This window comes from Sturnira hondurensis, unplaced genomic scaffold (assembly GCF_014824575.4).
Source record: "Sturnira hondurensis isolate 20B ecotype Veracruz unplaced genomic scaffold, ASM1482457v3 Scaffold0005329, whole genome shotgun sequence".
In the NCBI taxonomy this organism is placed as follows: Eukaryota; Metazoa; Chordata; class Mammalia; order Chiroptera; family Phyllostomidae; genus Sturnira; species Sturnira hondurensis.
This window is the reverse complement of record NW_028077960.1, coordinates 4,478,039-4,766,396: the sequence shown is the minus strand read 5'-3', so window position 1 is coordinate 4,766,396 and position 288,358 is coordinate 4,478,039. Positions and strand designations below refer to the sequence as shown.

At 43.6% G+C, this 288,358-nt stretch overlaps 7 protein-coding genes, 1 long non-coding RNA gene, 1 other non-coding gene and 2 pseudogenes across 40 annotated transcripts in view; 2 read left to right on the top strand and 9 right to left on the bottom strand.

The window, feature by feature from the left end:
* Window positions 1–49,702, bottom strand: part of MYO9A (myosin IXA) — a 274,015-nt gene extending 224,313 nt beyond the window's left edge. For 6 of the 7 annotated variants that reach the window (XM_037047138.1, XM_037047140.1, XM_037047145.1 and 3 more), the window contains exons 1-2: window positions 8,328–8,365; window positions 152–1,062 (exon numbers count right to left, since the gene is read on the bottom strand). In XM_037047138.1, coding sequence (XP_036903033.1) covers window positions 152–991 — 840 coding nt within the window. In that variant the 5' untranslated portion in view covers window positions 992–1,062; window positions 8,328–8,365. Of the gene's footprint in view, window positions 1–151; window positions 1,063–8,327; window positions 8,366–49,434 lie in introns of those variants that run through there. The other variant, XM_037047139.1, reaches the window with a different exon arrangement.
* LOC118987792 (keratin, type I cytoskeletal 18-like) lies at window positions 14,224–15,529 on the bottom strand (annotated as a pseudogene).
* Window positions 49,703–49,805: 103 nt separating the features above from the next.
* Window positions 49,806–75,012, top strand: SENP8 (SUMO peptidase family member, NEDD8 specific). Of its 3 annotated transcripts, none has more exons than XM_037047147.1 (2): window positions 49,806–50,190; window positions 72,037–75,012. In XM_037047147.1, exons 1-2 carry the CDS (start codon window positions 50,083–50,085, stop codon window positions 72,709–72,711), a joined length of 783 nt encoding a protein of 260 aa, XP_036903042.1. In that variant the 5' UTR covers window positions 49,806–50,082; the 3' UTR covers window positions 72,712–75,012. The 3 variants fall into 3 exon arrangements, with proteins under 3 accessions (XP_036903042.1, XP_036903044.1, XP_036903043.1); XM_037047149.1 differs by lacking the exon at window positions 49,806–50,190 and adding an exon at window positions 55,598–55,764; XM_037047148.1 differs by lacking the exon at window positions 49,806–50,190 and adding an exon at window positions 55,860–55,930.
* A 25,980-nt stretch (window positions 75,013–100,992) lies between these two features.
* Window positions 100,993–136,791, bottom strand: GRAMD2A (GRAM domain containing 2A). Of its 10 annotated transcripts, none has more exons than XM_037047130.1 (14): window positions 136,696–136,791; window positions 134,371–134,505; window positions 108,941–109,174; window positions 107,705–107,797; window positions 106,777–106,834; window positions 106,357–106,432; window positions 105,655–105,758; window positions 104,971–105,069; window positions 104,797–104,868; window positions 104,192–104,254; window positions 103,054–103,198; window positions 102,711–102,810; window positions 101,824–101,928; window positions 100,993–101,560 (listed from the first exon to the last, which is right to left on the bottom strand). In XM_037047130.1, the coding sequence occupies exons 4-14, from the start codon at window positions 107,785–107,787 to the stop codon at window positions 101,557–101,559; spliced, it is 909 nt and encodes a 302-aa protein (XP_036903025.1). In that variant the 5' UTR covers window positions 107,788–107,797; window positions 108,941–109,174; window positions 134,371–134,505; window positions 136,696–136,791; the 3' UTR covers window positions 100,993–101,556. The 10 variants fall into 10 exon arrangements, with proteins under 10 accessions (XP_036903025.1, XP_036903022.1, XP_036903023.1 ...); XM_037047127.1 differs by having other exon boundaries at window positions 102,725–102,810; XM_037047128.1 differs by lacking the exon at window positions 108,941–109,174 and having other exon boundaries at window positions 102,725–102,810.
* Window positions 123,333–123,435, top strand: LOC118987861 (U6 spliceosomal RNA). Its single transcript, XR_005066662.1, has one exon. It is a non-coding gene; the product is annotated as a U6 spliceosomal RNA (small nuclear RNA).
* Window positions 136,792–138,093: 1,302 nt separating the features above from the next.
* On the bottom strand, window positions 138,094–163,106 carry PKM (pyruvate kinase M1/2). 4 transcript variants are annotated; one of them, XM_037047124.1, is made up of 11 exons: window positions 162,992–163,106; window positions 151,914–152,080; window positions 151,272–151,363; window positions 148,780–148,911; window positions 148,118–148,304; window positions 147,270–147,540; window positions 145,613–145,763; window positions 145,268–145,420; window positions 141,534–141,700; window positions 139,520–139,701; window positions 138,094–138,814 (listed from the first exon to the last, which is right to left on the bottom strand). In XM_037047124.1, exons 2-11 carry the CDS (start codon window positions 152,065–152,067, stop codon window positions 138,708–138,710), a joined length of 1,596 nt encoding a protein of 531 aa, XP_036903019.1. In that variant the 5' UTR covers window positions 152,068–152,080; window positions 162,992–163,106; the 3' UTR covers window positions 138,094–138,707. The 4 variants fall into 4 exon arrangements, with proteins under 4 accessions (XP_036903019.1, XP_036903021.1, XP_036903018.1 ...); XM_037047126.1 differs by lacking the exons at window positions 151,272–151,363; window positions 162,992–163,106 and adding an exon at window positions 154,525–154,573; XM_037047123.1 differs by lacking the exons at window positions 141,534–141,700; window positions 162,992–163,106 and adding an exon at window positions 142,090–142,256.
* A 6,410-nt stretch (window positions 163,107–169,516) lies between these two features.
* On the bottom strand, window positions 169,517–203,836 carry PARP6 (poly(ADP-ribose) polymerase family member 6). Of its 10 annotated transcripts, none has more exons than XM_037047111.1 (25): window positions 203,684–203,835; window positions 202,281–202,537; window positions 200,225–200,423; window positions 199,794–199,863; window positions 199,508–199,585; window positions 198,690–198,784; window positions 197,810–197,870; window positions 197,480–197,570; window positions 196,967–197,033; window positions 188,880–189,029; window positions 187,500–187,710; window positions 186,785–186,838; window positions 184,963–185,058; window positions 184,198–184,290; window positions 182,951–183,076; window positions 181,756–181,821; window positions 180,798–180,865; window positions 179,305–179,353; window positions 178,949–179,061; window positions 177,743–177,815; window positions 176,968–177,037; window positions 170,924–171,003; window positions 170,461–170,524; window positions 170,208–170,292; window positions 169,517–169,891 (listed from the first exon to the last, which is right to left on the bottom strand). In XM_037047111.1, the coding sequence occupies exons 4-25, from the start codon at window positions 199,839–199,841 to the stop codon at window positions 169,789–169,791; spliced, it is 1,941 nt and encodes a 646-aa protein (XP_036903006.1). In that variant the 5' UTR covers window positions 199,842–199,863; window positions 200,225–200,423; window positions 202,281–202,537; window positions 203,684–203,835; the 3' UTR covers window positions 169,517–169,788. The 10 variants fall into 10 exon arrangements, 9 of the variants coding, with proteins under 9 accessions (XP_036903006.1, XP_036903011.1, XP_036903013.1 ...); XM_037047116.1 differs by having other exon boundaries at window positions 178,949–179,058; XM_037047118.1 differs by having other exon boundaries at window positions 187,560–187,710.
* Window positions 193,503–194,129, bottom strand: LOC118987786 (40S ribosomal protein S3a-like). The gene has a single exon (XM_037047121.1). It carries the CDS (start codon window positions 193,925–193,927, stop codon window positions 193,724–193,726), a length of 204 nt encoding a protein of 67 aa, XP_036903016.1. The 5' UTR covers window positions 193,928–194,129; the 3' UTR covers window positions 193,503–193,723.
* A 7,252-nt stretch (window positions 203,837–211,088) lies between the features above and the next one.
* Window positions 211,089–227,226, bottom strand: LOC118987784 (uncharacterized). The gene is made up of 3 exons (XR_005066642.1): window positions 227,214–227,226; window positions 220,943–220,947; window positions 211,089–211,173 (listed from the first exon to the last, which is right to left on the bottom strand). It is a non-coding gene; the product is annotated as an uncharacterized LOC118987784 (long non-coding RNA).
* Window positions 227,227–228,415: 1,189 nt separating this feature from the next.
* Window positions 228,416–254,937, bottom strand: CELF6 (CUGBP Elav-like family member 6). Of its 3 annotated transcripts, XM_037047107.1 has the most exons (13): window positions 254,580–254,937; window positions 250,368–250,450; window positions 241,907–241,955; window positions 231,835–231,963; window positions 231,657–231,736; window positions 231,348–231,491; window positions 231,104–231,236; window positions 230,870–231,016; window positions 230,642–230,704; window positions 230,319–230,399; window positions 230,092–230,235; window positions 229,353–229,508; window positions 228,416–228,479 (listed from the first exon to the last, which is right to left on the bottom strand). In XM_037047107.1, exons 1-12 carry the CDS (start codon window positions 254,839–254,841, stop codon window positions 229,381–229,383), a joined length of 1,443 nt encoding a protein of 480 aa, XP_036903002.1. In that variant the 5' UTR covers window positions 254,842–254,937; the 3' UTR covers window positions 228,416–228,479; window positions 229,353–229,380. The 3 variants fall into 3 exon arrangements, with proteins under 3 accessions (XP_036903002.1, XP_036903004.1, XP_036903005.1); XM_037047109.1 differs by lacking the exon at window positions 230,319–230,399; XM_037047110.1 differs by lacking the exon at window positions 250,368–250,450 and having other exon boundaries at window positions 254,580–254,643.
* Window positions 254,938–273,423: 18,486 nt separating this feature from the next.
* Window positions 273,424–273,602, bottom strand: LOC118987832 (DNA-directed RNA polymerases I, II, and III subunit RPABC4-like; annotated as a pseudogene).
* Between the last annotated feature and the right edge of the window lie 14,756 nt (window positions 273,603–288,358).

Genomic DNA, 288,358 nt, shown 5'->3' with positions numbered 1-288,358 from the left:
CACACTCTTCAATCTTCCACACTGCCTTTCTCTGTTTCATCTTCCAGTTTTCCTTGGTTACTTCTATTAAGTTTCATTTCATTTTCTCACATTTACCACTGTTTAAAAAAATTTTTAAAGACATGTTTAGAAGAAAAGTATTTCTACATACCTCAAGTACTGGTCCAGCTCCAAGAATAATTTGTTCCACTCCGCTGGCAAATCCTTTCTGACTGAGAGCAGTAAGGTGGTGAATAAGAAAGTTTGTGCTTTGAGTCTTGCCGGAACCACTCTCTCCTGAAATCACAATGCACTGATTCTTTTTTCGCTGAAGCATAGTATGATAAGCTACATCAGCCACAGCATAAATGTGAGGCTCAAGTTTTCCCAACTGGTGGTTATCATACATTTTGACATATTTGGGGTTATAAATAGGAAGAAACTTGAATGGGTTAATCACTATTAGAATACTGCCAACATAGGTATAAATTTTTTCATGCTTAAAGCGATTTCGTAGGTTTTCTAAGAGAGTTTTCTCATTCAAATCAGGTAAGCTACATAAATCATCAAAGTCTTTCTGCTGAGGCTGTGGAAGAAAACCCCGTTCCATCATCCTGCGACGTTCTTCTGTTACCCGTAGCCATGACTGAAGACTACCATAATGGATTGATCCATCAAGGTTTTTTTCTCTCAGAAGAAAGCGGTAGTCCTCTCCACTTAGGCGATTCTCCAGAGCCAATCGGGGCCACAACATCATTCGCTGAACAGGACAGTCTGTTGGATTGAGTATCCATTCTTCTCCACCAAATTCCTTTACCTCTGCTAGAACATAACATTTTGTTTTGTCAAGATGAAGTCTGTTTATAAGAGAGTCAATCACCTCAGCAGCTGTGGAATTTTTTCTGGCAGGAATTGGACAGTAGATTGTCCCTTCTGAGATTGTGCCGGGATATATATGTAATGTATGTTCATTATCCTCAAAGCGTCGTCTTCCTCCATCATTTATATTCATATTGGATCTTGTCCCATCAGCATGAATAGTACATGTTCAAGACTGTCCACACCATTTTCATGGCAAAAGAACTGTAAGATAAAATATGTGAAACACTTAGAAGCCATATTACATAATCACTGCTTTCTGAGGCTCAAGAAAGTCTTAGTAATTGTGTTGATTACATCTTGCAGAACATAAAATCCTAAATCTCAGTATGGAAAATCTCAGTATTTTTTTTCTATTTGTTTATTCATCTTTAGAGGAGAAGGGAAGGAGAGAAGGAGAGAAATATCAATGTATGGTTGCCTCTCGTGAGTCCCCTGCCGAGAACTGGTCTGCAACCCAGGCATGTGCCCTGACTGGGAATCGAACCTCGATCATGTGGTTCGCAGGCCCGCACTCAATCCACTGAGCTACACCAGCCAGGGCTTCAGTATTTTTTTTTAAGATCTACTTGGCTTTATTAAGTCATTCATGACTTGGGCAGCATCCCATCTAGCAACTAGAAGGGTGCTCAGGAGGAAGAGTCTTGAAATGGTCTCATTGAGACCATGTTATTTTATTACCCAAAGGTAGGCACTTTCTAAAACAGTAACCTGTCAAAAATTGTTTCAGTGTTTTACTATATTAATAATTCCAAATCCAAGGACTACAAATAAAAATTATTTTATCTTCTACAATTGCAAATGTTTCTAAGATACCTGAGATTCAAATCAAGCTCTTTCTTTACATCTGAAGAGCCTCTCTGAATACTAAAATGGACAGAATAATCACACTAATCCCATCATCCTACACTGAAAAGCTCTTATGAATAATGCAGAAACCACAAAACTGCCACTGATGGAGCAAAACTTTACAGAAATTAAAACAGCAAGTTGACATCAGAGAGAAACTAAACTATTTTAATTAACCAAGAGATGACAAAAACCTGCTTGCTGTAGAAGAGATGTATTTTCAAGGACATCTACACTCTTGACTCTCCACCTTCCCAAAGGCAGAAAGGTGAAGGGGGCAACAAAATCCTCCTGCTCCTGGTTTGCCAAACAAAACTGACAAAAGTATACAATTAGATACCATTACAAATTTTATTCAATCTTCCCTTTTCCTTTAATACTACTTTTTTAAATCTAACCCTATTTCACTCCTTACAAGTATTCTGCATATCCTTCCAACCTCTAGAAAAATGAATTCAACTTTTACATCTAAGGAAATAGTGATTTCCTTTAAATGACTCTCCAACTCGAAATGCATTCCTCTTTTCATTTCATCTGTTATTCCATTTCTGTCTGCAGAGGGAATATGTGCCACATCCTTTCCAGAACTCATAAAATCCATTTCTTAATATCTCCATCAGTAACTAGTACCATCAAAAACCACTTTCATGTGTTACCAATCTCTCTTTTCACATATTTCATCTCTCAACATATAAAGATGCTATGTTATTTTTTAAAGTACCTTCAGTTACTTCTCTCATACTCTTACATACTTGTAAAAGTCCTCTAATTTAGAAATTCCTTTTTTATCTTAGATGATTTTTCAAATGTAGAGATTATAGAACATATTAAAAACAGCCACATATCTACCACTCAATTTCCACAAGTTTGAAAATTGCTGTAATTGATCCAGATCATTTATAAATACAGTATTAAAGATACAGTTACAGTTCCTTCCTTTGCTCTGCAGAAGCAACCACTATCCTGAGGTTGGTATTACTCACATACTTTTTTTTATATTTTGAAAACATATGTTAGTCTCAATAAATTATAGATAATACTGTTTCAGATTTAGAGGTTTAAAAATGATGTCATACCAAATAATCTGTATCTCACTTTAAATAATGCCTTTTCTATTTATAAATGCTGATACATGTAAAGTTCATTAACTATCAAATAATAAGCCATTGTATGTAGGTTCACTAACTGTAGCAAAGTTCTACTCTGCTGGGGGCTGTTGATAATGGAGGAGGCTATGCACGTGTACAGGCAGATAGGATATATGGGAAATCTCTGTGCCTTCTGTTCAATTACACTGTCAACCTAAAACTGCTCTAAAAATAAAGTTTTTTAAATCCCATTATATGATTATGCCACAATTTATCACTCTTTCTAGTGAACACTTAGGTTTCCAATATTACACTATTAAAGCTATGTTCCCATTCTCATACATGTCTCTTCATGTGCCTTTGACAGAATTTCTCTGGGCTTCATACCTAAAAGCAGAACTACTGGGTTTTAAGCATCTTCAACCTTACTAGCTATTAAAAAAAATTCTCCAAAATGTATCAACTATTTCACAGCCAGCATAGAAAGAACTCAGGATTCTCTGCCCCCTTACTAGTAAAAGTATCTTGAGTTTCAGCCAAGATAATAATTATTCCTATTATTATAGCCATACAGTAAGTTTTGAAATCTAGAGGGCAAGTTGCCTCTATTTGTTCTTCTTTAATGTTACTTTCACTATTTACTCTGCCATAACAATTTTAAAAGCAACATGTCAATTACCATGAAATAACCATTTGGCAGTTTGATACTGCACTGATTTTTTTAGATTAATATTGAAAAAAAAAACAGACATCCTACTGACTTCCCATGCATGAACAATGTTGTTTTTTTGAATTATACTATTTTTCACTTCTGAGGTTTCCTTCATTTTCATATCTACCTGATCTTTTTTCTCTCTAGTTAAATTCCATAATTGTTTTAATTTAAGAAATATTATTTATTCACTCATCTCCTTGAAAATCCTAACTATACAATTAGGTATTTTCCAAGCTAATATTCTAATGTCATCAAGAGTAAACTATTCTCTTGACTGTTGACTTTATTTTGTTATCTTTCTCAGCATCAGATGGTTTAATTTGTTTGAGAATTCAGCTTTACAGGAGCACTTTTTCATAGAAGAACTTTTGTCTTTCATACATTTACCAAGAACCCACTATTTACTACTTTTTAAAAACACAATTACAATATCATTAATTGCATCTTCAAAAATTAACAATTTTTAATATTCCTAGTCAGTGTTCGATTTCCCCAGTTATCTCGTAAGTATTTTTCTTACAGTTAGTCCATTCAAATCAGATCTGTCCTGAAGTAACAGTAAGGATATCCTCTCGGCACCTCAACCCCCAAAAGTTTTTCCAATGGGTGCTTTTAGGCTTTATTTCCCAACACTGGGGCCCTGGGTTGCACGGTCTGTCTCACTGCCCATTTCTTTTGCCTGGTTTATCTGCGCAGGAATGTGTGTCTGCGGTCAGCCAGCCTCCTTGCAAGCCTTACTAGGTTTGCTAGTTTCGTCCCCACGCCCAGATCCACTGGCCGCTGACTCCACCAGTCTGGAGGAATGCTTCATTGTTGTCAGACTTTGGTACAGTTCAATTTTCTGTCTGTTTTGGTTGTGTTTTTGTTTCTAAATCTTTGTTGTCCTTAAATTTGTTTGTGTGAGGAGGTACAATATTTCCACCTACGCCTCCATCTTGCCTGGAAGTTCAGTGCTCTTCTATCTCAATTATTTACTAATCCTTTATCTATAATTATAGTTACCTATTATCTATAGATATTCTGCATTACAATGGCAGAACTGAGTAGTTGTGACAGAGACCATATGGTTCACAGAGCCAAAAATATTTACCATGTAGCTTTAAAAATTTGCCAACCCCTATTCCAGGGTAACTACTAAAAATAGAAAAAAAAGTATAACTTCCCAATACAGAGAACAAGTGGAATGATAAATAATCAATTCAAAAAACAAAGCAAGAACAGGAAGGGTTAGAAAGACAGAACAAGTGGAAAGCAAACAAAATATTATGTTACTATATTAAGTGTAAATACTACCACTAAAAGACAAAGATTGTCAGACCACATTTTTAAAATTTATATGCTGTTTTCAACAGACACACATTTGTAATATGAAGAAAGAGAATCAAAAAGAAAAAAAGAGAATATGTACCATATAAATTCTAGCCAAAAGAAAAGTCAGTATAATCCATAATAACATCAAGCAAAATAGAAGAAGAAAATTGAGTAAATGTCTATCAGGTCCTTTTTAGCTCTTATGTACTGTAATTCTAGGTTTAGATGTGAGACAATGGTCTCTGGATATCACTGGTGACCCTGAAAAGTAGGAAACAGAAAAAGACTATAAATTAAAGAAAGTGATAGACTGGCAAGTAAGTTGACTAGCCGATATTGAGTAAATATTCTATAAATGAAAGAGACATATGAGTAAAATGTTAAGGGCTTGGGAACACATCTTTGGGGCTATAAACAGAATTAAGCTTAGAAGTAGATACTGAAAACTTAAGAAAGGAAAGGTCTAACTTATAATCCAAGGTTGTTTGGTAAGCAAGACTAAATGAGATTTAGGTCAAAAGTAGACAAGCCCTGGCCAGTATTGCTCAGTTGGTTGGAGTGTCATCCCATAGACCAGAGAGTCATAATTTCAATTCCCAGTCAAAGCACATACCCAGATTGCAGGTTCAATCCCCAGTCAGGGCAAATATGAGAAGGCTACCAATCGAGTTTCTCTCTCACACTGATGTTTCTTTCTCTCTTCCCCCCAACCCCTGCTTCCTCTCTCTCTAAAAAGTATGGAAAAATAAAAGTTCTCAAATAAAGATTTTTTTAAAACATAGACAGGTAGTACCTTTCACTATCTCTTCTTGGGGAAAAAATAATGGGTTGAAAAACAGTTTTTCAGATCAGATGTGACAAGAGTACACATCAGCTGATCATCACTAGATATGATATAAGAGCCCCCTTTTACATGTAGTATGTCAAAGCCAAAGGTGCACAAAGAAAAAACATTTTGTAGTATTTCAACTAAAGAAAAGGTGATGGAAGAAATAAGTTACCATATGACACACTGTAGTACATGTCCATGAACGACTATCAATTTAGTCTGCCCAGTAGGTAATCTATCCCTTCTGTGTTTTCCTTTGAAGAACTATTTCTCCTCCTTTGTTATTTGTATTAAACTTATGCCCCAGTTAAGGTAGAAGGGTCATATCAGTTGTGACCCAGGCCTAGTCAGTTTATTCCATTCCCCCTAGCAACAGTGGTGCTCACTATACTGGAACTTTGCTACAACTATTAGGAAAGGAATTTTTTTTCTAGGTGAGCTGCTAATCTAAAAACATGTACATTTGTCACCCCACTCCATACAGTTTCATTTTCTGAGGTTTTAGTTACCACAGTCAACCACTGTCCAAAACTGTTAAATGGAAAATTCAGAAGTAACTAATTCTTAAGTTTTAAATTGTGTGTCATTCTGAGTAGTGTGATAAAAGTTTATACCATCCCACTCTGTCTGGCCCAGGTCATGAATCATCCTTTTGTCCAGTGTATTCCCACTATATAAGCTACCCAACCATTAGTTACTTAATATCTCAGGACTCTATTACCCAGGATCACCCAAAGCAGATAATCCTTTTTCTGACATAAAGTCAAAAAAGCCTCACATTATGTCACAATGCCTACATCATTCATCTCATTTCATCTCATCATATAGGCAACATATTATTTTACATCATCATACAAAGGATGAGTAAAGTGGTTTAAGGCATCCACTGGGGGGTCTTGAAACATATGCCCCATAGATAAGGAGGAACTACTGTAAACTTAGGATTTGTTGGCAGCTATCTTCCCTGAATGCATTTAAAAAGCTTCTCTGTAGTAAAAGAGAATGAACACATGGCAAAACCTTATCAAAACTGTTTTGAGCCATTGAGAGCAGCTATGCCTCAAATACACTCAACCACTGAACTTCCTTGTTAAATGTACTAAACAATTCCCTTTTATGCTGTGAGTCACTGTGAGTTTGGTTTCTGTCCTCTATAATCAAAAAAAACCACTACAGCCCTGGCTGATGTGGCTCAGTAGACTGAGTGCTGCCTGCCTACAAACCAAAGGGCCTGCAGTTCAATTCCCAGTCAGGGCACGTGCCTGGGTTACGGGCCTGGTTCCCAGTGACGGCAAGCGAAAGACAACCACTCACTGATGTTTCTTTCCCTCTCTTTATCCCTCCCCTCCCCTCTGACTAAAAATAAATAAAGTCTTAAAAAAAAAAAAGAACCCACTACAATAGGTAGCATTTCAGAACTATACCCTTTGAGACTATAGGTATCCTTTGTTATCCAAATTCCTGATATCAAAAAATCTCACTCTAAACTCAGGAACCAAACATATTTGAATAAACTTGTACATACTCCCTTCATTATCATGCTATTTGCTATCCAAACATGAAAAATCAAACAGATTCAAATAAGGCAGTACCTCCATGATATCCAAATTCACTATTTAAACTAAAGAATTAAACAGAGTTGGATAACCAACTAGGAAGAAACGTGGCAAGGGATATGCAATATAATACCAAATGAAAAACCACAAAATACAAAATGGTATCCATATATATATATATATATATAGAGAGAGAGAGAGAGAGAGAGAGAGACTCACACACACACAAATATTAGGCTTTTGAGAAATCTTCAAAATTTCCTTTTATAGTTTTCACCAAAAATAAGTTTGAAGTGCAATACCTCATTTGAGTTGAACAGCAACTCTCTAAGAGAGGGAACATTACCTTTCCAGTCAGAATATTAAGGCTTAAAGAACAAAAAAAAAATCTATGAAATTTGTGATAAAAAGTGGCATTTCAAATCAACGGGGAGAAGGAGATTATTCGGTAATAATATGGCAATAAATGTGAAAACAAAACTATGCATACAAAGAATTAGCACATTACTGGCACTTACATAATAATCAGACATTCCTGAAGCTTTTATGAAGAAAATTATTCTTTTTATTCTCTATCCCAAAGTAGTTATTTCAAAAGTATATGTTAACAGAGGGAAACAATGTGGTGGACAGTTGCTGTGGTCGATAGGGTGTGGTTCAGAATAGGTCAGCTTATGATGTTATTCACTGGACTAAGTTAGAAGAGACTAATTATAGAGGAAAACTATGGTGAAGAAAGAAAACAAAGTTGGAAATTACAGTTTCCTTTAAATTAGAAATTCAGTTAAAAGGATGAAACAATGTCCACCTATGGAAGACAACAGTGATTTCATTATAGCTATAAATTTCATGGGGAGAAAGCTATTAAACATTTTGAACTTACTTTACAAAACAACTCTGGGAAAGTGGTGTTCAAGAGCTAATATTCACTTTTCTTCACTATTTTAATACTTACAATTTAAATGTTCTACAAATAAATATAGTTATTACCATAATGACATATAATCACATATACAAATATATATATGCAACTTATTGCCCTAGCCAGTGTGGCTCAGTTGGCTTGAGTGCCATCCCATAACCAAAAGGTTGTGGGTTCAATTCCCAGTCAGGGCACATACCTAGATTGCAGGTTCAGTCCCCAGTTCAGGCACGTATGGGAGGCAACCAATTAGTACTTCTCTCTCGAATCAACGTTTCTCTTTCTCCCTTCCTCTCTCTCTCTCTGAAAAGCAATGAAAATATTGTCCTCAGGTGAGGATTAAAAAAAACTTTTTTAAGTATGTGCAACTTACTTATGTAAATATTTATATTTTTAAACACTACAAACTGTGTGTTTTTGTAATGACTGTTTTTCAAAAGTCCCTAAATAGTCTTACAAAGCCATTTCCTCCTCTTCTAGGTATGTACCTAGACTTTATTTTCCAAGCTTCCTTGCACTTAAGTTACATGTGGTCATGTAACCAAGTCCAAAGCCAATAATATATGCACAAGGGTGAACAACCCTTTCAGGCTGAGCCAGTAAAAGCCCCTAAAAAGGGAACTGCTTTTCTTTCTCTGCTGAAACAATGGAGATGATCCAGGGGAAAGCTCTAAGGTCCTAAGGAATACAGAGCCACTAGATGGAAGGACCCTGGGCCCAAAATGACCACATGGAGAAGAACGCCTCCCCATTATCCACTTCCATTCACTTACTTTGGACTGTGATGTAAATAAAAAATAAAATTTTATTGTGTTGCACCAATGATATTTGGGAGTTGTTTAGTTACAGCAGTTAGTCTACCCTGACTAATGCTTTACTATAAAATTTTCCCATCCCCTACCCTGTAAGAAATTCTGTAAGGACATTCTCCTTATAGTCAATCCATCAGTAAATAATAATTGGTCTGCCCTTAAAATATATCCTGAATCTAACCCTTTTTTTAACCATTCCCATCTCTACCACTGCTCTCTCATCTGAATTAGTGAAAGAATGTGATATTCCCTGCTTCTATCATGGCTCCACTACAGACAGTGTCAGCCTTTTAACAGTAAGTCAAAACACATCACAACCTTCAGCTGCTCTCCATAACACAAATACCGTATTTTTCGGACCATAAGACACACCTAGATTTTAGAGAAGGAAAATAGGAAAAAAAATTTCAAGCACAAAATGTGGGAAAATATTTAATAACATAAATAACATAATATTCCACCAATGTAGATGCAAACAGAACTCAAGAGCAGCATTAACAACCATTATTACTGACTTTAAGCTTTAAGTACATAAACTTCTCTAATCATCAGGGAACCCCAAGCACTCCTCGTCACTGCTGTCCACATTTACGAAGCTCAGTTCCTCAGAATCACTAGTATCACTGTCTTCACTCTGTTCATAGAGGATGTCATCTTCAGAGCCATCTAAGGCATTGCTGATGCCACATTTTTTGAAGGACCTCACAACAGTTTCATCCTTAACTGACTGCCATGAGGTTTTCACCCACTCACAAACTGGGGTCATCGTGGGCCTCTTCGTTGGTCCAGTTGGTGTCAGATCATGGTTTCCAGCAGCCATCCATTTGTTCCACTCTTCTCTCATGAAAACTTTAAATGCCTTTTTGATGGAAACGCCCAAAGTTTGCAACTAGCAGGTAAGCCCCCCAGGAATTATGGCTAGATGGGTTTTCTCTTTTTTAAATCTTTTTTTGTGTGTGTGGCTTCATTGATATGTGACCTAAATTGGTCAAGCACTAATAGAACAGGTTTTTTCAGAAGCCCTCCAGGACGTTTGGACCACACTTTTTCTATCCATGTCTTCATGCCATTTTCGTCCATCCATCCTTTGTCATGAACATGAACAACAACTCCCCTTGGGAATGCCTCTTTCGGCATGTTTTTCTCTTGAAAATCAGCATTGGTGGCAGTTTGGTGCCATCTGAACAGCAAGACAATACAACCGTGTAATGGGTTTTATCATGCCCTGAGGTTTTCACGGTTAAGGTTTTGGCATCTTTCACATCAACAGTCTTGCTTGATGGAACATCAAAGATTAATGGGACTTCATCCATGTTCCCAATCTGGCTTATTTCAAATCCATTTTTCTTTTTTGCATCCAGTACAAATTTGTGAAAAGACACAATCTTGGATTCATATTCCATAGGCATTGTTTGTGCAACCCTAGTTTTGGTGCACACAGAGAGGCCACATCTCTTCATAAATCTGTGGCACCATGATGGCGACCCAGTGAAATCCTCAATGCCTTTCTCTGCAGCAGGACGTTTGGCTTCATATATGATCGTTTCTGTAGATACAGAAAAGCCATTGTTTCTGTGACGTGTGCCCCACTCTTTCATATCCACTTCTAACTGTGGCCATTTTGCAGCATGCCCACAAAAACATTGTTTTGTTTTGTCTGTTTTTTGCAGTTGATCCTCCTGTTTCCTCCATTCCGTATCATTGTTTCAGTTGGAGGTGGCCCAAAGTGTCTCTCTGCTGCTGTTCCCATGTTCTTTAGCATACTTTACTACCTCCAGTTTAAAAGCAATTTTATATGAAATCCTTTTCTGCTTTGACATCTTTCCACAATTTCGGTAGATTCAGCAGGAGACTACAATATGCTATCATATCTTTCTACAACAAAATACAGTAATGACAGAACTATTAGCACTGTGTCCTTCACAGTTATGGGGGCTCTGTAGCTGTGACCATCAGTGGATGATGCACTGTCATGGGGGGACCTGCTGCTGATACTATCATGGGGGAGATCTGCTGTTGCAGGGCCACAGTTGTGCAACATTCTTGCATGGGGACAGCACTTTTGCACAACCTCTGTGGCTCTGCAGCTGTTGCCAAATTACAGCTCCGATCATCCCAACCTGTCCAAGCATGATGGAAGCTGTAGTTTTGTAACAGCTGCAGGGCCTGACCCTGCAGTGGAATTTGCCTATGTTAATGTTAATGGGGGACACGCCAGTCACGTGATGGAGGCACACGCAGGTGCTGAAGGCTTTCTTCTCCTAACATGCCTGCACTATCTGTACTCTCCTCCCTAGCACTATAATATGCCACAGTGGGAACTCCACTCCTGCCTCCCTTGCTTCACACCACAGGGACACCCCTCCTCCCAGAACAGGGCCTGCAGCAACACCCCACTCCTGCTGCTGCTGGCTTCCTGCAGTGGTGACCCCACTCCACCATTGCCACCATGCCCCGCCACAGCAAGCCAGGTGAGCTACATTCAGACTATAAGACGCACCCCCTCCTCCTCCCAGATTTGGGGGGAAGTACGTCTTATAGTTCAAAAAATACAGTAAAAGTGAAACCTCTTACTGTGACTTAACTTCATCTTTCCCTCACAACACTCCAGCTTCATTGGTCTTTTGTATCTGTGTTTAAGCTTAGTCCTGCTTCAGGACCTTCACACTTCCTGCTCTCTCTGCCTGGACCTTTTATAACACTCAGGTCTCTGTTCAAATGCCAACTGTTTAGTGAGGCTTTTCTTTACTACCGTACCTGAAATAACCCTCTTTCGTGACTCTACCTTCCTAATCCTAATTTTTTTGCCATGCATTTTATTAATTTATTTTTATTTGATAATTCCTTACTGTATTTTTTATTAGTTTGGTCCTCTTACACCCTCCTGCTCCCCACAATCATCACACTGTTGTCCATGTCCATGAGTCCTTTTTCCTTTTTACTCAATTCCTCCACCCCTTAGCTGTCACCCTGCTATCTATGAGTCTTCTCAAGAGTTTGATGCACTACATAGATTTGTTTTTTGTTTATTGTCTGACTTCCCCACTAAAGAGTGGCAATCTTTTTCATCAGAGGTATCCACAGCTTTTTTCCTTTTCCTACTGACTTTCTCATCAATTTTCATTATCTGACTTCCTGTAAGAGCTATTTTCAACAATAATTTGAAATGAGCAAGTAATCAAAGTTCTTTCTATGGAAGTAATTAAGGTCACTGATATAGTAAGCATGCCAAGAAATATATATGGAAGAGTGGCTCTGAAGAAAAGAGGATGTCTAAATGACCAATAAGGATATGATGAAAAAGAACTCAACATCTGTTACAGATTAGATTATTCAAAAATATTCAGTACCTCCTAATGTCTGTTGGAGAAGTATACCACCAACTGCTTGAATTTGGGCTAAGCCACATGACTTAGTTTGAAGAGTGGGAGGCCAGCATACACGATGTAAACAAGGTCTTGAAATACACTTAGCCAGCTAGGTATGCCTCTTTGCATTGTGTTGCCACCATGAGAACATGCTTCAATCTAGTGTACTAGTCCTCAGTATATAAGCTATATAAAGCAGGGCTATCCCAGCTGACCCACAAGATCATGACCAACAAATAAATACTACTGTACAACACTGGCAATTTTCAAGTTGTTCACTAAGCAGTAAGAGTTGACTAATAATATCATTAGTCATCAACAAAATGCAAATCAAAATTACCATGAGCTACTACCAAACCTCCACGAAAATGGTTTATGTCCATTAAAATATATGTACAAAAATGTTCACTACCATGTCATTCAAAAAATAGCCCAAAGTGGAAAACAATCAAAATGTCCATCAATGATAAAAGTTAATAAATGGAATACATGCAGTAATAAGGCATTAAAAAATAACAAACTTCCCTGACTGGTGTGGTTCAGTGCATTGGGCACTGTCCACAAACCAACGGTTGCCAGTTTGATTCCCAATCAGAACACATGCCTGGGTTGTAGGCCAGGTCCCTGGTCAGGTGCATGTAAAAGGCAACCGGTCGATGTTTCTCTCTCTTTCTCTCTCCCTCCCCCTCTCTCTAAAATAGATAGATAGATAAAATCTTTTTTAAAACCTGATGATACAACAATGTAAATTTCACACACATAATGTTGAGTGATAAAAGCCAGATACAAAAAGATACATGTGGTATTATCCCATTTATATGAAACTCACAAACAACAAATAAATCTATGATTTATAAACTTCAGAAGCATGGTTCCCTCTGAGAAGGTGAGGCATGGAGGCAGAGCACAAAAGGAGTGGTATAGAGTTTCATAAACATTTTATATCTTGATCTGGAAGGTGGATAAGCTGATATATACACATAATTATGAATTAAATTATGAACACTGAAGACTTGCACACTTTACTGTGTATCTCAACACAAAAAAGAAAAACTTTGGCATAACTAATGAGATTTGTTATTTGATGTTAAAATGGTATTTATATAATAAATGTTGATTATCAATCTACATGTTGATTGCAATTATTCCTGTGTAAGTTAAACATGTATCAAAGGGGAGGTGGGTTAGGGGACTGAGTAGAGGGGTGAAAGGCTTGAAAGGTACAAATTGGTAGTTACAGAATACTCATGAAAATGTAGATTATAACACTGTAAACTTCACTTTACAGTCAATAATATCATAATAACTATGTACAGGGCCAGGTGGATGCTTGAAATATTGGGAGGACAACTCTATAAAGTGCATGATTTTCTAACTACTATACTGTACATCTGAAACTAATACAGAATAATATTCAATGTAAACTAACTGAAAATATTTTAATGTCTCAAAATTACACTTTAATCACTAAGTACAAAAATATCTAGTTTAAATATTATTCCAAAGATTTATGTTTAAAATATTACATTATTTTCATAATTTCCAAATAACCTGATCTTTTGCCATTCTACTAAGACGTAGTCCACCATATAGACTATAACCAGAACATGATGCTTAAAATAAGTTAAAAACTCCCCCTCTTCAAGCTATATTTCCATTGTTTTTTTAAGTGAGATTTTTTTCTTAATTTACCAATATAATATGGATGGAGTGCTTATGAAACTCCTGTGCTTATATCCATTTAATTAACAAAATTCCAGAAGCTTCAACATGTTTACTCATTCTAATAAACTATAAAAAATGTTTATATTGTTTTACTCAACAAAGGTTCTACTCTATAGTAACCCACTAACATTTATTCATAATTATTATTTTTTTATCTTTCAATGAACTTTTTATTGGCCTTCTGCTGCCTTTAATGCCTCAAAACTTTGGTGTGTTGACCTTAGACACCACTCTGCCATCCACAATCCTGCAAGTCATGGTCTTCTGGATGGTTTGTAAAGAGGGGCTCTTGTCCAGGGCATCGACAAGATTGAAGTCCTCCCCTTCTTCCAGTAGGCTGCGGTAGGTGCCAATCTCAGCCTCCAGCTTGACCTTGATGTTCAGCAGGGCCTCATACTCCTGGGCCTGGCGCTGCCCCTCTGCCTGGGTCTGAGCCAGCTCTGACTCCAGGTGCAGCAGGATCCCACTGAGCTGCTCCATCTGCATGGCATAGCATGTCTCCACCTCCCTCGGGCTCTTCTCCAAACTGGCCTTCAGATGCCTCAGTGAGTCCAGGTCAATTTCCAATGACTGGACCATACATCTCAGCTCCGTGAGTGTCATCTCAGCAGTGCCTATCTCAGCAGTCTGCGAGGTGACTACTGTGGTGCTCTCTTCAATCTGATGGAACCAGTACTTGTCCAGCTCCTCTCAGTTCTTCCAAGCCAGCTCGTCACACTGGGCCAAGATGTCTGCCATGATTTTGCCAAGGTCTTGAGATATGGGGGCATCCAACTGCATGGTCAACCCAGAATTGGCAATCTGGTTTTGTAGACCATTTACTTCCTCCTCATGGTTCTTCTTCATGAAAAGCAGCTCCTCCTTGACAGCCTCAATCTGTCTCCAGCTGCAGCTGAGTGATATTGGTGTCATCAATGACCTTTCAGAGCCCACTGATGTCATTCTCCACAGACTGGCACATGGCCAGCTCCATCTCATACTCAACTCTGAAGTCATCAGCAGCAAGACTAGGCACTGTCAATCTGCAGAACGGTGCGGGCACTGTCCACAGAATTTGTAAAGATCTGAGCCCTCAGGTCCTCAATGGTATTAAAATAATGCCCCCAGTCTCTGACCTGGGGTCCCTTCTTCTCTAAGTGTTCCCAGATTTTCCTCTCCAGTCTGCAATCATCAACCTCCAGGCTTCTCACCCTCTCCAGGTAGGAGGCCAGGCAGTCATTCAGGCTTTGCATAGTCTCCTTCTCACTCTGGGTGCCCCCTATGCCCACCAGACCCCCGGCCATCCCTGCAGCCAGGCCCCCGGATCCCCAGCTGCCCTGCGTGCTGGTGAAGCGGGACATGGAGATCTGGGATCCCAAGCTCCTGGCACCAGCGTAGACACTGGCCGTGTTGCTGGCCAGCCAGACCTAGTAGCTGGGCCATTACACAGAGCCCAGGGTCCAGTAGCTTGTGGAAAAGCTGAAGGGTATGCTGAAGCTCATGTTGTTCAGAGAGGAAGATGAGAAGCCAAGACCCAGGTTGAAGCTGCATTTACTTATAATTATAATACAACAGATTACTTGACAGAAAAGCTAACAATTCTATAATTCCTTACAATTCTTAACAAAAATACAAAAATTCTATTTTAATTCAAAATTATAAGTGATTTTTCCTAGGTCATTTAGTCTTAGGTTCCTTTTGCAATCTCAATGATACATGCCTACAACACTGTCAAACACCCTTCCACAGTACTCATGAAAAGAAAACTGTACTTCAAAGAACTCTCTCCCTCAGTTTCCATACTCTAAATACATGTACTAAGTAGTACTTCACTTTTCTGAAATTCTGTAACATTTTATTTCATTTATAGCATAAAGAAAAACATCGCATCTTTATTGAGCAGATAATTAGAACTGTGCTGTGTGCTTTATATTAATTCATTTAATAAGAAATGTGTACTATTATCCTCATTTACAGATGAAGAAACCAATTCTAGAGAGGTTATATGATATTCCCAAGATAATAATAACTAGTATGTGGATGATCTGGGATTAGGAACCATACCCCAAATTCTTAACCAATATACTACACCTATGACATAAATGAGAAACGTGACAGTAGTTAAGAAGAACAGCAACAAACACTCATATAGCATTTATTATGCACTTACATCATTTAATTCTCATAACAACCCTAATTAAATGTGTACTATTATCATCCCCATTTTACAAATCAAGAAATTGAAGAACATGGAGGTTGGCACATGTTTAAGATCACAGGCCAATAAATGTCACAGCTAGGACACTTCTAGGTCTAGTCCTATATTTGGGGTTCTTAACCACCATTTACCTTGCCTTTTATAAACTGCCTCATATTACATTTTATAAGGTAAATGTCATATTTACCTTATGAAATCAAAAGCTTTTAGAGAGTAAAGATCAAGTCTGACCCCACTATACCTCACATTAGGTTTTTCTCTAGCATAAAGACTAGTAAGTAATAAAGGAGACCAGGAAGTACACTGTGGCCCTAAGAAAGGCTTCTATGCAGCAGTAATGTTTCAGTTTTGCCTTGCCACTAAACTCCAAAACTGCATATCTAACTGCTTAGTGCATATTTGCTGCTCTCCCTTACTAGTCTACAGCTTTTTGAGGGCGATTTCTTTGTCTTCCTAACTGCTACGCAATATCTATACCCAGTAAAAACTCAAAAAGTATAAAAAGTATTTGCTGAACACTAGTGTGGGTCAGTTGGATGGAGTATCATCCTGTAGACCAAAATTTGGGGATTCAATTCCCGGTCAGGGCACATACCCAGGTTGTGAATTTGATCCCCAGACAGGGCACATATCAGAAGGCAACTAATCGATGTTTCTCATATCAATGTCTATCTGTCTCAACCCTCTCACCCACAAAGAAACATCCTCAGGTGAGGATAAAACAAAAAAAAATGTTTGCTGAATAAATATGTGAAACCCTTATTTCAAAGGGCTATACCTCACAATCCCTACTTTCAATAGAATCAATAATATAAAAGAGATTCATAAGCAATCATGTAAGTTATCGAGAACCACTTATCAGGCTGGTGAAGTAGACAGGAGAATATGAAAAATGACAAGATAGTAGAGTCATACATCAAACTCAGCAGTAAATATGGAAAAAGGCATCTTTTTCTTAATTTACATATTCATAAATTTTTACTCCTTTAGTTTTTTCGAGCTATCTTTCATGTGAGCATCTCTTGCTTTGATTCCAATAAGAATAAAAGATTAGGGAAGTTCATCTATGGGCTGATCTATTTATGAGCTCCATAAACGTATTTTGGAGATCTTGTTGACAAGATAGATATTCAATGACTGTAAAGTGCCCGTCAAAATGCTGTGAGATTTAACATCACTTTCCATATTCTTAAATCCTAGGAATATCTTTCACTCTACTACTTTACCTAGGGAACACATGCTTCCACAATGTTACACATTTCAGGTACTTAGTAGCTTTTCATATATGCACACTCTTTAATCACCTGAATAGTTTCATAAGCATACTTGAAACTCAGATTTGAAGCCTCCACATGAATGATTCTGAGGGGCTTTCAGAGTCATGAGAACAGTAGATCCTTTTAACAGACCATCTGTTCTTGTCTACTTTGGGAGAAGTCCCCACAGACTCTTTAGTCTTTGTCCCTAACTACATTTTTTTATTTGTGCTGCCTCTCTACCCTTTGAACAGTGATTCTAATGTTCATCTTATTAACTGCTGTTGCTCAGTTCCTTCAATAGAGAGATCTTAACCAACATTCCAAAACTTTTCAACAATTAAGCATTCTAACAACAAAAAAATACCAAGGAAACAAATGAACAAAGTAATTTTGGATATCTGTAAGTTCTCTTTCTGTAAAGAACCAGACAGTAAGTATTTTAGGCTTTGTGGGTTACATAAGGCCTCAGTCACATATTCAGAGTTTTTTGTGCATGTTTTCTTTTACTCTTTTAAATGTTTAAAAAATCTAAAAACCATTTTTAGCTCCCAGACAGTATAAAAACAGGCCACCTGCCAGAGTTGGCCTGTGGGAAGCAGCTCATCTATCATTATACTAGAGGGCTTAGGTATGCTTATTTTAGTTATCAGTAACACTCAAGGAAGCCTCTTCGAGGCAGCAAGAAGCCTATATAACATGAAGGAACAAACTGCTAACATATGGGTGAAATGCTTCAAGCTAAGAGGAGTAAGTAGTACAAAATGACAAAATAAGAAACAAAAAGGAGGTTAGTGTGTCTGAAGCAAAGTATTCAAAGAGAAATATGGTAAAATGAGGTCAGAGATAGGAAGGGTTTAGACTGTGTGCTACCTTGTAATCTGGGATTTTATTCTAAAAGTAACAGAAAGACTCTGGGTATTTTGTTTCACTTTGGGATACAAGGAGTAATATGACCTGATTTATATTTTTAAGATATTACTCCAATTGCTTGAAAGAGAATGGATTAGAGGGAGGGAGAAGTAGAAGCAGGAAGACCAATTAGGAGGTTGTTCTAGTCCAGGCAAAGACGAGAGTTGTTGGATAGAGCAGTAGCAATGGAGGCAGAAAGAAGTGGACAGATTGGGTGTGTATTCCGAACTCACTGAAATATTCCAGTAAATTTATTCCATATAGCCAATTTAGATTAGAGGACGAAACAAACACAAAACCTAGGTTTATTTCACTAAAAGCAACTGGGTAAATAGTGATTCTATTTACTAATACGTGGAAGAGGAAAAACTGGTTTGTTTACGTTAATTCGTAGGTGTTGTCTTTGCTATCGTTTGAGAGGAAGAAGGAAATGACTTAGTGTGGCTTTAATAATAGTAAGTCTAAAATTCCTACAGAATATGCAAATAGAAATATCATGTAAACAGTTGGATATAGTCTGAAAACCCAATGAGGAAAAGGCTAGAGACAATGCACATCTGGTAACCATCCACATGTGGTTGGCATTTTAAGCCATCAGACTAGATGAACTCATAGGGACTGTAGATAGAACTATGACCAAGCCCTGTTCATTGCCAATATAAAAGCAGTCCAGGAGAGAAAGAAAAGAGAGTCAAAAATAGAGCAGCTAATGACTTAAAAGCATATAGTAGTAAGACCGGTAGTAACAGTAATAATGGTTAACCCTCAGAATACTTATTAAATGCCAAAGTATTCATTTAAGTCATTAAATCTCAGAACAACTTTGGAAGGTAAGCACTCTTATCATCATTCTCAAATGAAACTGAAGAAGAGGATAAACAGCCTAAAGGTCATGAAAGAGAAGTATTTCAGGAAGTGGCAAATGCAGTCAGATAAGGATACAAAAATGACCTATAGATTTTTAACTATGGAAATCATATGTGACCATTCTGTGCTTGATTTATGATTGTAGCTGGCTGACTACAGGCATGTACCTCAATTTCCTCATGGGGTTAGTATGAGAGATAAATAAGTTAACCTATAGAAAGAATGTGAAACAGTATCTGGCCCATAGTAAGCAACCCACTACATATTGACAAGTTCTATTATTATAATAACAACACAATGGAATACTCAATAATAATAATAGAGTATTCCATTACCTACCCATACCAGATAGCTTACCTTTCCTATTATAGATCAGTCATGGTTAGTAATCTATTTTCATAGTATTATCCTCTAATAATATGAATATTTAGGACATTGTAGAAATATAGCAAACCATTTGTTCCCAGAAGTTAAAATTAAGACACTGCTAACTACTACCCATCACGTGTGACCTCACATTATTTATTGGATTTAAAACAATCCGCCCTGCTCTGGTGTGGCTCAGTGAATTGAGCACTGGCCTTCGAACCAAAAGGTCACTGGTTCAATGCCCTACCGGGGCACATGCCTGTGTTGCAGCCAGGTTCCCATTTTGGGATGTGCAAGAGGCAACAAATCAATGTATCTCTCACATCGATGTTTCTCTCCCTCTCCTTCTCCCTCCCTTCCCATTGCTCTAAAATAAATAAATAAATAATTTTTTTAAAAAAATCCAAGTACTTACCTCTCAATATCATAATACCTATACCAAAACCAACAACTTGCAACACTTGCTTCAATTACTTAAAGATCATTTAAGCAGCTCCTGTAACTAAGATGAATCAAAAGGTGAAACTATCTCAAGCAACTACTAATGCAATTATCAAGACCAATGAAACATCATAATACCATAGCCAAGGAATTCACTTGGCAACAGCCACTAGATCTAGGCATACCCCCTGTCCTAGTAAATAATTCATAGAGCCAACCTATCTCATTTGTTCACATCTCAAGGGAATCTAAATTAAAATATCAATAATAGTCTCATAAGAACTAACAGAAGAAATTTAGATTAGGAAGGCCACACTGTTATAACAAAAAACTACATAAACTACAGCTGGGATTAGCTGTTTAGCAATGGTTCACCCTGGCAATGATTTTATAGCAAAAGACCCCTTCAGTGTTAAAGGGAAAAAAAACCCAGAAACCAAGTATTTGGATAACTTTGACAGATGGGATTAAGGTGACTGCTAACAAAAAGCAACCAACAGGAAATGCCAACAATGACAATTAATATGTAAATTTTGTACCACAGTCTGCTAAAATTAAAAGACTATCCACAAAGTTATGAAAAAATATAGCTAAAATGGAAGTGGTTGTATGACCTAGAACAGGCTATTTAACTTTCAATACTGGCACTTAACCATGGTCTAGTGCAGAGGATAAGCCAACTTTTTCTGTAATGGGACAGACAGTAGATATGTTAGACTCCGCAGGCCACATGGACTCTTTTCCAACTGCTTGACTCAGCCCTTGTAATAGAAAAAGAGCAATTAACTAAAACCTATCCTCACAGTACCTGCCTTTTACTCATAAAAGCTAAAATGCAGGAAAAAAATAATTGATGGATAATTACATTTGACTAAGCATTCCTGTGCTATAATAATAAATAAGTAATCACACTATAATTTACAAGGAGTCCCAAAAAACAGAATTTATTCATTTAAAAAATGTATATTTATTTATTACATGTTTAAACTTTAGTCATGCTCAAAGTGCTCTCCATTTGATGCAATACACCTATGGAGATGTTTTTTCCACAGCTCAAAACAGTTTTGAACTTGTCAATTTTGATGCTTGTCAATTTTAGTGCTTCTGTTGGGGTTTGTTTTTTTTTCACCTCTTCCACAACAGCAAAATGCTTCCCTTTGAGGACTTTTTTCATCCAGGGGGAGCAAAAAAAATTGTTAAGGGTGAGACTGGGTGAATAAGGAGCCATGGAGCATAGGGTCCATGTCATTTTTGGTCAAAACTGCTGAACATTCAGCACAATGTGGGCAGGTGCGCTCATAAATCACCCAAAATGAAGTGAGAAAATGCACTGAAAGAGTATACTCATAGCTGGTTTGGCTCAGTGGACTGAGCACCGGCCTGTGAACCAAAGGGTTGCTGGTTTGACACTCACTCTAAGGCACATGCCTGGCTTGCTTGCCAGGTCCCCAGGAGGGGGCACATGAGAGGCCACCACACATTTGATGTTTCCCTCCCTCTCCTTCTCCCACCCTTCCCCTTTATTTGAAAATAATAAATGAAATCTTATTCTAAAAAGTCTTCAAAAAATTCGCTGAAGCCGAATGCAGCCTCTCACAACGACGACTGCTGGTACACAGCTACAGATGGGTTCCCAGTGGGGGAAGCCTATACTACAAGGAGCCCACCATCCAATGGAACATACTTCCATTGTTTCTTTTAGGAGGGGGACCCCCCTCAAATATCACCTTCACTGGAAATGGGAAGGAAAGCAAAGTTTAAATCACTTGAGCATGCCAGCAAATTTGTTAAGGCTATTAAAGAACTCAGAGAACACCACATTTACAATCTATACAAATAAAGAAACTAATACAATTTTTAAACTAATTTATACATATTTTATCTATTTATTTTTAGACAGAGGAAAAATGAGGGAGAAAGAGAGGGAAAGAAGCATCAAGCACGAAGCATTGCCTCTCCCGCGCCCCCCACTGTGGACCTTGCCCCAAACCTAGGCATGTGCCCTGATTGGGAATAGAAAGAGTGACCCTTTGGTTCATAGGCAGGCACTTAATCCAATGAGCCACACCAGCCAAGGCAACAATTTTTAACTAATTTTTAACTCAACTAATAAAATAATGTCATGTTGAAGATTTTCCTTCCAGTTAGAATATAGAAGGTCACAAAAGAGTCACTCCACTATAAAAACAAGAAAAACCTGGACAAACTACAAAATCAATTTTTAACCCATTAGACAGCTGAGAATACAAGTCTAAATAAACTCAAATACATACTCAAATAAACTCAAGGACATACTCTGTCTAGGTAGAGTGACCATTTCCAATTCTAAGGTCATTGTGAACAAAGGGTTAAAATGACTCTTTCAACCAATATGATGGACTAAAATCCAAAGGAGTCCCAGAAGTACAGCTAATCAATACAATCCAAAATTTCTTCCCTAATCAACAACTTTCATCAGGTTTGCATCAGTGTACATAAATATAGGGGCAGACTAGGGAGGCAAAGTGGGATCTTCTGGAGAGTGAGAAATGAAGAACTCTCTATGATCTAGCTGTACTTAAATCCCAAGCTCTATTGTAGGGTGGAGACTAAATCAATACTCAAAACACAGGAAACCAAAATTAACTATAGGTATAACCCAGCCCAGTCATGATTTAATTCTGTATCATAATGAAGACATTAGCCCCTAACCCTTTTGTCCAAGGAGTCAGTATGTCTTTTTACAGGAGGAAGCAGTAACTTCATTCACACTGTTATTTATATGGGCATATATAAAATAAAAATTTTAAGATATTCACAGAACCATAAAAATGTGACCAGCAGACAAGAGAAAAAAGTCAAAATAAAGCCAACACATGACCCAGATATGGGAATTAGTGAGAACTTTATGAAAAATCTTATAAAAAATTTCTGAGAAAAATATTGATTTAATACAGCGTTTAGTAGACATAACACCCGCTTGAGTATGGTTGGTAAGGTAATAATATGGGTGTAATAATTTATCCTTTTAACTTGAACATTTCACCTAAAATGTCATATGGTGTGCCTGAGTATGATATTGTTACGTTACAAATTACATGCTTATGATTATGTAATAAAAGATTTTGTAAAAAGACTGCTGGCCAAGATGGAGGCATAGGTAGACACACTGTGCCTCCTTGCACAACTAAAAGGAGGACAATAACAATTTAAAAACAAAAAAACTAGAACTGACAGAAAACCAAATTGTATGGAAATCTGACAACTAAGGAGGTTAAGAAGAAACATTTATCCAGACCAGTAGAAGGGATGGAGATGGGCAGCAGGGCTTCACAAGAAGGCAGCAGCTGGAGGATGGGGGCCAGCAAGATGGCAGCTGACAGACTGGGCAGTCCCACATTGAGGTGCAGATAAACCAGGAGGAAAAACTAAGGAGCAAGACAGACTGCACAACCCAGGGTTCCTCAAAAAGTACAGGGAAATAAAGCCTCAAAACACCAATTGAAAACACCTGTGGGGGTTGAGGTGCCAGCAGGAGAAACTCCTAGCCTCAAAGGGGAGTTCAATGGACAAACCTACAGGATCCTAGAACATACACAAACCCACCCACCCAGAAATCACCACAAAAAGGGCCCAATGTGATTGTGGGTTGTGGGGGAAGTGACTGAAAACAGGCAGAGAGCAGAGTAAGCAGCACTGTTCCCTCTCAGACCCCTCCCCCATATACAGCATCACAAAGCAGCAACATGGGTTACCCTGCCCAGGTGAACACCTCAGGCTCCACCCCTTAATATGTAACAGGCTAGACAAGTCAAAAGAAAAAATGGTCCAAATGAAAGAACAAAGCTCCAGAAAAAACACAACTAAGACACAAAGAGATAGTCAACCTATCAGATGCACCAGTTCAAAGTACTGGTGATCAGAATGCTCACAGAAATGGTTGAATATGGTCACAAATTAGAGGAAAAAATGCAGGGTATAAAAAGTAAAATGAAGGCTATAAAAAGTGAAATAAAGGAAAATGTACAGGGACCCAAGAGTGATGGGAAGGAAATCGGGACTCAAATCAACAATTTAGAGCACAAGGAAGAAACAAACAACCTAATTCAAATGGGCAAAATGAGAAAAAAAGTCTGGATGCCTCAACAAAGAAGATATACAGAGGCAAATAAGCATATGAAAAGATGCTCAATATTATGTCATTAGAGAGTTGAAAATTAAAAGTGAGATGTTACTACATAGCTATTAAAATGACAAAAATCCAAAACAATATCAACATCAAATGCTGGTGAGCATCTAAAGCAACAGGAATTCTCATTCACTGCTGGTGGAAATGCAAAATAAACCACTTTGGAAGACAATTTGGCAGGTTTTTTACAAAACTAAACACAATCCAGCAATATTACTCCTTGATATTCACCCAAATGAGTTGAAAACTTATAACCACACAAAAATCTGTACACCAACGTTCACAGCTTTATTCATAATTGCCAAAACTTAGAAGCAACCAAGGTGTTCTTCAAAGGGTGAATGGATAAACAAGCTACAGTATATTGTATTATATACTGTATGGATATTATATGTAATATGTATGTACAATGTATTATATACTGTGTGGATATAATCATTACATAACGATTATATACAGTATAATCGTTAGTCAGCAACAAAGAAAAATGAGCTATCAAGACATGAAAACACATGGAGAAATCTTAAATGTATAATTACTACATGAAAGAACCCAGAATCCAATCTGAAAAGCCTTCATACTGTTTTTCCCCCAATTATATGTTTTGGAAAGGCAAAAATATGAAGATAGTAAAAAGATCAGTTTGGCAGGGGTTCAGAGGAGGGATGGAAGGATGAATAGGTGAAGCACAGAGATTTTAAGAAAATGAAACTCATTAGTAGGACACCATAATGGTGGAGACATGTCTTTATACATTTGTCGAGTCCTACAAGATGTACAACACAAATAGTGAACCCTAATCAATAATGCATTAATATTGGCTCATCATTTATAACAAATAGACAACATGAATGCAAGATGTTAAACAGAGAAAACTGGAGGGGTAGGGTAAAAAAAGTATATCTCTCAGTACTTTCTGCTTAACTTTTCTGTAAACTTAAAATTGCTTTTTAAAAAATCCACTAATTAAAAATAATATTTTTACATTTTTATAAAGTTATCAACCTGTGCACTCGAAGATTTAGGCTAACAATATGTAAAAAATACCTTAACTTTCAAAAATAAAATATTAAATGGTTCTTTAAATCTTATATTTTAAAATGAATATATAAAAAAAGACAGAAGTTTGTTATTTTAAAAGAGGATGCCCTGGCTGGTGTGGCTCAGTGGACTGAGTGCTGACCTGCAAACCAAAGCATCATCAGTTCAATTCCCAGTCAGGGCACATGCCTGGGTTGCATGTCCCCAGTAGTGGGTATGCGAGAGGCAACCACACACTGATGTTTCTCTCCCTCTTTCTCCCTCCCTTCCCTGAAAAGGGCAGCACTAAGAAAGTAATAGTATAGGAAAACACCAGCACAGTGAAGGGAACAAGATGGGAGTGGGGAGTGGGGGGTGGGGGGCAGGGGGAATAAACCTAATCTGAGTGCCTTCATCTTTGCTAGGAGAATTTACATTGATTTTTTAAGTTGGGTATTTCTATGCAAGCTTCAGATTTTGAAAAATTTCACAAAACGTATTCTAGGCCTTTAAGAATAAACATCCTTGGGCCCTGGCTGGTGTAGCTCAGTGGACTGAGCACGGGGCTGCGAACCAGACAATCGCGGTTCAATTCCCAGTCAGGGCACACATGCCTGGGTTGCAGGCCAGTTCCCAGCAGGGGCCAGTTCCCAGCAGGGGATGCACGAGAAGCAACCATACACTGATGTTGCTCTTCCTCTCTCCTTCCCTTCCCCTCTAAAGATAAATAAATAAAGTATTTTTTAAAAAAGAATAAACATCCTCAGCATAAATTAACATTGGGCATAGATCTTTATCTGTAAGACAGATCTTTACCTATAAGAAATTTTACTTTTTAAATATATTTTATTGATTATGCCATTATAGTTGTCCCATTTCCCCCCTTCATTCCCCTCCACCTTGCACACCCCCTCCCCCACCATTCCCCCCTTTTTAGTTCATGTCCATGTGTCACAAGTTCCTTAGATTCTGTATTTCCCATACTATTCTTGCCCTCCCCCGTCTATTTTCTACCTACCATTTATGCTTTTTATTCTCTGTACCTTCTACCCCCTTCTCCTCCTCCCACTCCCCTTTTGCTAACCCTCCAAGTGATCTCCATTTCTATGGTTCTGCTCCTGATCTAGCTGTACTCTTAGATTGCTTTTGTTTTAGGTGTGGTTGTTAATAACTAAGTTTGCTGTCCTTTCACTGTTCCTATTTTTTATTTTCTTTTTCTTCGATAAGTCCCTTTAACATTTCACATAATAAGGGCTTGGTGATGATGAACTCCTTGAATTCGATCTTATCTCAGAAGCGCTTTATCTGCCCTTCCATTCTAAATGAAAGCTTTGCTGGATAGAGCAATCTTGGATGTAGGTCCTTGCATATTTAGGTCCTTTCACTTGGAATACTTCTTTCCAGCCCCTTCTTGCCTATAAGGTCTCTTTTGAGAAATCTGCTGACAGTTTGATGGGAACTCCTTTGTAGGTGACTGTCCCCTTATCCCTTCCTGCTTCTAGGATTCTCTCCTTCATTTTAATCTTGGCTAATGTAATTATGATGTGCCTTGGTGTGTTCCTCCTTTGGGTCCACCTTCTTCGGAACTCTCTGAGCTTCCTGGACTTCCTGGACTTCCTGGACTTCCTGGAAGTCTATTTCCTTTGCCAGATTGGGGAAGTTCTCCTTTATTATTTGTTCAAATAAGTTTTCAATTTCTTGCTCTTCCTCTTCCCCATCTGGTACCCCTATAATTCGGATATTGGAATGTTTAAAGATGCCCTGGAGGTTCCTAAGCCTCTCCTCATTTTTTTTGAATTCTTGCTTCTTCATTCTTTTCTCTTTGGTCATTTTTTTCTTCCTTCTGGTCCACTCCATTGATTTGAGTCCCAGTTTCCTTCCCATCACTATTGGTTCCCTGTGCATTTCCCTTCATTTCACTTAGTTTAGCCTTCATTTGTTCCTTAATTTGTGACTAAAATCAACCAGTTCTGTGAGCATCCTGATCACCAGTATTTTGCACTGTGCATCTGATAGGTTGGCTATCTCTTGGTTGCTTAGAAGTATTGACTCTGGGACTTTGAGCTGTTCTTCTTCTTGAGCCATAATGTTTTGGTTTGCTGGTGCCTGTTATGTATGAGGGGAGGAGCCTTAGGTGTTCACCAGGGCAGGGCAACCCAGGTGGCTGGGTTGTGACGCTGTATGTAGGGGTGGGGTCAGAGAGGGGCAATGGCGTTTTTTCTGCACTCTCTTGGATTTTGGTCCTCTCTGCTGCTTCTCGCAAGCAAGCAAATTGGGCCCTTCTGGTGGTGGTTCCTGGGTGAGTGGACCTGTGCACCCTCCAAGACCCTGTGGGTCTCTCCAACAAACTCTCTGCGAGCCTGAGAGTCTCTCCTGGCACCTCAACCCCAGAAAGTTTTTCCAACTGATGCTTTTAGGCTTTATTTCCCGGCACTGAGGCCCTGGGTTGCAAGGTCTGTCTCACTGTCCATTTTTCCCCTGGTTTATCTGCATGCAAATGTGTGACCGCAGTCAGCCAGCCACCGTGCGCCCTCACTGGGTCTGCCTGTTGCCACCCCACACCTGGGATCTGCCAACCACCACCTGCACACCTGGATCGGTCTGGCCACTTTTTCTTGCGCCCCTCTCTGCCAGCCGCTGACTCTGCCCCTCTTACTGGTCTGGATGAATGGTTCATTGTTGTCAGACTTCCGTACAGTTCAATTTTCTGTCTGTTTTGGTTGCGTTTTTGTTACTAAATCTTTGTTGTCTTTAAAGTTGGTTGTGTGAGAGGAGGCACAGTTGTTTCCACCTATGCCTCCATCTTGCATATTGCACACCTACAAGAAATTTTAAATCACTCAATTATGAATGACCAGGAAAGGAACAAGTACTATTTGCTGATTCCCACTCTATCAATAACTCCATCCTTACAACGATTATGGTATTTCTATCGCACCCTTTTCTTNCTGGTCTGGATGAATGGTTCATTGTTGTCGGACTTCCGTACAGTTCAATTTTCTGTCTGTTTTGGTTGCATTTTTGTTACTAAATCTTTGTTGTCTTTAAAGTTGGTTGTGTGAGAGGAGGCACAGTTGTTTCCACCCATGCCTCCATCTTGCATATTGCACACCTACAAGAAATTTTAAATCACTCAATTATGAATGACCAGGAAAGGAACAAGTACTATTTGCTGATTCCCACTCTATCAATAACTCCATCCTTACAACGATTATGGTATTTCTATTGCACCCTTTTCTTTCATTACATAGCTGACTCCTAGATTCCCTTCCTCCTCCAGAAAAAAAAAAAAGGACAAAAAAATCTAGTGTAGAGTCTGACACCCTGATGAACACAATATTCAACAGCATCCCTTATTTTAGAATATGCAAAGAATTGATCTGAGATTACTATATTGACAAATATAGTAGTTTGGTAGTTTGGAACAAACTACCAAAACGCCCTCATGCGTGCCTTTTCTTTCTTATATTCTTTTCCACTATGCCTTTCTCTAGACAAAATTTAGCTTCTATTATATCCAGTTGTTGGTATTTACACTACTGCTGTTATGGACCAAATTGTGTTTCCCCAAAATACACATGTTGAAGCTCTAGCCCTCAATGTATTTGGAGACAGAACCATTAAAAAGATAATTATGCTTAAACGAGGTCACAAAGGTAAAGATCCTAATTCAACAAGCTTAGTGTCCTTATAAAAAGAGGAAGAAATGCCAGGGATGCAAGCACACAGAGAAAAGGCCATGTGAGAACACAGCCAAGGAGAAGCCCCAGGAGAATCCAAACTGGCCATTACTTTGATCTTGAACTTTCAGCCTCCAGAACAGTGAAAAAGTAAATTTCTGTTATTTAAGCCACCCAGTCTTTTATTTTCATATGACAGCCCTAGCAAACTAATACAGCTATCTACCAGTCTTCAGTACACAATTCTTAGCACATCTTAATTGACACTGTATTATAATGGAGTCCACAGGATACAAACTCTAGTTTCCAGCCATTGTCTAAGAAATACAATATCCTCTGTGCCTAGTGTCATATATACATAGCTTTGTTTTGTTTTTCCNATGTGAGAACACAGCCAAGGAGAAGCCCCAGGAGAATCCAAACCAGCCATTACTTTGATCTTAAACTTTCAGCCTCCAGAACAGTGAAAAAGTAAATTTCTGTTGTTTAAGCCACCCAGTCTTTTATTTTCATATGACAGCCCTAGCAAACTAATACAGCTATCTACCAGTCTTCAGTACACAATTCTTAGCACATCTTAATTGACACTGTATTATAATGGAGTCCACAGGATACAAACTCTAGTTTCCAGCCATTGTCTAAGAAATACAATATCCTCTGTGCCTAGTGTCATATATACATAGCTTTGTTTTGTTTTTCCAACAGATTCAAATATACTCAAGTTCCTTCCTCTTCCATCCCCTCAACTGTAATCATCTCTGTTCGCTTAGTATTTACCACCATTGTCTGAGGTCTATTTTCCAACACACTATCCAATTTGTAATCTGACATATTTGTCAACTTGCCACTGACACCTGCCCCCCCACTCACTCCTTTATCAGCTGCCTCATGTATACTTCTCAGCCTCTGCAGTGTTGACAATCAGGCATTCAGAAACATTACCAACCAATGAAAACACTTCTGGTTAGTGAACAAACCATTAACATGCTGGTTTCTGTTGATTAGCTTATTACTCACACCAGAAGGCTGTTTTGTTTTGTTTTGTTTTTTATTACTGCAGCTGTCCTATGAGTTGGGAAAATTCAAACATTAACTCTACATAGATTATTAAAATGAAAAACGCTTCTCTTCAAATATATCAAGAGAGTACAGCTTCACTGACTACCATCAACAAAACATGAGCTAAGAGTTGACTTTTCTACTTACACTGATAAATCTGTGTTCATTTATCCAGTCACCCAGCCTCCTTTTTCTGACCAATAACATTTATTTTGCAAAGCAACAGCCTTCCAAAGAACAGAGTATTATCCCTTACCAATTTACTCAAGAATAAAGCCTAAAATTCTGTTCTCATTAGAATGGGAACAGTTAAGTTATGCTTCAAAATATTCATCAAATAACACCTTACTGCCTGAAGAGTCAAAATATGGCAAATGAATCATTTTTATTCCTTCGAGATCTCAATCTTATCAACAGAAATGTTGCCAGACCACGTTCAGAAAAATTCAATCCTGAAAGTTTTCTTGGGTTTTGGTCCTTCTACAAAGGTGTCATTATTCACTATATGTCTAAAACTAATTATGCCAATGGCTTCAAGTGGGAGTATAATCTTACCTCTGTTTTGTTAAATTGTGAGATAATGATGCCGAATAAATAACTAATAAAGACTGAGTATTCATGAAAAGAAGTTACTAGTTTTATGTAAAAGTACAAATTAATCATTATTTTGCAGCTTAGTAATCATTATTTTACAGCATAGAATCAGACAGCAAGTCACAAATTACTTACTAGCACACATTTACTTACTAGTAAAATTTCAGATATTCAAAACTTTTAGAAATCATTATAGAAATCTGTTTTCCAATGAACCAGAATTTCAGCTCTTAAGCATTAGAAGTCGTTTTCAAATACTCTGGATGAAATTATTTCTACAACATATTTCAAAGTTTGTATCTTTTTAAGCAGGGTATACTGAATATAATTTATGCTTTTCTTAAGAATTTGGAAAATTGCAACAAATGTCAATTTTTGTATGACAGTGACATCATATAAACTACTGATGTACATGAGCAAGGTGGTCTGCCTCTATCCTTAATATCACGAGATTGGTTTTCTTTTAGTTCACAGAAAAGCTTTTCCTGCTGCCAGTTAACAACCTACAAATGCTCCTCTGTTTCACTGCTGCCTCTATTCCATGTGATCTTAAAAACCAAATACTTATTTGAATTGTCTAAAATAAGACTAACCTCTAAATGAAAAGCCTGAGGGATTCTTATATGAGTACAGAAATGTTAACCATATATTTTCATAAAATCTCCATTAACCATTTAGAGACCTTTTTTTTTGCAACACAATCTTATGGGAAAAATATGGGCTTTATAGTCATAGAGGGGTTCAGATTCCCCCTTTTAACAATTAGCTGTGTAAGCCTGGACAAAAATAATCCATCTTCCCTAAATGCCTGCGTATTTACTGTAAGAAATTACCATCATTTCCTAACTCACAGTTGCTATGAAATTAAAAGTGATACTGTATATAAAAAACAATGATTGCTACCAAATAGGCCCACAATAAAGGTGTACTTTTATATTTGATTTACATAGTTAAAATGGCAAATTTACTGAATTTTACCATCTTTTAAACAGTCAACCTGATTTTCCATTGCTTTTTCAACATTTTTTACTTCTTAATATCTGTATGTTTTCCCTGCCAAATAGCTTGTGAGTATTTTATGCTTTTTTTGTCCTCTGTAACTGAGATACTTCTCCTGCATGACCCAAGCAGCAGAAATCCTTAAGACTATACCATGAAGATGGAAAAAAGTATGCAATACTAATTGCTCACATTCTTAGATTATAAATAAGCTCCCTAAAGTCAAAGTCTCTGTGTGCTACCTACCAATAACTTTGAAGCAAGCTACTCTGAGTCTTAATTTCCTCATATTCACAAAAGAATATCAATCTCCAATAATATGGCCAATTAACTAGAACAAAATACCCACTGAAATTTTTAAAACTAAATAAAATAGAAAAATACACATTCTTAAAAGTATCAAAGGGCTGAATTGACAGTAAGGAACTGTAAGACACAAGAGCAGGCAGGAATTCTAAGAGCTAAGCAGAGTGCTGATGCCTAGTTAGCCCCTGACCAAAGCCCAAATTGGGCTTTGATTTTCACAGTCTCATAAAGATAACAGCCAAGCCAAGGGCCCAATCTAGGTAGTAAGTCTCTTAGGAGACCCTATGCCATACAAGTGAAACCTACAAAATGAACCAAAGCAAATGTGATCCATTTTAACCTACCCCCTAAGAACTGCGAAGAAAGTTCTTTGGCACTGAGCTGTAAAGAAAATGGAGAGAAGAGTTTATGACAAGTTATTGCTTTTTCTGTAAAGGGCTAGGTATAAATGCCTTAGGGTTTGGAGGCCACATGATCTCTGTTGCAACCGCTCAACTCTGTCATTGCAGCATGAAAAGAGCCACAGACAACACAAAAGAAACAAGGGTTCCAATAAAACTAAAGCTACTAAAATTGGAGTTTCATGTTACAAAATATTATCCGTATTCTCCAATTATTTCAAAATGTAAAAGCCATGATTAACTTGTGACCTTACAAAAACAGGCAGTACAGGTCACATGACACATACCACCACCTTAGCTATCACTACTCTACACACACATACAAACCTGAGACCTTAATTCACATCGCCTGAGTAACACACAAAGCCCACGTTATAGCCCCATGGACTGAAGTGCTGCCACTTCAATCCCCCATATGAGGGCACACACCGAGGTTGCAGGTTGGGTCCACGGTCAGGGCACTTAAGGGAGGCAACTAATCAATGCTTCTCTGTCACATGGATGTTTCTTTCTCTCTCTCTCAAAGCACTGAAAAAGTGTCCTTGGTTGAGGATTTTAAAAAAAACAAAAAACAGATTATTACATCTAGAAGATATATGCACAAATGTCGCAAAAAAAAGTCTCAAGAAGGCCCTGGCTGGTGTAGCTCAGTGGATTGAGCACAGGCCTGCGAACCAGAGGATCGCGGTTCGATTCCCAGTCAGGGCACATACCTGGGTTGCAGGCCAGTTCCCTGCAGGCCAACTCCCAGCAGGGGAAGCACAAAAGGCAACCATACATTGATGTTTCTCTCCCTCTCCCTTTCCCCTCTAAAGGTAAATAAATAAATAAAATCTTTAAAAAAAAATGTCTCAAGAAAAGGCATTCTTTAGAAAAGGCATTCTTTAGAAGAAGGAAACAAAGCACAATGAAAAGACAGAAGTAAATACGCAAAAACCTCAGATAAAGGAAATGGTCATATATAAAATATCTGTTTATCAATATTAAAGAAATAAACAAGTCTTAAAATTTCTGAAAGTGACAAGAGCCACAAAAATTTACTTGGAAGACTTGAAAAAGAACTAGAAAGAATTTATAAAATTGTAAAACACAACAACTGAAATTCAAAACAAAGTAGAACAGCTGAGAAATTAGTGAATTAAGAAACATCTGAAACAAATACCCATTATAAACAAGAAAACAGAAAACAAGGGTAAGGAACATTGTATTACATGTAATATATATGTAAATCAGAAATCCAGAAAAAAAAACAGAGCACTGAAGTCATAATATCATTTTCTATGAAAACAAACAGAAACGAGTAACAAAAGGTAACTAAAAATAACAAATGGTATCTTTCACATCTATATATACCATCCCACATACCCTTCTATAATGTGACAATGACACTTTTCCCTAAGTTCTCTCCCCCTTGAACTTGGATGGACCTTTGTAACTATCTAGACCAGTGATTTCTTTTTTTTTTTTTTAAGATTTATTTTTAGAAGGGAATGGGGCAGAGGTGGGAGGGGGAAGGGAAAGAAACCTCAACGTGTGGTTGCCTCTCACATGCCCACTACTGGGGACCTGGCCCGCAACCCAGGCATGTGCCCTGACTGGGAATTGAACTGACAACCTTGTGGTTTGCAGGCTGGCACTCAATCCACTGAGCCACACCAGCCAGGGCTAGGCCAGTGATTTCTTTCAAACTTTTCCATCTCATGGTATACATAAACTAATTACTAAAATTCTGCGGCACACCAAAATATACATTTTGGCCAATCTGACAAAAAAAAAGGTATAATTTGGACTCATTCACACTAGACAGCTATTGCTGTATTGATCGTTGTCATTTTTTTGTTTGCCAATCTAGGGGAAAAGAGGTCAGTGCCCCTAACTAAACAATAAGGTATTGCATGCTTTAAAAATTCTTGTAGCATACCATTAAAAATTGCTGGTCTATACCAAGAGAATGCAGCAAAGTGAAGCTGACTGACTTCTGAGAGTAGGTCATACAGAGCAAACAGCAGCATGGCTTCTACTTGGCACTTCTTACCTCAGGCATTCTACTGGTCATCCCATAACAGCACTTAAAGAGCTCCATAGAAAAATCCACATGGAAAGGAACCGAAACAGAACTGCTGAGCTGAACAACTCCTGAACTCCAGACCCACAAAAAACTATAAACTAGCAAACCTCTGTCAAGATGATGAGGAGAAAAAGATATCAGAAATTAAAAAGAGGGTAAAAACTACCAATGATGAAAATATTACAATGATTAAGAGGACTGTTTAATTTAGATGAAGTTGAAAAGAATCCTAAAAATTACTATACAACTTAGCAAAACTTACTGAAGAACACAAAGAAAACCTGAATGGCCCTGTTTAAAAAACACTTAATGACTCTAGAAAAATACCTTCCCCACAAAGAAAACTACAGAGCCACACTGCTTTACCATCAGCAAGTTCTCCCAAACACTCAAGAAATAAATAAACCAATCTTAAGTAAATTTTTTCCAATTCTTTTTATGAGGCTGGCTATCTCTGAAAAGAAATAAATTGGGTAGGGACCATACAACAAAGACAAAAAGACCATACAACAAAGACAAAGTCATAAACTAATCTTATTCCTGAAATTGAATGCAAAAATTCCAAACCAGTATTAGCAAATAAAATCCAGCAATATAAGTATAATGTACTATAATCAAGTTAGGAATTGCTCAAGAAAGCAAAGATAAATCTGATAATAATCAAAAAGTCAATTAATATAATCAAACATATTTAAGAAAGCCATAAAATTCAATGTTTGTTAATGTATCTAAAGGAATCTTAGCAAACTAGGAGCAGAATGAAATTTCTTTCATCAATAAAAGGTATTTACAAAAGCCTAAAGATTGCTTAATGGAGAAGGGCTGAATATTTTCTCCTGAGATAAATAGCAAGACAAGCATAGCCCCCACCTACTTCTATCAACATTATACTGCAGATACCAGGCAGTATAGAAAAACAAGAAAAAACAAGAAAAAGTATAATAATTAGAAACAAGAAACAAGTGTTTTTTTGCATATGATATAATCATGAATACAGAAAAGGAAAAATATACAGATAATCTTTTAATAATTCTATAATTTAACAATATAAGTTGGTAAATTTTATACCTGTATGTATCAGCAACAATTAGAAAATAGGGAGTGATAGACAGAATACTGTACTTAAAAAATAATTAAATAAATTTCAAAAATAAATGAGTGAGACCATAAATAAATAAAAAGAAAAAGAAAATCTTTTAAAGATATCACTACTTTAAATCGTATCATAAAATACAAAGTGCTCAAGAATATATCTAACAAATAATGTACAAAACCTCTACTGAAAAAATAAGACATAATCAATCATTATAGAAATGGAAAGATACCCATGTTCACAGATGGAAAAGACTCAATGTTGGAAAAACGTCAGTTCTCCCCATATTAATCTAGAATCAATTCAATTCCTATAAAATCCCAAATATTGCTTTTTTTATGTTGGACTATTTGGGTTCTTTCTGTAGAATCTGATGCAGTAATTCCAAAACATATACATGCAAGTGCGATGGGGATAAAACAGCAGACTCTCTCGAAGAACAACACAAGGTGAAAAGACCTGCCTTATCAGATATCATAACTTATAAAACTTTAAGTAGATGGTGTCACTAGTACAGGAATAAACAAAAAGACCAATAGGACAGAGGAGCAAGTTCAGAAAAAGAATTACACAAATATGAATACTTAACATATGTGGCACTGCAGATCAGTAGACAAAAGATGAACTTTTCAAAATCGATGCTGAGACTCTCAGTTATCCATTTGAGGTGGGACAGAATGAAACTGGACCTCAAAGATCTATTTCAGGTAAAGACCAAATTTGTAAAAGATTAAAGCCTAAAAGCTCTTAGAAAATAATGTGGGAGAACATCTCTTTACTTCAGCCTAGGAAAGGCTTTCTTTAAAAAGATTCAGAAAACTACATTAAAAATAAGAAATTCTATTCGTCAACTGGCACAAAAGAAAGTGAAATAATTCTAAAACAAGATACTTGTAACAGATGTTAACTGAGAGACCAGTATCCAAAACACATACAGAATTTCTTAAAATCAGTAAAAAAGGACAGACCACCTCAAAGGAAAAAAAACTGGGCAACCAACTTAGAATATAAGAAAAAATTCAATGACTGTGAAAAGATGCTCAGCTCCACTAGCAATCATGGAAATGCAAGTTAAAATCATGAGATACATACCTTCAGATTGGCAATTACAGTCTGACAGTACCCAATATTGAGTAAGTTAAAGCAATAGGAACTGTAATACATTGTGTTGGTGGAAGTATAAATTGAAATGATTTTGAAGAACACTTTGCTACTATCAAATTTAATATATGCATACCTTGCAACCCAGCAATTCCATTCCTAGGAATCCTAGAGAAACATTTGCATACTTGCAAACATGAAACAGGTACAAGAGCACTCACCACCGAATTGTTTGCCTAACAGCAAGAAATTGAAATCAATTCAAATGCCCATCAAAACTAGAATGAGTAAACTGTAATATAATCACACAATGAAATACTTCACCAAAATGTAATCTAATGAACTATTAAGGCTAACTACAACAATCTGGAATTAATTTCACAAATGCTGAACTAAATTTTTTTAAAGGATTTTATTTATTTATTTTTAGAGGGGAAAGGAAGAAGAGAGAGAGAAACATCAATGTATGGTTGCCTCTGGTGCGTCCCCTACCAGGAACTGTCCTGCAACCCAGGCATGTGCCCTGACTGGGAATAGAACCACAATCGTGTGGTTCGCAGGCCCGCGCTCAATCCACTGAGGTACACCAGCCAGGGGTGAACTAAATTTTTGAAATCATATAAAATACTCATATGAAGTTTAAAAAACAAGGAAAAGTAAACTATGCTTTTAAAAATATATAACCTGGAATTTAAAATTATGAAGCAAAGAAAATGATAGTCACAAGGGTCAGGATAATAGCTACCTCCAGAGTGGAGGGTATGCTGACAAGGGCAAGGGGATAGTGAGGTAAGGGGGAGGCAATTCTGGTTTGTTGGCCTGGACAACACAAATAATCATAATTTTCTTTAAACTGCAGATTTTATCCACTATCCTGTATATATGAGTAAAAAAGAAAAGTAACAACTGCATGATTGCTATGATAATTTAATGCAATAAAGTAACCTATGTAGCCTGGTACATTTTTTTTAAAGAGCTACATTACATAAATGTTTTGCATTTTCCGAAGTGCCCACCACCACAAGTTACTCATGGTAAATGACCAAATATTTTGTTCAATAAATGAAACAAATTCCTTTCAATCACTGGAGTAAAAGACAATTCAGATCTGAATGGTTAGGTTCCCTAACCTCTAATTTCCATTTCCCAAGCCCGGAGCTTGAATTCCTTATATCCTAACAAGTACCCTTCCCTCTCTCATTAGTATTCCTGGTTTACTACTCCTAACACTCATATCTGCCTTACTAGATTGTAAATAGCTGTCCAATGAATGCTTGGAATCCTATATAATCTGAGACAGTTAAGGCAGTAAAGATGAAAAAGAAAAGCTACAGTTGAGAGGGGAAGTTGTGGGGGAGCGGTGGGGGGGAAAGTGAGAACAGAATTTGAGTTATCTTTGCATGAAAACACCCAAGTCATTAAGTTTTTATTTCCAATAATTCAAGGAGTCAGGAAGCACAGGGAGAGACTGCAGGCAAATCATGCGCTGACCCTCTGACACTGGTACATAAAATAATTAAAATAGATTAACATTCATTGATATCAATCACCTAATACTTGGGGGCAAAAAGGTGCGCCTATGTCCCAAAACACATCTACTTCTCCTGAGATTCTCTTACTAAAAATAACATCATCAAAAACACAACAACTAAGCTCCTTCAGACTATAGTATAAGTCTTTCTGGAACAAATCAACTCATTCTGAATTACTTGAAGAAGAAATTTTATTTTTTAATTAATTTATTCAACATGTATTACTTATTCATAGTTCAAAAGATTAAACACAAATATAGAGTAGATCCAGGCCATTAGTGAAATCATAGTGTATCAACACAACAGAATATCAGGCCTCCGTAAAAAAAGAATGAAAAACATCTGTATGTACCAAGATCTCTATGTATCAATATGGAGTACTACCCAGAATACACAGTTAAGAGAAAAAGAAGAAAGTGTGTGAGAGAGGAGGTACAGAAAAGCATATACAGTATGTTACCTTTAGTGAATGAAAGGAGTACACACATAAATATACATCTTATTTTTAAAAGAAAGAAAAATACTGTAATGACTGACCAGAAACTTGTAAAAATGCTTATATAGGGAAGTAAGGAGGAAACAGTAGAAGGGATGGGGATGAAAATGAGATTTTTACATATACCTTTCCATCTGGTTTGTCCTTTTGAAGATTGTGTTTTATATATTTAATGGGTACAATTAAATCAAAAAACAGGGAAAGCAAACCCTAAAATGAAAAATAAATGGACCTAGCTACACATCAAATTACTAACAATCACACTGAAAAAACGATTAACTTTTTAAAAAAGATTATGTTTATTTATGTTTAGAGAGAGGGAACAGGAGGGAGAAAGAGAGGGAGAGAAACATGGGTGTCTGAGAGAAACATCAACTAGTTACTTCTCACACATGCCCGAACCAGGGACCTACACACAAGTCCAGGCACATGCTCTGACCAGGAAGTGAACCAGCAACCTCCTTCTTTGTAGGAGGACACTCCACCAACTGAGCCATGCCGGTCAGGGTTATTAAATAACTTTTAAATACAGCAATAACAGTAAGTATATCTTTAGTGGCATACATTCCAAATATAAATGCAAAAAAATATATTAAACTTCACCGAGTAGTTTTATTTATTTTGAAACTACTTTAGGTAAACAAAAAATATATGTCAATTTTATATTTGATATAAATATATATCAATACCAAATAAATATACAAATATATATCAAACAAAAATTATATTTGATATATTTTATATATCAATGTTAAATTTGATTTAAAATTATCAGTAGGATCTCATGCTTTTTTTCCCCCTCCTAAAAGGGCATAAAAGCAATGACAGCCCCTTAACATGGAGCACACTTAGCATCCAAATATTGGTTTCTAAATATCATCTTCTACTATAAGGAGGCAGAACTCAGTGGTGAAATCGCTGATTCCTTTAAAGCTACAAATGTTATGGTAAGCCAAGATACTATGTATGCAAAGATAAGGAAATCACTTAAATACCCACTGATAATAGGTTTGTGCAGAAAGAACTCAGAAAACAGCTTGACAGGGCTCCCAATGTCCTTATTTGAGACAATTTAAGCATCAAAAACAGCAACGTCTATAACTACCTGTAATATTATACAACATAAAAATCTGAGACCATTAAAAACTCAATTGTCATCACTGTAGAAGACTATTAGACCAACTCCTCACTATGAAAATTAGATGGAAAAGAATTAAGTATTTACTATCTACCCTTTTCAGAGAAACTGCAAGTTTACTCTCAGCTGATGAAGGCTCTTATTAATTGTAAAGCTCTTATTAATTGAAAAATGATAGCTAATAAATGTAATGAATTACAGAGTTAGGAAAATCACCATTTTTCAACCTTCGGTTAAACAACTGATTTGCCTAAGGCTCAATGAAGGATAAAATTACTAGGTAAAAAATACTGAAGAATAGAATGGTACCAAAGTATGGTAACAAAATACCACCTCCACAGATTACTGTACAGGAAGGAAAAAAAGTATGCTTTTACAAAGTAAGATGCAACAAAAACCACCCTAAACCTCATAAAACTGAAATCACTAACAGTGACATTATATGTTTCCCATAGTATATAACACAAAATACAATGTCACCTATGAAGTATTCTTGCCAAAACTTTTTAACATGGATCTAATCAAGCCTTTAAAACAGAGATGTCAAACTCATTTTCAGTGGGGGCCACATCAGCCTTGAGATTGCCTTCAAAGGGTCGAAATAATTTTAGGGCTGTATAAATGTAACTACTCCTTAACTGTTAAGGACTTGAAATTACACTGGGCCCTTTGTAGACAACCACAAGGCTGATGTGGCCCCTGGTGAAAGGGAGTTTATCACCACTGCTTTAAAATATAACTTCCAGTTTACAGGATATACAGAGAACAGAGGAACAAGTTAAACAAAAGCACAAAGAAACAGTCAGATAACTCTTAGAAAACTCTTGTATCATACAAGATCTGGCCTTGCAAGGAAAATTTCAATAGCCTAAGAAAGGCGGGTAGAGAAAGAAACTTGTGTGTGATTAAAAGAAAGTAAAATCATAATCAAATGCCATGCCAAATCTTGATTGAATCCTGGTTTTAAAAAATCATTTTATGGTACAATTAGGAACATTTAAATGTACAGTATATATGAAATGTTATTAGGAAATTATTGTTACTTTTCTTAGGTATTAGTAATGGTAATGCAGTTCTATATAGAATATCTATTTTCTTAGGCATCATATGCTAAAGTATTTCGAGATAAATGTCAGAATATTTGAAACTTTCAAAAAAAAAGGCTCCTGGGAGGCTGGGTGAAAAAAGTGAAGGGATTTTTAAAAAGCTTCCTCCTGGCCAGTGTGGCTGAGTTGGTTGGGCATCACCCGCAAAGGAAAAGGTTGCTAGTTTGATTCCTAGCCAAGGCACATGCCTAGATTACAGGCCAGATCCCCAGTTGGGGACGTGCTAGAGGCAACCAATAGACGTTTCTCTCTCACATCAATGTTTCTCTCCCTTGCTTTCTTCCTCCTTTCCCCTCTCTCTAAAAATAAAGAAATATAATTTTTAAAATAATAAAATAAATAAAAATTTTAACGATTCAGTGAAAGCGTATCACACACACATACCTAGAGACCCATAAAGATACAGATGGCATACTGTTAATTTTTGAACCCAGGAAGCAAATATAGCAATATTCTTTGTTCTAGCCAATGAACCTTTTAACATTTTCTAATCTTTAATTATAAAACAGCAGGGGGGTGGTAGAAAGAGAATTAAAAGAAAGTAGATCTATAAAAGTTTGTAAGAAAAAAATATGGGCTAAAAATCATTTACAAACATATATCCACAAAGTCATCTGAAGACCTTTCAACCCCATATTAAAAAAGGGGAGGGTTACTCAGCCAACTATCACCTGATCAATATAAGTAAACAGATTTCAACAAATACTTACACACTACAAACAGCAATAGCACTACAATCTATCAATGATTTAAGGAATGTTTGTCACTGGCAAACAGAACATTTTGCTATGGTACTTCACACTGAATCAAAATACATTCTGACATCCATTCATATTATATACTAAGACATTAAAAAAAGTATTTCTTTGAAATGTTTTATACTGAAAAATATCTTTACACTTGAAAGAGAGCTACAGATGATCCATCTAAAATTTACTTGTTTGCAACAAACTTTGATTAGCCATCTATTCTAAACGTCATACAATGAAATTCTTTAAATTCTTTTAAGATTTTTATTTTTATTTATTTTTAGAGAGTGGGGAAGGGAGGGAGAAAGAAAGGGTGAGAAGCATCAATGTGTGGTTGCCTCTTGCATGCCCCCTACTGGGAACCTGGCCTGCAACCCAGGCACGTGCCCTGACTGGGAATGGAACCAGCGACCCTCTGGTTCACAGGCCAGCGCTCAATCCACTGAGCCACACCAGCCAGGGCAAATTCTTGAAATTCTTGATCTCATATTTAAACATAGCAAGAAACAGACATATTCAAGGAGGAAAAAGGCGACGTTGAATAATAACTATGTGTTTGGTGCTTTACATAAAAGTGCTTTAATATTATCTTATGAGGTAAATATTCTCATTTGAGAGATGAACATTCTTGACATCAGAAATGTTAAGTGACTTGTCCACAAATGACAACTCATAAATGAGGCTGGAAATTAAATCAAGGTCTATTGGAAATTCAGGTTTGAAAGTCTATATGCTTTCCAATTAATTGCCCTTAATAATTTCAATATTTACAGACAGAAAACCCTATCTAAGAAAAAAGTATATTTAAAAGAATATATTCACAGTCAAAAAGTTATATAATCTTAAAGTTTAAGAAAATCAGAACTATAAAGTACAGCATAGGGAAGAGAGTCAATAATATTGTCATAACAATGTAGGGTGCTAGGTGGGAACACTCTCTGAAGTATAAGACTATTTAACCAGCATGCTGTACATCTGATACTAATACAAAATAATATTGAAAGTAAACTATAACTGAAAATTTTAAATTTAAATTTAAAAAATTAAAACTGAGAAAAAGAAAAAGTATACGGTAAAATTGCTAGTTGCAAAAAGAACAATTCTTAGCAAGCCAGCTGTCTGTCTATGACATAGGATAGTTAGTCCTTTCCTCACCGTACATGTAAAATTACACTCCATTTGCCTGTTGGATGACCCCAATGCCAAAATATGCTAGCAATATAATTCATATTAAAACCCAGAAGCCAATCACCATTTGGAAAGTGCTTTACTTGTTTTCTATATTCATCTCAAGCATATTCTCCAGTCAAAATTAATAAGCTATTTTCAGCAAATATTCTTTGATCATATTCTTTTCTGACACACAATATTATACTAATAAGAAAATCTACTTAAATAACAGACATTTACTGAATATCAGAATGTCAGTATTACATAATTTTGTCTATTGCATAAAAATACACCAAAATTACATTTCTGTAACATAATATAAATTATGTAGGTTCTTTTTTCTCAGTATTTTATTTATTTATATTTAGAGAGACAAACATCAATGAGTGGTTGCCTCTCACGAATCCCCTACTGGGGACTTGGGCTGCAACCCAGGCATGTGCCCTGACTGGGAATCGAACTGGCAACCCTTTGGTTTGCAGGTTGGCACTCAATCCACTGAGCCACACCAGCCAGGGCATGTAGGTTCTTTCCATAGGATCAAAATTGCAATACCTATGTCTTTTGTACATCTAAAGATACATACAAAATATATAGAGAAATCTTCATGCCCTGGCTGGTATAGCTCAGTGGATTGAGCACGGGCCTGCGAACCAGAGGATCAAGGTTCGATTCCCAGTCAGGGCACATGCCTGGGTTGCAGGCCGATTCCCTGCAGGCCAATTCCCAGCAGGGGATGCATGAAAGGCAACCATACATTGATGTTTCTCTCCCTCTCTCCTTCCCCTCTAAAGATAAATAAATAAATAAAATATTTTTTTAAAAAAAGAAATCTTCATGTTAGAGTTTTCTCATTTAAAATTAAATCTTCTTTGAACTGGATTAATGACAAGAGGGCATGGGTGGTTTATAGAGTTGTAATATTCATCTTTTTCTAATTTTTAACACTTCATTTTAGAGAGCAGGAAAGGGTGGGAGAAAGAGAGGGAGAGAAACATTAATGTGAGAGACAAACATCAACTGGTTGCCCGCCATATGCACCCAGACAGGGGAATGACCTGCAACCCAGGCATGTGTCCCAACTGGGAATGGAATCAGCAGCACTGAACCTACAACCCAGGCATGTGCCCTGTCGGGGAATCAAACCAGGGACCTTTGGTTAGCAGGATGATGCCCAACCCAGTGAGCCATACTGATCAGGGCTATTCTGTATCTTTAGGTGACTGTTGGTTACATTGGTGTGTTCACTTGGTAAAAATTCACTGAGCTGTACATTTATGATGTGTGTACTTTTACGTGTAATTTATAAAAAGCTTATATATAAATCTTCAGTCTAAAAATCTGCTTAATTATATTGCACTGATACCAAAGAAGTTAAAGATGGTGAAGAAAATCAAGGAATTAGGAATTTTACTACAGAGCTATGACAGAAGTAAGCACTGTGGTACAGGAGCCCACAGGAATGGCAACTAACTTAATGTGGCAGCAGTAAAGGAAAAGCTTCCTAAAGAAACACTGAACTGAGGCCTTAAGTTCTGACAGGAGTTAAACAAGCAGAGAAAGAGGGAGGAGAAAAACAGGAAAGAGAACAGAGAATGAAAAGAAAGGAGAGAAGAAGCCTACATTCGTTAAGAGTGTTAAAGTACTTAAGGAAGACAGCCAAGGAAGGAAAGTCCAGGGAATTAAGAGTCGGATCATTAAGGTTGTTATACACTCGCCATGCTACAGTTTAAGCTTTATCCTAAAAGCAGTAAGAAAATATTGACAACCTTTCAACAGGGAAGGACATGATTAGATTTGTATTCCTATTATAAATTCAATCATGGTGCCTGCCATGCTTGGAAGCCCATTTTGTGAGAAATTAGCCTATACACTGTCCCATGCTTTTCACCATTATGATCCTGCTCTACTACCATATTTGCAAATAAACACACAGCCAACAATAAATGGCCAGGAGTAGTCACATGACAAAGTACACACGCTTGGTAGCAATCCATGAGAAAAGAAGCTAAGCCAGAGACTGTTTCTTGGGAATTCAGACCAAAAAATCCTAGGGAGAAGAAACAAGTTTACAACAGAAGCACAAGCTTAAAAAAAAAAAAATAGCAGCCAGGAGGCAAGATGCTAGCATGGAAGAGACACAGCAGTTATAATGAGGTAGAAATTAGGGAAAAATGGGAGCTATGGGATGGGGGGAGGGGGGCAGTACTGGAATAGAGAGAAAAATATAGTCCAAAAAGAAATAGAAAGGATAGCGAAGGCAAGTAAACAGTAAATACAGCAGAGTCAAATCTAGTTCTAGTTTTATTTATTAAGCTCCTGTTCTTCTTGAGACCAAGTTCTTTCATTTATCCTGGGTTCCCCTGTTCCCTGGGCTTCGTTTCAATACGGACTCCACTACTTAAGGTAACTTGAGTCTCTTCTTTGCAACTGAAAGAGCCTAACGAAAAAAGCATTTTAGAATACTTTAGTAGCAAAGCAGAGAATGAACTGCAGAAGAGAGACAGCAAGACAACCACCTAGAAAGCTTTACAGAAGTCCAACAGATATTTCGGGTTAAAATAAAGTAGAGACAACAAGTATAGCAATTAGGAATGATATGAAATATCACAAGGGAGAATGTGCAGGACTCAGTGACACTGGTAGTGAAAGACAATTCCCAGGTTCCTGAAGGCTTCATAAGGAAAGAGTGGTGCTGTTCATAAAGACAGGAAACCAAAAGAAAAAAATGTGTTGCACTTTGTCTCCCTCTTACCCACTTTTCTGGGGGAGAAAAGAGGCAGAGAACAGTTTTATACTGTACATGTGTGAAGTGCTGTGAACTGTGAATCCAAGTGGAGATGTCCATTAGCAGTGATTTACAGGGGTCTAGAGTAGAGGCAAGAGCTCTACACAACAGTTCTAGACTTAGGAACAATACATTAAGTTGGTGTTACAGTTTTGAAACATGACCGAAAACTCTTTGACTAATATTTATTTTAAATTAAATATACATAACTAAAAGTCATGCAAACTAAAAACTTAATCATCTTGGCAAATGACATTTCAAACCTCTTGCACTTCTCTGAAGGCCAAACAAACTTCTGTAACAGTATAATCCAAATGATCAGGAAAGATGGAGTTTGTATTACTAATTCCTAGTGAGGTTTTCTTTTACTAAAAAAATCTAGTTTCATGAAAAGATGTTCAATGTTACTAATCTTCAGAGAAATGCAAATTAAAACTACAATGAGATATAACCTCACACCTATCGGAATGGCAATGAGCAATAAATCAGCAAACAAGTGTTGGTGAGAAAGTGCATAAAAGGGAATCCTCCTGCACTGTTGGTACAAATGCAGACCGGCACAGCCACAGGGTAAAGCAATATGGAGGGTCCTCAAAAAATTTTAAAATCGAACTGCCTTATGACCCAGCAATTCCACTTCTGGGTACATATATCCGAAGAAACCCAAAACACTAGTTTGAAAAGCTCTATGCTCCCCTATATTCAATGCAGTGTTATTTGACATAGCCAAGATGTGGATAAATATGTGGCAGTACATATACACAATGGAATATTACTTCACCATGGTAAGTAATCTTCACCATGGTAAGAATGAAATCTTACCATTTGTCACAGCATGCACAGACCTAGTATTACACTAAGTGAAATAAGTCAGAGAAAGACAAGCACCATATGATGTCACTTACATGTGGAATCTAAATAGCAAAATAAAGAAACAAAACAAAAACAGACTCATAGATACAGAGAATAAACTGATGGTTGCCAGCGGGGAGAGTGGTTGGGAGGATGAGTGAAAAGGGTGAAGGGATTAAGAACTTCAAAAGGTAGTTACAAAATAGTCAAGGAGATGTGAAATACAGCATAGGGAATAAAGTCAATAATACTGTAATAACTATGTATGGTGCCAGGTGGGTACTATGCTTATGGGGGGGATCACTTTGTAAATGATATGATAGCCTGAATATCAACTGTAATTGAAAAATGAAAATTTAAAAATAAATTAAATATTAAAAATCTACTTAAAAAATAAATTTACAAATTAAGAGAAAGAAATCTAAGTTTACTCTATTTTCCTCATGAATTGTACACCACTAATGTTAACAAAGGGGGGGAAAAACATTAATAAATCACAGGCAGTGAACTTCACTACTGATACTTAAACTACAAAAAGTTTTATTTAAAACTTAATCACATAACTCACTACTCAGATATTCAACTTTACCTATACTGTAAATGTTGGGTTTCTATCCTACAATCTTTTCTCCTCTCATCTATACCCTTTGCCCCCAAAATCTATTACCATGCACTCAGAACTTGATAAAATGCTTAACCCACAAATCCAGCTGCCTACTGGCCACCTACATCTGACAAAAATATAATCACTCAAACTCAACATGACACAAATTGAACTCCTCTTTCCTGACAAAAATAAAAATTCTACTCCTTCTTCATATGGATCTCCTCCACCTCAGTGTAAGGCACAAGCCAGAACCTAGATTTTATCTCCAAGGAACCCTCTCCCTAATCCCAAATCCACTGAAATCATCTAGTCTCGCCGGCTCTTAATACCCAAATCCAGACCCACTATCTTCACTTGCCTGAACTGCCCTCCTGATATTCCTGACTTTAGCCTTAATCTACACTTCAGTACATCCTCTTCCCTGCAGCCAGTGACCTTTTAAAAATACAATTCTGATCATTTCAGTCCCCTACTTTAAATCCTTTAATAACTTATTTGATAAATATTATAATCACCATCAAAGCTAGTGGCTCCATGGAAGTTCAGCAGATCAATGACATTTACTTTAGTTACATTTTTTTGTAGGTTCAGCACAAAAGAAACATCAGAAAATGTTTTCAAATCCTGAAATAGACATAAAGCATACATATAACAGCTGATACATTTAAAAGCAAAGCATGCAGCACTGTTTGTAAAAGCAAAAGGTGAAACTACCTCAAGACCACCAAAATGGAACACTACCATCCAGCCAGTAAATAAGGCACTACCATATGTAATGTTGAATGACCTATAGGATCTATTGTTAACTAGGGATAAAAAGCTATAAACAGAGTTTTAGTGTGTTTTAAGAATAAAAATGTGTAGGCTTGTATATGCTAGAAATATCACAGGAAGGGCACACAGCAATATGGAAGGAGTGATTGTCTCTCTAAAGAGTGAAAGTGGGTGGCTGGAGGATAAAGAGAAACTTTTCACTGCATACTCTTTTGACCCCTTTGACATCTATATTATGTCTGGTTATTACCAATAGTTTTAAATATGATTTTCCTCTCTTCAGTTCCACACAAAATAAAAATTTTAAATGTACTGACTACTAAAACCTCTGTATACTTCATTCTTGTAGCAAAGTTAAAATTACGCTCTGATCATTTGGTGTATAACATTACCTTTCCTTACTGACAGCTCAGGAGTTCAACAACCATTTTACTCAATATTTTACTATTGCTGAGAGGGCTGTTGGTGAGCACCGGTGAACACTGCATGGTAATCGTACTTACTCCTTGGAAAAGCAAGACAGCGGCCCCAAGTAGCATAAATTTACTAAACCGACGTTAAATCTTTAGGTATTAAGGAAAGCTACAAATCTCATTTTTTCCAGCAAATTCAAAAACAGCGAATCAAAAAAACAGTCTCCGGTATCCTTCAAAAGCAGTGCGAAAGACCTGTAAAATCTACAAGAGGAAGCAAATGCTCGGTTACATGGAGACTCGGTTACATCCACTCTGTGGTATGTGATTTAATCCTTATAGAAGTCCCTAAAATATCAGACCTGGACAATCTCACACGTTCTACAGAAGACACAGGATGAGAAGCAGGCTGTGTGACCTTATAAAGTCCCTGCCCTGGACTTCCACACTCTTCCCTCCACCTGCCTTCCATAGCCACCAGACTAAACCCTTCAAACGTGGGTGTCAGCTGGTCCCCTTAAAGCCAACTGGGGAGAATACACCAGTAGGATAAGCAAACATCCCTTCACCATTTCATGGCAAAGTCCTTTCAACCGAAGAAAGAATCACGACCAAGAAAAAAGATTACAAGATCTGCCTAAGCAGAGGGCTGTGGGAGAGGAGTGGGGAAGGGGAGTGTCAAAAGCGGGGCTGACATCAGATCTGCTGGGCGGTAAGGGCATCACTAAAGAGACCATCTAAAAGCACAGGTGGCTAGGTAAAGAGCTAGCTGGCTTGGGGGTGAGTGACCTGGGAAGGGGAGGTCCTCTGCGAACCAGGGGGACAGCAACGGATCTGCCTTGGAGCTGGGGGGTCGCAATGGGTTAGGTGCAGCCCTTACTGGGTCTCAGGGGAACTGTGATCCAGGTAAGCTCACGGGAGAATGTAACGCAGTCTGGAGGCTCCATTACAGTCCTAAAAGTCCGCGGAAGCTTCTAAGGGGGTGTGCTGGGGTAGAGGGGCCCCATGACAACGGCCGGGGCGGCTGGAAGGCCGAAACGGTGTCTGGCCAATGGAGATACGATGGGTGGGGTCTACTGGGGACCCGGAGCAGTGATCCGGAGTCTGGGAAGCTCCAGGGCAGACCCGTTCGTGGGGCGTCTCCGCTGGGGCGGAGCCGGGTAGCCCCGCAAGAGCCCGAAAGCGAGACAGAGACGTGGGCCGGGCCGGACGGCGGGGCCGCTGGGCGGCTAGGGCCGGTCTTACCTCGGGCTTCGCCGCGGTGGCCACCACAGCCCCTACTCTCTGGCGGAAGACGCCTCCCACCGTCGGCCCCAGGGTGAGGCCGGAGGAGAGTAGAGGCCAAGGCCAGCAAGGGTCCGACGTTCCGCGAGGGTGGGCCCAGCTGCCTCAGGGTCCGAGAGAGCGGGCGCCGCGCATCCCCCGCCCTGTCAGAGAGACTCCGCCCGGCCTGAGTAGGCACATCCCCCGCCGCACCCCGCCCAGAGAGCACGCGTTGGACCTCTGCCTCCACCGGCTGTAGCCGCCTCTACCGGTGTCGCGGATGCCTGCGCCACCAACCCTCAAGGTCTCGGTTGGACTCTAAGCGGCTATCAACCACCGCCGCCGAGTCCTTAGTCGGCTCTCCGCCCGCGCGCCCCCGACCCCGCGCACGCGGCCCCGCCCCGTGCGACTCCAGCGGCAGAGGAGCAGGCGCGCGCGCACTTACCTCCCACGCCCCCTACCGCCTGCAGGAGTCCGCCCGCTTGCACGTGACGCTCCCAGAGAGTAGAGTATGCGCTTGCGCGAGCACACCCCATTCCGTCCGCCCCAGGCGGCCCCGCCCAAACTTTTTTCCTCACCTTACGGCAGAGCTGGGAGCTCTGCCTTAGATTCTCCCTCTAGTGGGGAGTAATGTCGCAAGGCTGGGGTAGAAAACTCAGGGTTTGCGACCATAGCTCTCGCTTTCCGGCTAATACAGAGGTTCCTGAAGGCTGGTGGAGGTGGTGGGGCACCAGGCAGGTAAGAAACCGCCGGCCTGCAGACTTCGATTTGTAGGTCAGTGTATCCCGGTAGGGAACCGGTTCCCTGCCCACTCAGAGCTAGGGTATCCATGCCCCCTTCCCAGTTCCGACGCACGGATCTCACCGTGGCCCTTAGTCCCCGCCCCTTTTCACACCACGCCCCTTCTCCCCTCCCCGCTCCCGATCTGCGTTTCCTAGTCCTTGTTTCCATTCATTCTTCCGACTTTTCACTCAGCTTCCTGAAGTGCTGTGTAATGGTGAAGACGATGAGAGACTCCGCAGTGGTAGTAAAGTAAAATTATAATAGAAAAAAATGACAGGATATTCATAGAAGGGAGGCCATCAATTGTGTAGAAGGACACGAGGAAACCCTTTCCAGGGCGACCTTTGAGCCACTCTTAACGTGTTAGAAGAATAGTGAGCAGTACATGGTCAAAGAAATAGGAGAGAAAAGGAGAAAAAGTGACAGGCACAAAAGCATATGATGGTACTGGTCCGGAACAGTAAAAAAAGAAATAGCTGATGGAAACTATACTGGTGCAGCCTACACTTTAAGGAAGCATCATTGTAAAGGGTGAAAAGGATGAGGACTGAGAATATGAGCTGCAAGTGTATTTTCTTTAAAGGTAGGAGACTTAGTGTACCATGAAACCAAGAAGTGGAGACTTCATGGGTTGATGATGTCTAATCTATTGGAACATACATACATCTGGGGTCCGTACACCAGTGTTCTCTACTGAGGTGACTATCTATACCGAGGGTTGAGAACCAGTAAGCTAGAGAGAAAAGGAAAGGTTGGGAAGTAGGGAAGGACAGGAAGGTATGGAATTGGCTCTGTGACGTTAGAATGGGTCTCTTTTGATGAGAGCGAGTTGAGGATGCAATGAGAAGCTTCAACAGTGATGAAAGTGTAGAATAACTGCTCTAGGAAATGGAAGAAGCAGCCCTTCCTGCCTTTCCCTTGAGCACAATTCCATCACTTAATTTTAATCAGGTCCCCTCGGTTACAGCCCTTCCTTNTATACCGAGGGTTGAGAACCAGTAAGCTAGAGAGAAAAGGAAAGGTTGGGAAGTAGGGAAGGACAGGAAGGTATGGAATTGGCTTTGTGACGTTAGAATGGGTCTCATTTGATGAGAGCGAGTTGAGGATGCAATGAGAAGCTTCAACAGTGATGAAAGTGTAGAATAACTGCTCTAGGAAATGGAAGAAGCAGCCCTTCCTGCCTTTCCCTTGAGCACAATTCCATCACTTAATTTTAATCAGGTCCCCTCGGTTACAGCCCTTCCTTTCCTCTCCCTTTCCCTTCCATTCAGGATTTATTAGCTGGGGATCCATCCTTAGAGCTCAGGAACATCCTCGTTTTTATCCCTAACAGAGTCAGAGCTGAGCCAGTTTATGAAATGCAAAGACTAACTTGGTTCCCCTGGAGACAGCTACACACAGTGCCTTGCCAATTATACATTTCACCAATCATTTTAGTTAGGAATGAGATATGAAGATAGTGAAGGCCCTGGGCAGTATGGTTCAGTTGGTTGGAGCATATTCCTGTAACCCAAAATGTTACAGGTTAGATCCCTGGTCAGGGCACATACCTAGGTTGCAAGTTCAGTTCCCCATCAGAGTGTATATGGGGGGGCAACCAACTGATGTTTCTCTCGCACATCAGTGTTTTTCTCCCTCTTTCCCTTCTACTAAAATCAGTAAACGTATTTTTTGCATTTTTTAAAGATATTTAAGATACAGCCCCACTAGGCTTTTATACTAATAGGGAAAACAAACCTTTAAAAGAAAGTTTGTTTTCTTCTTTAAAAGAAGAATTCACTGGACTGGCAGAGAGAGGATGTAAAAGCAAAGCCCAAGCTGGTGCAGGGCTACTCTCTACCAACTAGGGTTAATCCAAAAACCTGTCTTTCAGCCTCCAGATAAGAGAGTCCCTGTGGTATGGGTATGACTAGAGCATAGCTTGGAGAGAAGGGGTGGGGCAGAGATAAAGATGATAAAATGTAGCCTTGAATCCCATGCTAAAATAATTTACTTTATATGCTATAATCAATTAATAGGTATAAATAACAAAGATAAAAAGAAAATAACCTCTTTCGTGCCATGGACTCTTTAATAGCCTGGCCTGTGACCCCTATCGCTGAATGTTTTTAAGTGCATAAAATAAAATACATGGAAATGAGTGAAACCAATTTTTTCAAAGTTTTAAAAATATTAAAACAAGCATGTAATGTAGTTATACATGCTCCTTCTTTGTGCAATAAATACCATCTGGCAGCAGGTTTAATTGTGTAATTCCAAAATAATGATGAGTGTAAATTATATTTTGAGGTACCTGCAATAACTTTAATGTGATGTGAAAATATCTCATTTTTCTATTGGTGGCAGAAGACAAAAGGACTGCTGATACTATTCTGGATTATTGCCTATATTTATTGAAGAAAATGCCAAATTGCAGCTAGAGATTATTAGAAATAAAAATAAAATTTTATTTCCCAATCTAAGTCCATGGACCCCTTAAATTCTAGCCACGTCCTGGCCCATGGATGCTAGATGTAGAAAAAGCTCACTCTAATGATTTTAAACAAGAGCATAATAGATCAAATCAGTGTTTCAGAGAGGCACTAGAGCATTGTTCACTTCCCAATTTCTCCTGTTAGAGCTCAAGTTCGGAGCTGGCTGTTTCCTTCTCCTCCAGTACCTTAGGGGTCACATTTGCCTAATAAGTTAGGCGTGCTGGAAGACTGAGCTTTGAGCTTGTAGCTATCTCTGTATTGACAGGAGCACTGCTAGGAAGTAAATTGGGGAAAATATGTTGGGGCTATTTTTGTGGAAATCATTGAATGCCAAGCTATACTTTGGCAGATGATGGATAGGTGTGAAAATTTCTGGAGTAGAATAATGTAAATAGAGTTCGGTGTGAAAAGTTAATCTAGCAGTAATGTGTATACAGCTTAAATCATCAGAAGAGAAGATAGGAATAAAGAGACTATATCACTAAATAAATAATTAAGTGATTCTTTTGAGACTAAATTTTATTATAAAGTGATCTCAAAGAGTCTGCTAAATTACTTTTATTTCCTCTGTGTGACTGGCTAGTCTAAAGAAACATAGATTGAAATGAATAGCATACTGTTCAACAGGAACGTATATCAGTATGAAGGTCAGTTAACATTTTACATGATCAAGAAGCTGTTCTGTTCTTTTGTGTTATAAAATGATAATGTTGGCACTTCTGATAAGCAATGGCTTTCCTACATTTATCGGTTTCCAAATGTTGCTAAAGCTTCCTTGATTAAATTTAATCTACACCTGCAGATCCTACATGTCTAACTTGTTAAGGTCAAGACTTCTTTCCTTGGCAATCCCTTAAACCTCCTAGATGAATACAATGTGTTAGCAAACAAAAAGAAATTCTTCAAGGCCCAGATAACCTATCTCTTTGGAAACTCATGAATTTCAGACTATGTATATAAAACTTACTGCCCAAATCCAAGCTAGTCCCCAAATTGTGCACTTTTTAAAACATATTAATCAACAAATTAAATTTGGGGTCCAAGTATTACTAAACCATATGAGTAATGTAAAGTTACTTAACTTTCTGAACCAGATTCTCTACGAGAATACTTTCTTCGGTGTGACTGGCCTATATTAACTTCCTGTCCATCCAGCTACTAGAGATCATGTGAATAGTGTTATGGTTCAATGTAGATTAAAAATCAGGTTTATGCAGAGGGTGAAGTTCATCTATCTGACCCCTTTGGGGGGAGAGGAAGAATGGGTCTATCTTAAAACAGAGAGAATGCTTGAAATTTATGAGGGTTATAATTTTATTACAGGAAATCTCTAAAAGTTTCTTTTTCTTCCAGTTAAGTGGCTATCCCTTCACACATTCATCTGCTATGAAAGCACTAGAACACAGTCCGGATACTAAAAATTGTCCTGGTTATAGTTATTATCTTTGAACATCTATAAGTTGAAAAACCTTAGGCCTGCCTTCCCTAAGAGCCAACTATAAATACTCTCTCAGGGTAGTGTGTTAGGCTAAATTCCATCAAAACAATAGCTTGGGGATTTCTGACCTTATTTGGCTCTAATTTTCTCTCTACTGATTATTTCAGCAACTTGACACTTTAACAGCTAAAATAAGTAGTTGCTGGAAATGTTTAGCCTGACTTAATGTATAGTATAATTCAGACTTGATCAGATAACTCACAAGTATTCATGTTAATTAACATTTAAAGACAAACTGCAAGATAGAAAATTCTATATATCATAATTGGGTCCCTGTTTTCCTATCAGCACACTACAGTAAAACAAATGTATTATTTCTTTAATTCATTCATTAAATATTTCATTAAATATTAAATGAATTTAATTTCATTAAATATTCATTCATTTAATATTCATTAAATATTTATTGAGCCCCACTATGTTCTAAGTACATTTTTGAAATTCTTTTATTAGGACTTTGTAATAATTTACCTCTTAACTATCTGTGAAAAAGTAATTTGCCAGGCTTTGAAATCTACAAGACAAAAAAGATTAAAAGGTGATGGCTTTTTCATATTCTTTCAATCTGTGTTTGCCTGTAGCTAATATGTGCTGAATTCAGTGATCGTCTGTGAAATCTGGCACTTTATAACTTCAGCTCACCCACAGCTTATCAGCTTTTACTTGTTATTGTATATAATACAATTGTATAAAATACAATTCTGGTCACTTTATTAAATATTATCTTAGACCTGTCATTAAATTGAATGGCCTCCATACATACTGTCTTTACAACCCTGGTCTTTTCAATTTTGCAATTGTGTGAAATCATTTCTCAGAAAATTTTAAGCAAAACAAGTTCACTTTAAGAAAAGGCTGGTGTTAACACCAAGTTTCTAGTAAGCAAAAAGAGGAAATGTGACACAATTATAGATAGAACCCTTGAAATAGCATTGGTAGACTGAGAGAATAAAGTTGTCTTTATGGTCAGTGACACCTTAGCCATTCATAGCTATGCCTAGTAACAGAGCAATAAATGAAGTTTTGGGACTAGAAGAAATCGTAAAAGTTCACCCAGTCTGTCTCCGAGGCCCAGGCAGGACGAAATGAAATCTAGGGCGATAGAGTTATCAGGTGTCATCATACCAAGTGGTTTTTCTACTTTGAGAGCTGAATTCTTCTATTTTTAAAAGATTAATGATAAAGGAACACTGTTCAAATTTATAAATAGCTTACAAAATTTAAAAATGTATATAACAATTTCATGTTTTTAGTTTTTCAAAACGTATTTCAATTGTGTTTTTTTCCAGAAAAAAATTCATTTATTAAAACTTCTCCAGTTTGTCAAGCACTGAAGATAAGAGATGAGTAATATCTAATCTCTGCCTTCTCTTGCAGGATTTATAATATAAATCTTGGTAATTTTCACATGCCTCTTCATACAAATCACTGAATGACTTAGGCTACATTAAAAGGAAATTTTTAATTGGAGGAAATTGAAACAAACAAACAACAGTCTTGAACTTCCGGAAAATGTTTCTACTTTTGCTGCCATGAAAAGCACATGTGCTCTGCATTGTAAGTGATGCTTTTTGTGAAATTGCAGATACAATCATACTTAAAAGTAGGACATAATTTAATTCTAATAAATGTCAAATTATTTTTAAATCTTTGTGTTGAAGATTTATAGAAGAGAGATTAGAACAGAAATGAGACCAATGAACTGAAGAAACAGATATTTTAGGTCTGTGGAAGAGTGGAAGGCGACTTTCTGTCCAATTTTCCCAGCACTGTTTATCATATAGACTGTCTTTACCCCATTGTATACTCTTGCCTGCTTTGTCAAATATTAACTGATCGTGTAGAAATGAGTTTCTTTCTGGGCTCGCTGTTCTGTTCCATTGATCTATATGTTGGTGTTTATGCCAATACCACGCTGTTTTAATTACTATAGACTTGTAGTATAGTTTGATATCAGGTAGCATGATACCTCCAACTTTTTTTTCCTTTTTTCTTAAGATTTCTGGAGCTATTCAGGGTCTTTTGTGAGTCCATATAAATTTTTGGATTATTCTAGTTCTGTGAAATATGCCATTGGTGTTTTGACAGGAATTGCACTGAATCTGTAAATTGATTTGGGTAGTTTGGACATTCTGAGGATGTTCATTCTTTCTATCTATGGACGTGGTATATGCTTCCATTTATTTGTATCTTCTTCAATTTCATTCTTCAGCATTGTATAATTTTCCAGTACAAGAATAAAATCTTATCATTTGTCACAACATAAATAGACCTAGAAGGCATTATGCTAAATGAAATAAGTCAGTCAGAGAAAGGCAAATACTCTACGACTTTGCTTATGTGTAGAATCTGAAGAACAAAATAAATGAACAAACAAAATTTAAACAGACACACAGTGAACTGGTATTTGTCAGTGGGAAGAGGGGGTTGGGGGACTGAGTGAAAGAGGTAAAGGGATTAAGAAATACAAATTGATAGTTACAAAATAATCATAGGGATGCAAAGTACAGCATAGGAAATATAGTTAATAACATTGTAATAACTGTGTGTAGTACCAGGTGGATACTGGAAATACTGGGAGGAACGCTGTGTAAAGTATATGATTGTCTAATCATTATGCCATACGCCTGAAACTAATAAAAAAATATACTGAAGGTAAACTGTAAAAAAAAGAATGGGAGGTGGTATATCTTATTTTTTTCTAACGAGAAATAACTTTATTAGATATGTGCTCATTATTAAAAGAAAGGGGGGAAGCAAGCAGTATCAGAACAAAGAAGGAAAAAGTTAAGTTTAAATAATCCTTTTAAAGAAAACTCTCTAAACTTTTTATAGCTATCATTATTGATTATTTTTATGTATATTTTTCTTGTACAGATTTTTATATAACCTTTTTATAACATTATGAACATTTTCTATGTCAATAAAATTATATCTACAACATTATTTTTTTTAATCCTCACCCAAGGATATATTTATTGATTCCAAAGTGAGAGAGAGAAACATCAATGGGAAAGAAATATCAATCAGTTGCCTCCCAGTTTGTTGCCTCTCATAAGCACCCAACTGGGGACCAAACCCGAAGCCTGGGTATGTGCCCCTACTGGGAATGGAACAAACGTCCTTTCAGTTTGCAAGACAATGCTTCAACCAACTGAGCCACACTGGCCAGGGCTACAACATTATTTTTAATGGCTAAAAAATATACCATTGTATGGAGACCCTATTTTTCAAGTTTACTAGTCCTCTTATGAACTTCCAGATCATTTCCAGTTTTTCTATTATATTGTAGTGAACATTCTTGTTAAATTTTTGTGCACATCTTTAACATTTCTTTTAAGATAAATTTCTGAAAGTGTGATACCTACACATACATATTTCCTAAGAATAAAAATATAATGACAAATTACTCTTCCGACAGCTCCCATTTGTTTACACTCCTTTCAACAATGAGAATGCCTGTTTTCCCACGGTCTGTCAGTAATGCTGGTTATTATCAGTTTTCCTCATCTTTGTTAATTTGATAGGTGAAAAATGAAATCTTACTTTAACTTGTATTTCTTTGATTCCTGGTTACGTGTTTAGTGTCTTTCCATCTGTGTGTTGATCAGTTGTATAAGTGTATTAAGCTTCATTTTCTCTTAATAATACTGTTTCATTTTTTACATTTAAATTTTACCAAATGTAAAACATAGTAATTTGATAAAAAGTATGAGATAGAGACCTAAGTTCTTTTATTTTTAAATCAAATGAGTAACAAGTTATCCACTGCCATCAAATGATTCAGCAAGTGTGTCTCAAACTTTACCACACAGACAGTGAGGGGCTGATGGATACACTACAAAAAAACAAAAGCAAAAAGTGTTTCATGGTCAAATGAGTGTGGGGGAAAAAATTAGACCATAAAAAGTTAAATTTCTTTATTGCAGAACTTCTTCCAGCCTTTAATATGCTTGTATGCATTAAGAATCTCCAATAAGGAGTTTTAAGATACAGCATTTCCCTAACTTACTTGACCATGTAATCTTTTTTTGCTTTCAAGTCACACCTATGAAATCCTATGGAACTGTGCTGTTCAGAATAGTAGGCACTAGCCACATATGACTGTTTAAATTTAAATTTAAATTAATTCAAATTAAATTAAATATTCAGTTCCTCAGTCAAACTAGCCACATTCCGCATGCTCAGTAGTCTCATGTGGCTAGTGGCTACTATTTGGACATTGCAGTTGAAAACACATCCATCATTGCAGAAAGTCCTGTTGGACAGTGCTGCTACAGAACATAGTATTCATGGAAAACATGGAATCATCCATAATTTCTCCATTGATTTCTAATGACTCCATCATCGTATTTAAAATTCCTGATAATGCATGGGTTTTTCTGCTCCAATATCACATGGTTAGTTGTGAGTCAAGCTTTAGCATCTTTATTTGAGAGCAGAGATGAATTCTTGCATGAATGAGGAAGATAGACTAAAAGAGTTAGTAAAGGCCTTTACACTTTTGAGACTCTGTAAATACAAATATTTCCCTGCGGAATTTGATTCATATCACGTCGACATCCATACTCCATTATTCATTAATTTATTCTACAATTATTTATTGAGTGTCTGCCTGACCAGTTCTGTTTTAGATCCAGAGACTAGAATAGTAAGCGAGTGTAGGCAGACAAGATGCTTCGGCTCTCTCTCTCTCATGGAGTTTGCATTCTTTTTAGGGAGAGGGAGAAAGAGAAAGAAAATTAACTAAGAAACAATTTAATTTTGTAGGATTTTATTTATTTATTTTTAGAGAGAGGGGAAGGGAGGGAGAGAAACATCAGTGTGCGAGAGCTACATGGATCAATTGCCTCTCACACACCCACAACTGGGGACCTGCCCTATAACCCAGGCATGTGTCCTGACTGGGAATCAAACCATCAGCCTTTTGGTTCACAGGCTGGCACTCAGCCCACTGAGCCACACCAGCCAGGGCAAAAGAAGTAAGCTTTAAAAACTATCAGATAGACGTGAGTGCTATATAAGGAACTGAAATTAGAGTAATAAGAGAATGAGTGGTGGCATCTTATTTTGGCTGGTCACGAGATCTCTGAATAAGTAGCATTTAAACTAAAATCTACCCAACAGAAAGAGCCAACCACTCAAAGGTCACAGCTTAAGTAGTATACCAGCCCTCAGGAAGTGTTGCTAGTGGAAATAGGTAGGATTCTTCCACACCGTCACAAGAAAAGCATTTCAGGGTCCCACGTATAGCAGGATGAGGTAGTAGTAAGATTTACTGGAGCAAAAACGAAGGACTGCCCCCAGGTGCCCAGGATCTCACCACAACTAGGTGGCTTAGCTCTGTCTTCAGAAGAAGTCTTAGGCCTGGTGAGCGTAAGTGCCTATTAGCAAGGTCAGGATCCAGAACTGCGATGCCATCACCCTGGGCACCAGTAGTCCAGCATAGTCTCTGCTCCTGGCTGTGCTCTGGCCAGTTCTGCACTGCTGCAGCCAGGCCCGAGCTTGGACCCGCGCCGAGCTTGGACCCGCGCTGCTGCTGACCCACATGGCTGCCAGCCCACATGGCTGCTAGAGAGAGAGACTGCAGGAACAAATGAACCAATGCACAAACAAACCCGTGCTACCGAAATGGGCCTTTGTTAACTATATTTCCTTAGGTTTGGGGAAAGACAGGCTTTCTTTCAAACTAACCAGTCTCCCAGTCCTTTGCAGTGTTGTGCTGGGTCCTCCCACTATCAAATCCTGTCTTTTTTCAGGTTTTCCAGGCTAGACTCTGCCTCTTTATGTTGCCATTTTGGCTCCTATTGTGCACTCCTCAAAGTTTTGCCTCCATGGTCTTGGTTTCTAGTGCACATGTGCCCAGCAGAGGAAGTTCCCCTTTATTGTTTATTCCCGCCCCACCCCACCCCCAATAACCCTACTACTGGCCAGTTGCCCTCTGGGGAGACTAGAAGGCTGATTCTTTCTGTTCAGGCAGGGATTGCTCGGGGATTATGTCCCTTCGGCCAAGGATGCAGTAGTTCCTTGAGAAGTCTGTGAATGGTGCAACTTCTTAGTGAATTAGGCTTAATGTCCAATTCAGCTCTCTAGTTTATTAGGCTTAATGTTTAAATCCACTTGCTCTCTTCTCTGATGAATAACTAGCTGGCTACCTATGTTAACATTTTCCCTATCAAGAATCCTGGGCCCTTGTAATCTTACAAAGGTAAATGATGGGGTTCTCATTTTTTGTAGCTTTTTTCTCCTGTCAAAGGGCATACATCCAGGCCCCAAGATTATTGCTGTCTACCACAGGAAGAAAGGAGCAAAAGGGAAGGGGAGCCTACCCACAAGGGAGAGGGGTTTTGTAATGTCTGGGGCAGTCTGCTGTTGTCCTTGGAAGGCATCATGAGTGATGTCTAGAGAATAGCACTGTTGGACAAGCTGGCATCCTTATTGTATCCTAGAGGTGACAAATTTGACAAGAAGGTTAAAAGGGCATGGTCCAAAAATGGAGAAAAAGAATTATAGCAACTAAAGTTCTGATGAGAGGTAAGAACCAGGTAATAGAGGGAGACCAGCTTTATAGTATTCAAGATTAAGTGGGGGGGTGGGCATCCATGGACAAATGTGTATCACACCTGTAGAAAGCCCTTTTGTTTACCATACTTCATTCAAATTAAGCTAAGGGGAACATTTTGATATCTTTCTGAATGTTCTCCTTTCTGCCTGAATCTGTGGGTAAGGAAAGAGTCAAAGGTTCCTCTGAGTCATTTGTTTCCCAGAAGACAATTTATTTTTTTAATTAGTTTATTGATTATGCTATTAGAGTTTTCCCATTTTTTTCTCCCCTTTATTCCCTTCCATCAGCATTTCCCCTCTTGGTTCATGTCCATGGGTAATACATGTAAGTTCTTTGGCTTCTACATTTCCTATACTATTCTTAACCTCCCCTGTCTATTTTCTACCTACCATTTATGCTTTTTATTCTCTGTACCTTTTCTCCCATTCTCCCAGCTCCACCTCCCCACTGATAACCTTATATATGATCTCCATTTCTGTGATTCTATTCTTGTTCTAGTTGTTTGCTTAGTTTTTGTTTTTGTTTTTTTAGTTACAGTTGTTGATAGTCATGAGTTTGTTGTAATTTTATTGTTCATATTTTTGATCATCTTGTTTTTCTTAAATAAGTCCTTTAACATTTCATATAATATGGGCTTGGTGATGAGGAACTCCTTTAACTTGACCTTATCTGGGAAGCATTTTATCTGCCATTCCATTCTAAACAATAGCTTTGCTGGATAGAGCAATCTTGGATGTAAGTCCTTGCCTTTCATGACTTGGAATACTTCTTTCCAGCCCTTTCTTGCCTGCAAGGTTTCTTTTGAGAAATCAGCTGATAGTCTTATGGGCACTCCTTTGTAGGTAACTATCTCCTTTTCTCTTGGTGCTTTTAAGATCCTCTCCTTATCTTTAATCTTGGCTAATGTTATTAGCCTTGATGTGTACTTCCTTGGGTCCAATTTCTTTGGGACTCTTCTGAGCTTCCTGGACTTCCCAGAAGTCTATTTCCTTTGCCAGATTGGGGAAGTTCACCTTCATTATGTTTTTAAATAAGTTTCCCTTTTTTTTGCTCTTCCTCTTCTCCTTCTGGCTCCTCTGTGATTCAGATGTTGGAACGTTTAAAGTTGTCCTGGAAGTTCCTAACCCTCTCCTCATTTTTTTGAATTCTTGTTTCTTGATTCTATTCTGATTGAATGTTTATTTCTTCCTTCTGGTCCAAACCATTGATTTGAGTTCCTGTTTCCTTGTCATCAGTATTGGTTCCCTTTACACTTTCTTTTATTTCACTTTTCATAGCCTATACCTTTTCCTCTATTTTGCAACCATGCTTAAACATTTCTGTGAGCATCCTGATTACCAGTGTTTTGAACTCTATATCTGATTGGTTGGCTATCTCTTCATCACTTAGTTGTGTTTTTTCTGGAGCTTTATCTGTTTTTTCATTTGGGCTACTTTTTTTGTGTCAGCACACTGGTTACATTGTAAGGGACAGAGCCTTAGGTATTCCCCCCCAGGTGGGGCAACCCACTTGGCTGCATTGTGGCACTATATGTAGGGGAGAGGTCCAGGGAGAAACAGTGTTACTTGCTCAGCTCTCAGCCAGGTTTCAGTCACTTCCCCTGCTACCCACAAGCAAGTTGAGCCCTTCTAGCACTGATTCCTGGGTGGGTGGGTGGGTGGGTGAGTGTACCTTCCAGGACCCTGTGGGTCTCTTCAGGGAACTCTCCTTTGAGGCTGGGAGTTTCTCCCACTGCCTCAACCCCCATAGGTTTTTTCAGTCAGAGGTTTTGAGGCTTTCTTTCCCATGCTAGAACCCTGGGTTGTGTGGTCTGTCTCACTCCCGAGTTGTTCCTCCCAGTTTATTGGCACACAAATGTAGGACCACCCACTCCTCCAGCTGCCTCTTGCAACTCCTTGGTTGTTGGACTTCCATACAGTTCAGTTTTCTGGCAGTTTTCTGGTTGTTTTTTGTTCCTAAATTTGTTGTTGTCCTTCATTTGGTTGTGCAAGGAGTGTGTCTACATATGCCTTCATCTTGGCCAGAAGTACCCAATAGACAATTTAAAATCAGTGTCCCCAAAGCAGTTTCCAGGTAGCAGAACTTTGGTCCCTTCAATCCCGCCTTTTAAGTAATAATATTTTATATTCCAGGATTAAAGCCGATAGACCACTCCCTGCTTTACCGATTTATCAATCTAGTGCTGACAAAAAGTCAGTTTACCCAAAACACTGAGTCTCATTTCAGGAGGGAGCAGTGCAGATGGGCTTCCAGAGTGAGGCCTGTACTGTGTAAACAAGCAGTCAAGTATTTAATCGAGGGTATGCCTATGAAAACAGAAGAAACAAAAACGTAAAGGTTAGTGCACACAGCAAATCACAAACCAGTTTCTGAGTCTGTAAGACTATCAGTCAAGGAGACTTCCATATTAAGGCATTTACTGGGATGAAAGCAAGCAGTGACAGTCTGATCCTCCTTGTCTGCAGTTTGAACATCTCTGGTGATGACATCAGTTGCTCAAGTAAATTGTGTGTGGCATAAAACTTAGGGGAAAAAAGTTTTAATCTTTAATGATTCCAAGTCAAAGAATGGGAGAAAAATGAAACATTAGTTTGGAGGTTTGAAGAACACTAGGAGGATTCAGAATTCAGTTCAAGAAAACCACAACTTTGAAGACAATTAACCAGAGGCTAATATCCACAACTGTATTACAAATTCTAGGGAAACACAATTTCTCTCCCTCAGATCACCCTTACTTTTATTAAAGAGCCAAATTAAAACCAATTTATTTACTGCAATAAGTCCAGTTTTAATTTGACCTGATTATTTGCATAAACACAACAAGAATAGCAATCATATAGGTTCTTTTAAATCTGCTTTGCTGGTATCTCATAAGGATTCTTCAGATTGACCTTTAATTCACCCCTCAGGGCCAAGAAGCCAAGCCATGAAGTTGCCATCAGGTTTTGCCTACAAAGCCTACAGGTTTAGATAAATTCCTCAGGTGCTTGAGGTCCCCAAAAATGTCTTCAGGTTTCTTTCTTGCCATGTCTCAGGAAAGCAACTTTTGTTTCTTACCTGGAAAAAGTGCAGTGAATAGGCAAGGTACCAGGCTATTTCTCTAAAGGGCTTTTATCAGCTTTCAAAGTCATTCTTAATTCCTTAAAGCTTTATGGCGACATTCAGAGTCCAGGCATGTATCTCTCAGACATGACATTCCAGTCAAAGTCTTGGTTAATAAAACCACAATTGGAAGATGGGTTTATGTGTCCTATTATAAAAAGAACAAATTCTTACTGAATTCATGCAAACAAACATATTGCTGTGACTCACCCATTAAGAACTGCCAAATTCTGGAGGGATCAGATAAGGAGAAAAATATTAAGCAAAAGGAAAATCTGTGTTCTTTTTAACAAAGTGGAGAAGAATGGAACTCCAACTCTGTATTACTACAACCAAAAAGTAGGCAATTAGCATTCATTAGATTGGCAACCGTTTGATAACTACTGGCAAACATACCATACCATTTTTAAGTGACATACTTCTAACAAAGTATAAGACATTTATTAACAGCTTCAAATTTATTTTCTATTATGTTGGCCAAAAAGTCTAAGTTTTTTTTTCATAAAAAGACACATTTTTCATTTCACTGTTACTTTATATTTTTCTGCTTTAAAAAATTTTTATTTATTGAGCCCTGACTGCTGTGGTTCAGTGGACTGAGCGCACTGGCCTGCAAACCAAAGGGTCATGGTTCAGTTCCCAGTTGGGGCACATACCTGGGTTCTGGGCCAGGTCCCCAGGAGGGGGCACACAAGAGGCAACCACACATTATTTCTCTCCCTCTCTTTCTCCATCCCTTCCCCTCTGTCTAAAAATAAAATGAATAAAATCTTTTTTAAAAAATTTTTGATTGGTTTGGTGGTGGCAGGGAAGAGAGAAAGAAAGAAACATGATTAGTTGTTCCACTTACTTATGCATTCATTGCCTGATGCTTTTCAATTGTGCTGTAAGGTCAAACAAACAAACTTACTTCTGGATCACTACTTCATTTAACAGACATCTTTTCCCAGAAGCTGTGAGACTTGCTTCATACCTTGTGGACAAAAGAGGAGCCACTTACTGAACCTGACAAGCTCGGAGGAGGCCCGCAGAGTGGGCCTTACAAAGTAATAGACTGAAAGTAACCACGTAGGATGGTCTGAAATTAAAACTAGGTATCTTCCCTGACAAAGGTCCATCTTTAGCTTATCTAAGCCTATTGTCTTTTTGCATCTGCAACGACACGCCTTTGGAAAGTCAGGGTAATTTACTTTTTCCAGACCCCTTGGCTCACAATCACTGCACTAGAGCACAGACCACAAAATCCCTCGTTATTGTTATACTGTTACTGTTAACTGTTCCATTCGCACCAATATAAAAGAAGTATCTGTCTATCATTTACTTTTTATCCAATCCTAGAGGTCCCCCACACTCTGCTTTGCTTTCTCTGACCTCCCTAATCACCAGTGGATTTCTCGTAACCCTCTAAAGTCTTCTCCTTTGATTTTAATGTATAAAATAAGATGCAAAATTGCCCTTCTCCAGAGCATTTTCTCAATCCCTTGAGATTTTGGTTCCTGGCAGTTGTCGTCATTTTGGGTCAGATAAACTCATAAAAATTATCTACAGGTTTGGACATTTCTTACCTTGACACCTTATGAAATGCTTGTTAATTACTATCCTTGTGTATTTTTAATATTTATTTTAGAGAGATGGAAAGGGAAGGAGAAAGAGAGGGAGAGAAACTGCAATGTGTGGTTGCCTCTTGAGCACCCCCTGCTGGGGACCTGGCCCGAAACCCAGGCATGCGCCCTGACTGGGAATTGAACCAGCGACCCTTTGGTTTGTAGGCCCACACTCAATCCACTGCACTACACCAGCCAGGGCCTCATGTCTATTTTTGATCTTATAAATAATTTAGTTATACATCTATAAACTAGACAATTATTATTTATACCCTCTATAATTAGTATTTTTAAACATTTTCTCATCAAAAATTCAGATAGAAAGAGCCAACAGTAACACCTCTAGTTAAAGGTTAGTTATTCTACCTGGAAAATGTCTTTAAGATATTTTGATAAATAGCCCCAATGCTTTATTAGACCTTTAAAAATCTTTAAGTTGATTCAACCTAGAAGTTTACAATAGATTACATGTGAGTGATCTATAGTAGGGATTGGCACAGTTTTTCTTTAAGAGGCCAAACAGTAAATATTTTACATTTTGCAGATTAAACAGTTCTTGTAGATCAAAAGCAGCCGTGGCCACTGTGTGAAAGAATGAACATGACTTTGTTCCAGTCAAGGTTCATTTACAAAACGGACAGTGGGCTGGACTTAGTCTTGTGGGCTGTAGTTTATTGACCCTCGGACAAGAAAACTAGGATTTTTTAAAAGATTTTTAAAGAGGATAACAAACTTTGAAAATGGCAAATCACTTGGAAATAGGTTAAAAATATAGGTACCCAGACCCTGCCCCAGAAATAGATCACATGTGCCCTCTAAAATTCCCATGCATGGTGTGATGTGTACCCCCAGCTGGGATCACTATTTATCTGCTCCAAACCCCAGGTGACGAGCCAGAAACCCAGAAATTTAATGACTTCTCCAGAGTCAAGCAGCAGGTGAATTGAAGGTCTGAGCCAATATCAAGTTTTCCAACTCCCAACCTAGTTTTTTTCCTGCTGAACCAACAGCTTCTTCCCTTACATCAGCAGGAAATCACAGCGGCTCCTATGGAGTTACAAATTTTCCCTTTAAGTTAGTTTTCACTATTTTTTACTTCTGTTTTTATAACAAATATTCAAGTGGTATGCATTTTAAGGATTAAGATTAATATGAAAAAATAGTCTCTTTTGTTAAACTTTTGTTTAGGAAGTGTTCTACACTGTGGATTTAATATTAGTTTCATTGCACGACAGAAGTGGGAAGGTATAAACTAAACCCAGGAATTACAGGGCTGTGCACACTGACAACACATTAACATCACTGCTTAACTCTGAGGTGGAGAGAACCATTCTCTCTGCAGTTTAGCATTCCCTCTTTTTATGCTAGATGTAAAACACGAGAACATGGAGTTGTGCCCTGGCCAGATCTACCCTTGATATGACTTTGTGGCTTTATGGAAACCAAAAAGTGCTTTATTTTCAAGACGTTTATAAGATCTACTATTATTACCCCAAATATAGGGAACAAGGAAGGAAAATGACTTTTGGAGAGCCTGCTACATACTAGACATTGTGCAGACTGTTTTCCCTCATTTTTAATTCATTTAACCCTGTGAGGCAGGTTTTATTATTACCTCATTTTACAGATGAGGAGAACAAGGCCCAGAAAGAGGATGAATAACTTGCCCAAGGTCATATAGACAGCAAGTGGCAAAGTTAGAGCCTGGATTCAAAGCCTCCCTGCCGCAGAACACAGAACTATAATGTATTTTGTAGGATTTTACAAATGGAACTCTGAGGAGGTCATTGTCTCCCCAGTTCACTCTCCCAATATCCCTTACCATTCACCAAAACCAAATGCATGGGTCTTTTAATTCTGAAGGAGTTTGCTATTAATCAACAGAAGGAAACAGACAAAAACAGAACAAAAATGGGTTGTTACAGACAATACAAAAATCTTAAGTAGGCTTATTTCTCTTTTTTACTCTGTATTTTCTGATTCCCCTTTGAAAATGTTTCACTCCTCTGGCAGACACTTATTCTACCTCAGATATTCCAAACACAGTGCTCACTTTATGGAAAGGAAGTATCCCTGGGATGGCTTTAGGTGGTCGGTTCTCGGTTCTTTTGCTAGATCCCCTTCCATCTCTTTTTCCCTCCCTCATTAACAAAGAGATCCTTCCCCTGGTCGAGTGGCTCAGTTGTGAGGAGCGTTGTCCTGTGCACCAGAAGGTGGCAGGTGAGATCCCTAGTTGGGGAGCCTCTGGGAGGCAACCAGTGGACGTTTTTCACAGCAGTGTTTCTATTCCTCTCTCCCCCTCTCTCTGCTCCCTTACCCTCTCCCTCTAAAAATCAATTTTTTTAAAAAAGGTCTGGTGTGTTTACCTTCTTCAGAGAAAGGGGGGGGCGGGGGGTGAGATCATCGCCCTCCCAGTCAGTCACCACAAGTAGAACCCTTAGAATGATCATTTCTTAATTTTTTTCTCCTATCCAGTCTGCCCTTCAATGACTTATTGATTCTCTGTCTACAATACCTTTTCTTCCTTTTTTTCTGCATTCCTACTACCATTTTCCCTGCCTGAGGTCATGTCTTCCTGTTTTTACTTTTAATAAAAATCTAATTGATCTCCAGTTTCTCCCCCAAACCATCCTATGTGCCATAGCTGAATCGTTAGTCTTCTAAAGCACTGGCCTAGTCATTCATGGCTCACCTTTTCCTCCAGTATAAATTCCAGACCCACCTGGAATTCGGTCTATCACTGCTTAGCTTCTAGTAATCCTCCTTTAACCCTCGCCTTCACTTGCACTCATACTTTATTCCAGACTGACTGTACTGCACAGTTAGAGGCACTTTCCATGCTTCTCTGCCTTCTTTTTTTTATTAATATACTATCTATTTATTTATTTATTTATTTTTGCAAGAGGGGAAGGGAAGGAGAGAGGGAGAGAAACAGCAATGTGTGGTTGCCTCTTGAGCACCCCCTGCTGGGAACCTGGCCCGCAACCCAGGCATGTGCCCTGACTGGAAATCGAACCAGCGACCCCTTGCTTCACAGGCCCATGCTAAATCCACTGAGCGACACCAGCCAGGACAGCTCTCTGCCTTCTTAATGCCAATCTTCATGCATCTAACTCTGCCCACCTTTCAAGAGCCCGCTTTTATGCCACTTTCTCCTTGGAGTCTTTCCTGATCAGAGCTCTCCTTCCCTTTCACCCTCTTTGCCAGGAATGATTGCTCCTTATGAATTCCCATATGTTTTATTTGTGGCTTCGGGGTTTCTTCTCTCCTTGTGTGTCAGCCACCTTATACATCTTTGTATCTCCCACAATACCTAATGTTAGGTATACAGGAGGTGTTTATAGACTAAAAGAGGTATGTATATATCAATTATGTATTCATAATAAGCTTAAACTCATAGAGGTAGGACCTATGACTATTTTATTCTCATTCTGATTTTCCAGTCCCTAGGCACAAAGGAAACATTTGATAACCATGTATTAAATTGAATTTATTACATTTATCAGTTACTGTTATATCAATTTCCTGATGGCACAATAGGTATCTGGAAATGATACATTTTTTTAATTTTACTTACCTGTGTTTCTTCATTTTAGGTCAACAACCTATGTATTTGTAATTCATAGTCTCACTTTTCAGAAGAGGAAACTGAGGTTTAAACAAGTTAAATAGTTTGTAATCACACAGAACTGTATGAGTACCAGAACTGAGTCTAAAATTCGAGTCTTCACATGTGAAGCTCAGAGTTCTTTTACTTGGCCAATGGTGGTTTTCCAAAGGTTAGTTTAGTTCTGTTTGCTTTAGAATTGTTGGGGTTAAACTATTGCAGCCTTACAGTGTGGAACACAATTAGGTCCTGGATTGAACCATTATCTGTGTGTTGGATGTTTTCAAAATTGAACTGGTACAACACAACAATTTCTTGAAGAAAATCATGACTCTGACTCTGGGTACTCCCTCCAAAGTAAGGTGCCTATCTATTCAGGCATTCTTCTCCTTGTAGGCTCCTATCCCTGGTTGGGTCGGCTGTTAAGATGTGGATCTGATTTCAGCTGGCAGCCTTAGAGAGCCGGTCTAGGTATCCGCTGGGCAGTACAACCTGGCACTGCCACTACACAGTGTCCATTAATGGCATAGGAGAGTGATTGGGGGAGCCTTGCTTGGTACCCATGCAGTCACTCCTTTTTCATGTTCATGTGCTCTTAAGTCAGATCAGCAGCGAGCTGAGCACCTACTGTCCATATAGATTGCTCTTTGCTCATTTGCCATCAGGCTAGTATTACGGATCATTAGAAAAAACAATCCTCTGAAATAATTTTATCTATTATAAGGGTATTGGAGAACATTATTCATTATAATACACCATGTCTTCGATGAAAATTTCTTGAGAGAAAACTGACCTAAAGCTTTTAACTCTCCCGAGTCATTGCTTTGTTTTTACCTTACGGTCATTGTGAATATTTAACTTAATGCTCTCTGGTTCACTGCCAGACACCTTAGAGCCAAATTCGTGACCCACCCATTACAAATGGGCTCCGTGCCTCATTAACTCCGCTCCTGGCTCCAGGTTACGTCTCTGTTGAAGTTATTCTTTCTTCCTGAGAAAATTGTGGTTCATGCCATCTCAGTTTATAGACAGGTAGATACCCACTCATAAGTAACCTTGTAATGTTTCTGAAGTATTTCACATTATGACATACTGTATGCGCATAAAACCCTCTTTGGTCCTTCTTAGTTCATTTACTTTATTCACTGTATGTTTATTTTTATATAGGTTTTTGCAGGGTTTTGATCACATGAAATGGTTGTGCCACAGAATTTTATCTTTTTAATAATGTAAGCAAGTGGTAAAATAACTGACCTAATAGCCAGAATTGATTAAGTTGATGTCATAATTTTAACTCAGTCTTTCTCAGCAGTATTATTTTCTAACCATATGTATTGTTAGGAAAATGTACTCTCTTTTTTTTGTAGTCTTTTTTTTTTTGTCTTTTTTTTGTAGTCTTTTTTTTCTAGTCTTTTTTTGCTGTGTGGTCTCAATCTGCATTTGACAATTTATTGCTTCATGATTTTGATGTGCTGCCAAGTCAGGGCACAGAAGTGTTATTCTCTGTTAGGCTCAAATATTGTTACCTTATCACCTACCAGACTTACTGTCTTTATTAGCACCTTACCTCAAGTGATCATGAGCATATTAATCTTTTTTTAAAATATTTTATCTATTTAGTTTTAGAGAGAGGGGAAGGGAAGGAGAAAGAGTGGGAGAGAAACATCAGTGTATAGTTGCCTCTCATGTGTCCCCCACTAGGGAACTGGCCTGCAACCCAGGCACGTGCCCCGACTGGGAATCGAATCAACAACCCTGTGCTTCTTATCATACAACTTGTCTTGCACTTACTCGAAGTCATGCTTTTGTTTGGACAAGATAACACAGGGTGGGCAAAAGTAGGTTTACAGTTTTTCATGTGGAAATAATATAATACAATAATTAACAAACCTACTGTCAACAACTATAAATCTACTTTTGCCCACCCTTGTATGAATGCATATTTGTTTCTAAACTTCATTTGCTTTCATTGGTTTGGAGTGCTATTCAAATTGTCTGATCATCTTACTAATAAAAATAATTAATGACATAAATATTATTTGTACAACATTTTGTGCTCTTTTAATATCTTCAAACAAAATTATTTGGCCTTTTCTATGAACACTCTGAAACATGCAAAGCAGATATACGCCCTCTTTACCAATAACAAAAACAAAGACAAATCACTTAAAAGACTTGCTTAAATGATACCAGCAAATCAGTGGTAGAAACCGGGCTATACCCTGGTCTCTGATTCCTGTGCCACAGTGCCTCTCAACAACAAAAGAATCTGTAACTTACATTATAAGCATTACATAGTCATTATCTTACCCCTTGAGGTTAAAGATGGGAAATGGGCAAAGATATATCACTCATGCACTTGGCTGGGCAAAATCAGGAATTAATTGCATATCTGTTACTCTCATGATTTTCTCTTCTTGAAATCACAGTTCCTGTTAACTACAACTCTAATCACTGTCACTTTACATTATGGAATGAGGAGGCAATATTGTATCTTATCTCTTGAAAATTAATGTTAAAATGGAAACTATTTCCCTTGGTAATTAGTAACATTTTTTAGACTCTGAAAATTCACCATTAATATAAAAGTAATTTGCCATTGTTACCATGCATATTCATTAAAGGGTCAAATATATGGTTAATGCCACAGAGTTTGGTGAAACACTAGTTGTAATTTTAACCAATCTCTATACTAAAAAGGAAATTAAAAATCCATGCTTACTGTTTCAGCATGGAAAATTTCCAAAGTTTTTATTCTACCCAATTGTTAACATAAAGCACTTATCCTAGTTTCCTGAAAGTTTACTCTTAGCAAGGCATTGTTGTCGAACAGTTTACAACTGTATTTAATCTTTACCAAAACCCTGTGAGGGTAGGTATTACATATTATCCCCATTTGATAGCCAGGTATCATATTCAACAGTAAATGTTGTCTTCTGCCTCTCTTTCAGCTTCTGGAATTTCTGAGCAGCCCTGGTCAATACAAGATGGACCCTGTAGTCTTGAGTTACATGGACAGTCTGCTGCGGCAATCGGACGTCTCACTGTTAGACCCTCCGAGCTGGCTCAACGACCACATCATTGGGTTTGCCTTCGAGTACTTTGCCAACAGTCAGTTTCACGACTGCTCTGACAGAGTCTGCTTCATCAGTCCTGAAGTCGCTCAATTCATCAAGTGCGCTAGCAACCCAGCAGAGATCGCCATGTTCCTTGAACCCCTGGGCCTCCCGCACAAGCAAGTTGTATTTTTAGCTATCAATGATAATTCCAACCAGGCTGCTGGGGGAACCCACTGGAGTTTGCTGGTTTATCTCCAAGATAAAAATAGCTTTTTTCATTATGATTCCCATAGCAGGAGCAACTCAGTCCATGCAAAGCAGGTAGCTGAGAAGTTGGAGGCTTTCTTAGGCAGAAAAGGGGACAAACTGGCCTTTGTGGAAGAGAAAGCCCCTGCTCAACAAAACAGCTATGACTGTGGGATGTACGTGATATGTAACACTGAGGCCTTGTGTCAGAACTTTTTTAGACAACAGCCAGAATCACTATTGCAACTACTCACTCCTACATACATCACAAAGAAGAGGGGAGAATGGAAAGATCTCATTGCCAGACTTGCTAGAAATTAGCTATCATATATTTGTGATTTTTGAAGTCTCTTTCTGCCTGTCCCCATTTGTTGGATGGTCGACATCTCAGTGCCTGAGAGAACATGCCTGGTAGAGGCAAGCTTAGGGTTCTTTCTTTTTCCTGAAAGAATGTCTGTCCTTCTCTGCATTATCCTAATGGAAAGTTTCACTTTAACCCTAATTTAAGAACACCATGTTCTATGAAAATGTCTTGAAGGTAGACACCGAAACCTTAAAGCCAAGCTATTTTAACATTTATTAATTCCTTTTTCGTCTCCCTTTGCTTATTCCATTGCTTCTTCCACAGGAAAAACAGTAACCTATAAAACAAATTAAGAATATGTGAAATCTAGAGGAATGCAAGAAAAAATAATAGCAGAACCAAAAAATTATTGCATAGTCCACTGGCTGGAAGCGGATCAAGACCTAACTTAATTCAAGTTCTAAATATTGTAAGAATCAGTTACTCACTTCTGTGGTACCTCTTCCATTCACCATGCAGAACTTTCCTATCCGCATACCCTTTGCAAAGAGCTGATAAAGATGATGTCACCCATCTTCCTCCATCTGATTCCTAGATGCTTTAAGAAAGGGGGTGTCTTGAGTAACTTCATTAAATTAAATGGCTCTGGTAGACCTCTTAATCTGTGCTCTGTGAGCGGTCAACTTGCTACTCTGAATTGATAAATGCTTTCCTTAACCTTGTGTATTAGCCATGCACACTCTCCTCCCTTATATCCAAAGCTCTGTGGTGTTAAAACTCATAGCTAATAACTTCCCAAAGTTATCTGTTGTTTTAGATAAGTATTTCTGCTTTCTGATAGTCATAGTTGTTTTTTTCCCTCTCTCCTCTCTACCATTAATCTGTCAGAATAGATATATTTTCAGTTATATCATGATGATTTCAGGACTACAATATCTGAAATTTACAGACTGAAAAATTGGTTTGTTTTCAAGATACAAAGGAGAAGAAGTGACCTTTCTCAACCTTTTTGCTGAATTCAAAATGCAGGCAATTAATTTTTAAAATGTGGAACCAAGGGTGAAAAAGAAATCCTGTCCCTTCTAAATCACTGATTTTTTCTTATGATTAACAACTAGATAGGTGATACGTTGGGTATACATATTAATTCTATTCCTAATGAGAATTAGATTTCAATGATTATGACACTTGAAAACCAAAGATTAGCTTCAGACATGAAACTGATTTCAGCTACCTCCCCAGCCTAACCCTGCCCCCAGCCCTCATGGCCCCAAATAACCTCACTGCCCAGTGACCACAGAGGCAGTAACTCAGTTCCTTTTAATCAGGGAGGGAAAACACAGTGTAAGTAAGTACTGGTTACATAGCAGGCCTGAGTGAACACAAGCTGAAACTAAAAGTTGAAGAGAAAGCTATAAAGTTTCCATTTCAAATCGATATGTTTTGGATAAAAAGGACAATGGAAGACAGGGCAGCAGAAAAAAAGATTAGCAACTGGCCGTCAGCCATAGAGGTGAAGTAGAGAGGAAAGGACAGCAAGAAAAGTGATATAAATTGTTGAGGCCGTGAGTATAGTTAATGATAATAGGAGCAGTATTTCAATAACCGTTTAGTAAAATCCTCTCTGGGAAAGACTGTCATCTTTCTGATAATGCAAAGTGTTTGTAAACCCTGAAGAAGCAGGTACCTACTGAGAAGGACTCCTGTTGGCTTAACTGTGCTCAAAATAAACTAAAACAAAAACAGAGCCTGGCAGCCTTTTCTACCCAGGGGCCTCTCACACAAACTTCACCACGGGGAGAATCCTGTACTGAATCGCCTGTCTGCCTGTAGTGTTTCTGCCACCTGAGCCGCCCTTACGGAGGAGTTCCTGGAGTCCTATTTCAACCAACAGGACTGACACTTTCACCATCTAATCACGGCTGTGCAGCTATATCCCCCTATCAGCTTCTTCCCAGGCCAATCAAAGTGGGACCATTCTGATCAGTTAGGACAGTGCCTTTTAGACGAATCAAGTTGAGGATTTGGAGTCCTCATTTGCATGAGAACGGGGCACTTAGGAACCAGGGATGGGAATTTACGTCTGCAGAAATCAGCTTCCCTCTGACTGAGCTCCCTTTCCAGCCAAGAATGTGTTTTCCTGGTTGGACCTAAAATGTGAAGATGTCTCGCTGGCACAGAGCAGACGAGCGAGCAGCAGAGCAGAATTGTCTAGCCAGAGGGGCCTCGCCCCAGTGTCCCCCTCAAGCTGTGGTTTTTGTCACAGCCATGCTGTATCACAATTGAATTATTTTGCACTGAATAAAGTTTTATTCTTTAAAAAAAAGACTTTATTTATTCTTAGAGAAAGGGGAAGGGAGGAGAGAGGGAGAGAAACATCCATTGGTTGTCTCACACTCCCCCGCCGCCCGCCCCCGCTAACTGGAGACTTGCCCCTCAACCCAGGCATGTACCCTGACCAGGAATCATGGTAACCTTTCAGTTCTCAGGCCAGCACTCAATAAAACTGAATCATACAACCAGGGCTCTTTTTTCTTTTTCTTCTTTTTAATTATATTTTATTGTTTATGCTCTTACAGTTGTCCCCAATTTTCTCTTGTCCCCCACCAACCAGCCTTCCTGCCCTATCCCTCAGGCCATCCCCACACCATTGTATATGTCCATGGGTCATGTCCATTTGTTCTTTGGCTACTCTATTCCCTATGCTGTTCTTTGTGTTCCATGGCTATTCTATAACAACCAATTTGTACTTCTTAAACCCTTCACCTCTCTTCACCCATGTTCCCAACCTCCCCTTGCATCTGGCACTATCAGAATGTTCTCTGTATCTATGATTCTGTTTTGGTTCAGCTTGTTTGTTATTTTGTTTTTTAGATTCAGTTGTTGGTTGATATGTATATTTGAGTATTGCCATCTATATTTTGATCTTAATGAAGGCCTTTTGACTTACCATATAATAGTCGTTTGGTGATAATGAACTACTTTAGATTTTTCTTGTCTGGAAAGCTCTTTAAATGTCCTTCCATTCTAAATGATAGATTTTCCTGGTAGAGCAATCTTAGTTGTAGGTCCTTGCGACTTTGTGTCACTTCGAATATTTCTTGTCAATCCCTCCTAGCCTGCAAAGTTTCTTTTGAGAAATCAGGTCATAGTTTTTTGGGGGCACCCTTGTAGTTAACTAACAGCTTTTCTCTTGCGCTTTCAACATTCTTTATCTTTAACCTTTGGCATTTTAATTTTTTTAAGTTTATTTATTTATTTTTAGAGAGAGGGGAAGGGAAGGAGAAAGAATGGGAGAGAAACATCAATGTATGGTCGCCTCTCATGTTTCCCCTACTGGGGACCTGGCCTGCAACCCAGGCATGTGCACTGACTGGGAATTGAACCAGCAGCCCTTTGCTTCACAGGCCCATGCTCAATCCACTGAGCTACAGCAGCCAGTGCTAATTTTGATGTGGCTCAGAGTGGGCTTTTTCGCATCTACCTTGTTTGAGACTCTGCTTCCTGGACTTGCATGACTATTTCCTTCAGTAAAATAGGTAAGTTTTCTTTCATTATTTTTCTTTTTTTTATGTATTCTAAATATATTATTTATTTATTTTAATTATTTTATTGTTGTTCAATTACAGTTGTCTGCATTTACCCACCACCACTGCCCCCCACCCCAACCAAACCCACCTTCCCCCCTTGCTTCCACCAACCCCCACCTTGGTTTTATCCATGTGTCCTTTATAGTTGTTCCTGAAAACCCTTCCCTCCTTCCCCCCATTATCCCCTCCCAATTCCCCTCTGGTTATTATCAGTTTGTTCTTAATTTCAATGTCTCTGGTTATATTTAGCTTGCTTTTTTCTTTTTGATTAGGTTCTAGTTAAAGGTGAGATCATATGGTATTTGTCCCTTACCACCTGGCTTGTTTCACTTAGCATAATGCTCTCCAGTTCCATCCATGCTGTCAAAAAGGGTAGGAGCTCCTTCTTTCTGCTGTGTAGAATTCTACTGTGTAAATGTACCATAGTTTTTTTATCCACTCATTTACTGATGGGCACTTAGGTTGATTCCAGCACTTGGCTACTGTAAATTGTGTGCTATGAACATTGCGGTGCATAGGTTCTTTTGAATTGGTGTTTCAGGATTCTTAGGATATAATCCAAGCAGTGGAATTGCCAGGTCAAAAGACAGTTCCATTTTTAGTTTCCTGAGGAAATTCCATACTGTTTTCCACGGTAGCTGTACCAATCTGCATTCCTACCAACAGTGCACTAGAGTTCCGTCTTCTCCACATCCTCACCAGCACTTGTTTGTTGATTTATGATGGCCATTCTGACCAGTGTAAAGTGGTATTTTACTGTGGTTTTAATTTGCATCTCTCTGATGGCTAGTGGTGCTGAGCATCTTTTCATATGTCTCTGGGTCCTCTGTATGTCCTCCTTGAAGAAGTGTCTCTGTTCAAGTCTTTTTCCCATTTTTTAATTTTTTTTTTTTGTCTTCCTGGAGTGGAGTTGTGTGAGTTCTTTATATATTTTGGAGATCAAACCCTTGTCCAAGGTATCATTGACAAATATGTTTTCCCATATAGTTGGTTCTCTTTTCATTTTAATGCTGTTTTCCTTATCCATGCAGAAGCTTTTTAACTTGATGAGGTCCCATTTGTTTATTCTTTCCTTTGTGTCCCTTGCTTTAGGGGACATACCGGTGAAGATATTGCTGAGTGAAATATCTGAGGTTTTCCTGCCAATGTTTTCCTCTAGGACTTTTGCGGTGTCATGACTTATATTTAAGTCTTTTACCCACCTTGAATTTATTTTTTTGTATGGTGTAAGCTGGTAATCAAGTTTCATTTTTTGCATGTAGCTTTCCAGATCTCCCAATACCACTTGTTGAAGAGGCTATTTTTACTCTATTTTATGCTGCTGCCCCCTTTGTGTAATATCAATTGACCATAGAGAGTTGGGTTTATTTCTGGGCTCTCTGTTATGTTCCATTGGTCTATGTGTCTGTTTGTATGCCAGTACCAGGCTGTTTTGATCACAGTGGCCTTGTAATATAGTTTCATATCAGGTATTGTGATCCCTCCTACCTTGTTCTTCTTTCTTAGAATTGCTGCAGCTATTCAGGGTCATTTATTTCTTTCATTATTTTTCAAAGTTCCAATTTCTTGCTCTTCTCCTTTTGGCATCCCTATGATGCGAATGTTGGTATACTTGAAGTTGTCCCAAAGGCAGCTTATACTATCCTCATTTTTTTCTTCTTCTTGTTCTTATTGGTTGATTTTTGATTCCCTATGTTCTGTATCATTAATTTGATTCCCAGCTTCATCCACTCTAGCATTCCTTCCCTGTAAATTGTTCTTTATTTAAGTTAGTGTATCCTTCATTTCTGACTAGATCTTTTTATGCTGTTGTCCTCACTAAATTCCTTGAGCATAATTATAACCAGTGTTTTGGACTCTGCGACCAACAGATTGCGTATCTCCATGTTGTTTTGCTCTTTTTCTGGAGTGTTGATGAATTCTTTCATTGGGGCCATGCTTTTTTATCTCCACCTTTTGGCAGTCTCTCTGTGATTGTTTCTACGTGTGAGGTAAAGCTTGCTTTGACTCTGTTTTGGTAGTGTGGAAATATAGTAAGTGTCCTGTAGGATCCAGTGGCACAGCCACCCTATCACCCAAGCTGGGTGCTTAAGGTACATACGTCATGTGGGCTGACTACACCCTCTTCTTGTAGCTGAGCCTTGGTTGCTGTTGGCAGGTCAGTGGAGGGATGTACCCAGGCCAGTCAGCTGCAGGGATTGGCTGTGACCACTTACCACCAATCTCCACCCTCCGTGGAGTATCAGCTCCACAGGGGCAGGGTGATGGTGCTCCAGTATGATCTGCAGCTGTCCACTGGGTGCGCTGACCCTGGTGTTTCCTGGGTGTTGCAAGCCAAGATCAGCCCCCACTTGTGCTTTGCCCAGGGCCACCCTGCATGAGCTATAAAGCAATCTGAGATGCTGCTACTTGTGCTGGGCTTGGAGATTCCCAGGCAAAGCCAAGTCGTGAATCTAAGCTGGCTGCTGCTAGTGCCTTGGCCTGGGACTCACTGAGGCCAGCTGTTGCTTATTTCAGAGAATTTAGGAAGTCGTGAGGCATGAGCCAAGACCAGCTGCTTTTTCCAATCATATGGAAAAGCAGCTTGGGCGGGCCCATAAATTGGGTGGGGCAGAGTGTGGGGATCTCCAAGGCAGGTCACACAGTATTAGCCAGGTTGAGGGAATCTCAGATGTGATACCACCCACTGGCTCTGTGACTTTGGTCGGGGAGGATTTAGCAAAGAGACAGTGGCCTCTGCTCACCTTGATGCCAGACACATCAGTTTCTCCCTCTATGCCACTTAGGCCTTTCAAGCCGCTACCCTAGTGCTGGAACTCAGACAGAGCAAGTCTGAGTAGGTGAGTCCATGTGTGTGTTCTTCAACAGGAACTGCTTAAGGCTCCAGCAGTTTCCTCCAACAACTCAATCCCTGCTGGTTTTTGCAGCCAGAAGTTGTGGGTGATCTTCCTGGCACAGGAACCCTGGGCTAGGAGGCCTGATGTGGAGCTGGGACTCCATGCTCCCAAGATATTCCTCCCAAGTTTTTATCCACCACATGTGAGTGTGTGACCAGCCTATTCCCCATCTGCACCCCTCCTGTCAGTCTGGATTGCGGTTGCTTTAATTCTGTAGTTGTCAGACTTCCATTCAACTCGGTTTCTGACAGTTCTGAGTGACGCTTGTTCTATATTTTGTAATTTGATATGGCTGTGCAAAGAGGTGAGCCATGTCTGCCTATGCTGCCAACTTGACCGGAAGTTCTGATCTTTAGCATTTTAATTATGATTTGTCTATTTGTCTTGGTGTGCGCCTCTTTGGGTCCATTTATTTGGGACTCTGTGCTTCCTGGACTTGTATATTTTCTTGACCAAGTAGGTAAGTTTCCTGTCATTATTTTTTTAAATAGATTTCCCATTTCTTGCTCTTTCTCTTTTCCATTCAGTACCCCTGTGATACAAATGTTACTATGCGTGGAGTTGTCCCAGGGTTCCTTACCCTATCTTCATTTTTTTAGATTCTTTTTTTTCCTTGCTGTTCTGGATGGTTGTTTTTTGTTTCTACTCTATTGTCAATACCTTGTAAATTGTTCTTTATTTCAATTATGTATCCTTCATTTCTGACTAGATGTTTTTTATCCTGTTGCAGTCCTCCCTAAGTTCCTACAGCAACCTTATAACCAATGTTTTGAACACTGCTTCTGATAGATTGCTTTTCTCCATTTTGTTTAGGTCTATTTTTTTTTAGTTTTGTTCTGTTCTTTCATTTGGGCCATGTTTCTTTGTCTCCTCACTTTGCCTACCTCCCTGTGTTTGTTTTTATGTATTAGGTAGAGATACTGTGTCTCCCAGGCTTGACAGAGTGACTTATTGTAGTTAATGTCCTGTAGGGTCCAGTGGCACAGCCTCCCCTATTACCTAAGCTGTGTACTCAGAGTGTACCCACTGTGTGGGCTGTGTACACCTTCCTCTTGTAGTTGAGCCTTTGCTTTTGGCATGTGCAAGGTCAGCCACCACCTGTGTTCTGTCCTGGGTCACACAGCATTAGCTACATAGCGATCTGCAGATAGTTATTTGTGCTGGACTTGGAGGTGCCCAGGTAAGGCCAAGCTGTGAACCAAGGCCAGTTGCTGCTAGTGCCAGGCATGGGGCAACTTAGTGAGAGGTACGGGGCTCACTAAGCCAGATGCTGCTTGTTTGACAGAATTTAGGAAAATCTGAAGCATGGGCCAAGACAAGTCATATGTGTGGAAAAGCCACTGGAATCGTCCTTGGTGGGCCTGAAATTTGGGTGGGGCAGGGCCTCAGGTAATCAATCACCAGGGTGGGGCAAACAGTGTGAGACTCCAGGATGGAGTCTCAGATATGCCACCCACCCACTGGTTCTGTGTAGGGAAGGCTCAGAAAGGATCAATGGCCTCCAGCACATGTGACTGGGAGAAAGCCACCCCCCCTGCTTTTGCTCTGATGCTGGACAATTAAGGTCCTCCCCATACATCCCTGATGCCTTTCAGTCTTCTGCACCCACACTGGAGCTCAGAGGGAGCAAGTCCAAATAAGTGTGGGTGTGTGCCCTTTAAAAGGAACTGCCTGGGAGTCCAGTTGTTTCTGTCTTCCACTATCTCAATGCCTACTGGTTTTTACAGATAGAATTTATGGAGACTTATCTTCCTGGCACTGGAACCACAAGTTGGGGGGCCTGGTGTGGGGCTGGGACCCCTCACTCCTGAACTATTCCCATTTTTATCTGCCACGTGAGGGTGTGGGACCAGCCTGTTTTGCATCTCTGCCAGTCTCAATGTGGGTTCCTCTTTCATTCTGTAGTTGTAGGACTTCCATTCAGCTCTATTTCTGACAGTTCTGAGTGACAGTTGTTCTGTAGTTCATTTGTGTTCTTGTTGTGGTTGTGTGAGGAGGCAAGCTGTGTTTACCTATGCCAACCATTTTGTCCAGCAGTCCTCAAGTTTTCTTCTTCACTGCCACAAATTGACAGGGGTTTTTGGCATCAGTTGAGACATTTGTTTAGATGTTACATTGTCTCTCTCAAGAGTTTAATACATATCAAAGCAATATTTTCAAACTCCCTGAGATTTGTTCCAGAATTATATAATTTTTTAAATGAACTAGTGAAGTTTTTTTTAAAGATAAAGGTTTCTTTTTCCAAATTCATAACATGATTGAACTTTACCACAGGTTAGTCTCCTACAAAACTTGGAGTATTTGTAAGTGTCTAAGAGTTTACTTGTAATATTTCACTAGATACTATAAAAGCCTGTAGTTATGCACCTGCTTGGTTGACAAGGCATGCTAAAAAGTAGAAAAAAGATCTTTTTCTGGTATTGTGTTCCCTTTTCTCTTAAAGTCAAAAGGATTCAGTGTGCAGAATTCAACTTCAAAGTATGCAAAAGGAAAGCAGGTCATTCCAAATTGGGTTGAGCCCTGAGCCACCCTGCTGTCAAATACCCCGTTGCATTGACCCACAAGTGTGCTCACGTTTGTCCAGCCTTTCTGAACATGGAATTCAGAAAGGCTGCCATTAAAGTTAGCTGTAGATGGTAGTCAAAAAGTACCAGTGGCTTTTTAATTTAATATTGTCCAAATTATTCCATATAAATATATCTGCCCTTTGACTAGGGAGCTGTTGAAGTTTGTAAGCACTAGTCCTAAATGGGTCAAAACAGTTATAAAAATCACAAGTGGATTATCTGTCAGACATGTACCTTACTATTTTTACTACACTGTAATTTTCACTATCTTCATTCGACCATATGTCCTAGTAATAGGTATTCCATTAAAATGGCAAAGTAGGATTTCTCAGTCACATGATTGTTTACTGATAATGAAGGTTTTTTTCTTTTCATCATTTAAAACAGAAAAGGGGAAAATAGTTACAGAAATGTACATGCAGTGGTATGGGAAGGAGCGTGAATGTTTTCATCAAATCAAAGCCCTGTGGGTTACAAAAGCATTGCTTCAGGCAGGATTGAGATTCAGTGGCCTTGTCAGCGAAGGAAAGATAGTCTTTGACCAAGTAGATACCGTTACATCAAGCATACGACAGGTAGTAGAACACACCTATTCCCCACCTGTACTACTTCCAGTTCCATTTTAAGACTAGCAGCGAGTTTGAAAACTTAGTTTTGTGCAGCAGCCAAACAGCTACATAAATAAAGCCTGATAAATGCTGTTATGTGTACAAAAGAGAAAACGTTCAGCAGTGGTACATGACAAGTAACCTTTGTATCATTCTGTATGTGCAAGATACTTTATATATATTATATGTAATTATAACGCTTTTTTCTTGAAAACAAAATAATTTAAAAATTAGATCATTTCTCTCTTTTTCACTGAATGTAGTGGGGTGACACTGGTTAAAAATTATACAGGTTTCAGGTGCACAACTGCACAACACATCATCTGAACATTGTGTTGTGTGTTCACCACTCTTAATTATAATATTACATACACAGTCAACCCTTGAACAACACAGCAGGGGTTTTAACTGCATCCATAGGTCCACTTATACATGGGTTTTTCTCAGTAAATATCCCTGGGTCCTCCATATCCCTGGGTTTTGCATCCACAGGCTCAACCAGCCACCAATCACAAACAGTATTTTCCACCCACAGATCTGCATCTGCTGGGGCACCCTGGAACCACTCTCCTGCATATGGGTAATGAGGGACAACTGTAGTTAAGTCTTGGGTGGGGTCAAAAGTTATACCCAGACTTTCAACTGGATGTGGGAGGGGGATCCAGACCCCTAAGCCAGTTTCAGGGTCAACTACATCTCTTCAATTGTCATGTTTTTCAGGTATTCTAACTTTATGAATAGAAACAAACTCAGAGAAGCTGAATCACTTGATTTAAAGTGCCAAGGCCGGGACCCAAATGCAGGGCCTCAGCGTCATCTTCTCACACTCTCTCTACCTACTCCTTTCTCCCTCTCCCAGAAAGTGCTGGCAGGAAGCTCATTGCTTGAACATTTTAAGTGTAATCTCACCTCGCTTCATAAATTTCATAAATTCAGCTGGTATATTACAGAAATCAATAGTGAAAAATTGTCATTTTAATCAACTGCTAGATAACAGAACCTGTATAAAAACTGGCTTTGTGTTATATGTTCAGCCATATTTGGATCAGCTCCTGACATCATCTATTGACCTAAGGCGTTTTAAAAGCCCTACATTGTACTTCCTTTCAGTTGCCATGCGTATTGTATGAAAGATGGGAAGTAGAACCAGAACAGTGACCTGGGGAATCTCATTAAAAATGAAATAGAGATGGCCTACACGGATTGGGCTAAATAAATGGAACTAAGCAAAAATGGGGGATTCTCAACAGGAGTGCGAAGATTAATCACTAAATTCCAAAATAAGGCCAGTGAAATTTCACTAAGGAAAAATCAAGTGCCAACCGCATTTAAATGAAGTTTTCTTTTTGTTGTTGTTGCTGTTGTACTATCATTTATTTAATCTTTTTTTCTGATTGATGAACATATAAGGTTGCTTTCATTAAATGGCTGTTTCAAATCATGCTGACAGAATGTTCTTTAATGTATATTCTTACAAACATGGTCCCAGATGTGCCTGCTTTATTTTTTAATATATTTTATTGATTATGCCATTACAGTTGTCCCATTTCCCCCCTTCATTCCCCTCCACCCTGCACACCCCTCCCCCATCATTCCCCCCTTTTTAGTTCATGTCCATGTGTCACAAGTTCTTTAGCTTCTACATTTCCCATGTTATTCTTGCCCTCTCCCCTGTCTATTTTCTCCCCACTGTCTATGCTACTTATTTTCTGTACCTTCTCCCCCTTCTCCTCCTCCCTCTCCCCTGTTGCTAACCCTCCATGTGATCTCCATTTCTATGGTTCTGCTCCTGATCTAGTTGTCCTCTTAGTTTGCTTTTGTTTTAGGTGTGGTTGTTAATAACTGTGAGTTTGCTGTCCTTTCACTGTTCATATTTTTTTATCTTCTTTTTCTTAGATAAGGCCCTTTAGTATTTCATATAATAAGGGCTTGGTGATGATGAACTCCTTGAACTTGACCTTATCTGAGAAGCACTTTATCTGTCCTTCCATTCTAAATGAAAGCTTTGCTGGATAAAGCAATCTTGGCTGTAGGTCTTTGGATTTCATGACTTGGAATACTTCTTTCCAGCCCCTTCTTGCCTATAAGGTCTCTTTTGAGAAATCCGCTGACAGTCTGATGGGTACTCCTTTGTAGGTGACTGTCCCCTTATCTCTTGCTGCTTCTAGGATTCTCTCCTTCATTTTAGTCTTGGCTAATGTAATTATGATGTGCTTTGGTGTGTTCCTCCTTGGGTCCAACTTCTTTGGGACTCTGAGCTTTCTGTATTTCCTGGAAGTTTATTTCCTTTGCCAGATTGGGGAAGTTCTCCTTTATTATTTGTTCAAATAAGTTTTTCACTTGTTGCTCTTCCTCTTCCCCTTCTGGTACCCCTGTAATTCGGATGTTGGAGTGTTTAAAGATGTCCTGGAGGTTCCTAAGTCTTTCCTCATTTTTTTGAATTCTTGTTTCTTCCTTCTTTTCTGTTTGGTTGTTTCTTTCTTCCTTCTGCTCCACTCCATTGGTTTTAGTCCCATGTTTGTTTGCATCACTATTAGTTTCCTGTGCAATTTGCTTCATTTCACTCAGTGTAGCCTTCATTTTTTCATCTAATTTGCAACTAAAATCAACCAGTTCTGTGAGCATCCTGATCACCAGTGTTTTGAACTGTGCATCTGAAAGGTTGGCTATCTCTTGATTGCTTAGAAGTATTGGCTCTGGGCCTTTGAGCTGTTCTTCTGCTTGAGCCATATGTTTTTGTCTGTTCGCGCCTGTTACATATCAGGGTGAAAGCTTAAGTGTTCACTGGGGTGGGTCAGCCCAGTCGCTGGGTTGTGACTGGGGACAGGGCCAGAGAGGGAGCAGTGGTGTTTGTTCCACTCTCTCTCAGATTTTGGTCCACTCTGCTGCTTACCATAAGCAAATTGGGCTCTTCTGGTGCTGGTTCCTAGGTGGGTGGGCTTGTACACCCTCCAGGACCCTGTGGGTCTCTCCAACAAACTCTCCTGTGAGGCTGGGAGCCTCTCCTGGCACCTCAACCTCCGAAAGTTTTTTCAATGGGTGCTTTGAGGCTTTATTTCCTGGCACTGGGGCCCTGCATTGCACGGTCTGTCTCACTGTCCATTTTTTTACCTGGTTCATCTGCACATGAATGTATGACCACGGTCAGCCAGCTGCCTTGCAAGCCTTACTGGGTTTTTGTCCTTGTGCCTGCCCAGGTCTGCTAACCACCACTTTTTCCTGTGGCGACCCCTCTCTGCTGGCTGCTGACTCTGCCCCTCTTACCAGTCTAGATGAATGGTTCATTGTTGTCGAAGTTCAGTACAGTTCAGTTTTCTGTCTGTTCCGGTTGTTTTTCTTTTTAATTAAAGATTTTATTTATTTATTTTTAGAGGGGAAGGGAAGGAGAGAGGGAGAGAAATATCAATGTATGGTTGCCTCTTGTGTGTCCCCTGCCAGGAACTGGCCTGCAACCCAGGCATGTGCCCTGACTGGGAATCAAACCACGATCATCTGGTTCACAGGCCCACACTCAATCCACTGAGCTACACCAGCCAGGGCTAGTTGTGTTTTTGTTCTAAGTCTTTGTTGTCCTTAAATTTGGTTGTGTGAGGAGGTACAGTATTTCCTTCTATGCCTCCATCATGGCTGGAAGTTAAATGAAGTTTTCTAAATTCATTTTTTCCTTGATTTGAGAGAGAGGGGGAGGAAGGGAGAGAGAAACAGTGATTTGTTTTTCTACTTGCGTATGCATTCACTGGCTGATTCTTGTATATAACTCTGACTGGGGATAGAACCCACAACCTTGGTGTACTGGGACAATGCTCTAACCAACTGAGCTACCTGGCCAGGGCTTGAATTTGTCTTATATCAGAAAAAACTAGCATGTTACAATGTCAAAGGAAGTGTTAGCCAACTTCACTGTCAGTACTAGGAAGTTATCATTACTCTGGATGAACTTTAATCTTATATCTTGCAGTCTGTATTCAAAGAGAAAAAAATTTTTTCTTGGCTTCTTTCCTTCCTTGTACCCAGACAAAGCAATGTGTGCTTGGAAGAAAGCCGTTTCCCCACAACACAGACTGGGACAAATTTTTCTTCGCCAGGCTCTGCTTCCCTAGCCAGCTTACACTCCAGCTTTCAAAGGCTGTTTCCTTGTCTTCATTCGAAAACCGGCAGACTTCCACCAAGATGGAGGCATAGGTGGAAACACTGTGCCTTCTCCCACAACCAAGTTTGACTACAACAAAAGTTTTGGAGAACTACGACACACCCAAAGACCAGAAAACGGAATTATACGGAAGTCCGACAGCTACGAACCGTTCAATGGGGACGGTAAGAGAGGCGGAGCCAGCAGCCAAGCTGGGTCAGGCAGGACAGATCCCCCGACCTAGGCGCTAGGCTCGCGGGCAGCCCAAAGCCAGTCGGGGTGCGGGGCAGACTGACCAAGGCCGCACATTCGCGCACAGTGAGATGGACCACGCAGGCCCCAGGGGACGAACCCAGTGGTGGAGGGCTGACAGTGGTGGCACACTCGCGTGCAGTGGAACGAAACGCGTGGGCCTGGTGACGGTGGTGGCTGCAGTGCCTGTGGGGGTCTCGGCAGCGGGCGGCAGAGGGAAGCCATTGTCCCTCTTTGACCCCGCCACCGCATACAACATCACAACCCAAGGACTTAGTTGCCCTGCTCTGGTGAAAACCTAGGGCTCCGATCCTGCTACTTAACAGGCACGAACAGCCCAAAAGATGGTGCAAGAGGAACTCAAAGTCCCAGAGCCAATAACTCTAAGCAACCAACAGATTGCCAGCCTCTCAGAAGCCCAATTTAAGACACTATTTATCAGGATGCTCACAGAATTGGTAGAGTACAGTCACAAATTAGAGGAACATATGAAGGCTAAACTAATTGAAATGAAGGGAGATGCACAGGAAACCAATAGTGATGGAAAGGAAACTGGGACTCAAATCAATGGAATGGACCAGAAGGAAGAACAAAACATCCCACCAGAAAGGAATGAAGAAATGAGAATTCAAAAAAATGAGGAGAGGCTTAGGAACCTCCAGGACATCTTTAAACGTTCCAACATCCGGATTATAGGGGTACCAGAAGGGGGAAAGAAACAGCCACGAGTGGAAAACTTATTTGAACAAATAATAAAGGAGAACTTCCCCAGTCTGGCAAAGGAAATAGACTTCCAGGAAATCCAGGAAGCTCAGAGAGTGCCAAAGAAGTTGGACCCAAGAAGGAACACACCAAGGCACATCATAATTACATTAGCCAAGACCAAAATGAAGGAGAGAATCCTAGAAGCAGCAAGGGATAAGGGGACAGTCACCTACAAAGGAGTACCCATCAGACTGTCAGCGGATTTCTCAAAAGAGACCTTACAGGCAAGAAGGGGCTGGAAAGAAGTATTCCAAGTCATGAAATCCAAAGACCTACAGCCAAGATTGCTTTATCCAGCAAAACTTTCATTTAGAATGGAAGGACAGATAAAGTGCTTCTCAGATAAGGTCAAGTTCAAGGAGTTCATCATCACCAAGCCCTTATTATATGAAATGCTAAAGGGACTTATATAAGAAAAAGATGATGAAAATTATTAACAGTGAAAGGACAGCAAACACACAGTTATTAACAACCAAACCTAAAACAAAAGCAAACCAAGAGGACAGCTAGATCAGGAGTGGAACCATAGAAATGAAGAACACCTGGAGGGTTAGAAACAGGGGGGTGGGAGAAGGAGAAGGGGGGAGAAGGCACAGAAAATAGCATAGATGGTAGGTAGAAAATAGATAGGGGGAGAGTGAGAATAGTGGGGGAAATATAGAATCTAAAGAAATTGAGATATGTGGTTATAAACTAAGGGGGGGGGGAGAATGGTGGGGGAGGGAGGGTGGGGGTGGAGGGGAATGAAGGGGGGAATAGAACAACTGCAATGGTATAATCAATAAAACATATTTTTTTATAAAAAGAAAAAAGAAAACCGGCAAAACCCTCATCTCCTCCTGCACTTTCTGACTTCAGAGAGAAAGTAGGAAGTACCATGGGCTTTTTCAATTTTCCAGACACCAAATCTACAAACCTCCCAGCACCAGTGCCCAGCTTTGAGCCTTCCTCACTCCTACTTCAGCGATGCTCAAAGCCAAGACTGCTTTCCTCCTCTTTCCAGACAGACCTGACGGGGCACAATTCCTCATCCCATTCACATTGCAGCCACTCTTTAATCCGTAGTCTGCTCTCACCATTCCACAAAAAACTCTCGGGTCACTAATGATTCTTATTTTATTAGTCCTCCTAGCAATATTAAAGCCTCCCTTTTAACCCCGTCTTCCTTTATACCTGACCACTCTTTCTTTTTGCCAGTTACTTCCCTACTCGCTGTGGATTTTCAGGGCTTTGTCCCAAAAGCCCTCTTCTCATTGTGTACAAACTTCCTAGTTTCTCCCGTCCATTTCCCAGCCAAGGATAGTTTTGTGCACTTAAGACCTGTATATCCTCTCCTGAACTCTCTCAAAGTACCTCAATATCGCTTACCAGCCTTCTAGACATCTTCCCCAGTATATTTTTCATGGGCAACTCAAACCCAGCAAGTTCTAAAGCTCAAATCATCCACCCGTCAGAGCTACTCCTGCAGCATTCCCCGCCACAGAAGTGGCTCTGCTGCCTCACCCAGTTCTAGCCAGAAATCTAGGAGCCATCCTTGAATTGTATCTCTCTCACACGTCTCTCAATCTGCAAATCACATTATTCTACATCTTAAACATCCTTTAAATCCACAAGGATTTCTATTGCCAATGCCACCACACTGGTTCACCTGGACCACTACAGTAGCCTCCCAAGTAGTCTTCCCATATTCACACGTACTCTTCGTCCTCAAACCCATCCTACACACTGCTAACGCCTCTAACGAAGCTCTGCTTAACATGGGCCCTTCCTGCTTCTCCTGCCTCTTGACAAGCTAGAAACTCTTACCCTAGTTTTCTGCACTGCAACTCTGCAGAGCCCGTTTCAGTTCCTCTGACACGCACGTTCTTGTCTCCCTGTTGTGCCTTCCTCTTGCCGGTTTCCCCTCCCCGACCTTCCCACTCTGCTCATCAGGGAAACTCCTATGCAATCCCCCTCTCAGGTGGACAATCCCTGATGGCTCCCGGCTGGTTTGTTTTCCTTGTGTAAACAATTTCCTAGATTCATGAGTCATTTCCATGTGCCCAAATCACCTAGTGTTTGGTGGTGAATCTGTCTTACCTCTAAACTGTAAAAGCTTTGGGGGCCAGGCACCATATCTGATTTGTTCACCGTTGAATCCCTGCTGTTTATTACAGCCCCTGGCATGTAGACACAGGTTACTTGTTGAATGAATAACTGCAAATGTAGAAGTAATTTATTTTTTAAAAAATACAGTCCACCATCCTTCCAAGGCATTGCGGCAGAAATCAAAATACCATGTTAATCAGCATAGTATTTTATGCTTGACTAAGAGCAAGCTATGTAGGGGAGGGTTTAATGAACTTAAGCAACCTGACAGGAAATAAGGAACCCACTCAACATGTAAGCTGTAACCATGAACATCTCTTCAACTTATCTGCTGACTTCTTAGAGATTTTTTGTACATTTTACATAACTGTAATCCATGTGTAAGCACTTTTAATTCTGCTTTTTATGAATTCCCACACTTAACCATCGCTTGTTATATTTGAAGACAATATGGGGTTACATCAAGTTAATGGATCATAATTTTCTTAGCCATTTTCCAATTGTTGGTCTTTTTGGTTCTCGTATTATGAATAATAATGCTGCAACAACTCTGTTAAAAAATTGACTTGAGAGAGAGAGAAACACTGATTTGTTCTTCCACTTATAGATTTGTTATTTGATTCCTATATGTGTCCTGACAGGATCAAACCCGTAATCTTGGTAATAGCAGGACAATGCTCCAACCAACTGAACTACCCGCCACGGCAAAAAATTCTTCATCAATAACCTCACATCTCAAATTATCTCCTTGAGAAATATAAAAGTGGAATTGAGACATCAAAACATATGATCAATGTATATCTCTTCATATAGATAGCCAGAGAGTTCTCAAGGAAAGAATCAATGTGTAATACCATAAAAATGCGTAATACAGATCTATATCCAATTCCATGGAGCCCTATCAACATTGGATTTTATACTAGTTTAAATTTATTTCTTGAAGTTTAGTAGAGAATAATATTTATTGAGCTCTTTCTATGTGCCAGGGACTTCTAAAGATTTGACATGAATTTTCCCATTTAATAATCACCATAAACCTGTGAGATGGAGACTATTATTATCCCCCTTTTAGAGATGAGAAAACTGAAGCTTTGGGTTGCCCAGGTGAAGTAAATTGGTGACGTTTAAATATAGATGAATTCAGAACCTGCACTCTTAGCCATCATAAGGTACTGCCCCTGGTTGTCGGTGGTAGTGGTTTTTTGGTTTGTCTTATTTCCCCAAAAGGAAAAAATTACTGTTAAAAACAAAAGCTGAAGGTAGCCTTTGTGATGTCAGGAGTGTGGGATAATTTACCACTGGAGAGGTGGCTGTGTTGTTGAGGTGAGTCTCTGGATGGAGCTTTTGGCCGGGAAAGGTCAACTCCCTCAGTTTAGCCTGTGAGGGCCAGGGCAGTGCAAGGAAAGATCAGTTACTCCACAAAATAAAATGAGAGAAATTTAAATGTTCATTGGATATCCTTGAAAAGAATGAGCCTAGGAAAGAAAGAAATGGAGAGAAGCTGGTGAAAAGAACGGAGATGGAATGCATGCCAGAACCGCGGCAGGAGGCGGGCCTCCCAGAGGGCGTAGCTGATGAGACATTTCCTGAGATAGGAGAAAAGGGCTGTTCGATTTCTATAAGCGGCCATGCAGGCTTTGAATTTGAAGTTGTTTTCTGCTTTGTGTTATAGCCTTCCATTAACTCTGAATCTTCCATGCCATTTGGATACATCCAACCATCTTGGTGGTGGACTATTTGGAGGGATGAAGAATGGGGTGTGGCACTGCATGAGCAAGAAGCTAACAGCCAAAAAGAACAGGAGATGGAGGACAAGTAGATCGCATCACAGTCAGACCCAGAATACACAGAAGCAACCTTGGAAACCCTTGGAGAAATTGAGGTCTCGGGACTTCCCACAGTGGTTTCAAATGGGGTTCAGGTCATTTTGTGTTGAGGGAATGGCCTCTGGCCCTGGCCAGGTAGTTCATTTGGTCAGAGCATTGTCCAGTTACACCAAGAATGTGGGTTCAGTCCTGGGTCAGGGCACGTACAAGAATCAACCAATGAATGCATAAATAAGTGGCAAAACAAATCAATGTTTCTCTCTCTCTCCCCCTTCTTCTCTCTCTCTAAAATCAATGTTAAAAAAATTCAGCCATGTTTTTAAAAGAAGAAGAAGAAGAAAGAATGATCCTTAAACTTGAATTGTTTGGAGTTGTTTCAGTGGCAAACTTCTAGGTTACAGTCAAGTAAGAAAGAACTTTGGTTGAGTCATGATAAAAGAAATGTGATTTATTAGCATTTGTCAGTCTCCTCTTTGATAAACGGTAATTAGCTTCCAGAACCCCAGACTCTTCTGTTTCTCCTCCCGCCTCATCAGGCGCTCCCTGGTGTCCTTGGCGAGGGCCTCTTTTCCTTGTGGGTCTCTTCTCAACAGGTGCCACAGGGCTCAGGCCTCCATCCTCCCCTCTGTCGACACTCAGTCCCCTAATCTAATCAAGTCTCATGTTTTTAAATCCATCCCTATATCAACAGGTCCCCAAATTAATATCTCTCAGACTTCTCTCCAGGACACCAGACCCACATAGTCTGTTGTTCATTTGACATCCCCACTTAGAGATCTGAAACGCCTCTCACACTGAACATACCCAATACTGCGCTTCTGGTCTTCCTTCCCAAAATGGCACCACTCATGGCTTTCTCCATTTCAGTCAGTGGCAACTCAACTCTATCCATTCTTTCAAGCCAAAAAACATGGAGTTACCATATATGGCTCTTTCTGACATACTCTGTCTTTAATTTAACAGGAGAGTGTATTGTGTTTACTTTTAGAATATATCCAGAATGTTTCCATTTCCACCATCTCTGCTTCTACCACCCTAGTCAGCCACCATTGACCCTCGCCTGGATTGCCAAAGAACTCTTCCAAAACTGACCTTCCCGCTTCCACCTTTCCCTCCCTAGCAGCCAAAGGTGAACCTTAAAAAAACTATAATTTCAAGTGCATTGTTCACTCTCCTGCTTCCCATGTCATTCAGAATAAAAATTGAAGTTCTTTGAGAGGTCTTGTATTATCTTCCCCTCCCCCAACCCTGTGCTGCCCACTGCTACCTGTGTGCCCTCATTTCCTAGTTCTGCCCCCTTGTTCTCTGTCGTCAGCTCCACCTGCGTCTTTGCTGTTCTCAAATAAGCCAGGCACCCTCCCGCCTTAGATCTGTGGTTTGGGCTACTCACGCAGCCTGGAGTGGCCCACAAAGTTATTCTCTCACTTTGTAAAATATTAACTGCTCAATCAGACCTTCCCTGACCATCCTCTTTTCACTGTGATTCCTCATCAGTATTTCCAGTTCCCCCTTTTTTTTGCTCTACATTTTTCTTTCACCCTTAGTACTTATCACCTTCTAACATACTACATAATTTATCTTTATTGCTTATCATCTTACCTCACTCCCCTCACCACTAGAATATATAACCCCCATGAGGACAAAGATCTTTACCTGCTTTGTTCATTAATATATCCTAAGCATACGTGTAGTTCAGTATCTAGTCCACAGTAGACACTTAGTTATTAGAATGAAGGAAAATGGAAATCTGTCATCCCTGCAGAATGAAACTCTGAGTCCACAATTTTGTACAATGGGCATTTTTCCTTCAGACCAGAGAGCAGCAAACTCTTCCTTAACAGGCCAGACAGTGAATGGTGCAGGTTGGCAGGTTAGGTGGTCTTTGTTGTAACTGCTGCCTTTGGACCTGCAGGGCAGCCCGAGACCGCACAGAAATGAGTGGGCGTGGCTGTGCTCCAGGAAAACTGTTTACAGAAACAAGCAGGCTGCCAGCAGGCCGTACTTCACTGATTTAGACAAACATACACCCAGAGAAAAACAAAATTTCAGATAGGGGAATGCAAACCTAGCAGAATTACAGATCAGTAGCTTCTCTGACCAAGACAGATTGGCCATTCCTTATTCAAAGTGACCACCGAATAAGATGTGACTTGGGGATGGGGTGGGGAGAGAGGAAATCCTGTTACCAGCCACCTTGCTATTGAGCCATCTAGAGCACATTATCTGTGTCTTCGGAGTATCCTCTAGAGGTTTCTAATACACAGAAGGAGCTGCTTCTAAAGCCTCTTGCCTATATGCCATTAAGTTCTTTGGCACTGATGATGGATTTCCTGTGGCAAGGAAACCATCTTGACTTTCATCAGCTATTCTAAAAGTCAATAGATTGATGCAGTTGGTTATGGAAGATACTTGGTAATACTCTGAGGCCCAGGCCCTGATCCCTTGCCATCTAAACCAGTGATTCTCAGTCAGGGACATTCTCCCCCTCCAGGGGTCACTTGGCAAACGTCTGGAGATGGCTTGGGTCGCCACAACAGGGGTGGAAGGTGCTGTTGGCATCAGGTGAGCAGAGGCCTAGGATGTGGCTAAGCACACTGAGACCAGGCAAAGGGTGACTGCCCATAACAAAGAATGCAGTCCAGAAAGTCAGGTACAGCTGAGGTCAAGAAACGTATCTAGACTATCCTGCTGGACTTGGAATCTACCTTGTATGCCTCTGCCAAACCAATATTCTTAAACCATCAAATTTATCCATCACCCCTGATCTCTAATCGCTCCTCGTTGCCTGAAAGATCAAGTCTCTTCTTCTCACCCTGGCATTTAGACCCTGAGGGGTTTCGCCCACGTACATACCTGTTCCCCAGCAGGAGCTCTGCTGCTCCCAGGCTTTCGTCTGCACCACCCTCCGCACCACCGCCCTTTACCAATGTTCCCCTCGAAACACGGATCTAGTGAGGATCCTTCCCCCATCTCTCCTCCTACCCAAATCTTACTCACTCTTTGAAACCCAGGTGCTCTGCACACCCCTCTGCTACCGAGTCAGTCTACACCTCCCTCTTTTGTGCTTAGCATGAGCTCACGTGTCTTATACTGTTATGCAGCTATTCCTTTTATCTTGTCCCTTCCATGAACTTGAAAGAGTCTGTATTGTATTTCCGGCCTATTGGTCTCAATCACTACAACCTAAGGTGTGCGAACTATATTGTTGTATTAAGAGTTTCTTGTATTGAGAGTCAAATGAGATGAGTATGAAAAGCACTTCATATAGGGCCTGGTACTCAGTGAAATGCTCAGAAAATTATAGTGTCAGAGTATCTATAGATGCACACGTTCCAGAGCCCATAGAAAGTGCTTAGTAAATCTCTTAAGTGTGCTCATACTGGCGAGAGTGTGCCTTCAGACTAGCCTGGTAGTTGGTATTTGAAACTGAGAGCAAAGAAAAACGTCCATCAGGAACCCTGTACCAATGGACAGAGACCTTCATGCCAGAGTGAATCCAGGAGCAGTGGTGTCACGTTGTCCCACAGTGGTGCCGAAGCCAACATCTTTGCATTTAACAAGTTAATGAACAGCTTGTGAGCGACACTGTCCACTCTGACCCAGTCTAGAAGGCTCCCCGTACGGTCAGAAATGCATATGCCACGCTCAGCTGTGCTGGGGTCCCAGCTGTGTCCTCCCTGAGTGCTTTCGCTCTTGACCCATGGAGGGTCTGACGGTGGGTTGAGGTGGCCGTTGAGGGCCTGACCTTTCCCTGCGTGGAAGAGATGGCCTTGTTTCAGACCCTGGGAGAGGAGAGAGTGGGGCATGGTATTCCGAACAGCCCAGGTTTGGCTTTGGGCCAGGCAATGAGTGGCAAACAAGAAGGAACACATTCCAGGAAGGCAAGGAGCCCTGCCAATGCGCAGGCGGCCCAACAAGAAGGGCTGCCTGGCGCCAGGTGCTCCCGCGCTGTGTGGAGGTCAGGTGCACGGGGATGGACTTGGGTGTCTCTGGATTGTCACCTCAGAGGCTTAACCACCTCCCTCCCTCTCTGTGGTCAGAGGACAGAGCATATGTAACTGTTCATTTGGAATCTTCTCTGCTCTGGGGTCCGGCCCCTTATGGCTAAATGAAGGAGGAGGGGGAAGGGTGGTGTTGCCTCCTGAAATGACACTGTGCGAGAGCCAGGTTTCTGTCAGTCTGTGCTGAGTGAAAGAAGATGCTACTGACAAGGAGGTGAAAGCCCGAGATTTTCTGTGCCCTTATTGGGAGAGAAGCTGAGCTCTTGGCCGTCCCCTGCGGACTTCATGTGCTCAGGCACAAACACACAGCTTCGTTCCTCGGGACCGCTGGTTCCTCCCTCCCGTGGGCCTGTCCTTGGGCAGGTCTGGAGGGTCTGTGGCAATGTGTTCCTTTTGGAATCGCCTGGGGCCTTTCTCCAGGCTGTGTGAAAGAAGAGAGAAGCGGAGAAGAGAAAGGACCAAAGGGGACAGGGGAGAAATGGCAGTGTGGTTGCCCTGGACCAGGCCTGGGCCCATTTTCACCCCAAAAGAGGACAGAAGGGGCGTTTCTTTGAAAAAGAATTCGTTCTTCTGTCCTCCACACCTGGGCTCCAGTTCCTGTTGGACTTTGCTGCCACCTAGTGGCCTGGTTGGCACTGCCGCCTCTTGGAGACCAGCCTAGGGATCTGGCCTCAGTCCTGGCCTAGGCAAACCAGGGAGCCTTTTCTGAGAAGCTTCTCTGCCCTAGCATGCCCTAATTCTGTGGCCCATCAGCTAGGACAGAGGAGCAGCACGACCTCACCCAGCTCCACGGTGTCCTAATGCCGTGGCCAGCAAGTAGGAGGGCCAGGGCTGGCATGGCCTGGCGCCTGCCGGGGCGGAGCGGTGTGTTGCTCCCAGGGCACCGTTTTCCCCAGCCGCCCTCATTCCTGAGCACCCTTCTCACTAGAATGCCTGCGCCTCCTCGTATCTGGCTACAGCCTTTGTTGCAAGACTTAAGTTCTTGCAGTGTGTAGGTAGATGAATTCTTTCTCTCCCTTTCTCCAAATTTAAGGCCGTTGTCTCCCTTATAGTTAGCTCATTTCAACCTTAAAATATACACATAAAATTGAATGCCCTGTCTGTGACACTGCTACTATAAACCAGTCCCTGGGAAGGGTGAAAAGGGAGTATGTGTAGATTACCAGCCATGTTTTCCTGCACTTTCCACCCACAGGTTTATCTCCTTCAGCAAAAGGAAGCACTTGGTTTCTGCATCCACTGATCCTACCGGCTCCAAATTTCCAGATCTGAGCTGCAGTACCCAGGGATTATATTACACCCAAACTCTACCCTCCAACCTCTTTTTTTTTATTTTAAATTGTAAGATACACATAAAATTTTCTGTCTTCACCATTTTAAATGTATAGTTTCATGGTTCAAAGTACACTCACATTCCTATGCAACAATCACCACCACCGATCTCAGAACTCTTCTCATCTTGCAAAACTGAAACTCTGTGCCCATTAAACAGTAACTCTCCACGCCCCTCCCTGCAGCCCTGGGCAACCACCACTCCACTTCCTGTTTGTATGGATTTGCCCACCCCAGGTACCTCACATAAGTAGAATCACATAGTATTTGTTTTTGTGTCTGGCTTATTTCACTGAGCATCCTGTCCTCAGGGTTCATCCATGTTGTAGCTTGTGTCAGAATGCCCTTCCATTTTAAGGCTGAGTAACACTGTATGTGCTCACCACATTTTGCTCACCCGCTCGTGTGGGTGGACCTTGGGTTGCTTATGTCTTTTGACTGTTGTGGGAATGCTGCTAAGAACATTTATGTACAGATAGCTGTTTGAGAGCCTGTTTTCAGTTCTTTGGGGTATACACCTAGAAGTAGTATTACTAGGTCACAAAATAGTTCTATTTTTATTTTTTTATATTTTTAATTTATTTATTTTTAGAGAGAAGGAAAGGGAAGGAGAAAGAGTGGGAGAGAAACATCAATGTGTGGTTGCCTTTCATGAGTCCACTACTGGGGACCTGGCCTGCAACCCAGGCGTGTGCCCTGACTGGGAATCGAACCGGCGACCCTTTGCTTCACAGGCCTGTGCTCAATCCACTGACCTGCACCAGCCAGGGCTGTTTTTAATTTTTTAAAGACCTGCTATATCTTTTCCACACTGGCTACATCATTTTACATTCCTACCCACAGAATATGTGTTGCAATGTCCCCACATCCTCACCAACATTTGTTGTTTTCTGTTTCTTTGACAATGGCCACCCTAACAATGTGAAGTGGTACCTGATGGTGGTTCTGGTTTGCATTTCCCTAACGCTTAGTGATGCTGAGCATCTTTTCACGTGCTGGTTTGCCATTTGTGTGTCTTCTCTGGAAAAATGTCTATTCAACCCTTTACCTATTTTTATTTTTTAAGATTTTATTTGTTTGGTGCGGGGGGGGGATGGAGAAAGAGGGAGAGAAACATCAATGTGAGCGAGAAACATTGATCAGTTGCCTCTTGTATGCTCCTTGAATGGAGGCTGAACCCGCAACCCAGGCACGTGCCCTGACCAGGAACCAGTGACCTTTCACTTTGCAGAACGATGCCAAACCAACTGAGCCACACAGGTCAGGGAGCCACACAGGTCAGGGCCCTTTACTCTTTTTAAGATTTTATTTATTTTTAGAGATGGGGGAAGGAAGGGAGAAGGAAAGGGAGAGAAACATCTATGTGTGGTTGCTTCTCACATGAGCCCTACTGAGGACCTGGCCCACAACCCAGGCATGTGCGCTGACTGGGAATTGAACCGGCGACCCTTTGGTTTACAGGACGGCACGCAATCCACTGAGCCACACAAGCCAGGGCCCTTTACCCATTTTTAAAGAGGGTTGTTGGTTGTGGTCATTGAGTTGACCTCTTCAACCTTTTTTCATGTCACTGTCCCACTTAATGAGTATTCTAATATGTAGATGGTCTCTTTCTCAAAGACATGTACACTCTTTCCTACCTTTTGTAGTTGCTGATTCCATGTGCCAGGAATGCTCGTGTTTCAGCTCCACCCATGGCTGGCTCCTCGTTCTTTAAGAACCAGCTTAAATGTCACTTCAGAGAGCCTTTCCTGACCACCTGTCTAAAGCCATCTTACTAATTTAACTCACATCACTTTTTCTTTCCTCCTGGAACTTAATCATAACCTCGTTTGTTTACATATCTCCTTGGGACTTACATTTACATGGAACACAAGTGCCAAGGAGGTGCAGAGACACTGCCTAACTGGGTCAAAGCAACAGTCTAGGGCTCTGCATAGTAGCTGGCACATAGTCTGGGCTTGATACTTACAGAATAAATGAATTCCTACTAGAGGGGCATCTAGGGAGAAAACAAGGTGACGTGTGGCCCCAGCTGGAGTTTCACCTGCCAAAGCTAGGCTTGATATCACGGAAAAGATCACAGGAACTTTCTAGTGCCCAATTCGGGGTTTTAATTCCCGAGCGCTCAGTGCCTGAGTGCTAAGGAGCACAGCACTATTAAAACCATGGCATTGCTTTAGAGTCTCCCTGGAGAAATGGGGAGTCCTCCTCCGTGTCCCCGCAACAGAGACAGACTGTGGTGGTCCACTGTGGCCACCCTTACCCTTTGCCATGTGCCTGATGTGTGAGTTAGCTCAGCTAAAGTCCTGTGAGGTCTGCAGAGTACTCGGGATTCTAGGAACCACCGGGGCTTTTTTCCCTCTCCCTGGTGTCAGGTACATCAGCGAGAGTTCCTTTAGCGAGCAGTCAGAAGATAAAGATGAACTTTCCATATTACAGGACACTAGCAAAATCAGAATTTTTTTATTTAAAACTATTTTCCAAGGCTAATGCCATAGTGAAACAACCCAAGAATAGTTGAACCAGCCTCTCAGGGAATTAGAGGAACACCAACCAATGCAAGCGGGTCTGGATAAATACACACGAGTTACACATGAGCACAAGAGAAGGTACTCTGGCCCCAGAGAACCAGGCTGGGGGACGAGAGGGCGAAACAGAGAAAGGACCCTCCAGAGGGGCAGGCACACCCATACCACTCAGAGCCCTGCACCTTAGAGGGCCTCCAAAGCTGTCTGCCCTACAGCATGCCTCTTGCCCTTTCTGAGCCCGGGGCATGGCCGTGTTCATCAGCATCACAGCCACCTATGACTTGGCACCTCCCAAGGCCTCTGGGTCAACTTAGCAAGGCTCAGAGAATGGGTCTGCTCTCCCCATTTTCCAGCAAGGACCAGGGAGGGGAGACTCTAGGGAACGTAGTATTATGTCCCCCAAAACAGGAGAAAAAGAGTGATGAAGGGGCTGGTTTCCCGAAAAGGATGAGTCTCCATCCAGCGTGGCACCGTAGGGAAACAGAACAGTGAGTTTCACCTGAGACACACAGATTGGATGCAAGCAACCCACAGGGTCAGGCTCAAACTTAATCCGAGACCCCAGACCCCAGAGGCCTGCAGATGGAGCTCAGCGAGTCGTACTGTCAGTCCCTCCAGTCCTCATTGGGGTTTGTCATACACAGGACAGATGGTCATGGCACGGTAGAAAATAATTTCCACTTGGACTTCCTCCCAGTGAACCTCTCAGGTGTCTGAAAGTGGGAAACAGTGGTCACTTCTGACACCACGCCCCTCGCCACCAGTGACTTTCCCTGACCCTGCTGGCCTCACCACAGCCCTTACAGAACTTCCCGAGTCCCAGTGGTAGCGTGTGGGACCCCTAGGGAGAGCAGGCCAGAGTTCTGAGGCACAGAGCAGCTTTTCAGACTAGAAGAGACCTTGACAGAGACGGAGGAACCTCTAAATCAGAGCCACACCTGTTTACACTTTCCATCCCCCTCCCTCTCTTGTTCCCAAAGGTATCAGACTGACTTGCCTTGGTCCCTGCACTGTACCAGAACCACTTTGGACACCTCCACCTTCTGCATGGAGAACAGAGGCTATAGAGTGGCTACAGGGAATGTAGGCATCACGCCCGGGCCCCAGCCATGCCTCCCCAACAGGCTGCTCTTGGCCACGCCAAAGATGTAGCCAGGCAGGCAGAGAGAACCAAGCAATACCTCGGCTCAAAGCCACCACCCTTGTCATGCCTACTCTCCACCTGCGGCACTTTGGAATGTGTGTGCACACCGGGGGGAGATCTGGTGCCGGTCTGCGATCAAAGGCCCTGCCCCACCGTCCCACAAGGAAGCGGCAGCTAAAGAATGGAGTGCCAGACCTCTGGTCTCCTTCCCAGCCCCGGCCACTGCCCCTGCCCCAGCAGTGTCCTCCAAGGGTTAGCCAGCCTCCTCACGTGGAGCCTCAGCACACTTTCTTTTAAAATGTCAAACAAGGACATGCTTATTGACTTTAGTGTGAGGGGAAGGGAGGAGGAGGAGAGAAGGGGGGGTGTGTTGATGTGAGAGAGAAACATCAATCAGTTGCCTCCCACATGTGCCCTAACTAGGGACTGAACCTGCCCTGACCGGGAATAGAACTCGCAACCTTTTGGTTTCCGAGATGATGCTCCAACCAACTGGGCAAATATTCCTTTCTTGATGGAATCCTGGCCACAGACCTTTCCCTCTCCCCTTTCATAATTTGCCCCCACCTCCCTCCAGTCTGCCCTAGGCCTGGTGGGTAGGTGCCTGGACCCCTGCAGAGAAGTCCTGTGGGCCAAAGAGCAGGGACCCTCTCTGTATGTGGGGAGAGAACAGAGCCCACACTCGTGGTTTGGGTACTAGCCTCTGTCCCAGCACTGGACTGAGCCATGTGACAAAGAGCTGCCTCTCGCATGTCAGAACATGGCCTCTGTCCCTTGGTGTGGCCCCTGGTGCCCTCCTGTGTGCCAGAACTGTTTCTGACGAACAAGGTAACTTTTTTTTTTTTTTTGCACTGAACTGGTTGCTGAAGCTTAGTGCATAGGATTCCTCAGCTGGTTCTTAAAATCTGGCTTTTGTCTGAGTTCAAAACAGTAGGAGCTTTTTCAAACAGATACTTCAGTTCACTCATTAAAGGAAGCAGAGAGTCAGGGGAAGAGGAGAGATTTGGGGCTGTTTTCCTTCACAGTCAGTCTCAGCAAAACAGCAGCGTCCTGGGCCCAAGGGGGCCGCTGATGGACCCTTAGCCTCCAGGGCATTCTTCCGGGCGGAGTGAGGACAGAGGCCGAGAGGCTGTCACCTACACACAGGAGAGATGCCCAGATCAGAGCAAGGGCCTGGACGGTAGAAAGGCCAAGGAAGCCTCCCCTGCTGCCCTCGGAAAGTGGGTCGGGTGGGGTCTGCGCACCCGGCACGCCCTGCCCAACCTTGCTTGGGGCCATCCGGCCAGCATGTCGAGGGCAGGGCCAGCCCAGTGAGAGTCACGAGCAGCCCAACTGTAGGTTTTGGTCCCTGCCCTTAGCCCTGAATCCCAGAGGCACTGGGAAGAGAAAGGGGCGTCACCTGTGCCCAGGGACTGGGCCGTCCCAGTTCAGGGAGCACAGCTGCTGTTCCAGCCGGGAGATGCGAAATGCCAGATAGGATGAGGACAGGACCAAGCAGCAGATCCTGGAGGGAAAGGGACGGGGGCTGAGTCTCTCTTCTAGAAGAGGGGCGTCTTTAGAGGCTCACCAAAAGTAGGAGGGGGACTGAGCTACTCTGGCAACTGGAAGAATTACAGAACCCTTGGCCCCGCAGCCGCAGTCCAGCCTGCGACCACATGGGCAGGCTGAGGCTCGTGTCCCTGGAGGTGTCCTCAAGGCCCAGCAGGAGTTCGGGTTCTTCAGCTGTTCCTGCCTTCCCTCTAACCAGCCAGCTTGGGTACCTTCCCGGCACCTCCTCTGGGAGAGGAAAATCACCCTCTAAGGGGGTAGGCCCCAGCCAGCTGAGCCAGGGGAAGGCGATGAGACTAGAGGAGAGGAAGCCAGGGCCTGCTGTTCATGACACAGCCCACCCAGCCCCCTGCCCGCTGGTCCTTAGGCAGTCACAGACAAGTCCGGGGTGCCAGAAACCGCCCTCACGGTGGCTTTCCCCTAGTCTGTCTGATGCCAGCCCTCCCCAGTTCTGTACCACTTGTCCTTTTCCCAACAGTTCCATACCCTGCCCTCCGCCTTGTGCCTAGCCCTAACCCTAAATTACAGGGTTATAAAAATAAAAACTAGATACTCTGTCTCACCACAGAAGGGCCTGCCAGGTGACCTCCAGACACCACCCAGGAGCTTCCGGTTGACTCAGAATGTTCCCCTGGCTCTTGATACCTGTTTGGAACGGGGGCCCACATACCAGGGCGCCCGTTCCAAACACCCAGACAGCCGAGTGGGTCTACCTGCCCCCCGAATACAGTCACCTACAACACGAAGAAGACCTTGAGGAGCCGGTAATTCCAGAGCCTCAGTTCCTCGTTGCTCCTGGGCTCCTCCTCCAGTGCCTCCTGTGCACAGACGGCATTTTCTGCAGTGAGAGAGCAGTTAGTCACCTTCCTGGGACAGGCGGGGCCCCAGCTCAGCATGGGCATGCCCACATTCTGCCATTCTCTGAAGCGGCTGGGATTCTCGGCTTGCCCTATGGACTTGGAGGAAGAAAGAAACAGCTCTCAGAAGCGCTGCTGGCTGCGATGATCCCTTTTCACAGAAGCAAGAAGAGGAGAAGCCTGGTGTTTGCTGCCGCTGCCGTGGACAAGCCCCCTGAACTCACCAGACCGCGGGGGGTTCCTGGAGGGGAACAGGCTGTCCCGGGAGTCCGTGGGTGCCCGTGGGACACAGGGGATGCTGTCTGGGAGGGACAGGGACCTCGAGGCAGGGCACACTTTCCTCCACTTCATCTCAGGGATGAGGACTTCCTGCAGGGAAAGCAGGAGAAGCTGTCCCATCAGGGTCCTTGGGATCTGACTTGCCCTGAGGGGCCCATACTAGCTTTATCAACGCGTTCGTCACATATTGCCACCACAGATGCCCAGCACAGCGTGGGAGCAGGTACCCGGGAGGAGGACCACTGCCGGGGCAACCGCAGTCTCCTTTCTGCTCCCTTGCTGTGACCAGCTGCTCTTCCAGGGAACAACGTCTTTGCGCACCGCTAGAGTAGAGACACGGCGGGATCCAAGACATGAGACCACCTGAGTACGCGCTCAGGCAAGTGGAGTCGAAGAAGGCTCGGCACAACCTGTCCCAGGCGGGATGAGTCGCGACTCCTCATCTGGGCTCTCAGCCTGAGCACGCCACTGATCTTGGCAGTGGGCACTTAAGGTCCCCGTCCACAAAAATGGGAACATCACCTTCTATCTCCCTACGTGGCACTGTGCGCACTGCATGCTTGGCTGACTGCTTGGTAGTTATTGCAGGAGGCTTCAAACACCGTGGGGCCACTTCCACCTCCCATCCCTACTCTCAAAACTCAGCTCCGCCTCCCCAGAACCCCAGCGGACAGAGCAAACTGCTGGGGTCTCAGCAGGTCTAAAATGAGTCTCGGTTCTGCAGTAACAGCCTTCGAAGTTCTCCAGGGATATCTCTGTCCTCTAAAAGGCCCTCCTGACTTCACGAAAAGAAAAAGGATGGGCCACTGGTTCTGCCCCTGTAAAGGTGTGGGATCCGATCCGGACTGTTCTGAGGGCTAGGAATCTGTTCTGCTCACAAAGCCAGTGGATCTGCCCAGGACCTGTGGCTCTGCATGGTGTGGGTGCGGTGGGTCTAGGAGACCCCTGACACAGCATGGCTGCTGGCTCTTGAGCTCGGTGCCTCAGTTGTGCATTGCGGCCCCTCCCTGCCTGGAAGGTCTGAGCCTCGGAGCCATAGGCAATCCCAAGCCGGCAGTGGTTGCTCCCAGCCTCGGCTCTCACCAGGGACTCGCACTCAGGTTCCTCTGGAAATTCTCTTACACTCAGACTGTTCTTGCTGGAAGGCTGAGGAGGAAAGAGAATAGGGGTGACTTGTTCATCTGGAACAGCCACAGTCAGGCATGGGGAGGCATTGGCATGCCTTAAGAGAACTCTACCTGCATTTGGGATCAGATGGAGCCTAGCTCCCAGCATCTGCAGGGGTGCCCGATTTACTGCTGGAGCAGAGGGGCAAGTTCAAGGTCACTACTCTCCAGAGCCACTGCCACCCCTCCCGCTTCCTCACCTTAGGCCAGAGGGAGCTACAGGCATCCAGGGAAGCAGCGGAAGCAGCCCATGCTGCCATCTGCTTGTACACTGAGGAAGCCCAGGGGAGGGCGTATACGTGGGGATACACCGAGTCCCGCTGGCCTCAAAGAGACGTGCTCACAAATACACATAGTCCAAGGATGGCCTCTGATACAGAGGCTGAGCCCGTTACTCCCCTCTCCATGCCCCTGTTCCCTGGGCTGAAGAAATGGGCCGATCTCCCCAACGGCCTTGTTCCCAAGACCTCAGCCCAGGCCTGAGTGGCCCCCCTGCCTCACTCCTGCTCCAGAGCTCCATACCTGTAGGTGAGTGCAGACCCTCCTCAGCATGTCATACACGCTGTCCCGGGAGAGCAGTGACACAAAAACATACTGGAACAAGAAAAGGAAACAGAGGGGTGGGGTGAGTAGAGACTTGGGAGTGTGCGGTGGGGGTGGGAGGCCGGCGGGACTGTGGCTCGGGGTCTCATGGACCTTCTGGCTCGTGTTGGTGGTGATGGCCAGACCGTTGGGCAGGAGCCGTGCCATCTTGTGTTTTTTGATCATTTGCACAGACACCACGGGAATGACCACCTGCGAGGGGAGAAACACACGGCTCTCGGGACCCATTCCCAAGGACAGGGTCCCTCTGCTTCTGTCACAGGGCCCCAGCCCCAGCTGGCAGTGAGCCAAGCACGGGGACCAAGGAGGAGCCTGGCCCCGTGTGGCAGAGGGTGCCCGGAGCTTCCCCTCCCCCTGCAGGCGTTCCTTCAAGGTATCCCCCACTGTGCCCAGCCCTGGCAGCACGTCATTCCAGGCGTTCGCCCTCTTATTCAAGAGGCCAAGGATGGCGGCTGTGTTGAACCTGTGCCCTAGAGATGGACTTCCCTGAGCTACTTCCTGACCACAGTTATGGCTCCCCCCAAGTATGACATCCCACTCTGATTCTGTGGGCATTTCCGAGGCAGAACAATTGGGCTGAGAACTGTTCAGGCTGACTCAGGCCAGATGTGGAGTCTCGCTTTGGGGCCCCTGTTTTGGAAGGGGCAGCACCGCTCATCCAACCAGCAAGCGGCGAGACAGACGTGAGACCAGGTGTGCCCGCGGGGTGGGGGCTGTCTTCCCTGGGCTGGGGCTGGACCCCCCTGGACTACAGCAGCCCTTGCCACTCTTTACTACCTTGATATCCTTGCCAAAGAGGCTGGCATGGAAGCAGAGCCAGTTGGGGGAGATATAGAGCCGGCCCTGGAGAAGGAGGTCCCTCTGGAGAGCGCAGGAGCACACTGGGAAGTCACAGGAGAGAAGGCTGCCATGAGGGGAGTCCGTCAGGAAGCCGCAGGGGCCCAGTCCTCACACTCGAGAGTCCAGAATCCAGCCTCAGGAATGGTCTTCTCAGACCCCGACTTCCCAAACAACCTGTCCCCAGCACCCCAGGAGTCCTGACTGCCCCCACCCCTTGCCAGCAGACTGCTAGAGGTTTCCTCTCGCTCCACCCACACCCCAGAGGGCCTGGGCAGGGTTCTGCCCTGGTGCCCCGAGCCTGGAGTCTCACTCCCTCAAGAAGAATCCCTTGCCCGGCCTGCTCTGCCTGCAGAGAGGGCTCCCACAGGCTCGGGGAGAGGCCTGGGCAGGAAAGAATAGTCACTGATAAGAGCAGAACAGATAGAAGATTTGGAAGCCCTGACATTTCCTCAAGAAAACTTTCATAAATTCAACTTCATATCCCAAACCAACCTAGTCTTCTCACACTGTTGAAGAAAAACAGACCAACCACATCCAAAGGGCAGCCAGTTCCCATTTCTAAATTGTGAGGCCAGTACCTGGGCCTCGGGCACTGCAGGTGCCTGCCCGGGGAATGCAGGCACCTTTGAGACAGCTCACCTTTGAGAACCACTTCCTCCAAGGGGATGTCCTTGAACAGCTTGTGGTACTGCTGGTTGTATTTATTCAGCAGTGTCTGCAAACACACGGGCTGGGGCTGAGAAGTCATGGGAGATCACACATCAAAGGGGCCCTGCTCCAGCCAACCAGGTCATGCCACAGGCCCCCCGGGGACTGAGCATGGAAGAGGCCGGTAAGTAGCCGGCGGGTGCAGAGGGCTGAGTTCCGAGCACAGCTTGTCCCCTGGTCACGCTGGGCCCTGACAGGCAGCCTATGCCTGGAAGGGAAATGCACCACTCCCACCCAGGAGGGGACACTGTTCAGGTGCACTGGTGGCCAGGGAGCCAGCAGTCACTGAATTCAGATGCTCCAGGGCCCCTCTCTTGCTGGGCAGCAAGAAGTCAGCCTTCACGCACTTACCCCTTCTCGACTACACTTCTTTATCTCTTCACTCTTCAGGCCTTCTGGCCAGTGCAGACTGCAAAGGAGATATTCCATTCCAGCGGCGAGGAACCCTCAAGCCCTATCCATGCATCCTCAGTGCCAGTTCTGCGCTGGCTTCAAGCCAGAAGCTTAGGGCAGAGATTGGAGGAGGGCCCTTCTCTAGGGGCTACAGCACAGTGATAAGCACAGCAGCCAAGTAAGGCGACCCTGGGGGAAGGACACTCCTGTTTGGGGCCACACAAAAGAGTCCCAATGACCCCTCCTCCAGACCACTGTGAGCAGTGCCCTGCCGCCCCCCCCCCCCAGGAGATTTGCTCGGCCTGAGCTTAGATCTCCCAGAGGTGCTTAGGAGCCATCCACCCCTGGGCGTCAAAAACCCTCTCCTATTTCTCTGGCTGAGGGGGAGGCAGAGGAACAGACTCACAAATAAAGGAGTAGGAGGCACAGGGAGGGAAGAGAACCAGTCTGGGGAGTGGGCGAGATGATGATGTCAGACTCACAGCTCCGGGGCCTGACCACGGGCCATGATCCCAGCTAGGCTGCCCTCCCACCAGCCTCTTCCTGGTGGCTCTGCAGCGAGATGTTTGGCAGACTCACCTGACCTCACAGAGGCTACCAAGGTTGGGGGAGAATGGGGAGGTGCTGAAACGCAAACCTTTGTCCTAGCCAAGTTGGCCTGAGGACAGGTGGGCAGGGGAGGAGGCTGGTAACCTGAGAAGCCGGGACTCTGCTAGGTCCCAGTGCACTGGGTCAGGCCTGGGAGTGGGAGGAAGAGGCCCTGGGCAACCTAGGCTCCACCTAACATTCTCACTCAGCCTTACGGTCCCATCTCCAACAAGTCACCTCCAGAGGGCTTCCTACCCCCAGCCTACATGCCTATCTACATGACTTAGCAGGACCTCACCTGGAGTCCTGGGGTGTCTGAACCCTGTCCAGTTTCTCTGTGCAGAACACGGGGCTCTTCAGAGAAGTCGTCTTCCCATGCATCTGTTGGTTGCTAAGAAGAAACAGGCCCACGTTGGGAAGGGGGGCTTCATGGGAACACCTTTCCCCACAAGCTCCACCATACCCAGGGCAGCTGCCTCTGCTTGCTGCCCCACACTGGCCCTGCTATTCGGGGCGAGGCCGTGAAGACACTGCAGCCCTCAGGTCGCCGCTCAGACGGGTGTTCTGGATCGGCCAACAGAGGAGGGAGTCTCACTAGTCGTCTTTCCTAGAAGTCTGAGTTCAGTTTATCAGTTGGCCAGAAGAAAATCAGTCCACCGCATGTGGATGCCAGGCAGAATTAGGCCTCTGGTCCCACCCTTTAGACTGCACACTGGCGGGGAGGACTCTGAGACGCACTCAAGGCTGAAAGCCAGTTCTGAGCTTTACCGTGAACCGTCAGTTTCTGGGAAAGGGCTCTGGACACAGAAGGCCTCTTCAAAGCTGAGGAACTGAGGCGGCCTAGGGTGTGGGAGTGGATTCCGGAGAGCCCACAGGTAGATGTGGGCCAGGAGGGGAGGAGCTGCCCCACACTGGCTCCACACTCCCACAGTGGAGTCAGCCCTGGCCGCCTTTGGACAGTCAGGGTGGTGCAGCCTGAGAGCCAGTCTGTCTCAACAATGTCCCAGACTGAAGGCCCTGGAAGGAGGAGACACCCCTCCCTGGGAAGTGGGAGCCCCTCAATTGCCTTTGGGTTCATGCCTCCACTAAATGGCTCCAAATAATAGGGTTCCCCACTTTCTGCCCCTCCAGGAAGACAGGCTGGAAATAACAAAGCCTGAGCAGTCAAATTGGGCCCAGGGCTGATGGGAAGAGAGAGTGGCCAACACGCAGAGCAGAGGCAGGACAGTGCGGTGGCAGGAATAGGTAACAGGCCCTGTGCAGTGGTCTCTCCCAAGTGAGGAGCTGGAACCTGGAGCCTGCCAATCACAGCGCTCAGTTGCTCAGTCTGTGACTCAGGCAAGTCCAAGTTCTGTCCTTCTAGAACAGAGCTACAGACTCAGCAGAGATCTGCCAGGACTCTCAGAGATTATTTAGTCTGATTCCCGCCCCCCCACCCCCACCCCCACCCCCGCCACCAGACCCTTGTACAGATTAGGAAACTGAGACCAAGCAGGGCACAGGCTGTACACATATCACAACCCAGTGACCTCACCTGCAAAATCGGCCCAGCCACAGCTCTGTGACCTGCTGGCCTCCGCCTCAGCCCGACGGAGGGTTTTGATATACACATCAACATGTATTTCTTAAATCTTGCAAAGTGACAGATTGTAGTGATTTGACACTTTGACTCCCAAAGTTAACTTCAGAATTTATTTTGTTCCATCATTTCACATTTCACAGAGGCTTTTTTCCCCCTTGATTTAATTTTTTTTTTCTTTTATTGATTCTAGAGAGAGGGGAGGGCAGGAGAAAAAGAGGGAGAGAAGCATCAGTGTGAGAGACCCATAACCCTGGCATGCGCCCAGAATCAAACCCGCGACCTTCTGGTTTGCAGGATGATACCCAACTAAGGGTGCCACACCAGCCAGGGCCCCCCCTTGGTTTTTAATGCTAATTATAGAAAATATATAAATATCAGGATTAAAATCACCCCTAAGAAAAATATCCCCCCAAATCACCCAGATACATTTATGCATACATGTATAATTTATGTGAGTGGGATTCCATATCATATAATTTGTATGTCCTGTTTTTCTTTCTTAATATAAGATCATGAGAAATTCTCCATATCACTGTCACTGTTCGAAGATAAGAGTCTCGGAAGTGAAAAGAGCAGACCGAGAGTGAACACTTCTCAGGCTCGCTAGACCCACTTCCAAAATGCTTTCCAGCCGCTTTACCCGTTGATGGGGACTTAGCACTGACTCCGGGTGCCCGCGGCCGTACGTCCAAGCTCTACACTGGGTACCGTCTCTTTCTCACCTTTGGCAAATTTCATAGGTGAGAATGTCTTGTTTGTATTTCCATTTGCACTTACTGGTAGGTTGAACATTTTTCCCCAAATATTTATTAACCACTGAAATGTGAATTGTCTGCAAAGGATCTTCCTATTTTTCTTACTGATTTGTACAAACTCTGTACGGAGAACATTAATCCTTGGCTTATCATTTTTGCAACTATTTCCCCCCGTTAGTCATTTGCCTTTTAGTTTTGTCTGGTATTGTTGCTATACTTGTGTTTAATTTTTGTGTGGTAGACTCTATCCGTCCCATCTCTCTGTCCCTTACTTGGTTTGAGTGCTGTGACAAGAGTGGCCCCTAAGGTGGCACACGTCCAGGTCAAACCCTGAGCCCTCAGAGAGTATCAGCTGGGCAGCCCATGGCCCCACCGGGCCACCAGGGACGAGGAGGGCATGGGCTTCACTCTAAGGAACAAGCTCCTGAGCCTGAAGACCAGGGGATAAAACAGGACCCCGAGGAGAAGGAGGTGGAGCTTGGCTCGTGGTTTCAGAGGCAGGAAGACTGTCCCTCAGGCACTGGAGAGTGTGACTGGAGCTGGAGGGGCTGCCGGAACTCAGAGGACCTGAAGATGGTTGAGTGAAAGAGTTACATATGGGAGGGCTCTGAGAGAAAAGGAAGCTGAGCCTTACCCACGGGGTAGGACTATGACCTTGCATAATCTAACTGTGCATGGATAATCATGCCCTTGCATGGATGCATCCTAAACCGCTCACCTTTGGGTTTAAATGTGACTTTCTCAGGGAGGAGAGGTTTCCCTCAGCCATCCGAAGCCCAGGGCAGAGGCCCAGCTGGGGCCCTCCCGACATCCAGATCACACCCGTCCTGCTATTGGTGTGCTCCCACTGTTCTTCTCCAGGGCTCTGGACTTGAGGGACTCTGCCTGCTCCACACTGACCCCCTGAGCCTGAACCCCAGGGTACAGGCAGGCACTTGTTGGAGGAATGGCTGGGAGAAGACTGTGTAAGCAAGGTAAAGAGCAGAAGCTGGAGGAGCTACAGACGGTGAGGATAACAGAAGAGGGCTGTGCACATTCCCACTGCATCTCCATGAAGAAAATCGCAGTAATAAATGGTGCCATTCGGGAACACACAACTTCCAAATATCTTTCAGCTAAAAGCGACCCCTTTTCTTGTGGTCAGTAGGATGGTTACGAGTCCTTCCTTCGTGTCCATTCTTCCATCCTTCCTTCATGAGCCAGCTCTCCTGGCTGTCCTGACGAGGAGACCGCCCTGTGGCCGATGTGCACTGCTTTCAAAATTGCCTTCAACTCAGATGTTCTACTAATTAGTCTTCGCCCCTACAGTGTTTGTTCAGATGAGTTAAAAGAAAGAAAGCAGAGCAAAGATCTAGGGTGGAGTGATCACTGAGCATTCAGCAGCAGAACCAGACAGGTGGGTGGGTACCCAGAGGCTAACTGGGTTCCACCCAGAGGCCAGGAAGGAGGTTTCAAGAGCAGGGAGCTGGGGGCGGGGGCAGCTACTGTGGTCCCCCCACACTGCTGACAGCCTCCATCCATTCTCGCATAGACTTTTTCAAGTGAGTTGCTCTTACTCTGTGCCCTGTGAATTACACGCTCTGCCCATCCATGCCCATCCCACCTCCACGTGCACACTGCGGAGTTAATAATAGTACAGGTTCTCCAAGAAGGTAAAAGAACTATACTCAGAGAATTATAAGACACTGAAGAAACTGAAGAAGCTTCATATAAATGGAAGCATACACTGTGTTCATGGATAGGAAAAATTAACATCACTAAAATGTCCATATTACCCAAAGCAATCTATAGCTTCAACCCAATTCCTATAAAAATATCAATAACATATTTTAAAGATTTTATTTATTTTTAGAGAGAAGGAAAGGGAAGGAGAAAGAGAGGGAGAGAAACATAGACATGACAGAGTTACATTGATCAATTGCCCCTCATGTGCCCCCTACTGGGGACCTGGCCCGAAACCCAGATACGTGCCCTGAGTGGGGACCGAACTGGTGGCCTTTAGGTTCACAGGCCAGGACTCAGTCCACTGAGCCACACCAGCCAGGGCTACCAATAATATTTTATTTTTATTGATCTTGGGAAGAGAGAGAGGGAGTAGGGGGAGAGAGAGAAACATTGACCCATTGCTCCACCTGTTCATCCATTGATTGAATGCCCCTTGTATGTACCCTCACTGGGGATCAAACCCACAACCTGGGACAATGCTCTCACCAACTGAGCTACTCAACTAGGGCCCAATGGCATATTTCACAGAACTAGAACAAGAAATCCAAAAATGTATATGAAACCACAAAGACCAAATAGCCTCAGGAATACTGAGAAAGAAGAAACAAAAGTACGCACTACGTGATAGTCAAACTATACTGCAAGGCTGTAGTAATCAAAATGGAATAGTACTGGCATAAAAACAGGGATACAGCTCAATGGAATAGAACTGAGAGCCCAGAAACCAACCCATGTCTACATGGTCAATTAATATTTGACAAAGGAGGTTAGAACATGCGATGGGGTAAACACAGTCGATTAAACACATGGTGCTGGAAAAACGGGACAGATGTACACACAAAAATGAAACTAGATCACCTTCTTCCACCATATCCAAGAATAAACTCAAAATGGATTAAAACCTTAAATGTAAGACTCAAAACCATAAAACTCCTAGAAGAAAACAGATAGTAAAATCTCTGACATTTTTTGCCCTGGCTGGTATATGGCTCATTTGGTTGGAGACTCAACCTGTAGACCAAAAGGTGTTGAGGGTTCAATTCTTGGTAGGGGTGCATACCCAGGTTGTGGGTTCAATCCCTGGTTGCGGCTCATATGGGAAGCTACCAATCGGTGTCTGTCTGTCTGTCTGTCTCTTTCTCTTTCTCTCAAAGCAATGAAAACAATGTCCTTGGGCAAGGATAAAAAATGAGTAAATAAGTGTCACTAAAGTTGGAAAAACAACCTCCCACTACTCAATTTGACTGGCTTGAAAAAAATGAGTAAATAAAAAAATGTCTGACATTTCTCTTAGCAATTTTTTTCTGATATATCTTTTTGGGAAGGAACATAAAAAAATAAATAAATGGGATCACATCAAACTAAAGAGTTTTTGCTCAGCACAGGAAACCATCAACAAAACAAAAGACAACCTCCTGAATGAGATTTGTCAATGAAACACACAACAAGGGAATAATATCCAAAATTTATAAAGAACGCATACTGCTTAAAGTCAACAATCCAATTAAGAAATGGGCAGAGAACCTGAATAGACACCTCTTCAAAGAGGACATACAGATGGCCAATAGACATGAAAAAATACTTAATGTCACTAATCAGAGAAATACCACAATGAGATATCACCTCACACCTGTCAGAGTGGTTACCATCAACAAATCAACAAGCAAGTGTTGACAAGGACGTGGCGAAAAGGGAACCCTCGTGAACTGTTGATGGGAATGTGGATCGGTGCAGCCACTGTGGAAACAAGATAGAGCGTCCTCAAAAGATTAAAAGTAGACCTGTCTTATGACCCAGCAGTTCTACTTCCGGGTCTATATCCAAAGAAACCCCAAACCCTAATGGGAAAGTATATATGCACCCCTGTGTATATTGCGGTGTTATTTACAATGTATGGAAGCAAGCCAAGTGCCTATCAACAGATGATTACCTAAAGAAAAGGTGGTACATATATACAATGGAATATTACTTAGCCATAAAAAATAGAATCCTTTTCCTTCCAGTCAAGATAGTGGCCTAGGTAAACACAGCTCACCTCAGCGTGCAATCAAATCAAAATTGCAACTAAAGTACAGAACAATCATCACTGAGAACTGTCAGAAACTGAGTTGAATGGGAGTCTGGTATCTATGGATTTAAAGAAACCACATCATTCCACACTGAGCCACAGAGAAAGCAGGTGAGTGCCATATCTGAGACTCCAATAACATTGCTAAGACTGTTTGCCCCACCCTGGAGACTCCCTGAGACTCTGTTCCACCCAATGTATGGGCTGACCCAAGCTGCTTTTCCATAAGAGTGGCTAGTCTTGGCTTCTGCTTCACAACCTCCTAAATCTTCTCAAAAAAGCAACAGCTGATCTCAGTGAGCCCCGAGCCCCCATACCCTTTTCTAAGTGGTCCAGGCATGGCATTGGTAGCAGCCAGCCTGGATTCACAGTTTGGCTTTGCCTGGGAATCTCCATGACCAGCACAAATAGCAACAATCTCAGATTGCTTTAGAGCCCAGGCCAGGTGGCCCTGGGCAAAGACAGGTGGGGCTGACCTTGACCTGCACCACCCAGGAAACCCCAGAGCCTGCACACCCAGTGCACAGCTACAGACCGTATCAGAGCACCACCACCCTGCCCCCGTCCAGATGATCCTCCACAGAGGGTGCAGGCTGGCGATCAGTGGTCACAGCCAATCCCTGTAACTGACTGGCCTGGGTAAATCCTTCCCACTGACCTGACAACAGCAACCAATGCTCATCTACAAGAGGAGGGTGTACTCAGCCCACACAAAAGGCACACCTTGAGTACCCAGCTTGGGTGAAAGGGGAGGCTGTGCCATTGGACCATACAGGACACCTACTACATAGTAGGCCACAGTACATATTAGGCCACACTACCAAGACACAGAGTCAAAGCAGCTTTACCTAATACATAGAAACGAATACAAAGAGGCTGCCAGAAAGAGAAAGCAGCAAGAGAGAAGCACTTAGTTACCTACAGGGGAGTCCCCATAAGACTGTCAGCTGATTCCTCAAAAGAAACTTTGCAGGCTAGAAGGGATTGGTAAGAAATATTCAAAGTCATGAAAAGCAGGGACCTACAGCCAAGATTGCCCTACCCACCAAAAACATCATTTAGAATTGAAGGTAAAGAGCTTCCCAGAAGAAAAAACTAAAGAAGTTCATCATCATTGAACCACTATTATACAAAATTTGAAAAGAACTTATTTAAGAAAAAGAAGATCAAAACTATGAACAATAAATGGCAATAAATACATATCCATGAAGAATTGAATCTAAAAAACAAAGCAAGCAAGCAAGCAAGAAGAACAGAAACAGAATCATGGATACAGAGTGGGTTTTGATAGCTGCCAATGGCAGGAGGATGTGGGGGGGGANCAAAAACATCATTTAGAATTGAAGGTAAAGAGCTTCCCAGAAGAAAAAACTAAAGAAGTTCATCATCATTGAACCACTATTATACAAAATTTGAAAAGAACTTATTTAAGAAAAAGAAGATCAAAACTATGAACAATAAATGGCAATAAATACATATCCATGAACAATTGAATCTAAAAAACAAAGCAAGCAAGCAAGCAAGAAGAACAGAAACAGAATCATGGATACAGAGAGGGTTTTGATAGCTGCCAATGGCAGGAGGATGTGGGGGGGGGAAGGATGAAGAGGTGAAGGGATTAAGAAGTACAAATAGTTACAGAATAGCCAGGGGGGTGGAAGGTATAGTATAGGAAATGGAGTAGCCAAAGTATTTATTTATACACATGATCCATAGACCTGAACAATGGTGTGGGCATTGCCTGAGGGAGCAGGGGTTGTTGGGTGGAGGGGGGCAAAGCGGGGGAGTTGACATAGCTGTACTAACACAATCAATGAAATACAACTTAAAAAAAGAATGAAATCTTACCATTTGTGACAGCATGGATAGACCTTGAGGGTATTGTGCTCAGTGAAATAAGTCATAGAGAGAAAGACAAATTATATGATACCACTTATATATGGAATCTAAAGAACAAAAGAAACAAGTTAAATTAAACCAGACTCACAGATGCAGAGAGTACCAAGGAGAGAGAGACTGAGGGGCTGGGTGAATAAGGCGAAGGGACTAAGTACAAATTGGCAGTTACAAAACCATCACAGGGATGTAAACTACAGCACCGGAAACAGTCAATAATATTGTAATCACCGTATATGGTGCCGGGTCGGTATTGGAAATATCAGGGGGAACACTTTGCAAAGTATCTGGTTGTCTAACAACTATGCTGTACACCTGAAATGTTATTTGGCATTGACCAAGTAACAATGAAAGTAAACTAGAACTGAAAAAAATCAGGATTTCTCAAATCCATATTTATTTTTTCCATCAAAGCCACAAATACTATTATTGTCATGAGGGTAATGGAGCAGGGGGAGACCAGTATTTTGTATATTGAAGGGGTAGGAAAGGTTGGGGAAGTCCTCAGACGAGGTCCTTTTACCCCGCTGAGCCTGCTTGGAAGGCCGGACACCTGTGCAGAAGACACAGCAGGTGCCTGTTCTGCCCTCCAGCCTCGTTGGCTGGGGCGGGAACTCAGGTCACCTGCCCATACCTTCATTCCTTCTGCAAATACTTACTGAGCTTCTCATACCAAGAGGCTGGACCGGGGCCTGCCAAGATGGCAGGGGTGGGCAGCTAGCACCAGATGTCAGTTGGGGTGCTAGACTCATCAAGAAAGGGGAAACGCTAAGAAGGTAGGGGAGGAAGAGAGGCAATAAGTAGGGTACCCATAGATGGAGAGTCAAGCTGCTGCCCGCAGATCTCATGGACTTGGCCTCACAGGACACCGGGCCCACGCACTCTGCTCTGAATGCCTCCCCCAGGCACTCACTCCCACATTTATACCTCTAACCCTGCACCTCTGCCCTGCCATCTAGGCGTATCCATCATCAAAGTGAGCTCAGTCTCAGGCCCCAGCTCTGCTCCCTTCTGAGCATCCAGCATCCCTGAAAGGCTCAGTCCTCCACAGGGACCAGAGCCAGAGTCCTGCACTCATTCTGCACGCCACCGTTCAACCAAGCAATCCCCAAGGCCCTGAGAGCCTTACCACGACTTAACCCACAGTATCACCCACTTTCTCCATTCCTGCTGCCCCACGCAAGCCCAGGCCACCTTTGTCTCTTTCCTGGATACTTGGCAACAGCTTCCTAACGGAACCTGCCCCAGGCTTGTCCTTCCTTACCTGGCCCTCTGCTGCATGCGCACTGCCAAAGAGCCATCTGGGGCCCAGATCTGATCTGGCCCCTCTCCTGCTGACTTTCCTTCTTTAGCTCCCTCTCGCCTCCTCAGCTGGTCTTCCTGATTCTCGGCTGCCCTTTCCAGACTGCCCTGCAGCTCTGTTGAGCCCCTTTACTTCCTCACCACAGCAGCCCTTCACACCTCCATGTTCACTGTACCTGGAATTCCTTCCTATGCTTATCTACCTGGTCATCTTATAAGCTCCAGTTCAAAGGTCACCTCCTCTGGGAAGCCTTCCCTGGTTTCTCTACAGTAGAGATGTGGTCCCTTGTCCTCTGTGGTCCCTTGTCCCTTCTTTTATTCTGCTGCACCAGCACTTAGCACAATAGGCTGTGCTTGTCTTTTTATATCCATCCCCCCATCAACTATGGGCTCCCCCTGGGGGGGGGTGAAACACCCCTGATCCCTGGGACACAGCAGGCACCCAGTGTTTGCTAAATGAACGAGCGAAGGAGAGACAGAGAAAGGAGATGACGACACACCAAGAAGGAGCAGGGGACAAAAAAAGGCAAGGCGATCAGAATGAAGGGACAAAGAGAATGCCTGATGCCCAGTAGGAGAGGAAGGAGGGGCTGGACAGGAGCTGGTAGGTCACCCACGAATGGGCCCTTCCCTCTCGGAATCCTGGCCTGCAGGGTGGGTAGGCAGCCCTGGCCCAGCACAAGTAGGCACTCAATCCACGTGGTTGACTGATCCAAAGAGGCAGACAACATATAGAAAAGGATAAAGCAGCCCAGACAGGATGGGAGGGGCTGCTCAGGAAAGCGCAAGCTGGGCCCCTGCTGCCCCCACTGCACTGTTCCCTGGACTGTGGCTTGTCCAGGCAGCACTCCTCCCTCGACCCTGCCCCCTCGCCCCAGCCGAGTCCTTATAGCAGGCGGGCCTCCCTGCAGGACTCCCCCACATCTCCACAGAAGCAGTGCCGCAGCCAATGCTGAGGCAAAAAGCACGGCCAGGCCTCACTGCCTGACCCGGTGGTGCCTTCGTTGTCACAAGTGGGTCCCCTTCAGTGTCTCCTGCTCCAGGGAGAAGCCCACACTCTCCCTGGAACTTCTTGTGGACGTGGGAGATACCAGAGCATCCCCGTGGGTCTTGCCAGCTCTTCTCCAAGCCTGGGGACAGCTCCACCCTCTCCTGCAGCCGGGCAGGGACCTGTGCCTCTGGGAACTACAAGAAGAGACCTTCCCTTCCAAACAACAAAGCCACCTTAGCAGCAGGCACCTGAGATCACAAACCCGAGGACCAGGGAAACAGCCATCTAGGGACAGGGCGCTGGGTGGACATCTGTCCTGGAAGGACGGTTGACCACGGGGGCTCATTTGCTTCTTGGGGCCATTCTTTGAATGGAATCATATCTATGTGTTCTTTTATGTGGCTCCTTTTACTCAGCAATGCACTAGTGACACTCACCCAGTGTTCCATGTAGCTTTAAACTGTGAGTTTTCGCTAGTGTTTAGAATTCTGTTCTATGGACCTACTCCAATTGATTTATTCATTTCACTATTGATAGGTGCCAGGGTAGCTTCCATTTTTGCCTGTCCCAAAAGTGCTGGTGTGAACATTCCAGTCCTTGTCTTAGGGACACAAGGATTCATTTCTATGGGTGAACGCTGGGCATTGGAATTGCTGGGTCATAAAGCAGGTTCAGCCTCAGAAGGCTCTCGGGTGATGTCCAACTCACAGCCAGGGTTATGAAACCACTGGATGAATCTTGCCTCACTCCTATTCCTTTGTGTTTCTGGTCCCCGGGGTTAATCCTTCTACACGGCCTCTGGACCCAGGGCCCAGGGCCTTCACCTGCCCCTCTGGAGTTCCAGGAACATCCTTGGCAGGACAGGGAATCGCATTGTTAATAGAGATTTCCTCCATCCGTTACGGTCATAGAGCGCATTTACTAAGTTGTGCCAAGAAACAAGTAAGAAGGCCAGCAGCCTCCCCATGTGGCCAAAGCCAGCTCGGAGCCATGCTGTGACCTTCCGGAAGGGCCGAGGCCCGTGGCCCGACCTTTCCCAGAGGGACAGTGGAACTGCGGATAGAGTCTGGCTCATCACCAGTGCACCGAAACGTGAAGATAAAAGGTAATGTCCTCCTTCGGCAAAAAATAATTCTAACATTTCTAACACAGGAGCTGCACTTACACGCTTGCCCAGAAGCTGCCCCTCACTTTTTATTTTCTAAGCTGCTCTTTTATATCTAGGACAATTAGCTGCTTTGCCCTTTCTGCTGAGTAGAAAAGGGGGGGAATTCCGTAATGGAACTCCACGCTGAGTGTAAGGGGTGGGGCTCAGGGACTTGGGGCCACAGGGTGGATCCCAATCCAGCTGTCCGGCTTGGCAGCGCTGGCAAAGGACTCGGGGATGGGAGGCCCTCAGCACAGGCACAGGCATCCTTCTCAGGAGCTGACCCGAGAACACCTGGGCCAGGAAGGTGCCTGGTTTCCCTCCAGTACCTGTGGCATCTTTGAAATGAGGGAGATGCAGAGTGCCAGAGGCCCTGCTTCCCGACATCACGGTCTGTCCTGAAGGGCCCTGGCCACAGCCAGCAGAGCCGCAGGTGTGCTCTGGCCCCAAGCACAGCCCTCGCAAGCTGACCAGCAACCTCTTTAGAGCGATGAGAGGAGCAGTCCCATCCGATTCCCTTTCTGAGCCCTACGAGGTGTGCAGCCAGAGACAGCGAACAGGCAATGCTGGAGCAGAACCTCCGCGTGCCCCTGAGCCTGGGTCAGGGACGAGGGAAGTGGGCACAGAGAGGAGCAGGGGCCACGGGCCAAGCTTGCAGTCTGGGGACAGCAAAGACGGCCTTTGCTGCCCATTAACTTTGAGTTCTGCTTCCAGTGCCCCAGCACTTGCAGCCAGACAAGAAGCCCCACTCTCGGTGTGCCTGAAGACCACACACCAGGGCACACGCACACTGCCTCCTAGACACCACTTCCTTTTTCCTAGTGGAGAGCGGAGGCTTAGTGGGCTTCAGTGACTGTGCACACAGGCCTCGGAGGAGCCAGGACCCTGTGGAGGTGTGTCTGACACCCAAGCCTGGGTTACACCCACAAGACATCAGGGCCAGGAAGAGAAAGGACTCTCAGCACTCTCCAACGGAGTCAAACCCTTTTAGCTGAGGGAGCCCGAGAGAAGGGAGGTGACCGGATCTGGCGCTTGATCTCCTCTCCTCCTCGGTTCAGCTCTAGTGTCACAGGGAGACGGCGCCATCCCCATTGTACAAATGAGGAGACTGAGGCCTAGAGAGGCAAAGCATCTTGCTCCTGACGACATAACTGGAAAGTAGTGGAGCTTGAATAGAAACTCCAGTCTGGTCCTGCCTGGTGTGGCTCAGTGGATTGAGCGCGGGCCTGCGAACCACAGGATCGAAGTTCGATTCCCAGTCAGGGCACATGCCTGGGTTGCAGGCCAGTTCCCAGCAGGGGACTCACGAGAGGCAACCATACATTGATATTTCTCTCCTTCTCTCCTGCTCTTCCCCTCTAAAGATAAATAAATAAAATATTTTTTTAAAAAAAGAAACTCCAGTCTGGCTGAAAGTGCGTTCTCTTTCTAACACGGCACAGGGCTGGGGGATCGCGCGGGCCTCGGCCTTCTGCTGTCTCCTGCGGCTTTCCCGGCTGCGGGGCCAGGCCAAGGCTCTCCCCTAAAGCCCCAGTGCAGGGGGATTGGACGACACAGGAGGGGGGTCTCTCGTGCTGAGATGACTATGCAGGTGCCCTCTGGGGAGTGGGATTCCTTAGATCAGACCCTGTCCCCCTAGCTTTTATCTCTTCTATTCAGAGAACCATACAAACAGAGCTACTTGTTCAGGAGACATGGGCTGGCCCAGCTCCCTGGACGTAGCCAGATCCATCTAGAACAGGGACCCCTCTGGTGCTAACAAGAACTCCTTCTACCTGTGGGGCTCTCGGAAACCCTGGCTTCTCCATGCAGTAGGAGCTGGGAGGGCCAAGATCAAGGTTGGCTCCATCGCCCGCTCTCAGCAGCCAAGATACTGCCTGCTGCCCAGGTTGCCCTCAGATGCTTGGCTGACTGGACCAGCCCTGGTTAAAAGACCCCAATTCCCCTTTCCCTTGCTCCCTGGCTCCCTGGCCTCCCACCCGGCCTGAGCTCTCTCGGCACACCAGAAAGGCCTAGCTCCTCATGAAGATGAAATTCAGGAGCAAATGCTCAGGCTGATGCTGCCCCTGCACTTGGGAAGTGGGCTACCGAGGTGCCCCTCCCAGCTCTGCCTGGGCCCTGCTTCGATACCCTAACCCCTGCCCAAGGCGGAGGAGTCCTTCTTGTTCTCATCCCCCAGTCCCTCTCTTCCTTGAAGCCTGGCCGGCTTGTAACTGAAGGGAGACTAGATCTCTTCCTGCCTGTGCCCACACCCAGTCCACTCAGCTGCCTTCCTTTGCTGCATTGCTTGTTTACGTGGCTGTCTCCCCACTAGACTGTGTATTCATCTCTTGCCCCAGGACCTCATACGACTTCAGGCATATAGTAAGTGCTCAGTAACTGTTTACTGAGTAAATGAATGCTTCCCCCCGAAAAGCCGCTCTGTGTTTGTTCGGTGGTAGCAGTAGGGTTTTAGAACACAAACATAAAGCCCGGAGCAAGAGCAACCCACTCAAGTTTGCTTCTGGCTTCCCCCGACCCTCTGGGTGGCCCCCCGTCTCCTTCCTCTGACTTTGCTCCTCTTTGACCTGCCGATCTTCAGGGCTGCTGTGAGAATCCGAGAGATCACTGCCCAGTCCTGGGGAAGGGGTCAGTTCTCACAGCCTTACTCATTGAGCCTCACCCCAGCCAGCCCCACCGAGAGCTGAGTTGGTCCTGACTCCATCATGTCCCTCAGAGGTTGCATAGAGGTACAGCTCTCCGCGGAAAGTAGAGATTGAGGCACCACAAGGCCCCAAACTGCACCCACAAACTTCATATACATCCTGAACAACTGAGTCTTTCCCCTAGACTACAGGCAGGAAGAGCAGTGTGGAGCAGGGCCTTGTCCACGCCTGGGCCCCACTGAGTGACTGCCTCCCACACCTCTAGAGCCCAGAGGGCCTCTCACAGCACAGGCCCGGCCCCGCTCAGGACACCGCCCTCTCTTCTCCTCCCTCCACCAGACGTTTGAGGCCAGCGATTGCTGCCCCCTCCCTGGCCTGCAGAGTGAAAACAGTTCCCAGGGAGACGGGTAGGATGCTAAACAGCCGAAACGCTGAAACCCAGGAGCTTTGCCTATAGGAATATCCAGGATTTCCTAGGACGCCCAGGCCACATCATGAGCAGGCAGTTGGTTCTACAGAGAGAGATCTGCCTGTTCCCGAAGCAGCATCTCTTTGGGCTGGCTCCCCTGGACCTGGGCACAGACCACTTCTCCTTGGCAGGCCACTTGGGGCCTGGCCGTTCTCAGACAAGAAGCTGGTCATTCAGGTCTAAAAACAGACTTGCATTCATTAGGAAACAGAGCACCCCTGTGCTCCAGGGCCACCCTCGGGCAGACCTGTGATGGGAGGGCTCACAGACAGTCTCGGTGGCTCAGACACCCCCACTTGAGGCTGCCAGGCAGTGGGGCTACTCTTGGGACAAGTCAGCTCTGTCCATTCATGGTTACCATCCAGCACACGCCGCTCCACCTACCTCGCGCCCTTAAAATCATCCTGACCCTGTGGACCCACCAGGCTCTTCACGGGGCTCAGGCAGATGGGAGGGGTCTCAGGGCCTTGAAGAGCCTGAGTGTGGGGACAGGAAGACAGGAGGTGGGCCCGGAAGGGCCTCCCACTGCCGAGGGGCCTCGGGGAAGCTACTCTCTCCTTCTGGGCCACAGTTACTCGGGGAAAGTAAATGCCTAAGGGGAAAAACAAACCAGAGCCCAGCACTGGGTGCACTGCCGGTGGCCACTGGCCCTTTGTGGTCAGAAAAAGCCCTATCCTGCAAGAGACCAGCAGGAGCACAGTCCTCCAGGGCGGCCAGCCTCTCTGCCTTCCTCCCACAAACACCACCTGAAGGGCTGCTATTTGCTCAGCTCTGTGTAAGTGTTGCGTGCACTGAGAGGGACAGGGCAAGCTACTATCCCTGAAACACCTGGTGGGAGAGGCAGACATGAAACAAATATTTATACAAATCAACACAGAAGTACAGCTGCGGAATATATTCTATGAAGGAAGAGCACAGCGTCCTAGGAGGACCTCCACTGGGGAGTCCTCAGTCAGCCGTGGAGAGCTGGGAAGACTTCTTGAAGCAGCAGCTGCGTCTGAGCTGATAGCTGATGACCGCTAATCAGATGGGGCTGGGGGTTGCTGGAGAAATGACCCGTTGGAGACGGGTCATTGTACAGAGGTTGTGATGTGCAAAGGTCCTGTGGCCAGAGGTATGTGGCATTTATGAGGGACACAAACAGAGCCTTTGTGTCTGGACGGCGGAAATGAACAGCGAAGCGGTGAGCCATGAGGCCGGAGAGGTCGGCAGGGTTAAATCATGCAGGGTTCTGGCACCAGAAAGGGTTTTCATCATTCTCTTAAAAACAACAGGGAATCAATGAAGGGATTTAAACAAAGAAATACACCATCAACTCTGCACGTTAAAGAGATGACTCTGAGGGTTCGCTGCCGCAGCAGGCGTGCTGACGTTGGAACGGTACGGAGAAGATTAGCGTGGTCCCCACACAAGGATGACGTGCGTATTTGGGAAGCATTCCAGGGTTTTTGTTCTTAATCTTTTGCGATGTATTTTTTATCTTAGACATTTTATTTTTTTTATCTGTAAAAAAATCTTTAAAAAAAGATTTTTAAAGATTAAAAAAATCTTTAAAAAAATGTCATTAAAAAAATCTTTCATACACTGTTGGTGGGACTGCAAATTGGTGCAGCCAGTATGGAAGATGGTACGGAGGTTCTTCAAAAAAATTAAAAACAGAATTAGATGACCCAGAATTTCCATTTCTGGTCTCTACCTGAAGGAAATAAGAGATACTAATTCCAAGGGGCATATGTTCATCGCAGCATTGTTTACAAAAGCTGAGATTTGGAAGCAGTCTAAATGTTTATTGATGGGTGCATGCGTACATTAGATGACGTACAGACACACAATGGAATATTACTTGGCCATAAAAAGAATACTCTTGCATTTTTGACAACATGAATGGACCTTCAGAGGGTATTAGGCTAGGTCAAGTAAGTCAGACAGAGGAGGACGAATACCATACGACTTCACTTACATGGGGAATCTAAAAACCCAAGCAAGTGCACAAACAAAACAGACACGGACTCACAGATGCAGAGAGAAAGCCCGATGGTTGCCAGAGGGGAAGGGGTGAGGGGGAAGGGTGAAAAGGTGAAGGGGTGTTAAGAGGTACACATATCCAGCCATAATATAAATAAGTCACAGAGATACACTGCACAGAACAGAGAACATAACCAATAATACTATAATAACCTTGTATGGTATCAGATGGTTGCTAGGCTTACTGTGATCACTTTGTTAGGTAGGTAAGTGTGGAATAACTATACTATACACCTGAAACTAATATAATAGTGTATGTTAAATGTATTTAAATAATAAAAATTAAAAGAAATTAAAATTTAAAAAAGAGAGATGACCGCTACATAGATGTGCTTCACAGTAAATCAGAGGAGGTGGAGCAGAGGGGTAGAGGGTGAATATCGATGAACCGGGGACAACCTCGTGTTGGTGGTGATTGGACCTGGCTGACGACACGTCGGGGTCCACCCTACTACGGGCTCCTCTTCTGTATGTTTAAAATCTTCCATGTGGACAGATTGGTTAGGAGACTATATTCCAGCAGAGAAATAATGCCCCAGGCTTGGTGGCCGTGAAGATGGAGGGCCAGAGACGGATTCAGGATATATGTTTCCAAGTGGAACCAACTCACTTGGTGCTCAGTTAGATATGGGGTGTAAGGGAAAAAAAATCAAATGTGACTGTTGATTTCTGATTCAATCAAATATGACACTTCTCTGTATTGCTGAGACAAAAACGGGGGGGGGATGTTTTTATGTTAGAAACAAAACACCTTCGAAGGCAACAATGGTGAGTTCACTCTCGAACACGTGTGAGAAGCATTCAAGGGGAGGCGCCAGACCATATGTGGCTGAGAAGCTCAGGAGCAGGGTCTGGGCAGAGGGATTCCTTTCTGAGTCGCTGGCCCTTGGTGTTGCAGGAGCAGGAAGACGCCCCGGGGAGAGTGCGTCCGGAAGGAAGGGAAGCTACCAGCAGAGGTGCCAAGACCGAGTTGATGAGGGAAAAAACAGTTTTTCAGCAAATGCGCTGGGATACCTGGATAGGCACAGGAAAATTAATTCGGTTGGATCCTATCTCGCACAACACACAAAATAAAAAAAAAAAAATGTCAGAGCTAAAACTATTAAATTTGTAGAAGAAAACATAGATGTAAATCTTTGTGACCTTCGATTAGACAATGGTCTCTTAAGATACAACATCAAAACCACAAAAGAAACAGAAGAAAAAGTGGGTAAATTAAACTTCATCAAACTCAGAAGCTTGTGCCGCTGCTGCTGCTGCTGCCGCTGCCATCAAGAAAGTGAAAAGAAACCCCACCGACTGGCGAGAACAACTGCAAATCAAGTATCTAATAAGAGATTAGTATCCAGAATACACAAAGCACCCTCACAACCTGGAAGATAATTATGCTAAGTGAAGCAAGCCTGCCGCAGAAAGACAAACACGGTGGGGGCCCACTGACACCACGTCTCTAGAGAAGTCACACTCACAGACACAAAGTATAATGGTGGTTGCCAGGGGCAAGGGGAGGGGAACACGAGGAATTATTTAAAGGGTGTAGAGTTTCAGTTTTGCAAGATGAAAAGGTTCTGGAAATGGCATCCACAACAATATAAACCTACTCGGCACCACGGCAACCGCACCAGTGAACAGAGATGGTTAAGATGGTGGTTTTTACGTTACATGTTTTTCTTAATCACAATTTAAAACTTTTTTTTAAAAAAAGGGACCCTTCCAACTGAACAATAAAAAGACAAATAACTCAACTAAAATGGACAAATGTTTGAATAAACATTTTCCTAAAGAAGATATCAAAGACCAATTAGTACATGAAAAGATGCTCAACATCCTTAGTGATGGGGGAAATGCAAATCAAAACCAGGAGGAGCGACCGCTCCACACCCACTAGGAGACCGGGATCGATACCCCGGGCCTGGTGAGGGTCTGGAGAAACCGGAACCCTCAGACCCTGCTGGCGCGAGTGCTTTGGAAAACAGGTCAACGTTTCCTCAAATGGCTACACACAGGGTTCCCGTGTGGCCCTGCGGTTCCACTCCCAGGTCTGTACCCAAGAGGACTGAATACATGTCCACATAAAGTTCTATACAAGAATGCTCACAGCATTATAATGATTATTATCATGATAGCCCCAAAATGCAAACCCTGATATCCATCAACCAATGAATGGATCAATGACATGTGATATAGCCATAGAGTGGAATATTATTCAGCCATTAAAAACATGAAGTACTGATACCTGCTACAATATGAATGAACCTTAAAAACATTACACTAAGTGAAAGAAGCTAGTCACAAAATCACATATTTTGTGATTCCAGGTACAGGAAACACCCAGAATTAGCAAACACATAGGAAGAAACAATAGATTATTAACTGCCAGGGGCTGAGGGGGAGGGAAGCCCAGGAAGTGACAAGTGGACAAAGGGTGTCTTTCGGGGTGATGAAACAGTCCAGGACTTGGTGATAATGGTTGTACAACGTTGTGAATATACTAAAAGCCACTGCATTGTACATTCTAAAAGGGTGAATTTTATGGTATGTGAATTGTACAGTTGTCCTTCGTTATACACAATGGGGTTGGTTCTGGCACGCCCCTCCCCCCCCCNCCCCCCCCCCCCCCCCCCCCCCCCCGCAGTCCTGTGGATATCAAATACCAGGATGCTCAAGTCCCTTATACAATGGTGGTGTACTGGTTATGCCCTATCTCGCCATACAGGCTACAGCAGGGTTTGCCTACTATCATCACCTCACTCACGGGGATTCAGTGTGGAATTTTCTAGGACTCCCTCCCACCCCCAGATATTTCCGATCCCTGGTAGACTGAATCCAGGGATGCTGAACCTCCGGATGGAATCCACCGCCAACAGAGCCTGAGGAGGGGGCTAGGGAGAGAAGTCTGGGACCTCAAGAAGCGCAACACTCACAGGCTGTGTGGGGAAGAGGAGTCCCTCAAGGAGCTTAGGAGAGAGGGGCCCAAGAGGTAGAAGAAATATCAGGTGTACAGGCGGTTGTAAAATCCCAAGGAGTGTTTCAAAAGGGAGGAATGGGAAGGCAGTGCAGCTGCCGAGGGGCCCAGGACCAGGAGACCGAAAGGCCGTCATAATCTGGACTAGGCGCTAAAGGCCCGCCCCCCTGCCCGCTTCCCCACCGCGACTGCATCCCAGGGATGCACGGTGAGGCCAAGCCTGAGCACAGCTGAAAACTCGGGTCACCAGCTCAGCACCAGGGCAGCCCTGCATTTGGTTTTCCTCCCAGTGAAACCACGGCGACCCCTCCCCTGGGGCGGGAGGAGGAGAAGCCATGGTCTGTGCCCACCCCGATTCCCTGAGGGGCATTCCCTTTGGGGTCCGGAGGGAGAAGGCACTGTTCTTGCCCTCAGCCCCACTGCCCGGCCCACCCTTCCCCAGCCATCCGCCCTGCCCTAATCCACCCCCGGGCCGACTAGCCCTCAAACCACAAGTCCATTTTCTGCGCCAAGAGGGAAAGTGCATTTTCTGCGCCAAGGGCAGCCGCACCCAGAATTCCAGCGCGGCACTTCACCGGGCGCCCGAGATCCCTCCCGCTCCGCTGGGGAGGCTCGGGGCTTCTCAGGCATGAGAGTAAAAGCTAGGCAACCTGGGGGCGCCTAGGGCAGCCTGTAGGGGGTGCATCCGCTCACCGCTACCTCCTCGCCTCCCTGCCAAGGGAGGCCGCGCCCCATCCGGGAACCCCTCTTGGGTGGGTGCCCGGCACCAAACCTGGCAGCGGGCGGGACTTGAGGCGCCCCAAGCAGGCCCAGCTCCGCGCCCTGCAGTGGGCTCCAGCCAGCTCTGCTGCCCCAAGCAGCGCTCTGGCTATGGGTTCAGATTCCTGACCGACGACCTATACTAGTTTTAAAGAGCTTGCTGAGACATTTTCCTCCAGGAAGAACCCGATTGTCTAAATGATGAAACCCCCTAGGAATACCTGCTCTCGTCACCGTTGTTCAACATTGTTCTGGAGGTTCTAGCCTTTTCACAAGGTCAAGAAAAAGGAATGAAAGGTTTATATAGTAAAAAGACGCTTATTATTTGAAAGATGGTATGATAAACTACCTGGAAGACATATAATCAATCAATTGAAAAACCCTAAGAACTTGGTCCGGATAGTTTTATATTTGGGCACTGGGCTAGGCAAAGTTTTGATTGGAACAGAAGCATAATGAACTCTTATGGAGTTAATTATTACTTGGTACAAGGTCAATATAAAAATCAGTAGTTTCTCTGTAAACCTTCAATAAACAGTTGTAAAATATATTTTGGGGAATGACACATTTGAGGTAACCAAGAATAAACATTAAAAATGTAAAAAAATATGAGAAGAAAACCACAGACATTTAAAAATGACATAAAAGGAGACTTGAATAAATGGAGAGATAAACTCTGTTTTCAGTGGGAAGATTCAACATTTTAAAGAAGCAGATTTATCCCCAATATTTGTAATCCTCACCTGAGGACATGCTGACTGATTTTAGAGAGAGGGGAAGGCAGGGAGAGAGCGGGAGAGAAACGTCCACGTGAGAGACAAACATGCCTTTCCTAGGGGCCCCGACAGGGAACCAACCACAACCTCTGACCTTTCGGTTTGCTTTGCGGGAAGACGCCCCACCAACTGAGCCAGGCCTGCCAGGGCTCATTTATTCCAAATTAAATGCAAGAGCTACCAGATGTCAGAACAAAGGACAAAGCTAGGTCAACTAAAATAACACAGTATTCACTGATTTAGGAAACATCAATAAAGCCATAGCCCCGGCCAGCGTGGCTCACTTGGCTGGAGCTGAAGGGTTGCAGGGGGTTCCAGTCAGGGCACACACCTGGGCTGCGGGTTTGGTCCCCTTTCGGGTGCCTGTGATCCCTGGTACCATTCAGTGCTTGGGTGAGGATAAAAAAACTATATACATACATGTATAAAATAAGTCATGTATATAACATATATATTATATATGAAATTTATATATGTATAAATTATAAAGCAGGGAAGAGAGAATGTAAGTCCAGGATAAGATCAATAGGTATCTGAGAATTTAGTATATAATTAGGAAAATATTTCGAATAAGTAGGAAAAGATCCATGGTAATGGCTACTTCACATCATTCACAAAAATAAATTCCAGGTAGGGTAAATATCCAAATATTTTCTAACTCCATAAAAACACAAAACAAAATGGAGGACATTATTAACATACCAGGAAAGGTCTAAGCAAAATATAAAACCCAGAACACAGAAAAAAATTAATCCCACAAAAATTAAAAACCTTTGTACATCAAAATTTAAACTGATGAAGAATTGGTATTTTTTAACATATAATGAGCTCATGCAAGTCAATAAGAAAAAGGTAAACAATGTAATAGAAAAGCAAGTAAAGAATATAAACAGTCTAGTCACAAAAGAAGTCTCCGTACCTTGTTCGTAAACCTTTTAAAAAAATTACAGTGCTCAACACTACCAACAATGTGGAAATAAGCCTTCTTTATACCCAATGATGAGATTGAAAACTGAGTTAACCGTTCTGACATAAATCAAATGCCTTAAGAAATACAAATCTTTTGACTCAACAACTCCATTTCACAGAACTTGACATTAAAAAATAAATGGAGAAGTAGACAAATATGTATATTCATATGGTTACCAATTATGGGAAAAAAATGGAAATACCAAAGTAATATTTTATCAACATAGTGAATCCCTATGCAATTGACTCAAAGAATGGAGTATAGCTGTATGTGCTATTATGGAAAAAAGTCCAAAATGTGTTCTTTAGTGAAAAGGAGGTACAAATTAGTAAATAACATATAATCTATTGATAAGATTAAAAAATCTTTACTTAAGGATGTATATCAAATGACAGTGATTATATCTTAGAATTACGGGGTGATTTTCACTCTATAATTTTTGTTTTGTTTAAACTTATATAATAGGCATGCAATCCTAAAAACAGCAAAAAAAAATAAAGATACTTAAAAATAACATAAAATAAACAACATCTTTTTTACCTATTCAATTCCAAAGGCTTAAAAGTTTAATAGTATAGCCCTGGCTGGTGTAGCTCAGTGGATTGAGCACGGGCCTGTGAACCAAACAACCGAGGTTCGATTCCCAGTCAGGGCACATGCCTGGGTTGCAGGCCAGTTCCCAGCAGGGGACTCAGGAGAGGCAGCCACACATTGATATTTCTCTCCTTCTCTCCTTCCCTCCCCCTCTAAAGATTAAAAAAATAAAATAAAATAAAAAGTTTAGTAGTATTGACTGCTAGTCAACGTGCTCCTGAATGGGCGGCCTCACAGGCTACTGTGTGAGGGAAGTGTGAGAAGGGCGGGCACACTCTGCATGTGGAGGTCCCTCAGACTCATCCATTCCACGTCTGACAATTTATTTTTAGAAACTAATTGGACACAAATTTAAATGCATAAGGATGTTCACTGAAGCGTAGTTAGAAGAGAAAAAAACAATAGGGCATAAACAAATTATGGTTTATTCATAGGGTGAAAGGCTATGTAACTATTAAATATTTATGCAGTTATTTATTAAAACTTATTTATTAAAAAAAGTCTGTTAACATAGAAAGATAGCATTCTGTAACACTGGAAAAAGCATTATGTAGAACAGCATGCGTAATAAAATGTATATGGAAAGGATCCTCACCAAAGTTCTAACAATATTTTTCCCTCAGTTGGGATTGTAGTTGTTTTTTTATTTTTTTCTTTATACTTTTTCATATACTTTGCTTTAATTTTATGACTACAACAATCAAACTATTTTCATTTGGAGAAAAGAATTCAAAGGAAGAAGGAGAAGGATCCAGCAAGAAAAAAAACCCCAAACTAACACCTTGTCTGGGGCACAGCAATATTCACCAGCATGAACCTCTGAAGTTCCAAATTCTTAACACCCCATTCTTCTTACTTGGAAACCCTCAGAATCCAACAGGAAAAGAAACCTGATTTTAAAAATGAACTTTGCCAAATCCTCACATGTAATAAAAACTGCACAAAACTAAACACACACACACACACATACTAGTGCATGGAAAGCTGGTGAAATCTGAACAATGTCGATGCGTTACATCAATGTCAATTTTCTGGTTGTGCTAATTGTACTGTTGTCATGCAGGGTGTTACCACTGGGAGAAACTGGGTGAAATGTACATGGGATCTCTGTATTATTTTACACAATTGCATATGAGTCCACTATTATCTCCAAATGAAGAGTGTATTTTTATGGGCTGGGATGGGAGTAAAAGACAGAAAACTGTACTTGAACAACAATTACAATTTTAAAAAATGTTTTAGAAAACACCTTACCTAATTTTTTTAAAAAGTGTATTTTAAAAAAATGAACTTTGCACCTTGAAAAGGAAAACAGATGAAGCTCTTCTTAGAGCCAAGGCTTAATGATCAGAGTCCTGGTCTCAGATTCTCAAAGCCGGGGGCACTGCAGGGAACCTGACTTCTGGTGGCCAGACCATTACACAGCCTGACAACCTTTAGGTGGGCCAGACGTGACTGTAGACATGAAAAAAGGGGGCTTGGACCAGCAGTTGCTCAGCATTAATTTGTGGAGCAAGGATGTGTGACCAGGTCCTTCTGATGCCCAGGCTTTTCCTGTATTATACCACAATGACTACATCTGAGAATGAATAAAGGAAAAGGAAAAAGAACTTGTCCACTGTTATCCACATCAAGAAACTTGGTATAAGGAAATAAATATTTGAGTGGGTGGGGAAAAAAAGGTAGATTTGTAATTGGGCACCCATAATTTCAAAGTGTGTGCCTACATGTGACTATCACCCATCACGTATATCGCTGCAGCCCTGATTATTACAAAATTCTTTCCAACACCCAGATGGACTGCACTCTATCTACTGATCTTTCATCACGGAACAAATCTTTGTCATCATGTTCCTTCCTTAATAAAACTGGATCCCCACTGTTGCTGTGACCAGCGCAGAGTCTGGGCTGTGGCCGCTCAGAGCCTCTGTTCTCCTGGGTCTGATACTGGAAGACCCCACAGCCTAGTCTTCCCCAGTCCTCCTCCACTTTTATGCCCCATAGCTGACAGTCTAATAGACCCTAGAGGTCAGGCAAGGGGTCAGGGTGGGTCAGTGGACTCCTGAACTGGGCAAAACTGTTGTGTCTGAGCAAAGAGGCATGCTTCTGGAAAGAGAGAATTTCACTTGTGTTCGATTTTTAAGGTAGCCTATGACTCCCCAAATGATAGGAAATACCACTTCAATTTGACCAGCAACAAAATGAATTTAGACTATAAACTCCAAAACTGATTGCTGTAAAAAATAAGTATTCAGCTAGTAATAAATACCCTTGGTGCTTAGAGTATGGTCTCTAAATACCATTTCCTACTAAAAGGAACCTACACTCTTTGGAGAAATGGCTGATTTCCAGATTTGGGGTAGGAAATGCACAAATGAGCATGAAATATCTAATCACGCAAGGAAGCCGGCAAAGACTTGGTCGTGGCACAAGGACTCAGGAGCCTTTGAAAATGGCAGAAGCTGGGGCAATTTCCATGTCAGTAAGAATGATGTCTATGATGGACTGAGACACCTCAAATCTGTTTCAATCCATGAGGTTATAATAATTAAAAAATAGCTCATTGGTCACCTTTGGCAAGTACTAGGGACTCATTTCAGTATTTTGAAAAACTGTCAATAAAAGTAAAGAGTTAAATTTTGCCTTTCTGGTACTAGCTATACCTCAGGGGAGCCAAATAAAGAGGAAACATTTCTTTTTATGGATAGATTCAAGGTAATAAATGGTGAAAGAGTGACAGAATTAGAACAATACCATTTTACGGTCCCTAATGAATAATGGGTCTGAATGAAATAATCATCAATGGCTGCTAACATCATCCAAATAGAAACAGCCAGACGTGCTTCCTCAAGAGCTTAACACCTCTTGCATCTGAGCAACTTCTAGATCCAACTCTCTATTTATAAAAAATACAGGAGTCAGTCCTGGCTGGTGTGGCTCAGTGGATTGAGCACAGGCCTGCAAACCAGAGGATCATGGTTCAATTCCCAGTCAGGGCACATGCCTGGGTTGCAGGCCAGTTCCCAGCAGGGGATGCACGAGAGGCAACCATACACTGATATTTCTCTCCTTTTCTCCTTCCCTTCCCCTCTAAAGATGAATAAACAAAATCTTTAAAAAAATACAGGAGTCAGAGGAATATTTTAAACAAAACCAACAAACTGGGAAATAGTATAGGACAAATAATACTGTCTCTTCAACAAAGAAATTGTAACTTCAACAAAGAATTTGTAACAACAACAAAGAAATGGAAGGGGGACCTACAGCTTACAAAAAATGACAGAGAAATAGATATATAAGATTTGATGTGTCAACCAATGGTAAGACCTCATTGGTATCCTTATTAAAATAAATAAGTGGTACAAAAACATTTATGAGATGGTGGGGGAACTTTAAATGATAGCTAGATATGTGATGATTTTAGGAGTTACTGTTACTTTTTAGGTGTGAAAATGGTATTGTAGTTATAGTTTAAATAATATAAGCATTTTTCAACCTGTAATTAAGGAAGCCCTGTATGAATATCAATTCTGAGGTATTGTGACTAGGTTATTTTAAAACAAAATTTTGAGCAGTCCTTCAAAATTCCAAATTCAAAACTTATTTTAAAACAGCATTTTGTGTGACCCTGGTGGTTATGGGCAAGTTTCAAGTGACTTGATTAATGTTAAAGCATATCAGAAATATTTAAATTTTTTTCTATAGAAGAGGGAGAAAACCAGTCTTGCAGCCTGTCACAGTGGCGCACTCAGGCGGGCCATCCACACTGCTGCTCTGACCGTGAGTCAGACAAAATACAGGGACCCCAACAAAATGAAATGCCAGCAGGATTCTGACAATTATTTAATACCACGGTCATGGCATGTCAACACATTAGGAGGAAAAGCAATTCATGTTTGATTAGAACCAGTTCTTTACATGCTTTTTATTTCATATTTAAAAAAACCAGTGCCAGCCAAAAGCAAATGTCTATTTAAAAAATTAACAATGTGATTTTGTAGTGGATTTTAAACCTGAGGAAACACTGATTTAGGACAAGGACTTGGGTTAACCTTCACAAGTTGCTAAAACACTCCAGTCCTAAATTCCGAGCAAGCACCTCCAGACCAATAAAAAGGTGCAGTTGTGGTGGGGAGGGGGGCGGGGCACGTTTGCCCTGCGGGGGCTTAGCTTCCTCCTCCTGGCATCTGTGCGGTGACGGGCAGTCCCTCCTTGGGGAGGCCCGTCCTTCTGAATTACACAGAAAGCTCCATGCCCAGGGGCTTCTGCCCTCCCCCTTCTCCTTCTTTTCCTACCTTAGTAAACAGCTGCAGAATTAATCAAAGCTTCAACGGTTGGTGATAACAGGTGGTGACAGATCGACGCCCTGCAGCCCAGGTGAATAGTAGCATAGTGGCCAAGATGGACCTCACGCCAAAGAACGCTTTTCGCTTCTCAGAAAAAAGAAAAACAAATGATTTTTCTGGTGTCCAGATACAGGCACCAGACACTAAAGTGGAGAGCTGAACTGTTCTCAAATTCATGGCCTTTCTATAGGTAGTCATAGCAAAGAAGAAATGATGTGAAGAAATCAAATACCTTCAGAAATTGAGGAGAAACATGCTAGGTAGCAGAATCACTAAATGACGGCATGGGGGAGAGGTCTTTAGGGGGTCTACAGTCCAATCGCCTCACCGGTAGGTAGAGAGACACCCTTTACGCCCTCTCCCTGCCACTCTGAAAGTCTGTGCTCTGAAAGGAGCTGGACTTCAGAGCTAGCTGGAAGTGTACGTGGGGCAAAGCAGGCCCAGAGAGAAGTCTGCCTTGTCTTCAAGTTACAGCAAAATAGGAATAGCATTTGGCTGAGAACTCCTGATTCCCTGAACAAGGCTCTTCACATTGGTCTGATAAATATGGTATGTGGCATTCAAGGACCAAAGCCACGGCTTAACCAGGTTAAGGACTGGGAGGAACCACCAGAGCAGGTGGGCAGAAAAGCTGCAGGGAGGCTGGCTGCCATAAAGCCATAGTGAGTACTGCCCACCTCAACCTCAGGGGGCATCCTAGGTGGATGAATAGGCACACAGGTCTCTCTGGCCTGCATTAGGACTTTGAGGACTTGCCTAAGCTAATTTTTTTTTTTTTAAATTTGAAAGCAACTAGTAGCAACTAGTAACATCATGACATAGATAGGGCCTGGGCTTTCCCCTCTAGGATATTCAGAACGTTCTCTCAAAGGTAAATCAGGAAGGAGAGCTTTGACTTGTCTCCAGCAGAAACTCTCCTGGATGTTCAGTGCCAGCCTCTGTCAGCTGCACCCTGCAGACTGCCCATTTGCTCCAGAGATGCTCACTGCTTTACTGGCCCGGCCAAACTGCAGCCTCACATCTGAGTGTGTCTTCCAGTATGGACTGGACTGGACTCCAGCCAGTGTGATCAGAGGACTGTGGAGGGGGCATACTGACCCCCACCCCCACTGCAGAGAGGGAGGAACACACGCTATCCACCTCTCCTGGCAACTCCAGAAGATCTTTGCTCTGAAAAGAGCTGAACCTCAGAGCCAGCTGGAGGTGTACATGGCGCAAAGACATCACAGATGGTCAGGGTACTCTTTCTCTAGGAGCCAAATCCCTACAAACAATGGCCCCTTTAAACAATCACGGGGTAGGGGCAGCTGGGGAGGACCCCACCAGCCTCTTTGAGGACAGGACAGAGGGAGCCCTGCAGCATTCCCACAGCTCCAAATACCTGCGTGCTGTGGGCACAGGACTCATATCCATGCCTTCTGTCTCAGCGCTAGAGGACTAGGGTTTCCAGGCTGCCCTCCAGAGCTCAGACGGTGGTGCCTGGGACCCGAACAAGGGCAGGAACTCACAGCCTCATCCACTGGCTCTGTCTTCCCCCAAATAATCCCATCCCCCAAGGGGCAGAGGCCACAATTCTTAATATCATCTGAAAGACCACCTCCCCCCTACCCCTGCCTCCTTGGCCCTTCCCCCACTGCAAGAACTTTTCTTCCTCCCAGGGAGACTTTGGATCAGATCTCAAGGCTGAGAGACCCGCCGCAGCCCGCCCAAGCAGGATAGGCCCGACGCAGGGGTGCGGCCCAGTCATGCCAGTACAGCTCCAGTTTGCCTCCTGGGCATCCGCAGGGCACTACAATTGCACACCTGGCTGGGAAGGCAGACAGGCTGACACCCTCACCAAGGGGGCAGCGGGGAAGCACCAGCCTTTGAGTAGGGAGCAGTCAGGGCTGGGGGTCGACATGGCTGGGGAATGAGTGAATGAATGAGTGCATGTATGAATGAATAGCAATGATGGCAGAGAGTGGTGGTGGTGGGCTACGTGGAGAGTCCCAAAGAGGGTGCCCTCCGCCGCCCTGAGGTCCCTCACCCCCACCTCCCGATCCCTCTCGCTGAGCGCAGACAAGCCGGACAACGTGCGCCCCGGCATGAACACCCAGCAGCCCGCGAACGAAGCACCAGGGCGGGCGCGGGGCGGTTCTGGAGCCGAGCCTGCATTCTGGCGGCCAGGAAGTGCCTGCCCTCTGGGCAGAGAGCACCCAGGCACAGCGGCTCCCGCCCTGCCTCCCGCAGCAGCCTCGGGGGCCCCAGCCCGGGGTGAGGGTTGCAGCGCCTTACCTGCCGGCCTCTGCAGCCTCAGCCCTGCTCAGAGCGGTCGGTCATCGAGGTGCCTCCAGCAAGCGCCCTGAGGACCGAGTTGCCAGACCCGGCTGGCCCGACCCCCGCCTGCCAGAGGGCCTGCCTCCTCCCGCCCATTGGCTGCCATTACGGGACGAGCCCTGCCCACTGGCTGGTCCTTCCCCTCTCGACTCCAGCGCCGCACAGATCCTAGACTCCTTGGGTTTGTATCTCTCACCCTTCACAGAGAGGACCTTGGGTTGCCCCCACGTTCTTCCTCTTCAGCCCTCCCAGTTTCGGAGCTGGGTGCTCTCTGCAGCAGCCGATTCCAGCCCTCCTCCAAACCCTCCCAACACAGAACTCCAGGGTAGCTTTCAACTTCTCTCCACACCAGAGGCATGGTGAACATGACAGCCGACAAACAGGGAGCTAGAACGTTTTCATGCACTTTTCCTAGAATTGGAAACTTCAGTGTTGCCCAGGAAAAAAGCTTTTAAAGGAGCTTGGGAAAGAATGAGAGTAGCCAGACCAAGAGTGGGGGAAGCCTGTAGAAGCAGAAGGGCTGATTGGTGGTGCTGGTGGGGCAACAATGAACTGGGCCAGGAGACTGGGCTCACACTCAGATCTTCCCAACTCTTCTGGCCTACAGGCCCCTTCCCTCGTATCCCCACCCACCAAACTCACAAGGTAGGTCAGGCAGAGGTGAAGGTACATGTCAGATTCAGTTCCATTCCCCAAACTCTCCTACCTCCTTGACCCAGCTGTACTATGGAGGGAGGTAACTAGCAAACAGAAGGGGCACAAACCAGGTCTGAAATTGTTCTGGGAACTGGGAGCAGAAGCTGGTCTCAGGAGCCAGGTCTCATCCTACAATTCCCACCAAGGGCCTCTACTGCCTGAAGGCCTAAGAGAGCAGGGCAAGGGCTACTTCACTCCCAGTTTACCCACCAGAGCAGGAGAGGGACCCTTGTCACTTTCCTCATCTTTGGTTCAAATAAGCCATTAAAATGTCCAGCTGCAAGGGCTTTTTGTTTTTAGAGAGGGAGAAACATCAGTGTGTGGTTGCACCGCCCCCCACCTCAGGCATGTGCCATGACTGGGAATCAAACCAGCGACCCTTTGGTTTGCAGGCAGGTACTCATTCCACTGAACTAAACCAGCCATGGCATCAGCTGCAGCTTTTATACAGCCAGCACACCTTCCCAGAGTCCTGAATCGGGTAACCTATGCAAGAGCCAGCTGCTGCTTCTCTGCACTTCTGCACTGTGGAGATGGACAGGGTAACAGGTGGCCTGAGCTGTTCAGGAGCCTCCAACGGGAGCCGAGAGGCCCATGCCATTTTCACCCTATTTAGAGGGCAGGGACCAGCCCCACCCCCATCAAAAAAGAGACGCAATATAGGTGCTTCAGCTGCTGTTTATTGACATACAGGTAGGCTCTATAGCAACAGGCCTGGAGGCAGCTGGAGTGGGGAAAATGAAGGTGGAGGGTGGAGTGTTTGTCTGCAGCGACAGCCGAGTCGAGTACAGGAACCGAAGTGCACAAGGAGGTGGGAGTGGGAAAGGCTGATGGGGTTGGAGAAGCAAGCGAAGGCCAGGGCCAGAGTCTGCTGACACTGGAACCGCTGCCTTCTCTAGCTGGCCATCCCCTGACCCCAGACAAGGCTTGGGGGTGCTCTGAGTATATATTTCTACAGGAACTGGACAGACTGCACAATGGAGAAGCAGGAGCTGTTGGCCTCTACGTTAAGCTCTGGAGCCTCCAGTCCTGCACCCCTGCCTCTCTTGCTTTGGTGGGGCCAAAAGATCGGTAGCCCAGCTCTGGGCTACCTCGCCCGAGCCGGGTCTTAAAAGTAGCCATGTTATACAGAAGCGTTAATCTTCCTCCCTGGTGTCCCAGCCCACCAGTGCCACACCACAGCCCTAAGTGAGCACTCACTACAAGCGTTGCTGGCCTAATAGATGGGTTGGGGGAAAGGGACAGGGCAGGGGTTAGAAGGGCTCTGGGGCCCATCACGGCACAGGCACTACACGCATAGTGTTGGTGAAGCCAGAGCCGGGACGCCACCCAGTCAGCACAATGACCACGTCTCCCTTCTTGAAGAAGCCTCGGGCCTTGCCTGAAGGAAGAGGAGGGAAGCATGTGAGTCAATGCTAAGTGAAGCAGGCATGAACCTGGCACACTGCCCCCCCAACCCAGAAACAGCAAGCAGGGCTGGCTATTACTTTTTTACACCACAAGGTGGCACCAGCCTCAGAGCCCCAGCAAAGGGGTGAGGGCAGTCCTGAGATTTCCGTATCATTCCCATGGCAGAATCGGCAGGGACCTTTGGACATCATTCATTTTAAACTCTACGGGTAGAGAGCGTTGCCTGAGATCAGAGCTAGCTGCTTCCTCTCATCCCATGGCATCCTATACTCACACAGGGACAAAGTCCACATCAGTACACAATCTGTGTGTGCCACCCAACAGTGCAGGTGCAGGAGCTCTGACCAGTTTTATTAGAAAACTTCAGTAAGGAGATGCCAAAGAACAAACAATCCTGATTATCTGGGACCCTTTGGCTTGGGGGCCTAGACTGGAAGAGTGAGGAGACAGAGTGGGCTGCTCAGCTCCACAGCGCAAAGTCCTTCTCTCCCCTCCTGGGCTCGGCCCAAGACACCGAGGAAGGGGATGAAGGAATCAAAGAGAACATTCCCAGTGAGAGCAGCCAGGGCTCTTGCAGCCTCCAGTCTGCATGTCCCGTCCCTCCCCACAGTGCCCCAGGGAGCCAGTGTGCAAGCAGCCCCACCCCAGGCTCTAACCCTTGCTCCCAGCCACGTACCAACATTCATGGCCAAGTTCACCCGGAGGTCCACGTCCTCAGCCCAGGCCTCCTGCACTGGGTCCTTACACACCACGGGGAAGATGCCACGGTACAGGTGGGCCTGGCGAGCCGTCTGGTGATTACGAGTCACAGCAATAATGGGGGCACGGGGCCGGTACCTGGCCACCTGGTGAGCAGACCTAAGATGGGATAAAGAGAGGCCGAAGAGATCTTTAAACAGTGTCCCAGAGGCCTCCCAGGAAACCCCTCAGGGGCTTCTATGGCTTACGCTGTAATCCAACTCACTATGCCAGCCCGAGGCTCTCTGGCCATTTCAACACCTCCTCCCTGGGCCCTGCTGTGGGAGCCAGGAACTGCCTCCCGTGGCCAGGGCAGTCTCTTCCTGTACCCTCCACAGCGTATCACTCTGCTCCACGGCTGTGTGATTCATCCGTCCTCCACCCCTCCCTACAGACCGGAGCCCCATGATCCTACTGACCCAGCATGGTCAGTCTCACCCACTTTCCCCACATGGCCCATAGTTGGCAGAACGCCCCCTCCGAATTTTTCCATTCTGGCACAGGGAGGCAGCCCTGGCCCAGCCTCCCAGCACCCACTTCTCTGGAGGCCAGTAACTCCTATAAGCCAAGGAGCATGTGAACAGCACCTGACTCTTGACATCCGCAGAGAACAGAAACAGAGCCTACCACCCCCTGGGAATCTACAACACAAGCCACCTTCCCTACTAGTGGGCCCTGTCCCCAGCCTACACATCCTCCAGGTCCCTGAAACAGTCCCAGCAACTGAGTTCTAGAGATCGAGTCAAACCTGGGTATCTTGAGTGAGGCTTAGAAATCTGGGTGCTACCCAGAGGGCAAGACCAGCAGCTGGAAGTGCTGGTGGGGGTGGCTCTGCCTACGCAGGGTCCCTCGGAAGGCAGGCGTCCCTCTGGGGCCGGGTACTTCCTGTACACTTCCTGTGCAAGTGTAAGTGTTCGCTTGCACTTACAGATGTGTCTCAGGAGTCGGGAAGGGGATGAAGGAGGGACTGGGCCCCAGAAGGCAAGCCATGAGGACACTCAACAGGTGTCGAGGAAACTTAAGCCATGTTACAGCAGAGGATGCTCTGCTTACAGCCCGGCCTCCATGCAAGACTTTCAGAAGGAAGTAACTGCTGACATCAGGATGGGCTAAGTGTGAGATCCCAGGAGACTAGAGCTAAAAATAGTCAAAGAGCGAAGGCTGGACCTCTTCATAAAGGTCAACCCCAGTCTCTGGAGCTGCCTACCCTTAGTGCTCTGCCAAGGGAACCAGCACAGATCTGAAGTCTGCAGGCAGCTCCCTTGCTGCCGCCGGGTGAACGGGGACTGCCCGTCTGGCTCGTCTCCCAAGAAACCATAGCTGCCCGTGGGGAGGGACAAGGAGCATGCCCTGAGACTGGGGACATGAAGGACGATAACTCAACGTCCAGGACTGGGAAGGGGTCCCGAGTCAGTGACCAAACACAGGCCTCAGCTTGGCTGCGTGACAACACGGTGAACTTCCTGAGCCAGAAATGTCTTCCGAGTTCAAAGAGAGAGAGACGGACATGCACTGACCAAACGGCATGTCAGTGAACAGCACTGTTTTTCCAAAATGAACTTTTAAAGAGTGCACAGTAAATGAGATCATCAAAGCTGGTGATCTACTTTAGGATCAGCTTTTAAATACCAAGTAATCAGTTGTCTATCTGCAGTTATGTAGTGAAATCTCTAGGTCATCTTAATGGGTAGATCTGCTTTGGACCCAAATGATCCCCCCATACTTTAAAGTGCTGCCTGGAGTCCTCGGAGCCCAGGGAACGGGTGCTGCTCACTCCTGGACCCTGGAGGGAGGGCGCAAGAAGCTCCTTCCTTGCAGGGTCCAGGCGGCAGGCAGCAGGGTCTTACCTTGGCTCAGTGCTACCTGAGCATCGTTCACTGTGCTGCTCCCAGGACCCCCGTGGAAACGTGCCACCGAGCAGGGCATTTCCAGGAGCCGCTGCCACGTCCTACCTGCCAGACTTGGTGAGGACGATTATGGCCCCACTGCAGCACTTGAAGGAGGCCTCCACGGCGCCCACGGCGGCGGCTTCTGTGGGGTCACTGGTAATGGGCGCCAGGCGGCGGAGTTCCTCAAATAATTGCAAGTGGTAGATGGCAGCCTCTGCCTCACGGGCAATCTAGGGGAGCAACATTCGTCCAGAGGGACGAGAGGGGGACAGAGCTTTGTCAGAGCTGTGTTGCGATGGGAGAAGGAGGGGAAAGAGTCCCACAGACAGCTGACGAGGAACATGTCCCTGGGTGCAAAGGCTAACACAAGCCCAATCACTACAGGTCCTGAGCTGAGCAAGATCAAGACTCACAGGAACCAGTCCCTCACCAGGTGCCTGTGACACCGCCTGTGCCTACTGAGCTGAGAGACCCTTCAGCTCTGCCCTGCCCTGAGCTCCCTGGCCGGCTTCCTGCAGATGAGAAAAGAGGCTCTGAGTCCAGGGCCCTGGCTGTCTTCTAGAGCAGCTGCAGCCAGAGGCTGGTTATCCTGCAGGGTTACCTGCCTTGAAGGCCCTACCTGCCAGACTCCGTCAGAACTATCAAAGCTGCCGCTAAACACTTATAAGAAGCCTCCACGCTGCCCATGGCCATGGCTTCCATGAGGTCTGTGGAGTGACTTGAGGCTCGCACAAGTTCTTCAAACAGCTTGCGGTGGAACATGGCTGCCTCAGCCTCCCGAGCTATCTGTAAAGTTCAGAGGGAAGGGGAGGCAAGGAAGAGGGAAGAAGGAGAGGGGGGAAAAAAGAGACAACATGGAAATACAGAACGGGGAATTAATCAGAGAAGAAGGTAACCTTAGGTTAATTGGCTAAGTCTATCCTTCAGGCAGATGCAGAGAGGCAGGGTGGTACAAGGCTGCTCAGGGGTGTGTGGAGGATTTCCAGCCCAACTACTGGGTCTTCCCTCCATCGGGGGGCGGGGGGGCGGGGGGCGGGACTGGTCCTTCATTCCGAAGAAACTTTGGAAGTGGGGGGAGTGGAGGGAGACAGTCCGACGGTAGGCCGTAGCACCTAGCATGGAAACATGCCCCAGCCGGGCCGGGGCTGCACCCTGGCAGGACTTGACCACTCTGCCTTATGACACAGCTTATAGGAAGGAACAGGCAGGCCCTCTCCTCACATGGCTGTCCGGTTCCCCCGAGATTTCTGCCCAGCTTCCATGCACACATGGAGCACTCAACTGGGCTCCAGGCACAGGGGTGCTACGGGGCCTTCCAAAGGCCCGCCATAGAAATGCACAAAGCAGTGGTGGGAAGCTGGGCTGATGCACAGCCAGAACCATGCAGCCCGGCTGCACTCTGAGCAGGAGGGTGGAACACTGGCGAACTTGGGAGGGTACGCAGAACAGCCATGTGGAGACAGATGCCTGTGGAAGCACGCGGGCAAGCGTAACAAGACATCTGATTAAAACCCAATGATTAAGTCATGAGAAAGCCACTGAGTTACTTACAGACCACCTACTCAGATAATACCCAGAATTAGAAAGAAAATTTAAGTTTTAGAGGATTACAATGCTATCGCCAGCACCTTAAGAGAATGTATAACAGGTGCGGGAAGAATCAGCAACATCATCTCGTTAATTTGACAGTGAGGAGACAAGCGGCAGGGTTCGCTGCAGTAAAGGTTTTCTCTCTGCAAGAATGAATGCATGCAGCCCGAACGACAGGACAGGACAGGACAGGGCGGGAGCTGAACCATACCTGGTCCCACCCGGCCCTTCGTTGCAGGTCATTAACTGCATCGGGTGGACAGAGGGGAAAGCAGTGGACAGTTAAGAGAAGCTGTCAGCCAGTGTTAATTTGGGACGTGGAAAGGAGAGGCTGGCCCCAACCGGCCTGGACGCCATAACTTATCTTTCGAGCAGGGCCATGTAATCCAAGCCCTGCGGTTCTAAGCTGTCCATCTATTATAAGAAAAGATTGGAGTCTGGCAAACACGGGGACGGAAGTCAGAGCACAGAGCCTGATTCTTAGTCTCTGGCCCGGTCTCCTGTGAGATGCAGTGCTGTGTTACAGGACACGGCACTGGCTTTAAAGCCAGATCTGGGTCCAAACTCAGGCTTTATCATCACATAGCCCTCCTCTATAAATTGGGGTGACATCTGTTTCTCCCGGGGCTTATAAAGATCACCTCAATCAACACAGGTACTTATCAGACATTTAATAACTGCAGTGAATATTTAACATAAAGTGTATAATTAAACACATCCCAACTAATTCATTTTACAGATAAGGCCCCGAAGGCTACATGATTTGCCCTCAGACACATGACAGTCCCAGCATGGTCCCATGGCTCAGTACATTAGATCGCTTCTATCTCTGAGGCCACACATCTAGGCAAGGTAATTAGAGAGAGGGCACGTGTGGAGAAACCCATGATATACCAGCAGGCACTCTAGACGTGACTGGGTCAAGGCCCACTGTCTCCTGGGAGAGGGAGCGCACTGTCCCAGCACTGGGGCGTGCCTGTGAAGGCACTCAGGGCTCCTGGGGACATCTTCGAAGACGGCCCAGAAGACAACTTTAGTCAAGATGTCTTGGTTCACCACTGAAAAGGTGTTAAACTGTAAATGACAAGTCTTCTCCAGAAGGCAGTTATGCATAATAACTGGACACACAGAAAATGGAGGAGGAAAGGGAGATATCTAATCCAGATGTTCTTTCCTGGGGGTTGTTTTAAATTTGGGGGCATGCAGGAGAGGAAGGGTCACACAAAGGGCATGGAATCCTTCATTGACCGAAGGGGAACAGGAAGGTTAAAGAAAAAACATTTCAGGATAAGAGACAAGGTTACTGAGTTACACATTATAAACACTGACCTAGGACTACTGTGAGGAAGTTGATTTGCGCACTCATTTTCCCAGGCATGAGTAACCCTGATAGTGGAACCCTATGTTAACTCTTTAGTAAGCTCTAGAGCCGCTGCAGATGGGGGCCGGGGGGGAGGATCCGAGCACCGAGCCACAAGGAGCAGCCAGGCAGTGGCAGCACAGAACAGCCTGCCTGGTTTCCTGGGAAAAAAAGGAAAGTCACCTCCAGGACACCTCCACATGCTCTCACTACAAGGCCAGCCAGGATCAGCCATCCTTCCACCTGTCTCTGTTTGTGGACCTGTCACCTGTCAAAGCCTGCTTTACAGTCTGGATGAGTGTAACAGCTCAGCACAGCAGGTCCAGCTGCAGGCACCATGCAAAGCCAGCTCACAGTGAACTCAATCAGTGTGGACAGTGGGCCCCAGAGCGGGCTCGGAGGCCCCTGTGGGGGTGACACCTGTCTGCGTAACAGGTGGGGAGTCAAAATAGAAGCCAAATGAAGAGGATGGCTAGGAGTGGGAGTCCTTGGCCTTTTCCAGAGTAGGGAAGAGGAACTCAGGTCCTCTGGGCTGTTCAGAGGAAGAGGCACAATCATCCCAGTATGTGAGCCAAGGGAAGGAGCCAGAGTGACTGGGCTGTGTCTAATGAAAGAGAAGCCTCCAAAACAAAAGGAAACGAAGGGCCCTGTGGGCAAGGAAGGTAGAACAGAGGGAAAAAAACACCCCCAAAACCCACACATGCTCCCAGCACACACCTCCTCACTCTTATTGCAATTTGAAAGGTAACAGAGACGTGGGTGCAGAAGCCTAAAAGGCTGTGCACCGAGCTGCCTCCACCCCAGCCCGAGCCCAAGCCCGGGAGACGGGCAAGCCCGACCAACTCACCAGGTGCTGCATGCGCACAGCCTCCAGGGGGTAGTCCCCTTTGGCTGTCTCCCCAGATAGCATGATGCAGTCGGCTCCATCCAGGACGGCATTGGCCACATCGCTGCCCTCTGCCCGGGTAGGACGGGGCTTCTTGATCATGCTCTCCAGCATCTGAGAGAGGACAGAGCATCAGAGACGAAAGACTACAAAGCCGAACCCCTGGAGAGCGTGGACATACACGGGACGGTTTTGTGTAGGTGCACAAAGGAAAGGGAAAGGGACTCGCGTGTATGCACCTGTGACACGAGGACGGGTCTGTGGAAGAGACCAGGGCTAGCATGTGTAGTGAGGAGCAGAACAGACCTGCGTGGCGCAGATGACAGGCTTCCCAGCTCGGTTGCACCGCCCGATCATCATCTTTTGAGCAAGAAACACCTTCTCTGCAGGAATCTCAATGCCCAGATCACCACGAGCCACCATGATCCCATCGCTGGCTTCCAAGATCTCATCAAACCTGATAGGGAAAGGTGGAAAGAGACAGCTCATGTGAACAGGAGCCACCAATATGGCGAGGCAAAGAATTTTTTCCCAGGCTTCTTTGGTTTAGCTGTCACTGCAGAACGACCGTCCATGATGTCACACTATGGATGAGCGCAGGTGGTAGCAAGTGTCAGCTACCTTAGTGCCCCAAAGGGGCTCAACTCAGTCTGCTGAGTTTCTTCAACAGCCGTATGGATACTTCACTGGGGACAGGGGAGAACGCAAGGTTCCCTCCTCGAGCCCCACGGGCTCACTTCTCCATCTGCACCTTATGAGCCTCTCCTGAGGTCTCTGCCATCTCCACTCCAATCAGCATTTCCAAGGCAGAAAGGAGGAAACGAGGCCCGTTTGTGTACAGCTCCCAATTCAAGGACCCAACAGCCTCTTCCAGCTGAGGACACCTGAGGCCTGCTCTGTGAGGCAACCCCCTCCAACTTGCTGAAGGGAAACAGACATATGAGTCTGCCTAGCCCAAGGCCAAGGTCAGCTGGTTTATCAGAATGGCAGAGGGAGAGCCCCAAACTGCCTGTTACAAAGGACATACACAAAGCCGAGGGCAACAAGGTCATAACCGAGTTATGTAAATAGTGAGTAGGGCTGCTTCTTCCACTCTCCACAAGCACGCGTCTAATCCACAGGAGAAAGTCTCGGGTCTGCACAGCACGCAGCCCCGGATGGCTGTGAATGCAATACCAATCCTAAACTCAATTAAAACACAATGAGATTTTTTTTGGTGATTACTTGTTGCAATGAATTTTATGTGTGGCCCAAGACAGCACTTCTTCCAGTGTGGCTCAGAGACGCCAAAAGGCTGGACACCCTTGGTAGGGTTTTAGCTGCACTGACTTGTGTTTCTTCTAGTAGGAAGCCAAAGAACAGATGTCACCAAGCTGGCCATAGTCATTTGGCTCTAGCTGGTGAGCACTGGGGAGACGGTGGACTGAGCTGGGACAATCTAAGCCTAAAAGAGAATCGCATGTGCCCTCGAGGAAGCTGATACCAGGATACAGCCTGGTGCTTTCTCAGTGAAGACTCGGAGGCCGTGACCTTTAGCATCAACACCAGGCCCTGAGCTCCCTTTCACATGGTCCCTTCCTAAAAGCTTGCTGTCTCCCTCTGGGTTGCCTTCCTACACGTTCTAGCAGGCACGGCAGTGCTCCTGAGCAAGAGTACAGTGCGATGGCTCCCGACCCTGAAAGCAGGGACCCTGCCCTCCAAGACCAGTGCCTGGACCTCTGGAACGATGTCAGAATGCTGGCATCCTAATCACCTGGAAAACATTTTTTTGTTGTTGTTTTATTTTTTTAAATACCAATGCTTTCCACTTCTTCCCTTCAGATACTGTGGTTCAGCGGGTCTGGAACATGCTCAGCAATCTGCGATCTGAGGCACAGGCAGCCAGGTAATTCACAGGGTGCATCTGGCTCTTAGAGAGCGGGTCTGGAGCTAAAGCATGGGGGGACAGACAGTGGGCACTTACCTCCGAACCCCCTCATGATTCTCGATTTTGCTGATTATCTTGATGTTCTTTCCTTTTTCTCCCAGGACCTTCCTGACTTCATGGACATCAGATGCCTTGCGGATGAAAGATGCGAACACCATATCTACATCCTGCTCTACCCCGAACTTCAGATCCTGGATGTCCTTTGCTGACACGGCAGGCAGGTCCACAGCAGCCCCAGGGAGGTTCACACCCTTCTTACTGCCCAAAGAGCCACCGTTCTCCACCTCTGTTACCAGGAAGTTAGCACCTGTGTGAAATGGAGTAGGTGGAGAGGCAGATCGATGAGGGCACGTTCTCCACAGGAAGGAAGAAGTGAAAAGCTGCTGCCTCGTCCCCAGGACAGTGAACTGGGAAGCAGCACCTTGAGGGCTGTGTAGCCATAATGCCAGAGTTCAAATCCCAACTCCACTAACTGTGCAACCTTGGGCAGATCAATTAGCCACTCTGTGCCTCAGTTTCCTCACCTGCTAAATATGAATAATACCCACTCGTAAATTTAAACAAATTATCATTTAAAATGCTTAGAATAGCGCCTGAAACTTAAAATATGAGCTGTCATTCCCACACACTGGAGCCCTGCGTATATCACACTGAGGGACAGAAAAAGAAAGCAAAAAGCCCAGAGTAGTGAGGATGCATAAGAAATCAATCGTATATGCTCCCCCCCAAAGCAAGACTAAACAGAACTGAAGTCAGTTTTTGAGGATAAGGAATTATAAAGGGAATTCCTGAGAATACAGACTCTGTCTTGCTACGAGCCAGACAAGCTTCCTCTGTTCCTGGTATCCAGAAAATTTAGAGATCAGAGCTGGTTTTAAACATACCTTTCTCCTTCACCTGCAGAGAAATGAGACCGTCATCCACGTAGATCTTGCTGCCCACTTCCACCACCTTGCAAATGTTCTTGTAGTCCAGCCACAGGGTGTTTTCGTCACACTTCTCCATGTAGGCATCATCCAGAGTGATCTTGAGAGTGGCCCCTTTCTTCAGCTCCACCTCCGCCGTGCCGCTCTGCAGGTGAGAGAACGAGCCATGAGCCTGAACTTGAGAGACCAGGCCCTCCTGGCAGGAAGAGCAGCGCTTTCCTCCAGGGAACAATGCTCACATCTCAAGTAGTAGTAACACTAAGGGCTTTCCCCTTGGGAATAAAGAATCCCGTTATCTAACCTAGCATATCCCAAGGAAAGAACCCCAGAAAAACCTACAATGTTTAGTTATGCTATTTAATGATAGGGGAAAAGAGATAAATGACTCCTTATAGGCAATAAGTTTGGAAGCAGTGTTTTAGAGTAAAAAAGGTTCCTTTTTGGTATTGTTTCTTAGCCAAGGAGATTAAATCAACATTTTTTTACAGTGATGAATAAAACCCTCATTTACAGACCCAAGCTCTGAGGAACGCGGCTCCGAGCAGGGCAGAGACGGCCAGGGACATCCCTGGCTTCCCAACCCCTGCACCTTCCCTCTCACCGCTGCCCAGGATACTCACGCCCTTGATGAGCCCAGTTCGGATCTCAGGTCCTTTAGTGTCCAGGGCCACCGCAACTGGCCGGTAGAGAATGGGATCGGAAGCAAAGCTCTCTGTGGCTGTGCGCACATTCTTGATGGTCTCTGCATGGTACTGGGGAAAGGAGGAGAAATGATAAGCTCCCACACACTGGGATCCAGCCCTGGGCTGGAGCCGACTGCCCAGGAAAGACCTAGGGATGCTCAGATCTTCCCCACCCCCTGCCCAGCGTCAGCCCCATCCACACGTCAAGTCCTCGCTCCCTGCTAAGTGCAGCCTTCTGGGCGTCCACCCCCTTCTACCACAGCGCACACCCACTCACACGAGGGCAAATCTTAGAAACCCATTAAAGGCATGGGTGTAAACATATCTTAACATAAGAGAAGTCCATGTCTCCTCAGCGATCCTCTTTTCCTCAGAACTCATTAAAAAAAAAAAAAAAAAAAAAAAGCAGGCGACAGGAGTAAAAGGCCCAGGCTTATGTTTAGACAGTACTGGTCTACCAGTCAATGACAGATAAATAGATTTGGTCATTCTGCGCCTTTTCGCTATTGATTCCGGCTACAACTTGAACTCAAACTCATTTAAGTAAGCCAGCAGTAACCCAAGCTAAACAAACAGTGGCCTATTGCTAAGGTCACACAGGCCCGTTTCCACGATTCCTTTCCAGAGTCTGATTAGAGGCAGAAGTGGGAGAGGCAGGAAGGTGCCTTTCACAACAAATCCCGACTTTAATCTTCTCTCTTAAGCCCTTCCTCTTTTTGCCATGTGCCATTACTGTTCGGCTCAAAGCTAAAGTGTCAAACTAACGCTTGTTTACATTATGTCATGTACTATCAGAACAATTTCAGACCGGCTTCCAAAACCCAGATCCCTGGGACCACTTCATCCTGGTCTTAGAAACCTAAAATAAACCCACAAGAGGGACTTGTTTTAAAAAAAAAAATCCTAATTTTAATCTGTGATTAAGAGTTTACAGCACATATTATCTCCAAATGCCTCTTGCACTTAGAAACAAAACCAGAGCCCAAATCCCGCAGCAGGTGCAGCAGACAGCGTGTGTGTGCCTTTGCCGTTTCAGGGCGTGCGGTGTTGTTTTACTGGACGGGAGAGGCTATGACGCCTGGTTAAAGGTCAACTCCTTAAAATCTATTTCTGCTCCTTCCCCTGAACACAGGAGACCCTGGATGCCCGATCCAGCAGTAGGGATCAATAGTGAACTCACTGATGTCTTTGGCTCTCTCTCTGGGCTGACTCTTGTGGTAATTTCTGGTGACTCCTGCTAAGGACCCACACCTTTGGAAAATTACACCACGCCATTGCAGATGTGTCTCAAACCTGCCTAAGGTGCCTGCTGGGCAGTTCCTCTGAACTGGTCAGGCCGCCATGACATTTGGAGGCCAGCTACCTGCCAGGCCGTAGGCTGTTTATGGAACATGGGTGGGGGAACCTATCAGGCAGAGGCTCATGTTTCCAGAAAGAAGAAATTCACTGCTTGAATTGCTCTTCCCGAAGCTTTATTTTTAGTCTAAACTCAACACCAACTCCCAAATGCCAGAGGGCAACCCCTCGCTGCCTGCCCTTACAGGGCAGCAGTTTATTCTGAACAGGAAGTACAAAAGTCAAGAGTGGGAAGAATTTGCCTCATCCATTACTCCTTTATCAATGCCAGTGTGAAATCCCAGGGTCTATAGTTGAGCCTGTGGGTTTTTAAAAGGCACTGTCCCCCATGGAACCCCTACATTCCCCAAATGAGCTTGTTATGGACTTCGGGACACAAGCAGGAATGAGGACTTCCCCATACCTTCCACCTGCTCCCTAGGAAAGGTCTCTGTCCACAGGTTAGGTCAGCTCGTCAACAGCCCAAGCACTAATACAATCCTACCAGGATTGGGGAAGTGTTACGACTTAGTTTTATCTCCAGGCACCAGAACCCTTGGGAAGGGAGCGGCTGGGGACACAGCGCTGAAGAGTGTATGAATTGTCGGGCAGTGTTATTGTGTTAGACTCAGTCCTTAACTTGCCAAGTGAAAACCCTTCTCCTGGACCTGCCCAGTGATCTGGGTCTAAACTAGGCCAGAATCAATCTGCATGGCGATCTTTTGGTTTGTCACTGCAACAGGAGCTATGACAGAAATCCCAGGGTGGGGGTGTCAAGCTCTGTGGCCCAGAACCTAATGCTTTAAAGAGCAGAACCCTCTACTTTCCTTTGTGAGGGCTAATGGTAGCATAGGTGTATGGGAGAACCATGGCTAATGACAAAGAGGGTCGTCTTTGTGTAAGGAGACGTGGCCACCTGAGACGGCAGGAGAAGGAGAAAGGAGAGTAGGGACAGGCTAGTGAAGGCAATCTTTCCGCTGGCTGTTAACTCCCAGGCTCGTGGCCGCCTGGTCCCCTGTGGCTAAACAAACACGGCATCCCCGCCCTGTTTCCTCAAGCCATTCCAGTGGCCGGACTGTCCAGCCGGGCCTCACCTCATGAGTTCCATGAGAAAAGTTCAGACGAGCCACATTCATCCCAGATTTAATCATCTCCTTCAACATCTCCACCGATCGGGAAGCTGGGCCTAGTAAAAAAATGTTTTAAAGATGTAAGTCTTAATACCTTAAACTTGCTTAGGTTTTAAAGAACTTTTGATATTTTGTCCCCCATACACTGTTCCTCCCCTGAGCAGCTCAAAATTCTTTTCAAAAGCCACATTCATGTCTATTATTGTGTCTGTCTACTTCCTTGGTTTTGGGGGACACTTCCATCTCCTTCAAATTCTGCAGGCTCCCGTCTATCGGCAGAAAAGCCTAGAAGACCTGACCAGCTCTCTTTTTGCTCCCCCTGAAGCCCAGCCAGGAATCTCAGCTGCACAGAGAACAGCAAAAAGATCCTTCCTGGGTCTTCGCGATGCTCCCACGCAGATGTGCTAAGGAGGATGCCCTCTAAAGTTCACCTTTAGCAGAAAGCATACTAATTCTTCATTGCAACTTTCTATCATCTGAGCTCCCATAGGATTCTATGTAGAGAATCGTGCTCTGCACCCAGGTTTGCTACATTTAATCTTTTCAGGAAAGAAAAGTCCTCTGTCTCACAAAGGCTTGTTTGGAGGGAGGGGCACACCCACTCACCGATGGTACAGATAATGCCAGTGTTCCGGGCCCTGATGGGCGGGGAGTCAATATCCAGGCGGCACATGTGCTCCAGGAACGTGTCGGCCATGGCCGCATGCAGTTGCTGGGTCTGAATGAAGGCAGTCCCGACGTCACTGTGGGGCTTCGACATGGCTTCTGAGGTCCTGGGCCCAGGGGGATTGAAGAGCATGATCAGTCTGAGCAGCCTGGGTCTCTAATACACTGCTTGGCACAGGAGACTGTTTCCTGCTTACACATTAACTCAATAAGCACGGTTGGTGCACAAACCACGGGGAAGCCGGCACACACTGGCTATGCGGGTGCTGCTCCAGTTGGACTAGGGGCTCACGGGACTGCGAGCTGAAACCGCGCACTCGATGCATGTATCTGCCAGACACCCAGTGTAAGCAGACCTCCCTCACACTGGGCTAGTTTCTACCTTGACAGCTTTCCTGCTTAATCCTATAAATAACATCATGTTACATGCACTGAAAGAGTTTCCTAAAAAACAAAATTTAACCATCTTTCAGTGATATAAAGAATTCACCCCTAGTTTAGAACCTAAGTAAATCCAAATCTTTGCATGAAGAGCTGTCTCAAAGCTACAAACATCTGCTATGAGGTGGGGCACCCGCACTGCCTCGTAACAGTGCCGACCCAAACACGAGGTGGTGTTCCTGCTTGTGAAGACAGCCACCACTCAGGCAGTCCTCTTAGCTCTGGGGTCCTAGCTTTTCACCAACCCAAAACACCACATAAATTCATTCTTCCAAGTAGGTCCTCGCCTACGGATAAGCAATAAAAATCAGCCCCTGGACAAGAAGCAAAGTCCCACATAGGTCCCTGAGTGCAATTTTTTTCATCCCAGGAGTTTGTACCTAAAAACCACATCTACTTTTGATCAGAAGGACTTTACGATGTGCAAAGCCATGTGCATAAAACCAAGGCTAGCCCTGGCTGGTGAGGACGGGACTGTAAACCTAAAGGTCGCCAGTTCAATTCCCAGTTAGGGCACATGCTGGGTTGCAGGCCAGGTTCCCAGTTGTGGGTGTGTGCGAGGCAACTTACCTCACTTCTCTCTAAAAATACATTTTTAAAAAATATTTAAAAAGAAAGCTTCAAATCACTCTTTGAAACCAAAAACCAAAACCAAAACCAATGATAACTACAATGGCCCTGGTCTAGTTCTAAAATTATTACAACTACCTCTGCAACATGAGGAGACTAACGTTGCTTGTCAAATCTTTCCCCAGCTGATTTTCTGACACACCAACCCAATACCCTTGTTAAATCCAATAAGCACACCTCTCCCAGAAACACAGACCATCTGTTCCAGGTAATTAACCAGCTCAGTTACAATCCTGACAACCTTCCTGACCTTTGCTTTTCCTCATTACAGACTTACAACTAAACCAACCCAATTCCCTTGTTCAGTCCAATAAGCACACCACTCCCAATAACCAAGACCACCTGTTCCAGGTACTTAACCAGCCCAGTTACAATCCTGACAAGTTTCCTGACCTTTGCTTTTCTTCATTACAGACTTACAACTAAACCCAGCCAGTTACTTAGGTACCTTGAGACAAATAAGTCAGATGCTTCTGGCCAGTGCTTTCAGGAGCTGTGAAGTAAGGGCATATGAGCAGAAGCGTGACCCTCCTCATCAGAAGGCTGTCCCTTTTCTCAAGTTCTGACCAAGGGCTACTCCTTCTAAAACCCTCGAGCCTCCATGCTTTAGCCCAGGCTCAGATACAAATCCCTCTTTAGCCCCGCCCCACACCCTCCTAAATCTCAGGGCTCCAAATGAAAGCCTCCTGTGCCCCCCCGCCCCCGCCCCGCACACACACAACCCTTACTCCTTCTCCTTCCCTGACTTGGTTGGCCTCTTTGGGTGGTTCTGGCATCTAAACTCATCTCTTCCATTCTCAAGAGATCTTTGTGACCAGCTGAGGGCAAACCTATCAGCTATTAGAAACTGATGGCTACAAGTCCACAACTATAGAGTCTAAAACTTTTCAAACAGGGAAATAAGATACCGGTTAACTATTCCACACGGCATTTCCCAACTCCATAATACATACAGACCAGGCCCCAGAATCAACACCAACCTGCTCCTTTATAACCTATGTGGTTCTATACCTCTAGCACTTGGACGTATCCCAGTATCTGCTAAATACCTTTTCATGTATCTTAATGCCTCTCTGTCAAAATCAAAGTGGCACTTCTATTTCTCCGAGCCCAAATCTGAGGAACTTCTGAATCCTGGGCAGGATGGCCTGGGCAGCCAAGGTCGCTGAGCTTGCGCTCTCGGTTGAAGCAGGGCTATGAAGCCTTCAGAACACCCAGCTGGGATTAGGTAAGTCTGGTGAGGAGGCGGTACCAGGTGGCACACGGCGCCAACTGGAACACAGGGGCCTTGCTGGGGCCTCCCTCCAAGGGGAGGGAGCCATCCAGTCTTAAGACTACGCTGTAAATACAATACGATCTGAATGATTGGGTTGGAGTAACCAACCTTAATAAGCATCAGCGAGCAGGCTCTTCACTAGACCTGAGACATTACTGTCTCCTTTCTAAGACCTGGCTGGGGCCACCAATCATCAGGTCATACCTTGTGTTCTCTGGGCTTGGGCTTCCGGTGACATAATGGTTTTTTGGCTCAGGGTGGCTCCTTGGCCCCACTTGCAAAGACTGCTCGGAGCTGAATAAGGTTTTTTCTGCGGAGCTGTACAAGGATTAAGGTAAAGCTGAGTGTAACTAAAGCTCTTCTGGATAACAGAAAAGTTACCTTAATAACCAGGTGTCCAGGTGGTAGTTGCTCCCAGAGCTCCAGCTGTGTTACAGAGGAACACACAAGCCTCCCCATAAAATACCAAGAAGCTGAGAACAGAAAATTCTTCCTGGGTCCTCTGTGATGCTTTTTCCGCCCCCACCCCATACCCAAAGATCTCTTCCCCTGTAAAGTCGAATTGTGTGGTTTACTAACATTTCACTATTCTATACAAGAACCTGGTCCTTCCCCCTGTTCAGATGGAAGGGACACTAAATGAAACACACAGGAAAGGACGGGCAGGGTAGCTGCCAAAATGTTAACATGCCATCTGGGTGGTAGGAGTCCAGCGAAATTTAGTCCTTACTAATACATTTACTGATATGAAATATGCCTATAATAAGGAAAATTACAATATACCTCTTCCGAAAAAACAAAAAGCATCCTGGTAAGTGTTGGAATTAAAACAAATGGGAAGCTCCCAGTTCTATTAAGCAACTGCTGTTTTACGTGCTTCAGAAATAGTGTTTAAGTGTGGAAGGTATGATAACCATCTCAGGCCCATCCTAGGTCACCACGCGGCAGCTTCACTGACTTAAGATCAACCTTGATGCATTCGGAACCTCAGAGCAAAAAAAGAAAAGTTACTCTAGTTCATGGGAAAATCCAAAAACCTGTTGAGTCACATGCCCAAACCCAGCAGACGTCTCTTCCTGTCTAGTCCGTCCTCAGGCCTCACGGCAAAGCCTTTGTACTCTGGTGCAGAAGGCCTGCCTTCAGGGCCAGGGGATGCCTTTCGCAGAAATAATTGTATCGGGCTCAAACACCAGCCTATTTCACTACCATGAATTACGTCTGAGGCTTACAAGCTCTGATGTTTTGATCACCCAGGCTACTAGGTGCAAAACTAACAAAAAAATTGTTTGGTATCTGAGTGGAAATACACACCTACAATGAAAACAAAACTTGCTTCTCAGCAAGTGGGTCCCAACTCCCCCAGGGTCTCAGCTGGTCCTTAAGGCCCTCTACCAAACCGGAGACCTCATGTCTCATCCCTGGGCCACCGACTGGTCTCTCCTGCCTGCCTCTTCTCTGGTGCACAAGCCGCCAATCCCACTAACCACCTCAAGTTCTCCTAACACACTCTCTGGACTCTCCCAGCCCCAGTCCTGGTTTCTCCAGGCCAGCCTCAGGGAAGAGCTCCCCTTCCTCATGCTACTGTCTGAACAGAGCTTGCCAGGACATGCAGCACAGCCTGTGCCAGTCCTGACTCACTGGAGCGCATCCTCCTCCTTGGGAGGCACAGACATGCAGAGCCAACCTCCGGCCAGCAGCGGAAGCCCGGCACAGCCACTGATGGAGGGAAGCGCTGCGCCCAGGTACAGGAGCCTCGTTCTTGAGCCTGAGCCCCTGCAGTAGGATCTTCCTCAGAGCCATTTCTCCTCTGTGAGAGACGAGACACCGTCGGAGGCCTTAGTGCGGCTGACAGGATAGAGCAGGCAGTCACAGCTCAGCCCCAGGTGCCCTACACCCACCTGTCCTTTCTCATCCCACGCTGCTTTCTGATTCTCTAAAACTAGAGTTTCATCAGTGTTACTCTTCAAAAACCAGCAGGGGGTAGGGGGACTCATTAAAAAAAACAAAACAAAATACCCGACATGTCACTTCTTAGAACCAGTACTGTTGGCAAAGCAGTGCTGAGAGATTCCCACTTCACTCCACCAATTCTTTCAAAGGCTCGAATCATTCTGCCCTAGTAAACTGGCCTGGCCTGTATGTGCACCAGCCAACCTTTACCCAGCGAGGAATCTCTGCATCGATTTTGCTTTGATGCCAACTTCACCACGCAGACTAACCCAACAATGATGGCACCTGATGCCTGCCAATTGTCTTCCTTGCTCTGACATCAAGTTTTAAAACTTATTCATTGATTTTTAGAAAGAGGGAGGGAGGGAGGGGCAGAGGCGAGGGGGGAGGGGGGAAGAGGGAGAGAGGAGGGGGAAGAGGGAGAAAGGAGGAGAGAGAGAGGAAGGGAGGGAGGGAGGAGGGGAGAGGGAGTGAGGGAGAGAGAGAGAAACAGGGTTTCATTGTTCCACTTGTTGACACATTCATTAGTTGATTCCTGTTAAGTTCCCTGACCAGGGAAGCACCCTGCAACCTTGGCATATTGAGATGATGCTCTAACCAACAGAGCTCCCAGGCCAGGGCATGAAGGCCTTTCAGTTCCCAAATCTTTAGAAGGTCAGCATCCATAAGAAAGTTTGCATCACAATACACAGGACAAGGCATTCGTGCCAGCCTGCTCCCCAGAAACTCTCTCCCCAGAGGGCGGAGCAGGGAAAACAGAATTCCCAGGACTAGTCCTCATCTGACTGTGGCCACCAGATCCAAGCAGGTGCTGCACCAGCCACAGAACCTGGTGGGGTCTGGAGTGAATGGGCATGAATCCCAATAAACAGTTAGAATCATGACAACAGTGTATCTGCATAAAGAGTGGGTTCTGGAAGTTAAGCAGTTTTTAGCTGAGAGATATGGAGTCCATTCTACACTCCGTATGCCCCGTAACGGAAAGCAGTCTACTTCTTACCTGGTCACACAAAACAAAATGAACCTGCCTGTGGAATCAAGTAAAATGCCCTTGCTTTTATTTATTCAGGGCTAGAACTACAGACAACACAGATTTCCTTGTTTGATGGTAGATGCTCAAAGAGAACTGCTTCAGCCTAAAGGAGAAAGTTTGGGTGAAGCTTTCATTGTGCTGTGTAATGATGTCTTTTTACCAGCCTTAAGGCAATAATGACGCAGTGCCCTCAGCATTTAAAGGGGGAGCCGCCCTGCGTTGTATGTAGCTGGTGGGAGAAAAAGGAGGCACAAACCGAGAGTAATGCCAGCTCACCAAGAGCATTGACCTTGATAGTGGACTGGTCCCCCCACAAGGGTCTCACAGGTTTGCTTCTGTTTTGTTTTGAGCTAAAGAAACAATAACATCTGTGTTTCTACCACCCAGAACTGACCATTAACATTTAACTAGATTTTTTAGACTTAAAAAAATTTACAATTTTATGGTTTATTTTTTTCTCCATCTCCAGGCCCCTTCAGCCCCTTCACACCCCATCAAAAACACTGACACCTACCACTGTCATGCATTCCGTGTCCTTCTAGTTCAAGTGCCCACATCTATACTGAGCACCGCAGTCCTGTAAAATGCCCCGAGGAGTACACTGTACAAATATCATTAACCTCGCTTTCCCATTCAGCACATTTAATACCTATCCAGCTGACAGATAGATCTAGTTAACTCATACAAACCCCTATACTGCTAGATGCTGTATTCATGTATTCCCTCACTGGTCGGCCATCCCCCTCATTAAACCAATTTCCCCCCGGGGTTCAATACCATAACAACTCTCCTATTACACGTCTCCTTGTGTGAGCGTCTAGATATCCAGAGATGAAATTTCTGGGCCATAAGGTGTGCTTATATATATTCTACTTTACTAAATATTGCTGAATTGCTCCCCAAAGCGGTTAAGCCCACTTACAACTAATCAGTAATGTCAGTTCTTGCCTTATCACCCCGTTGAAAACACTTTATACTGTTAGATTTTAAAAATGTTTGCCTATCTGATGGTAACTTTTATTGAGTCCACTGTCTAAAATAACAACAAAGAATGTTTGGACTGCATCACTGAAGCTGCCCCATACTCTGTGACACTATGACCAGTGGCCTCACTGCCTATCACAGTGGTCTAGACATCACCCCCACAAGGCCCGGTCTGCCTTCCAAACGGTTTGCTGACATCAGGAAATGGAGGCTTAGAACTCCCCGGGAGCTTTGCCTATGGTCAAGATTGGGGGAGGCTAGTCTCAGAGGCCACCAGCGGTACTGCAGCCTGGCTCTCCTACGTGCAGACTGGCACAAACCACGGCAGGGGTGGGGCAGCACTGCTTGGTGGCCCAGCCAACCGCTTTAAGCTGAGCAGTCAAATCAGAAGGCCACACGGGCCCGGCAGAGGCTGCACGCTACCATCCATCACCCACCTTGGCTCACCTTTCCCAGAACAGCTTCTTTGACAAAGCTCTGAAGAATATTATTCATTTATCTAGTCTAAAGCTGGCTCTTGGTGAAAAATGCAAGTTCCAAGAGAGTACGGTGGCATTAAGAATGGTCTTCATTAGCCCTGGCTGATGTAGCTCAGTGAATTGAGTGCAGGCCTGCGAACCAAAAGATCGCGGTTTGATTCCCAGTCAGGGCACATGCCTGGGTTGCAGGCCAGTTCCCAGCAGGGGACTCACGAGAGGTAACCATACATTGATATTTCTCTCCTCTCCTTCCCTTTCCCTCTAAAGATAAATATTTTTTAAAATTAAAAAAAAATTTTTTTTAAAAAGAATGGTCTTCATGAAGCTCTATCCCTATCTAAACCAGACTTTGATGCTTACAGTAATGACTCGAGGTGCTAAAAGACCTTTTACCAAACAAATCTCACTTACACATCTCACAAGATCCTCCACAAGTTTGCAAGAAAACTCTGCTCACATGGGTGANGATTCCCAGTCAGGGCACATGCCTGGGTTGCAGGCCAGTTCCCAGCAGGGGATGCACGAGAGGCAACAATACATTGATATTTCTCTCCTCTCCTTCCCTTTCCCTCTAAAGATAAATATTTTTTAAAAGTAAAAAAAAATTTTTTTAAAAAAGAATGGTCTTCATGAAGCTCTATCCCTATCTAAACCAGACTTTGATGCTTACAGTAATGACTCGAGGTGCTAAAAGACCTTTTACCAAACAAATCTCACTTACACATCTCACAAGATCCTCCACAAGTTTGCAAGAAAACTCTGCTCACATGGGTGACTCATTCCTGTGGTGTGCCAGTTAACTGAGATTGAATATGGATCCTCACCAGTTAATTGGCATTTGAATGTGGATCCTTGGAATGATTCAGAAATAACAAATGTCAATAAACCACTTTCCCGAACTTCCTTGAGCTCAGTTCATGGTCAAAATAATACCTCTTGGTATGCCTTCATAAAAGATGAAGCAAACTTAATTAAAACCCATGTAGTGTTAATTTATAAGTCAAGAGTTACATTTTTCTACCTTCCTGCTTACAGACATTTCCTTCTTTCTTCCATTGCATACTATTAAGAAATAACAGCTTTAAGAAATGAAATGGCTTTTTCTGTCACCCCACATTGATGTCACAACATTCAAAGCACAGAAGTAACTCTGGTAAGGTGCTCGCTGTTTGGCCATAGCTACCAAACTTGCCAAATCACTGGGGGATGCATTTCTTAAAGCCCCACTAATGCTCTTGGTTAAACTATAAATTTAACACTAACGTTATTTACTTCTAATGCAGTGCTTAAAATGAAAGCAGCTGGAATAAACAGGAAGAGACTATAACGTCCATATATTTTGGCTTAAGTCCAGTAACTCAGAAGTGAGTTCAAGACATTCTTTCAGGCATTATGCATGTCCACTAACAGCCCTGATCCCCAATGGCTGCCATGCCCACTGCAGGCGTGGGAATGCAGGTGCACGGACTGGGTGTAGGGCTCTGCCCTGCACTTCTGCTCTTTAAGCAGCAGAGAGAGGCCGGGGACCTGGACCAACCATTTTTCACTTAGTTGAGACATTTTTAACTGAGGGAAATGCATGCTTCATTATTTGACTCACAGGGGGCGAAGGGACTTTTTAAATTTGCAAAGACCACAATGCAGTTTTCCACTCACCCAATGAAGAGAATTCTCTCAAAAGCAGATAAATTGAAAGGTTGAGTCATCTTCCCCACAGAGCCTTCCCTGCCCCCACACACAGACCTGGCAATAGCTTAAACACCCAGTCCCTCCCAACAGCCCCACTGTATTCCCGGCAGCACCTGCAAACAACCAGAGGGCAAATTATTTGCTAACAATGCTGCAGGGTGGGAGTCCTGACTTAAGACCTCCAGTTACCCTAGGGAGTGGCCACACCCCCAGCACAGCCGGGGGTGCCTATTGCCCTCTGCCTCCGATCCTAATTTCACACTTACTAGCAGGCTGAGCAAATCCTAGAAAGAACTCAAGACAGGTAGAGATGGAATGTAAAGATTTCAGTCTTGGGGCTGCAAGTTTTGTTTCTTTCTACTCTTACAAACACTAAAGACTGAAATACCCACCCTGTCTTCCTGGGTCCAACCTTTTGGCATCTCTGGGCCACACTGGAAAAGTTGCTTTGAGCCACACATTAAGTACATTGGGACACATAATCTCTCTCTCTTACACACACACACACACACACACACACACACAGACACAGTATCTCAAGTAAATTTACAATTCTGTTTTGGGCCGCATTCATAGCCACCCTAGGCTTCACGCGGCCCAAAGGCCGCAGGTTAGACATCTCTGGCAGAGGTTTTACCCTTTCTCAGGGGACCAAAGAAACTCTGTTGCAAGGGGAGAGCTTCAAAGTAACATTACTAGCTACTTTGTAAACAGTGGACCGGATCCCTGAGGGAACTGGTTTCCAGGAGATACTTAGTATCTAGACTCCCAAAGATTAGCCATGAGTATGTGTGTAGGGATGGCATGAAGATGAGCCCTCATGCTCAATTAGGTATTAATTTGCTCAGTGACTAAGAGAATACACTTGGAATCATTTCCTAACATCTCACCAAGGATTAGACACTGCACTTGCCTATTCCACATATATACATCTAGGTGCATATATAGAAACCAATCTTTTCAACAATCATGAGAAAAGTGTTACTGTTTGCACTTAGAAAACTGAGGTCCTGAGGCTGATTCCCTCCTTATCGGTGTATTAATGAGTTAAACCTGATCGTAAAAGCCTGTGGACAGCTTCCCAATGCCTCTATCCATCACGTCTGGATGTCACACGTCAGGATCCCTTGAACAGGAGAGGATGGATGTTCTGAGTTTTAGCAACAGGGATGAGAAACCAAGGGTGTCTTCCCATGACCTGGGCTTTAAATAACCGTCAGACCAAGAAGTGATTTCCTGCATCTTCAAGATCCAGTGCGCAGCCACCTTGTGAGACCTACCGCCAACCCTCTTCCCCAAGCAGAAAATGTGTACCTTCCTCACCACACTAACCAGTGATAACGCCTATGTTCGTTCTCGTATGAGATTGTGAGCCCTGTGGGCCATGGTCGTTCTAGTTATTCCGGTCTCTATCACGTTCCCCTCAAAGTTCCTAGCATACAGTTTTATTGAATGAATGCGGCCTTGGTACTAAATCCACACCGGCTCTATACCATTCAGCGCTCTACAACCAAGGCGCATCCGTTAAGTAACGTGAAGCAGAGGTGACGCCACGGGGCCGCAGGCACAGCTGGTGGAGCCTCACCTGCGGCTCGGTGGTAACGGGCCCGCAGGCCAATCGTCCCGCGGGGCGGGTCCCAGGCGACGGTCGCTACGTGCAGGCCCACCAAGGCGGGATGGAGTCTGGCGACGCTTTAGGGGCAGGTGCAGCGCCGAGGCCACCACATCGAATCTGGGGCACCCCAGGAGCGCCCACCCTTTCTCCCGATGCTGCGGGGAAGGCCAAGGGTTACGTAACCCGGGCCGCCGCTGCATCCTGGCCGCACTTGGGCCAACCCTGCCTGTTGCAGACCGCTGCACTTGAGACCACGGGCCCACCAGCTCCAGGAGAACCCTAGTCTGGAAGGCGTGATGGAAAACGAACAGGACAGAGATGTGGGCGGGGGAGCAGGCGGACGTGACCAGACGGAGTGGGAGGGGCGAGGACCGCGCGGCATAGAGGGTGAGGATGCAGAGAACGTGACCCACATGGAGGGGGGGGGGCGGAAGCCCGAGCTTATATGGGGTACTGGTGTGCATGCACAGGGTGCCCAAACCCAAAAGCGGTGAGAGGGTGAGGGGGGGCGGGAGGGGTTGCAAGCTGGAGGAGTGTCATGGAGAGATTACACGCAAAGCATATGAACAAGGGGAGGTTGAAGACAAGAGGTAGAATGGAAAAGGATTAAGGGGCATGAGAGGGAAGCGAGCGGGGGCGGGGAGGGAGGAGGAAGGGAGCAGATCAGGAGGGAATACAGGGAGGCGAAGATGGGACCACAATGGGGGTAGGGATTGGGGCAGTAGAGGGGCTGGCTGACCCATGTGACTTGGGAAAAAGCAGGCCCAGGGCGCGAGCAGCTCCTTCTCTCTCGCGACCCGACCAGATCCAAGATGCCCAGGATGCTGCGCTGTCGCGGAGTGGGCGCCAAGGTGCCCCATTAGCCCGGGTGCTGGAGCCCAGGGGTCAAGGACAGCCAGCCAGCTTCTGTACCCCGCTCACCTCCGGTGTGGTCCTGCTCGAGCTGCTGCAGAAAGGTTCGGAGGCTACCGGGACGTCGCTCCAGTGCCGAATCGGCCGTCCCAGCCTCAAGGTTATCTCCGCTGCAGGGAGCTGCAATCCCTCCGCCGCCCCGCCCTCCACCCAATCCTGGCTCCCCGCTCGCCGGGCCCGCCCCTCTGCGTGCTCCCAGGGAGCAGTCAATTCTCGGGGCAGGAACCGGCTGTCACGTTGCCCTTTTTGGGAGAGGACTACATTCTACGGCGGAAGGACACGGCATCTAAAACTTTACACCACGCTCAGTAGAGGCCAATGGGCAAGCGGCGAGGCGGCAGGACCCGCCCTTGGAGCCGCGCAGACCTTCCTCCCAGCCCCCTCGGGGCTTGGGCCACCTGTTGCCGCCAATTGGCACGTTGGAGAACTCTTCTCCCGACCCTCGGCCCAAGCCACCCCAGGTGCCTTGGCTTATTGGGGCAGTGCCCAGATTTATGGGTACCCCGCAGCTGTCCCCAGTGCCGCTCCGCTCCTGCGCACACCACAGTGACTGAGCCGAAAAGGAGGATGGGGAAAGATGCAGATAAACACGTGGGATGGTTAGAGGTCGGGCGGTCTTTGGGGGTGCGCGGGTTTGGAAGTGGGGGTAGGGAGATCTAGGGAGGGCAGAATGTACAAAGGAACAGGAGCGCGAGGCACTTGTGTTCTCAGAACTAAAGCAAGAAAGGGCAAATTGGGGCATGTGAATACTTGAGTAGGGGCTGGAGTCCCTGAGAGTAGAAAACATATAAAAGGTATTAGTATTAATATAGAACTGACCATCAGGAAATACCGAGTCAGAATGTGAGAGCCGATGATCTTTGCAGGAGTCAGCACTTCTGTTTTCAACCTTGTGTATTTACATCAGCATTGTTGTTTTTCTTACATTTTCTCCAAGGCATTTCCAATTTCAGTAATTAGGCAAGAACCAGTGATAAAAGAGGTTATCAATGAAACAGATGGTAACCCTTGCTTTTATTCAGCCAGGTTGTAGGAGCAGATACAATGTTGCTTCATTAAAAATCATGAAGACTGTTTTAGGTTCTTTGCTTTTCCTGGAAAATGAGACCAATGGGTGTGACTCGCTCAAGCAGATACCCTGCGGCAGCTGAATCACAGGCCTTCATTACGCTTCCCTTTGGCTTAGATAAGCTGGCAAGAGAAAGTAAGCCTGAGAGTAAATTTTTGTTTAAGATAAAATCTTTTAATTTCTTCTGTGAGCTTATTCGGGGCTCCTTAATTAAAGATAGGAAGTAAATGCTTATTTATTGAAGTGGTGAGAGCACATGAAGTTGCTAGAGAAAAAAAGTCCATGCTCCGCCAAGGAGAATCCTATTGCTTCCTGTCTAGAGAAAGAGGAATGGCATAAAATGGCCCTCTCTGGCCCCTGAGCTAAGGATAAACTAAGTACAGTGGCGGAGAATACTGGAGGAATGGTGGTCAGATAGGGGCAGTGATCTGGTCAGTGCTGTACTAGGTTGCATTTCAAAGCTTTAAATCTAGATGTATTTCCAAGATTGAAAGGTACACCTATTAAACTGGAGAGTTGGTGGCAAACTATTGCCCTTTGGTTACAGATGTTCATCATCCAACAGTTATAAAAATGCTGTCTGTGAAACTCTGGCAGAGACAAATCCAGCATATCCTTGCTCACATTAGATGCATAGTGAAAATTTGTCATATTGAGTTTAAGGTGACTGTCATTTTGCTGAAAAGCAGCATAGTGTAGAAGAAAGCTTAGGTTCCACCATATCTTAGTTCTAACTCCACTCACTAGCTGCATGACCCTATCCTCTGATTTAATGTGCAAAGAGTCCAGTTCCTAAAAGTAAACTGAAGACAATTCCCGCTTCATGGGGTGGGGTTTAATCAGATGATGTGTGTGAACGGGTATGGCACAGTGCCCAATAAGCACCCTCTTCCCTTGGGAATTGACTAGTCCTGAGGGGTGTCCTTGTGACTGGTGCCAGGACATCTTTCTCAACCCAGGTAATCTAGGTAACTTTCTATTGGCCATCCTCCGGAATCTTCACTCCCTTGACTCAGCAACAAGTAACCCCAGGACTACAGGAAACTGGAAAGCTAAGAAAGGCCAGACTGTCCTACTTAGAGACCAGGCTCCTCACTCCACAGTGCTCAGTGGCAGGATAGTAGGGGTAGCTGCTAGGTTCACTGGACAGGGGTGCGAGTGAGGATGTAGATTGCTGTGTTACCTGTTTGGATTCTGGGCCACAGAACCAAGAATCTGGAGTTTAATGATTTAACTCTTGAAAGCCATTTGGAATCTCTGGTGGAGTAGGTATGTCAGCAAAGATACTGGACCCAATCTTGGAGCCCAAAGATGAGCTTTGGCCCTGGTTACAGGCTTTACTGTTGTGTGACCTCTTGGCATCTGGCTGAAACAACAGTGTTATTTCTCTTAGGACAGTATGAATTTCCAGGGCAGCACACAGGCCCTGAATGTCAGGTTTAAAGCAGAAGTGCTCAATACTTTGGACTTTATATGTATGGCCTTTCCAGAGCCAGACCAAGTAGACTTACGTTTATTCTATGCCTTCCTTCCGACTCCCAAGATCTCTTCAGGCCTACCAGGGTGGCACAAATCTTAATTCCAGAGTTCCCTCCAGAAAAATTCTAGATGGAAGAGAAAGTTGGCTTTTTGGAGTTAAGAATAAAGAGAGAACAGGTTGTTGGGGAAAGGGAAGGTTTCACGGAGGAAGAGATGGAGGGTTGGTTAGGGCAGAGATGAGTAGAGGAAGGCCATTCGAGGGGAAAGGAACAGTAAAGAATGTTTTCTGAATGCAACTGTGTATCTAGGTACCCCCCCCCACCCCGCCTTGAAGAAATGCCCTATCAGTACTTAGAAGCAGGAGGGAAGCAGCAGCAGGCCTGCCTCAGCCAAGATGACCCTGTCAGCATAGGTAACCTCGAGCAGTCTTCGTAAAGCCCAGGAAACTGCTCCTTTAGAGGCCCTGGGCCCTCTGCCTTCTTCCTACAAATGTACCCAGAGCTCAAGTTCCCCAAGATGCAGATGGAAGCAGATCCTATATCCCCAAAGTAATCCGGACATGGAAGACCAGGAAAGGCATTAGAGAACAAGGGGTCAAGTGTCCCCTTCCCCGGGAAGCCCTCCTGCTGCAGTTCAGTCCGAGCCTGCTTTTCCCTTGGCACCGAGCTTCTGGTATCCACCTCCCTGCGCACTGGCTATCCCCGGCCCTGACCCACTTATCCCAATGATGGCAGCTAGGACTAAGGAGACCTTGGTCTCTCTCTTAGGTAAAATGAGTTTGGTGGGCAATACTTTTTAACTTAGGGTAGGATCTTTTGTCTCATTGCAGGAGGGCTCTGAAATATTATGCAAAGTCCTATACTCCAGAGAGAATGATGCCCCTTCAAATAAATTGAAGCCTCCTTTATTCCCACCCCTTCTGGGAGGAGGGCTCTGGGGGAAATCTGTGACCCATGAATTCCTTCCCACCACTCACAAGTTGGGCCAGGAAGCTGAGACATCTTTCAAACCTCCATCTCAGAATACATCCTGTGAGAAGCTATTAAGTAACTTAGTTATGACTCAGCACCAAACGCTTCCTTCTTCTCCCCACTGGCCAGAATGAAAGGCAAAATCCAGCAGGAGGCTCCTCCCCTTTGAATGGCTACATCCTCACCACAAACTGAGTCATGGCCACACCCTACACAGATGGAAAATTACCATCACAGGGAAGGAAAAAGTTAGGCTCCCAGGGTTTTTGAGTTCTCAATCCAGAAATCACAATCATCTACCCTCCACCTGGAACTAAATAAGGAAAATAGTTCTTTTCCTGGCCCTGGCCCTGGCCCTAGCCCAGGGGTGTCAAACTCATTTTCACCTGGGGCCACATCAGCTTCAAGGTTGCATTTGAAGGGCCAAATGTAATTTTAGGACTGTATAAATGTAACTGTTCCTTAACTGTTAAGGCGTTGACATTACATTTGGCCCTTTGAAGGCAACAGTGAGGCTGATGTGGCCCCTGGTGAAAGACACCCCCGCCCCAGCCCTAAGCATGACCAGGTCTCAATGAGTAGGGCTGCCTGAGCCCAGGACTACATGAAGGGTAGGAGGCCACTCTGGGCAGTAACAGCCTCGGCCTCTGGCTTTCAGACATTTCCGATTCAGAGTCCTGTTACTTTTATAAGGAAAACTATAGAGTGGGGTTCAGTAAGTCCTCACTTAATGTCATCGATAGCTTTCTATGACTCTAAGTGAAACAGCATGCAACTAGATCAATTTTAGGCTAATTGATATAAACAAGAGTTAAGTTCCATTAATGTTATAAAGACATGTTATTTGAGGACCTGCTGTATTTAACTTCTTTACCATTTTGGGGCAATAAAAAAGGACCATCATCATGCATATGTTCTCAAAAAACATGACACCCATGAGACTAGCTCAGGTATTTGAGTTTTTCTGGTAATAGACCCTATGTCCATTACTTCTTTTTCCCTCATTTACTTGTACTTACCAAGTCATCTGCCACTGATCAAAGAAAAACTATAAGAAATGCTTACATCTCAGAAAAATCTACTGACAATTTCTGAAAATAGAGCAAAAATGTTACCCCGTGTGAGCAGTCAAGCACCTGGGTCGAGTTGCTGGGACACTAGTGAGAGCAGCGTGAGAACCTCTGGCGACGCGGAAGACGATTACCAGCTCAGGCCTGGGAGCTGGGCAGATCTGCTTAAACCCAGCATTACCACTAACCAGCTGTGAGACTTTAGACACATGAAAATCTCGAGAGAAAACCTGTCTTCCAGCTTCTGTTGTCAAGACTAAATGAAAACATCTGTAGAACGTGAACGGCTACCTAGAACCAGAACAGCAGTTCTGGAGTCAGTCATTCTCGAGCTGTGGAACACGGGCAAACCCTTATCTTCTGCGCCTGTTTCCTCATCTACAAAAATAATGGTGCCTACTTACTACATTTTAGGTTTATTGTGAGAATTGTATTAGTCAATACATGTAGACAGCTTATAATAATGCCAAGCGCATAGTCAGCCAAAGTGTTAGCAAAGTATTAAATTGACTAGCATAATGCATAGCACCTACTAAGTAAAAACTAAAAGATGTTAGTAATCCCTGGTACTTCACAAATTAAGCTGCAAGGGTCCTCCCAGGAGGCAGGAACATCAATTAGGGTGGGCTCCCTGATGGAGTCATTTACTTAGTGAAGAGGATTTCTGCTAGATCTTAAAGCCTTAAGAGACTTGTAGTCAGAATACAGTAGTCTTGAACAAGAACAGGTAAAGTTAAAGAAACAGCTCCTAGGGGGATGGACCTTAAGAATGGTACTTCCAACTGAAGGCAAGTCAGCAACTACAAAGCAGGTAAGGAACCCAGGCAAAGGTTACCTCCAGAGTAGGGTAAAGGTAATGAGAAAACAGCTGATGTAGCACAGGCTTTGTAAATCAAGAAGATACAACAATTAACCTATATAGGCAGATATAAATGAAAAAAAATTGAATTTATTGGGAGGCAGACCTCATTTTATTGCACTTAGCTTTATGGCACTTCACAGATATTGCATTTTTTACAAGTTGAAGGCAATACCCTCCATCAGCAAAAAGATTATGACTTGCTTCATTGCGATACTTGCTTTACTGCAATAGTCTGGAATGGAACCTGTTCTATCTCCTAGGTTTGCCTGTACTCGAAAAGCCAGGATTATTTAAATGTTTTTACTTAAAAAAATTCTGTGCTTATGTTCCTGTTTTCTTCATTAGTATTTCAAACTATTTGGCAAAGTCCAACCTCTTTCTTACAACTAACTTCGAGTTTTAGGTATTGTACAGGGAGCACAACCTGAAAGACCAGCAGAGGTTGGCAGCAGGAATGTCAAAAAAGAGATAGATTTCACTGAAACAATTAGATCTAGAAATTGCTGTCTCCCCTCACCTTGCTGGCTGGCCTTGGAGAATCTGGGTTTTGTTGCATGATGGGGGCTGCATTTCCTTAGGATCTTTTTACAGATTTCCAGTTAGAGGCGGACCCAACCTCCCGTACCTGTCAGTTCACTCCCCACCTCCCTATCCCAAAGAGGTAGCTGGGAGGAGGACGAGAGTAAGGACCCAGCCCTGAGGAACAGAGCAAGGAAGAATGGCTAGGTTTTTGTGAAAGCAGAGGTCCTAATGTGATCTCATTGCCAGAGGTAGAAAATCTGAGCTAATTTGCTTCAATGGCCCTTTTAAATCTTGAGAAACAGTTAATCACTGGTGTTGGATTCTAAATCCATCTCAGCTTGTGTCATCTGCATAACTGTTAATTTCCCTTAATTTAATCCGCTGATTAAAATGTTGATAGATTTGTAGTACACTGCACTATATGGACTCAGCTTTGACTCCTCTCAAGTTAAATAGTCCCAACCCTCATGATACTCCACTCACCCCAGCCCCACCCCGACCCCCATTTGGGGACTTGGGTAGATGCTGGTCCAAAGCCAGTCAGTCCACAGTGATCATATTCAGTCCACAGCACCTTCCATTTTATTGTTTTATTTACAAACAGGGTAAAGTCAACTGGGAAAATCAGGGACAGGGGATCAGTCTGGTCCATCCAAATGTGGAGTGGTTCTTGGGTCAATCTCCACCATGAAGGCTGCCTCTTCTATTCTTTTCCTGCCCCTTGATAATGGCCCCTTGATTTCTCAGAGCAGCCTTGCCTGCTCCTCCTGAGTCCTTTAGTAAGGGCAGATCGATCCTGGGGGAACAGGGGTGGTACGAGGGCTGGGGCCCCCTCAGTTTGTGTAAACCTGAGTTCCGATCACACGCATGATTTCCTTCTGTATCTTGGGGTCCTGAGTATTAATGTTGGCATCGCCCACCTGACCATCCTCATATCTGCCAAAGATAGGGCAAGTGTGAACATAAGGGGGAGAAGAGTATCAGAAATAATGTCAACTGGTAGAACTGTATTTGGAGGTGGGCTATCCCATCCCAGAAGTAAAAACCCTTTTGTGGTTCTCCTTAGGGTGGAAGAGATTCAACTTATCTGGTTTCCTCTAAACAGACCCTGATCTATAGGCATTCCCACCCTCCAAGGTGAAAGTTCCAGTGCCAGCTGCACTCAGGTAGCCACAGGCAAGTGTCATGTAGCAGAAACAGACTCTCCAGTAGTCACACACCAGCACACGCCCAAATACCCCCCTAGACTTACACAAAGAAGAACCGTGTGCAGACATGGTCGGACACAGGGCACACCCAGATGTTCCCATGCTTCTGGAGGTCTTTAGATGTAATCACTGAGAAGAAGGGGCCAAAAGTTACAACTATAATGCTTAGGTCAGAGTCCAGGCAGGGGAGGGAAGACGTGATGTTTCAACATCACCCCTGGCTGGATCGTGTGCCATAGCTACGCCAAAAAGAAAGGTTGGGGACCCAGAAAAACAGGGGCTGGATGAGCTACCTACCTTCACAAAGTGCTATACAGTTTAGATTTCGACTCTGCAGGAACCTCGACTGAATGGATCGGGTCTGGAAGAGAAAGCAGAACCAGGTAGACTACTATGGTTTTCCCTATAGAGGCTGGTTAGCTGGTGATGGGCAGGGATCAGGGACATCCTGGGCTCCCAGCCAGCAACCCCCCTACACACACACACATTTTACTTTCCCACAGTCTGAATGAGTCCACAGCTTCTGTGTGTACATTTTCATGTCACTACATTTTTCCATAAACCCAGTCTCTACTTTCACCATTGTGACTGAGGCCGCTTATGAATCTGGGAGTGTGTTCATCTTAGAATGTAGCTGATTCCTTCAAATAATCTTCAAACTACCCGCCGCCCCACCATTGTTTCCCCAACCATCTCTATAGCCAAAACTGACCTCAGGAGAAGGGTCTTGCCTCACTAGAGCAGGGCCAACCAATAATACCTGAGGGATGGTATTCATCCTGTTATATCTCTGGACCAGCTCATCCTTGGAGGGCATCCTGTGCTGTCCTTTTCCCATTCCTGTCATGAAACAACAAACAGGAGTTCATTTATCCACTCGTTAATCAAACATTTACTCAAGTGCCTACCAGATGCCAGGCACCGAGCTAGATACTTGTCAATACAGCAGTGAATAAAACAAACAAGTTACCTTTCCTCACAAAATTTAGCCTGCTGGAGAGTACAGACAAAGAGCAAGCAATTACAACACAGTATGTAAGTGTTGTGATGGGAAGCATAGAGAGCACTGTGTAAGCCAGAGGCAGAGAAGGAACCTAGCCTAGGGGTTTCAAGAAGGCTTCCTGGTGACAGCCTGGCTGAGAACTCTAGGATTGGAAAGACTTAGTTATATGAAGAGCAGGCAGTGGTAGCAGGATATAGAAGGCCTGGAGGGGAAAAGCAGCATGCCTCAGTTTGTACGGAGCATGGTCAACAGCAGAGGAGGGGCGAGAGATGAGGTCTAAGAGGATCTAGGATCAGGTAAAGCAGGCCTTGTAGGGTATGTGAAAGCAACTAGGGTTCATCCTGAGAACATCAGGGAATCACTGAAGGGTTCAAAGACAGGGGAATAACACATGAAATGAGACAAGAATGAGGGTCTAAGAGGGTGTGGCATTAACACTTCGGATCAAATGCCAGGCTGAGTGAAATGTGTAAAGAAGAAAGCAGAGCAGGTTAGATATGTTCTAATCTCAAAGTCACATAAAATACTGTGACTACATTCAAGAGCAAAGGGAGAAAGCACAGCGGTTAGGTAATAAACAGTTTTCCACAGATAGCCACATCGGCAAAAACCTTGAGGCACCCTGCTTCCTTAGGAAAGCTTCCCACACTGTAGGGAGTGGTGCCAATTCCGTCCAGATTCCACCCTATGTAAATCCATAAATCCTCCCCTATCCTTAGTGCCCAGTGAATAGTCCTGTTTATGACATTTATAGACTCATTCTGGGTTTTTCTTATTCAGATACAAAACAGTGCCTGTGTGCCCTACTCCCAACTCCTTCTGGCTGGTGACTAGGACTTCAGTCTCTGTGCTCAGCTTTAGCACAGGCTCAGCCTTATCACAGCCTTGTGTGTGTATGAGACTGAGAGGAAGATGGAGGAGATGGAAAATGATGCTACCATTACAGGCCATAAGCAGGGTCCTTATCAATCACTCCATCCTGGAACTTTCTATTATTACTAACTTTACTCTGCTTCAATTTTTGGTCTTTTTATAGCCATGTTGTAGCTGTGGGGATGATGACCACTGGACTGATGTTCTTCACTGCTCAGGCTATCAATTCATCATGCACTCACACTAAAAGTCTGATGATAGGTTTATGGCCTGAACAAAACTGGGGCAATAAGAGCTTCAAGACTTGAACTGCTAATTTCTTCCTCCTATGGGCATTCACTGCCCGTTTCCACCCTCTCCAGTACCCTGAACTCAGTTCAGCTCTGCATTCCAAACAAGACCTTCTCAACCTGGGCAATTCAGTGCAAGATTCTGAGGGAAATTCTCATTCAGGCTCTACTCCAGAGGACAGGAAAGAACAATCTGATTTCTATGGCTGCTCTCAGAGATGACCCGTACTCGTCCCACCCCAATTCCGTTGTACACTCTCCTATCCACACCGCCCCAAGTGATCTTCAGCCAGTTTCCCCAACCCAGACCCTGAGAACACGATGGCTTGAAATCCCTGGATGCTTGTGTCCGGAGTATATGCATCTCCAAATCTCTATCAAATGGCGTTTACCCGCTCCTTTCTCATTGGCCCTCATTTTAATCTGGGTAATACTCTGGTCAAGTCACTGGGGGCTCCACCAGTCAAAGGGATGCTCTCTACCCCACTCCCAGAGGGCACCCAATGCCACTAGGCAAACTTGAGGAAGATCAGAGAAAAGGAAACCAGAATAGGGTTGAAGAAAACATACAAGAAGACAAAGCTGACCAAGTGCTAGAGTAACCACAGTTAAGTCAGACAGTTGCACACATTCTACCTACTGTCTTAGAGACTCAAATACCTATGGGGTCCCATAGGTATTTGAGTCAGTCCAGTACAATAGTAAGAACATTCTCCTAGAACTTAGGAGATCTGGATTCCAGGCTTGGCTCCGCTACTCACAGCTGTGTGACCCCACAGCCATTTAACTTCTCTGAGTTTCAGCTTTCTTATTTATATAGTACGGGATTGGACAAGATGATCTATAACTCTAATAAAATCCTTTGGAGAAGAACAGTATCATAACACAATGTTTTCCAGTAATCAGTAAAGTGACGAAAAAATGTAAGGAGTCAGTGTAGATTCCTGGTTCCACCTGATAACTAATGGTATTTAGGCACTTAGTGGTAAACAAAGGACAGTGACAGGGGGAGAAAATAGGAAGAAAGAATCCTGTCGGCACTGAGAATGGGGAAAATTTCACCATTTGGAAATAATAAGAGTTTTCTTAGAGGCAAGCTCGGGCTGGGACAGAGGCAAAAATTGAGGAACCTACACAAAGCTGAAAAGACTACACCAACCCCACTGTACTTTAGATCCCAGGCACACAGAATGAGACTCATGCACACATTCAATAAACATTTATTGGGCCCTTACCCTGCGTAGATTAACCCTAACGTTTGGTTCATGCACACTGTTGGTTATTTTTTTTTTTAAGATTTTATTTATCTTTAGAGGGGAAGGAGAGAGGGAGAGAAACATTAATGTATGGTTGCCTTTTTGTGCGTCCCCTGCTGGGAGTTGGCCTGCAGGGAACCGGCCTGCAACCCAGGCATGTGCCCTGACTGGGAATCGAACCACGATCATCTGGTTCGTAGGCCCGCGCTCAATCCACTGAGCTACACCAGCCAGGGCCACACTGTTGGTTATTTAATAGGACAAAGTATACCTAAGAACTAAAGCGAAGAACTAAAACATTACCAGTGACTTACATTTAACCACATGCTCTTACCCTATCCCAATTATCTGCCTCCCTTTGGAAGGTAACCACCATCCTGAAATTTCTTTAGTTTTCTCTCTCTCTCTCACCCCCCCAATAGTGTTTAATTTTATTTGCTTTTGAACGGTATTAAAAAAGCAGTGCATATTAGTCTTCTGGGCTTGCCTTTTTAAAAAAGAGTTGATTTTTAGAGAGAGGGGAAGGGAGGGAGAAGGAAAAAGAGAAACATCAATCGCAGAAAGAAGCATCAATCAGTTGCCTCTCGTATGTGCCCCAACCAGGGACTGAACATGCAGCCCTGACCAGGAATTGAACTGGGACCTTTCAATTTGCGGGACAATGCCCAACCGACTGAGCCACATCAGTCACACTTAGGCTTTTTCATTAAGATTTTTCCATGTTGCTGAATGCCACTGTTCATTTTCATCGCTGAATAGTAATTGTAAGGATAAAATACATTTATCCATTCTCCTGATGATGAGCACTTGAGTTGTTTCCAAGATTTGCTGTTGCAAATAGTAACAGTATTGCTTTGAACATCTGTGTATACACCTTTGGGAGCTTGTATGCAGGAATCTAAATGCTGGGTCACTGGATAAAACTCAGCTTCAATTTAATATCAGGAGATTGTATCAATTCATACCCCATAAGCAATAAAAAAGATCCTGATGATATACAACCTCTGGTACAATCAGTATAGTATCAGATTTCTTAATTTTTGCTAATCCATGTGGGTGCTAAAATGGTAAGTCATTTGGTCTTGACTTTACTTCCTAATAGTGGTTGGGCATTTCTTCAGTGACAAGTCTGATCATATCACCTGCCTACTTTTTCTTATTGATTTTTTATTGTCTTTTTCTTATTGAATTTGTAAGAGTTTTTAAAATATATTTTTAGTACTAATCTTTTGTGGTTATATGTGTTGCAAATGTCTTGTTTTGTATTTTTATTTTTAATAGTCAAATATACCAATCTTTTATGACGTATAATTTCATCTTTTTCTACTCTCTGGATGATTTTGTATAAAACTGGGTAATAATCTGTTCCTTGAAAGTCTGGTTTAAAATTGACTTGAAAACTATCTGAGCTCAGGGAGTTTTTTGGGTCGTGTGTGTGTGTGTGTATGCGCGCACAGGAAGGAAGGGGTGTACATAAAATTTAAACTACTATTTCAATGCCTTTTATGGTTGTAGGGCTATTAAGGCTTTCTGTTTCTTTTTTTAAAGATTTTATTTATTTATCTTTAGAGAGGAAGGGAAGGAGAGAGGGAGATAAATATCAATGTATGGTTGCCTCTGGTGTGTCCCCTGCAGGGAACTGGCCTACAACCCAGGCATGTGCCCTGACTGGGAATCGAACCGTGATCCTCTGCTGCGCAGGCCCACACTCAATCCACTGAGCTACACCAGCCAGGGCAAGCTTTCTATTTCTTTTTGAATCGGTTTTTAGTTATATTTTTCTAGGAATTTATCCATTTTGTCAAAGTTTTCAAAGTACTGGAATAAAGCTGACAAAACTCTCCCATTAACTTTTTAAATTTTACTGCTATCTGTAATTATGTTCCCTTTTTCATTCATCTAATTATGCTCTTTATCTTCTTAATCAGTCTACCCAGATTTATGTGTTTTTTGTTTGTTTGGTTGTTTTTAGTCTTAAAAGAATCAACTTTTAAAAAATTATTTTATTTTGCCCTGGCTGGTGTAGCTCAGTGGATTGAGCATGGGCCTTCGAACCAAAGGGTTGCTGGTTGGATTTCCAGTCAGGGCACATGCCTGGGTCATAGGCCAGTAGGGGGCACACGAGAGGCAACCACACACTGATGTCTCTCTCCTTTCTCCCTTCCTTCCCCTCTCTCTAAAATTTTTATTCTTTAAAAATAAAAAGGATTTATTTTTATTTTTGTTAAAGATTTCATTTATTTATTTTTAGAGAGAGGGGAAGGGAGAAAGGAGAGAGACATCAATGTGTGAGAGACACAATGATCAGCTGCCTCTCACACTCCCCCAGCTGGGGACCTGGTCTGCAACCCAGGCATGTGCCCTGACTGGGAATTGAACTGGCAACCTTTCGGTTTGTAGGCTGGCACTCAACCCACTGGGTCACACTAGGTAGAGCAAGAATCAACTTTTTGGCTTTTGGGTTCTCTCTATTGTACCCTTTTTTACTTGGTTGATTTGGGTTCTTACCTACATTATCTCTTCTACTTTGTTTGGTTTATTCTGTTGTTAGAGACTTTTCTAGTTCTGAGCCTCTGGGCTTAAGTTTTCTAATCTTTATAACAGTTATGATTACTGGAGGATACGAAATAATAATCTAATAAAAACTCTAGCACTGTCCCCTTCATGTGGTAGACAAATAATCATGGCTCTTCTTTATATACAGAGACCAGAAAAAGAACAAAAGAAGGAAGAAAAGAAATTAAGATGTGAACATGGAACACTGAGAGAATTCTAAGTCAGAATCACTTTACGAGCAGGACAAAGCTGGACTGATCTTCCGAGTAGAATCTGAACCTCCTTCATGACTTATCTAGGAAATTAAATGCTTTTTCTTGCATTCACTGTGACTAGTATCATAGTATGTAATTAAACACAGTTGAAAAGATGGTTGACAGGGAGAAGAACAATGTGTCCAGAAATGTAAGCCAATGGAAAGGACTCAAACTTTCAAGTGTATTCACACATAAACTCACATACATATGTGTGTACATACAATTTACAATGACAGGCTATTATCAACACCACAAATGTGGTCTACAAAAAGCCTAGTTTCATTTCCCAGGTATTCTCTAACCAATTCCCAGGGCCAAGCCTCTATAATGAATAGAACCATCCCGTGGAGAAAAGGATTACCTAAGAGAAAGAGAGATAAATGGCCTCACCTTGTGAAGAATCCAAATTTCTAATGAAATATAGTTGAGAAAGGCAGACTATATCCATGACTGGGGAGAGAGGTGACATAGACCAAGTATCCATGATGGAGGAGGAAGAGACAGCACAGACCATGTATTCACAAACTGGATGCAATATAGAGTCAAGATGGCCAGAGAGTATTTCTTACCTGAGTATCCAAAGGAAATACTGGAGATGGGGCTCAGGTAGATGCCTTTGCCATAGGCTGCTCCATGCAGCTTGCGGGGAAACACCAGGATGAGCAATATGAGCCTGGGCCCTCCCGAGGCTGTATATTAGGCAGCCACAAGGCTTATCTAGTCCCCTGTACCTCCATTATCTCTCTCATTCAGATACCTCTAGGCACCTAACACCAAAAAGCTGGTTGGCTGACAAATGGATGCAGGTTAACCCCGCTGTCTATGAAATACTAGATATTAAAGCCTTGGAGAGTGAGGAATAGCAGCTCCACGGAGTCAGCCCCTCAGAATCCATGTTCTTGTCCCCAAGCCTTGGTACATATGCACATTCTAAAAAAAGGAACCACAGAACAGGTAGCCAGGAGGAAGGACAATAACTGTCCCTTGGAGTCTCACAGGGCAAAGAAATAAGTCTCCTGTTATCAACTCTCTGAAGGAATCATCACACATACTGAAAAGTTCTCATAACTTAATTCATCTAATGGCTGCAATCAACAATTCATATGCCTGCTTAAAGCTACATTCCCATTCCAAACACCACCACAAAACAGCCTGGGATAAAATACACACCAGCCTCTTTCATTCTATACAAACAGTTCCAACTTCCTCCCTAGTGAAGTCACATGGCAGGCTAGATTTGAGGATGCTGAGGAAAAAACCACCGAATACTCTAGAACAGACTTCCCCAAAACTGAGTGGGGAAGAAAAGGCGTACAGAGAAAGGAAAAAGGGTCACAGCCTCACCTGCAGCTTGGTGTAGGATGCATTCACCAGCCCATTGCGCAGAATCGAATGCCAATTCTCAATGTGGGACCCACTGTAAGGCAGGGTAGAACACATGTCTCCTTACAGTGAGCTTCCCAGGAGCACTTCCACGACTGCCACTCCCACCCATTCTCACCCATACAGGACATGAAGGTGGACACGAATACCTAGCAACAGACATGCACATGGACACAGTCACAGGCATGCAAGATGTGTGTGTGTTGCTAACTCCTATATTTTAATCTCCAGTCCCATTCTCTCTTCTGTGTTTTAGCAAGCCCCATCATAAATCCTTGACTATTGATTCAGTATTCTCATTGGCCTATTTTCCTATATTTCAAATTAAATTCTGAAACTCAGTAAACTTACTGCTGAATCCAACTATGGCTCCCAGTCCTGAATTCATGTCTGTTTTGAGAAAAGGGTACCACCACTTCCTTTTTGCATCACCTTTAATATGGCTCTTTCTTTCTCTCTCTCCTCCCACAGTTAGGCACCAATTGATTTCCTCAAAGTAGCTTTCAAATCTAATCCCTCCAGTCTGTGTCTTCAGCCACCTTTTTATACGTAAATGCCATTTCTCCTCAACTAACAGTAAAGATCACATCACATGTATCTTTTTTTAATCCTCACCTGAAGACATTTTTTTCATTGTTTTTTAAAAGATTTTATTTATTTAGAGCGAGAGGAAGAGGAGAAAGATGGGGAAACATCAGTGTGTGGTTGCCTCTCACGTGCCCCCAGCTGGGGACCTGGCCGGCAACCCAGGCATATGCCCTGACTGGCAGTCGAACTGGAAGCAACCCTTTGGTTCGTAGACCAGCGCTCAATCCACTAAGCCACACCAGCCAGGGCTTTATTGCTTTTTATAGAGGAAGGGAGAGAAACATTCATGCAAGCAAGAGAAAATATCGATCTGTTGCCTCCCACATGTGCCTGGACTAGGGATCATATATGCCTGGACTGGAGATTGAACCTGCAACCTTTCAGCTACAGGATAAAGGGCTCATATGTATCTTTTTAATCCTCTACAATACCTGCCACAATAGCACTTAATAACTATTGACTGATTGCTTGGTTGATGGACATAGGTAACACAAACTCATTCGTCTCTAATGAACTTGCTCTCCCCTCACACTACATCATTTGTTGCCCCACCCCCGCCCCCAGCTCCACACTCCTTACTGGAAGGCAAAAGTGCTGCCGTAGAGCTTCTTGGCAGTCCGGAACCGTGCCTCCTTGGCAGGAGGGCTGCTCAGCAGGAGGAACTGGTGTGAGGTGTGCATGAACTTCAGCTGCTGCCCAGGGTGGGGGTGGGGTCAGACAAACAGAGTAGAAATGGAGATCAGGGAGGGAAAGGTTGGGGATAAGGAGCAAATCAGGTTTGATGTGATCCCAAATAAGGGAAATACGCTTAGGCCCAAAGACCACCGCTGATGGACAGAGGCAACCAGGCAAGTCTCCCAATGTGGTTGGCTAGTTTGGAGCCCTCTCTGCCTCTCACCAGAAATTTAGAGTTTAAAGGGGGAAAGATCACTTACCCTGCTGAGAGGTAGTTTGACAATGTGTGACCTGTTGCTAGAGATGATCCTAGAACAGAGAAAAGGGGGAAAGGAGAGAACCAATGTGTGGTTAGGCCATCCTGAACAAAGCAGCTGCCTCGCTGTGCCCCCAGAGAACAAGCAAGAATTCCAGAGTTGTCTGTATTCTGTGAAATTTCCAGGTACTCTCTGGATGTTCTCTTGGGTAGTAATGCTTGTATATAAAAATGTAAAAGGAAAGCTAGTTACTGGTAGTTAGATAATGGATGAAAAGAGAGACAGGTGGGAGGTGAGCTGCTGCATCTAGGGAGAGAAAAGAACAAAAGAAGAGCACAAGAGGTCAGCTAAAAAAAATCAGAAGGGAGGGTCTGTATTAGGGGGTGGTGACACTCACCCTTGAGATTTAGAAACTCGGAGCTAGGCTCAGGAGTTGTCCCACCTGAGCTCAGAGGAAGCCTGATGGCTCTTGGGGATGGCAAAGAATGGATAAAAAGTTATTGCTTAGGCTGGAGAAACTAGAACAAAATTCCTGAGGATTCAGGGGTAGAATGGGCTGTAGACAGGCTGAACTCAGAGGACAGGAGAGAACAAAGGCATATAACACTGAAGCCTCAGCAAAGGAGCATTATCTCCTACAGCGGATGATTTGGTTTTATTAATGCTTTCATCCATGTACTTGTGATGCCACCTGGAGGACCTATGCCTGGTCATCCTTCATGCTAAGAGGGAGCATGCTGCACTGAGAAGGTACTGCTGTCAAAAGCTGACTATGAAGAAAGGGAAAAGCTGTATCAAGAAAATAGAACAGAAGTCCTGACTGGTGTGGCTTAGTGGGTTGGGTGTTGTCCTGCAAACCAAAAGGTCACGGGGGTTCCATTCCCAGTCTGAGTACATGCCTGGGTTGTGGGCCAGGTGCCTGGTTGGTTGGGGGTGAGGGAGAAGCAACCAATTGATGTTTCTCCTGAAAATCACTGTTTCTCTCCCTCTCTTTCTCCCACCCCTTAAAAAAAAAGAAAACAGAACAGAAATCAAGATCAGAGAGGGGTGGTGGAGACTGAGGGCAACAGAGAATGGTCAGAATCTTCACTAGCAGGTAAAATTAGTGCCTCAAGGCTCTGGACAGTCTACCTCAACAGGGTGGTCCTCAAGACAGGGAAAGGGAGTAGATGGGGGAGATATACCTCTCTGGATGCACAGAAACGTATTTGAAATGAACAGTGTTAATTCCTACATGCAAGGGGCACTCAAAAACCTATAGGGAAATCAGAAACCCCTGAAAAGAAGTTGCGACATCACAGAATTTGTGGGCTCTCTGTAGGACCTGAGCTCTTGTCAAAGCCAGACATGTCAATGATAAGCCCAAGAAAAAGCAGCCATGATATATATAACCTCGGGAAAGAAGAAGCTGAAACTGTCTCGAAGAGAAGGTGCAGGCTCCACGTCTAATACCATGTCCCTGCCCCACTCTGGGAAGAATTAACTTCTATCCATACCACTGCAGGAGAGGATGGGCCAGGGGATCCAGCTTGTCCATCTGCTTCTTGATTTCCAGATACGAGCCCTGTAAGACAACCGCCATAAGTTTAACTTCCTGGAGTGGTGTGAACCCTCCCACTTTCCACAGACTGACTATTAGGGCCCAGGGCAAAGTAGGCAGCAATGGCCACGTAAAGGCAAGAGAAGATGGGGTTCCCACCCACAAGGAGCCTGGGAAAACTCATAAATAAATATGAAAATGACTGAAGATGCTTACAAAACAACATGCAGGTGGGTCTCCCTCATTTTGTGCAATTCCTACAGCCTTACAAAGCTGATTGTATATCACAAAATAAATAAAATCAATGTCCAGAAAGAATAAGCTAAGGAATCCTGTGGTAAAACTTTACATAAAGCAGAGTCCTTCTGACAAGTAAATCATCCCTCCTTGGTGTTTCTTAGGTGTTAATCTGAGCTGTAATATATAGGATTTGCTGAGAAGAGGCCCACCTGTAAATGAGCACAAATGAATGTCTATTCATGCAGAGATTGCAGACGAGGGGTGGGGAAGTCTGATGAGGGACAGCCTTGAGTCAAAGGACGGTCACTGCTCCGTGTGGCCGCCCCACCACTAGAAGGATAGAAGATGCAGGCCCCTGGGTCTAGTTCCTTAACTCCAAGCCCCCCACCACCTCAACCTCCCAACCCTGAGCAGAGGTCTTTCCCTCACTTCTCTAATTCCCTAATAATTATGGGGAAAACATTAAATATGAACAACTTGTTAAGGAATTAGCAGCAAAGGTAAGGGTTGAGAGAGAAGAGTAACAGCACTAACAGCAGAACAGGAGGGAAGACTAAAGAAAATGCAGTAAGAAATCTGAGTAGCATCTCTAAATATTCACTCCACTCCCACAAATTCCATACAGAATATGACACTTGAGCGGCACAGGCAGGGAGAGGCGAAGGGCAGAGTACCTGGGTCATCTCCCGGATGGACATCACACTATCCAGAGCTTTCTGAAGTCGCTCATAATTCTTCTTCTGTGGGAAATCAATGGAAAGAGAACCAGATGAAGAAAAATGGAGGATAGTAAGATGTGATGAAAAGGAGGACCAGATGTACAAAAAATGTCTAGGCCCTAGGGAAATGGTGTAATATGTCATGGAAAGAAAGTAAATTTAATGGCGGGCAATTCTGGAATCACATGCTAGTTCTTTTACCAGCTGAGAGCAATAGGGTAAGTTAAGATAAAAATCCCCACTACCCCAATATCAATGTTTTGAAATAACATACATAAAGAACCTGGTACAGTGTGTGATACATAGCAATGAGTAATAGCCAGGCACTGTGATGGTTGTTAATTGGGTCAATTTAACAGGTCCATAGAGTGCCCGACATTTGGTCAAATGTTGCTTTGGTGTGTGTCCGTGAGGGGATTTCTAGATGAGATTAACCCTTACATCAGAACACTGTGTAAAGCACATTGCTCCCCTCTAATTTGTGTGGGCCTCATCCAATCAGTCAAAGGCCTGAATAGAACAAAGAGGCCATGTAAAAGGCTCCTGCTGCCTGACTTTCTGAGGCTGGGACACTGGTCTTTTCTTGTCTGTAAACTTGGATCTGGAGACTGCTAGCTTTTGGATCAGAACTTAAACAATTGGCTCTCCTGAGCCTCCAGCTTGCTGACTGCTGATCCTGGAACTTCTTAGCCCTTATTATCATATAAGCCAATTCCTTATAATAATAGTTATGCTTCTGTGGAGAATCCTAACTAATGCAGTACTTTACTTATATTATCCCTCATTTTTATAACAATCCCCTTGTGCAGATAAGGCAATGGAGGTTCATTAAGGTTAACTGACTTGCCTAACACCATTCGGCTAGGAAACAGCCAAGTCTAAAGTGGAGTCCAGGTCTGTTTGGCTCCGAAGTCTGTATTCTTCCCTTTCATGGCATAACAAATATTAATTCTTTTCCCCTTCTGACAAACTCAGTTATTTATTCACTAAAACAGCCAAAGCTCAGGGTTCAAGAGTTGCCAAGAAACAAGTGTTTCATTTCTTCTGATTCTTATTTCAAGATGTTGTTTAACTAGAATGACAGCCCATAGTCTCCCAGTTGTCTACTGTTTCTGTCCTTAGCCCTAGCTTTATTCCCAAGCAATTATACCTTAGGGTTAAAGGCCAGAGTCTTGGGATCAGTGGGGTCCACCACAGAGGGATAAGGCTCAAAGATGATGCTCTTTCTAGGGGACTCCAAAGCTGCCCTACACATGGCCACCAGCAGATCCACCACCTTAGGGGAAAGGAGAAAGGGTTCAGCAGAAGCTAAATGATTTTTTATAAATCCTTACCCAAGGATATTTTTTCATTGCTTTTTAGACCGAGAGGAAGGGAGAGAGAAAAACATCATGTCAGGGAGAAGCGTCAATTGGTTGCCTCCCTCCCACATGGACCAGGGATCATCAAATATGTAGACTAGAGATCGCACGTGCCCAGACCAGGAATGGAACTTGCAACCCAGGCATGTGCCCTGACCAGAATCACACTGCAATCTTTCAGTTGAGGGGCACAGTCCGAATGAGCCACACTGCCAGAGTGCTCAGTGATTTCTCAGTGCTGGATGTCGCATAGTGTCCAGGATAGGTCTAACTTTTGGAGTCTCAACATTTCTCCCTGCTCGTCTTTCTAAAAGCAAGTATGTTTATGTTTTTTTTCATTGGAAAATATAAGCTCATTATAAAAGTTCGAGTAACAATGATTTAAAAAGTGCTTAAAGAAAAGATAAAATTTATCCTCCTGCCTCCAAACAACTCTCATTCCTTTCAGGTAAGCCGCTAAATTTAACGTATATCCTTTCCGATATTTTCTCTATGAAAATACTTATTTTATTAGATAGTCAATTTAAAAAAAGAATTGCACTATACATACTGTTGTATTTTTTAATGTTATAATTTCCTTTTTAAAAAAATGATTTATTTATTTTTAGAGAGGGGGAAGGGAGGAAGAAAGAGAGGGAGAGAAACATTGATGTGAGAGAGATATATTAATGGGTTCCCCTTTCACATGCCCTGACTGGGGAATGAACTCAGGCATGTGCCCTGACCTGGAGACCTTTGATTTTGTGGGACAATACCAAACCAACCAAGCCACACTGGTCAGGGCTTATATGTTATAATTTTCTATCCATAAGTAATAGCTGTATAGTATTTCCACTGTAAGGACATAATTTAACTGGACACACTATAGATGCAGTTGTACCCATGTTTGTTTGTTTTTTTTACTATTACGAGTAATACTATCTTGAACATCCTCACATGTGGAAGCTTTTCTGGAGGTTAAGTTCAAAGAAATGAAATTGCTGGGATCCCCAGTCTTTCTTGACCTGGCTCCCAGCAACTTTTCCCTCTCCCATACCTCTGCTCCAGTGGCCACCTCCTCTGCAGCTCCAGACATGACGCCCAGTGTGTAGAAGGAGAAAACGCACAGTTCACGAGTGCAGACGGCTGGCTGAATGGACACATTAAACACACAGTGGTGGTAGGGGAGGTGCAGCAAAAGGGTGCTGTGGGGAGGGAGCGACAATCCTGACCACAGACAACTCTAGGCTGAGGGAGGAATTTGGGGCCCTTTATGTTGAGAGAAAACTGTAAATAAGTGAAGTCTTAATTAAAATGCCTTACTGATGAGGTTGAGAATTAATACTGTCTCCTCTATGAAGCCTTCCATGACCTACCGAGGTAGCTATATGCTCTCCCTTCTGAGCATCACAACGCTGCTCATATCTCTTCTATACACTTACAGTACAGTATCTGTCTACTCACCTAGATTTGGAGTCCTAAAGGACAGCGTTATATCTAATAATTCTGGTCAACATCTGATACCTATTTTTAAATGCTGGGTGGGTATTATATCTTAAAAAATATTCACACACCCACATCCTTCCTAACAGGACTATTGACATTTGTTTAAGAAAAAACAATTATTTCTAGAGCCTCAAAGAATAAGGACAGGATTTTACTTTTACCTTACCTTTACCAAAGGTATATTTCCTTAAGACAGGAATATACCTTTCTTCCAGACATACCATATTCCAGAAAGAAAAGAATAAAGGACAGATGAGAAGTCAAGGGGCTTTGGCTAGAGGGCAAAGGATGAGGGTCACAGAATAAGGGCTTATACCTTGAGCATGGACCCATTCTGGAAGACATGCTGCTCATCACACACCACACAGTACTCATTCAGTGTTGGAATCCTCTGCTCTGCATACTTCATGATCTAGGGAGAGAAGAGATTCTACTCAGCCTCTTGGAAGTACAGGCCCAGATATGGGAACTAATTTGAGCTTCTTTTCAAGGTAGTCTCCCCCGTCTCAGCCCCAAGCTTACAACAGAATCTCTTCCTGCCCCTAAACTTAGTTAAACTAATGGCCTGACTCTAGAGCTAAGACCAAATATGAAGGGTAAAAACAAGACCAGCCATAATAGATGACCTGTGTTAAGACTCTCCTCTTTACTACTTACTACCATAAGTGACTTCAGACAAGTCGGTTAACCTAGGCCTTGGTTTTTTCATGTATAAAATTGAACATTATTCACCTCACAGAAGTATTAAGAGTAATGAAATGGTTTCTGTGAAAGTATTTTTAAACATTAACATTAATCAGCTATTAACATTTAACATTAACATTAATCAAACTGTTAACATTAGTTGTAGTAATTACAGATTGTCCCACTGGGATAGGTGAGTGTTGAGTCCATGATGAGATGATGGGGGTGGGGGGCGCGGAGAAGGCATTTCAACTACCTAGAACAATCGGCCTATCCACTGGTCACAACCACAGACACAACTCTGTGCTGGGAAGAGAGAACAAATGCAGAGCTCATGGAGCAATATTCTTTTTAAAAAGATTTTATTTATTTATCTTTAGAGAGGAAGGGAAGGAGAGGAGAGAAACATCAATGTATGGTTGCCTCTTGTGAGTCCCCTGTTGGGAACTGGGCTGCAACCCAGGCATGTGCCCTGACTGGGAATCGAACCTTGATCGTGTGGTTTGCAGGCCTGTGCTCAATCCACTAAGCTACACCAGCCAGGGCTTCTAAGGTAGTTTTTTAAAGATTGCCTTAACGTGGCTTTTTCAACCAGATACACTTTATGTATAAAACAAGTTGTTCCCATTTAACATTCTTTGGGACTAGTAAAGGGACACACAAGGGCTTTTATTCATTCAGATTTACTGAATGCCTACTATGTACCCAGCTCAGTGAAGTCTCCTTAATTATGCAACAATATAAAACACTGTCTTCTCAGACCCTATACTCCAACAGGGAGGTGTGCTATGTATACAAATTAATTACAGTTCAATGTAGCATACAGTACATGATACATAGGTGCCATATAAAACCAAAAGCATCGTGACAGCTCAGAGAGAGGAGCTAGAACTTCCAACTAATTAATTAATATATGTATTGGAGTAACAGAATATTTAACGGAAAAGGTGACACTGAGCCTTGACTGCAATAGGCAGATATAGGGGAGGAAATCCAGTGGAAGAAATGACAAGAACAAAGGTAACAGGGACGCAAAAATGAAAGCATCTCCAGGGAATAAAAAGGTTTTAAAAAGAAGAAATGACCAATAGTGGCTGAGCAGTAAAAGAAGTCTGCAAGGAAAACTGAAGAGTATTTGCGTGAGAATGTTGGGGATTATAAGGAAATCAGCCAGTTATTTCCCCATCTCAACAGCAAGGCATTTAAAACTTACACTGCACCATTTGCCACTTGATCATAAGTGGTCTGTAACCATTCTTCCCCGTAATGCTGTGGGCTTCCTGAGGACGGGAACTATGCTTCTTTTCTCCTATCCAATTAACACTTAGTACAGTTCTGGGAGCAGAGCAACTCAGGAAATATTTAATTGACTAAGGAGATAGGAGACATTAGACAATCAAATGGGTCAGACAACAGGGGAAAGACTTTGAAGTGAAACTTTGGACTTGATTTACCTGGACAAGGAATCCATATTCCAGAGTGGGGATGTTCTTACAGTGACCACTGACCTGATTAAGAGTAAAAAGACCCCATGAGCCTCCTAGAAGCTGGCACCTAGATAAGACCTCACTCATGCCCATAACAAAGTAGCTAAGCCCTAGCTCCAATCAGCCTAAGTACTTCCAAAGCCGGAGAGACCTTTTGGCATTTTTGCCAAGGATTCTTGAAATGAGCTCACCTATCCTTAACCTTCTTAAAGGTGGGTGGACTAGGTTAGTATAGCAGCGATTATCAAGTCTTAACCATAACCTAACAAAATCATATGTGACATTCACTGGGATGTCCAACCCCAGACTCTCTGTTCCATGGCCTACTAGCAGAGAAGCTTGCCAAATAGTTATTTATTGATTTTTTTTTAAGGAGAAAGAAAAAACATTGATTTGTTGTTCCAAATATTATGCATTCATTGATTTTTGTATGTGCCCTTGGCATATTGGGATGATGCTATAACCAACTGAACTAACCAGCCAGGAGACAAATAGTTCAGATATAAGTTTTCAGCTATTAAGAAATATATTCCATCCAATTCCAAACTGTACTCATGGTACCTGCCCAGGTTTGATTTATGATGCCTAGGAAACCATACTCCCACCCCACTTTGATAAACTATACTCTCACATTTCTACTCCCACCCTGGCACCCCAGTCAAACCCTCTTTAGCTCATGTACCAAAGGAGAGGTCCGTGCTGGGGGAGGGAAGCCCACATACTGGGAGCACAGGAGACCTGCCTGGGGGCTGGGTGGGTAGCCAAACACCTCCACTTTGGGATTCTTCATGGTGCAGGAAATGGAACGATTCATGAGGCGCCCAACCCGAAGCTCTGGTACAGCAAGTTTGCCTTTCAGCATGGAGTCCTGTATGATAGGGAAACTGGGAGACCTGGAGAGAGAGCAAGGAGAAATGATGAAACTGGGGATTCAGTATGAGCCCTGGAAAAGGCCTAGGGACAAGTGGGTCCTGGGCCAGCATGAGGGAAGTGACTGACTTGCCTAACACCAAAAAGAAGCCAAAAAAAAAAAAAACATATGAGGAAAATTGTATTGGATCTCAATGCTGTTAAAACAAATATGTAGACCACATATGTGAATTGATTTTTATGTCATTATCTGTGTGTTTTTCTACTGGAACATGGAGGTTAAGCAGAAGCCAAGCTTACGTCACTCTATGGCATCTAAGCCAGGTATGGAATGCTCCCTTGAAAAGGATGACTGTTTCATTTACTCAGTATGTGTGTGTATTTATATACATACAATTAAGTGCTGAACACTGTACTAGGCAAGTAGTTTCATTCCAAAGAGCCTGATGTCTGACTGTCAACAACAGTGCCTAGGAAGTTACAAATCTGGATCTGTATTTGCTTCTGAGATGATCAGAAAGCACAGGATGGGGTGTGTGTGTGCTTTACTTATCAGATCACTGATTTATTATCTAGTTCTGGAAATAGAGCTAGATAATACAGAGCAACCTCAGTTCTCCAATTCGTTCCAGAGAACTGTTCAGGAAGCGATTTGTTAGAAAATGGAATCTCCTTTGCTGTGTGACTGATCATACAGGTATCAGCATGAAAGGGTGTAGGGTAGAGAATCAAGACCAGAAGTTTTATTAGCTAATTGAGACATTTTTTCCATGAGCAACTCTGTCAAGAACCGAATTGTTTGAGAACTGAGGTTTGACTATAATTTGATGTACGCTTATGTAAGAGCAAGGAGTTGGTGCTTATTCTCTGACTCTGCCTCCCTAGGATAAGGAATAAGATGAGGGTCAAATAAGGGAAGGATGGAGAGATTAGCATATATTTCTCCAAATATACACCATGAGTTAAGAACTGTGTTTCACATAAAGGACAAAGTATAAAAATTGGGGTCAGGAGTGGAATTAGCACATATAGGGGACTGGGCCATGTGGGTACTTTTAATAGTAAAAGGTACAGAATTCAGAGGACCCAAGGAGAGAACAGAATAAATAAATACTGGTAATCAAGGAGGTGGTGTAGGAGCTTAGACAAGAGTAAGTGATTAGAGATGATCGGCTCCTGGAGGAGCCCTTACTTGGGGATGGGTGAAAAGATGCTGAGGCCAGCTCGGAACTTCTTGATGGTACCAGTTGCCTTGAACCAACTGTGCCTCTTCTCCTGCTGGGACTTCAAGAAATCGTTGCTGAGATGTTTCCATTGTTGGGATGTGAACATACCCAGGATCCTAAAGAATCAAAGAAAACAGGCTTAGGGAAGTTCAGGCAAGGGAATTGGTCCAGAAATAGGAGTATGAAGGGGAACTAATCTAAAATTCGGACCCAGGGACTGCAAAGGTAGTTGTGGTGGAGGAATGTGTCTGCACCCTGCCCTGCCACACACAACCTTAGCACATGAAAATGTACTGTGCTAAAGTAAGTACCTATTTACCCTAAAGGATTAACACCCACTTCCATTACCTGGTCTAAGGGACCAAAATAAATTCTGAGATTCTTTGCCTTTAGAGGGAGATCTCAGACGTGAGCCTTCAAAAGTTATGAGCCTTGAAATTCATTGCTAAGAATGACTATATACTGGCAGTGAAACAAAAGTAGTGGGAGAGAGGTGAGTACCACCCTTTGTCTTGGGATACACGAGAGGTACTGACATTGTTAGGTCAAAAATTACATCTCCAAATTTGTGGTTTCCAACCTGAGCTGGGCCCTCAGCTAGTCTTATCAGTTCTGTCATTCGTCCTTGACTGGTTCTCTCTAGCATTACTCAAAGCCAGTGATTTTCAACCACTGTGCTGTAAGAATTTTTAAACCGTGCAGCACCTGACTATTTAGTCAGGGGTAGTGACCTCTTTTCCTTTAGATTGTCAACAAAAACAAAAAACAAAAAAAGACAACAGCCAACACAGCAATAGCTGTCTGGTGTAACTGAATTAAAATTATACTTATTGGTCAGTTTGACAAAAAATGTATTTTTTGGAGTGCCACAGAATTTTAGTAATTATGTGTGCCATGAAATGAAAAAGGTTGAAAATTGCTGCTCTAACCTATTATCCTAATATTTATCACTTTTTTTAAGCAACTAACTTCACTTACAACAAATGACCTCTCTTCCTTCTCAATAGAGAAAAGGTAAACCATCAGATATCAGCTTTCTTAATCTTCCATCCCTACTACCAAATCCTTTTCCATTTCTACCCTTAGTTTGATCCCTTCATTCTCTGGAGACAAGGTAACCCTCTTATTAAGTATCAATTCCTCTATCTGTGCTCTAGATCCCAGTCCCTTCTTGCTTCTTTAGGGGCCTTGATCCATCAACCATCATCCCTCTCTCCTGTCAATTCCTTGCCCAAAGTCTACAAAGTTTCAAGTTTCTGTCCCTCAGTCAGCTACCTCTCCCTCTTTCCCTCCCACCCTCACCCAAATTTCTCAATCCAGAGCTACTGTTTATACTTTGCTGCCAATCACTAATTTCTCAACATATTCCACCTTCACTACTGCATCACAATTGCTCTCTTAGTGATGCTAAATCCAACAGAAACTTCCAAAGTCTCTTCTTATCCTCTCTGGCACCTGTCCTCCTTGTACAAACACTCCACCTTGCATTCCGTATCACCCTTCTCTTCCTATTCTTCTCTAACTTCCCTGACCTACCCTCAGTGCTTCTTCTTCCTCTGGCCACCCTGCTAATTTCTTGGGTACTTTGCCTGGGTGTTAAAGGGTATTTTACCTTTGATCTTTTCACTCCATCACACTCTCCTTTAGCAATCTCAAATTCTACACTCATAATTTCCACCCATACACTGATATATCTACCACCCTAAAGTCTCCTGTAAGTATACAATTTACATATCTATTTACTAAGCATGTCCACTTAAATATCCCAAGGTTACCTTTAAATAACATGTTTAAAAGAATTATGCTCATTCCACAAATCTTTTTTAAAAATATATTTTATTGATTATGCTATTACAGTTGTCCCATTTCTTCCCCTTCTCTCTTCCGTCCTGCACACCCCCTTCCACCCAAATTCCCCCCCTTTAGTTCATGACCATGGGGTGTACACTAAGTTCTTTGGCTTCTACATTTCCTATACTGTTCTTACCCACCCTATTTTCTACCTACCATCTATGCTACTTATTCGCTGTACCTTTTCCCCCTCTCCCTCCCACTCCCCTGTTGATAATCCTCCATGTGCTCTCCATTTCTTTCTATTCCTGTTCTAGTTGCTTGCTTTTGTTTGTTTTAGGTGCGGTTGTTAATAATTGTGAGTTTATTGTCATTTTACTGTACATATTTTTTAATCTTCTTTTTCTTAGATAAGTAGTATCCTCTTTAATATTTCATATAATAAGGGCTTGGTGATGATGAACTCCTTGAACTTCACCTTATCTGAGAAGCATGTTATCTGCCCTTCCATTCTAAATGAAAGCTTTGCTGGATAGAGCAAGCTTGGATGTAAGATTGCCTTGCCTTTCATGACTTCAAATACTTCTTTCCAACCCCTTCTTGCCTGAAAGGTTTTTTATGAGAAATCAGCTTACAGTCTGATGAAAACTCCTTTGTAGGTAACTGTCTCCTTTTCTCTTGCTTCTTCTAGGATTCTCTCCTTCTCTTTAATCTTGGGTAATGTAATTATGATGTGCCTTGGTGTGTTCCTCCTTGGGTCCAACTTCTTTGGAACTCTCTGAGCTTCCTGAACTTCCTGGAAGCCTATTTCCTTTGCCAGATTGGGGAAGTCCTCCTTTATTTGTTCAAATATCTTTTCCACTTGTTGCTCTTCCTCTTCTCCTTCTGGTACCCCTATAATTCATATGTTGGAATGTTTAAAGATGTCCTGGAGGTTCCTAAGCCTCTCCTCATTTTTTTGAATTATTTTTTCTTCATTCTTTTCTGATTGGATGTTTCTTTCTTCCTTCTGGTCCACACTGTTGATTTAAGTACCAGTTTCCTTCCCATCATTATTGGTGCCCTGCACATTTTCCTTTATTTCACTTAGCACAGCCTTCATTTTTTCATCTAATTTGCAACCAATTCTGTGAGCATCCTGATGACCAGTGTTGTAATGTTGTATGTGGGGAAGGGATCCAAGAGGGAACAATGGTGCCTGCTCTGCTCTCTGCCAGTTTTCAGTCACTTCCTCCACTACCCACAAGCAAATTGGGCCCTTCTGGTGCTGATTCCCAGGTGGGTGGGCTCGTGTACATTCTAGGACCCTGTGCGTCTCTCCAACAACTCTGCTGTGAGGCTGGGAGTTTCTCCCACTGCTGCCTCAACCCCAACAGGTGTTTTCAATCAGTGGTTTTGAGGCTTTATTTCCCCTTTCTGGAGCTCTAGGTTGCATGGTCTGTCTTGCTCTCCAGTTGTTCCTCCTGGTTTACCTGTGCATGAATGTGGGGCTGCTTGCTCCATCAGCCACCACTGCAGTCTTGCCAGCCAGCTGCAGCCTTGCTTGCCCTGCCTCACAATCCAGCACTGGGTCCTCCAGCTGCTGCCTTGCTGCAAGTCCTCTTGACCGGCCTGCATGTCTCCACCCCTCCTAACAGTCTAGATGAATGTATCGTCTTTAACTCTTTGGTTGTCAAACTTCCATACAGTTCAATTTTTCTGTCAGTTCTGATTGTGTTTTGTTTTTAAATTGTTGTTGTCCTTCTTTTGGTTGTGCGAGAAGGCAGTGTGTCTACCTACACCTCCATCTTGTCCAGAAGTCCCCATGCTCTTCTTCTTAAATCCCTATTTATATTGGTAGTATCAAAATTTACCTAGGCATCTGAGATACAAACCTAGGAGTAACTTTCCACTATTCCTTGGCTTAAAACCATATACAATATATCCAAATCAATCGTCAAGTCTTACTGATTTTTAAAAATATCACCAATAAGATTTTTTTTTGTCACTGGGGGCTCAGATCTAGCAGCTTATTCAACTTTAGTACCTGTCTCATCCCCAGTAGTTTTGCCATAACTGCTACCTTCACCACAAAGCTCCATGAGTTTTTCTGATGCAAACTTGGGTTTCTCCAGCATTTGACTTTTGTGATAAAGACATCATGGAGTGCCCTGGCTGGGTGGCTCAACTCCTGGTTGGAGTGATATCCTGTGCAGCAAAAAGTTGTAGGTGTGATTCCTGGTCAGGGTACATACTTAAGTTGCAGGTTCAATCCCTGGTCAGGGAGCATTACAGGATGCAACTGAGTGATGTTTCTCTCTCTCTCCTTCTCTCCCTGTCTCTCTAAAATCAATACACACATCTTTGGGTGAGAACTAAAAAAATAAAAAAGACATCATGGAATGGATAAATACATTGGCAAGCCTTTTCTATGTCTTTTCCAATGCTATCTGGAATCAATTTATTGACTACTTCTTTCAAGTCATTTGTCTGTACCTCTTGGGTCATGATTTCTATCATCCTCTTCCAGATTTGGTGGACCTGCTGATGTTGAGAATAAATGGTCTTCTGCATCTGATTGTTGCATTTTTATTTTTATTTTTTTTAAAGATTTTATTTATTTATCTTCAGAGAGGAAGGAAAGGAGAGAAGGAGAGAAGTATCAATGTATGGTTGCCCCTCATGAGTCCCCTACTGGGAACTGGCCTACCACCCAGGCATGTGCCCTGACTGGGAATTGAACTTCGATCCTGTGGTTCGCAGGCCCACGCTCAGTCCACTGAGCTACACCAGCCAGGGCTGATTGTTGCATTTTTAAATAAAACAAACACAGACTAGATGAAGCAAACACCCATCAGTAGTCTTGACATCAACATGAGCTTCAGTGATGATCTGCCATTTTTGACCATGGAGCATATTTTATCACGGAAGATCCATGCCATGGAAATCAGTCAGGCAGTTTCTGACCTAAACATCCTCAATAATTAGTTTGAAATTTCTAAATGCAACTTCATCATTCTGCAAATCAGCTAGGTTCATTTCAAAGACACGACCTTTTGAGACCATCAGATGTGATTTTGGATCCTTGAGTTCTCATGACTAGAGTGTTTCCAATATTTCTTACATTCAACATCACTGGTACTTTCACATCACACCAATCTTTCTTAGAAAACCGATCAACCACTTTCCTCTTGGCTTCTCCTTTGCCGTCTTTTATGAGGCACTTATTCTTTCCCACTGTCATGGTGCTGCTCAGAGAGCCAAAAGACAAGTCTTATATTGGTTTTATATCTCATAAATCTCTCTAGTGTGTCTCATCTCTATTCTTACCTACAGCCACACCTTGGTGCGGGTCCTCATCATCTCATGTGTGGACTTCTACAAAAGCCTCCTGCTAAACTAGTTCTCTTGTCTAACATCCTCCTATCTACTTTGCACAATGCTGCCAGAATGTTTTATTTTTTTAAATATATATATTTTATTGATTATACCATTACAGTTGTTCTATTCCCCCCTTCATTCCCCCCTACCCTGCACACCCCCTCCCCCACCATTCTCCCCCCCTTAGTTTATAACCACGTGTCTCAAGTTCTTTAGATTCTATATTTCCCCTATTCTTGCCCTCCCCTCTATCTATTTTCTACCTACTGTCTATGCTATTTTCTGTACCTTCTCCCCCCTTCTTCTCCTCCCACTCCCCTATTGCTAACCCTCCATGTGTTCTTCATTTCTATGGTTCCACTCCTGATCTAGCTGTCTTCTTGGTTTGCTTTTGTTTTAGGTGTGGTTGTTAATAACTGTGAGTTTGCTGTCCTTTCACTGTTCATATTTTTCATCTTCTTTTTTTTATATAAGTCCCTTTAGCATTTCATTTAATAAGGGTTTGGTGATGATGAACTCCTTGAACCTGACCTTATCTGAGAAGCACTTTATCTGTCCTTCCATTCTAAATGAAAACTTTGCTGGATAAAGCAATCTTGGCTGTAGGCCTTTGGATTTCATGACTTGGAATACTTCTTTCCAGCCCCTTCTTGCCTGTAAGGTCTCTTTTGAGAAATCTGCTGACAGTCTGATGGGCACTCCTTTGTAGGTGACTGTCCCCTTTTCTCTTGCTGCTTCTAGAATTCTCTCCTTCATTTTAATCCTGACTAATGTGCCTTGGTGTGTTCCTTCTTGGGTCCAACTTCTTTGGCACTCTCTGAGCTTCCTGGATTCCCTGGAAGTCTATTTCCTTTGCCAGACTGGAGAAGTTCTCCTTTATTATTTGTTCAAATACGTTTTCCACTCGTGGCTGTTTCTTTCCCCCTTCTGGTACCCCTATAATCTGGATGTTGGAATGTTTAAAGATGCCCTGGAGGTTCCTAAGCCTCTCCTCATTTTTTTGAATTCTCATTTCTTCATTCTTTTCTGGTTGGATGTTTTGTTCTTCCTTCTGGTCCATTCCATTGATTTGAGTCCCAGATTCCTTTCCGTCACTATTGGTTTCCTGTGCATTTCCTTTCAATTAGTTTAGCCTTCATATGTTCCTCTAATTTGTGACTATAATCAACCAGTTCTATGAGCATCCTGATGACCAGTGTCTTGAACTGTGAGCCTGAGAGGCTGGCAATCTCTTGGTCGCTTAGAGTTATCGGCTCTGGGGCTTTGAGTTCTTCTTGCGCCATCTTTTGGACTGTTCATGCCTGTTACGTATCAGGACTGGAGCCCTAGGTATTCACCAGAGCAGGGCAACTAAGTCGCTGGGTTGTGACGCGGTACGTGGGGGTGGGGTCAAAGAGGAGCAATGAAAGTCCTGTCTGCCGTCTGCCGCCTCCTGCCGCTTCTGCCACAGCTGCCACCATCACCAGGCCCATGCGTTTCGTTCCACTGCACACGAGTGTGCCACCACTGTCAGCCCTCCACCACTGGGTTCGCCCGCTGGGGCCTGTGTGGTCCATCTCAGTGTGCGCGAATGTGCGACTGCAGTCAGTCTGCCCCGCACCCCGACTGGGTCTGGGCTGCCTGTGTGCCTAGGTCGGGGGATCTTTCCTGCCCGACCCTACTCCGCTGCTGGCTCCGCCTCTCTTACCGGTCCCAGTTGAACGGTTCGTTGTTGTCAGACTTCCGTATAATTCAATTTTCTGTTCTTTGGCTGTGTCTTTGTTCTCCAAACCTTTGTTATATTCAAACTTGGTTGTGGGAGAAGGTACAGTGTTTCCACCTATGCCTCCATCTTGGCGGAAGTCCCAGAATAATGTTTTAAAAACTAAACCAATTATGTCTTCTTTTTGCCTAAATCCCTTCAATGTTCCCATTGCCTACAGTATAAAAGGGCAAGATCCTTCCTGATGTGGACCCTTCCTACCTCTCTGGCTTCAGTTCCTACCACCCTTCCCTTGCATTTTAGTAGCACTGTTTAACTTCTTGAAGCTTCCTACATATATATGCTGCTTCATGTTACTGTACCCTAGCAAATGTTATTCACTCTTAGAGTCTGTCCACACAGGCAATTTTTATCTATCCTTGAAAACCATTAATCATCTCCCTTTCATTCATTCATTCATTCATTGTTTTCCACCGGCCAGCGGACTGAGTCACTGTTCCTCTGTGTTCTTTCTAAAACTTACACATTCCTTTGTATTAGAACATGTATCCACTGGATTCTATTTGGAATTCTCTGAGTAGAATCTGTAGCTCATGTTTATTCGTATACCAAATACTTAGCAAGGTGCTCAACGCATTCAATAAACTGAAACTACGTGAGCTCCTAGGCCCCACTCTAAGAAAACTATAAGAGGAAATGTGAAGACCATAGCTTTAACTCCAGTACAATTCCATTTAATTGTACTTTTCCTTAATATTAAGTACTAATAAACCTATATTCTTTTCTCTTTTAAAATGTTTTTTAAATTTATTATTTTCTAGAAAAGGGGGAGGGAGAAAGAGAGGGAGAAAAACATCAATTGGTTGCCTCTAGCATGCCCCCCAACAGGGTACCTGGCCTGCAGCCCAGGCATGTACCCTGACCAGAAATTGAACCAGTGACCCTTTGGCTTGGAGGCTAGTGCTCGATCCACTGAGCCACACCAGCCAGGAAGAACCTATCTTTTTACCTTCAAGATGTCTCAACGTCAGCACCCCAGAACCACAGGCTCCACTGCCTAACCATAAATTTGGCTCCCCAAATTTATTTTAGTTTTACTTGGGCATATCTCGGAAAGACATTTTTGGAGGAAAAAAAAAAACCCATTCCATCTGCCCATCCATCACATATGTCCATATCCAGAAAGATCAAAGTTCTTACTTTTTCAACTGAAGACCCAGCCCAAACCCTTCCTTATTCGATGGCTGGAAAACCTCAATTGATGGTTCTGCAAAGAGAAGAGAAAGTTCCTAGCATGTACATGTCTCTATCCTCTTGGGAGTCCAAAGCTCTAGCTCAGTGGACTAGCTTCTTCAGATTCTAATGGTACTCTAAACAATAGAAGTGGAGAAGGAAAACATTTGCAGCAAAGGGTAGATTCTGGGAGCTGACTGACCAATTCAAATATTCTCAACTTCTATGAGGAAGCTGAGGGGAAGGGGATGAAAAATAATACCTGGGAACCTAAGAAAACAATTTCATTGACCAAGGATTTGCAGGGATTGCTATCAGGTGAGAGGAAATGAAAAAAGCAGTGAGAGGAGACTGAAAAGCCCCTACCAATGGCCTGCAGATTATGCCAAAGGTCCTTGTTTCTAGTTTTTCTGTCTCACTTACTTTAGGACTTTGGATTTGCTCACAGAAAACACACTTGCCCTAAGTCACTGCCCTTACCTGGTCCATCAAGGTACTGAGAAAGAGAAAATCGCAGCCTCAACACAATAGGTTCTGTCCGGAGGACCTTCCAAGCTGTAGAGACTTCCTCCTAAAAGTGTACAGGAAATAGTTTCCAGTTTAGCAACAAAGAGAAATAGGCTGGATGTTTTCCCTATATGACACACACATGCACACGGCAGTACATACCACTGTCTGCTTCTGATCTAAAAGACAGGAGTGGAGAGTATGTGCTCCAAATACAGCACTCAGAAACAAGACTCCTGGCCAACACGACAAAATGCACAAGTCCAGCTAGATATGCTATTGGCAGGCACTAGTACCACTTACATCGAGGAAGCTGATGTTAATGTTGAGGTCAATGTCCACGTCATCGATAGTTCCATATTCTCTACAGAGATATAGGCGACCACAGGTGAGACTCATCAAGGGAGAAAGAAGGGAACAGAAGCTGAGGTGCAGGGAGAACTGAGCCTGGGGCCAGGGGAGAGGGAATGGTAAACGGTAACTCTGTACCTAGATTCTTAGCTACAGCCTCTAGCCACCTAATAATCATGGCCTTCTCCGGGCCAGAGGCCTTTCTTACCTTAAAGGTGAAACTATCAGTCTAAAGGGGTCTAGGGGGATAAAGGAATTTCTAAGAAAAGTGGCTATACTTCCCTACTTTCTCCTGTTAGCCACGCTTAAGTGCTCTGAGCAACTCTCTGTATCATTAAGCTCATAATTAATTTATTAGTGTCCAAAGATCCCCTAACATACCATAAGAAGAAAAAAAACCTCTAGCCTTTTAACAGCTCAGAAAAAAGTGACTTGCTCTCCTGCCAAATAGTATCCACTGGATTCTATTTGGAATTCTCTGAGTAGAATCTGTAGCTCATGTTTATTTGTATACCAATACTTAGCAAGGTGCTCAACGCATTCAATAAACTGAAACTACGTGAGCTCCTAGGCCCCACTCTAAGAAAACTATAAGAGGAAATGTGAAGACCATAGCTTTAATTCCAGGGTTGTACTTTTCCTTTATATTAAGTACTAATAAACCTATATTCTTTTCTCTCTTTTAAAATGTTTTTTAAATTTATTATTTTCTAGAAAAGGGGGAGGGAGAAAGAGAGGGAGAGAAACATCAGTTGGTTGCCTCTAGCATGCCCCCCAACAGGGTACCTGGCCTGCAGCCCAGGTATGTGCCACCCCTGAAGTGGAGTCCCACCTGATGGATACAGAGTTCTCACTGTAGATCTCCTTCACGGCTTCAATGTCTGCATCAAGTTGTGGGTGTCGATATAGGTCAGCTGCACAGCTCCCCTGAATCAGCAGCCAAAACAACGAGGGTGGGGAGGAAGACAGAGGGTTAAAGAGAGGTGAAAAATAAACACCAGGAACAGAAAAATCAAGCAGCAACAGTACATATAGCAAAATGCTATGTATACAAAGGGGCTCTTGGAAGCAGCCCTAGCTGGGGATTTCATTGACAGACCAGTCTCCCTCCATCACTACCCTAAGAAGTTTCAGTAGATCAGCTGCAGGTTTTGCTGAAGTTCACATCCTTAAGTCTCAGCTTTTCCTCTCAGATTTTGACCAGAATACTTACATGTCCCTTCTATGAGAATTTAGAACAGACTGAAGAGAACAGAATTTAACTCAGATTGGTTCTGCCTTAAGAGTCTAACATTCCTGCTCAGGATTGTGCCTTGGGTGGTGATGGCATTAAGCAATCACTGGCAGAGTAATTTTTAACAAAAATTTACCCTAATGACTGAAATGACCTCTCTGGCTAGTTAGTAAAAAATCAAAAAATAATTACTTCCAAATAAGAACATATGGGTAGCCCCCTACACAGAGGATGTAGTTTTACACTGGGAAAAGTATGAAGCCCAAGTAAGAACAAGAATATATCAGCTCTGACAAAATAATGCTGAGACCACACCAACACTGTATCTCTGGTCCAGAATAACTGCTTTCACTCTTGATATATCCAGAGAGTTCATTTCGATCATCCAACATGGATCTTAGGGGCTGTAATCTCACCTGAACTCCATAGAGAAATTCCTCTGATTCATTATCTCCCTCTGAATCATCATCATTCCAAAACTGGCCTTTGATGTCCTAACAATGAGAAATAACAACACAATCCTTTATTAATCTGTTTCCCCATGGAATGGAGTGGGATGAGACGGTGGGACATAGATCCCCACAAAGAAGGGGAGGTCCCTCGGGACAGCAATAATTGAGTCCCTAATCCCTTTATTTCCTTCACCTCAGCCTTTGGAAGCATCTGAATCTCTTCCTAAATCTGGTCATATCTGTGGCCTACCTCTGACTTGGTGGGATGGAGAAAACCAGTAGAGAACTTGGCCTTCATAAGTATCAATGTAACTGAGGATCTGGTAGCCAGAAAGGGAAGGGACGGAGAAGAATTCAATGTCAAAGTTGATTCCTAGGCATATGTAGGGTCTAGTACAAGCTGGCCCTTCTAGAATCATCTAGGGACCCCAGGCAGTTCCAAAGCATACCTGAACTCCCTTGCTTCTTCACTCCCTTTCTATCCCTTTCCTTCCCAAGAAAATCCACCTATACCTATACCAAGTAATATTGTTTTCATGCCCCTTCTCCTTCCTCTAACTTCAAAGAGCCACTCTACCTTCCAAAAGGGTGGGAGGGAAAACACCAGGAAAAAAACGAGGTCTGCTTTATCCCATCTACCCTCTGGATGATCAGTTGCAGAGGTGAGCAGTCAGTCCTCACCATTGGGTCAGTGGGTCACACACACTCCCAGGTCAGTGCTAGGCAGCACCCCTCCATACCACCAGCTGAACCCAGGCCAACGAGATGGGCATTTAGGAGGCCACGAAGGGAGGCAAGAGAGGGGGATGATGTCAGGGGCTGACTGGAGATCTGTTGGGGATGGCAGGCTCTGTTGTGGTGGTGGCAACAAGTCTCTGTCCTGTGGAAAATAGACAACAATTGATTTCATCACCACTGAAAAGCTGGTGGTTTATACACACATATCTTTATGGATACTTTTATTATACATATGTACAGACACTTGTACATAGAGACATACTTGCCTGCATGTACACACACTTGTACACATAGTTCTTTAAAGATAATGAACCATAAGACACTACTGTTCCATTCAAGCTCAAGAGCTGGGACTGGAGCAAGTCCCTGCTCCAGTTCAGAAAGCCCTATCAACACTGAAGCCAAAAGCAATGGTGGCAGGACCATATGCTTATGCTACTTGATCACATCAGTTCATTTGGAACATTTTTCACAGTACTAACGTCCATCAGAATCAGCTTTTGGGGGGAGTTTTTAACCCCTAATTACTCCCCAAGCTGAGTCATTATCTCTTACTAAACATAAATATCACTAGAAGACTTTATATGACAATCATACCCAACTTAAAAAGTCCTCAACAATCCTGAACACCCTCTGGTAGACACAGTGTGACCTGTTATGGCCAAAATAATGCCCTGGGCTCATCTTGGAACCTACTCAATAAATGCTAAAAAAAACATGAACCCTTAGGCCTTTAAAACAGAACAACTGTCCTAGGACTTCCTGGCTCTGAATATATCTCAGTCTCACCCACTCCAACATTAAACAGAGGCATTATTGGTCTCTAATATGGTTCTGTTGGACCTTAGGTTTCTGGATCAGCGGTTCTTGAGTAGGCTTTGCAGATCTTCAGCATCTGTAAACCCAGGACCCGTTTAAAATGCAAATTTGAGGACCTCTACTGAGATACACTGAATTAGAAACTCCAGAGATGGAGTCGAATAACTGGTGTTCTAGCAAGCCCTCCAATTTAGTCTGATGCATAAAATTTGAGAAGCATGGTTCTAAATCCTTGTGTGTTCCAACAGCCTGTGGTCAGTTCCTCAGGTACCAACTCGAGCCTGGTAACTGACCCAGGATGGGGACAGTCCCCAGCCAACAGCTGGGGACCTGCTGCCTGACCTGTCAAAAACAATATGCAAAAGGAAATCGCAGGTGAAGTGTTCAGAGATGAAATAGCCTGATATCTGAGATCTGCTTTAAAATACTACTCCAACACAAAAAGCGGGGAGGGGAAGGATATCTAAAATAAATGGGGCAAAATACCAAGTATGGATGAAGCTAGGTAAAGGGTACATGAGTTTCTTATAGTCTCAACTTTTGTGTATAGTGGAAAAATTGCATAATAAAAAGTTTTTTTTTTAAATCAGAGGTTACTCTTGGGCTCTTGCAAGGACTCTCCCTAAAAAGTCAACTCTAAATATGAATAGGAAGATTACCTCTAAGATTCCACAACTCTCTCCTTGTTATTCTTCAAACATACCAAGCATATTCTCACCACAGGGCCTTTTCCCCTGCTGTTCCCCCTTCTTGGAATGCTTTTCATCCAGAAATCCACATGGCTTGTTTCTTCACTCTTTCAAATCTCTGCTCTAAGATCACCTTGACCATCCCATATAAAGCAGCAAAACTCCAACAGACACACAATAGCACACTCTACCTCCCCTCCCTGCTTTATTTTGTCTCATAGCATTTACTGTGCACTGACATACAAAACGTTTGTTGGTTGTATTTCTCTCCCACCAGAAGGTAAGGTCTGTGGCGGCATAGGCTTTGACTATTTTCACTGCCTCTATTGCCAGTCTCTCAACACATATTCATTAAATGAATGAATGGATGAATCAATGAACTGTCTGTTGGATACCTAAGCCAAAGGGCAAATACATACCAGCACCTAAATGCACCTACACATAGACAAAAATCATAAAAAAATGATTTCAAAAAGCAAGACTCCATTCACCTTCAAGAGCAGCTGAGAACCAGAATATGAGAATCTGAGGGCTGGATTTGTGAGACTTGTAAATCAACAGTCAAGTGCTAATCCAGATGATCACAGAGAACAATGGAGGCACTGGTGTCCAGTGTAGGCCTTCTTGGACTGGGTGGTGGGATGATGGCAGAGCAGGCCAGAAGTACCAGCTTTCTCCAGGTCTTTGTCACTATAGAAGTCAAGAAACACTTAGCCTCTCTCCAAGAGCTGTTGTTGCTTGATTTCTGCTGTTAACACAAGGAGAAAAAGGTAGTTCAGAGAGAATGTTTCTTGTCCAGAGACAATTCAGAGACTACCATCTTTTTCAAACTAGGCTGTTTCAGGGAAAGGTACTCCCACCTTCTACTGCCACTGCCCATTCCTCTCAACAGATGGAGACAGGCTTAAAAGGTGAAGGGGGGGGATGGGAGCAGTAATAAAATTCGCAGACATTTTTCAAAAGGAATACACCTGAAAGAACCTATTTCAAAGTTTTCATGTGATACATACTCAGGTGTAGGGAGGTCAAGCAATTTGCTTAAATATAGAGGAACTGGGACTTAAGCATATTTGACAGGTCTTAATTACATCCAATCTTCATGTGATGTGGTTTTAACTAATTTAAGTTCCTAATGAATTAATCAAGAAAGACCTGACTTACCTAAAAGGAGGGACCCTTTCAAAAGAAGCTGGGCTACACAGACTGTGTGAACAGTGCCCAGAGAAGGGTGCTCAGCTCAGAGTTTAGTTTAGATGATGGCAGCTAACATACGACGCCTTATGAATTTTCGTAGGAATAGGCCGAACAGAAATAAGTCTCAAGGGGTCATAAGGGTCTTTCCCTGGTGCACAGGGGCTTCTCGGTGTGAATAACTTTACACCTAGTCAAAGACCGCACGTTTACACTCCGCGTTCGGCTCCCAGCTTTGCGGTCCTGGGAAAGGAGGTTGCTCCGCTCCACGTCGAGTGCTCCTTTCTTCGAAAGAACAAAGAGTCCGGGGAAGAACCCAAGAGGGGCGACTCTCGAAGACGAGCTACTCAGCGGAGGGAGAGGACGGGGCCTGCACCCCTCCCCCCAAAACACTAGCTGCCACCCGCGATTCCAGGTCAGGCTCCGAGGCCTCCCTTCGGGGAGCAATTAGAGCTCTTCTCCCATCTCCTTCAGAGACCCCCAAACACCCAACACCTGCTTCCCGGGGAAGAACCTCCGTGCCCGATCTGTGTCGCCGCCGCCCGGCCTTGAGCGAAGCCTGTCAAGAGTACCACGGCCCCTCAGGGCCACCGGGTCCAAACCCCGCACTTCATTCAACCCGGCTGGCGGGGCAGGCCTTGCGCGCCCCACCCCTCCCCAGCCCGCAGCAGCCGCTTCACAGGCGGGCCTCGCGAGTACTTACGGCGGCCCCGGGCCGCGCGCGGCCACCGCTGACGGAACTAGCGGCCCGGGACGCCCCGCGGGGGCGGAGCGGCGAGCCAAGGGGCGGGGGCCGGGCCCGGAGGGCGAGGTCGCTCTTCCCCACGCCTCGCCGTGCCGTCACGGGCGCGCTGAGCCACTCTGCGCACGCGCTTGCGGCGAGGCTGTGGCCACGTGGCCCGCGCCGGACCAACAGTCACCGGGCGGGCCCCCAGGCACGCCACTGATACCTACCTCGCGGCGCCTGCGCGGTGCTGGCTGGTTGGGTGGGTGGCCGTGCAGTGCGTTGGGAGGGGTGCGATTAGATCGGCCGGGGGTTCTGCGTCGCGGATCTGGGCGGGTGCGTGGAGAAACAAGAGGGACCTTGCGAGTGAGCGGAGGTCCCTCCAAAAGAGAAGTTGGCATTTGGCGCCCCGTGCGGTTGGGAGGAATGAGAAAGGAAGGCAATGGGCTTGTTTCTGGGCGTGGGAAGTCAGCCGAGCAGAGGGAGGGAGATAAGGTCGTCCTGAGGTTCTGCTGTTTCTAAGAATCTCTGATTTGTAATGGAAGTCAAACACCTCGGGGCTTTTACATTTACTCCCCTTTCAACTGCGGTGTGCTGGAAAGCACGCTGACCTAATTCAGACAGTGGGGTTGTGAAGAAAAGGTGCAGCATAGTAGATGGGGCAAGTTCAGGAGGCTACGTGGCTGGGCAAACTCAGTGACCTGGTTACACAGGGTGGTGTGATCACGAACGCCTAACTGTGTGGGTCGTGACAGGTCAATCATTATCTTAAGTGAACCCTGTCCATTGTTCTTAGGCATGTAGGATAACCTACCCTTGAAATGTCCGAGTAATTTTCTTTTCCAGACCCCCAGGACGCACAACTGCTGGCACCAGAGTGCAAGACCACTAGAACGTGAAGACTGTGGAATTCCTTTGTTACCTTATTGTCCACATACCATAACTATTCACTGTAAATGTTAGGTGCTAAGTATCCTGTACCCACCAATCGCTCTCCATTTTACTTTTCATCCAATCCTAAACATTTAATCACTTTGCTTTCTCTTGCTTCCCTAACCTATCACTAGATTTCATGTAACCTTCCTTATGTTTCCTCCCTTGATTCCAAATGTATAAAATGAACTGTAAAGCTGTTATTTGCCAGAACATTTTCTCAGTCTGCTGAAAACTTGCTTCTGGGAGTGTCCTCAAAACTTTGGCTCATAGCCCTGGCTAGTGTAGCTCAGTAGATTGAGCATAGGCTGTGGACCAAAGGGTTGCCAGTTCAATTCCCAGTCAGGGCACATGCCTGTGTTGCAGGCCAGGTCCCCAGTGGGGGCCACCTGAGAGGCAACCACATATTGATGTTTCTCTCCCTCTCTTTCTCCCTCCATTCCTCTCTAATAAAATAAAATAAAATAAAATCGTTTTTAAAAGTTTGGTTCATAAAATAAAATAAAATCTTTTTTAAAAGTTTGGCTCAAGTAAAATTTTCTTCAGGAAGGATTGACAGGGTTTAAATCTTTGTTTCAGTACTCTGTTAGGCCTCATTTCTGAGTCTTAGTTTTTGCACCTGTAAAGTGGGGACAATAATACATAATTAATGGGTTTCATGTGGTGAGAATGAAATGAGATAGTTGGTTGAACCATATGGTAGTGCCATTTTGTAGGATATAGAGTCAAATGCCTACAATTTCATAGGGTTTGACCTAATACAGTTGACCCTAGAATAACATGGGGTTTAGGGATGTACTACTGTCACCAGAAAGGGACTAGGACTGAGGTGGGTCTCCCTTGACATGATCTGGAATGTATGGATTCTTGGCTTCGTGCAGGAAAGATTCCACAACCCAAGGCTAGGTGATATTAAAGTGTGTATTAAAGCTCAGGAAAGTGAAACAAAGGAAGAGCTTAACGAAGAGGCAAGGTCACAGTGATAGCAGTGAGCCTAGACTGGACTGCTTTTTTTTTTTGGCTCACTGTAAAGTTAGACAAAAGAACAGTGCTTAGAGACAGGTTCAGGGGGTTAGCCCATGAGGAGGGGATGCTGCCTGCTGCTACCCTGGTGGCTAGCCTCATTGAGATACTTAAAGCTTAGGAGAAAGAAAGCAAGGGTACATGCCCAAGGAAAAGGGGGACATAGGCGTGCTCTGGAGAGAGAGTACGTGGGCTCGCTTTATCTTGAGGGGTGTTTTTTTGTTTTCCAAAGGGGAAAATTTTAGGGGAGGATTCCAATAGAATATTCATCAGTGTTCCAGGTGCGTGCTTCAATATGCTGATTCATCAAAATAAGCGTATAAAGGGGTCAAGGTCATTCTCTGGTCAGTTCACCTTCAAAGAATGTCACTGAAAAGGGACCAGGACTGAGGCAGGTCTGTCCTAGTATGGTCTGTAGTATGTAAACCATTTGCTCCTAAGTATCCTTGGTTAGGGAAGAGAAGATCTTGTCACTTATCATCTGGCTGTAGATTGCTCAAAGAGTTTGTTCAGCTGTCAATCTCAGTTTCCCCATTCCACTTGCCAAGGAATTTGTTTTCCTAGCTTCTTACCAACCTGCCTCATTTCCCCCTCAGAGGTTTCCATTCCTGAAATCTTTTAGGGGTGATAAAGGAGAAGGATATGTTTTCATTAACTGCTTCCTGCTGACAAGGGTCATGTTCCCTGCCTGTGCAGGGTATGGAAGTCTCTCCCTGCCTGATCTAAGGGAGGCAAGGGAATGGGATCCCAGACTGGAACAGAGAGGCTGTGAGCTGATTCTTCTAAAGTAGGCTGGAATCCCTGAAGCATCATCATCTTGGTGTGAAATTACTATATTTTAGAAGTGACAAATTCAATAAGAAGATTAAAAAGGCATGGTCCGTAGATGAGGAGGAGAACTGTAATTACTAGAGGTCCAAGTAAGGGTGAAAACCAGGTAATTGAGGGGAGAGCAGACTTTATAGAGTCACAGATTGAGCTGGCAGAAGATTCCCCTTTCCAAAGTTATGAAGCCATGGAGCCTGGTCATATATTTTTTTTGATGTCTTCCCTTACTTTACTTGAAAAGTTTATGTAAATGCAGGATGTTTTGTTTATGACTGTGCATACCCCTTCCTCTATTGCTGGTAGATAATCAAAGACTAATCTATTATCTTGCATGTTAACAAGCAAATCTAGAGACCATTGTGAGTTTTTTTTTAATATTTTATTTATTTATCTTTCGAGGGGAAGGGAAGGAGAGAGGGAGAGAAACATCAATGTATGGTTGCCTTTCGTGCGTCCCCTGCTGGGTGTTGGCCTGCAGGGAACTGGCCTGCAACCCAGGCATGTGCCCTGACTGGGAATCGAACCGAGATCATCTGGTTCGCACCATTGTGAGTTTTTGAGGGCATCCCCAGTCCGGTTTGATTCCCAGTCTGGGCGTGTGTGAAGGGCAACCAATTGATGTTACTCTCTCACATTGACACTTCACTTTCTCTTCCTCTCTAAAAACAATGGGAAAAAATGTTCTTGGATGAAGAAGAAGGTATCCAGCCATGTAATATGAAAAACAGACACATTCAATGAAGAAGATACAAGATACAAGAAACATTGTATATAGGACAATGACACCTCAGTCTCCTTCAAAGTAGACACCTTGGGACCTCACACAGTTCTCCCAGTTGCCATCAGCTGCCCCGTTGTATCTTCATGTATCTCACTGACATTCTTTTAAAGGTGAAATCACTTTTCAGAGGTGATTTTAGTTTTGGGAAAAGACAGATATCACAGGGTGCAAATCTGGGCTGTAGGGAGACTGAGTCACCTGGGTGTTTGATGCTTCACCAAAAAACTCTGCACAAGATGTGATGCATAAGCGGGCATGTTGTCATGATGAAGCTGCCAATCAGCAGTTGCCTATAGCTGTGGCCTTCTGAATCATTCCAATAGTTTCTGTAGGGAAGAGTTCAAGCTTAATGCAAAATTTCATGCAGATTCGTTGCTCTACTTGCTCAGTCGTTTTGAATGTGACAGCCACACAGTACACATGCCCACTCAGTGGCATCCACTGCCCCCACTGACTAGTACAGTGAAGTCATCATTGTTCACACTTGTGCATTCCAGTCCACTCTCCTTGGTTGCCAGGTTACACCAATGTCATGAAAACTGTTGTATTGTATTAACAATGGCTAATTTTCTCCAGACACACAACATGTATCTGTGTGTGTGTGTGTGTGTGTGTGAAAGACAATTATAACAAAGCCCAGTCACCACATTACTTATCTGTAACAGGTTTTTGTTTCTTGAAGAAGACCTTGAGGTCTCGATGGGTTCAAAGAGTAAGTCTCAGGTTGTGGTTCTTCTGGGGACTCACAAGAAACAGGTTTAGTTTGAGATATGGGAACCGAACTGGCCATCCCTATAAGCTTTACTACAGTTGGGTTGCTTAGTAGTACCTAAAGTGGGCCCTTCCATCTGGGTTGTAGTTGGGACTCAGGAGAGTTATCCCTCCTAGACCACGTCCCTGGTTTTGGTTGTTTGTGTTGGTAGTCCTTATAGGGAGCAGGTAGAATTTTTTAAATACATTTTATTGATTATGCTATTACAGTTTTCCCAATTTTCCCCCTTTGCCCACCTCTGCCTGGTACCCCTATACCCCTATTTCAGCAATACCCACCCTTAGTTCATATCCATGAGTTATGCATATAAGTTCTTTGGCTAGTCACTTCCTATACTGTTCTTAACACCCCCACCCCCGTCTATTTTGTACCTACCAATTTGTACCTGTTAATCCCTGTGTATTCCCCCCCCATTCTTTCCCTTCTCCTCTGACATGTAACCCTCCAAAGATCTCCATATCTATCCTTCTAATCCTGTTCTGCTTGTTTGCTTTGTTTGCTTTTCAGATTTGTTGATGGTTTTGAGTTTATTGCCATTTTAATATTCATAATTTTGATCTTTTTCTTTTTCTTATATAATTCCCTTTAACCTTTCATATAATAATGGTGACTAAACTTCTTTAGTTTTACCTTGTCCTGGAAGCACTTTATCTGCCCTTCAATTCTAAATAATAGCTTTACTGACTAGAGTAATCTAGATTGTAAGTCCTTACTTTGCATCACTCCGAATGCTTCTCTCAGTCCCTTACAGCTTGCAAAGCTTCTTTTGAGAAATCAGCTGACAGTCTTATGGGAACTCCTTTGTAGGTAACTCTCTGCATTTCTCTTGCTGCTTTAAAGATTCCCTCTTTATCTTTAACTTTTGGCATTTAAAAATATTTTAAATATTTTTTAATTTAAAGATTTTATTTATTTTTTTGGAGAAGAGCAGGGAGGGAGAAAGAGAGGGAGAGAAACATCAGTGTGTGTTTGCCTCTCACATGCCCCACACTGGGGACCTGGACTGCACCCAGGCATGCACCCTGACTGGGAATCAAACCAGCAACTCTTTGGTTTGCAGGCCAGCACTCAATCCACTGAGCCACACCAGCCAGGGCAAACCTTTGGCATTTTAATTATGCGTCTTGGTGCAGTCCTCTTTTGGTGCATCTTGTTTGGAACTCTCTGTACTTCCTGGACTTGCACATCTATTTTCTTTACCAAATTAGGGAAGTTTTATTTTTTAAGTATATTTTACTGATTATGCTATTACAGTAGTCCCATTTTTTCACCCTTTTATCCCCCTCTGCCCTGCACCCATCCTTCCCTCTGGCATTCTCCACCTTAGTTCATGTCCACAGGTTCATGTTCAAGAACTTATATGTTCTTTGCCTTTTCCATTTCCTATACTATTCTTAACCTCCCCCTGTCTATTTTGTGCCTACCATTTATGTTTCTTATTCTCTATACTTTTCCCCCTATTCACTCCCTCCCCACCCTCGCTGATAACCTTCCATGTGATCTCCATTTCCGTGATTCTGTTCCTGTTCTGTTTCTGTTCCTAGTTGTTTGCTTAGTTAGTTTTTGTTTTTGTTTTAGGTTCAGTTGTTGATAGTTATGAGTTTGTTATAATTTACTGTTCATACTTTCAATCTTCTTTTTCTTAGATAAGTCCCTTTAGCATGTCATATAATAAGAACTTGGTGATGATGAACTCCTTTAACTTATCTAATCTGGGAAGCACTTTATCTGTCCTTCCATTCTAAATGATAGCTTTGCTGGTTAGAGCAATCTTGGATGCAGGTCCTTGCCTTTCATGACTTCAAATACTTCTTTCCAGCCTCTTCTTGCCTGCAAGGTTTCTTTGGAGAAATCGGCTGATAGTCTTATGGGAACTCCTTTGTAGGTAACTGTCTCCCTTTCTCTTGCTGCTTTTTAGATTCTCTCCTTATTTTTAATCTTGAGTAATATAATGATGATGTGCCTTGGTGTGTGTTTCCTTGGGTCCAATTTCTTTGGGACTCTCTGGTGGCCCAGAGCTGCAACTGTAACAAGGTGATTTGCTGCAAGTGTTAAGCCCATCAGAACTTCTGCACTGTCATCTGCAAAAAGTGTGGCCATACCAACAACCTGCACCACAAGAAGAAGGTTGTATAAGGCCGTTCTGCCTCCCGAACCCCTTGACCCCAGGGCCTCAATAAAGTTTCCCTTTTATTGACTGGGGAAAAAAAGGTGGGGAATGCTATTGTCTGTCTTCAGTAAACAAGAGGCAAAATCCCTGCCCCCACCCCACTACTTTGGCTTTAAAAAGCTAAACTCATAGTACTCACTAGGGCCTTACAATTAGGAAAAGACCTCTGAGTTAATGTCTATACTGACTCAAATGGAGGCATGAGCATCTTGCCTCCTCACACAATTACAGCAAAAATTACAACTAGACTACAAAACAAATATCACCCAGAAAAGTCAGAAAATTGAGTTGTGTGGAAGCCCGACAACCAAGGATTTAAAGAAGCCATTCATCCAGATGAGTAGGAGGAGTGGAGACGTGGAGATGCACGGAGAGGTGTGGAGATGCAGAGTGTTGCAGAGAGGCATGAATGTGGACCAGGCAGCCACACATACACATGTAGTAGATAAAATTTGGGAGGGATACCTCAGGAGTGAGGGATTGAAACCAGACCACCCAGCCCAGGGTTCCCGTGCCAGGAAGATAAGTCCCTGTAACTTCTGACTGGGAAAACGAGCGGGGGTTGAGGCAGTGAAAAAAACTGTAGGATTCTTAGGAGACTCCTCTTCCAGGGCACACAGTGGACTTAGGACTTATGCAGACTCACCACCCTATGAGATTCAACACCACAGTGACAGCTGGAAGGGCACTGGTGGAATACGGGGATAAGTTGAAGTGACTGGCAACAGGGTGAGTGCTGGCAGACAGCTTTCTTCTGGGCAAAACTCCAGAGGCCAGGCAGCTGCACTGTCCCCTCTCTGAGCCCTCCCTCACCCAGAGCCACAGAGTGGTGACATGAGTTACCCTGCCCTGGCAATTACAGAGGGAGGGCTGAGGTGCCACCCTGCAGAGGGAGGGCTTGATGGTGCCACCCTGCAGTCCAAGCACCAAGTGCAGAGTGGACTCTTTCTGAATGTTGTAGTCTGCAAGTGTGGGCATCCTCCAGCTGTTGGCCCACATTTCCAACCAAATGGGGATTGTCCCTAAAACCCTGAGGGAGCACAGTCCACAAATACTGACAAATCTTCCTAGTTTGGGGGCCAGTCCATTCGAATGCAAACAGGTACTAGGAGTCAGGCTGAAGGGGGATACAGAAGAAAAGCATCCTTTAGCCCTGGCTGGTGTGGTTCAGTGGATTGAGTGCTGGCCTGCGAGCCAGAGGTTGCTGGTTTGATTCCCAGTCAGGGTACATGCCTGGGTTGTGGGCCAGGTCCCCAGTAGGGGGCATGCGAGAGGCAACCACACATTGATATTTCTCTCCCTCTCTTTCTCCCTCCCTTCCCCTCTCTAAAAAATAAAATCTTTTAAAAAGAGCATCCTTTAAATCTAATATAGTAAAACATTTGGCTTCTCCTGGGACTTAAGATGGTGTAGAGGTTTAGAACTATAGGATGTACAGTACCAATGGGTCTTGTACTTTTGGGTTTTTACTGGGAGAATAAGGGTATTGTATGGGGACTGGCAGGGCTTGAGAAGCCTATGCCTTAAACATTTTTCAGGGAGAGGTTCAATCCCTTTTATGGCCTCAGGTTTTAGAAGGAAGGTACTGCTGGTTTTAGGGATATCTCTTTTTTTTTTTCAATCTTCACCCCAGGATATGTTTATTGATTTTAGAGAGAAAAGAAGGGAGAGAAAGGGGAGTGGAGGGAAACATTTATGTGAGAGAGAAACGTTGATCAATTGCCTCTTGTACACACCCCAACTGGGCATCAAACCCACAACCTAGGTATGTGGCCTGATTGGTAATCAAGCCCACAAATTTTGGTGTACAGGACAGTGCTCCAACCAACTGAGCCACTTGGCCAGGGCAGGAATATCTTGGTGGGGGATACATTTATTGCCCTGCCTGGTACCTTGGTTTCCTATACTCGGACAAGGATACGTTCTGCAACATTATTAATTTTTGGTTCAGAGTGAAAAATTAAATTGGCCATCAGGTATAACAATGAGGGTCAATTATCTTCTATGGCTAATGTTCCCAGGATAATGGTAGTTCCTAGAGTAGACAAGATATCCCTCCCTAATAAAGGGATGAGGTACCCCACAACTACAAGAAAAGTATGATTAAAAGTGAGATTTCTGTGCCCTGGCTGATGTGGTTCAGTGGATTATGTGCCAGCCTGTGAACCAAAGGGTTACCGATTCCATTCCCAGTCAGGGCACATGCCTGGGTTGCGGGCCAGGTCCCCGGTTGGGGGCGTGTGAGAGGCAACCACACCTTGATGTCTCTCTCCTTCTTTATCACCCTCCCTTCCCCTCTCTCTAAAACTAAACAAATAAATTCTTTTTTTTAAGTGAGATTTCTGAGGCTGTGCTGCCCACTCACCCCAGTGATCAAACAGGTTTTGGGAGAAAGCTGTCCAGGTGAGTAAATCAGAGCAGACTAAGCAGCCCCCTGTCTAATAAAAATGTTATGGACTTACCTGCCATGTCAAGAGTTACTCGAACAGAAAACTGTACTTGAACGACAATTAAATTAAAAAATTTTTTAAATCAAATAAAATTAATTTTTTAACAAAGAGTTACTTGAGGCTCCTCTGGCATGATGGTCAGATAGTCGATGGGGGTGGTGGTCCGTGGGGGTGGTGGGAGGCCTCAGACACTGTCAATTCTTTGTGTTTGGACCATCATTGGTTTAGAGGTACTGGGTTCTCTTTGGAGCCTAGGACACTCATTCTTCCAATGGCTCTTCTTCTCACAGAGGGGACATGGTCCTGGAGGCAGTCAAGCCAGAGTCAGCTGTGGGCACTCCCTCTTCCAGGTCCCTTCTTGTCCACAGAAATAGTGTTGCCCCTTTGATGTTTGTTGTAATCTGGGGGATGGGTAACCTTGAGGTTGCCTAGGACTTAAAGCTGCAGCTAATGAGTGAGATTTGTGTTTCCATGGGTGATATTTTTTTCCTCTTGTGCCTTGTCTTGGTTGTTAAAAAACATTGAAAGCAGTCTATACCAGTTGCTCAGTGGTGATCGGGGTCCCAAGGCTAGTTTTTATAACTTTCTCCTGGTATTTGGGGGCGCTTGCTGGATGAAATGCATCCCCAGAAGTGCGGGGCCCTCAGCAGACTCAGGGTCAATGTTTGTGCACTTTCATAAAGCTGCTGTTAATTGCTGTGAAAAAGGGTGGGGTTTTCATCCTTACTCTGAGTAACTTCTCTTTATCATAATTAAGAAACTTAACAGTGCGTCTTTTCATCCCCTCTGTGAGGCAAGTAATCTTATGGAACCAGCAGTCTCTTCCCTCTTGTCCTTTTATCTGACCCAGTTTGACAGGCCCAGTTAGGGTTCTGCTCTGGGATTGCATCTCCCCCTGGTCAATATATGCAATGTAGAGCATGATGACCAGCTAATTCATCAGCACAGGCTCTAGGGTTTCTGTTATGCACTGCTTTTCATCTATAGTGCAGCAGTCGGGGCGAACAATATGTAAATTACTCCAAGTCAGTGTCAAGTGATTAAAACCCTATGTGAATTTACCAGGATTCTCAGAGCACTGACGGAGTTTTTCTTTACAGAGGGCCCGGTCATACATAGACAAGGGAACATGGCCCCTATAAGGCTCCCCACTTGCTGCTTCCATAAGTGATAACACGTTAGGGTTTGGGTGATAATGAGTTCTGCTCCTGGTAGTGGCAGGACTACAAGCAGGGGTGGGTGCCAGTGGCTCTCTAGTGGCAGAGGGGTTATGAGGTGACCGTCGCACTTTAGGGGATGACAGGGGAATGAGCTGGGGGACAGGTTGCTCCGCCCTCAGGATGGGTTCTATCTGCTAGGGACAGAGGACTTTGTCTTGCTGGGACTGAAAGGAAGGTGTCTTCTCATTCATCTGATACAGATGTGGCAATACACATCTTAGAAGGCTTTCTTAAGTCCCTATCTTGGCAAAGAGCCATAAAGATCTGAATATAAGGTATTTCACTCCACTTGCCTTCATTTTTGCAAAACAAATCTAACTGGAAAACTGTTATAATTCAGATATCTATTTACAGGCCAGACTTGCCCATCCCTGAGTTTGTATTGGGGCCAGACAATATTACAAAAGAAAATGTGGTGCTTTTTCTTTTGATCATCGCCCTTAAATGTGGCCCAATTGTTGAGATCTCATTCTAAGAAGGAATCTCCGGGAGTGATTTTGGCATCCCCCATTTTGCCTTTTTTTTTAACCTGGTCAGTACAGCTGATGACTGATGATGAGACCTCCAGTACCAGGATGTAGGGCCCCAGGATGGAGTGTCAGTCCAGTTAAGAGATCGGCTCCAGTGAAAAGCAGCCTGGTTGACAAGAAAGGGAAATATGGAAAGGGTGTAGGAAGTGATTAGCAAGGGGGTTTAGCAAACAGTGGCCAGATAGGGGCTCTGGGGAATTTCCCAGAGGAGTATGAGTTTACCCTCTGGCCAGGTATAACAAGTGCATAGCCTACGGCCATACCACCCTGAAAGCAGCTGATCTTGTCTGAAGTGCATGGTGTAAGGACTGAAACCAGAAAGAGAAACCTAGTGACAGGTATGACATGACAAGAGTAACATTTTCAAAGTCAGTGTAATAAATGCTCCAAATAGAGGATGAGGAGTTATAGTATGAGTCACAATAGTAGCTTTGCCCAAGAGCCCCATCAATGCACCTTGAGCCAAGTCAAGTAAGTTGGGTCCCTAATAGAGAGAGGCCTGTGGACATGTTTACCCCATCTCCTCTGGGCTGAATTACCAATGGTCATTGTGGTGGCCAGTCACTTTGAAGTTGGATTTACTCTACTGAGACAGAGGACTCAGCTCCACACAGGCAAGAGGTGGTGGGGATAGTAGTGGATCAATTTGAACATCAGAAGTGATCAGCCCCCGACTCACCAAACTCTGTCACTTAAGGATAGTCATGTGGGCAGGTTACTCTGTGTCCAGAAGGCAGACTTACCTGTGGTCTCAGTATTGATGAGGCGTGTCTTCATGAATGTTTTACTCTGCTGCTGCGGACAGATTTGCCACACCAACAGGAAATGAGAAGTGACAGAAAAGATGAACTGGAGAGTAAAGGAGAGAATACAACTCCAGGTCCCATCTAGGGTGTTAAAAAGTATGTCCCTGGAAAGGGACTGGAACTAAGGCAGGTCTGCCTCAGCATAGTCTGGAATATGTAAAACATTTGCTCCAAAGTGTCTTTGGTCAGGGAAGATATGACCTTGCAGTTCATTATCTGGTTGTAGATTGCTCAACCAGTTTGTTCAGCCATCCATCTCAGTTTCCCCATTCCACTTGCCAAAGAATTTTCCTAGCTTCTTACCAACCTGTTCCATCTCCAGTTAAAAATTCACATGTAACATTAGACTCCCAGAAAACTTAATTATGGTAGTCCCTTATCCCTCGGTATCCATGGAGATTGGTTCCAGGATTGCCCATGATATTAAAACCCCTGGATGTTCAAGTCCTTTATATAAAAGGGCATAGAAGAATGTATACAGTCAGCCCTTTGCATCTGCAGATTCCCAAATGCAAATCAAAAGCTGTTTTCCATCCAGGGCAAAACTTGGGGATGCAGAGGGTTGACTATATGTTTTTTTTTAAAAAAATATGCATATAAATGAACTTGAGCGGTTCAAACCTGTGTTGTTCAAGAGTCAACTGTACCAACCTCCAGCCAAGATGGAGGCATAGGCAGATACACTTTGCCTCCTTCCACAACCAAAAGAAAGACAACAACAAATTTAAAAGCAAAAAATAACCAGGCCCACCAGGAAATCAAACTGTATGGAAGTCTGACAATGAAGCAGTTAAAGAAGAAACATTCATCTAGACTGGCAGGAGGGGTGGAGACTGGCAGCTGGGATGTAGAAGACTTGAGGCAAGGTGGGGGCTGGAGGACTGGGGTGGGCAAGGCAGTGACTGGTGGACCTGGTGAGGTGGAGGCTGATGGACTGCGTGGTCCCACATTAGCGTGCAGATAAACCAGGAGAAACAACTGGGGAGCAAGACAGACCATGCAACCCATGGTTCCAGGGTGGGGAAATAAAGCCTCAAAACCTCTGGCTATAAAAATCTGTGGAGGTTGAGGAGGTGGGAGAAACTCCCAACCTCACAAGACAGTTCACTGGAGAGACCCACAGGGTCCTAGAATGTACACAAACCCACCCACCTGAAAATCAGCACCAGAATGGCCCAAGTTGCTTATTAGTAGCGGGGGAAGTGACTGAAAGCCAGCTGAGAGCCCAGCAAGTGGCATCGTTCCCTCTCAGAACAATGGGCGATCCCTGTCCCACCTAGAGTGCCACAACTCAGCAATGTGAGTTGCCCTGCCCTGGTGAATACCTAAGCTCCACCCCCTACTACATAACAGGCCTGAGGAGACCAACAATATGGTCCAAATGAACAGATCAAAGCTCCAAAAAAAGAACTAAGTGATGAAGAGGTAGCCAACTGATCAGATGAAGAGTTCAAAACACTGGTAATCAGGATGCTCACAGAAATGGTTGAGTATGGTCATAAAATAGAGGAGGAAGTGAAGGCTATGCAAAGTGAAATAACAAAAACTATACAGGGAACCAACAGTGAAGGGAAGGAAACAGGACTTGAATCAATGATTTGCACCAGGAGGAAGAAATAAACATTCAACCAGAGAAGGAATGAGAATTAAAAAAAGAAAAATGAGGAGAGGCTTAGGAACTTCTGGGACAACTTTAAACTTTACAACATCTGAATCATAGGGGTGCCAGAAAAAGAAGAAGAGCAAGAAAGTGAACACTTGTTTGAAAAAATAGTGAAGGAGATCTTCCCCAATCTGGTGAGGGAAATAGACTTCCAGGAAGTCCAGGAAGCTCAGGAAGTCCCAAAGAAATTGGACCCGAGGAAGCATACACCAAGGCACATCATAATTATATTAAAGCAGCAAGAGAAAAGGAGAAGTTACCTACAAAGGAGTTCCCATAAGACTATTAGTTGATTTCTCAAAAGAAGCCTTGCAGGCAAGACAGGGCTAAAAAGAAGTATTTGAAGTCATGAAAGTCAAGGACTACATCCAAGATTACTCTATCTAGCAAAGCTTTCATTTAGAATAAAAGGGTAGGTAAAGTGCTTCCTAGATAAGGTAAAGTTAAAGGAGTTCATCATCACCAAGCCCTTATTAGATGAAATGTTAAACGGACTTATCTAAGATAAAGATGATGATCAAAAACATGAAGAGTAAAATGATAACAAACTCACAACTATCAACAACTGAACCTAAAACAAAAACAATAACTAAGCAAACAACTAGAACAGGAACAGAATCACAGAAATGGAAGTCACAGGAAGGGTTATCAGCAGGGAGGTAGAAGGGGAGAATGGAGAAAAAGATACAGGAAATAAAGAGCCTAAATGATAGATACAAAATAGACAGGGGGAGGTTAAGGATAGTGTCAGAGATAGAGAAGGCAAAGAACTGGTATGTATGACCCAGGGACATAAACTAGGATGGAGGAATGCTGGCAGGATGGGGAATATAGGGCAGAGGGGAATAAAGGGGAGAAAAAAATGGAACAACTGTAATAGTATAATCAATACTACTATTGATCATACAAAAAAGGAGAGTCAACTGTACCTGTAAAGTAACCAGCAGAGTACCTGGGACTGGGGAGTATAGCAGGTTCTCAAATGACACTTTGTTCAATGTTGTTTCATTATAACATTGACGAGGGAAAATAATTTCTATTCCCAATCAGGCCACTCCCTATTTATGTATAGTTGGAACATACTTCCCTTGTCTGTCTGGGTTTTCTCCAGAAATGCTGGTTTCCTTCCACATTCCAACAACGTGCATATACTGTGAACTGGCCTGTGTCCGTTGCCCCAGTCTGAGTGCGGGTGCGCGTGAATACCTTTGCCACAGAAAGGTGTCCTGTCCACAGTGGGTCCTATCTTGTACCCTGAGAAGCTGGGAGAGGCTCCAGCCCCTCCTCAACTCTGAGCTGGAACAAGCGGGTTAAATAATCATTGTTACTTATTTTCATTCATCTTTCTTAAATGTATGTATAGCTCACATTTATATAAATGTCTAATATTAGAAGTGTCTGGGGTCTTTATTTAGAAGTTTGATAATGGTTAGTGACCAAAGATATACCATAGGAAATTAATTCTTGTTTATATAAATTAGCCTGTGATAAAAGTGATTTTCTTATATGTTTTTCTTTTAAAGATTGTTATTTACTTATCTTTAGAGGGGAAGGGAAGGAGAGAGGGAGAGAAATATCAAATCTATGGTTGCCTCTCGTGCATCCCCTTCCGGGAACTGGCCTGCAACCCAGGCATGTGTCCTGACTGGGAATCGAACCGAGATCCTTTAGTTTGCAGGCTCTTAAATGTTGTTTAGCTTAAAATTACAGTTTGTAAGAACCTATTGATGACATTAAGTGAGGACTTACTGTAGTTCATAAGTGAAAGTTATGCCTGGTTATTGTGGTTACTAACCTTAGATACGGTCAGACCTATTTTCATCCGTGTGAAATGGGTGTCTTGGCTCCCATGTGCCCCTCTTTTCCATTGGCACTGACAGGGCAAGGCTTATCTTTGATCTGCCTTCTTCCTCACTCTCTCTTTAGCTGGACGCAGCACACACAGGAAGGCTTTGGCCCTGAGTGATAACATTCCATCTCTATCCCTCCTGAACCAGCCTCAGTCATAATTTCCCCAATGATGTTTTTACATTAGGGATGTAATCCCTAATGACATCAGCTTCTCCTTTCTCACTCCCTCTCCTTTTTGATGCCTGCTCTTCTCCCTTTGCCACTCAGTGTGGGACACAACACTGTCTCAGTATTAGTTTGTTATACACTTTGCTTATAACACCTGAAAATTTGAGGGATATAAAATTACAGGACATAATAACAGGCTGTAATAACATACAGCCTTAGTCTCAGAGAGCAGAAGTTCCGAGGGATTGGGGAAGGCATTGGTTCTGTTAGCGAAAGCAACTCACCAGCAAGGGCCTCGCAACAGCTTTTGAAGAGGCAGAGACCAGAGTGGCAAGACTGCTCTTTGGTCTCTGAAAGTTTCCTAGGTCTTTCTTGAGGCCCTCTGACCTTGGGGTCTATGAGTCACCTTTATCTACAATAAATTGCTTAACTTCACCCAACACAGAGTGCTACAAATTCAATGTCTTCAGCTGGGCCCCTGGAGTACCAGGCAGTCTTTCCACACTTTTGCCACCATCCCCTATTGTGGCAAGATAGTCTTTCCATCCCCTACAGAGAAAATAAATGCTATGGGGGAAATCTCCCCATTTTCAGCACCCTCCAAATATTGGAATCTCTCCCACTCTTTCTCTCTCAGAGGTAGAGATGTCTCCCTTCAAATCCAAGGTTAATCCTTTTACTATAATATGTTTATTGTTCCCTTTCCTCCTTCACTTACACCTTTCCCTCATGGATATTCAACTTTTTCTTCTCCACTACGCTTTGATCTTAGCATATAAACTTGATTCACCAAACCTTCTTTAAAAGTCTAATTTTACTTTAAGAATCCAATTTTAATCCCACACATTTCTGTCTATTACACAGTTTTTGTTGCCTTCAACCCAGCTTCTTGGGAAACGGTCTATACCCTCCATCTTCACACCCTCACCTCCCATTTATTCCTTGGATCTAGTGCCATCTGGCCTCTCCCCCAAATCTCTGCTGAAAATACTTTCACCATAAAGTCACAAATAATTTCCAAACGACTAAATTGGTTGGGAAATTTCAGGCTTATTTGACCAATTGATGTAACTTGGCACTGTTGGCCACCCTATTCCTGCATCCCTTCCTCTGCTGGCTTCCGTAGGCTGTGCTCTCCCAGTTATTCCTGCACCTCACACAGCCTCTTCACAGCATCCTTAATAGACTCTTCTCCTGTCATTCGCTATTTAATTAGAAATGCACACTCATTTCTACCCTTATCATTCTTTTCAGTGATTGCATTAGTGCCTATCGAAAGCAGACCTTGGTAATTTGGGGGTGCGCAGAATCTGAATCCCCTTTCTATGCTACAGGTCGTGGAGGTAAGCAGAGCCCATCCTCCATGACCGACATCAGAAAGGTTTGGTCTTTGCTTTCCCAGCTTTTTGGCAACTAAAACAGAGGCACATGATCTAGTCCTGGCCAAGTAGTTCCCAGAAATGTAGATCCTGGAATAAGTTGATTTACAGCCCACGAAAAACAGGTAATTCATTCTGGTGGCAGTGGCCACAGTAGGGTCAGCTTTATCCCACGCCAGGGGGCTGTGGTGGTGTGGATACTGGTCATGGTGACATTCAGAGTCCAGTGATGATGACAGTGGCAGTATTGTCAGTGGGCTCTTTCTGGCATCTGATTTTGGCTTTTGCTCTGGTTGATTGGCCTCCCATTGTTCCTGCTTGTTTTCTAAGCTTGTGTTTCCTGGTTGGCAATCCCATGTCCCACCCAATGTCCTTTTAACAAATGGCTTTTCTGGCCCTGGCTGGTGTAGCTCAGTGGATTAAGCACGGGCCTGTGAAGCAAAGGGTTGCTGGTTCGATTCCTAGTCAGGGCACATGCCTGGGTTGCAGGCCAGGTCCCCAGCGGGGGACACCTAAGAGGCAACCACACATTCATGTTTCTCTCCCACTCTCCCCTTCCCTTCCCTTCTCTCTAAAGATGAATAAATAAAATATCAAAAACAAAAACAAAAACAAATGGCTTTTCTGTTTAAATCAGCCTGTGTGGCCACTGACTGCAAGTTACTAGGACTCCCAAATCTATATCCCTATCCTTTACCTCTTGAGTTTCAAGTTGCCTTTTGGATAAGTTGCCTTTTAAGGAAACACTATTTGTATGCCTCACAGGCAAACTCGTCTCCTTCTTAATCTGCATCTCCTCCATATTCCTAGCTTGGTAAATAGCACCTATGACTTGTTCAGTCTGAATCCTGACAGGGAAGCATCTTAGACTTCTGCCCTCACTTAAAATGAACCAATTTTACCTCATAAACATCTTAAATTTTACTGTTGAATACATCTCGAATCAACTCCTCCTTTATATTCCTAAGTCTCCTCACCACAACCATTGTTCTAGCCTCCAAACTAGACCCCTTGTCCCACTATCTATCCCTCCGACCTAGTCTCTACTTAGCTGCCCAAGGGAATCTTCCTAAAACCCAAAACTAATCATGCCACTCCTCTACGGAAATCCGTCCATGGCTCCCTTCTGTCCCTAGGATAACACTTCTGCCCTTTTCTTTGGAACTGCCTCCTACTTGACTTTTACCACCCACTCACTTGCATCCTGTTCTCCACGCAGGCAAAATTACATGTTTTTCCAGACCATCCGGTACACGTTTTTATACTCCATTGTGCTTGGAGGGCCCAACAGTTACAATGCTGCCTTCGGCCCTCCCCTTCCACAGAGATGAGTACCTGAGCCATCAGGCCAAGCCGGGGACTCCATCACCCTGACAAGAGTGATGAGTTTAGATATAGGTTTGTGACCTAAGTGGAGCCCATCACAGTCTTCCCCTCAAAGCACGTTCTCACCCTTTCTCACATGGAGAAAGTGTGTCTATGGCAGGAAAGAAAGTTGAAGCAAGGCACAAGCAAGTACAGCAGAGCCCTCGTTGAGCCCTGAATTCGGCCCTACCTGAGTCAATAATCCCACTACACAGTTCCCTTCTTGCTTAAGCTGGTTTGTGTTGGTGCCTATCATTTGTAATTAAACCGGCTCTCATACACAACGGGAGGGAGTGTGCAAACAAGACTCCGCAACATGGAATTGTCGGAACTGAAGTGAAATGGACTCACTGGGGACCTGATGACCCTTGGCTGAGAAGTTGAAAATCCTTGTTATCTGGTATCAAGTCAGCTGGTTAAACAATCTATTTTATCTTGAGATTTGGGTCATGTGTCCATCCTAGGTATTTCGGCGACAACACCGGGAAGATGTCTGGATGTCGGAGTATGCTGGGCTCTTCTCAAGATTTTCAATTAGGTTCTGTAGTTCAGCTTTCTTCCGTACTGGCAGAACCAGTACTGTACACAGCTTTGTTTAGAGTTGCCTTTTCTGCCTGTGTCTAGCAAGCTAGACCGGCAAGGGCCTGACAATCATGTGTCTCATAGATGATCAAAGCCAGACCCTCTTCTTCCAGCCAAAGTGAGTGAAAACAAAGGCACAGAGGTAGGACACCCACCTGAAATGGTGCTTAAGGCCTGGGAAGTTCCAGAGTAAAAGACTGATTCTCCAAGCTACACCTGAATGCTTATTTTTTTTCTCCCAAATTAAATAGTAAATCTCTCACTCAGCATTCAGACCATGCCAAGGGTTTTGGTGCCTGGGAACTTGGCTGTGAATCCTGTGGGTCATAAACCTCATACTCATTCTTGGACTCTCAGGCCACCGCCTTCTTTCTCTATCTTAGTTGGCACCCCACCTATATGCTGAGTGTCCCCTCCACTTCCACATGCATGGTAGAAATGCCACATGGCAGGCCATGGGACCTGACTCCCCAAGCAGACACCCAATAAGGCAGTGATGCAACTCGGAGGTGAAATGGAGTTAGCACTCTGTGGGGTGCACGTTGGCCAATGGAAAACAGGAGACAAGAAGGGAATGGATTGATGAATGTCCTCTCAATTTTCTTCTTGGTGAACTGCTCCAAGTACGGTCGCTCCTTGCCGACACCTTGTGCGTAGCAGACAGTGCTGGCAGATGACCTTCTTTCTCCTCCTGGTTCATGTAAAGCAGTGGTCAGCACAGTCATTCCTTTTCTTACATTCCTTCCCATCCTTCCTAGATTCACATTTTCTTCTCCCCATTCACCATCCTGGGCTTCCATCTTTGGAGACAAAGTATGAGCACTTTAATCCTTGTTCTAAAGTGTGATTTCTAGAGTGCTTAGGTTAAGACACAGGGCTACCATCAAAGCCCAACATTGGTGTCAATGGTAACAAGAAGGTCCTGAGGACACAGCTGATATTTCCTGCTTAAAAACAGAGACTGTTATTAACCAGTCACCCCAGTAAATTTAATTTAAGGAAAAAACAGGGAACCTAGCTCAGACTGCTGGCTTCCTGTAAGGGACCTGGTGCCAAGGTTGCTGGGTCAGGCCATTTCTGGCCTGCTCTCTAGGGGAAAATGAAACTCATTTCACAGGTTTTCTTCACTATTCCCTGAATTTTCTTCTGGGAACCTGAGACTTTTCTTCAGAAAAATCAGACCTAGACTTGCAGTCTGCTCTGCCTTCTGGGTCTCTGTGCTCTTAGGCAACTAGAAGGCAGGTGGCCAGGGCCTGGAATTTCAAAGCCCCCCCTACAGATGGCCAGTCAAAGGCTCTGATCAGCCCAGTCTGCTTAGAGGCTGGAGAACGTTGTGAGAGCGATTTCTGAAGCCAGGGCCGGGGAGAAAAGGAGTGGCACTTGGCACAGATTTAGTGACCACTTTGCAGGCTGCGCGTGGCTCAGGCTGGAAGGACAGCCAAATAGCCTCCAATGGCTCTGAACTCCCTGAGCCCATGAGGTTTCTCTCTCTGTTGGCTCTTCCAAAGACCACAGGGCTGTGTAACATAACTGTGCAAATATACTGGCTGTGAAGGGAGGCCTGGAGTCCCAAAATAGCCTGAGTGCCTTCTGAATTTGCTCTTGTCACCATGCAGGCAGGTACAATCAGGAAAGTGGTTGCCAAAAGATTATATCCAGACTTGGCAAAGGATCAAGAGAAATCCTATGATCTCCATGTCCTCAGCACACTCTTCTGTAGAGTAGGGCACGCGTGCTCTATTCCACTGAGGTAGAGGCCAGTCTCCAGGTCTGGTCAGAGCACACAGCCAATCCAGAGCTGCTTCCAAAGTAAGAGGTCCTATGCCAGATTAGTCCTATCTCAGACCAAAGGTATTTTCTCACTACATTTGAGACTCCCAGAGAGAGAAATTATAAAAACCCTGCTAAAGGCTGAAGACTCTCTCCAAGCTATACAAGTTCTCAGAGGGTCCCCAAATTGAGTGTCCACTGACAGACTCCCCTCAGGAGTGTTTTGGTGATACAGCTTCAGTGTAATAATGGACCATGGCCAGAGGGTGAGGAGTGGAGCAGGTCGGCCAGAATGAGTGCTTGTGTGGCTGCCCCACTCCTGTCCTAAGCATCTCCTTGGTCAACTCAGGGATATCTGACTATCTGGATAGGGCCGCTGGAGCATGAACTAGCCACGTGCGAATAGGTAATCTTTCTCTGGGGGCACTGAGCAGACAGACCATTATGGAAGCCATGAAGTTAAGGGGGAAGGAAATGGGCAAAGTGTGACCTGTTGCTAAGAGACAGAAATTCCAAGGGCCAGATCCAGACTCAAGGACAAAGAGTCAGCAAGATTCTCGATGATGGTCCTTAGCCTGCAGAGAGCCCAAGAATCAAATCAATCAGTTTGAAAGAAATTGTATCACCAGAAAATTCTCATGCTTGGCAAATAGGGATCTGGAAATGTGTAATCTTTAAAGCAATCTTTGGGCCCAAAATCATGTCCAGAGGAAGAGGGAGACTTCAATTCCAGAAGAGGCATCCCCTTTGGGATGTCCATAAAAGACAATAGATAAAGAATCAAGTGAAAAGACTGAGAACAATCAGTTTTGTTGAACAAGAAACTCGCTCCACTGTCCAGAAGAATATGCTGTGTGCTACAGATTAGTGACCATTGTTTTCTCTTCTCCCCTATTCCAAATGGTTTTTCTTCTTTAAAACTTGTTATCCTATTTTCTGCCACTATTTTGTATTGGTTATGTAGGGGTAGCTAAATCTATCTTTTAGCCACAGATGACAAAGTCATAAGAAGTTATACCCAGACCTGAACAAGAACCGCACAGCATGATGGGACACGGGACTGAAGGTTCAGTAAAGCAACTGGACATGATTCTGTTTTGTCTTCCATGGGAAAGTGGGTCTGTTTACTTATTTATTTAATTTTTATAGGGGGAGGTAGGAAGAGAGGGAGAGAAACAGTGATATGAGAGAAGCATCAATTAGTTGCCTTCTGTATATGCCCTGACCAGGGACCAAACCTGCAAACCAGGCATGTGCCCTGATCGGGAATTGAACTGGCAACCTTTTGGCTTGCAGGACCATGTCCAACAAACTGAGCTGCATGGGCTGGCGCAGTGGGTGTGTTTTGTGTTGTTGGGCCTAGGATCATTATTGCATTGTTAGGCAAGCACACTTGAAATTGATGTTTGTCAAGAAAAGTATAGGTGGATGCTGAGCGATAAAGGGGTGGAATGCTAAATGCATATGGCTCTTCTGCCTATCATCTCTTCCTTTGGGAACACATTTTTCCCCTTCATGCAGTTTGGGTGAAATTGACAATTATGATGGTTATCCTTCTACCCTAGAGGTAAGCGCATGTCCATTCTGGCCAAAGTTCTTCCTAGGACTTTACAGCTGAAACCAGCGAGGCCAGGCCAAGAGATGGAACATCATCATTTGAACCCCTGGGTCCAGCCATGCCAGAAGGCAGTTACATCCTTTGATTTACCGATTATGTATATCAATTAATTTCCTATTGGCTTAAACATGTTTGAGTTGGGTTTTTGACACTTGCAGCTGAAAGGGTTCAGACTATTAGATACACACACAACAGAGACAGAAACACCATGTTGTTCAAACGCATTAAACCTTATATATTATTATATGTTATTATTATATGGAAGACTTATGTCTTCTATGATCTTATGGGGCCAGCAAACTTTTTACTCGAAGGGTCAGATAAATATTTTAGGGTTTGTGGGTCACATATGGTCTCTGTCTCACATTTTTTTATTTTTACAATTTTTTTAAAAGATGAAAACCATGGTTAGTTTGTAGATCATACAAAATCAGGCTGCAGGCCAGATCTGCCTGCAGGCCCTACACAGTTTGCTGGCCCTTGGTTCAAACCCCGGCAGCCCCTGCAGCACTGGCACAAAATTCACCGCTCCTGAACTAGGAAGCAAAATACTTTTAAATGCCATTTTGGTTCAAGTGTCTTGACGTGACTTGGTAATGAGTTCAGGTAGAGTTAGAAATGGGAAGAGGGTCTTGGTGCTTACTGTCTATCACATAATAGGTACTGAATTAAATGTAATCATTAGTATTTCTTGGTAAAGGTGATTTATCAAAATGAGACAGCTGTCCAAATGTCTTTGCTCAGATGTCCCAGTTCATCCTCAAAGACCGTTTCCCTCCTTTCATCTCCTTCAGGAAAACTTTTTCTAATCTCCAGTCAAGTCGGAACTAGGTACTCTTCTTGCTATCACAGACCCCGTGTGGCCTTCCATTATAACTACACTATGGGTCTGTCTTCCCTTCTAACTTTGAGTACTAAGAATGTGCCTGAGCCCCAGCTCCTAGGCACACTCCTAGCACAGTGCTCAACTCCTAGTGCTGATGGGGCCGCCATGCTTCTAGGTGAAATCTGTTTGAATGTGTAGGTACTACTTATCTCCAGAAGTGTCCAGGGTGGCCAGTCTAAGTGTTAGCCTTGCGCTGATGTACGGATGTCCTCAATACTGGTTCTTCTATCAGTTGGAAAATTTTAGTAGATATACACCGCACCGTACCTTGGCAATGTTATTAGCGGGCCTATTTTTCATCCCATTCCCTCCAAAAATGAGTCAAAGACAGAGGAACAGGTAGGAACACGTTTTGTTAGAAACCGTTATGAAGGAGGAACCCCCTGACCCCACCCCCACATCCTTTACTGTCTGGTGTGCTATAAGATTAGAGACCTCCCGCCTTAGCAACATCTGGCGTTCAGAGTGCCCACCACACAGCTGGGCCACAGACCAGTCTGGTCCATGTCTATTGGGTGGAGAGGAAATTATCCTCCTGACAAAAATACGCACGAGGCCACGCAGGCCCACGAAAGGCTGACAGAGGCAGGGTGAGTCAGGGTGTTCTAAGCTGAGATCTTTTGCCCATCTCACAGAAGCAGGCAGGAAACGCCACCACTGATCAGCTTTATATGGCACCCACGATACACAAGAGACAGACAAAGACAGAGAGACAGAGCACACGCCACTTCGAAGCCGAACACTGCTCACCATCTAGAGCACCTCGGATAAGCACGTGAGACACTCTTTGCATAGGAAAGATGTACTTTTGAAAGGAATGAAGAAGTATTTTGGCAAAACATCTACTTCTCTCTCAGGTCCTGGGTAGAGAGGGGCCTCTAAATTCTGCAGCTTCTACATAGTGAAAACTATCCCCTTCTCAGTGGCAGTATATACAGCAGCAAACCTTCCAAGTCTGTTGGCACAGCCCTCTATATGGATCCTGAATCTACTCTATAGGTGGGCAAACTTAGACTTAGAGCCAGAAGCTGGCCCAGAGCAAGGGGACGCTGCGGCTGGCTCAGGCGAGGGGAAACAGGAGGTATCTTGGCTCAGCCAAAGGCAGGGCCTCTGTCTATCTGGAGCAGGGAGGGAAAAGCCAAAATTCCCTTTTCCTTCCCGCCTGAGGAAGCAGCTGTCAGGAAAGAAAAGCAGGTTCCCCGTCTTGCTGCCTCAGGGGCCCCTCTGGGTGGCAAAGGCCGGGCAGGCCAGAGCTCCTCCCAAGGCCTCTTCAGCGGTGCCCTGTGCATCCGAGGGTTGTGGGCTCACTGCTTCCATAAGTTTCATTACCTGCATCTGAGCCCAGACCTCAAGTCCTTAATTATTTTTAAAAGGCAGAGTGGGGAGATGTTTTAAGAGAATATGAGACACGGAACGATCTTTCCATAGCCACCCTCTGACTAGGCTGGGACTTTTAAAGGTCTCCTTCACCCTGTCTCCTGGGGATATTTAAAGGCAGCTTTTATAAGACTCTATACTGTCTTTTGTGTTTCTCTTGTGTGGTTTTGTTTGTTTAGTTTCTTCTTTGTGAATACACACACACACATATATAGATATATATTTATGTATCTATAAATATATACCTATATATATATATTCTTAAAAAAGCAATAGTCCTTTGGTCCCTAAACTCTAAGGAATGATAAGATTTCAAAAGAAGTAAATCTGGGCTTCCCTTACAGAGAAGCCCTTGGCACTCCCAAGGCCCTCTGCTGGTTCCCCTCGCCGGTCCGTCCTCAGCCAGCCCCAGCTGCCCTGCCGGCCTGAGCTCCATGCCACAGGCATAGAGCAACCCACTTGAAGAAGACAATCCTTAAAAGTAGCCTGAGCCCGAGGCGCTGGCCTTGGGTCCAATCCACTCCCGTCTGCGGCTGCTCCTTCAAGAAGGGCTGCTTAAGTGCTTCTGTGCTTTTCCTCTCCTTTCTTCTCACTCTTCGGTATCTGTTGTTGGTATTAATTGATAAGGGGTGGGGGGGAGGCAAAAATCAGTCTGGAGGGCGAGATAAGAGCAGCTTGCCCCACCAGCTACAGCTTAGGCAAGTGCTTGGGCCTCTCCTCCAGAGGAGCAGAGCTGTAGCACGGCCAAGGCAGCAGCCTGAGCCACTGAAGCCAGACCCTGGGTCCTAGGCAGATGACCCCAGCCTAGCACCCACCCCCAAAGGGCTCCCTGGGGTGGCTCAAGTGAGGCAGGGCCTTGGGGACCTTCTGAGATAGTCAGTCTCTGAAAGTCACAGGCAGCTGGCCCTGCCAAAAACCTAACAGAGCCTGTCATCTCCCTCCCCATCACCCACCAAGACCTGCTGGTCCTGCTTCTTCAGCGCACTCTCTTCTTTCCTCATCTCCATGTTAACTGCCATTTCCCCATCCTTACATTATGTTCCTTCTTTGCCTAAACTCTTCATGGTTCTCTACCATCTTCTCTACCAGCATATAGTCCAAACTCGGCCTTCAAGGCCCTTTGCACGCTGGCCCAAACCTACTTTCCTAGTCTCATTCTCCACCCCCCTGCCCTGCCCCAACATGAACTCTCTACCCCCGTGCCCCACTGTGGCTATCTCTGGAGTAGAAGTAACTGGTTGATCTTGCTGTTAATTGTCTCTCTCAGACGATGGGAACAGGAACATTGTCTAATTTATTTCAGTCCTTGGATTGAAGGAAAAACACAAAGTCTCCAACTAAGGATTCCTCCTAACTGCCAGCTTTTCTCTCCCAGACTTTTTAGGAGATGGGTACCCCAACATTCCAAAGAGAACATCAAAGCTGAGAGGGTCTCCATCATTCAGGCCCCTCTGCCAAGGGTCCATGAGGACTCACCTTTCTGTGGCTGGTCAGTGAGAGCAGATCAGTAAGGCCTGTTGGCATCCTTGGGCCTCTTTAGCTGGACCTTGAGCCTCTTCATGCCAATTTGAAAGCCATTCATGGCTTGAATAGCTGTCTGGGCACTGGTTGGATTGTCAAAGCTAACAAACCCTGGGGGTTTGGGCACAGGGGTTAGCTGGGAACTCTGCCTGGCAGGGCCTCCTTTGTCTCTGACCAGCCCCATCTTCTCCCTGCCCTGGGGCCAGTTCCATCAAGCATACACCCCGTTGTTTGCACATACACGTACATATACTCATACTGACATGGGCAAACAGCCTGAATTTCATACAAATGTGATCCTTGGAAGGACAGGCAGCACTACTCTTGATTGGGGTATTTCCCTGTCTTTTCCTAGCATGGGCTGACTCTCCCCCTCCACAGCTCCCATTCTGGTCCTCTGAACTGCAGTTGGAGTTGGAAGGGATCCCTGGTCCCAGCCAACACCTCCTGTCCTGGCTAGACCCTAGAGCCTGACCTTATCAAACATCCTTCAGATACCTGTCCTTCCCAGATAAACCTGAACTAGACTTGTTCCTGGTCTGGGCTTACTTAGCCTCCTCACTGGTCTGTGACCCTGCTTTGTGCTAGATGCCCAGCCTTTGGGAATCATTGACTTGCGTGAGAACAATCTTAGGCTCTGTGAGAAATCTGACAGTTGTGAGTGGGAGAGGCCGAGGGATGGGGCTCAGCTTACCGAAACACTTGCTCTGGTTGGTGGCTCGGTCCACAAAAACTTTGGCAGAGACGACGGCCCCGAAGGGCAGAAATGTCTGGATGAGTTCTGTATCACCAAACTCCTGAGGCAGGTGATAGATGAAGAGGTTACAGCCTTCCGGTCCTGCAGGAACAGTAGCAGGCTGGTCCAGGGGAGGGACTCTGAGTCCAGTCCCACCAGGCTCTGAATCCAGCCCCATCCCTCACCTTCTCTTTGCTGCTGGGGCAGGGCCGAAGGCTGCTGGGGAAAAGGTGTGCTCACTGGGGCGTAGGCCGATGGATAGGCTGCTGGAGACAGAGGTGGGAGTGGGCAGTGAACTCCAGGAGCCGCCTCCCAAGCAGGGCACCATCTGCCTGGCCACCTTGACCAATTTAGCCCGGTCCACAGTAACTCTCACACTTAGGTCGTTCAGGGGTCGGGTTGGGGAGAGTAGACTCCTCAAAAGAGAGCATGCCCCACATTTCCCTACTTCTTTCTGGGACCCTTCAAACCGCTGCCTCCACCCAGGCGGCGCAGAGCCCTGTGAAACCTGCGTAGTGGTGCATCCCAGCGTAGGCCTGCTGCAGGGGGTCAGCCACGCCGGGGCTCTGGGCTGCGGAGAGAGACGCGCAAGGCCACAGTGAAGGCAGGCTCGTGGGCAGGGTCGAGGGAAAAGTAACAGGGAAGGAGAGAAATCCCTTCCTGGGGAGTCCTCCCTGCCCTCCTCCCCGCTCCCCATTCCATTTTAGGGAGACTTTGGTGGAGTTGGGGGGCCCACCTGGATAAGGGGAGAGCCCGTTATTGTAGAGAGAGTCAGAGACTGGCTGCCCGTTGGTCTGGGGGGTCAGGGGGCCGAATCCATTGACTCCGATGGGCGCCGGGAGACCTGGGAGTGTGCCCTGGCCGCCTCCTGGAGGGGAGTTGGCTGCAGGTGGCGAAGGAGGTCGCAGAGTCAGGCCACCGCCTCCCATATGCCCCTCCCCGCAGGGGGCCCGCCCCCTGTTCTCTGTACCTGCTGCGGGCAGCAGCGGCCCGGCAACCAGGCTGAAGGCCGCCACGTGCTGCATCTGTGCGGCCACTGCGGCCACCTGGCCTAGACCCGGGCCCTGTGCCGCCGCCAGCAGGGCTGCCTGGTGCTGCAGGATCTTTGGGAGGGAAGAGGGAAGGATGTGGATGGCCCAGCAGCGGGCCGCTGCCCCTGCTTCCGACCTCCGGCATTGCCCCACCCACCAGTCCGCCAGAGGCCCTGCACCTACCGCCGTGGTGTATGCACCGCAGGCCCCTAGCGGCAACGGCGTCGGGTGGAAAGCGCCCAGCTGGCCTGCCATCTGCTGCATCCGACGCAGCGCGCGCTCCCGGTCCGTGTCTGCCAGCTTGACTACGAGGCTGGATGAGGCGCCCTGGGTAGGGCAGGGGAGGCCGCAGTGGCTGGTCCAGACCCCAGCCCTGGCCTTGGGCCGAGTGCCTCGCTCATCAGGCCCTTTCCTGGGGCACTGACCGCCTGCAGAGAGGAGGAGCCCGTCCCCACCCCACCGGCCTCACCCTGGGCCCGAGCCCGTCCTCACCGCCATGGTCCGGCTGCCGTGAAGACTTTGGATGGCCGCCTGAGCTTCCCCCTGACTCCCAAATTTTACGAAGGCACAGCCTGGATCAAGATAGAAGGATTAGGTCAAAAGGGCAAAAAGGTCATGTGGCCTAGAGGGACGCGGGATCACCGGGAAATCCGAGAGCAGCTTCAGTCACCTTTACTGGTACCATCCGGGCTCCGCAAGACCGTGCACTCCTCTATATGGCCAAAAGGCTGGAACAGGCGTCTGACATCTTCCTCACCCTGCTGCTTCCCCAGCATCCCCACAAACAGCTTTCGGTCCTCTGGGGACAAACCCAGGAGTGACTTAGGGACCCTAAGTCCTCTCAGACTCCTCAGAGTAGTCAGAGGAACTTAGGACGGCCGCTCAGGACAGTTTAGCTTGGGGAGCTGTAGGGAGTGAGAAGGTTCTAGGCTACAAGGAGGGGTTTCTTTGTGGGGCAGGATGGCCTACAGACAGATCTGGAGGAAAGGAATTCAACCCAGATTTCCATCAGGGAACCCTGGGTCCCCGGGAAACCGAGGAAGTCTCACTGCTGCTCCTGCGAAAATTGGTTCAGTTCCTATCTTGGTTAGGTAGAGCCCTGTGTGCATCTTTTGTATATGTGACCTTTCTGTCCTTAAAGTTTGAGAAAGCCTGGCTATTTTGGACCATTTCAGCCCTGCTAAGTGAAGAGGGCCTCAGAGGAGGCCTTTGGGTCTGGGGGAGAGAAGTACACCTCTGTGGGTTAGCCTGATGGCTGTGGGTAGAATCAATGTCCCTTCCTGCTCAAAATCAAGGAGGGATCAAAAAGCAGCACAAGAAGCAATAGTCTCATCATACAGCCTCATCCCCAGACTCTGAAATGAGCACTCTCCAACTCCAGCCTCAAACTCAACCCGGGTGTCCCAAAAACACCTAAAGAGAGGGAAAAGCTCTGGTTCTTGAATCTCCAGCATTAGCATCTTCCCCACTACACTTGCTGAACTCCTGACCCCATTCCTTACCTCCCACCTCCACCACCGCCCTCCCTCACTGAGCTGCCAGGGCCTGCCGCCTCCTTTCTGACTCCCCCGTTCTCCTACCCTGATCCCTCTCTAGGGAGAACAAGTTCTGCCTGTAGACTTGGATGGCTGAGAACAACTCTGATTCCTCCCTGCACCCACCCTTCCTGTGAGAGTGGCAAAAATGCCAGGAAAGGAACTGCAAGCTGGGCCTGTGTCCACTGGAGAAAGTTGGAGAGCTGGGGCTGGAGACCAGGTCTTAGCCTCACATCCAGCAAGCCAGGCCCTCAGGACTGCTGTTTAGGAGCCTGGAGTAGAGGGGTTTAGTCCTCAGGGCCTTCTGTCAGAGCCCTGCTCCTTCCTGCACCAAGGTAAGTTGCTGAATTCAATATGGGGCTTTCTCCAGGCGATACAAGTTGAGAGAGACGTGGGTGGGAATCTGGCTTCAGGCTCCACCTTCAAGGTCCTGGAGCTCAAGAAAACCCACCCCAAACTCCTTTACTCCCTTACAAGCTTGGCTAGGCTGATGGGTATCCTTGGATCTTGTGTGCAGGGGAGGAAGGCTGGTGGAGGTCAAAAAGAAGAACGCACTACCCAAAGTTAGCAGTGGGTAGTGAGAGAATCTCCAACTAGGCTATGGTGTGGGGTCCAGCCTAGGCTTCCCTGTGGATACCATCTAGGTGTCCTGAAATGTCTGTCTGTCTCTCTGCCAATGCTGTGTCTGTGTGAAAGACAGGGGCTATGGTATATGTGGGATAGGAATAGTGTGTTTCAGCAGAATCTGCCCAGAGGATTACTGCCCAGTGATCCTGAAGGAAAAGAGATGTGTAATGTACTCGTGGCCAGAATTCCAGAGGAGTTGCTAACCTTCTGTGGTGAGAGTACGATCTGGTAAGTGTGCTTCTGGGAGTGTTAGCCACGGAACAGTGCCATTGGCACACATCACTGGCTCCCTAGTTTTTATTTTAAGAAGCTGTGGAATCCATTTTTCTGACACAAATATTAGGATGAAGTTCAAAATATAAGAGAAAAGCAAACACTACTCTGACTGAAGGCAGAAAAATATGTGTGTGCACATACATGCTGGAGTTGTTCTCGATTCATTCTCCCCAAGTACCCCCTGGAGGCTCTCCAAGGAAAGTCCTCTGAAAACCACTGACCTAAAAGACAGAGAATAGAGTTCCAGCAGGTGTGTGAAGAGGGACCTCTGGTCTATTCAGGAACCTGAGAAAACAGGAAAGGCCTTTTGAATCTCTTGACCAATATAATGCTGCTGGCTTTGCTTTAACATTGGAGGACAGGTCCCATTTGGTCAGGGAGTGAAACTCCAGAAGACTGTGCCACTGTTCTGAGCTGGGACACTTAAGTATGTCCACGTGGCTGCCAAAGGCCCAGAGGGACTGGAGTCCCAAGATTAAAGGGACTTAATGATGCCCTAATTTATACTGCACCTGTGTCATTGGGAAGGGTCTACAAGATGGTGATGGTACCTAGGTAAGATGTCATGCCACGTGGAATAATAGCACTGAGGTAGCCATAGGTAGGAAGAGAGATGTTGAGGCTAAGGTAGAGCCCCCAAGATGGGAAAAAGGGTTGTGTAGACAGCAGTCTGATCTTTCACCTGCTCTTCTTCTTGTTGATTTTTTTCCAGGATGGTTGTTAATTCAAGGTGATGTCATAGATCATGAAATTCTATGAGCCTTCTTTCCCAGTGAGAGTCTCCCAAGTTACAAATTTTCATTTTCTTTTTAAAAATATTTTATTTATTTATTTTTAGAGAGATGGGAAGGGAGAGAAACATCAATCGGCCTCTCACATGCCCCCGACCAGAGACTCAGCCTACAAACCCAGGCATGTGCCCCAACTAGGAATCAAACCGGTGACCTTTTAGTTTGTGACACATTGCCTAACCCACTGAGCTTTACCAGTCAGGGTCAAATTTTCACTTTCATGACAACACATGGACACTACGGTTCTGGGCTACTGGCTGCATAGAATTTGAAATTAAAATGAGGCTAGGGTATAGGCTAGGCTCTGTGCTGCCTATTACCCGGATATCACCTTGAATCCTGGTATCCTCTTTGCCATTTTTTAGGGACCTTAACGGTGTTTGATAAGAAGATGATTAGGACACAGTGCCTTAGGTGATTCTGAAATGGTGGGATACATGTCTTAAGAGAACTGGTAAAAGAGAAGTACAGGCCAGACCTCTGAAAATAGCCCCCAAATCCACAATCATCAAGATTTAGAGGACTGATTAATGCTCCCAGAGACACATGATAATGTGATTTAGTCCAGATAATTCAATTTTCTCCAGGTCCAACTGTACCAGTGTGGTAAAAAAGAAGAGTCTATAAGAAATAGGTCAGAAATGTTTGAATAAAAATATTCCGTGGGTGGTGGGTAGGAATATCAAACAGCGAGGCTCAACCTTCCTGAAGTGGGAGGAATTGAAAGATAGCATCAGTGTGGAATTGAGATGTAGTTGGAAAGACACACAATTGAATGGTATAACTGCATTTTCCTGTTGGCAACCAATGTATACTCTTTGCTCTTCTACCAAGTGCTTTTTGAACCTGAACCAAGTTGTTTGGGCCCAAGAGACCCATCTCCATGAAGCTGCCTTGTGCAGCTGGTCAAGGATTCTAATACAGCAAATGATGGTGATGAGACCCCAGAGTCAGTCCATTCCATCTTCTTCAGATGTTATTCCAGAAAAAAAGGTCCTGCCTCAAGTTGGCCCAAAGAAATGCCTGAGGTGCTGGCTTCTAGATCCCTTGCACCATTCATCTCCATCTCTGTTGGTAGATCAAAGACTTAAACATAAGTGCTAAAACTATAAAACCCTTAGAAGTAAACATAGGGGAAAAGCTTCATGACCTTGCATTTGGCAGCGATTTTTTGGGTATGACACCAAAAACATAGGCAACGAAAGTAAAAATAGATCAATTGGACAACATCAAATTTTTTTTTAAATTATGCATCAAAAAACAAAATCAGAGTGAAAAGGCAATCTACAAAATAGGAGAAAATATTTGCACATCATATATTTGTTAAAGGGTTTATATCCAGAATATATAGAAAGCTCCTACAACTCAGTGACAACAATAAACCAAATTATCTGATTTTAAAATGAACAAAAGACTTAAATAGACATTTTTGCAAAGAAGATATACAAATAGCTAAGAAACATGAAAAAATGCTCAACGACATTAAGCATTAAGGAAATGCAAATCAAAACCACAATGACCTAGCACCTCACACCCATTGGGATAACTGCTATAAAAAACAAACAAACAAAAATAACTAGGGTTGTTGGGAAGGATGTAGAGAAATTGGACCACTTCTGCACTGTTCGTGGGAATGTAAAATGATATAGCCACTACAGAAACCAGTATGATGGTTCCAAAAAAAGAATTATCCCCTGGCTGGTGTAGCTCAGTGGATTGAGCGCGGGCCTGTGAAGCAGAGGATCGCGGTTCGATTCCCAGTCAGGGCACATGCCTGGGTTGCAGGCCAGTTCTCAGCAGGGGCCAGTTCCCAGCAGGAGACGCATGAGGAGCAACCATATATTGGCATTTCTCTCCCTTTCTCCTTCCTTTCCCTTCTAAAATTAATAAATAAAATCTTAAAAAAAAAGAATTATCATGTAATCTAGCAACACAAGTTCTGAGTATGTGTCCAAAAGAATTGAAAACAGGGTCTCAAAGAGATATTTGTGCATTTATGTTCACAGTAGCATTATGCGAAATAGGAAGCAACCAAATGGGTTGGTTTGATACAACCCAAACCAATGAATGCACAAATAAAATGTGGCTCATACATACAATGAAATATTATTCAGCCTTTTAAAGGAAGGAAATTCTGACACATGTAACAACATAGGTAAATATTGAGGACATTATAAGTGAAACAAGCCAGTCACAAAGGTAAATACTGCATGATTCCACTTATATAAGGCATTCAGAGTAGTCTAATAAAAAGAGAAAGTGGAATGAGGGGTATCAGGGGACGAAGGGAGGATGAATAGAAGGTTATTGTTTGATGGGTACAAAGTTTGTTTTTTGTAATATGAAAAAGTTTTGGCCATTGGTTGCACACAATGTTAATATAGTTAATGCTATAGAACTGTACACTTAAAAATGGTAAAGATAGTGAGGTTTGTTGTCTCTGTTTTACCACAATTTTTTTAAAAAGTAAAGTAAAGCAAAGCTTTAAGGGTAGCTGAAAAGAGGGACTTAGACCAAGAAAGAACTGTCATCATCCTAATCCAGGAGAGACAGGAGGTGAGTAAGAAAGGTAAACCCAGCTCGGCTTCTAGGTTCCATTTAAAGAGAAGAACCTCAGCCTCCCAAGATGCCTTTTACTTTTGCAGGCTGTATGCTTGTATCTGAAGGGCTTATAAGAGATTCAGCTATGCCTATGACCTAAAAGTGCTAAAACAATCAGCTTTGAGTGATCTGCTCTGAATCAAGCTACAGGAAAGCACTTTTTTTTCATTTTAATTTTTGTTAAATCCTCACTCAAGGATATATTTATATTGATTTGAGAGAGAGAGAGAGAGAGATGAAAGAAAAACACCAATTCCCACCTGAATGTACCCTCACCAGGGATTGAACCCACAAACCTAGGTAGTGCTTCGACAAGGAATAGAATTGGCAACCTTTTGGTGTATGGGTTGATGCTCCAATGAACTGAGCCACCCAACAGGAGCAGGAGAGCACTTTTTTTTACCTTTGAGGTAGAATGCATTTCAGTAAAAGAATCATTAACTTGAGTAAAGTCTTAAGCAGTACTGTGAAACTCATCCAGTCAGGTCTTAGTCAAAAGAATACTTTTAAAAATTTTAAATAAGTATAAGGGTGTAAGACAGATATGAACGTCAACTGACTGACAGAACAGTAGCTGCTAAGGTCTATATTTGATTTCCACAAGAGGACATGACCCACTATTATGATATTCTAAAAATTCTAGCTCAAAATTTGACTTGAACTCAAAGTCTAGTTGTTAAAGACTGAAAAAAATCTAGAAGAAAAAATTTGGAAAATATAGCTCACTTAGTTATAAAAATATATATTTACTACTCAAAATCCAAGCTGATATTTAAACAAGCCCTTGCGAGTACAGGGAGAAATTATTTAAACAATTACAGGATAGTGATAGGAAAGTTGATACAAAAAAAGCAGATAATGAAATTTTGAGTTAAATCAAATTTCAAGATTAAAAAACAGATGCTTCACCTCAGAGAATGTTTAAAATTTTAGTTAAAAAATAAAGTGAAAAGAGCACATGGACTGATTACTTAACCTATTTCTGTACCTTAATATCTTGGAAACAAATATTTGCTAAGTGAAAAAGTACAGTGAAGTTGGGGGACAGAACAAGCAGAGCAGTCACTATTGTGATTTATGACTCCACTGATTTAATGCTACAAAACTTGAAAGAGAGCAAAGAATATACAGGAGTTTGATGATTTTGCCTTAAGACTAAAAAATGCTTTTCTTATAAGATTGGTACTTATAATTTATCTTATTTTTTTAGTGCTCCCATAGTAGAAACACTGTCAGTTAGGAAAAGTCAACCAGTCTTTATGCTGAAGAGCAAATAAAATAGACCTATTTAGTTACTGTTGTTTGAGAGGTTTGGGGATCTCTAACTCTGGCCTTGTACGATCTTTTGAAATATGTAAACCTTGAATTTTTATGCAGGTCAACATTTTAACGTTTACATTCAAATAAATCCAAATGCCAAGAGGAAAGTTTTTGGCATTATACATGTTTACTGTGGAAATGGGTGCTGTTACTATATTAGGAGATAATTTTATTTTGGAAAAGTAGATGCATTACTTTAAAGAATATACTGCTGCATGCCCCAGGATGTAATATATAAGCATGGAGTTTGGAGTATATGAACAGCATGAATTTAGCTGCAGAGTTTATTGGGGACTGGGTGGGATACATTAAAAGGGTGCTACAGTATGGTCCATGGGGACCTGGATGACCATCTGGCACTCCAAGTGCCACCAAGGCTGCCTGGGCAACTACAGAAGAAGAGGACCCAGCACCTTTTATCAGGCAAATCCTGTTGTGTTGCTACTATTATTGCATTGTAAGCATGGAATGAGTATGTCACTGATGACTTCTAAAAGCACTGCAATTACAATGTGCTCGAAGTACAGGATATTTCAACCACAAACCTCATGTCTATTCACTAAAAAATAAGAGAAACACTACTCTGTTGAATTGGCATCAAAATTCAAGAGACAGAATGTTAAAGTAACCGTTTTTGTTTAAAAACTTATATGTGTGTACAATAGAATACTACTGTATGGCAAATGGAAGAAAAATGGAAGCCTTTGAGTCAAAGAAGCAAACCTGATAGGTTTGACTAGACTCTCATAGTGCTGGTCCACTTAAAAGATTGAGTTAGTTGCCAACATTTAATATAATTAAAATATAAACTTTTATTAAATCATGATGATCTTGCCCATTTAGGGTTACTTGCCTCCTGTAACATTTGAGTTTGTGACCCCTGTTTTAGAGGAAGAAAACCCTAATAATTTCTTCTAGAAGAAGATAGCAGAATTTTGGAAGGTTAGATTCGCCTTGGTACTCTTTGGATTATGTCTGTTTTAATGCCAGTATTCTTATCAGATATAGAAATCATTATTATTCAACTGTAAACTAAGGACTTTCAGGAATATTGAAAAGTATGTAGGTGCATAGGCTCCAATATATCAGGACAGCTGTGGCCACTAATTTGAAGGTTTATAGAATGTTTGGAATCACAGAGACAAGACTTGAGTGGCAAAAGATGTCGCACGCTGGTGTGAAATGTTGTATTTCAAAAGCAAAATCCAATACAATTTTAAAAGTTGGGCTTCTAAAGCATTCATTTGTGTTAAAATTCAGCAGAGAACTGAACTCACTTTAGAAGAGATATATGACAACATTGGAGAAAAGGAACACATTTTGATTAGTAACAATATTATCTAACACAGATCAGTTGGTAGTAAAATACTTACAAGTTGTAAAGACCCAAGATTTAGTATATATGCCTCCCCTCTCTTAAATATGGACCAGGGAACATTTGGAGACTCAAAGTGGGTGCAGAAAGGAATTGAGAGATCTTGTTATTTGAATCTGCAAGAAGAATTATCCATGGATGAATCTGAAGTATACGCTCCTTGAGACCCAACACTTGTCAAGAAATACCTGTGTAACATGCAACCACTGAAATTATGAATTCTACTGCCAGGCAAACCTATTTTTCAGCCAGATGTGCTTTTCTTGCTCTCTTGAGCTGCTTTGATTATAAACAGGTATTGAGGTGGGGTGCCACACGCACAGACTTTGTCAATGCTGTGACACCTGAAAAACCTGATCAAAAAGGAAGAAAAATGATCAAATTCAGGCTGATGCCACTAGTTGGGGCCAGTGACCAGGACACACGTGCCAGACAAGCAGAAGCATTATCGGCGTAGAGGCTTCCTTTGTGAATCTGCCCTCCCTTGGATAAGTTGTGTTAGACTCCAAACAACAGGAGAGCCCCCAGCACTGTAGATGTAGTTCCTGAACCAGATTCTAAGTTGCATCATGTTCTTTTGAGCTCTGTACATGCTATTCTCTTTGCCTGAAATACTTTCTCTCCCCTCCTCCCTTTTCTGCTGACTACTTGTTCATCCTTGAGATTTTAGTTTAAATATTTCTCCTTCTGGGAGTTCACCTTGATCTCCCAGACTAAGCTAGTCACCCTTTGCTCGTGTACCCAGGACTTGAAGAGCATTGATCACATTGAATCGTAACCCCTTGTTTACTTGTCTGTATCCTCTCATCACTCCAGAGCTCCATGAGGCCAAGTGGCAGGTCTGCCTTGCTCACATCTGTATTTCTAATGTGGTGTACATTACTCAGAAGATGTTGGTTGGATGGTTGAATAAATTGAATCCCAATCTGTCTGCTTCTTAGCTCACTCAGGTACTCCTGGGTAGCCTCTCGGCTATTGGGACTGTCTAGTGTTTGTGGACAGCACATAGAAAATGGCCAAAAATGGCCTTGATGCCTAACACAGATTCAAGCAGAAATTCTTGGGACAAGTGAACCAGGGGTTTGGTATGCAGTCTGGAACTTTTCAAACACCTTTCTAAGAAGAACGAGATGAGAAAGGAGGATATATGTGTGGAGAGAAGGGAGGAAGCTTGGAAATATCTCTTCAAGGCAAAGAAGGTGTGATAATATCTTGACAGAAAACTGAGAATGAAGACCAGAGGTCAGTCAGATAATCTTAAAGGATGAAAGAAGGATTTCTTGGAAGAACTAACTCACAATGGAACCATGGAGCTACCAGGGCTCCTTGTGTTGAACATGAAGTCTAAGAGGGTGTGCAGAATTGGTAGGGGTCAATAAATGTTTATCAGTTGGGTTCCATTCTCTCCCTGACTTTAGGCAGGCAGCTTCTTTCACCGAACAAAGCCATGGCTGATCTTAGGTAGGGCAGGCAGAGTCTATCTAAGGGAGAGTCAGCAGACATTAGGGAGAACTGCCAGGCAGGTGTAAAGCCCAAGGGCAAGAAAGACACCAAGAATGGCACGAGATGCTAGCTAGCATTGCTTTTCTAGCATGAAGCTGGCCAGAATGAAGTCGGTTGTCAAAAAGCACAGGATCTCAATCCCTCCTGTCCTTAAGAAGCATTGGTCTTTGTGCACCAGAAAATAGTGCAGCTAAAAAACTTTCCAATTCATTCCATGATCTTTAACATCAAGTCAAATTTCTTACTATGGCTACAAAGTCTGTTATACCAGACTCATCTATGACCATGAATAGCCAGGCAATTGCAATGAAGGCATAAGTGGCCCCAACCTAGAGTGATTAAGGTTCTCTGCGATCAGAAGAATCTGGAAAAGGAGAATAACTTCAACCTTTCTCTTCAAACAATGAACAACATGGAAAAACAGGAATGAATTCTCTTCATGGGCAAGGTAACAAGAGCTCCCTTCCTCTGTCTCCAGCATCTGCCTAGGCTCTTCCTGCCTCTTTTGGGTCTAGGGGCCCTGGGACCTCATCCTTCTTAGTCTGAGCTGGTGTGGCTTAGCTGTTTCAGGTACTGAGTAACTCTGGACCCCACTTCTAGACCCCTGACCCAAGGAGGCTCTAGTAATAAACCCTGAATAGGACGGACTCCCGGAGTGCACCCACCATCCCCTACATGGGTGATACCCTGAGGTTTGTCAGGCAGGGAAGTTACCTCCTCGGCCCTCACTGGCAGCCGGCTTCACTTGGATTGGACGATTCATCTGAAAGACATTGGACCAATACACCCAGTCAGCATGACTGCCTGGCCCTCAGGCCTCTGACTTCTCCATCCTTGGACCCCTCAGGATCTAAACTCTGGCTCCTTTGAACTCTGTACTCCACCCCTCTCATGTTTGGTTTATAGATTTTCAAAAAGGTTCCTTCCTTAAACATAGGAATTTAGAAGGTGCCGAAGCCTAAAGGTTGGGTGATAGAAAGCTCAGTGGCAAGAACAAGACACTGTGGAGGCTACAGAGATTCTCTTGCCTTGGGCTCTGGGCAGGGACCACATGAAGCCTGTCCCTCTGGCTCCTGGACATCCTGAAGGGCTTTGAGTGGGAGGGTAGAATTTATATTTCGGCTTTGTAGTTTGTGCTCAGATAGGATATAATTCTATGTGTTATTTAGATTAAACAATCTGGGAATCAGACTCAGGGCTATCTATCCCCAACTCTGCCATTTAATGGTTGTATGACCTCCATCAAGCTACCCTCTCTTATTCATCTTGTTGAATGGGAAAAACCTTCCCCAAGCTCTGTGTCTCCATAGTTTCCACCCACAGTCCCCTCCCTGGGTCCCCTTCTCCTGGGGATGTTGGAGTTCTCCAGACCACCATCCTCAGCCCTGCTCATTCTGCTACTCTCGTTCTTCCTAGATAATCTCATGTACACCTACAGCCTCAGCTACTGTCCCCGCAGGGATGACTCAGGGCTCTGCACATCCAGCCCACCTCCCTTTTGAGCTTAAGACCCATGTGTATGGCTGCTTGCTGGACGTCCCCACTAGAAAGTCCCACTAGCAGTTTCCATTTGACACACCCAAACCAGAGTTCATCTTTTCACCCAAACCTGATTCTTCTAGTCATCTAAGCTATAAACCTGAAAACAGCTTGATTCCTTCCTTCATCCCCTCCTCCACCAACTAATTTACCTTCCAACTTAGGGTTTCCCTAATCAGTGGTAGATAAGAACCATCTGGGGACCATATGACACTCTCAAACTGGGGCAGTTGTGTAATTTGTAAAAGCTCCTAGGTGATGTAAATATACAGTGTGGAGCAAAAGTAGGTTTACAGTTGAGAGTATGTAAAGCACAGAGTTTATTCTTGTATTCTTATTTATTAATTATTGTATTACTTATTTGTATTACAACTGTAAACCTACTTTTGCCCCACTCTGCACACCCCGCACATCTCCAGCCCCCAACCACCTGAGAAAATTCATGATTGAATCCCCACCCCACCTTCCTCTCATGGGTGTTGTGGGGATCACATGAGATAATGGGGACGAAGAAGGTCTTTGTAAACTGCTAAGGGCTGGGTGCGTAGGATCTGAGGAGTCATTGTTGGGGGCAGAGCTGAGTGCCAGGAGGAAAGAACAGCAGCCTTCCTGGTCATGGAAAAGATGCCCATCTGGCCTGAGAAGGTGATGATCTGACCTCCTCCCCTCAGGAAATGCACTGTTTCTGCATCAATCAGGGGTCATTCCATCCTCTACCAATGTGGTCGTTGCCGAGACAACAGGCAGCTTCCTGTTACCATAGGCACAAGTGCTACCCGGTAACCATGGCAACGCCCTGGCAGTCACAGTTGAGCAATTTCCTTTGGATCAAATTTGGGGCTGAGGAGTGGGGAGGGCTTATTTAAAAAAAAAAAAAAAGGGAAAGGAAAACAGGCCAAACCTGAACCAGTGCAATTTCCTTTCCACCCAAGACTCAGGTTCTTATCTGCTCTAACATACCCACCCACTGGTGGTGAAGTACCCACAGTGTACCAGGCTGTGGGTGGGGGCTGAGACACTGGCAGGACTCAGGCCTCAGTCTATAGAGGGATTGAGAGATCAATCCAAGCAGATCAGGGTGAGCTGGACTGGTCTGGATTGGCCTGGACCAGGGACCAGGAAGAAAGGACCCCTTCCTGGTCCTGGCTACCTGTAACTGTGGAGGAGAGACCAGGAGATAGAGCCACAGAGAGCAGAGACAAAGGACAAGATGGAGAGACATGGGAAGACAGAAATGATGAGAAAGAGTAAGAGAGACCTAGGAAGGGGCAAGGAGAGAGAAATCTTGGTGGAGGTGAGATGAAAACAAAGGGATAATGGGATCATGGAGGAAAGACAGGGAGGAGAATGGCCGGAGAAAAGGAAAGGAGTAGCTTGGAGTTGGGGGCAATAAGGGTAAGGAAGACCATCATTATTTTGTTCGTTCTTAAATAGATCCTGAGAATTTCTCTCTGGAGCTTAGGGTGAAGGGCACATGTGACAGCAATGATTTCCACCACGGCTGCCTCCCTAGCTGGGTTTCTGTGAAGACACCCTTTTCCCCTCCCCCACCCTACCGCTCTGTTGGAGAGTGGACATTAGTTAGTATGCACATGTCTCACATGGACCTGGCAGAGTCCAGAAGTCACAGGCTGGGCACCTTTCCAGCACTTGGGCATGCTGCCAGCATTTCCTGAACTCCGGGAAGATCCCTCAGCTGGGCCTTTCAGGGGAGACATGGATGATGATGAGAACCCTGTCCTGGAAGTCACAGAGGGGAAGGGAATGCCACCATTTACTGAGAGCCTAGTATGTACCAGGGCCCTCCAGGGGCACTTTACATACATTGTCTTGAAATTCTTTCCAACTACTCCACCAGGTAATATCCTTGTCCCCATATTATAAAAAAAAAGAAAGAAAGAAAAGAAAAGAAAAAAAGCTGAGGCTGAGGAAAAATAATCACTTGTCCAAGGTCACATAGTGGCTAAGTGTTTGAATTGTAATCTGCCCCCAGTTCTGTCTGACACTGAAGTCCATGACTTTTGTTTGTGTTGCTTGACTCTGTTCTTAAGTCATGAACACAAGTAATGGAGCACGGAGGGACCAAAGCCTTAGGAGGAGTGCAAGGTGATGTGCTCTGGGAAAAGCTGACTCCAGGGGGAGAGATTGATTCAGGCAAAGCTTCATGGAGGAGGCAGACTTGCTGTGGGGGGTCATTTGCAGGACTAGAGTCATTGAATCTTGTGGAGATTCAGTGGAAATTGAATAATGGAAAAAGAGGTAGGGCTTGGAGCCGAGCACGGGAGATGACTTGTCTGAATAAGGAGCAAGGGTTGTGGCAAGCACCTGGCATGGGGGTAGCCAGGGTAGAACAAATTACTTCTGAGTCAGATAGATGTGGATTTAAATCCTGGCTACATCACTGGCAACTGTAAGGTTTCTGAGCCTCTGTACCCACTTTGGTAAAAAGGAGAATCAGATCTTGGTATGTGAACGAGATATAATATGGGGTCTTGTTTTTTAAAGGAAGGATATGAAACAAAGGCAGGGGCAGGTTGTGAAAACCATGATAAAGATTTTGACTTTTTTGTATTTCAAAGGCAATAAGAATCCAGGGAAGAATTTTAAGTAGGAGAATAGTCTTATGAAAGAGCCCAACAACTGTCACCATGCAGAGAAAAGATTGGAAAGGGGAAGATTAAAAGAGAAAAGATTGGAAAGGCAGTGAACACTGGTAAGGGGTAAAGGTGGCCTGGAGCAGGATAGAAGGAGATGGACAGATTCAAGACGTGTTTAGGAAGAATGAACTGGTCTAAAGTTCTAGAGGTTGTGGGGACTGAGGGAGAGGAGGGAATATTGGCTGATTTATAGGTTTATGGCTTAGGTGTTGGGGAAGTTGGCAGCTTGGGAGTCTGGAGACACAGGGTAAGTCCACAGGGTAGGAGCCCAAGAGGATGAGGATGGAGTTGAGCTTTGGGCCTTCAGTCTCCAATGGAAAGTGGTTAGGGAGGACACCGGGACTTAGGTATATTCTGTGTGTCTGGAGGAGAAAAAGAGCTGCCTTCACGAGCTGCTTGGGCAACCCTACCCTGTGTTGGTCCTGCCACAGCCAGGGGACAGACGTGGGAGTGGGGTGAGGTAATCATCGTTCTCCTTTGGAGAAAAGAAGGCATTGTCTCCTTGGCCAAGAACTTGTCATGGGTTCCCAGGTGACCTCTTGCCTTAGTTGAGCACCTATTCCCTTGAAAGTTTCCTAGGTGGAATCCAGGCTCATGTCTCCTTCAGAGCCCAGCCCTGGAGGGGAAATCAAGAGAGAGAAGGTCAGAGAAAGGAACAACCTACTCCGGGCAGTAGAGTGGAGAAGGTTGGAGGCAGAACAGATACACACAGTCCTGGTCCTTCTGCCTCCATCAGCAAAAGGAAGGCAAGACCCTACCCCTTCTCTCTTTGACCTGACTAAAACTCTTGCATTTAAGCTCAGCACTTCCCCCTTCAGACTCTTACATCCTGATGCCAACCCTTCCTTCCACTCAGCACTCATGCCCTCGGCCCCTTCCCCCACCATGGGAAGAGTATTTATCAGAACCATTCCAAAGAAGGGACTACTGATGAGTTGAAGAGAGGTGTCATGGGTGCAGAGAAGAGTGAAGCAGATAAGAAGCAAAATTCATTTTCATCACTTTGTTCTACCTCACCCCCTCCTCTAATTCAATCTAGTGCCAAGTCCCACTGGTTCTAGAATCTATATAGATATCCTCAGGGGCATCATCTTCTCCCTATTCCCACCCAATTTCAGCTCTAGATCAGTGTCATCATTCATCTGCACTAAAGGAACAGTGTTTTAAGGGTCACCCTGCCTCCAGTGTTACTTCCTCTCCAACCCAACCTTCACACTGTAGCCTGAGTGATCATATCTGCCCATGGTTCCCATCGCCAGTCTCCCAGTAAAGCCCAAGATTCCAATAACAAGACTTGAGTTCTGCCTTCCCTGTTGCCCCGCATACACAATACTCTCCATTCACACAGAGCCTTAGCCATCTTTGCCAGACACCTTCCCTGCCAGTTCTCACACTGTCCCCAGAATTCCAGAAACGCCCTTTGTCTTTTAGATTTCTAGCCCCTCAAACATGATGACATATGATCATGATTGAGCTCTGATAGCATGTCCTTCATAAGCTTCTCTTCCCTCTTCACTCCTGATGCTGCCTTTACACACTCAGATGAAAAACCCACTGAAATGCAATGAGTTATTTCTGGACTGGAAGCTCCTTGAGGGTGAAGGCTCTGACTCACTCACTGGGTGGCTGCTAGCACATGAATACTTTTGTGTGAGTTAGAAAAAATGTGCCCCATCTTCTGGCTTGATGCATTCTTGCACTAATGCTCATGGCTTGGTAAGTAGACTATGGCTGGATTTTGGCCCCTACTTACCTTTTCCACTCAAGCTGTTTTGTGTAGGGTACAACCTACAGAAGCAAGTGTACTCAGTTATGTCTTTCTCCTTCACAGTGTTTGAAGGGGTGGAGGCTCAAGAGAAAGGAGCTTTTAAGAAAGGAGAGAGATAAGTAAGAGGGTGCCTTCTGAAGATGGGGCTGAGGTTGGGCTTCACTTTCTTCAGGGTACATTCTGGAGCCTAAAGTGAGGCTGAAAGAAGTGGTTCCAGCTTCATGGGGAAGAAGCTGCAGAAGATGGGACAAACCACTGAAATCTGAAGAAAGTCTTGAGTAGGGAGCCAAGCTTTGATAGGGGGCAGATGAAAAGGAACCAAGGGGAGGTCCCAGTCCAGCAGTTACCATGAAAGTTCCCCTAGGGGTTGAGGCTTTCTCTTTGGAGTTGACCCAACACTTCCCGGACTCACAATGATAGTCCTGCCTGTCTCCTGGAGCCCAGATTGATCTTATTCCTGCTTCTCCAGCAGCTGGTAGCTGTGCCCAAGACTCAGTGCTTGCAGAGAGCTGGACACCCACCTCCATCCATGCTGGTGGGCGTGAGGCCAGGTGACTAAAGCTGCTGCTGTCCCTGGCAGGCCCAGAGGAAAGATTGATGGCACGGACATTGCTGGGGCTGGCCAACAGTCATTGATTTTCATTTAGGAGAATTAAATATTAATTTTCACTTTGTTAAACTGGGAAGGGTGAATAAAGCCCATCCTGGCAGTACCAGAGCAAGCCAGGCTATGTTGGAAGACTGCAGATGAAAGGGTGGGAGGGGGCAGATGTATCCAGTCACCAACCCTTCCAGAACTTAAGAGCCCTGTCTGCCACCAGGTTGGCTCAGGTAACAGTGAATGAGTTCTAGAGCCAGACTACCTGGCCTCAATGCCTAGATCTTCCCTTCACTAGCTACATGAACTTGGGCAAGTCACTTGTTTTCTATGACTCAGTTTCTTTATCTATAAATGGGAATGGCAATAGCAAAACCTTCTTCATAGAGGATTAAATGATTTTGAATATGTGAAGTTTTAGAATCCATAACTATTTCTTCTTATTATTCCTCTTTTATATCTTAGAAATGACCCTAGTGGTCTAGGGCTTAAAACTTCTTATATCAGGGACCCTCCGCCTCTAAGAACTCTCTAGGTACTCTATATCTGTGGAGCCCTGTGGCTGGTTGAGGAGGGATTTTCTTCTCCCAAAGCTCATCTTAATTTTTTTCTGGGCCTTTTGTTTGCTTTCAGGATAAAGTCCAAATTTCTCAGCCTGGCATCTAAAGTTTCCTCTTCAACCACTGCCCTCTGTGCACCTTCTCTCCAGCTTGGCCCGTGCTCACATGGGCCCTTCTCACACTTCTCACTTCTTTGTACACCCATCCTGTTCCTTTTGCCTCTGTGCTTTTATCATGCTGTTTCTTACAAGAAATGTTACAGTTTGTCTCAATGACAATTCCAACTTTACCAGCAGAAGTCATTTACTCCCGTGGTTGGATGAATAATGACTTCTACTCCTTCTACTATTAATACTAATGCTGTTAGTATTATTACTACTACCACCACCAGCTAACTATTGATTCACACAGTGCTTATTGTTTACCAATTACTGTGAGGAGCACACTTAATTATTGTAAGAATCCATACTCTTAGTTTTACAGAGGAGGAAGCTTAGGCTTGAAGGGATAAAGACTTGCTCTGAGTCACAGAGCTAATGAGTGGTGGGGCCTGATCCACACCCAGATTTGTCTGACTCCAGCACCTGCGTGCAGAGGATTGGGAGGGTGATAAGTTGGTGTTGCTTGACACTGAATCTTCAAGAGTGAGTTTCAAACTGCTTCAACTACTAGGATTGGTTCTAGGATCTGACACTCCATTTAACAGCTTGATCAGCTCTAGGCAAATCTCATCCCATTGCTGGACATCTGTGATTCAAAGGGATGACTACCTTATACTGAGCTGAAATTAGTGTGTCTGTCCTTTTTACCCACTGATCCTGATCCTGATCCTGCACTTTGGGGCCACCCATGGAAAACCAAATTTTTCTTTAGAATCTGAATGTGGTTACCCCCACCCTGAACAGTAATATTTATGAAGATCTTACTTTGTGACAGTCAATTGCTAAGCCTCAGTTAATCCTCATGATAGCATGGTGAATTGTTAGTCTAACCTACTCCTTAGAGATGAGAAATTGAAGTTCAAGAGGCTAAGCGATGTATCCAGGGTGACAGAATTGGTAAATGGCAGAGCTGGGATTCAAATCTAGGTCTGTGAGACTCAGAAACTAGTACTCTTAATGATTATATATGATGCCTCCCCACTAAACCCCCCAGTACACCTTATGAGGAAGGTTTTAGCCCCTTCAGCTAAATGTCTCCAATTTCTTCAAGCTATCATCTTATGTATATTTTATGTCCCATCACGGTTTCTTTATCATAGGCTAATGACCCTCTTAAATCTGAGGCCTGCAACTGGATAGACTAAGTTTGGCCTGCCCAGGGAATTTCAGTAGTGCTTTTGTTCTAAACACATCACTCCTTGGACAAGAGAAAATGAGGATAGGTAGTATGATTGGTTCTTGGTGAACTTATGCTAGGTTCCTAACAGTCACCACTTTCTTCCTGCAACGTGGTCAATAGATCCCGCTTTGCCTTTCGTTCAGTGATTAGCCTTTAGTCAAGGCCACATTAGGTTCCATTAATCCATAATGGTCTAGCTGCTTGTAAAATCATCTTTCTCTTAACTTTAGCCAGATGTCTGAGATGTAGGGGGAAGGCAATCTTGGTGAGTCAAGGCATCCCAAAAAACATTACAGGAAGAGAACCAGAGGGATGTGCTGTTAAGGACCCTAGTAATGGAGAAAATGGGATACAAAGGCCGGCAGAGTCCCTAACTTATATATCTGCATACATGCTCACACCAGTGAAAAATGACACCTGAAGCCATGATTTTAGCCAAGGTGGACAAATTGTATAGCTAACCACACTGATGCCTCTCCTGAAAGACAGGGAGGAACACTTGGCCCAAGGGCCTGGAGCCCATTTCTTTGAGCCAGATGACTGCATATAATAAAGAACCTGTAGCTGTTCATGGCATAAGTAAACCTTCTACAAAGATTATTCTGCTGCTATTTTCTGATTCCCATCCAGCTCCTACATGCTGCTTTACCATGCATGTAGGGCATGTCCCCAGCCTGAGGTGATCCCCACCCCCCAACACTGGTGGACTTACCCCTGGCAGGGTCTTCTGCTCGTGCAGTGCACTCTGGGCCTTGAGAGCAGAGTCCCGGGCGCAGTAGGTGAGGAAGGCACAGCCTGGGGAGGAAGAGGCTGGCTCAGGGAGTTTCCTGAAACTCCTGAATACCCTTCCTGGAAAGACCACATTAAGTTGACCAACTCAAGGCCACTGTTACCTTCTCTGAAGGGAGGGGTGCCCATGTTTCAGGCTCTGACTCCTTTTCATTTGCTCTTGGCCTCCTACCTAGGGAACACATGTACTCACACCTAGTCACATGCTCATACAATCCTGCATCTCTCCTCACCACTCCAGCTATAAATCCTGTTGGGATTACACCTTCCTAAATTGCTTTGTCTTCATCCTTAACCCCAGCCTTCCCCTCCCTTTTTGGATTTATATTTACAGAGTCTCCCAGAATCAGCTTGATTTCTTCCCAATTCACTTTCAGTGGGAGGAGAAGGAGAGTTGGGATCCAAGCCCAGGACCCCCCACAATTTCTTAACAGTTCCTTCCTCTAAGTTTGAAGCCGAGGAATGGGTTAATATGAGGCTTGGAAGATGAGGCTGGTTTAAAGGCCTTCTGCAGGTGGGGACTTCCAGTGACCTCCAATCCTATCCAAGGAGCTTGATCGGTCAGCTCTCCCAAGGCTTCAAAATAGGGCCTCTTAAAGGGTTACTGTGCCCCAAATCTGACTTCTTTATTTAAAAGTAGAAGGATTTTATTTATTTATTTTTAGAGAGAGGGGACTACAGGGAGAAAGAGAGGGAGAGAAACATCAATGTGTGGTTGCCTCTCATGCACCCCCTACTGGGGACTTGTCCTACAACCCAAACATGGCCCTGACTGGGAATAGAACCAGGGATCCTTTGGTTCACAGGCTGGCCCTCAATCCACTGAGCCACACCAGCCAGGACCCAAATCTGACTTCTTTTAAAAAGCTAGTATATAAAGGCAGAGGGGTCTGGACTGAACTGAAGGGTCAGTCCTATACCTCTTTGTTCAGCCACAGAATCTACAGTCTGCTATGAAGCACTGAGATAGGAATCTCTTTCTTTCCAACAGGCATTGAGAACTCCTTCATTCAGAGAATATTTATTGATATTACTTACTTATTTTGGTGGGGTATTATGATGGGCTTGGGAATAAAGTGGCAACAAGATAAACACATTCTCTGCCCTCATGGGGATTATGTAAATGATCATGAGGGGTATGCAACTGGGTCCCAGGAGTTGAGCAATGTCTCAAAGAGCACACTGAGTTCTCAAAAATAAATCGAGTTTAACCAGGTAACAAGGAAGGTGATGCTTATTTCAGGTGGAGGGAATAGCACATATGAAGACTCAGTCAAGAATTCAGCATGTTGGGCCCTGGCTGGTGTAGCTCAGTGGATTGAGTGCAAGCCTGTGAACCAAAGGGTCGCCAGTTTGATTTCCAGTCAGGGCACATGCCTGGGCTGTGGGCCAGGTCCCCAGTAGGGGGTATGCAAGAGGCAACCACACACTGACATTTCTCTCCCTCTCTTTCCCTGCACCCCATCCCCTCTCTCTAAAAATAAATAAATAAAATATTTTAAAAATAGAAAGTAAATTTAGAAAAAGAATTCAGTCTGTTGGGGATGGAAGGTTAATATGGCTGGAGATTGGTAATGGGAGCAGAGTAGCCAGTTAGATATGCAGGGATCAGGTCTTCTATAGCCTTGTACACCTCAGTGTAGATTTTGAACTTTTTCCTAAGAGCAGTAGAGAACCTCTGAAAGGTTTTAAGTAGAGTTGCAATGTAAGACCCGTTTCTAAAAAGAGCCTTTGAGTGTAGGAAGTAGGAAGACTGAAGGAAGAGAAAATGAATGTGGGAAGGAGCTTGGCACAGTTTTCCAGTTAGACCTCAGTAGACTAGAAAGGCAAATGGGAACATATTCTCCTATTACCTCTATGTGGCTGACCCCTTAAGGTGGGTGGATAGCTGCCATTTGTTGACTAAAAGGGACATTAGAGAAACACTTACTGTATCAATAGGAAAACCTGAAGCTCAGAGAGTGTGTCAGTGGCAGACCAGGGCTGAGGTCTCTTAACTCCTAGATTGAGATTGTTTTCAAAGCACTGTGGCTGCCTCCCTCTGCACCCAGCCACCAAAAGGAAAATTGAGTCACTCTGGCTTTTGGACATCCCTGTTGTTGGGGAGAAGGTGGGGAAGATATTGACTTGGAGATCCTCCCTGATCATCTTGTAAGGCAACACTGCCTTGGAGAGTGGGGGGTTGGTTTGGAGCTAAGTCACCACACATCTGATTTTGCTTACATATTTGCTCCCATCCTTTGCCACCATGCTGTATCAGCTAACATCAGAACTGGGCAGGGGCTGGGGTCCTCTCTCAAGGGTTCAGGGGCCCAGTTGATGCCTAAAGGAGCCTGTGTAGATTACTTGGGATGGGGGTGGAAGAATGGAGGGATGGAAAGACAGAGAAGCAAGTAAAGACAGAAGAATAAAAAACAGGAAGAATTAGAACTAAATGAAGGGAGAAGGATAAAGGAAATGAGGGAGGGAGGGCATGAGGAAACAGTTCAGAGACTGATGGTGAAAAGAGCGAGAAGAGTGGGGATTAGAGATATGCTATACAATTCCCTTATTGTAAAGATGGCCCAAAGAGATTCACTTGCATTTACATACTGAAATAAATGTCTAGAAAATGAGAAAATAAATTTCTGTGGACGAATGAACAGCCAGGTGGCTAGACTACACTAGCAGGAATCTGGGTGGTACAGTCTTGTCCTTTTATGCTGCATTTACTATAACTTCAGACCAAAGGGTAGAAGATGCACTGTGACCTATTTGGTCCTAGATATTCTCGGGCATTTATTTTCCTAAAGCCCCTACGTTAGTGTGCCTAGAAACTCCCCCAATACCTCCCAGTCGAAAAGATGTGGCAGCCTGATTACAGCTCTCAGCCCTTAGAAATGGACTTTTAGCTATTACCCAGGGCCCACCACTTCTCTCCTAGGAAGATCATGAAGGAGGTAAGCCTGCCCCACTCCCAGCCAAATCCTGAAACTGCAGTATGGTGAAGGTAAGGAGACAAAAAGGTGTTTATCCCCAAATCATTTCCTTCCCCAACCCATGTATGACATATGACTCTGGCTCTCTTACTCCAGCTAGCCTGGACAGACTTTTCTGCATGTAAACAAGCCTCCTCCCTCTCTCTACGAAGAAAGGGGTGTGGCTGGACAGGACTATGGTGTCTCTGTCTCTCTAGCAATGGCAGGCAGAAGATCCCTTTCTGCCTCTACAACCTGACCCACCTTAAGGCTTTGGTCCACAAGGCCCTGGTTGAAGGGTTGCCTGTGAAGGAGTGAAAGTGAGAAGCCATAGGAGGATTGGGGAGGAGCAAAGGTGAGGCATAAGATTGGGGATATTAGAAGAGGAAAGAAATGTGGGTTCAGCTGAGATGAAACCTGGGATGAGGGGGCACAAGATGGTGGGAGCTTTGAGCTGAGGTCAGGGTTCTGAACTCAAATCAAAAGAGGCAGACAATGTTGGGATTCTGGCAGAGGGTGGGAGAGATTTAGTGTTAAATCTGAGGGTGGAATTTGGAGCTGAGAGCTTCCTGGAAGGGAAATTGGACCTTGTGAGTTAACTAGGCCTGGATTCTGAAGAAGGGAGAGTTTGGATCTGTGACATTTTGGGTTGGCAGTCTGAGTGGAAAGAAGGCCCTGGAGATTGGCTGGGCTTGGGGGCCACAGTGGGGTGGCACAAGATGGGGATGTCCAGGAATTATTAGGTCCAGCATTTGGAAAATTGAGGATGTTAGAGACCTAGAAGGTGGAATAAGTTTCCAAATTTCAGGATTTAGGATGTCTGATGGGAGGGATGGGGGGAGGTCCAACTGAAAGGGGGGGACGTTGGCATGTAAGAGATGAAGGGTAAGAAGTGGAGGTTAGAGTGGAGAACATGCTAGGGGACCAGAGTGATGATGAGAGGGAGCATGTTAGAGGAAATTCTGAGTTGGGGGCTCTGTGATCTTGGAGGACACTGGGTTGAAGTGAGGCTGGTATTGGACTGGTGTTGGACTGGTAGGGCTGGGACTGGGGTTGCAGTTGAGGCTGGAGTCTGGGCTGAGCTTAACTCTAATCCAACTGGGGCTGAGCAAGGCTGGGCAGAGTTGGGCAGGGCTGGGTAGGGTTGGGCTGGGCTGGGCTAGGCTGACCCCGCGCACCTTTGTGGAGGCCGGTGAGCCGGTCCTTCAGCACCGTCAGTTCGTAGATGCGGCCGAACTCCTCGAACAGTGGCTTGAGGTCCTGCTCGTCCAAGCCCCGCGGGATCTGCCCCACGAAGAGCTTGATGGCGTCGTGGTCCTTCATGGGCACAGCAGGACCTGGGTTTAGCCCGCTCATGCTGACGCCGCTGTCCGCGGTGCTGAAACCCAGGCGTGGGCCAGGGCCGACGGGCGGCGCAGACCCTCCAGGGGCAGCGGCCATGTCCCCGCCCCGTCCGCCCTCCCCCAGTCCCACCGGTCCCGAAGGTCCTGCCGACCCCTCCCTGGACCGGTGGCGAGGGCCAAGAGGAAGGGGGCGGGGCCCGGGCGGGGAGGGTTGGCGGGGCTGCACAGAGGGCGGGGTCCCTGGTGGAGGGGAGTATAGAGGGTGGGGCGGACTAAAAAGGGGCGGGGCTGTGGGCGTGGCAGGCCCGGACGGAGCCGGCGGGACACTGGGGTCTGGCTTGAAGTCCCCGCGAGGCGCTCTCCGGGCTCCCTCCCGAGCCCTCCCAGAGATGAGCCTTGAGCTCCAGACCCCGTGCTTGATGACGTCAGGGAGCTGGCCTCGGAGTCTACGCAAATAATTTGCATAATAAGGAAGAAGCGGCCAATCAGCGCTGGAGTTGACCGGGCTCTGCCGCGGGCGGAGGGGAGGCTGGGCTCACGCGCTCCTGCTCGCCATGGCAACCGGACCTTCGGATGCCCTGTGTGTGTCTAATGTGTGCGGGCGTGGCCGTGAGTCGCGCGTGTGCGCCTTGGACCGCGTGAGGGGAAGTAGCTTCGTCATACGTGGTGATGTCTGCGGGAGTCGTAGTTACCCCTTTCTCACACACAGGCACACACACCTCCAATCACAGAGGCTTTTCCTGCGGGGGTGAATGGGGTTCCCTCTTCATCCCCATTGCCAAAGCCAGTTCCTCTGAGCCATCCTACCCCAGCCCATCACACATCTCTCTCTTCAGTGTCTTCAACTATTTGCTTACGAACAAGCCTCAGACTCGTTCTTCTTCCTTGCATTGCCCCCGCCCCTATCAACACACACATTTTTTTAAAGAAAGAAAATAATAAGACAAAAACTGCAACAATCTTTGAACACGGATTCCTCCTCAGGAGAGTAAGGGAATTCATACTAGCCATACTTTCATACCTAGTTCATCCCAATTCCGTGGACTCCAGTGTTATCTACCTTTTCTGAACAAGGAAGCTAAGGACCTGAGGGTCAAGTAGGTGAGGACCGAGCCCATCCATAATATCTGCTGGGCCCAGGGCAAGAGCAGAAGTGAAAATAGAAAAACTATGTTTCTATATATTTAAAAATTGTATATAAAGTTAAATTTTTTTAGATAAAATGTTTTCCTCTTCTTTTATAGATGTTCATAATAAAAAATAAAAATGAAGCAAAGGGTTGCTGGTTCGATTCCCAGTCAAGGTACATGCCTGGGTTGCAGGCCAGGTCCCCAGTAGGGGACATATGAGAGGCAACCACACATTGATGTTTCTCTCCCAAACTTTCTCCTTCCCTTCACCCCTATCTAAAAATAAATAAATAAAATATTTAAAAATATATATATGTAAAGCTGTTTTTGTATGACTGAAAGTTGGCAAAATATCAGAACTGATGAAAATTTACTACTCTTGTTCATGTCTGAGTATTTTCTTCATGGGCCAGTGATGTTTGGTCAGAGGAATAATACAATAAAGATAAATAATTCATAAATCATATACTTATTTTATAAAATATCTTCTTGCCTTTTTTCAAGTAAAATTGCTATGCTGTGTACACTATTCTAAGAAACTTATTTTTAATATATTTTATTGATTATGCCTTACAATTGTCCCATTTTCTCCCCTTCATTTGCCTCTACCCTGCACACCCCTTCCCCCCATTCCCCCCTTTAGTTCATGTCCATGTGTCACAAGTTCTTCAGCTTCTAAATTTCCCATACTATTCTTGCCCTCCCCCTGCCTATTTTCTACCTACCATCTATGCTGTTTATTCTCTGTACCTTCTCCCCCCTTCTCCTCCTCCCACTCCCCTGTTATTAACCCTCCTTGTGATCTCCATTTCTATCGTTTTGCTTCTGATTTAGTTGTCCACTTAGTTTGCTTTTGTTTTAGGTGTGGTTGTTAATAATCACGAGTTTGTTGTCATTTTACTGTACATGTTTTTTATCTTCTTTTTCTTAGATATCTAAGTCTCTTTAACATTTCATATAATAAGGGCTTGGTGATGATGAACTCCTTGAATTTGACATTATCTGAGAAGCACTTTATCTGCCCTTCCATTCTAAATAAAAGCTTTCCTGAATAGAGCAATCTTGGATGTAGGTCCTTGCCTTTCATGACCTAGAATACTTCTTGCCAGCCCCTTCTTGCCTGCAAGGTCTCTTTTGAGAAATCAACTGACAGTCTAATGGGAACTCCTTTGTAGGTGACTGTCTCCTTTTCTCTTGCTGCTTTTAAGATTCTCTCCTTATCTTTCACCTTGGCTAATGTAATTATGATGTGCCTTGGTGTGTTCTTCCTTGGGTCCAACTTCTTTGGGACTCTCTGAGCTTCCTGGATTTCCTGGAAGTCTATTTCTTTGCCAGATTGGGGAAGTTCTCCTTTACTATTTGTTCAAATAACTTTTCCACTTGTTGCTCTTCCTCTTCCCCTCTCTGGTGTCCCTATAATTTGGATGTTGGAATGTTTAAAGATGTCCTGGAGGTTCCTAAGCCTCTCCTCATTTTTTTGAATTCTTGCTTCTTCATTCTTTTCTGTTTGGTCATTTCTTTCTTCCTTCTGGTCCACTCCATTGATTTTAGTCCCAGATTTGTTTCCATCACGATTGGTTCCCTGTGCAATTTGCTTCATTTCACTTAGTGTAGCCTTCATTTTTTTTCATCTAATTTGCAACTAAAATCAACCAGTTCAGTGAGCATCCTGATCACCAGTATTTTGAACTGTGCACCCAATTGGTTGGCTATCTCTTGGTCACTTAGAAGTATTGGCTCTGGGGCTTTGGGCTGTTTCTCTGCTTGAGCCGTAACGTACGTGTTTGCACCCGTTATGTATGAGGGGCAAAAGCCTAGGTGTTCACTGGGGTTGGTCAGCCCAGTCACTGGGTTGTGACTGGGGGTGGGGGCAGAGAGGGAGCAGTGGCATTTGTTTCATTCTCTCTGATTTCAGTACCCCCTGCCACTTTCCACATGCAAATTGGGCCTTTCTCTAAGAAGCTTCTCAAGAGCAGCATTAGCAATTGGAGCCAACAAAGTATTATTGCAGCAAAACTCAAATACAGAAATAAATTGTGATTTTTAAAAAGTTTCTTTCTTTCTTTCTTTCTTTCTTTCTTTCTTTCTTTCTTTCATGTTTAGAGATGGAGGAGGAGGGGGAGAAACAGAGGGAGAAAAACATTAAATTTGTGGTTGCCTCTCATATGGCCCCCACTGAGGACCTGGCCCACAACCCAGGCATGTGCCCTGAATCAAACTGGCAACCTTTTGACTCTCAGCCCACGCTCAATCCACTGAGCTACATCAGCCAGGGCATTAAAAAGTTATTTTAAAACTTTTAAGAAAGTTAGTTCTTATAATTATCTGCTTATGAAATGGGTTGCCAGGACATTTCACTTTCATTCAGTTCAGTGTATTTTAAAATTTCCTTTGACCCATAGATTATTTATGAATGTATTTGTAGTTTTAAACTGTTTAGAGATTTTCCTGTTATCCTTCTGTTACTAATTTCTAGTTTGAGTCCATTATGGTCATATAACATATTCTGTATGATTTCCGTTATTTTAAATTTGTTTAGGTTTTTTGACCCTTGGGATATGAACTATCTTGGTAAATGTTTTGTTGGTACTAGAAAAGAATGCATATTCTGCTGTTGAGAGGAGTATTCTGTAAATATTGATTAGATCCTGTGGGTTGATGGTGTTGTTGAGTTTCTTATCCTTGCTGACTTTATGTCTAGTTGTTTTGTCAACTATTGATAGAAGTATTTTGAAGTCTATAATTGTGTATCTATAATTGTGAATTTATCTGTTTCTCCTTTCAGTTATATTAGTTTTTCACGTATTTTTTAGCTGTTAATTAGTACATACACATTTAGGATTGCTATGTCATTTTTTTATTATTGTATAATGTAACTGTGTTCTTGATAATCATCCTGCTCTGAGATCTACTTTATCTGATATTAATATAACCTGTCATAATTTCTTTTGGTTAATCTCTTCAAAGCACATTATTTCCATCTTTTTGTTTTCAACCTACCCAAACTGCTATGTTTGAAGTGAGTTTCTTGTAGACAGCATAAAATGGGTCATTATATAAAAATCAGGCCACCAATCTTTGTCTTTTAACTGATGTATTTAGATCACTTACATTTAATGTAATTATCTAAATGTTAGGGCTTTAAATCTGCCACTTGTATGTTTTCTTTTTGTTCTCTCTGTTCTTCACGTCCCTGTTTTCTTTTTTGCCTTTCTATGACTTACTTGTTTTTCATTTTAGGTGCATAAAACATACATATCATTGTCTACTGGTGTTGATATTTTATTATTTCAAGTGAAGTGTAGAAAAGTTACCTACCTGTAACCCCATTTATATTCCCTGATTTATAATATAATTGTCTTAAGTGTGTCCTTTGTGTACATTGAGAACAAATTCAGAGAATGTTATACAAAAACAATTTGGAAAACTTAGAGAAGCAATAAAACCTACAATATTTAACCATACTTTTATTTTTTACATTGTCCTTTCCTCCCTCCAGAATAGTCCCAGATTCCATCTTTTGTCATTTTCTTTACATTTTAAGAACTTCCTTGGTCATTCTTTTAAGGTAGTTCTGCTGGTGACAAATTCTCCAAGTGTTTCTTTACTCGAACACGTTAATTTCTCCTTCATTTCTGAAGGATATTTTTTTTTTGCTAGACAGAATTCTTATCTGACTGTTCCTTTATTTCAGCATTTGAAAAATGTGCCCCTCCTTTGTGGCCTTCATAGTTTCTGATAAGAAATCCCTCCTCTTTGGGGAAAGATATGTTATAATTTCTGGGAGTGCTGTGGACAGACAGCCTTTAGCTTTCAGCCCCTTCAAAATTACCTCAATGTCATCCTTCCAAGAGTGGCCCAAATGCAGTGACTGATCAATAGCCAAGTATAAAGGACTATCTAAGCCCTAATCAGAATGATTCTGAAAGCCAGTATAGCTCCTTGTGGGGTCAGCTGTAGCTGTTTTTCCCCCCTGAATCAGGGCTCCTCTGCTCCCTCTATCTATTCCTGCTTTCTCTCTTCCTTTTGTAAGAATTGATTTCAAAGGCTCTCCTTAATAAACACCTTACCTGCTACACTTTGTCTAAGACAGAGCTTCCTAAGAAACCAAACCTGCTGTGTCTCATTATTTCTAGTCACTACAGAGATTCTGATTAGATATGTCAGTTTGTCTGTCTCCCTGTCTCTACCTCTTTCACAGCTTCCATCACCCAACTTTCTTTCATACATTCTGGGTAATTTCCTAAGAATTACCTCTTTAGAGAACCACTTTATGATTGCTCACTAATCATAACTACTTTTATTATGAGTTTTTATTTTAAAACATTATAAAATTTCAAAGCACCACATTGCTTCGGAAAAAATTAATAAAACATTCTAGAAAAATATTAAAGTTCCATTTTTATTTTTTATATTTTGACTTTTGTAAAGTATATTTTATTGATTATGCTATGACAGTTATCCCGATTTTCCCCCTTTGCCTCTCTCCACCAGATTCCCTCCTTCCCTCCTGCAATGCCCCCCTTAGTTCATGTCCATGTGTTGCACATGTAAGTTCTTTGGCTTCTCCATTGCCAATACTATTCTTAACAGCCTCCTGTCTATTCTGCACCTACCCAATTATGCTTCTAAATGATTGTACTTTCACCCCCATTCTCTGCCTCCGCCCTCCCAGATGATAACCCTCCAAAATGGTCTCCATATTTATGACTCTGTTCCTGTTCTAGTTGTTTGCTTAGTTTGTTTTTGTTATTGATTTTTAGATTCAGTTGTTAGTTTGTTGTCATTTTAGTGTTCGTAGTTTTGATCTTCTTCTTTTTCTTAAATAAGTCCCTTTAACATTTCATATAATAAGGGCTTGATGATGATGATGAACTCTTTTAGCTTGACCTTGTCTGGGAAGCACTTATTTCTCCTTCAATTCCAATTGATAGCTTCACTGGATAGAGTAATCTAGGTTGTAAGTCCTTGCTTTTCATCACAGTCAGCATTTTTCCAGTCCCTTCTAGCCTGCAAAGTTTCTTTTAAAAAATCAGCTGATAGTCTTATGGGAACTCCTTTGTAGGTAACTCTCCGCCTTTAAGATTGCTTTTAAGATTCTTTCCTTATCACTAAACTTTGGCACTTTAATTATGATGTGTCTTGGTGTGGACCTCTTTGGATCCAATGTGTTTGGGACTCTCTGTGCTTCCTGGACTTTTATGTCTATTTCCTTAGCCAAATTAGGAAAGTTTATTTTCATTATTTTTTCAAATAAATTTTCAATTTCTTGCTCTTCCTCTTTTCCTTCTGGAACTCCTATGGTGTAAATGTTGGAATGCTTGACATTGTCCCAGGGCTCCTTACACTATACTTATTTTTTGGATCCTTTTATCTTCTTGTTGTTCTGGTTAGCTGATATTTCTTCCTTATGTTCCAAATCATTGATTTGATTCTTAGCTTCATCCACTCTACTGTTGTTTTCCTGTAAATTGTTCTTAATTTCAGTTAGTGTATCTTTTATTTCCAACTGGATCTTTTTTATGTTGTTGAGGTCCTCACTAAGTTCTCTGAGCATTCTTATAAACAGTGTTTTGAACTCTGTATCTGACAGATTGCTTGTCTCCATTTCCTTTAGCTCTTTCTCTGGAGTTTTGATCTGTTCTTTAATTTGAGCCATATTTTGTTGTCTCCTCATTTTGGCAGCCTCCCTGTGGTTGTTTTTATGTATTAAGTAGAGCTGCTGTGACTCACTGTCTGGGAAGCATGGCCTTATATAGTAGGTGTCCCGTAGGGTCCAGTGGCAGAGCCTCCCTTATTACCCAAGCCAGGTACTCAATGTGTGCCATTTGTGTGGGCTGAGTACACCCTCCTGTTGTAGTTGATTCTTGATTGCTGTTAGAAGGTCAATGGGAGGGATTTACCCAGGTGAGTCAGCTGCCAGGATTGGCTGTAACCATTTAGCAGCAACCTCTGCCCTCCATGGAGGATCAGCTGTGCAGGGGACCACTCCACACACCATGACTTATTTCAGCAGGGATATGTAGCCTGCTGAGTCTGCTCCTTGAGCATATTGCTTGTGGAGGTGATTGGTTGGTGGTGCTCCAACATAGTCTGTAGCTGTCCACTGGGTGCGCAGGCTCTGGGGTTTCCTGGGTGGTACAGGTCAAAGCTTTCACCTGTGTTTTGTCTAGGGCTACTTGGTATAAGCTATAAAGTGATTTGCAAATGACTGGTACTGTGCTGGGGTTTGACGCGCCCAAGTAGGCTAGGCTGTGAACTGAGCCCAGCTGCTGCTAGTGCAAGGCCTTGGGTTACTTAGCAAGAGGTACGAGGGCTGGGAGCTTGCTGAGGCCAGCTGCTGCTGTTTGAGGAGATTGAGAAAGATCTGAATCATGAGCCAAGACAAGCCATTTATATTGAAAAGCCACTGTTAACAGCTTGAGTGAGCCTGTAAGTGGGTGCAGTGGAACCTCAGGGAATCACCAGGTAAGGCAAACAGTGTTAGTCAGGTTGATGGAGTCTCAGACATGGCACCAACTTCCAGCTCTATGACTCTGTAGGGGAAGGGCTCATAAAAGGAACAGTAGCCTCTGCCTTCAGTTCTGTCTGGGAGAAAGCTGTACCCCAGCTCTTGCCCTGATGCCAGATACTTAAGGTCCTTCCCATATGCCACTGGTGGCTTTCAATCTGCTGTACCTGTGCTGGAGCTCAGAGCAAGTGAGTTTGAGTAAGTTTGTTTGTGGGCCCTTTGATGGCAACTGCTTGGGACTCTAGGGGTTTCTTCCACTGACTCAATCCCCGCTAGTTGTTGCAGCCAGAAGTTATGGGGACTTATCTTCCTGGCACTGGAATCCTGGGCTGGGAGTCCTCACTCCTGAGATATCCCTCCTGATTTTTATCCATCACTCCTGGGTGTGGGACCAGGTTGTTCTGCATCTCTGCATCTTCACCCCTCCTACCAGTCTGGATGGATGTGGTTTCTTTAATTCTGCACTTACTAGACTTCTATTCAACTAGATTTTTGACAGTTCTGAATGACGGTTGTGCTATAGTTTAGTTGTAATCTTGAAGTGGTTGTGCGAGGAGCCAAGTCATGTTTTCCTATACCTACACCTTGAGCAGAAGTCCTAAAAAGATTGGATTTTCTAAACAGTCCTCTTATTGTGTTATTGATTCACTCTGTTACATTTTTTATCAATTTCTACATCTATCTATTGTGTCTTTTACTATTTACTGCTTGGTACAAGTTAAGGAAGGGTTCTCTGAAGCAACTACTTGTGACTACTCTGATTTTACTGGTATATATGATACTATGCTGATTTTACCCTATACATACACCAGGTGGAGAAAAAAATGAGGTCCACAGTAGTTAGCATGTGTAATACAATTTATTCTTGTATTATTACTTACCAATAATTGTATTATTTTCCACATGAAGAACTGTAAACCTACTTTCGCCCCACCTTGTATTTACTCTTCATGCTACACCTTGAAGCCATTCTTACTGATTGTAATAATATTTTTGGTGTTGAGGCTTCATCTTTAATCCTGACCTATTTAATTCTGTCATAGAAAATTACTCATAATTTTTAAATCCAATTCATCAATCTCCTGTTACAGAATATATGGAATAGCAGCTCCATGATTTGGGACAGAAGAGCAAAGCTGTGTTTAGTTTGTCAACCTGATAAAACATTCTAGGATGTAATGTTCTACAAATATATATTTATTTAGTTATAATTTGCACACTTTCTATATTCTACATTCTTTACATGCAGTATCATTGTAAGAGAGTTGGGCTACATTCTCCCAACAACTCTCCTGACAACCGTATGTCTTTCTATTTTGTCATATATGCATAAGTTATGATGAATTTTATTATTTAAGTTATATCTTTATTGAGAGTTTGCCCTTTCAACATAAAATTATCTTCACAATTTGGTCTCATAATGATTTTTTATATTGAGTGCCTACCTTAGGCACTTTACTTGTTTCTATTATGTGTCATATCATTAATTATTACATAAATTTTTTGACATACATCTTAAGTAAGTAATTCCAAAGTTAAATTCATCAAACCTAGAAAGCTGGAACTTATTCTCTTCCAGTACTGTCTTAAATAAGAGAGGTGAGAATAGAACTCCTTGTTTCCAATATTAGGGGAAAACATTTAGTCTTTCACCATTAAATATGATATCAACTGGACTTCTGGCCAAGATGGAGGCGTAGGTAGACACACTGTGCCTCCTCACACAACCAAAATAAGGACAACAACAATTTAAAAACAAAAAAACAACCAGTACAAACAAAAAATTGAACTGTATGGAAGTCTGACAACCAAGGAGTTAAAATAGACACATTTATCCAGACTGGTAGAAGGGGAGGAGCCGGGGAGCCGGGACAGAGAGGGCTCATGGCAGGGTGGCTGGTGGACCCAGCAAGGCAGCAGATTGTAGAGAGGCACAGTGCATCTGCTTCCACATTTACACACAGATAAACCAGGTGAAACTGGGGAGCAAGACAGACCATGCAACCCAGGATCCCAGTGCAGGAAAATAAAGCCTCAAAACCACTGATTGAAAACACCTGTGGGGGATGAGGTGCTGGGAGAAACTCCTAGCCTCACAGGAGAGTTTGTTGAAGAGACCCACAGGGTCCCAGGACATACACAAACCCACCCACATGAGAATCAGCACCAGAAGGGCCCAATTTGTTTTCAGGAAGTAGGGGAAGTGACTGAGATCTGGCAGAGAGCAGAGAGAGCACCACTGTTCCCTCTCTGACCCTGCCCCCACATACAGCATCACAACCCAGCTACTTCCCCACACTAGTGAACACCTAAGGCTCCACCCCTCACTATGTAACAGGTCTGCTGAGACAAAAAAAAATGGCCCAAATGAAAGAACAGACCAAAGCTTCAGAACAAGTATAACTAAGCAACAAAGAGATAGCCAATCTATCAAATGCACAGTTCAAACACTGGTAATCAGGATGTTCACAGAATTGGTTGAATTTGGTCCCAAATTAGATGAAAAAATGAAGGCTATGCTAAGTGAAATGAAGGAAAATGTATAGGGAACCAATAGCGATGGGAAGGAAACTGGAATTTAAATCAATGGAGTAGACCAGAAGGAAGAAAGAAACATTCAACCAGAAAAGAATGAAGAAACAAAAATTCAAAAAAATGAGGAGAGGCTTTGGAACATCTTTAAATGTTCCAAATCTGAATTCTAGGGGATACCAGGAGAAGAGGAAGAGCAACAAGTGGAAAAGTTATTTGAACAAATAATAAAGGAGAACTTCCTCAATCTGGCAAAGGAAATAGACTTCCAGCAAGTCCAGGAAGCTCAGAGAATCCCAAAGAAGTTGGACCCAAGGAGGAACACACCAAGGCACATCATAATTACATTAGCCAAGGTGAAAGATAAGGAGAGAATCTTAAAAGCAGCAAAAGAAAAGGAGACAGTCACCTACAAAGGAGTTCCCATCAGACTGTCAGCTGATTTCTCAAAAGAGACCTTACAAGCCAGAAGGGGCTGGCAAGAAGTATTCTAGGTCATGAAAGACAAGGACCTACATCCAAGATTGCTCTATCCAGCAAAGCTTTTATTTAGAATGGAAGGACAGATAAAGTGCTTCTCAGACAAGGTCAAGTTCAAGGAGTTCATCATCACCAAGTCCTTATCATATGAAATGTTAAAGGGACTTATCTAAGAAAAAGAAGATAAAAAACATGTACAGTAAAATGACAGCAAACTCATGATTATTAACAATCACACCTAAAACAAAAACAAAAACTAAGCAAACAACTAGAACAGGAACAGAACCACAGAAATACAGATCACATGGAGGGTTAGCAACAGGGCAATCGGAGGAAGGTGGGGGGGAAGGTACACTGAATAATTAGCATAGATAGCAGGTAGAAAATAGACAAGAGGAGGGTAAGAATAGTATGGGAAATGTAGAGGCCAAGAACTTGTAAGTATGACACATGAACATGAACTAAAGGAGGGGAATGTGGGTGGGACAGGGTGTGCAGGATGGAGGGGAGGGAAAGGGGGGAAATGGGACAACTGTAATGGCATAATTATTGAAATATATTTTTAAAATACGATATCAACTGGAGATTTTTTTTGTGGATACCCTTTATCTACAAAAGAGTTGTGAAAATTCCTTTGTATCCCTACATTGTTGAGTGCTTTTATTATGAACTGGCTTTCTATTTGTTAAATGTTTTCTTTGTGAATATTTAAATTAGAATGTGGCTTTTGTCTTTCATCTTTATTGATATACTGTGTTATATTAATTGATTTTGGATGTTCACTTTTTATGTGTGTGTCCAGTTGTTTCAGCACTATTTGTTTAATAAAATATACTTTCTCCATTGAATTGTCTTTGTTCTTTGGTAAAGATCAACTGTGTTGGTCTATTTCTGGGTTCTCTACCTTGTTTCATTGACCTATTTGTCTATCCTTTCACCAAATACTAAATTTTTTGATTATAGTGGCTTTTTTAATAGTTTAATTTTTAAAATATTTATTAAATGAAATTATTAGTATGTATATTTTTAAATTATAGAAAAAATTAGTGGTATTATCAGATATATTTACATTATGTATGGCACATGTCTAATGAGAGTTGAAAATATAAGGATTAGAAAGACTATATTTAATAATTTAAATATTTTAGAAAGTTGATTTATCTAGAAACCCAAAGTTTTCACTGCATCATTTTGATTATAGTGGCTTTATAGTAAGTTTTTTAATTGAATATTGTCAGTCTTTCAACTTTGTTCTTCTTTTTTTTAACATTGTATTGGCTACTCTTAGTTTCTTACCTTTCCATATAAACTTTAGAATCACTTTGTTCATATTTATGAAATAACTTGCTGAGATTTTGACTGGGATTGCATTGAATCTATGGATTGCAGTGAGTAGAACCAGTAATACTGAATCTTTCTATTCACAAACATGTAATATCTCTTGACTTATTTAGATCTTCTTTGATTTCTTCATCAGAATTTTGTAGTTTTCCTCATATACGTCTTGTACATATTTATTATTCTTAAATATTTAATTTTGGGGTGTTAATGCAAATTGTGTTGTGTTTTTATTTATTTTTTATTTTTTAAATTTTTTGGTGTTTTTTTGTGTTGTGTTTTTAATACCACATTCTAATTGTTTATTGTTGATATACAGGGTAGCAATTGACACTTGTATGTTAGTCTTGTATCCTGTAACCTTACTGTAATTACTTATTAGTTCCAGGAGGTTTTTTTTGTTGGTTCATTTGTACTTTCTTCATATACAATCATGTCATCTGCAAACTAAGACAGTTTTATTCCTTCCTTCTCAGTCTGTGCATCTCTTATTTCCATTTCTTGTCTTACTGCGTTAGCAAGGACTTCTAGTACAATGTTGAATAGGAGTGGTAAAAGGGGATCTCCTTGCCTTTTTCCTGGTCTTAGGAAGGAAAGCATCTATGTATGATGGTAGCTGTAGGTTTTTTGTAGATGTTCTTTATCAAGTTGAAGAAGTTCCTCTCTATTCCTAGTTTACTGAGAGTTTTTATCGTGAATGGTGTTAAATTTTTTTCAAATGTTTTTTCTGCATCTGTCAATATAATCATATGATTTTTCCTATTTTAGCATATTAACGTATTGGCATAAACTGGTCTTTAAATGTGGAACTAGTTTGCATTCTGGAACAGATCTCACTTGTTTATGGTGTATAATTTTTTGTATGCATTGTTTGATTTGAATTAATAATATTTTGTTGAGTATTTTTACATCTATTCCATGAGAGATATTGGTCTCTTATGAGACCAATGAGAGATGTTGTTTTTCCTTTTTTTTTTGTAATATCTTTCTGTGGTTTTGGCATTAGGATAATCCTGGCCTCTATTTTCAGGAAAATATTATAGGGAATTGGTGTAAATGTCTTTTTAAACATATGGTAAGTTTATTAATGAACACATGGGGGCCTACTGCTCTCTGTTTTGAAACAATTTTTGTAGTAAATGTAGGCCCAATCATATTATGTACTTCTCCTTGTGTGAGTTTTGGTATGTTGTGTTTTTCAAGGAATTGGTATGTTTTATCTATATTATCAAATTTGTGGGCATATAGTTGTTCATATTATTCCTTTATTATCCTTTCAATGTCCATGGAATCAATAGTGATGGCCACTTTTTTCACTTATCATAAGGGGAATTTGTGTCTCTCTGTTTTTTTTTCTTGGTTACCTTAGCTAGAGATTTATTGATTTTATCAATCTTTTTAAAGAACCAGCTTCTGGTTTTGTTTATGTTTTCTATCTACTTCTATTTCATTGATCTCTTCTCTAGTATGTATTATTTCTTTTTCTTTGCTTACGGTGGATTATATCTGCTTTTCTAGTTTCCGAAGGTGAAAGCTTAGATTATTGCTTTTCAGATCTTTCTTCTTTAAAAGGCTTTACTTACTTATTTTTTAGAGAGAGGGGAAGGGAGGGAGAAAGAGAGGGAGAGAACTATTGCTTAGTTGCCTTTCACATGCTCCCAACTGGGGGCCTCTCCTGCAACCCAAGCATGTGCCCTGACCAGGAATCAAACAAGCAATCTTTTGGCTTGAAGAATGGCACTCAACCCACTGAGCAACACTTGTCAGGGCAGATCTTTCTTCTTTCTAATATCTGCACTTAATTCTATAAGTTTTTTTCTAAGCATTGATTTTACTGCATCCCACACATTTTTTAAGTTGTGTTTTTGTATTCATTTCATTTAAAATATTTAAAATTTTTTTGGGAGACTTCTTTTGGCCCATGTGTTATTTGGAAGTATATTGTTTAATGTTAACTATTTTGGAATTTTCTGGCTACATTTCTGTTATGCACGCTAGTTTAATTCTGTTGTAATCTGAGAGCATACATTGTATGATTTCAATCTTTTAAAATTTGCTAATGTGTTTTTCTGTCCTAGAATATGATCTATCTTGAATTTTCTATGTGAACTTGAGAGGAATGTACAGCTCTAGTTGATTGATGGTGCTGTTCAGTTCAATTATGCCAGTACTAATTTTTTACCTGCTGGATTTATCAATTACTGAAAAAGTCTTTAAGGAATAGAGTTGAAGATTCTATAATGCTGGATTTGTCTTCTTGCAGTTTTTAAATTTTAACTTAAATTAAATTAAAATGTTTTCTTTTTATTGAATTTTTGAGGTGACACTGCTTAATGAAATTATACAGGAGTCAAGTGGATAATTCCACAATACATCATCTGTACACTGTATTTTGTTCATCACCCCAAGTCAAGTCTCCTTCCATCACTTCCATCATCATTTATCCCTCCTATACATTCCTTCCACATCCCCCTCCCTCAATCCTTGCAGTTTTGTAAGTTTTTCCCATGTGTATTTTTATGCTCTGTTTTTGGGACATGCATTTTAAGGATTATGCCTTCTTGGTGCATTGACTCTCTTATCATTGTGTAATGTTTCTTTTTATCTCTGATTATTTTCCATACTCTGAACTTGGCTCTGTCTGAAATTAATGTAGTTACTCCAGCTTCCTTTCTATTTGTGTTAGCATGAAACATCTTTTTCCATCTCTTTACTTTTAATCCATTCATGTCTTTACATTTAAAGGGGGTTTCTTGTGAGAAAATCCAAGATGGCAGTGGAGTAGGTGCAAATTGCATTCACTTTCTTTCTGAATCAAACTGTAATTACAAGTAAAATATAGAACAATCAACCTGAATAACCAACTGAAGACTAGCTAAATATAACTTATATACAAGGATTTATAGAAGAAACCACACTGAGACTGGTAGTAAGGGCAGAGATTCAAATAGTGCTGCCCATCTCAGCTGCAAAAGTAGCCCCCTAAGGAGGATGAGTTCTCAACTCCATGCTGGACTCCCCAGCCCAGAGCACCAGGCCTAGGAAGAAAAGTCCGCATCACATCTGGCTGTGAAAATCAGCAGGGATTCTGTCCGCCATGGAGAGACAAGAGTCTGTTAGAAACCCAGGTGCTCTCATAAAGAGTCAGTGCACAAAATCTCATTTGCAGCTATTCATCATGGGCTCCTGCAGGGGAAAAGCAGCTTGAAGCAGATTAGAGTCATATGAGGAGAGACTGGGTTATATTGCCCAGGAAAGACCACTGGAGGGACATCCCTCAGGGTCCCTGGGCTGAATCCCTTTTCCACACTATAGAATCATTTTTCTTGAGCGGAGCACTTTCCTTCTTACTGTACCAGCCTGTAATAATGCTATAGCACTACCTTTCTGACTTCCTGTGGCCCCACCCTGCTGAGCTCATGCCCTGCAGAGGAGGCAGCTGCCTGCGCATGTGATATACAGGTCCAACCAGACTCAAGGCATGTCAGAGACTGAGTTGTGTGGTTCTTTGGTTAAGACCATTACCCACCCCTCCTGACTGGCATTGCACACATGAGATCCACTAGCCCCACCCTCCTAACACTCAGCATTTATGCACTGTCAGGCTGGGGCTGTTGAGGAGGTCCTGACAGAATCAGAGATAAACTGAGTTGTGTGGTTCTAGGAGAGGGGCCATTTTCCTCTCAAATGCCGAACCAATGAAGAGTCTGTACTTCATATGGCCAAATACTGGTCTCTTAGGGTCTGATAAACTCTGCTGCCCTTACACTGATGACTCTCTGAGACCCTGCCCTACCACAAAATTCCCCAGGCACTCAGTGATGAAGCTTGCCTTGATGTTTCCTGAGAGTTTTGCATCGTGGACTTAGATCCAGCACTGACACCAAGGTTGAATCTGTATCATTTTGGAGAACACCACTCACCCCTACCTGTTGACTCACTGAAAACCTACCTCAGGGTCACCCGAGGCAGTCAAAAACTGTTCCTCACTCTGTAGCATCAAACAGGGTTCCCAGGGGAAGTCATGGCAGTGTCTGACATTGACCTGCATGGGAAACCCAGAACCAACACACTCAGTGATTGGATTCAGACAACATCAGAGCAGGATTCAATTGGCTCCACAAATGACACATCCAAAGGGAGATCTTGACAAGCAACAAATGCTGAGGCAAATTCTGCTTCACGTAGTCAGCCCCTGCTCAGCAGCTTGTATATTGTGGTTGGGGTCAATCTTCACAGTCAGCCAGCCTGAGGGTCGCTTCCACACATGGATGAGCCAACAGCAATCATGACTCAACTACAACAGGAGGGCTCACATAATCCACACATGGGACATTCCTGGAGCACCCAGCTCAGGTGATCAGAGAGACTGTGCCACGGGGTCCAACAGAAGACCTATTACTTAAGGCCACCCTAGCAAATTTGGGGCACATAGAAGATCTGTCTAATACACAGAAATATACACACAGAGGCAGACAAGATGGGGGGGGGGAGAAACATTCCCTAAATAAAAGAACAGGAGGAGAAATTTCTAAAAAAAATAACTAAAAAAAATGGAGGCAAGCAATCTACCAGATAAAAGAGTTTGTAACAATGTTTATAAAGATATTCAATGAACTTAGTGAGAATATCAACGCATAAAAATGTATATAGAAACCAGAAATAAGAACCAGCCAGAAATGAAGAATGCAGTATCTAAAGTAAAAAATACACTAGAAGGAACCAACAGCAGGTTAAATGAAGCAGAAGACTGAATCAGTGATTTGGAAAACAGGATAGAAAATACCCAATCAGAGCACAAAAATAAAAAAAGTTAAAAAAAAAGTATAGATTAAGGGACCTCAGACACAACATGAAACATAAGAAAACATAAGGACAACATGAAACATAAGGATGTGAAACATAGGGCTACCAGTAGAAGAAGAGAAAGATCAAGGGATTCAGGATCTACTTGAAGAATTATGATGGAAAACTTTCTTAACCTGGTAAAGGAAAAAAGACACACAAGTCCTGAAAGTACAGAATCCAAAACAAAATGAACCCAAAGAGGCCACACCAAGATACATCATAATTAAAATGACAAAAGCCAAAGATACAGAGAGACTTTTAAAAGCAACAAGAGAAAAACAGTTAGTTGTCTGCAAGGGAGGTCCTCTAAGACTGTCTGTTGATTTCTAAGCACAAATATTTCAGGCTAAAAGGGATTGACATGAAATATTCAAAGTGATGAAAAGCAAACGTATACAACCAAGACTACTTTACCAAGCCAGGCTATCATTTAAAATTAATGGAGATCATTTGGTTGGGCACTGTCCTGCAAAGCAAAAGGTTGCCTATTCAATTCCTGGTTAGGGCACATGCTTGGGTTCCTGGTTGGCATACATATAGTCACACATATGAGAGGCAACCAGTTGATATTTCTCTCTCTCTTTCTCCCACCCTTCTCTCTAAAAATAAATAAAATTGAAGGAGAAGAAAAAAAGAAATTCCTTACCACCAAACCAGTACTGCGAGAAATATTAAAAGCATTTCTTCAAGAAGAAGAAAGAAACCCTGGCTGGTGCGGCTTAGGTGGTTGGAGCATTGTCAGTTGTGGGTTCAGTTCCTCATCAGGGTACATACCTTGGTTGCAGGTTTGATTTCCAGTCTGGACATGTGTAATCCCTGGTCTGGGCAGGCATGAGATTCAGCCAATTGATGCTTCTCTCTTGCATAAATATTTCTCTTGTCCTTCCTCTGTCTTTAAAAACAATGAAAATAAAATGTCCTCTAGTGAGAATAAAAAAATGTATAAGAAAAAAAGAGAGAAACATAGTTATAAAGAATACAAAGGCAACATACTTATCAACAATCCCTTAAAAATTTTTTAAGATTTTTATTTATTTTTAGAGAGAGAGTAAGGGAAAGAGAAAGGGAGGGAGAGAAACATCAATGTATGGTTGCCTCTCACGTGCCCCCTACTGGGACCTGACCCCCAACCCAGGCATGTGCCCTGACTGGGAATCAAACTGGTGACCCTTTGGTTCACAGGTCCACACTCAATCCACTGAGCTACACCAGCCAGGACCAGTAATCACGTCTTTGATAATAGAACATTTTATTTTTAACAAGGGTCCTAAGGATTCTAGGTTTTGATAAAAAGTGTGGTTTAGGGTGACTCAGTGGATTGAGTGCCGACCTGTGAACCAAAGTGCAACTGGTTTGATTCCCAGTAGGGCACATGCCTGGGTTGTGGGCCAGGGCCAGGTCTGTAGTATGTGGAATGCCAGAGGCAACCAGATATTGATGTTTCCCTCTCTCTCTTTCTCCCTCCCTTCCCCTCTTTCTAAAAATAAATAAAATCTTCTTTAAAAAGTGTAGTTTAGGGAAGCACTTTTAACCTTAATTGTATCAGAAAACATGTACAATAAAATTAAATTACAAGCTGGGCTGGGCTGGGGGTAAAATGCAGAAAACTGTACTTGAACAACAATTAAAATAAAAAATAAATTAAATTACAAATAATTTCACTGACCAAAATGAATTTCCTTATATAAACTATTAACAGATACTGAAACATAATATTGTTTTAAAAATGAAGTCATTTATATATAGTTGTATTCATGAAGTTAAGTATACTAATCAAGATCTATACAACATTATCAGCAAATATAAATGCAAACAAAAGTATTCCCCTGAACTGCATGTTTCACTGAGGATCAAGAACCACCAACCTTTTAGGCCTTTTCTTGTACATTATTCTGTATTCACATTCTCTGCATCTGATGTTGGACCCCTGGATTTTTTTTCATATTCTGTGTGACATTCTCCACAGATATATACCATTGGCTGCTGCTTTGGGGGTTGGACATCCTCCTGGGTGTCCATGGTTAGTCCCCACGTAGCTCTGAGAAGCTCCTTGTTCTGTCTCAATCACTTCAAGTTGTAAGTGGTTTAAATGCTTCAATCTAAAGACGTAGGGTGGCTGAATAAAGAAGACAAGAACCATATATATGGTGTCTAAATTATATATATATCAGAACAAAAGACACAGACAGACATGGACTGAAAGTAAAGGATGGGAAATTTTTTTTTCATGCAACTGGAGATGAAAAAAGTTGAGGTAGCAATACTTACATCAGACAAAATAGACTTTAAAACAAAGGCCATAATGAAAAACAAAGGACACTTCATCATCCAAGAAGAAGATATAACCCTTGTAAACATTTATGCACCCAACATAGGAACACCTACCTATATTTTTAAAATCTTAAAATCCTCTAAAGGGAGAGGTCAACAGTACTGCAGTCATAGTAGGAAATTTCAACACACCATTGATGTCAACAGATAGATCTTCCAGACAGAAAATCAACAAGGAAACAGCGGCCTTAAATGACATACTAGATCAGAATTTAATTGCTATCTTCAGAACATTTTACCCACAAACAGTAGACTCACCATTATTTTCAAGTACACATGGAACATCTTCTAGGATGAAACACATGTTAAAACACAGAACAAGTCTCAATAAATTTAAGGAGATTAAAATCCTATCAAGCAATGGTATGAAACTAGAAATTAATTATTAAAAAACCCAACCCTGAAAAACACACAAAGACATGGAAGTTAAACACATATTACTAAACAATGAACATGTTAACAATGAGATCTAGAAAGATGTCAAAAGATACCTTGAGGCAATGAAAATGAGAACATGACTCCTAAACTAGGGGACATACTGAAAGCAGTCCTAAGAGTGAAATTCAAAGCATTAGATGCATTCCTCAAGAAACAAAACAAAACAAAAAACTCAAATACAAAAATATGACCTTAAACCTAAAAAAAAATGAGAAAAAGAACAACAAAGCCCAAAGTGAGTAGGAGGGAAAAAATTTACAATCAGAGCAGAAATAAAAGAAATACAGTCTATAAAAAACACAGTACAAAAGATCAGTAAAACCAAAAGCTGGCTCCTTGAAAATATAAACAAGATTAACAAAATTTTAACTAGTCTTAGCAAAAAACAAAAAAAGAAAGAAAAAGAGAGAGGGAGGGTGCAAATATATGAAATCAGAAGTGAAAGAAGGAAAAAATACACAGAAATACAAAAGATCATAAGAAAATATTATACACAACTAATGACAACAAATGTGATAATATGGTACAAATACATACATTTATATAAATATATAATCCTACAAAACCGAATCAAGAATAAATAAAAAAATCTAAACAGGCTGGATTATCCAAGTTCTGGCCAAGATGGAGGCATAGGTAGATAGGCTTCACTTCCTTTCACAACCAAAAGAAGGATAACAACCTTAAAAACAAAAACAACCAGAACTGCCAGAAAATCAAACTGTATAGAAGTCCAACAACCAACAAGTTAAAGAAGAAACATTCACCCAGACTGGTAGGAGGGGCAAAGACAGGAAGCTATGGCAGGAAGAGGCTCAACAAGGTAGCTGCTGGAAGGCCAGGGAAGGTGAGTGAGGCTGCAGACCGAGATATCTCACATTCGCATGCAGATAAGTGTGGAGGAACAACTGGGCAGTAAGACAAACTATGCAACTCAGGGTTCCAGATGGGAAACGAAACCCTCAAAACCTATGTCTGGAAGGCCCTGGTTGGTGTAGCTCAGTGGACAGAGTGTGGGCCTGTGAACCAAAGGGTCTTCAGTTTCATTCCCAGTCAAGGCACATGCCTGGTTTGCAGGCCAGATCCCCAGTAGGTGATGCGCTGGAGGCAACCACACATTGGTGTTTCACTCCCTCTTTTTCTCCCTCCCTTGCCCTCTCAAAACCTTTATTTTATTTTATTTTTTTAATAGATTTTATTGATTATGTTATTACAGTTGTCCCATTTTCCCCCTTTCCCTCCCCTCCACCCTGCAACTTCCTTCCCACCCACATTTCCCCCTTTAGTTTATATCCATGTGTCATACTTATAAGTGTTTAGCTTCTCCATTTCCCAACTATTCTTACCCTCCTCTTGTCTATTTCCTATCTACCATCTATGCTACTTATTCTCTGTAGCTCACTGAAAAGTCACAGAAAAAGGAGGCCTTGGAAACAGGATCAAGGGGTAGGCCCGGGATAGCAGTCTCCTGTCAACTGCTCCTCTGGTTTTAAGTCTCACAGGGACCCTTAGAGTTTAGGAGGAAGTAAAAAGTTCATGCCCAAGAAAGAGCATGGGTATGTTCTACAGTGAGCCCACACTGGGTCTTTGTCTTGAGGGTTTTTATCTTTCTTCTGTGGGTGAGAATTTTAGATAAATATTTTAGTAAAATATTCATTAGCACTCCAGGTGCATTTAAAAATATATTAGTTAATTAATTAAGTTTTAAAATATTTTTATTGATTATGGTATTACAGTTGTCCCAATTTTTTCACTCCCTTTTATTCCCCTCTGCCCTGCACTGCATCTCCCACCAGCATTTCCGCACCTTAATTCATGTCCTCAGGTTGTACATACAAAATCTTTGGCTTCTCCATTTCCCATACTATTCTTAACCTCCCCCTGTCTATTCTGTACCTACCATTTATGCTTCTCATTCCCTGTACCTTTTCTCCCCATTCTCCCCCTTCCCCTGATAACCCTCCATGTGATCTCCATTTCTATTAATATGTTTCTGTGCTACTCATTTGCTTAGTTTTTGTTTTTGTTTTTATTAGGTTCAGGTGTTGATAGTTGTGAATTTGTTGTCATTTTACTGTTCACATTTTTTATCATCTTCATCTTAGATAAGTCCCTTTAACATTTCATATAATAAGGGCTTGGTGATGATGAACTCCTTTAACTACCTTATCTGGGAAGTGCTTTATCTGCCCCTTCAGTCTAAAGAATAGCTTTGCTGGATAGAGTAATCTTGAATGTAGGTACTTGCCTTTCTTGACTTTTGAATACTTTTTTCTAGCCACTTGTTGCCTGCAGGATTTCTTGTGAGAAATCAGCTGATAGTCTTATGGGAACTCCTTTATAGGTTACTCTGTTCTTTTCCCTTGTCCTTTTCTTTTAAGATTCTCCTGTATTTAATCTTGGGTAATGTAATTATGATGTGTTTTCATGTGTGTTTTCTTGAGTCCAACTTCTTTGGAACTCTCTGAGCTTCCTAGACTTTCTGAAAGTCTATTTCCTTTGCCAGATTGGGGAGGTCCACCTTCATTATATTTTCAAGTAAGTTGTCAATTTGCTGCTCTTTCTCTTCGTCTGGCAAAGGAAATAGAACTCCTATGATTCAGATGCTGGGACTTTGAAAGATATCCTGGAGGTTCCTAACCTTCTCCTCATTTTTTTGAATTCTTATTTCTTCATTCTGTTCTGGTCCAATGTTTATTCCTTCCTTCTGGTCCAAATTGTTGATTTCAGTCCTGGTTTCCTTCCTGTCACGGTTAGTTCCCTGTACATTTTCCATCGTTTTACTTTGCATAACCTTCACTTCTTCCCCTATTTTGCGACCATACTCAACCATTTCTGTGAGAATTCCGATTACCAGTGTTTTGAACTCTGCATCTGATAGGTTGGATATCTCCTCATCACTTAGTTCTATTTCTGGAGCTTTAATCTGTTCTTTCATCTGGGCCATATTTTTTTGTCTTGGCACGTCTGTTACTTAGTAAGGCTCAGAGCCTTAGGTACTCACCAGGGCAGGGCAACCCATATCATTTTGTTGTGGTGCTACATGTGGGGGAGGAGTATGGGAAGGAACAATGCCACTTTCTTGGCTCTTAGCAGGCTTTCAGTCATTTCCCCCACTACCTATAAGCAAATTGGGCCCTTCTGGTGCTGATTTCCAGGTGGGTGGTTTTGTGTACATTCTAAAACCCTGTGGATCTCTCCGATGAACCCTCCTGTGAGGCTGGGAGTTTCTCCTACTGCTGCAAACCACACAGGCTTTTACAGTCCGAGATTTTGAGGTTTAGTTCCCTGTCCTGGAACTCTGGATTGTGCAGTCTGTCTTGCTCTGCACTGTTCTTCCCAGTTATTTGCATGCAAATGTGGGGTTGCCTGGTTCACCAGCCACTGCCTTGCTGTGAGTTCTCTCCACCCCAGCTGCCCATCTCTGCCCCTCTTACTAGTCTGGATGAATGTTCTTATCTAACTCCTTGGTTGTTGGACTTCCATACAGTTTGATTTTCTGGCAGTTCAGGGTGTTTTTGTTTGTTTGTTTTTAAATTTGTTGTTCTTCTTTTGGTTGTGTGAAGAGGCAAAGTGTATCTACTTATGCCTCTATCTTGGCTGGAAGTCACTATTTATTTTAGGGATGGGGAAGGGAGGGAGATAGAAAGGGAGAGAAACACCAATGTGTAGTTGCCTCTCACGTGCCTGCCCCTCACCCCCCAGGACCTAGCCCACAACCCAGGCATGTGCCCTGACTGGGAATCAAACTTGTGACTCTTTGGTTCTCAGATTGGAGCTCAATCCACTGAGCCACACCAGCTAGAGTTCAGATACATTTTTAATGTGCTGTTGCATTAAAATGAGAGTATATTGAAGTTTGGGATTATTCTCTAGTCAGCTTCACTGCTTTACTTTTATTTTGGGTCTTTCTGGCTCTAACAAAGTTTTGTTATTTGTTCCCCTGACTTCATTCGTTTTTGGGTTTGGCTAGCACAAATGGCAATAATTGGTTCTCTGCCCTCTATTTACATAACTAGGGTGATTTAATCTATATATTCTATGGTAAGAGGTATAAACCATTTGCTCTCAATTGTACTTTATTAGGGACAATAAGGACTTGCAACTCACTAGCTGGCTGTAAATTTTTCAAATTGTTTGGCCTTGTTGAATTATCTTGTCTACTCCATTTGCCCAGGAATTTTTCAAGCTTTTTACTATACTGCCTCAACACTACTCTGCTGCATTGGGCATAGTATGTGGTGTGCATCAGCTAATGGAATGTAAGCAGAGATGACAGTGACAATCCAATCTGGAAATTTTATTTTTGTTTTTTTAATCATTTAAAATTTTCAATTACAGTTGACATACATTATTATATTAGTTTCAAGAATGCATTTTACAAGGTCTGTCCAAAACAGTCCAGTCATTGTTAATATCATGAGAACAGTTGTGGGGGCAACTTTGCCAGCAAGCCCCCCCATCTGCCACAGATGAAAGTAACACTACCAAGATATGATCTGCTGGGGGAGGAGAGGTGGCCAATCTCTCAGAGAGAAAAAGCCAAGAGCCCCTTCCTGAACAGCTTTTATTGGGTTGTAATACACAGGAATACAGATGGCAAGGATCAAACAGTAGATAACATTTCAAAGAAATCTGAGGGCTTAGTCTGATCAGTGTCTATCAGGAAAGGGGGTTGCAGAAACTTTGGGAGACATACTCATTTCCTGCTCAGACCTTTATCATATGAATGAAAGTATTTTTAGCAAAGCAGGCTTCACAGGACTTTGTGAATTCTTTCTTATGTCCAATCACCCTGGAACCAGCTCTAGCCGGCAAAGGGCTGCACTACCACCCCCATCACAGGTTTTTAGGCTTAAGTGGATTAGAGCCAGGAAGTGCTTCACCCAGAGGACACGGGGATTCGGGCTATGTCAGAACAGTCGGGGGGTGGGGGCGGTGAGGGTCCATCACTCCCTTTTTGTTGCAGCCCTCTGAGTTCTTCCATGATGGCCTCCTACGTGATTATGTCTGGGTTGGATTGCCCCTCCTCTGAGGGGTCTTACCCATCATGGACTAACTGACCATGCACTGGGGGCAGGGAGATGAAGCAGAAGCAGCTCTTGCTGCAGGAGACAAGCTTTGTCTCCTTAGTGGCTCACATTCTGGAGGTTGCTCACTCAGTCTTAGCCATGGGGGGGCAGTTACAACTCCTGAAACCAGGAAGAGTGGTTTCCAACAAACGGTTTGCATGATATTGATGTAACCTGGCAGCCAAAGAGGGGACTGGAATGTGCATGCGTGAACAACGAAACCTCACTATATTAGTGGGGGTGGTAGATGCTGTTGAGTGAGCATGTGTACTGTGTGGCTGATGCATTCAAAATGACTGAGCAAGTAGAGCAATGAATCTGCATCAAATTTTGTGTTAAGCTTCAACATTCCTCTGCAGAAACTATTTGGATGATTCAGAAGGTCAGAGCTATGGGCAACTGGTGATTGGCAGCTTCATCAGGACAATGTGCCCACTCATGCATCATGTCTTGTGCAGAGTTTTCTGGCAAAACATCACATCATCCAGGTGGCTCAGCCCCTCTGTAGCCCAGATTTGGCACCCTTTGATTTCTGGCTTTTCCCAAAACTAAAATCACCTTTGAAAGGGAAGAGATTTCAGACCATTGAGGAGATTCAGGAAAATACAATGGGACAGCTGTTGGTGATTGGGAGAACTATGGGAGGTCCCAAGGTGCCTGCTTTGAAGGGAACTGAGGCATCATTGTCCTATGCACAGTATTTCTTTTATCTTGTATTTTCATCAATAAGTCCCTCTATTTTTCATAACACCTGGCTGGATACCTTCTGGACAGACCTCATATAACTAAGTGATCATTCTGATAAATCTCATGCCCATCTGACACCATACATAGTTATTAGAATATTATTCCTTATGCTGTATTTTATATCCCATGATTATTCTGTAAAATCAATTTGTACTTCTTAATCCCTTCACCTTTTTCAACTATCATTCTGACCCACTCCCATCTGGCAACTGTCAAACTGTTCTCTGTATCTATGAATCTGTTTTTGTCCTGCTTATTCATTTATTTTGTTTTTTATATTTTTATTTATTTTAAAGTATATTTTATTGATTATACTATTATAGTTTTCCCAATTTCCCCCCTCAATCCCCCCTCTGTCCTGCACCCCAACCCTCCAGCATTCCCCCCATCTTAGTTCATGTCAATGGGCTGTACATATAAGTTCTTTGACTCCTCTTTCTCCTAGACTATTCTTAACCTCTCCCCATCTATTTTATGCTTACCAATTATGCTTCTTATTCACTGTACCTTCCCCCTCATTCTTCCCCTCCCCCTCCTCACTGAAAGCCCTCTACGTGATGTCTATTTCTCTGATTCTGTTCCTGCTGTAGTTGTTTGCTTAGCATTTGTGGGTTTTTTTAGGTTCAGCTGTTGATAGTTGTTAGTTTGTTGTCATTTTACTGTTCATAGTTTTCGATCTTCTTCAATTTCTTAGATAAGTCCCTTTGACATTTCATATAATAAGGGCTTGGTGATGATGAACTCCTTTAACTTGACCTTATCTGGGAGGTACTTTATCTGCCTCTCCATTCTAAATGATAGCTTTGCTGGATAGAGCAATCTTGGATGTAGGTCCTTGCCTTTCATGACTTCAAATACTTCTTTCCAGCTCCTTCTTGCCCATAAGGTCCCTTTCAAGAAATCAGCTGACAGTCTTATGGGAACTCCTTTGTAGGTAACTGTCTCCTTTTCTCTTGCTGCTTTTAAGGTCCTCTCCTTATCTTTAATCTTGGGTAACTTAATGATGATGTGTCTTGGTGTGTCTTTCCTTGGATCCACCTTCTTTGGGACTCTCTGGGCTTCCTGGACTTCCTGGAAGTCTATTTCCTTTGCCAGATTGGGGAAGTTCTTCATTATTTTTTCAAATAAATTTTCAATTTCTTGCTGTTGTTCTTCTCCTTCTGGCATCCCTATAATTTGGATATTGGAGCATTAAACATTGTCCCGGGGGTTCCTAAGTCTCTCTTCATTTTTTTTGAATTCTTATTTCTTCATTCTGCTGCACTTGGGTGTTTATTTCTTTCTTTTACTTCAAATCATTGATGTGAGTCCTGGTTTCCTTCCTGTTACTGTTGGTTCCCTGAATATTTTGCTTTATTTCACTTTGGGTAGCCTTCATTTGTTTTTTCATTTTTGACCAAGCTCAATCAGTTTCTTGAGCATCTTGGTTACCAGTGTTTTGAATTCCACATCAGATAGTTTGGCTATCTCATCATCACTTAGCTCTTTTCTGGAGTTTTGCTCTGTTCTTTCATTTGGGCCATATTTTTTTTTTGTCTCAGAGCACCTGTTAAGTTGTAAGGGGACAGGGCCTTAGGTATTTGCCAGGGCAGAGCAACCCTCTTTGCTGCGTTGTGGTGCTGTCTGTGGAAGAGGGGTCAGAGAAGGAACAATGCAGCTCACTTGCGGGGCTGTAGTCTCACTTTCCAGCAAACTTGTGTGAGACTGGGGATTTCACCCACCATGGAAACCCCTGCCATAGTCCACAGTCAGCTGTGAGCCTCAGTTTCCCATTCAGTCAGCCCTGCCCACGCAGTCTGCCCCCTTGCCCTCGTTTCTCTACATCTGCCCGTCTGCCTGTCTCTCTCCTACCAGTCTGGTTGGTCTGGTTGACTGTTTCTTTAATTTCATGGTTGTTGGAGTTCCATGCAGTTTGATTTTCTGGCACTTCTGGTTGCTTGTTGTTTGGGGGTTGGTTGTTATTCTCCTTTTGGTTGTGTGAGAAAATGAACAGTTTTTACCTCTGTGTCCATCTTGGCTAAAACTTTGGTTTTTTAGATTCAATTGTTCATATATATATATACTGCCACTTTATTATTTTTTTATCTTTTGTTTTCGTCTTCTTAAAGAAGACCCTTTGGTATTTCAGATAACATTGGTGTGGGGGTGATGAAGTCCTTTTGCTATTTCTTGTCTGGGAAGCTCTTTATCTGTCCTGTAAATCGAAATGATAGCATTTTCAGGTAGACTTATCTTATTTGTACATCATTGCTTTTTCATCACTTTCAATATTTCTCGCCAATCCTTTCTGACCTGAAAAGTTTCTGCTGAGAAATCAGCTGACAGTCTTACAAGAATTCTTTTGTATGTAATGACTTGCTTTTCTCTTGCTGCTTTTAAGAGTGTCTGTAAACTTGTGTATTTTAATTATGTTGTGTCTTTGTGTGGGCCTCTTTGGGTTTGTCTTGTTTGGGACTTTGCATTTCCTGGAATTCTATGTCTATTTTCTTCACCGGATTAGGGAAAGTTTCAGGGTTTTTTTCCAAATAAGTTTCAATTTTTTGCTCTCTTTTCTCCTTCTGGCACCTCCATGGTGCAAATGTTAGAACACATGAAGTTACTGCAGAAGTTCCTTACATTATCCTATTTTTTTGTTTTTATTTTTTGTTGTTTTAATAGGAAATTTTTTTTGCTTCCTTATATTCCAAATCACTGATTTGATTCTTAGCTTCATATGCTCTACTGGTTTTTTTTTTATATCTTATTTTTTTAAGATTTTATTTATTTATCATTAGAGAGGAAAGGAAGGAGCAAAGGAGAGAAACATCAATGTATGTTTGCCTCTCGTGAGTCCCCTGCTGGGAACTGGCCCGCAACCCAGGCATGTGCCCTAACTGGGAACCAAACTGTGATCGTGTGGTTCGCAGGCCCGTGCTCAATCCACTGAGCTACACCAGCCAGGGCATGCATATATATATATATATATATATATATATATATATATATATATATATATATACACACACTCTACTATTGATTTCCTGTAAATTATTTTTCATTTTAGTTAATGCATCTTTTATTTTTGACTGGTCTTTTATGCTGTTGAAGTTCACACTAAGTTTATTGAGCATCCTTATAATCAGTGTTTTGAATGCTTGTCTCCATTTTGTTCTTTTTCTGGAGTTTTGTTCTGCTCTTTCATTTATGATGTATTTGTCTCCTCATTTTGGCAGCCTCCCTGTGTTTGTTCCTTTTATTAGTTAGATCTGCTACATTTCCTGGGCTTGGTAATGTGCCTTATGTAGTAGGTGTCCTATAGGGCCCAATGGCATGGCCTCTCTGATCACGCAAGTTGTGCCCCGCATGTGGGTTGAGTACAGGTGTGCCCACCATGTGGACTGAGTACACTCTTCCTTTGTAGTTGTTTTCTTGATTGCTCTTGGCACATAAATGGGAAGTACTTACCCCAGGCCAATCAGCTGCAAGGACTAGCTGCAAACGCCAACCACCATGGAGGATTAGCAGTTCAGGTGTGTACCTCACAAAGCAGAATTTACAACAGGGCTCTGGTGCCCACTAAGTCTGGCCCTTGAGTGTGTCGCTTGTGAGGTAGTTGAGTAATGGTACTTGGCATGGTCTGAAGCTGTCCACCATGGGTGCTGACTCTGGGGCCTCCCCAAGAGATGCAGGCCAAGGTCAGGTGCCACGTGTGTTCTGCCTGGGGCTACCCAGCACAAGATACAAAGCAATCTACAGGTAATTCCTATTTGTGCTGAACTTGAAGGTACCCATATGAGGCCAAGCTAAGAAATAAGGCTGGCTGCTGCTGATGCCCAGCTGGGGGCCAGTTTGTGAGAGGCATGGGGCATGCTGAAGCCAGATGTTGCCTGTTTGAGAGATTCTAGGAAAATCTGACGGATGAGCCAAGACAGATTATTTATATGGAAAAGCCACTGGAAATAGCTTGCATGGGCTTGAAAGTTGGGTGGGTCCAAGACTCAAGGAATCACCAGGGTGGGGAAAACAGTGTGAGCCAGACTGATGGACTCTCAGATATGGCACTTGACTGCTGACTCTCTGAGGTGGGGGTGGGGGATAGGAAGAGCTCAGAAAAGGATTAATGGCCTCTGCCAGCACTTCTGAAAGCTGCCCCCCAAGCTCTTGCCCTATGTCAGACAATTTAGCTTCTCCTTGTGTGTCTCTGGTGCCTTTTAAGCTGCTGTCCCAGCACTGGAGCTCAGAGAGACCGAGTCTAAGCAAGCCTGTGCATGTCCTTTAAGAGGAACTGCCTGTCACTCCAGCTTCTTGTCTCCCTCGGCCTCAATCCCTGCTGGCTTTCAGAGACAGAAGTTATGGGACCTCTCTTTCTGGCACTGTAACCCTGGGCTGGGATTCCCAGTATGGGGCTGGGACCCCTCACTCCTTAGGTGGAACCTCCACAGCTGAGATATTCCTCCAATTTGTATCTGCCACACATGGGTGTGGAATGAGCCTGTTGCACATCTTTGCCCCTTCTATTATTCTCGATGTAGTTTCTTTATATCCCTAGTTGTAAGATTTCCATTCAGCCAGATTTTAGGCAGTTCTTAATGGTGGCTATTCTGTAGTTTAGTTGTAATTTGGATGTAGTTGCAGGAAGAGGTGAGTACCATGTTTACCTTCACTACCATCTTGACCAGAATTCTCCTTGAACATTTTATATGGTTCTACTTTCTCCCCTTTCTTAATATACCATTTATACTTTTTTTTTTTTAGTTTTTCAGGGCTTTCCCTAAGGTTTAAAAATACATTTACAACTAATTCAAGTCCACTTTCAAATAACACTATACTTCATGAGCAGTAAAAGAGCCTTATAACAGAGTATTTCCAACTCTTTCCTCACATCTTTTATAACATTGCTGTCATTTATTCCACTTATCCATAACCAAATACACTGTTGTTACTGTATTGAACAAACTATTGTTTGTTAGATTGGGGATTTAAAAAATAGCTCTGGCCAGGTGGGCTTGGTTTGTTGGAGCATTATCCTTTATACCAAAAGGTTGCAGGTTCCAACCCCAGTCAGGGCACACATATCAGGTGCAGGTTCGATCCCCAACGGGGCACATTTGAGAGGCAATTGATTGATATTTATCTCTCACAATGAGATTTCTCCCTTTCTTCCTCTCTCTAAAAAAATCAATAAACTTATTCTTGGGTGAGGATTAAAAAAATAATAATAAAATTTACATTTTAATTGGAATCACACTGAATCTACAGATTGTTTTTAAAAATCCTTACAATATTGAGTCTTGTTACTCATGAACATTGCATATTTACATCTGGTTCTTCTTGTATCTTTCGAAAATGTAATAGTTTTCTGTATTAAGTTCTTGTATGTTTTCTATTGGGTTTGTTCCTAGGATCATGTAATTGTTGACTCCTATTAGATGAAGCATGCATTCACACAAGGCAATGTTATCTTTTTGGCTGGGGTTGTTTCCTTGCAACTACCAAAGTCTTGTCTAATACAGATAAAGTGTCATGAAATGGTGATTGGAGGGCTCAAAAGACACATCATCTTGAAGGAGATGACTAGAATACCAGGGCATTGGACAGTAGGGCAATTTTAAAAAATGAAAAGTAGGAAACTGACATAATCTGACTTGCAGTTTTAAAAGATAACTCTAGAAGACTCAAGGCATATGTATCAGGATCCTATCGTAAGTTCAAAGGAGATGTGACAGGTGTATCCAAAAGCAGTGGCAGGGCAGATGAGAGGTGTGAATGGATCTAAGTTATTCTTATAGAGTGGGCATGACTTATATTCTGCAGATTTGAGTGTAAATGAGATCACTGAGAAAAACACATAGAAGAGGAAAGAAAACAAACCTTTCAGAATGATTGGTTGTTGGATGGGAGTTTGCTACAGGAGTTGTGATGCAGGTTGAGCAGCATGAAAGAAGTAGGAGAAAACTCTGGGAGGAGTGATCGAAATCTCAAAATACAAGGAGAGGCCAAGTAGTGTTTTACACTCTTACTGAGAGATGTCCCTTGATTTGACAACACATCAGTTATTGTTGGCCTCAGTGGGCACTTTCATGAGTACTGGATGAGAAGTGGAAACAAACTTGCAGCTGTTTCAGGCAACTTGACCAAGAAAAAGCAGGACTGAGAATTTTTAATTTGTGTCAAGATAGGGGAAATTGTGCCCATCTGCATGCTGAGAGAAAGAAGCCATCCACAAGGAAGTGGTTTGGTAGGAAATGGACTCGAAACCAAATGCAGCTCAGAACCCAGCTTCATGGCATGTCTGTGTGTGGCATCTAAAAGCAAGATGTCTGGTGCAGTGGTGGGCAGTGGCTGACGGCTCCATTCGGTGTAGGGCAGAATTCACTAGGCAAGCTTGGATGCATATTCCTTAAGTACAAGTCCTGACTCAGCCTAGCTGTGTAACCATGAACAAGTCATTTAAGCTCTGTTTACTTATCTCTCGAATGAGGAAAATGCTGATATCTACCTGGTTGGGAAGAGGTTTAAAGAAGTTAACTTCAGTGCCTGAAACAGTGAGCACATAAAAACATCAAGTGCCTTTGTTCTGCTGGATGTATCTCCGCAAGTATCTGTTCAAATTTCTGACTTATGTGAGTCTAGATAGATATCCATAGTTTTCTCTGAATTTCCATGTTTGAATTCTTTCACAGATTACAGATACCCCTACTATGTTCAGCAGCACACCAACACTGCACGGATGCACCCATTTCCCTGCCTACACTGCCTGCCAGCTGGTCTGTCTCCTCTCACATACCTTTTTTGAGTGGCTTCCAAGACATCCCTTTCTAATTTGCTGTAAAGTAAGCCATAAAGAATTTATTAACAATGAAGAAAAATCACAGCTAAGTATCAGATATCCAGAGGAAATGAATTCTTAGAAGTGTTTATTTTGGAAAGGGACTGGAACTAGGGATATAAATAATATTTCATCTAAAAAATCTGAAGGAAGCATGACTATTAAGATGTGATAAAGCTGGTGGTGGTTATACTGTGTTTGACATTTGCTACATTTTTATGTTTGAAATATGTGAAAAATTAAAAATAAACATACTCAGAAGAACTTATGCATCCCAAAGTTCATAGCAGCATTATTTACAATAGCCAAGTGCCGGAAACAGCCTAAATACCCATCAGTAAATGAATGGATAAAAAAACTGGTACATTTATATGATGGAATACTACATAGCAGAATGAAAGAACTCCTACCATTAGTGACAGCATGAATGGAACTGGAGAGCATTATGCTAAGTGAAGTAAGCCAAGCAGTAGAAGACAAATACCATATGATCTCACCTATAAGTGGAACCTAATCAACAAAACACATATGCAAGCAAAATAGAAACAGAGACATGGAACTAAAGAACAAACTGACTGACCACAGGGGAAGGGGGAGGGGAACAATGCAGGAAAGAAAGGGAAGAGTCAAGGAACATGTATAAAGGACCTATGGACAAAAACAATGATTGGGGTGGGGAGTGGGAGGAGGATTGAATGTGGATGATGGGAAAGGGTAGGGTGGAGGTGAGTAATGGGGGAAAATGAGGAGAACTGTAACTGAACAATAAAAAAAAATTTAAAAACCTACTGTGGTAAGGAAGACAAAACATGATGTGGTTAGAGTACAATAATTACTGTCAAAGTAAGGCAGGTATATTGACAAAATGCAGGAACCCACATACTCACATACACACATGTTTGCTTCAAAAAAGATTTTGAAAAACAATTGTGGGGACTGAAAATTTATAGAGAGAGATAAAACTAATGAAAAAACTAAAAAAATAAACATTTTATTGAAGTGAGTTAATATAGACTTTTGTTATACATATATTAACAGTTTATATAAAAAGATAATTTTTAAACCTTCAGAGTTTATTTATTTAAATAAAAAATTTTATTTAAAGGAAAAAAATACAGAATGATTTGAATAGACAAAGTGCCCAATTCTTACTTTTCTTTCTTAGTGGAAAAAGAAGTTATATTCTTTAGGCACATGATTGTTATGGCCTAATCTTAAAAATGACACTGATGAAAGGCATAAAAATCTACACTTTAGAGTGCTAATAATGTTGTCAGCAGGTGTGCATATCTACATTTACATACATTCAGTGTACGCCACATAATCTTTTCTTTGCCCTTTCCCAGTATCCTTCGGCTCCCATCACTCCCTCGCTGATC

Excerpts from the sequence above, each read along its gene's own strand:
- SENP8 (XM_037047147.1), top strand. The coding sequence starts at position 50,083 with ATGTCGCAAGGCTGGGGTAGAAAACTCAGGGTTTGCGACCATAGCTCT. Across the intron at positions 50,191-72,036 it reads GGTGGTGGGGCACCAGGCAG|CTTCTGGAATTTCTGAGCAG; the intron begins GTAAGAAACCGC and ends CCTCTCTTTCAG.
- GRAMD2A (XM_037047127.1), bottom strand. The coding sequence starts at position 107,787 with ATGCATGGGAAGACGACTTCTCTGAAGAGCCCCGTGTTCTGCACAGAG. Across the intron at positions 105,759-106,356 it reads GGAGGAAGTGGTTCTCAAAG|TGTGCTCCTGCGCTCTCCAG; the intron begins GTGAGCTGTCTC and ends GTGACTTCCCAG. Across the intron at positions 104,255-104,796 it reads GGGTCTGCACTCACCTACAG|CCTTCCAGCAAGAACAGTCT; the intron begins GTATGGAGCTCT and ends TTTCCTCCTCAG.
- PKM (XM_037047124.1), bottom strand. The coding sequence starts at position 152,067 with ATGTCGAAGCCCCACAGTGACGTCGGGACTGCCTTCATTCAGACCCAG. Across the intron at positions 148,305-148,779 it reads GAACTGGGCTCATCAAGGGC|AGCGGCACGGCGGAGGTGGA; the intron begins GTGAGTATCCTG and ends TCTCACCTGCAG. Across the intron at positions 145,421-145,612 it reads CTGTCATCTGCGCCACGCAG|ATGCTGGAGAGCATGATCAA; the intron begins GTCTGTTCTGCT and ends GTCCTCTCTCAG.
- LOC118987786 (XM_037047121.1), bottom strand. The coding sequence starts at position 193,927 with ATGACAGTGGGAAAGAATAAGTGCCTCATAAAAGACGGCAAAGGAGAA.
- PARP6 (XM_037047111.1), bottom strand. The coding sequence starts at position 199,841 with ATGAAGGCCAAGTTCTCTACTGGTTTTCTCCATCCCACCAAGTCAGAG. Across the intron at positions 198,785-199,507 it reads AATTTCTCTATGGAGTTCAG|GGGAGCTGTGCAGCTGACCT; the intron begins GTGAGATTACAG and ends CTGCTGATTCAG. Across the intron at positions 169,892-170,207 it reads TGCACACGGTTCTTCTTTGT|ATATGAGGATGGTCAGGTGG; the intron begins GTAAGTCTAGGG and ends TATCTTTGGCAG.
- CELF6 (XM_037047107.1), bottom strand. The coding sequence starts at position 254,841 with ATGGCCGCTGCCCCTGGAGGGTCTGCGCCGCCCGTCGGCCCTGGCCCA. Across the intron at positions 231,964-241,906 it reads TGCCAGTGAGGGCCGAGGAG|AGGACCGAAAGCTGTTTGTG; the intron begins GTAACTTCCCTG and ends GTTTGTCCCCAG. Across the intron at positions 231,237-231,347 it reads GCGGTGCATACACCACGGCG|ATCCTGCAGCACCAGGCAGC; the intron begins GTAGGTGCAGGG and ends TCCCTCCCAAAG.